Genomic DNA, 231226 nt, shown 5'->3' with positions numbered 1-231226 from the left:
GGCCATCCTGATGGCCACCAGGGACTATGGTCCATGATTGACATTGGTGTCCAAATGAAGGACTGGAGATTTTTAAGATTCTTTAAAGACGTTGTTTGTGTCACAAATACATTTCAAATATGAAATTGTTGCACATTATTTATAACTAAGAACAACTGGAACCAGACTACATGTCTAACAATAGGAAGTGGGACTAATACATGTTGGCTTGGGGGGTGTCTGGGTGCCTCAGTCATTGGAACACGAACCTCTTGATCTTGGGGTTGTAGGTTCAAGCCCTACGTTGAGTGTAGAGATTGCCTAAAAAGAAAATCTTTTAAAAAATGATGGCCTGCGTGTAGGGTGCTATAACCGGATGGCTATTAATAGGCATGCTCTTCAGGGAGAAATTGGGACACTTCATGTATGGAAATATGCCCCAATACACACATAGAAATAGAGGTAGTGAGAGGGAGGGAAAAGGGAGAGGAGATGAGTGATGAAGAATACATGGGGGAAAAATAACTAGAACTGGGGTTTTTCAGCATCTGATGGGCCAGGAGCTGTACTTGCCATTCTGTGCTTGTTCACACTTCACCACCACGACTTGCAGTAGTGATGGTAGGTCCCCATTGACAAGTAGCCCCTTGGGCTCAGATCCCCCCAAGGTCCCACAACTTCCCAGGAGGACAACTCTGGGTCCTCACCATCAGGCCCCACTGCCCTCCCGGAGGAAGTAGAGACCAACCACATGGCAACCTGCCCCAGGCCCCACGGACAGCTCCTCTCTGCCCTGTCCTCCCCTCTGGGAACCTGGCTTGAATGACTGCAGCTTCTTGCTTTCCGGAGCTGGTGTGCCAGCTTTGAGCAACAGTTTGAAGCTACCTGGAGAAGCTTAACTCTCTCATCCTCTATGGGCCAGTGAGTGTGTCCCCGAGCGTATGAAGTTCTCGGCATGTGCACCAGGCTACAGGTCCAAACCTCCCCCAAATTGGGAGCCTCCTGAATACTCATCAACAGTGAAACAGATAAGGGAAGTGTGATATAGTTAAAAGGCACAATGCCATGGGGCAGTGAAAATGAGTGACCTTCAGGGGTACACAGCATCACAGAAAAGTTTTCAAAAACACCGTGTCAGGTGGCCAAAAGTAAGACCTGCTCTATTTCATGTAAACTGCAAAAACAGGCAAAGCAAAGCAATGTACTCCTTGGAAACACTGACAATAAAGACAGTCATGGAACCTGATATAGAATCCAGTGTAGTGGTTACCTTAGGAGGTGAGGCAGATGAAATACTGATGAAATCCTGCTTCAGGGGGAGGGTCTTGGGGGGCTTGTAATGTCCTAGAGTATTCTATCTCTTAACCTGGGGGTGGGCGACTGCACAGAAAATCATTTCATTACTTTCTATACTGTCCATAAGGATTTTGCATAGAGAGATATGGATATATTTATGTTATGTATTGTTATATATGTTACATATTATATGCATGTATAGGACTGATCTAACAGTCCCAGACAGTGAATAAAGGAAGGATGACATCTGTGCCCAGGAGACACAAAAGCATCATCCTGTCACCTGTCCTTCATCCTTGACTGGAAAAGGCATCACCATGGACCCTGATGCTAGTGGGGGTGTGGCTCAGGGTGCCAGCAAAGACGAGAGAAAGAGGTGCTGTGACATTGAGCTAAACCATTGCAGGAAAGCTTAGGGAGTATTCATGTAGCTTAGAGCCTCACAGCTGAAGTCAAACCCACACTCTGTTTTGTATCTTGCATAAAGTTATCCTTTTCTCTCCAGGTCTGTTTGCCAGACAGAGCTTCCCTTTGTGGGGAGACAATTATGTGATAATCCCAAGGACTGTTGAACTCTAAGCTAGACTAAGTTAAAGGAGGTGGCATTTAGTGCAACACTTGTTCTAGAAAATGTTTGTAGTTAAACTCCCTATGCTTGTCTGCTGAGATGGGTTTGCCCACCATCCTGAATGGGACCTAACTCACGGAGGCTTCACGGAAGAGCTTGACTTGAATACAAAAGAACACTGCAGGATTCTCAACACAGACAAGGGCATATTTCTTTCTTAGCAAATATTTAACCAATGGAATAAGCAGTAGGATTTGGCAGAGCTCACGCGGTCTGTCAAGCTTCTTACTGGGGAAAGTGGGGAATGGAGGGCCATACTGTCACCCAGATGTCTGCCCATGTGAAAGTCACTTCTGGGTCTGCAGTGACCTCCCCTGCCCCTGCTTCCCAGGGGTGTGAGGCCTCAAGGAGGCACGGTCTTCAGAAGGACTTTGACACTGCAGGGGACAATTCAGACCCTGTTTTCAACCAAACAGGAAGGACCCGTCTCTGCTCCCAACTTTCCCCTATAGCTCAGCACCAGAGGACCGTATCCTTTCCCAAAGACCTAATTCTTCCTGCAGGGATGCAGGCTTTCCCAACGGACAGATGCCACAGAATCGCTCTTGGGCTCCCAAGGCCCCTCCCAGGGGCCCCATAAATGCTGCCATTTTGGAGGAAGTGTCCACCTTCACTGTTCTGTGGCTGCTGGAAAGGCGGTGCAGCCCCTTCCCTCTGGCTGTCAGCTGCAGTGAGCAGGAAACCGCCCACCAAAACCTTGGGAGACAGCAGCCTCTCCACATGGGGTGGAAGAGGAAGCAGCCCAGATGACCCAGCTTGACTCATGGACACGAGCACAGGTGACAGAGAGCCTCAAGTGAAGGGCAAAGCCTTGCAAGGAGAAGGTTCATCTCACATGTATGCACCTGGCCACCACATGGCTGTGAACAAGAAGGCCACACCTAAAAATACTGATTGGTGTTTTAGGGAACATCAATTGGGGCACATTTCTCTTCACATGGATGTGCCACCCCACAGGCTCACTTCCTATAGAGTTTCATCTCCACCATCCTGCCTAGCACAGACACCTGGGGAGATCTGGCTTGGAAGGAAACCTCCATGTCTCCATGTAGATAAGCCCCCATGGAGGGGGAGAAGGAAGCCCGGTGCTTCTCCCACCCAACCACCCCACTGGTTTACTGAGACAAAGAATCACTTTCAGTGGTGGAGTTCTGGTCCAGGGCCAAGCATGGAAGTCCCGGAAGACAGCAGGAGCCCAGTGTGTGATGATGCCATGGAGTCACATGACCACCTTTGGATGCAGACTTTAACATTTTGGGCTCAAGATACTTTACAACCCTCTCTCCTTAGGCTCCAGCTCTCAGCAGTCCATCTAGCCAATTTTTCTGTTACTTGTCGCCCAATGGTTTCCTGAAAGATGTGCATTTATTTGCAATAGACGTTCCCACGTGTGCTCTCATAAGCAGACAAGGAGGAAGTGTGAGTGAGAGTCTCTCTCTGACAATAAACATCACTGGCCAGCCACATCCTTTCCCCTGTGGTCTCTAAGTGATGATAAGAACATGTTTACACAAACTAACAGAAGCAAAGAAACACATACCTGAAAAGTATGTCCCTGTGGTTGTGCGTTTGTGTTGACTCCAGATTATAATTCTGCAGTGAGTATCTTCAGGCATACAAGCTTATTTTTCCTTCTTTTATAATTTACATAGGGTAAATTCCCCCATATGTAAATGCTGTGTCAGGGAGGATGAAAGTTTTCATAGCTCCTGCTGCCTAGTGTCACGCTGGTTTCCACAATGCCACATTGGTGTTTGCAGCTCACCCACCCCTTCCCAGGATCAGGAGATAGATTATTGGAGTCAGCTGTGTGTTGTGATTTGCCATAATCTATGAAACTCTGCTACTGTGCAATCACACCAACGTTTTCTGGGGCAAGCGGCACCCGGGGATTGCTCGGCGAGACCCTCCCCCAGAGAGTCAACATGGGTCCAAGCTGGTCTCTGAAGAGTGAGGTTTTGAAACACAACCCCATCTGAGATAAAACTCTGGAAGGGGGTGCCGACTGGCAGGTGGACAGCTTGGACACGGACAGGGTAGAGGCTAGGAGTGGATGGAGGCTTGAGACAAAGGAGGGGTGCTTGATCACGGGTCAGTGAGAGCGTGAAGTTCCTGCGCCAGAGTAGGGAGCGGGGTGAAGCCATTTCCACCCTCCTGCACACACGCATGTGCACCCACTGATCCACCCCAGTAAGATAAGCAGTGCCACCAAGTGGAGAACAGAGCCATGACACCAAGCCCTGTCCAACTGCGCTCTCCAAGCACATCCCCTACAAGACCTGCACAAGTCACTCCACCTGCTTAGTGTACAGACTATAGAGGGCTTCATAGTTTCACTTCTAGGGGAAACTGGATATAACTTCATTCAGGTTTCATTCGGTTTGCTGGTTTGTTTATTTGTTCATTTTCTTTGCTTCTGTTTTTGCTTAAATTGTTTCCTTTTTCCTTTTTTTCCTTTCCCTTTCTTGGATACAGAGGGAAAATATTTTTACTATATTTTTAAATCTTTTATTCTATTTAATTTTCCTTATTTTATTTTATTCTATATTGCTATATAATTTTTTGTTTTTTTCTTACCTTTTTTCCCCTTTCCTTTCCCTTTTTTCTCTATTCTATCAAGCTTCTTTCAACAAGAAGACCAAAAGACTCTTAGGATCTAGCTTTCTTTATCAGATTTTTTGTTTCATTTTTAATGTTTCAATTTTTTAAAAAATTTTTAATATTCATTTATTTTTGAGTGAGATTGAGAGAGAGAGAGAGGCAGACAGAGCACGAGCAGGAGAGGGACAGAGAGAGAGGGAGACACAGAATCCAAAGCAGGGTCCGGGCTCTGAGTTGTCACCACAGAGCCCGATGCTGGGCTCAACCCCAAGAACTGCAAGATCATGACGTGAGCTGAAGTTGGATGCTTAACTGACTAAGCCAGCCAGGGGCCCCTAATTTTTATTTTTTATTTTATTAATTTTTTCTTCCTCCAAGATGACAAAATGAGGGAATTCACCCCCAAAGAAAGAAGAGGAAGGAATGGCAGCCACGGACTTAACACAGATATAAGTAAGATGTATGAACTAGAACTTAGAACTATGAAAATAAGAATACTAGCTGGTGTTGAAAAAAACATCAAATCCCTCTCTGCAGAGATAAAAGAAGTAAAATCTAGTCAGGATGAAATTTGAAATGCCATAATCAAGATGCAATCTCAAATAGATGCCATGATGGCAAGGATGGATGAAGCAGAAGAGCAAATCAGTGATATAAAAGATAAAATTATGGAGAATAATGAAGCAGATAAAAAGAGGGAAACAAAAGCAAATGATCATGACACAAGAGTTAGAGAACTCAGTGACTTATTAAAGAGGAAAAACATCTGAATCATAGGTGTCCCAGAAGAGAAGAGAGAGAAAAAGGGACAAAAGTTTTATGCGAGCAGATTATAGTGGAAAACTGTTCTAACCTGGGGAAGCACATAGACACCAGAATCCAAGAAGCACAGCGAACTCCCATTAGATTCAACAGAAACTGACCATCACCAAGGCATATCATAGTCAAATTCACAAAATACACAGACAAGGAAAGAATTATGAAAGCAGCAAGGGAAAAAAGTCTTTAACCTATAAGGGAAGACAGGTCAGGTTTGCAGCAGACCTATCCACAGAAATGTGGCAGGCCAGAAATGAGTGGCAGGATATATTCAATGTGCTGAATCAGAAAAATAGGCAGCCAAGAATTCTTTATCCAGCAAGGCTGTCATTCAGAATAGAAGGAGAGATGAAGAGTTTTCCAAACAAAAACTGAAGGAGTTTGTGACCACTAAGTCAGCCCTGCAAAAAATTTTTTAATATGAAATTTATTGTCAAATTGGTTTCTATACAACACCCAGTGCTTATCCCAACAGGTGCTCTCCTCAATGCCCATCACCCACTTTCCCCTCCCATATACCCATCTACACCATATACCTATCTTCACTATGTACTCGTCTACACCATATACACATCTACACCATGTATGCATCTACACCAAGTATGCGTCTACACCATGTATGTGTCTACACTATATACATGCCTACACTATATACGCATCTACACATATACCCATCTACACCATATACGCATATACACCATATATGCGTCTGTACCATATGTGTCTACACCACATACCTGTCTACACCATGTACGCATCAACACCATATACACATTTCCACCATATATATGTCTACACCATATACGTGTCTATACCATATACATGTCTGTACCATATAGCTGTCTACACCATATACCTGTATATACCATGCATGCATCTACACCATATATGTGTCTTCACCATATATGTGTCTACACCACATACCCATCTACACCATATACATGCCTACACCCTATACATGTCTGCACCATATACCTGTCAATATCATATACCTGTCTACACCATATATGCATCTACACCACATACCCGTCTACACCATACACGTGTCTACACCATATACCTGTCTACACCATATACGGGTCTACACCATATACCTGCCTATACCATATACTGGTCTACACCATATATGCATCTACACCACATACCCTTCTACACCATATACCCGTCTACACCATATATGTGTCTACACCATGTCTACAGTGCATGTGGTCTGAGGCCAGTGATGTCGGGAAACCCAGCCTTACGTGACTCAGTGTGAAATGGGTTAATATTCTCTGCCCTCGGGCGTCTGGAGAACTTGATGAGGTAAGGTGAGTGAAGGCGCTGGCTCTTGACACCTGGACATCTGGGTCAGCAGGACAAAGGCCCCTGCTTGCGCCGGTTGGGGTCCTGCGGAAAGGAGTAGGGTGGGCCCAGCTGGCCGCCTGGAGAGCAGGCACCACCTCCGCGGGAAGCTACCCCTGGGCTTATGCTCTCAGAGCCCTGTTATGTAGCCTCTGTCGCCCTCCAGCTTTGGGTCCCCTCTGGCACACGGGAGGAATCTGAGGCCACTATGGCTCGGGGAGGAGGGGGGGGTCTCACGGGCTTTATCTGATCCAAGTGCACGAGCTTCACCGAGCGGCCTCGTGCCTGTCACTTACTCTGCCGAGATCACTCGTGTTCACAGGTCGAGGCTGGCGTCTGCAGAGAGGGCTCGTTAGCCTGCTCCCCGATGGCGAGGACCGTGCTGGGGACACGTGTGCACAAACATAATACTGTTTCCCCTTTCCCGTCTCTGCAGAGAGAGTAACCGCACAGTGCAGGTGACCCGGGAGTTCATGGAGTACCACGTCCACAATGATATGGATCCGCAGCCCATTTCTAATAACTACGCGTCTGCACCCGATGAGACCGCGAAGCGCCCCCGGAAACCAGTGAGAATGCAGATTGTGGCGGGGGAGCTCAGGACCGAGATCCGGCAGTAACCCTACAGGTGCACTCGGGCTCCCCCAGAGTCGTGCCAGGTGCACGTGGGCGGGGCCCTGACGGGATGAGTGTCCATGTTTGCTCCGGTTACCTGCTCTGGGACCCGTGCTTGGCACACGGTCCTTCTCCATGGGAGCTTGATGGAGAAAGGGTTACTCTGCTCCCTGGCCTCCTGGCTCCATCGCACGTGTCGTGTGCCTCGTAGAGGGTGTCCAAGTTCAGAGCTGGGACAGGAACCCACAGGGGCCATTTGGACTGTGGCTTTGCCACTCCTTCCAATGAGAGGTGGAATCCACCTCCCCTCTATTAGAGTCAGGGCCAGCGCATAACTCATTTTGACCAACAGAAAGAGGCAGAAGTAATGCGGGGTAACCTAAGAGGTTTCAAAGCTTCCGATTTGGTACTTTTGCAGCTCTGAGCCACCCCGCAGACAAGGCTGGCTACCTTGCTGGTCTCTCCATGTAGAAGGGGAGAGACTCGCCCAGGCTCCAGCTGTTCTAACTATCTGGCTGATGCATCTTGGATCATCTAGGCCCAGCCAGCGTCTGGGTGACTTCTGGAGATCCCTGAGTAACCCAAGGTTAATCAACAGAACCACCCAGCTGAGCCTGGCCCAGATTGCAGAATCATGAGCAAATACGTGACTGCTGCTTTAAACCACTGAACTTGGGGATGGTTTGTTACACAGCAATAGCCAACTGATACACTAAGTAAGGTCTGTCTACCCACTCTCCATATCCTCCACTAAGCTTGTCCCCTTGAGATCAGCTCTTGCTTTCTGGGCACATCATTCCTTGCTTAGAACCCAGTCTCCTCGTCTATCAAAAGGGAGGGTTGGGGCACCTGGGTGGCTCAGTCAGTTAAGCATCCAACTTCGGCTCGGATCATGATTTCAGGGTTCACAAGTTCAAGCCCCACATCAGGCCCTCTGCTGTCAGAATGGAGCCCACTTTAGATCCTCTCTCCCCCTCTCTCTCTGACCCTCCCCTGTTCACATGCTTTCTCTCTCTAAAAATAAACATTTAAATTTTTTTTAAATGGGATGGTTAAACATGATTACTGAAGTACTTTTGAAAAATGTTTTATTATATTTTTGACAGAGAGAGAGTGTGTGCATGAGTGGGGGAGGTGCAGACAGATGGGGGGACAGAGGATCCAAAGTGGGCTCTGTGCTGACAGCAGAGAGCCTGATGTGGGGCTTAAACTCTCAAACTGTGGGATCATGACCTGAGCCGAAGTCAGATGCTTAACTGACTGAGCCACTCAGGCGCTCCTGAAGTACTTTTTAGCTTTGAAGATTCTGTAACATTGAAAGACCTGAAACAAGTTGGAATTAGCTTTAGGGCATAAGACAATGACATATGATGTTCGATTCCTAGGAAGGATAATCTGACTAATATTTTAATTGCAGTGTTTAAAACACCTTGAACTTCTCAGCCAGGAAATTATATGTGAAATTGGTTTTCCTGTGGTTGGGAAAGGACAATTGCAATGTTAAAAAACACTCTAACTGGAAAACAAAGGATAAAATCTAAAGGCTTCAATCCAGAGCCCTTCTTGAAAAATGGTGAACCCACCTGTGTGTTGGTTCTCCCCATAATCATCCACAGGGCCAGCACCATGTGAGCTAAAGCACAAGAGATATTCAGGAGGGAGAATTGAAATGTCATTTAGAAATTAGCAAGTGCAATTAAAAATATCAATTGAGACTCTGGCAAAAAAAAATGAGTAAGGGGTGCTTGGGTGGCTCAGTTGGTTAAGCATCCAGCTCAGGTCATGGTCTCACGGTCCGTGAGTTCGAGCCCCACATCGGGCTCTATACTGTGAGTTCAGAGCCTGGAGTCTGCTTCGGATTCTGTCTCTCTCTCTCTCTCTCTCTCTGCCCCTCCCCCATTCACACTCTGTCTCTGTCTCTCAAAAAATGAATAAACATTAAAAAAAATGAAAAAAAAAACGAGTAAGAGGGATGATAAACTTTCACACCAGAGGAAATGCTATGTTGGGTAAATCTACCAGAAACCCAACCGGATGAATCCACTCTTATTTAATCACATTCAAGGGGTCTGTCTACCTCTGATCCAATGAAGCACTCTTGCTGGGAGCCCACACCTGCCCTCGTGTCCCCCTGCACTGGTGTGAGCAATGCCACCCTAGACCAACGTTTCCACCTTCTCTTGAACCTGGCTCCCACACCTTCCAGCTGCATGACCTTAGCTCTCTGTGACTTAGTTCCCTCTTCCGGTTTCCATGGGCCCCTCTCTTCCGGTCTACCCCCACAGTGGGCTTGAGTCGTGCCTGGCAGGGGGGAATGTTCACTGTCATCAGGGTCCTCAGCGTCTTTTCCTGTACTCTTCACGTCTAGCTGACCAGTTGTTCTTGTTGACTCCACGGGCACAACAGATCTCAAATGCTTCTAACTTCCTCCTTTCCACAGCCACCACTGTGGTCTGCACAGCGGCCATCTGTCACCTTGATGATCCCAGGCACCTTAACTCTTGTCTCCATGCTCTTCCCTGCTCCCTTCAATCTGTTCCCTGCACTGCAGCCCAAATGGCCTTCTAAATTAAAAAAAATTTTTTTTTAGTGTTTATTTTTGAGAGAGAAGAGAAAGAGTGTGAGTGGGGGAGGGGCAGAGAGAGAAAGACACAGAATCCGAAGCAGGCTCCAGGCTCTGAGCTGTCAGCACAGAGCCTGACCTGGGGCTCGAACTTACGGACTGCGAGATCATGACCTGAACCAAAGTCGGATGTTTAACCGACTGAGCCCCCTGGGCGCCCCCTGAATTTCAGGCCTTTTAATACGTGAGAAAGATCAGGTCACCTATCTGCTTAAAACTTTTCCCTTCACACATAGAATAAACCCAAAGTCCAACCCACACCCACACGGCCTGGCTCCGCCCCATGTCTGAACTCCATCCCACCACTCTGTCCCCCATTCACCAGCCTCTTTCTGTTCCTCGGCCATGGCTGGGTTATGACTGGTGTGAGTTTTTGGCACTTGATGTCCCCTCCCTCTAGAATTTCACCCCTAAAACCACCTTTTCTTGTCCTTCCAGTCTTGGTTCAAATGTCACCTATTTCAAATATCAGATGTCATATAGTCCCTGGCTATCCTGTCTCAAGAAGCTCGGCCCCCTCACTTTGTGTCCCAACACTCCGCTTTAATCTTATCTTAGCCCCAAATCTCTCTGAAATTGTCTCTGTTATTTGTTTATTTCTTCATTGTCTGTGCCCCTGCTCCACCCACATGCATACACATGTGCTTGCTTTCAGGCATGCACACACACACACACACACACACACACACAGATGCACACACATTTGCATGCACAAGCACAGATTCAACATGCAGGAGTACATACAAGCACATATGCACATCCACACACACACGCACTCTCAAATACAAACCTCCTGCTCCTGGCCTGTTAGCTCTGTGTTGCCCAACCCTGGAATGGTACTTGGCCCATAAGAGACCGTCTCTGAAATATTTGTCAAATGAATGAATGAGACCAGGAATCTGCCTTGATTTCCAGCTTTGACCCTCACTAGCTGTGTGCTTGAGAAAGTCCCTGAATTTATCTTAATCTCAGTTTTAAATTGTTTCATGGGAGGGGGGGTACGTGAGGGTTACGTGAGAAAAACATGTTAAATGCTTAGAGCAATGCCTGAAATGAAGTGCCTAATAACTGTTCGTCCTTCTGGTGTTGATGGTCATGGTGGTGGTTATGGTGGTGAGGGGGACAGTGGTGGTGAGGGTGATTCCTGATGAGGAAATGATTGAGGATGAGGCATCACTGGGTCCCTAGTTCCGTACAATTATATAACATATATAAAAGGCTTAAGGTGGTGCTGGACAAATGGGAAATGCCTAATAACTATAGGTTCCATTTCAGTTTAGTTTAGTTCAAAGCAAATGTGTCCTCTTATGATAAAACCCAGTGAAACCAGATTCAAGAAAACCACACTCTAAAATTCTGATTTAACAGCGTTAGCTGGTCATACAAGGATTATACAAAGGACTTCGTTGTGTTTTATTGCATCTTAGGGAATTTTGTAAATAGAATAATTAATTCTGTTCTAAGTGTGAGGGCTTTAAAAAGATTTACTGCAGTTAGTATAATTTGATTACATCTTAGCGCTAGAAAAATTTCCAAAGAACACATGATCTACTCACTCACTCACTCATTCACTCACTCACGAGTTCGCTTAATAAGCATCTACTCACTAAACATGTTCATTTTTGCAGAGCTCAGGTCTTACTGGAGGCTTTTTCAATCCAGTGTAGCAAACAGACCCCAGGTTAGATGGAGTCTTTCCAAAGAGTGGGGACGGAGATGAGTTTTTCCAAGGAGCTGTTCTATAGGCACGGAGAGAGAAGGGTCCTCCCTGGATGAGAAGGAGGGTGAGGAGCGAGGGAAAGAAAGGCTTCTCCACAGGGACCTGGAGGGAGACGATGGTAAGCAGCCTGGCCGCACAGATGGGTGTCTATTTGTGTCGGGGCTCGGTGTGAGCCAGGTGAGTGTGAAGGGGACAGATTCAGGTGTGAGCGTGGACTGGCCTGGACCAGTTCGCAAAGGGCCTCCAAACCCAGCCCAGGGGGGCAGCTTGGACTCAGGGAAAGATTGTGCACAGGACACCTTGGAAGGGGTGGAAGGGGGTATCTGGACTGGAGAAGCCAGGGAGGGGCCCCTGCAAGCCCCTACCTCCTCCCTACTTTACTGAGTTTGCTACTCGGGGAACACTTGCTCTGCCGACACTACCCGTCCTCTCCCCTAATGAACGGCCTTCTGGTTCAGAGCAACTTAGGAAAATATTTTGCAAATTTGTGGTGAAAATAAATGAAATCAACACTAATTTTGAGGCATTCTAAAAATGTTCAAATACAGATGGGATGTATAAATCGGGCCTCTTATATTTACGAAGCGGAAGAATACAGAAACAGAACCGTGCTAGTGAGCACCGAATTAATTTCATGTAAGGACAAAATAACTCTCCTCCCTCTGACTTTGTTTTTCTGTTCGGAAAGTACAAAACCTGGTATAATTGAGTTATTTTTTTCCTATGTATCTAAAATTTTTTAAATGTTTATTTATTTTTGAGAGAGAGAGAGAAAGAGAGAGAGAGTGGGGGAGGGGCAGAGAGAGAGAGGGAGACACAGAATCCAAAGCAGGCTTCAGGCTCCAGGCTCTGAGCTGTCAGCACAGAGCCTGACGTGGGGCTCGAACCCACAAACCGTGAGATCGTGACCTGAGCTGAAGTCGGATGCTTAACTGACTGAGCCACCCAGGCGCCCCCTTTTCTTCTGTATCTAAACAGCAGGTGAAAATATTGCATAATTAATCTGTTCAATGTTGTGAACCTATGATACTAACAGAAATTCAATTTCATTTATTGAATGAACCACTCAGCTGGGGGATCTGATATTCTGTTCAGTTGAAGAAGAATTTATTGGAGCCCAGGTAGAATCAGGTACTGCCCTGGGGTTTGCACATCTGTCCCACAGGGGTGCACATCTGTCCCACCTCTCAAGGCAATATGGTTATGACCACTTTTGTAAGAACTTCCTGGGGATCAAAAATGTTACCTGCTTAGCCCAAGGTCTCAGTACTGGTAAGTGACAGAGCTGAGCACTGGACCCACTCCTAGCTGACCCCGGAGGCCCTGATTTTTCCGGAACTGCACCTCCCTGAACTGCATGCACAGGAATGCAATGTATCGACCTTGCTCTGAAGGGAGACTGTTCAGGTCACCTAAACTATTAAGTTGGGGAAGTTCAGATACCTGGATTCTAGAATGTGCTGGTAGAAGGTGGAATGAAGTCAGAACAGGATGAGCCCAAGTCAGCTTGTGGCAAAGCCTGGTGCATATTTGTTTGCCGTGGTTGCCATGGCAAAGCACCACAGACCGGGGCGGGGGCGGGGGACGGGGGTGGCTCAAAAAGCAGAAATGTATTCTCTAATACTTCGGAGGCCGGAAGCCTGAAAGCAAGGTGTTGGCAGTGCTATGCGCCCTCTGAAGGCCCTGGGGACAATCTGTTCCAGGACTCTCTCCCAGCATTCCTTGGCTTATCAATGCACCACAATAACCTGTCTCCGTCCTTCCATGGCATTTTTCCTGGTGAGTCTCTGTGTTTCTTCTTATAAGGACACCCGTTATTTTGCATTAGGACCCACCCTAATCTAATATGACCTCATCTTGACTTGATTCCGTCTGCAAAGACCCTAGTTCGAAATTAGGTCGTATCCACAGATGCTGTGGGTTAAGACCTCAACGTATCTCTTTGGGGGAAACAATTCAATCCACAATGGGATGCTCATACAGATGGGGGCTGATCAGGGAGGGCCTCTGGGAAGAACTGACAATTTTAAAGGCAGAATCAAACCAGCCCTTACTCAGCACACGGGTCTGTGAGATGTGATGGCGTGAAACGCCTTGGGGTGAGGTCGTCACGAGAGAAAGGAGAGGAGGGTTTCAGGTCGGGGAGGGTCGCCATGTGAAGACAGAGGCAGAGGTCAAGGTGGTGCTGGTTCAAGGCCCGGGAGGACAAGAGTTGCCAGCAGAGGCGGGGCGAGAGGCGTGGGGCAGATTCTCCCTCACGGCCCCAGATGGAACCAGCCCCGGGGACACCTGTGTTCGGGCTTCTGGCCCCCAAACTGTGAGACCGTGGAGTTCGGCTGTTTCCAGGCCCCTGGGTGGTGATGCTTCGTTATCACGGCTGCAGGAAGCAAGACAGCAAACTCAGCAGGTGCCAAGCATCTATCTGCAGAGGAGGCACGAGTGCCCATTCTACAGAGGAGCTCACCGAGGTGAGAGGCTCGAAGACTCGGCCAAGTGGACCCGGCCAGGACGTGGTCACAGCGGGGTCCTCGCCGGAGTCATGCTGACTGGTGGGGATTCATTCCCATTCCCCCTCCCCCACACCTTTGAGCGGACGTTCTGGTTCTCCGCTCGTTCCGAGTCCATCCCACAGGGTACGGCCCCTCGTGTCCCGAGTGGCGGAGGCAGCCACGTTCCCAGCCACGGCACCAATGCCCTCAGAGAGCGGTGCCCCGTGGGTCCCACAGACCGTTCTGGGGACCGACAGGGTCACGGCAGCGCCCCCTGACGACAACGGCTGACATCACCGTGGGGGCTGGCCTCCTCTCCATCCCGGCGGAAGACGAGTTCCGTCCTCGAGGGTCTCGCCGTCCGCCCGCCTCTGGACAGGGTCTCTCGGGCGCCGTGTTGAGTAGAGTGATTTCTGTCTCACGTCGGCGGCAGCCAGGCCGGTAGAGTCACTGTGAGAAACACAGTCGCGTGCAGGTGAGGTGTGCCCGGGACAGACGCCGACAGGGCCATCCCGAGTGCCGAGCACAGTCCCTGACGAGTGAAACTCGGCGGTGAGACTCCAGCCGGACACTTGGCTGAGCTTCACGATTCAGGTCTGACGGCACACACCCTCCTCTGCCACTGGGCCCCTCGCCCCCACTTTGGGGTCGCGGCAGGAAGCAGGGTGGGGGGCACGAGAGGGTCCTGGACTCGGAGCCTGCAGACTAGGGGGTGCCACCGCCGCTTGGGGAAACCCATGACGTTCCCAGGTAGGTTCAGAGCTTCCCCGCCATTGGGTCACATATTCCTCCCAGCAACCCTCAAGGCTGGTGTATTAGCACGCACAGAGAAACTGAGGCATGAGAGGGGCGAGGTACGTTTCTTAATGACCCATGGCTGGCAAGAGAAATCCGAGTATACCCCGCTTCGACACCCTCTGGACGCCGCTCTGTTGCCTTCGTCTGGCCACCGTGTTGGTTTCACCCAGACTCAGTTTCTTCATCTGTGAAATGGGGAGAAGGAGCCCATGTTAGAAGGTTGTTTGGAGAAGCACCAGTTTAAATGAGAGAGAGCCCACAGGATCAACCCGGAAGCCCGAAATCTTTACTCAAATACGAAATGCCGTTGCCGTGTCTCATGGGAGGCAGAAGATAGCGGGAGATGGCGGACTGTGGTCAAAATCCCACCTTCACCACATACCGGCTGAGGACGCCAGCCGAGTTACCAGTTCTCCCTGGGTTTCCGTTTCCTCATCTGTGAAATAGGCGTCATCACAGCGCCTGCCTTGCAGGGACTTTTGTGAGGACTGGCTGAGAAAACACACAGTTTTTAGGATGCGCCCGGCTCCTAACCGGTCCTCCGGGAATGTCTTTATTCTCATCACCATGGGGACCACCGGGGTTCAGAAACCTCTTTGTGCCAATGCGGCAAGACTCAAATGAGGAGCAAATCCAGCTCCCTCAATGAGCGGAGGCTGCGATGCACACAGCTTGGAAAGTAAGGTTCAGAAAGGTTAAGTAACTGGCTGCAGGCCACACAGCGTCCGTAGCAGAGCTGTGTTGGCCCCAAGTCAGCCTGACTCAGCGCCTAGCGCCCAAGTGCTTCTAACGCTGACGGGACCCCCCGTTCCAAACACGCATGGCGCAGGAGGCTTCGCTACACGGCTCCTGAGGGGTCTGTCCGAAGTCTGTGTCGCCTCACACACAGTGGATTGTGCTCAGCTGGCGGCAGACTACCATTCCCGTTAGCCACCCCCGAGTCGCCTACGCGGTCTGATCGGTAGCGGCCCCTTCACTTGCTTTAACACATGCAACATCATCATAAAAGCTGTGGCACAATTTCATTTTTTACCCAGGTCCCTCCTCCCGTTCTTCCTTACTCGAAGAGCCCCGGGTTTGTTTGGGGTGCCTAAAAAAACTTCCCAGAAGCCTTTGCAGCTAGGACGAGACCAAGGTGAAGACTGCTGGGGGGATGGGGAGGAGTTTTCCAGAAGGGTTTTTTTAAAATGGACCAACTTCAGGCCCTTTGTGTCTTCCTCTTTCCTGCCTGTAACACAGACGGGAGCACAGAGGTACAGCAGCGATTCTGTCACGTGAGGCAACGACTATGAGGACAACGGCTGCCCGCTAAGCGAGGCCGAGTGGCGAGAGTGAGGGTCCCTGGTGACGTGGCCGAGCTTCCTTCTCACCAGCCCTGGGTGACCCCTGGGACTCGTGGTGCTGGAACGAACAAACCTCTTCACGGCGAAGCCATGGTTGGTGGGTTGAAGAAGGAAGGTCTTCGCCGAAGGGGGTCCTTCCGTGGCGTCATTCTTGTCCCCTCTGAGGTCGCTTAACCCAAGACGCCCTGCTCTGGTGTCTGTTGTGTGCCAGACCTTTCCTCATCTTTCAGGGCGTCTTGCGGGCCGGCGAGCTTGTGGTGGTCCCCTGCACTGCTGTCCCCCCCCTACGGGTTTCTAACCCCAGGCCTCTTGTGGCTCACTGGCCCACTCAGCATGCCCCGCGTCGAGGTGCATAGAAACTTCTGGGCCCTACTGACCATGTGGTGAGGAGTCATGCTTATCCCTGACTCCTGAGGTTTCTGTCCACACGAAGGGAGCTCCCTAGTGAAGTCCCGGCCTCTCCCTGCCCCGCCTCCCCTCCCCAGGAGGGACGACATTAAAAAAACAGCCTCTGCCCTTGACCATCTCTCTGGGCAACAGCGGGCCCAGAGGAAGCCTGTGTTTAGCTCCCCTCCTCTGGGCACAAGACGGATGGGAGAGGCCTGCCTTGCCCTCAGCGGAGGCCCTGTGCGTGACCAGGGGGGTAGGTGTGATTCCGGGGCTCAGGGACAGCTGGTCCCATTGCGGCCACGCACCTAAGCCGTGCTCTCCGGTGTCACATTACTGAGGGGGTGCTGTTCAGTTCCCCACGGTGATGGGCTGAAGGGTGCCTTCCCTCAGCCCGTATGTGGAACTCTTAACCCCAGCACCTCAGAATGTGACTGTATTTAGAGACGGGGCCTTTGTAAAGGTGATCAAGGTAAAATGAGATTCGTAGGGTGCGTCCTGATCCAATCTGACCGGTGTGCTTATAAGAGGGGATTGGGACACAGACACACAGGGGGACGACCACGTGAAGGCACAGGGAGAAGACGGCCGTCTACAGGCCAAGGGGAGAGGCCTCCGGAGAAGCCACCTGCCCACGCCTGGGTCTTGAACTCCCAGCCTCCAGAACGTGAGAGAATAAAGGTCTGCTGTTCAAGCCCCCACCTGCGGTGCTTTCCTGTGGTGGCCCTAGCGAACGAACACAGCCATCTGCCTTTCTTTAGTGTGATCACTTGGGTGGGTTAGAAGCTGGTACCTTATGTTGAGCCCCCCTCAAAGCCCCGACAAGGGACACCCTGCAAGATGGCCGTCCCGGGGTCCATGTACGAGCCTGCCCATCAGGCTTCCCTTCCCCTCCCTGTATGCCCTGTGGAGGTGAGGGGAGCTGCCTTGGTTCTACCTTTGGAACCCCAACCACTTCTTGGCCCTCTGAGACTCTACCCTTCTGCCTGGGTTGCTATGACTCGGCAGGCATGAAGCTCTGAAAACGGACCAGTGCCTGCCATTATCGGTCCTTCTCCTGTGCCAGAGCTCTGTTCTCCAGCCGTGCCCTGCACCCCACGACAGCCAACACCTGCTGGGCACCACATCCACCGACAGCTATCCTTCACGTAGGAATTACTGCTACCGCTCTATTACGAATGAGGAAACTGAGGCTCAGTTACAGAAGAGCCGGGATGCATCCAGGTCCGTCTGCCTCCAGAGCCAGCCAGCTGTCACCGCGTACAGGGCTGACTGCTTTGCTCTCGCTGGTTCTGCCCTCCCTCCCCACAAGGCGACGAGGTCGCTGAGCCAACCAGTGGGGGACTCAGGACAAGCGGGGCTAGTGAGCCCTGAGAACAAAGACATATTATTTCTGAGCCTTCCCCAGTGTCTCCACAGTGCTCGGTTCCAGCCTGTCACTCCCCGGCCCCATTTAAAGCTCCCTCTCACTCCACGGTCCTCCCACTGGGTCCCGGTGCTAAGGCCACCTGGTCCCTCAGTCTGGGGCAGAAACCCAAAACGGAAGTGCCCAGGAAGGTCAGAGTCCTTCTATGGCTGTCCATAGCGAACACAGCCCCAGCCACAGTTGGAGCCCTCTCCGTCCCTGCTGATCCTCACTCTGGAGACCAGACACTGAACTGGGGAGGGGGCAGCTGACACAGACCCTGTGGCCGACATTCAGAGCAGGTGCAAGAGAACCCACGTCTGAGACTCCAAAGCCCTCATACCTCCCATTGCATCTGGGTCCAGATCCTCCAGGATGCTGTCCCCACGCTGTCTCCCCACCCCTGCGAGCCCCTCCTGCTCCTAAATTCCTGGGTAGAGGTGGGCACTGGGTGTGCACAGGCTGGTTTATGGGTGTGGACAGAGCATCGAGCTCTGCACAAGTGTAGGCCCAGCGGCCAGTGGTGGGAGCTCTCAGCCATGACCTCATGGTGGATGGAGGGACCAGGTGGCCGCTGGGTGCACCTGCTTCTGATGTCATAGGGTGGTCACTGATGGGTTGGCCGTCTTGGGGTTTCATCACCTCCTCCCCCCCCCCCCCCCACTCTTCTCTACTTGGCCCAGTGCCTCTCTCTCTCTCTTTCTTTTTAATAGAGGGACTTTGGACCACTTAATGATTTCATTTGGTCCTTTATTATTTTTTCTAAATTTTTAAATGTTTATTTATGTTTTAGAGAGAGAGAGACAGATAGACAGACAGACACACAGAGCATGAGCGGGGAAGGGGCAGAGAGAGATTGAGACACAGAATTCAAAGCAGGCTTCAGGCTTTGAGCTGTCAGCATAGAACCTGATGTGGGGCTCGAACCCACGAACTGTGAGATCATGACCCGAGCTGAAGTCAGATGCTTGGCTGACTGAGCCCCCCAGGCGCCCCTGGCCCAGTGCCTCTTGGCTAACATCCGCTGAGCCAGCTCTGCTGTCTTGTAAATCTCCATCCCGGAAGGAGACAGAGACGTGAAAACAGGGAATGTCTCTTGACAATTCCTACTGGCTTTTCTAAGCAACATGATATTCTGTTCCTTTCTCACTGCTATGCAGACGAGGAAACTGAGGCCCAGCGAGGGGACAGCCATGGTCACGAAGCAACCTAGCAGGATGGGCCCAGGTGCGTCTGTACCCAAGCCCAGAGTGTACTTGGCCACGTGTTCTTGGGTCAAGAATTGTATCTTTGCAGCAAACTGACACTGGTATTTCTGGGAATGTGGTCCAAAAACCTCCCAGCCACCTTCCCCAGAGACGCCTGGTACCCATGGGCTGTCCTCAGGGGTTCAGCCGCTGTAGAGGTCACAGGTACACCCCTGGGCAGCTGGCGTCCCTCCTGGGAAAGGAACCCCAGGCCAGGGCCCTCGCTGGCCCCCTGTATTAGAGAGGAAGCATACAGGACCGCCATCAGGCCACTGGGCTTCTGTCACTGCATTTCTCCTCCCTGCATGGCCCGAGGTAAGCACCCCCTCCCATCCTCATTTTCCTCATGTATAAAAGTGCATGATAAGAACAGAAGATAAACAACACAATTTAAAAATGGACAAAGGACTTGAATAGACATCCCTCCAAGGAAAACCCACAAACGGTCAACAACACAAGATGTTCGATATCAGCTGTCATCGGGAAAATGCAAATCTGGCTCCTCTCCTCTCTGCAGCCCCGTCCGGCTGGCCCGAAGTTCATCAGCCCTGCCGCCAGAACGTGCTCGGAGCCCCTCACTCCTCCCACCTGTCATCAGGATCTCTTGTCTGACAAATCAGTGCCTCCTAAGCTCTGCTCCCATCCCTGTCCTCCACAGCAGCCAGTCCCCACAGACCCCAGCACGATCTGTGAACGTGCGGGTCCGATCGTGTGTCAGGCACGGTGGCCTTCCAGTCTTGCCCATCCTGCCTTGTCATCCTTCCTCCAGGCTTGCTGCCTCCACTGTCACCCCATTCACTGCCTGCCGGGAACCCGGCCCCCACCCTGTCCTCGACTTCCAGCTCTTTCCTGCCTGTGGCAGAGTCTCCGTGGTGGCCACTGTCAGCTGCTTCTCACCCTGGATGTAGCGTGGTTCCTCGTGTCCCGGGGTGGAGCCTGCTCCCCTCTCCTGGAACCTGGGCTGCCTGAGCGTCTGGCTTAATCAGCAGGAGGCAGTGGAAGTGACGTCTAGGGTTCCTGAAGCAGCATCACAAGAACCATGGATTTCTGTCCAGGTCTACTGAGTTCAGTCTTGAGTCGATCAGACTGGGAGAAGCCAGCTGCCCTGATGGGAGAATCCAAGCCACATGGAGAGGCCATGTGTAGGCACCCTTGTCACCCGCCCAGCTGAACTCCCAGCTGACAACAGGTGTTAACCACCAGCCGTGTGATAGAGCCTTCTTGGGCGTCCAGCCTGGTCGGACCTTCAGATGAGTACAACCCCAGCTGTGTGGAGATCTGGGGAAAAGCATCCCCAGAGAGGGAACAGCAGCCGCGAAGGCCCTGAGGTTCTGGCTGGCTGGAGCGGCCCAGGGAGGCAGTGCCAAGGTGTGGGAAGTACCGGGGCTGATCACGGACAGGTGGCATAGGGCTCAGGGCCAAGCATCTTGGGTTTCTCCAGATGGACGGGAAGCTGTGAGGTGTCAGGCCACATGCTGTGAAGAGACAGTCGTGGGAAGGACAGAGACGTGGGGCGCCAGCGAGGATGCCCCCGGGACACCCGGGCAAGGTCGGTGCGGGCGCAGTGATAGCGGACAAGGTGGCCCACGCGGCCGGCCTCGGGGTGTATTTTGCAGGTGGAAACAGCAGCATTTCCAGCGCAGAGGAGATGTGGGTGTGGGACAGAGAGGCGTCCGGGACCACTCCAGGGGCTTCCGGCCTGAGTGACTGGAAGCGTTGAGTGTCGTCGAATTAAATTGTTGACCCAGCAAAGTGGCGATAGGCCCTGGTTGAAGGTTGGGGACAGGGAGAGTCTAAGTCAGTCACTCTACCTATCCTGCTCCCTGCCTACTCTTCCCCAGAGCGTCTCGTAATCATTGAATGTCTGATTTGCTCCTTTTCTGTCTCTGTCTCCGACTGGGAGAAGCTCCAGGCCCCAGGGCAGGTTCTGGCAGGTGTACAGGAACTCAAAATTGTCCTGGAGTGACAGGAAGGAAGCACGGAAGGTGGAAGGAAGCAGCTGAGAGGGAAGGAAGAAGGGAAGAAGGGAGGAGTGGGGGGGGGGAGCTGGAGAACAGGAGGCAGGAGGGGGAGACAGGGCCTGACCTTCCCAGGCCGAGCCTCCCCGTCAGCCTCCTTCAGATCCCGAGGCGGTGAGCGCTCCTCCCTGCGGCCCCGCAGTGCCCACAGAGCACGGATGTGCTGTTTCCTTTCAACTCATTTCCTAGGGGACTTCCTTCCATACAGGTGGCACCGCGGGCTTCGGGTTTTAGGCTCAGGCTTGCCCGTGGCTCGCTCGTTCCAGCACTGAGAAGCTCTACAGAAGCAGTGTTCACCCCTACGTGGAAAGACGCCCGTTCTCTCGTCTGTCCTCAGCCGCAGAATCCGCCCCACCCCACGCTGCTCGTTCCTAGTGTTCCGGCCGCCCGGCAGACCAGCGAGGACAGAGACAGACCCCAGCCGCCTCTTCTCCAGCCCAAACTTCCCCAATTCCAGTTACTTATTTAGTCATCCGAGAAGTGATTTCCAACCCCCTCTATGTGCCAGCCCCGGGCTGGGGACCGGGACCAACCAGACAAAGAAGTCCCAGTGGCCCACCTGATGGAACCCGCCTCGGGAGCACCTGGACCAGACGTGCCGCAGCCACGCTGGAGGCTGGCATCAGCCTCGAGGAGCAGACGGGGGGTGGGGGTGGGGGTGGGAGGGGCAGTGTGGAGGGAGGAGCGACTCCACAGCCCCCTGGGATGCCCTGAGCCTCAGCTTCCTAATCTGTGAAATGGGCCAGGGACCAATCTCCCTCACGATGGCCAGGACCACGGATCTCTCCCCCATAGCTTCTGTCTCGGGAGGCTAGCCCGGTGCGGGGGACAGCCACCTCCTGAGGGAACGAATGAATCAAAGCGTCATGACGGTTAATGGCGCTGATATATCACCCGTGTGATTCCTGTAGGTGCTCTGAGGGATTCTCCTGGGGGCACCCCAGCTGACCTGGCATTGCCCATCCCAAGAGCGGGTCCTGGTGACCCTGAGGGTGTCTGTCAGTGCGTGCCCGATGGCTCGGGGCCCAGATTCCGGCCCCTCGCCCGCAGCTCCAAGGCCCAGTTGGCAATGGCTCCGTCGATGGCAGCAGCTGGGCTGATGCGTCAGAATCACAGAGCAGCATTCCGGGCACGAGGCAACGGGGAGCAGAGCGGGGCATCAGCATGCGGATCGCTGAGTCATTTATGGTTAAAGATTCCCTCTTAAAAGAGGGCTTGGATCCCTCAGATGACTGCAACCCCAGCTGTCGCTGAGATGGCTTTCAGAAAGAGATGGAGACAGAGGCAGGGACGGAGAGATAGAGAAAGAGACAGATAGAGACAAAGCGAGATTGTCATCTAAAAGATGAGCCGTGTTACAGGATCCAGATTCAGCGACACTTTCAACACCAGCCCCACCAAGAACCATGAGGAGGTCCCTCCGAGGTTGGAGAGGGGTGATGGGGAAAACCCAAAGAAGGCTCAGGGAAGAGACCCTCTCCCTGTGGCTGGCTGTTTGAGCCGCCCTGTGTCCCCCCCCCCCCCCGCCCCTGGGCCTTTGCACAGCCTGGGAGCTCATGGGGCTCAACAGGCATTTGCTGCACGAGTGAATGAACTGGCCGCTCCACGCTGCTCGCCTGCCCCTGGCTCCCTGGGGTCAGCACAGCGCCAGCTCCTCCGCCCGGGGGTGTCACCTCCCACGGTCCCCTCTGCAAAGTGCTGTCCCTCATTAATATTCCACAGCATACCTGGTGAATCATTTCCACCTCACTTCTCCGTCTTAATCCTTTGCACCTTAAGTTTCTAGTCTTCAAATGATGGAATAGTTGGTAGGGACAAAAGAACGTAAGGTAGAGGCTGTGCAGATTACGGAGCCTGGAAACGTCTGCGGGCTCTACACCAAGCGCCCAGCATTTTCCTCTGCCCACTTCCTGCCCAGACCCTCCGCCTCCCCATCTGCACAAGGTAACCGCCATCCTGTACGTTCTGCGTATCATTGCCTCGTTTCTTCACGGTTGTATCACAAAGCGATAGCCTGAAACCACCTAGTGCGTAGCCGAGCACGGCTTTTGAACTTTATATAAATAGACCAGGCTGGTTTTTTTATGCAGTCATTCCTCATTCATTTTCACTGCTGGGCACTGTCCCTCCACATGGACGTGCCAGCAGCTACCCAGCCCCTTGTGAATGGATGTTGGGGTTGTGGTCCTTGCTCTGTTCTCCCGACAGTGTGCCGTGACCGTGACCGTATGCATCTCGGAGAACACGGCTGCAGGTTTCTCTCTGCGTTTATCAGAGAGAAATTGCTGGGTCTGGGCTGTGGACGACATCAGCTTCACTTTACATTGGCAGCCAGTGTTCTGAATCCTTTGCACCCGTTCACCATCCCTCAGCAGCCCGAGACCTGGTCGACTGTTCATATACACAGAACTTTCTAGATTTTGCCCATCTGGTGGGTACGATCTTTCACGTGATCTTGATTTATGTTTCCCTGGTGATCTTTTCATACATTTCCAGGGGTTTCTCGTGACCTTGTCTATGAAATACTTGCTCTGTTTTTTTGCGAAACGTCGTATTGAGTTCTTTGGTTTCTTGTTGACATTCAGAAGTTCTTTGTACGTTTCCTGTGTTAATCAGTTGTTCATTTCCTGGGTAGCAAGTGCATTCTCCTTGCGCCTGGCTTATCTTTTCACTCTGTTTATGGTGTCTTAAGTTTGTGATTTGGTGCAGTAAAATCCGTCCTCTTTTCAACCTGTTTAAGAAATCCTGTCCTATACTGGGGTCATAAGGATAGTCTCCTATAATGTCTTCTAATAGTTTTCAAGTTTTGCCCTTCACATTTTCTTTTTTCTTTTTTTAATTTTTTTATTGTTTATTTATTCTTGAGAGAAAGAGAGAGAGAGCGAGCCAGAGTGTGAGCAGGGGAAGGGCAGAGAGAGAGAGAGGAGGAGACACAGAATCCGAAGTAGGTTCCAGGCTCTGAGCTGTCATCACAGAGCCCAACACAGGGCTAGAACTCACAGACTGTGAGATGATGACCTGATCGGAAGTCGGATGCTTAACCGACTGAGCCACCCAGGCGCCCCCATGTTTTTTTGTTTTTGTTTTTTTAATTTTTTTTATAACGTTTATTTATTTTTCAGACAGAGAGAGACACAGCATGAACGGGGGAGGGGCAGAGAGAGAGGGAAACACAGAATCGGAAGCAGGGTCCAGGCTCTGAGCCTTCAGCCCAGAGCCCGACGTGGGGCTGGAACCCGCGGACCGCGAGATCATGACCTGAGCCGAAGTCGGACGCTTAACCGACTGAGCCACCCAGGCGCCCCTGTTTTTGTTTTTTGAGTAGGCCACTGCGGAGGCCACTGTGGGGCCTGAGCTCATGACTCTGATTTCAAACCTGAGCTGAGGTCAAGAGTCGGAGGCTTAACTGACTGAGCCGCCCAGGTGCCCCTTGCCTTTCACATTTAAATCTCTAATTTGCTCAGAATTGATTTTTGTGTAGGGTTTGAGGTAGGGATCTAAATGAAATGTTTCCCCAAAGGGAGAACAACTCATCCAGCACCACTTAGGGAACGGTCTGCCCTTTCTCGCTGGTCTGACTGATACCTCCTCTCCGTGTCCCACCAGGTTCTTTGTGTGTGTGGCCTGGGTTCTGTCCTGCTCCGCTGACCGGTGTCATACTGCCTCAAGTGTTGGAGCTCTACCATAGGCCTTGCGATCTGATAGGGCGAGTCTCCGTCACTTCCCCCTCCCCCCTGGCCCACCCCGGCTCTAAGATCTTCTCCTCCTAAGTCGTTCTTCTTCTACAAGTAACTAGCTACTATACTCCTATCTCTGCATTCATGGACACACGCAGTCGACTCTGGCATCTTCCCTTTGCCCCCAGAGTTGATCCATTTCTCTGGGGTCCCCTCTCCCTCCTTTCTCTGGGTAAGTCCTGCTCGGTCATAGACTCAGCTCCAGCACCGTGGCCTTAAAAGCTTCTGGAACAGTCCCGCAGAGAAGAGCTAGGTAGTTGTTCTTTTGGTTCGATCGTCCTCACGTGCTGTGTTGCCCTCGCTTGCTGTTTACTCAATGTTCCCCCAGCCCGGACCCCCCAGAACTTTATCTCCACCAGCCCCGCATCCCCCACATTGGCTGATGCATACGGGTGCTCAGGGAATGCCCATCGGAACAAACTGAACGTTCACTTCGCTTTGCCTCTCTTCCCCTACAACTGCTCCTTTCCACATTCCTTCATCACGTATTGGTTATGGGTGAGTTTTCTCAGGGGCAATGAAAGGGAGAATGTTCAAGCAAAACCTTTCTTGGACCCATTTCAAAGATCTGTTCTCAGAGAATCCTCAGATGCCCCAGCTGGCTGGTGACCACACGGGATCATGGTTGGTTTGATTCTTTTCATGCTATGAATGTTTTATAAAGTTAGAGTTTTCTGTGGTGCCTGGGTGGCTGAGTCAGTTAAGCATCTGACTTCGGCTCAGGTCATCATCTCACGTTGGTGGGTTCGAGCCCCACGTCAGGCTCTGTGTTGACCGCTCAGAGCCTGCAGCCTGCTTCGGATTCTGTGTCTCCCTCTCTCTCTCTCTGCCTCTGCCCTGCTCACGCTCTGTCTCTTGAAAAAAAAAATAAATGTTAAAAGAAATTTAGGGGCGCCTGGGTGGCTCAGTCAATTAAGTGTCCGACTTCAGCTCAGGTTGTGATCTCACAGCTCATGAGTTCGAGCTCTGCGTCGGGCTCTGTGCTGATAGCTCAGAGCCTGGAGCCTGTTTCAGATTCTGTGTCTCCTTTTCTCTCTGCCCCTCCCTCGTTGTGTTCTCTCTGTCTCTCTCTCAAAAATAAACATTAAAAAAATTAAAAAAAAATTTAAAGTTAGAATTTTCTTTTCATGGGTAGTGGGTTGAATTTGCTTTCCCAGAAAGATATGTCTATATCCTAACCCCCAGTACCAGTGAGTGTGACCTAATTTGGAAACTGGGTCTTTGTAGATGTCATTTAAGTGAAGGATCTCAGGACAAGGTTATCCTGGATTTGGGGGGCGGGGCACAAATCCAATGACCGGTGCCCTCATAAGAGAAGGGAGACTAAGATACACAGGAGGAGTCAGAAATGTGCCCACAAACAAAGGACCTCAAAGATCGCCAGCAGCCACAGCCAGGGCAGGCATGGAATGGATTCTCCCCTAAAGCCTCTGGAAGGAATCAGCTTACTGACTCCTCAATGTTAGCCTTGTAAGACTCATTTTGGACTTCTGGCCTCCAGAAAACTCTGAAATAACAAATTTCTGGGGTTTTCAGCTAAGTTGGTGGTGATTTGTTGTGGCAACCCCAGGAAACTAACACACCTTGAAAAAGTCATCCAGCAGGTGACAGCTGGGAAAGCCAGCCTGGGCGCCTTCCTTCCCTCCCAGACGGCAGTGCTGTGATAGGTTGCCACAGCCTTGGGACGAGGGCTCAGACAAGACATGCCAGCGTCCTCACCCCTCTCTCATCCCAATTCAGCATTGCTTTCCTTCTTTTTCTTTTAATGTTTATTTATTTTTGAGAGAGAGGGAGAGAGAGACAGAATGCCCAGCAGATTCCACGCTGTCAGCACAGAACCTGACGCGGGGCTTGAACTCATGAACCAGGAAATCATGAGTTGAGCCGAAGTTGGACGCTTAACAGACGGAGCCTCCCAGGCACCCAGCTTTCCTTCTGAATCACTACCAGAGCCTGTATTGAGCCTGGACCAGACCCTGTGTCCCCTCCCTAAGAGGACTTGGGGGGCAAGTAGGGGCAGTGCTCAGCTCCCTGGGACCGGCCACCTCTCAGCGTCACGCACAACCTCAGCGCCCCCTGCTGGCACGTCCTGAAGCCCACCTTCCTCACTGGTTCATGCGGCATTTGCTGCACAGATACAGACCTGCTGTCGCTCGGGCTCGGGCACGGCCGATGTGCCATTGGCAGGGGTTCGGGGTGTGGGGTGGCCTGTCCACCGCCTGTACTTGGAGAGCTGGTGGCCAACACCGTGTCTTGAGGACTTTCCTTCTGGCCGTGGAGGGCACTTGGCGGGGCAGGCTGAACAGCCAGGGAGTTAGGGCCTCTGGCCAGCGGGGAGCTCGTGGGTCGTACCCTCACCTGCACTTTGCTCCTCCTTTGGGGGGGCACCTTCTCCTGTCAGGTGGGCAGCCGGCTGCTCCCTCTCCCCTCCTCCTTCAGCCCCTCACCGCTTGGCCCCTGCACCTGTCCCGCCCCTTCTGAGATACCCGGCCTCTCCTGCCTCCTCCATGAAGCATGGCCCGGCCAGGCCCCCACTGCCTCGGCCAGGACCACTGTGACGGCCTCCGGCCTGGCCCCCACGGCAGCCCCCGTCTACACGGCAGCCAGAGAGCGGTGTCTGAATCTAACCGTTCCGATGGGGTTTCCCTCCTGCTTCCAACGCTCTCGGCAACAGCTTGGCACCCAGCTCTTCGGCTCACGGCCGCCTTGGCTCTCCAGCCACTCTGGACGGCGGGTGGCCGGGAAGTGCCCCGTGTACCGTGCACCCCTGTTTCCTGTTCCCGGAACCCCAAGAGGTGCCTTCCCACTCCGGACTCTGCACGAGCGGCCCCTCCTCCCCGGAGGCCTGTGGGTTCGTGTGGCCCTTCTCTGGCCCGCCCTGCCCCTCCTCGAGCACCACGGGCACGGTGGCCCTTGCTGCTCCGTATGCTTGCTGGCCTCTGCCACGGGCCGTGAGCATCGCGAGTCTGGGATTGGGTTTGTCTCGCTGCCTCTCGCAGTCTGAGCGTCTGCATCGAGTCCGGCCGGGGTGGCCCTCGGTCTGGGCGGGGGGTGGGGGTGGGGGCGGCCCTGCTGCTTCTGTGTTTCTGTGTTCTGGTCAGCTCTCCCCGGTGGAACGAAGACCCTCCTGGCAGGGACCGGACCTTACTCCTCTGTGCCTGTGGGGGCCTGACAGAGAGGATGTGCTCGGTGTTTGTTGAATGACTGAACGAGGGAGCCGGTGAATGAGCGAATGCAGGGCGGGCTCCAACCCACCTTCACATCCCTACCGACCCACTATGGTGGGTCATTGTGGGGCCTGTCCGTCCAGACACCCCGCAGTTCCCTGGCCGCAGGGTTGGAGTGGAAGCACCCGGGCTGGGTGGACAGGGCCGGTTCTGCTCCTGGACGCTGCTCAGAGTGCCTCAAGACGCACTGACAGATCAGACGGGCTGTAAGGTAGCTTCAAAATGTACAAACCCAGGTGCTCTGCGAGGCCAGGTGGCGGAAAGGTGGGCGCGCATGGGGCACGGGGGCAAGTGAGCACGTCTGGATTGCAAAAGGCCGAAGCGTCTACCAACCAGGGAGGTCTGCTCTAACATTCCAGCGTGCACTGGTGATTTATAGCTGTTGCTAGGTAACAGTACAACGAGGCGGGTGTGATTTTAAAACCAGGGCTCCCGACCAAAGAGTCGACAGAAAGAGAAAACCATTAATCGGGCTGGTGGGGGGGGGGGGGTATGCCGGGGGAGGGTTTAAATGCAGCCCAGAGGACCGGATGCTGTAAGAAGCAATTACAGCGAAGCCGAGGGTAACCACCCCTCCGTGTTTGCAGCCCTTCACGGGGGTGTTCAACTGCAGGCGGGGAGAGCCAGCTGCTGACACGGGCTTCTCCTTCAGAAAGGCACCAGCGTGAATTTATCTTTTGTTTTGTCGTAAATCAATTTAGTACGTGTCGCTTTCTAACACGGCACTGCTAGGGTACGAAATGCATGAAGTATGTAATCCTGATGGTCAGGATCAATCTCCTTCATTTTACGTCACAAACGGCCCCCGCCTCTCAACAGCACCGTTCATTTGCCGAACACATGCTGATGCCCACTGTGTACCCGGCTGGGGTGTAAGAGTGAGCAAGACAGAATTCTCCCCCCCCGCCCTGCCCCTGCCTTGAGAAGCTGACGTTGGGACATCTGGGGGGTACATAGACACTAAACAATGGTCACGATTAACAAGCAAATTGTATCTTATGTGAGAAACAAAAAGCAAAGCTGAGTAAATGGGAACAGGGGTTGGGGGGGGGTGTGCAGGAGAGGGTGGCTGGTTGTAATTGTAAGTAAGGGGATCCTGGTTGGCCTCGTGGAGGAGGTGACATTTTAGTAAGGTCTTGAAGAAATGAGGGACTGAGTCTTGGAGATATCCAAGGGGAAAGCAATCCAGGTGGAGGGACAATCCAGCAGGTACAAGGGTCCTGAGGCAGGAGAGGCATCAGGGAGGCCGGTGTGGCTGGCATGGAGTGAGCTGGGGTGAGAGTGGGAAAGGGAAGGAGGTGGTATAGGATCCTCAGGCCACTGGGAGGACTTCGTGACAAGAGCCAAAGGCTTGGTGGGGAGGGGGAACCGTGGTTCACTGGGCCATTCTGTACCAGGTGCTGTGCTGGGGGTGCCCTGCCCCCAAGAGGTAAGTGACCCATTCATCTGGTTCACAGGCAAGCAGGCTGAGGCACCTGTCCACGCCGTGAGGAGCTGTGAGTCACGCTGGGGCTGGTACCAGATCCAACAGTTGATAAATGGCTGAGCCCGGATTTGGACGTTCAAAAAAGCGTTTTTAATGTTTATTTTATTTATTTTGAGATGGAGTACGAGCAGGGAAGGGGCAGAGAGAGAGGGAGAGAGAGAGAATCCCAAGCAGAATCTGGACTGTCAGCACAGACCCTGACACGCAGCTCGAATTCATGAACCGTGACATCGTGACCTGAGCCAAAATCAAGAGCTGGACGGGGCGCCTGGGTGGCTCAGTCGGTTAGGCATCCGGCTTTGGCTCAGGTCGTGATCTCGCGGTTCAGAGCCCGCATGTGCTGACAGCTCGGAGCCTGGAGCCTGCTTCGGATTCTGTGTCTCCCTCTCTCTCTGCCCCTCCCCTGCTTGCTCTCTGTCTCTCAAAAATGAAAAAACATTAAAAAAAAAAAAAAGAGTTGGATGCTTAACCAACTGAGCCACCCAGGTGCCCCTGGATTTGGACTTTTACTTGCTGTGTTTTTACCTGCCGCCTTCTTACCCGTCAACCAGTTCCACACAGGGAGGGACAGGTGAGGAGCAGAGGTTGACAGCAGGGGCTGGACAGCAGAGCAGACAGCCCGTGTGATCGGGGACGAGTTACTTCGTTTCCCCACTCCCTGTCTTCCTTCCCAATCCATAGAGCGGAGGCAATGACGGCCGCCTCGCAGAAATAACTGGTTATAGAAGGAGGCCAGCTGGTCCAGCACTGGGCACGGAATAGACACTCACTGAATGAATGCAGTCTCCTTCCCACGAAACACGCCTTCACTGAGCAAGTGCATTCGTGTGGGGCTCCAAACCGTGGAGGCGAGCCCAGGCCCCCGCCCGCCGCCCACAGCTGGGTTGGCCAGCCGCCTTTCTAGGCTTCCACAGCCCCTGTGATTTTCTACCTGCACAGGTATGGCAAATACATAGGAACCTAGACGCTGGCCCCTGTCATGTCCCAATGCCAGGGCAGACATCGCTGCTGATCACTAATGGACTCAGCCTCTGGATTCTGCTCAGGCCAGCAGACACTCTGGAAGGTGCTTGATCGCTGGCGCCGTACCTTGTGACCCCTTCTTGCCATTTCCTCCCACAAACTCCTACTTATTCTTCAAGGCCCGGCTCAAAGGTCTCCTCCCCCTGCTGCCTTTGCTGACTCTCTGTGTCCCCCTAGTGTTTGGAGCCCCAGCCCCTCAGTCCTTCCCTGGTATTAATGCTCGGGTCCCCTCTCTGGACTGTGGGCTCTTGAGGGCCAGGCCCTGGCTGATTTACATCTTGTCCCCAGAGGCCACTTAGCAAGGGGCTGTTGAACAAATGAATGATGGGGGAGGAGAGGAAGGGAGGGAGGGGTGTGTCCTGTGGGGACCACAGGAGATGGGCTGGAAGGGATGGCCCACCGTCCAGGCTGTGTGTTTCCCACAAAGGACCTCACCTCCTCCTAGGCCCTTAAGAACCCCTGGACACCCATGGTGGCCAAGTGCTTTCCAGCTCGTGAAGGGTATATTCTAGACAGAGATGGAGAGTGAATGAATAGACAAGTGGACAACAATATCGTGTCAACTACTTTATTCTGAACTACTACACAATCATGGAGCCGACGTTTGGGATGCGGTCACATTGGGGAAGGCCTGTGTGAGGAGGGGATATTTGAACTGAGGCCACAGGAAGAGAGGAAGCGAGCAGAAGAACCGGGGGAGAGTGAAACTTCGAATCTGCTCAGCCACTCCCAGTCGCCCGAACGCTCCTCTTAACTGCCAGGCGGTCCCGTGACACCCACCTGGGCAAGTGCCAGCAAAGCACCCCACACCGTGTCTGGCACACAGTAGGTGCTCATCATGTGGCAGGGAGGACAGCTGTGAGTGCCCCCACTTCTGGGAGTGGGCGCCTGTCTTGCATCCTGGGCTGGAGAGGCTCATCCAGTGCCCCAGGCTCTCTGTGACTGCTCGGTGCCCCTCTTGTATCTACCACCTCTGGATGAGAATCCCGACGCTGAGGTCCAGTCCCACATCTGGGGCCCGTGCCCTGCAGACAGGCCTCCCTGTCCCTTCCCGAATGGCCTGTAGCTCGTGCCCAGGCTCCAAGGGGCCCTCCCTGCAACGCAGCTGGGTCTGGATTCCCAGAAAGCAGAGCCGGAGAAATACGTGGGTGTAGGTGGTTTATATGGGAGGTGATCCCAGGGCACATCCTCTGGTCCCTGCTGTGGGGGATGGGGGCTCCAGTCCCCTGAGATGTGTACAGAAGGTTCCAGAACTGATTCCTGGGAGGCAGGGACAGAGGCAGTTCTCCAGGGTTTAGCCTTGTAAATTGGGAGACCGCACCTTGGGTGGCACTGACTCCCCACCCTGCACTCCACGCATGCCCAAGACCCAGCAGCATCTCGAAGGCCTGGGGCTACAACGCAGCAGGATGCCAGAACTTGAGGTGAGGCTGGAACCTGGGCTGATGGTCCAGCACAGCTGTGGCTAGAGCCAGCGCTGTGCTGGGGCTCTCAAGGTGTCTTTCCTAGCCCCATTCTCATTGTGCTCACCATGACCCCAGGCAGGCCAAAGACAGGACTGCCCTGGCTGCGGGGACTGGCCCAGGGGTAGGCAGGTGTCTGGGCTGATGCCATCAGGGTGCACCCTGGGGTTTGTAGCTGTGGTGGGTGGTGAGGGGCTCTCCTCCTGCTCCGGCTGAGATGCTAGGAGATGTAATCTCCAAGGTGCTGCTGGCCATGGCCAGAGAAGTCAGCCTGCAGCAGGGGAGAATGAGGCCACCGCCTGGGAGAAACAGAGAGGAGGGGCAGACAGGGTCCTGTGGAGTTTAACCCCCAGCTTCCACTTATTCCCCAGGCTGGGTCTGTCTTCAGAGGCTCGGGTTTACGTCCTCTTTTGCTAAGCGAGTTGGGCCTGGCTTTGTGTCACTTGCTGCTCCGTGCTGAGTTCACCACCAGGCCCTCCAGGACAGTGGTCCTCAAGGCCTGCAGCAAGGCCAGCAGATGCAGCCAGGTCACAGCCACACCACCCCCCAAGCCCTGCTCCAGGACACCCAGCTCCTCTCCTGTTTGAACCAGGCTGTCCAAAGCCCTCTGGGTTCTAACAGCCCCGCTGGACTTGCCTCTCTGGTTCCCAAGGGATGGTTGAGATAGATGTTCCTGCTGCCCCCATGACTCCCCGGCTCAACCCACCAGGACACCCACCCCCCCAGGCTGGCGCTGCACCATGTGACCATGGCCCAGCCTGCATCACCCCCCGGGTTGGGGGGAGGGGAAGGAGGAGGAGCTGGCCACCTGAGCTGCAGGTAGGTTCCTTAATCGTCCACTCAGTCACCAATTCACCGGACACATACCGAACGAGCTCCTGCTGCTTGCCAGGCACTGGGGGTGCTCACAGAGGTGACAAGACACAGAACATCCACCCCCATGGAGCCGACCTTCTAGTGGGGGCAATGAAGAAAACCAAGTAAGTTGGTAAAATATATGATGTATTGGTGGTGAGTACTAACCAGGAGAATGAAGCAGAGTGGGGGGATGGAATGTCGGCGCCGAGGCTGGGATTTCAGACAGGGTGGTACCCCAGTTCAGTACAGGGAGGGGCTTGCAGCCCAGCATGGGAGCCGAGCTGCCTGGGCCCCAGTCTCCTCCTCTGTTCAGGTGTGATCCAATGGAGGCTGCTCGACCTCTTTGACCTTCAGCTTTCCCATCTGTGAAATGGAGATGCTAATAGGCCCTATCCCTGGGGGTCCTGGAGGGGGAGCGAAATAACGCATCTGGAGTGTTTGCACAGTGCACGGCATGTGAGTGGCCCCCAACCTTAGTGTCCCTCCACAGCTAATATTCCTTCCCAGGCCTGAGATGTGCAAATCCCCTAACACTCTGTGCCCTGACATGCTCTCTCTCTCCCTGGAATGCTAAGCTTGGGAGATACAGGGAGAGCAACCCTCAGGTTTGAGGTTTAGTGCCATTATAGTCTGTGATCGTCTGGTTTCCTGTCCATGTGTCCATTGGCCCTGTGGTTTCTTTGAGAACTTGGGGGCAGGAATGGGTATTATTCATTGGTTTCTGTTCCCGTGTCTACTACAGGCCTGATACTTAATGAGGGACCGATAATGTCTAATTAAATTAATGAGTGGTGAATATATAAGGACCTCGTGATGACACTGAGCACCAAAGCAATCGAGCAAGGCTCCATGGAGGAGGGCTCGGAACTGCCAGTGGGAAGGAAGAACGCCACCTCACTTGCGTAGGCTGGGAAGATCTCTATTCACTGCAGCGCCCGCCCCCCCCCCCCCCCCAATAATGAACACATGTCCCCAGAGAGTCTGGCTCTGGGCTCCTACGCTGAGGTCCTGGAGCCTACCCATGGGAAGCTTGGAGTCTTCTTCCCTTCACATGGCCAGGCCCAGGTGGGAAGTAGGGATAGCAGGTGGGTTTTCAGGGTCCTCTTGAATGGTCTGGGGTGGCTGGTCTAGAAATAGATGAATGGAGGGGACACATTCAGTCAGCAGTGCTGTGAATTATTGATCACCAGAGAGTAATGTGTAGGCAAGGTCATTTCCCTCTTAGGCCAAACTGCTCAATCATGTTTAATTGTCTGTTTTCCAAATTTCCCTAGGGCTTGCCTAGGGGACGGATTTGCTCTGTGCCCATTTATTTTGCTTCAATCCAGTAAAAAGGGATGCCATCTATTTCTCTTTGATATTAAGTTTTAAAACTGTGGCTGGGATTAATCCAAGTGCTAAAGGGGGTTCCTGTCCTACATGATATTGCAAAGAGGTGCTACCCTGGGTGCCTCCATCCCCCAAGACTTGACTTACTTGTTTGAACCACGGGATGGCAGAATCTGAGCCAAGAGGAGCACTGTATGCTCTGTGCCACCTGTGATATGCCAGGCTCTGTGTATGTTGTCTCCTTTCATTACCACTGTGACATCCCAGTAAAATACATACAACACGCCAATGTGGGGAAACAAATGAAGAAACAGATTTCCAAAGAAAATTATCCAAAGCTGGTTGCAAGGATTCTCCCACTCCTTACCGATAAAGGGGGTGTGAAAGGGTAGGGTGGTGGGTATGAAAGGAGGTGGTGGGGAGTATGGCTTTGGGGACTGTATGTAGTAGGAGTCCTACTCTGTCCTAAGCAGGAGGCAGTGGAGGTGCCTGCCCCTTCTCTATAGTCAAGTGTGGGTTGATGACTCAAAGCTTCAAATGTAGCTGCTGGGCTTCTAGCCAAGATGGAATAACAGAGACCAGATTTACCTTCCCACTAGAAACAACAACGACAACAACAACAAACAGGACAAAACATATGAAATAACAGTTTTCAAAAGATTGGACATGAGGCAGTAAGGGACAGCAATGACTGAGAGATAAAAACAAACAGGGAAAGCTCAAGGATTGCTTCAATTTGAGAGTTTTCTGCTCACATTTCAGGGAGAGGTTGTCCAAGCCAAGCCTAGAAGAATCCAAAGCCACGGCTGGAAAGGATTAAGCTTTTTCTTTTTTTCTTTTTTTTTTTTTAAATTTTTTTTTCAACGTTTTTTATTTATTTCTGGGACAGAGAGAGACAGAGCATGAATGGGGGAGGGGCAGAGAGAGAGGGAGACACAGAATCGGAAGCAGGCTCCAGGCTCCGAGCCATCAGCCCAGAGCCTGACGCGGGGCTCGAACTCACGGACCGCGAGATCGTGACCTGGCTGAAGTCAGACGCTCAACCGACTGCGCCACCCAGGCGCCCCAAGATTAAGCTTTTTCTGAGTGACCTTACTACATTCTGAGTAAGATCAAGAATATAGGAAGACTAACATATCCAGTACCCACAAGGTAAAAGTCACAATGTTTGGAATCCAGTAAAAAATTACCAACCAGGCAAAGCAGGAAGACGCACCCCATAACGAGGAGAAAAGTCAATCAATTGAAACCAACCCAGAATCAACACAGATGTCAAAGTTAGATGACAAGGATACCACTCCAATTATTATAACTGTATTCCATATGTTCAAAAAGTTAGAGGAAAACGGAACATATATTGGACATGGAAGATGTAAAAAAGACCTAAACCAAATTATGACAGATGAAAACTACAGTGTCTAAGATGAAAAGCTCACTGGGTGGGATTAACAGCAGAGTAGACATTGCAGACAAAGAACATGAGTTAACTAGGAGACAGAAATAGAAATTTCCCAAAAAGAAATGTAGACTGGAAAGACAATTATGATAATAATTTGAAAGAGGGACAGAGCCTTGGTGAACTGTGAAACGATGTGTAATTGGAGTCTCTGAAAAAGAGCAGGGGGACGAGAAGGAAAATATCTGCAGAAATGAGGGCTGAAATCTTCCAAAGTTGATGTAAGTTCCCAAAATTTGATGAAATTCACAGATGCAAGAATTTCAGTGAAACCCAACACAACGAAAATGAAGAAAATCACACTAAGACATATTGTAATTTGATTGCTCAGAATCAGTAATAAAGAGAAGATCTTAAAAGTAGCCAAAAGGGGGATGGGGGAAGACATGTTACTACAGAGGAACAAGGATAAGGATCACAGCAGATTTCGTGTAAGAAACAACGCAAGTGAGAAGACAGTGGAGCAACCGCTTTAAAATACTGTACTGATTTTTTAAACTGTCAAACTAGAATTCACAGCCAGAAGAAAAATCTTTCAAAAGTGAAAGCAAAATAAAAAATTCTCAGACATACAAAAACTAAAAGAGTTTACTTCTAGAAAATCCTAAATATAAGAAAGGTTAGAGGGTGTCTTTCAAAAAGAAAGGGAAATGACACTAGATAGAAATATGGATTTCCACAGAGCAATGAAGAGCATTACCAACCGATGTGGTAACTGCACAGGCAAATATATAATATTTTCTTTTATTATTTTAGCCTCTAAAATATAATTGGCTCTTGAAACAAAAATAATAACCATGTAATAGGAAGCTCATGACGTATGTAAAAATAAAATGTATGACAGCAATAGCAAAAATGCTGGGAGGGAAGAATGGAAGTATACGGTTTTAAGTAAATATAACTACTTTAAGTGATACGTGAAGTGGTAGACTGTGATATATATACTTTAACAGATATATACTATACAGTTACAGATATATACTATAAGCCTTAAAGTAACTACTAACAAAATGAAGCAAAAAGTCACAGCTTAACAAGCCACAAAATAGATAAAATGAAATCATTAAAAAATGCTCAATTAATCCCAAAGAAGGCAAAGGAAAAAAAAAAAAAAGAGGAAGAGGGGAACAAAGAAAAGTTGGAGGAAATGGAAGACAAATATCAAGATGGTAGTTTTAAACCTAACCATATCGGGCGCCTGGGTGGCTCAGTCGGTTGAGCGTCCGACTTCGGCTCAGGTCATGATCTTGCGCTCCGTGAGTTTGAGCCCCGCGTCGGGCTCTGGGCTGACGGCTCGGAGCCTGGAGCCTGCTTCCGATTCTGTGTCTCCCTCTCTCTCTGCCCCTCCCCCGTTCGTGCTCTGTCTCTCTCTGTCCCCAAAAATAAATAAACGTTAAAAAAAAAAATTTAAACCTAACCATATCAATAATCACATTAAATGGCATGGTCTGGATATCCCAACTAAGAGGCAGAAAATGATCAGACTGGATGAAAAATTAAGACCCAAATATAGGCAACTCACTCTAAATATAAATACATAAATAGATTAAATGTAAAACAACGAAGAAGATACAGTGTGCTGATTGAACGAAAGATGGAGGGTTATGTTAATCTCAGAGAAGATTTTGCAGTAAAAAATATAACCAGGGCTAAAGAAAGTAATTTCATAATGCTAAAGAGAATGCAATAGTCTTAATGTTTATGCATCTAATACCAGATCTTCAAAATACACAAAGCACAAACTGATAGAACTACAAGGAGAAATAGATGAATCCATAATTACGGGTGGAGTTTCAATAATCTTCTTTTAATAATTAATAAAAAGAGTAGAACAAAAACGTGTAAGGAAATAGAAGACACAAACAACATTACTGACCAACTATAACACTTCACCTGTTAAGGACAGAACGCATATTCTTTTCTTCCTTCCTTCCTTCCTTCCTTCCTTCCTTCCTTCCTTCCTTCCTTCCTTCCTCCCTCCCTTCCTTCCTTCCTTCTTTCCTTCCTTCCTCCCTCCCTCCCTCCCTCCCTCCCTTCCTTCTTCCTTCCTTCCTTCCTTCCTTCCTTCCTTCCTTCCTTCCTCTTCCTTCCTTCCTCCCTTCCTTCCTTCCTTCCTTTTTAAATATAATTTATTGTCAAGTTAACTATCATACACTGTATACAGTGTGCTCTTGGTTTTGGGGGTAGATATTCTTTTCAAGTACACACCACAGAAAATTTACTAAAATAGACCATACTCTGGGCCACAAAACAAGGTTTAATAGACATAAAGGGATTCAAGTCAGAAAAAGTATGTTCTCTGCTACAATGGAATTAAATTAGAAATCAATAGCAGAAAGAACTCTGGGAAATCTCCAAATATTTGAAAACTATGTAGCACACTTCTATAAATAAAAAAAATTAGAAAGACTTTTATTTGGATGAAAATGAAATTGCATTGTATCACAATCTATGAAATGTTGCTAAAATAATATTTAGAGGGAACCTCAAAGAATTAAACATCTATACTGGGGAAAAAAGTGTTCTCGAGTCAATTATACTTGCTTTCCTCTTAAGAAACTAGAAAAAGAAAAACAAATTAAGCCTTAAGTAAGCAAAAAAAGGAAATAATAAGGATCAGAACAGAAATTAACAAAATATAGAACAAATAAAATAGAGAAAGTCAATGAAGCCAAAAGCTGAATCTTCCAGATTTTTATCAATAAAATTGATAACCTCTTGCCAGACTGACCAGGACAAGAGAGAAGACAAGAATCACGGGAATCTACCGCTCAAACCAAGAGCACACTGTATACACTGTATGTTAGCCAACTTGACAATAAATTTTATTTAAAAAAAAAAATGAGAGGGTGACACCACTACAGATCCTACAGATAATAAGTTAATAATCATAATTAACTAGGGATTATTATGATAATAATATGAATATGATAATAATTAGGGAATATGATGAATGATTTTTTGCTAATAAATTAAAAATCTTAGATGGAGTGGGTAAATTCCTTGAAACACACAAACTACAAAAACTTACCGAAGAAGAAAGAAATATACTGAGTAGTTCTATAACTATTAAAGAAATTGAATTTATAATTTAAAACCTTTCAACAAAGAAAACCCCAGGCCCAGTTGGCTTCACTGATGACTTCTGCCAAACATTTAAGAAATAAAAAATGCCAATTCCATACAAGGTCTTTTGGTAAACCAAAGGAGAGGGAATATGTCCCAAATTATTCTGTGTGGCAGCATTACCCTGATATCAAAACCAGATAAAGACTTTATGAGAAAAAGAAACTACATACCAATACCAATATCCTTCATGAACGTCAACACAAAAATTATTAAATCTAATCCGACAATATAGAAAAAGTGGGTATGACCGAGGAATGCAAGGTGGGTTTAACATTTGAAAATTGGTCAGTGTAACTCACTGTACTTGCAGCCTAAACAAACAAACAAACAAACAAACAAACAACAACTTATATAACCATTTTTAGTAGAGATACAAAAAGCATTTGATAAAACCTAGCCTCTACTGATCAAAGCTCTTAGCAAACTAGGGATAGAAGTGAAGTTCTTAAACTTTATGAAAAATATCTCTGAAAAAACTACAGACTTACTGGTGAAAGACTGAATACTTTCTCCTCTAAGATTGGGGACAAAGCGAGGACGGCCACTCTCGCTACATTTGTTCAACATTTTACTGGAAAGTATAGCCAGTGCAATAAAGCAAGAAAGATAAATAAAAGCCACGGAGATTAGAAAGGAAGAAATAAAACTGTCCTTATTCACAGATGACCTGATTGTCTATAGAGAAATCCAAAGAGACCTACAAAAAAGCTTCCAGAATTAATAAATGAGTTTAGCAAGTTTACAGGATGCAAGAGCAGTCAGAATTGAAAAACTTCAAATACCATTTAGAGTATGAGATACAGAGGAATAAATCTGCCCACAGATGTGAAAAACCTACAGACTAGAAATTATAAATCGCTAATGAGAGAAATTAAGAGCTAAGTAAGTGAAGAGATGTACCGTATTCATGTGTTGGAAGAGTCAGTATTGTTAGCATTTCAATTCTCCCCAAATTTATCTATAAATTAAACACAATCCAACTGGAATCCCAACATGCTTTTTTGTTTTTTGTTTTTAGAAACTGACAAACGGACACTAGAATTCATCTGGAAAGGCAAAGGTCCTAAGATAAGCACAAGAATAAAGCCAGAGGATGAATATAATCTGATTGAAAGAACTTACTGTAAAACTTCATTAATGGATGCCAAGTTGGACAAGTAGATCTATGGGACAAAATAGAGGCCAGAAATAGATCCCCACACATATGGCAGCTGATACAGCTCATTTTCACCAAAGGTGAAAAAATAGTTCAGTGAAGAATACACAGACAATTGGAGCTAAGACTGTGTGTGTGTGTGTGTGTGTGTGTGTGTAAAAGTGAACCATAGCTCTCACCAAATACAAGAATTAGTACAAAATGGATCATAGACCAAAATTTGAAACCTAATTCCAGAAAACTTCTAAAATAGGAGCTGACAAACTTTTTCTTTTAAATTTTTTTTTCAACGTTTTTTATTTATTTTTGGGACAGAGAGAGACAGAGCATGAACGGGGGGGGGGGCAGAGAGAGAGGGAGACACAGAATCGGAAACAGGCTCCAGGCTCCGAGCCATCAGCCCAGAGCCTGACGCGGGGCTCGAACTCACGGACTGCGAGATCGTGACCTGGCTGAAGTCGGACGCTTAACCGACTGCACCACCCAGGCGCCCCGACAAACTTTTTCTTAAAGGACCACATAGTAAATATTTTAGGCTTGTGGACATTATGGTCTCTGTTGCAACCACACAATTCTGCCGTTGTGGTGTGAAAGTGGCCATAGAAAATACTGAAAGGAATGGGGGTGGCTGCATTCCAACAAAACTTTATATGCTAATATAGGTAGCTGGTCTGTAGGCCATAGTTTGTTGATACCTGTTGTAGAAGAAAACGTAGAAGAAAAATCTTCATGACCTTGAGTGAATCAAAGATTTCTTAGATATGACATCAAAACAGGATCAATAGAAGAAAAAAATTCATAAATTGGGCTTTATCAAAATTGAAAATGTCTCCTCTTTGAAAGACACCATTAAGAGAATGGGGAAAGCCGTTCTCTTTCTCAAAAGAGAAGGCCCTAGTCTTGGACAAAATCTACAAAACATATATCTGATAAATGGATTGTATCTAGAATATATATAAAAAAAATCATCAAAAGCCAACAATAAGAAAATAACCAACCTAAATGATAAATGGGGAAAATGTCTGAGGAGACACTTTACCAAAGATAATACACAGACAAGCACAGGAACAGATGCACAACATCCTTAGTCACTGGGGTAATGCAAATGTAAAAACCATAGCGAGATGCCACAACATACCTGTTAGAATGGCTCACATAAAAAAGGCTGACTACACCAAATTTTGGCAAGGATGTGGAGGGACTGGAACTCTCATACACTGCTAATGGGAAAGCAAAATGGTATAACCACTTTAGAAACAGTTGGCAAAATTATTTCTATCATATACAAACTATTTCATAAAAATATAAAAAGGGAAAGATATATTTATCTCTCTCTCTCTCTCTCTCTCTCTCTCTCTCTATCTCTATCTTATGACTGTAGTGTACACAGTGGGGATACAAGAATGGTTTGAAGATAAAATTGTTAACATAACTCACTCCATCAACAGATTAAAGGCAAAAACCCATTCTATCATATCCATAGATGCAACAAAATAAAGCAATTGGCCAAACAAGAAACATTCACATTTGATAAATTCTGGCAATCTGATAAGCTCCCAGAAAACTAGGGGGATGGGAAAGGGTGTCTATGAAAACCCAACAGCAAACATTTTTCATGGAAAAACTTCAAAAACATAGCTACACCCACAACAAAGACGCCTGCCATCATCACTGCTACTCAACCCTACCTTGTAGGAGAATCAATTGGGCTGGATGGCAAATGGGTGAAGGATGGCAAGAAAAAGCCAGAATTGTTTTTAACTGCAGATATGATTGTCTACCTAGAAGATCCAAGAGGATCTGCTTTCAAACTATTAGAACCACATGACGGTTCAACAAAACTGCTCGGTACAAGACAACCTACTAAAACCAATAGCACTCCTCCTGAACAGCAATACCGATGCTTCATTGGTTACAGGCAAACCCCATCCACAAAGGCAGTAAAATCTATAAGGTACTTAAGATCAAATCCAAGGAAAGATATGCAATGCCTTTAGGGAGGTAGTGTAGCAGGTGGTTCAGAGCAGGGCCTCTGACTCAAAATGTCTGCTTTCACATGTAGTCTACTCCTTATTGGCTTGGATAAATTACTTGATTGCCATGCCTCAGTTTCTTTATTTGTAAAAGCAAGACAATAATAATGTCCACCTCATAGGGAAGTCGGAAAGGTTAACTGAATTAAATATAAAGTGTTTAGAACAGTAGTGGTGCATATACATGTATAAATGTTGGCTACTATTGTTATGAAGAAAATGACAAAATTTGATTGAAGGACATGAAAAAAAATCTGAATAAATCTGGAGATAGACCATGTCCATGGATGGGACAATTCCGAATCAGAAAGAAATAAAATTTCTCCTGGTTAGTTGATGCATTCTCTACAGTTGCAACTAAAATGCCGACAGAATTTTTAAATGGGATGTGAAAAGGTGAACATTTATATACAAAAGCAAAGGTCCAAGAACGGTCAAGACATTTTTAAAGAAAACAAGGACTGTATCATTTGGTTTATTTGATATTGACTCTTTATAAAACTATACAATCTAAGGCAGAGTATTACTGGCAAACAGGCCAGATAAAGAGACTGATGGAACAGAATCGAATCCAGAAATAGACCCACGTGTATATTGAAATAGAAAGGAAGAAGCATTATAAATCAGCGGGTGAAGGATGAAGCAGCCAAAAAATGATTTGCATATTAAGTTCTTCATATGGAAAAAGTACACAGTTAAGCCTCTGCCTCGCCCCAAACAGAACAGCATGTTCTAGATGGGCTAACATATAAATGTAACAGGACCTTCTGTAGTCTACCTATATAATTGAGGTGGTAGAGAAATATTGATCAAACAAGACACAAAATGCCAAATACTTAAGAGAAAATACAGATAAATTTCACTACATCAAAACGAACAACTTCTGTAGGACAAGAGTACAAAACAAACAGTTATGAGAAAAGCAATAAATTATAAGAGAATGTTTGAAACACACACAGACAGAGGATAGGTAGTAAAATTATATGAGGCTCCAGGGAATCAGTAAGGAAAAAATTCAAGTAACCCAGTGGAGAGATGGGCAGAGAAAGAACGGGTCATTCATCGAAGAAGAAATTGCAGAGGTTAAACGGAAAGATTCTCAAACTCACTGGTAATCAAGAAATGCAAATTAATCAGTCACCACATATCAGCTCCCTCATCAACTTGACACGCATTCAAGTCAACTCCAAGTGTTACAGAGAATATGATACGCTCTGCAGGAGCATAAATTGTTTCTTGATTTGGCAACATGGAGGAGATTTAAAATGTACAGGTACCAGCACCCAGTGGTCCCTGCTCCAGATGTCCATCCTGGGGAAACCTTTACACGCGAGTATGAAGAAGTAGGTAAAACGATGTCCCTGCAGCATTGTTTAAAGTCCAGAAAGGTTGGAAACAACCTAAATACCCATTAACATGGGTGGAGGGGGATGGGAGAAATAATAAACGAATTGTTGTCACTGGTATGTCACTGGTAAACAACCTACTGTCTAGGGAAAAAGGCCTTAGATTGTAACAGTTGTCGATTTCCGAGATATAAATGCTCCCACCGTGGCTGATTTCTAGCTACCGCGGTGACATCGCTGAACACGGAGTTGGGGAGAGGCGGATACAATCAGCCCCTGGTAAAGGTCCTGGGGGTCGGCTCCGGGACACCATTGATTGTTTTCTTCCAGCATCTAAGATCAATGAAGAAACTAGGTAGAGCCGAAAAAATCATGCTTAGAAAAAAAGCAATTTGCGATGTTATAATCAATAGGGTAATGTTTCTATAAATTTTAAAATTACACAAAATGATACAATGCACTTATACGCGTTAAAGAATAGAACATAGATGGGAAGAAATAAAAAATCTGGGGATAGCGCTTGCCTTTGGAAAGACAAAGCTAAAGGAAGGGCTGCAAAGAACTTCAGCGTATTGTGTGGTTTTCTTTCTTAAATTAAAAAAGCTGAAGCAAATATGGTGGAATCTTGATTCCTTTTTTTTTTAATTTTTTAAAATTTCTTTTTTTTAACGTTTATTTATTTTTGAGACAGGGAGAGACAGAGCATGAACGGGGGAGGGTCAGAGAGAGAGGGAGACACAGAATCTGAAACAGGCTCCAGGCTCTGAGCTGTCCGCACAGAGCCCGACGCGGGGCTCGAACTCACGGACCGCGAGATCATGACCTGAGTCGAAGTCGGCCACTTAACTGACTGAGCCACCCAGGCGCCCCTCTTGATTCCTTTTGAATCAGTATTCAAAGGGGGGGGGCGTGATAACACACTCCAGTCTCTATTTATCCGAAGTATCTCATTCACATAAACATAATGCAAAACTAAAGTACGATTATGATTATGTAAAAACAAAAGTCCCCTGAAAAGCCATCCAAAAAGGTTTCGGTCATTGTGTTTGGATTCTGGACCACAGCTTTTCTACTGTCCTTGATTTCCACATTCTGTCTCATGAATAGGTGTGACTTGTGTAGTGGCAGGAAGCCACCAAGCTTTGAGTGTTGGGCCAGGTGGTGGCTCCGGGCCCGTCCGTACTGGCATCTCTATTTGATGGGTCTTAGGGCATGTCAGAATTCTTGGACGGTCTCCACCCGAGGCACCGTGAATCGACTTGGGGTCAGTGGGTGGGTTTTCGTCCAGAATTTCCTGTGAGAAGATCCACCCTGGCACTGTTCCAGGAAGCCTCTACAGCGTGAAACAGATGGTTCATAGCGCTGGGAGGAACCTTGAAGCTCCACGTTGGCCCCACGGTGGCCACAGAGGGAAAGGGGGCAAGAAGTAGTCACATGGGTACCAGCTAAGCTTTGGATTCACAAGACTTGGCAAGGCTCTGCCACTTACCAGCTAGGTGCCTTGGGAAAAGTGACGTGGTCCCTGTTTTTGTGTTTGCTTCTGTTTCCATTTCTACAGCGAGTCCTGTAGTAGGTTGTGTTACTGTGCAAACTATTTGCGACCCCTCCTTGGGGGAGGATTGGACTTGTGTGCTCCGTTGAGGTCATGCGGCCGCAGGACCTACCGTGTCCCTCCTCGCCCTGTTGGACTCGTGAGTGGTGGTTATGGGACTTACTTGGGGGCAACGAAGCTGCTCCCAGAGTAAACATGGCAGGGATCAGAGGTACAGCCAACTTGCGATGTGCATGGACCATAAGTGAGACCCTATTCTGTCAGGCACTGCGTGGGGAGGGTCGTCCACTGCTGTGATACCACCGAGTCCATTCTGGCTGAGAGTGCTCGTGTCCGGAGGACAGGATGGGATAATGTACGTGACGTGCATAGCCACCACGTGGCATACAGGGACGTTGAAGTCAGAACAGGAGCGGTCATGCGCAGCTACCAACAATCCATAAATTTTGGCCACCAAACACATCATGTTTATTTCTCACTCACATCACGCATCTTATAGGGGGTCCCTGTCCTTTGTGGTCATTCAGGGGCCCCTGCTGATGGAGACTCCGTCTTGATGGGTCTTTTTTCAAGACCCTGAGTCAGGAGCGAAAAAAAGCTTGTGAATCTGGCAAAGCACGCTCAGGCTTGTAAAGCTCCGACTCCAAAGAGACGCGGGTCACTTCCCTCTCTTTTCACTGCCCAAAGCAAGTCTCACGGCTATGCCCGGTTGCGTAAAACGGACGGGAGAGCAAATCCACTCTGTGTACAAGAGGTGGGAAGTAGGGTATGTGAGGTGGGCACTTCGACCTCCATGGGGCCACTCCGTGAATGGCGGCTGGCACTGGACTTACTGTGCATCGTGACCTTCAGGCTGACTCCCAATGGGGAAAAGTGGCACGTGGACCACATTCTAGGCAGGGGACGGGCATGCACAATGCAGAGTCTGGGAGGCACCTGCCCTGCTCTGGAGTTCGGGCGGAACATGACGCAGCCAGGGGACTAGCCAGAGATACGCTTCGGAGCTCTCAGTGAACACCTCTGGATTTGGACATTAGCATGTGGCAGCCGGGAGCCTTGAAACATGGTGAGCAGGAAAGTGAGCAGGGCCAGCTTTCGGCCCAGGTGAGGGAGGGGTGAACCCCTGAGTTCCGGCGGGGCGGGGAGGATGGTGGGAAGAGGTGGGTTTGTGGGCTCTGTCTGAGGGCCAGTCAGCAGGACTGGAAGCTCGACAGGACATGATGGCTTGAGGGGAACAGGTGGAAAGATGACTCCAGCCTATCCCGAAACTGGTTGTGGGAGAGGTTGGAGGGGGTGAATGGCTCAAGTTACAAGCAACGCCAGCACTTTGTTTCAGGAGGTTTTTTGGAGCGGCAGGAACTCTCTTGTGTCACCTCCTCGGTCAGCTCTTTGACCTCTGTTACTAAAGCTCAGCATGCATAGACCCCCTCGTCCACAATCCCCCGCCGACTACACACCGGCCACAGAAGGGAGCACAGGTGCATGCTGACACAGGGCCGTATCCATAACAACCTCCAAACCTAACGTGAGCGAGGCGCCCACCCACAGGAGAAACAGCAGCGTGTTTCCACAGCGGAATATTAGACAGCAATGAAAAATGAATAGATCACAACCACAAATACGCAGTACGGAGCGAACCTTAGAAACATAATGTTGAACAGAACCAGATCCCAAAAACATTCATGTCGTGTGATTCTATTTGTAGAAAGTCCCTCCCCACCTCCCCCCGCCCCCGATAAAATCACAGTGTTAGAAGTCAAGATGGGGCTACCTGTGGGGTGGACCGAATGGGCTGTCAGGGGGCCTCTGGAGGGTGCCAGTGTCTTCTTTTCTTGACTGGGCTGGCAGTTAAACAAGCGTTTACTCCGCGACAGTTCACTGAGTCGCACATCCAGCTTTTGTGCACTTTTCTGCACACAAACTAAACATCAGTCGAGACCAGGCAGACGGAGACAAAATATTGCAGGGACCACCAGAAGGGGCATAACTTGGTAAGCGGCTGAGAGGCAGGAGAAGGTGGGGTCGCTGAAGCAGAGGGGAGGAGGGGCCGGAAGGCCCGCAGGGTGGAGGCTGCTGAAAGTTCAGCTAAGGGAGGAGGCCACCGACTCCTGCACTGGCTCCAGGAACAGGACAGTTGTTCCCAACCCTCTGGAGACCAGTTTCCCTTTGGGGAGGCAGGGTGGGATTGGTGGAGGGCTCTAGCAGCGAGTGTGGGGGGCGGTGCGGAAGAGGAGATGGTGACTGTAGATGTGTCCTTTGGCACTCTGGTCCCAAAGCGGGGGAGGGCACCATGCTGGCAGCTGGAGGGAAGGCAGTCAGGACTGTTTTTATCGTGGAAAAGACCCAAGCAGGCTTTGCCACGGGGAACCCCTAGGGGGATTGCTGGCAAACCCTTATCAGGGAGGTCATCTCTACTCCCACTTTGTACAATAGTCCCCCTCGCCATTCATTTCCGTCCCCCTACTCCCTTCTTCCTCTTCCCTGGGTCCTGGCCTCTATGTTATCCGCTCACTTCACCTAATTGATCCCGGCCCGCTAAGAGGTCAAACCCATGGGAGCAGGGCGTTTTACCTGTTCGGTTCCCCCTATTATCCCTACTCAACAAACATCTGTCGTGGATGAATGGATGGGGAGGTGTCCTGCAGAGAGAGGGGGTGGGGAAGGGAGGACCAAGGGTGGGGATCTGGAGCTCGGGAAGGGGGCAGGGCACTGAGGGGCAGGGACGTTTGCAGACAAGAAGTGGAAGCAATGGATTGCATGGTGGGGGGGGGCGGTGAGTGTGGGTGGGGTGGGCAGGAGGTAGAGGGAAGAGCCTTGGTTCTGATGGGGACGGTGCTTTAGGAGAACTAAGGAGACAGTCTGGAGGAGCTGCAGGAAGTCAGAGAGGACCTCGGGGGTGGAGGGTGCGGAGGGCTGATGTTGTGCCCCGGGGCCCAGCAAGGTTGGAGACCACCAACTCGGGGGTCCCCTGCTTGGCCCAGAAGCTGACCAAGAGGTCGTGCTTGCTGGGCCCGCTCCCGGTCAGGACTTGAACCCAGCCTGTGTCTTCCAGAGCCATTTTGCTACACTGAGCCAGAGAGGTGAGCGGGGTGTGGGCAGAGAGCGGGGGTGCTGGGTTCTGGATGTGAGGTTTGGGCAGCCCAGGCACGAGGGAGAGGGCAGGAGGGGCCGGGCTGGTGGGTGAGACGGCACGTGGATGCCAGCCTCCTTCGCCACAATGCGGAGGTGCGTCCTGAACACATCTCACCTGCGCTTACCCATCCTTGCACTGAGCCTGCATACCTGTGCTTTGAGGCGGACCCGGTGAAAAAGCTGAGGCTCAGAAGAGTGTGGGGTCACTCAGGAAGCAGGTGGTGGTGCTGGCAGAGACCCCAGGACGCTGTGGGGTCCTTTCCATCACAGCCAGCAGGGGTGGGGGGGGTGGGCGGACCTCCTCCTAGGTCCATTCTGGGCATTTCTGCTGCATGAAAGCCCAGCTCTAGCTGCCAAACACCCACTCCCCAGCGAGAATCCTCAGGCTGCGTCCGCCTGCCCCCGCCTTCATGACCCCGCCCTCCTGCCCCTGCCCCTCCTGGCCCCACTGCAGTTTGGGGGAGCTGCACGGAGTCCCCAGAAGTCCAGCTGAGAGAAGCAGAGCTTCACAGAATTGTGGGGCTGGGACCTCCTGGCTCCCTCTCCCAGCTGGGGCTGAAGGCCCTCAACATTTGTGGCTCCTCCCAGGCAGTCTCCGCCTTTCCTCCCCCTCCCTTTCCAAAGAGGTTTTGCTGAGTACCTAGGAAGGTACTGGGGGGGGGGGGGGAGGGTCGATCCTTCCCTCCCCACCCTCTGAAGCTCCCCGGTGAGGCCTGTGTGCCCCCGCAAGGGACTCGATCCTTCAGGCAAGGGCTTAGCTTGGACAAAAGAGGAGACATGCTTTTTGAGGGCCTGATCTGCGCCAGGCAGCGCGCGCAATGCGGGGCCACACTGGTGACTCAGGGAAGGGAGGCAGGGAGGGTCCTGCTGGGCGGAAGTCCTGGGCTTGGAGGAGAGGGAGACAGGTAGAGGCATCCGTTTTGCAGCCTGTTTCTGGAGTGCACCCAGCGGTGCTTGCGCCCTTTATCTTCCCAGTAAGTAGAGAGATGAGCCGGAGGACCGATCATGGAGCTCTGCCTGGAGGAAGCCAGCCAGCCCAGGCAGCTCACCCCGAGTTCTACCTCCTCGGTGGCCGATTCTCCCCGCCCCTCCCACCCTCCCCAACCCCCCCCCCCCCCCCAGCTTCTTCCCACGGCTCCAGTTTTGCGCTCCAGAGAGTCCTCAACTTGTCTGACCCACCCTCTTCTGCCAACGAAGGGGACCCTTGTCCGCCCCCCTGTCCCCACTTCTAAAGTCTCCCAGGCTCCGAGGTGCCACCTTCGGCTGCCCCCCACCCCACCCCCCATCCCCTCCCTGTCCTTTCGGTAGCTGCCCTTCTGCCCCACCTCTGTTAACCCCTCCGTCGTTGGGCATCTCTCTTCCCTAATTTCGGCACCTGGGCGGCCAAGGTGCCCCCGCAAAAGCTCAGCTGACCAGCGCCCCCCCACCCCCAGGTGGCCATCTCCGTCCTCCCTCCCCCGCCGGGCACTTCCAGCCACCAAAGGCGCCCACCCGCGGGGCCCGGAGCACAGCGGTGCCTCCCCCGCCGGGGCGCGGCTCCACCTGCAGGGCGCTGGGCGGCAGGCGCGCGGCGGGCGGCGCGGGCCGCGGGGGCGGAGGAGCGGGCGGCGCGAGGGAGGGGCCTGCGGAGCGGCGGCGGCGGCGGCGGCGGCGGCGGCCCCAGCCCGCGCAGCCCGGCTCGGCCCCGGCTCGGTCGGCGCAGCGCCGCGCGCGTCCCCTCCCGCCGCCGCCGCGCAGCCAGGCGCCCCGGCACCAGGCCGCCGCCGCCGCCGCCGGGCGCACGACGCAGCGCGCACCGGCCGGGATGCGCGCCCGGGCCCCGGCCCGCCCCCACCCGCGGCCGCCGCCCGCCCGCCGCGCGCTCGCCTGACCGCGGCGCCCGCCCCGGCCGCCCCGCCCGTCCCCGGCCGCCCCCCCCCCCCTCCCCGGCCGCGATGCCCGCCCCCCGGGGCCCCGGCGGCCCGCGCCCCTGCTAGGCTGCGGCGGCATGGCCCGCGCGCCCGGCGCGACCTCTGCGGATTGCATCGGTGTGTGGCGGCGGGGCATGCCCAGGGCACCGGGCACGGCCTTCAATGGGCGAGGACACGGACACGCGGAAAATTAACCACAGCTTCCTGCGGGACCACAGCTATGTGACTGAAGGTAACGTACGTGTTGTCTGAGGCCCCCTCCGGCCGGCCGCGGCGTGGGGATGCCGTCGCACCGAATGCCCTCCGAAGGTTTGGACCGCGCGCTGTGTGTCGTGTCCCCCCCCCCCTCCCCCGCCCCACCCCACCCCACCCCACCCTATCCCACCCCGCCCCGGGTCCCGGAGGGAGGGAGCCCGAGGGCGCCGGCCTCCGCTTCCCAGCGCCCTCCTCCGCGCCGCCCTCCGGCCGGCAGCTTTCGATCCCCCAGGCCCGGAGGCATCCCGAGTCGGCCCTGGCCGTCATTTGTAGAAAGGCCATTCCTGCGGCTAATCTGGCGAAGAAATCCGGGGAAATTAAATGGTTTAGAATCCTGGGTTGGCCATTTCAGCCCTGCCCAAAGCCTACAGAATTTTCTAGGCTTCCCACTCCCCGGAGACGAAGAGGGATCCGAGGGGGGTGTGTGTGTGGGGGGGAAATCCATTTCCAGATTCCCCCCAGAGGCTCGCTGTCCTGGGCCCCTCCCTGTGCCTCCGGAGGCAGGGGCCCTTCCTGGGTGGGAGAAGGCGGCTGGTTTGGGGTTGGTCTTTTATACCTGGTGAGTTATACTGACACAGGAGGAATTGGCCCCAAACTGTCAGAATTTTCCCCCCCCAAAGTGGGGCATGCCATCCCGAAAGGGCCCGGCGTTTGAAATCCCCCAAATCGGCCCTAGAGGCCCAAGCCCAACCCCCACCCCGAGATGGTGGGATCCAGAGGGTCAGGGCCCAGTGACTTCCAAGGGTCTCTCTTCTCCCTCCACCTTGCCCGGAGAACGGTGGGGACAGGTCCCAAGCCGCAGCCAGGGGCCCGCGGAGCGAATCCTCGATTTGAAGATGGGGATAGCTAGCCGCGGGGTGGCAGTATGCATCAGTGAGGACACTTGTGCTGGAGACCTTCCCGGGTTTAGGGACCGTGAGCACCTTGCCTAGGGGTTGCTGGACTGGCCGCCTAAGTGTTCGTGGGTTTGCAGCGAGAGGTCCCCGGGTGGGTGCCCCGGTGGGAGGGGCCCCGGGCATCGCGGTCCGCGGGGGCTGGTGCGCGTGGGTGCCGCTGTCAGGGAACCTGTGTGGGCTTGGCGCCGGTGACTCTGACTCCTGGGTGGCGTCCGATGCTCCGGTGCCTGGCTCCACCGGAAATGAGGCCGAGCGGGTAGCCGGGGCCCTTGCGGAGGAGGCCGGGGAGCGTCGGGCCAGCGCGGGGCGGGTGGGACCCCTGCGTCCCGGCCCGGAGAGCAGAGGCAGGGTGTGTAACCTGGGAGGAGGGACGCTGAGGGGCGGCGCTTCCCGCTCCCCGGAGGAGAACCGCTGAGTCATGCTTTGCTGATGGGGGAGGGGGTGGCGGGAGGAGGCCGCGCAGCCGGGCCGGGTGAGGGCTCGGGCCCCCAGCTAGGGCTTTCTGGGGCCCAGGGAGCTGAAAGCGGCCCTTTGTCGCCTGCCTTGGTGAGGTTGAGGAAGAATCGGCGAGTTCTTTCTGCTGGCAGGCTGCTGAGCACAGAGGGTGAAGGAGGCCTCTGGGCTGCTGGCAGGTGCCCCAGTGGCCTGGCTCCAGCCGAGAGGGCATCTTGGCAGGTCATTCTGGTCTGGCTTTGTGCAGGAAGCCCGAAGCCTGTTTTCTCCTCTCGCATGGAGGCGGATGGGACAGGACATGGGACTTGGTGATTAAAAGTAAAAAGCACCATGCCTCACCCCCAGTGGACTTGAGCAAACAGGAGTTCCTTCTTCACCCCGTCTCCACCCCCCCCCCCCCCCCCCCCCCCCCCGGCCAGCTTGCTTTCATAAATTTAAAAGCTCTTAGCGGAGGAGAGCAAGGGGCCAGTGGATACTTGGAGTAAGAAGCCCTTTTAATTCCTCGTCATTCATTCAACAAATACTTAGTAGCTCCTATGTGCCAGTCACTGTTGTAGCCCCCGCGGGTCTAGACAAAGATGCTGCCCTCGGGCAGCCTGTATTCTAGAAGGGAGCTCTGTGCGTGGTATTGAGGGGAAGCTTTTCCACCAAGTCTTGGTCTCCCCATCTGTAAAATGGGAGTGAATAATAACCATCTTACCTACGAGGTCTTGGGGTTTCTGGGAGGGTCCGGCGGACTGGCGGATGACGAGCCATCTTGGAACAGGAAATTGTCAGGAAATTGTCAGCTGGCAGTTGAAGTATGTTAAGCACCTGCTGTGTGCTGGGGCCTCACTCAAGACACCGCATACACCATACCCCCGTTCTATAAAGAAGTCAGGGTTTGACCTTTGTCGGTGTCCCAGGCTGAGTGCCAGCGTGTGTAGGGCCTAGGGCTCGGGGGGCTGGGATGCAGAGGAACAAGAGGGTCTAGAAGAGGAAGCAGTGACAGTCATTGTTGGAATCCTATGAGATTTCTGGCCTCCCTACGTGAAAACAGATTTTCACGACGTTGCGCCCTGCATTTTGTGCTCGGAGACCAGGGTAGGTCACAGATTTGGATGTCAGACAGACTTGTGTTCAAATCCTGCTTCTGCCTCTTCACAGGCTGTGTAATCTGGGACAAGTTATTAAACCTTTCCGAGCTTCAGTTTCTCCCTTCGTACAGGGGGAGATAATAATAACGAACCTTACGTTATTATTATTAGGATGATCAGTGATTATTACGCTAATGTAGAAAACAGCACAGTGCTTGGTCTATTGGAGGCATTTGATAAATGGTACTGGTATAATTTAAAAGGCTCCTGGAAGAGCTTCATGAGCAAATAATGGATGCTGAGATCTTGCAAAAGACCCAGGTGTACAAATTCTTTTTCCACCTGGTCATTTGGCCCACAAACACTCACTCACTACACTCCAGTGGCTCTGGTCTACTTCCTGCTCCTTAAGCAGGTCATTTTTTTTTTTTTTTTCCTTGCTTCACGGCCTTTGCACTGGCTGTGTTCTCTATCTAGAATATCCACCTCCTGCCCTTCTCATAGCTGGCTCCTCCTCAGCCTTTAGATCTCAAGTTAAACATCGTCTTTGCCTTGGGGGTCCTGCTCGAATTCCTCAATCTCTTATAAAATCTCAAATACTTTGGGAAGAGTTTAGGTTTTGTTAGTCATTCACACCTTGGTATGAATTAGAGCAGCTTTTTTTTTTTTTTTTCTTTTTCCTCAACTCTTGGCTCATCTCAGCTGATCGAGGGTTGTGATCACTAAGCATGGATGCAGGCCACCCTGGGGCACAGAGAACTTGGAAAGGTTGGGTGGGTGTTGGGGAGGGCAGTATAGTTGAGTCTCTCCAGACAGTAGAAGGACCTGGACCCTTGAGAGAGGGTCCCCAGGGGTAGGAGAGTGCCAGGAAGTCTCTGTGTGTTTAGACTTTCCTCAAGAGCCAGATGTGGCCCAGGAGGGGCGCTTCCTGGCTGTGTTCCCTTGCTGCAGCCACGGAGCTCAGCTTTTGGGTGAGTGAAATAGGCGTTTCTAGGTTAGTCTGGTCTGCAAGCCCCTTCATCCCCTTTCACGCAGCAGCGTTTTCCAAGCCCATTCGCTACTGGCTCTGGCCCTGGGCAGACATGGGGGCTCCCAGCCCATAGGAGGCGGCACATGCTGAAGAGAGAGTTGGTGGCAGTGACTGGGTGTCTTTGGGAAGGAGCAGTCCCTCCCAGGTGCCTGCAGGTTAAGGCACCCGAGGGCACACTTTTCTGCCAGGACCACAGTCCCCTCCCTGGAGCATCTCAGCCATTAAACTCTGTCATCTCTGCCTTTTACATCCATGGAAAGAAAGGTACCTCCGTCTCCCTGACCCCGTATCCCTGCCTTCCTCGTGTGCTGCATGTGGTTCAGAGCCACCTGTGTGTCCCCGCGGATTGTATGGTTGAGAGATGAAGCAGGGCTCAGAGGAGGAAGGGGTAAGGTCGGGAGGGTGTCCCAGGCCTGTCTGAACCCAGCATTTGGGCAGTTTCCACAGCATGGAATTGTCTTCCTGGTTCGAACTGGTTGAGCGGGGATAATGTCAGCTTTCTGCCCACGCCTAGACTACGCCTGAGAGGCATGCTTTGTGGGAGACCAGGGTTCATCCAAATTTGCCCCCACGTTGGGGCTGTTGAGGCTGATCTCCCCAATTCCCAGCCCCTCACCCCACAAAAGCATCGTGGTTCTCACCCAGAAACCTGTGGCCAGAGGCCGGGCCAGCTTGGTCCGAGGCTAATGCGTCCCTCTTGCAGTGACTGGTTCTAGAACGGACATGGGAACCAGTTCTGGAGGTCGCGTGGAAGCTGGTTTCTCTCTTGGAAGGAGCAGGGAGGCTCCCATTGTTGCCAGCAGCCCCCCCTGAGACCATGAAGCGGGTAAGTCCTAAGCCAACAATGCTGACGGTGTCTGAGCAGAGAGTGAGTGGCAGCAGGGGACACTGTGACTCCGTGGGTTAACCAGGCCTGATGTCCACCCGTCCCTGGGCTTCCATTCCCATGAGCTGCCACACTTCCTCTTTGCTGCACACCTTAAGCTGAGCCTCTGTGACTTGTAGCCAACACACCCCCTTTCCTGGTTATCTGGAAGACCGGAGCCTGCCCCGTCACTCCCGGCCAAGATTTGAGACCCAGGAAACCAAGAGGGAGTTTGATGTGTTCACTTTCTGTGTTAGGAATCCTGTTGGATGTGTTTTATTGCACTCAAGTCAGGGCTGCTGAGTTCTGGCTTCCCTTCCTTGGCCCTCCTGAGGAGGCATTCCAGCCAGATGAGTTCTCCCAGGAGACCTGCGTTCCCGGTGGGGTCTGACTCTGGGTTCGTAATCTCGACCAGGTCACCCCGTGTCTCGGACCCCGAGCGTCTTCTCTGGATTGCTGCTCGCTTGAAATGAGAGATGCACAGTTGTTTGATGTTGTAAACGTGTCCGTCACATGCTACGTGCATGTGTTCCTTCGTGGGAGGAACACTCTCTGTGAGCCCAGGGCATTAAATGGCTCGGTGTGTGTGAACACGCCCAGCCCAGGGCCTGGGGCCCAGTCAGTACTTAATAAACGTCGTCTGCCAACGGTTAGAGTTAGGATAGCCTAGAACCATCGCCAGACTGGCTAGCCCAACCCCATCCCCACTCCACGGGGAAATGGAGGCTAAGAGGGGGTCGTTCATGGCGTTTCCCTGAAGCCAGCCCAGAGGGAGAGTGGGGGGAGCCAGCTTTCGGTTTGAAATCAAGCTGGGGACTGCTGGACCTTCACCCCCATTGCTCCCCTTTCAGAATATCACTTCCATGAGCAGTCCTGGACTTTCGCAGACTCACACTGTCTCCATTTCAGGGGTGGGGGGGGGCAGTGAGAGAGGCTGGGTGTTCTCCGTTCAGTCGCGCCACCTCTCTGAGCCTCAGTTTCCTTACACTGGGTTGTCACACGGCTCTAAGGAGCAAAGGCTGTGTGGACTCCACCGTTGAGTGGGTTGGCCCCCACAGCCCCCTCCCTGTAAGCAGCTCACTGGTTTATTTTTATTTTTTTATTTAATTTAGTTTTGTATGTTTACTTATTTTTTGAGAGAGAGAGAAAGAGAGAGAGAGAGAACAAGCAGGGGAGAGGCGGGGGGGCGGGGGGACAGAGCATCCGAAGTAGACTTTATGCCCACAGCACAGAACCCTATGCAGGGCTCAAACTCACGAACCGTGAGATTGCGACCTGAGCTGAAGTCAGAGGCTTAACCGACTGAGCCACCCCGGCGCCCCGAAGGCAACTGTTTAAATTCAGCAAGAGATTATTAGGAGTTTTCCAGCGCTTGGCAGTCTGTGCCATCCGGGCAGTCACGTGGGGCCCCACGCCCGGAAGGACCGGATTCTGGTTTTGTGCTCTGCTGTCGCCGTGTGGAGTTTTTATCATCTTCTCTCCGGACCCATGCTTTGTAAGCGACGTCTGATGGGGGCAGCGGAGTGGACGCCCGAGCGGAGATGATGCGTGCAGCACGTGTGGCAGCTGCTTTGTGCCGCTGCTACACACACCTTGTGTTTGCTTCGAGCGTCGCTGAGCTCCCACATGCGTGGGCCGCCACATTCTGTGCTTCCGCAGTGGGTCGGCTGACGGCCCGGAGAAGCCACGCTTTTCCACTTGAACCAGACTGGATTCAGCGGCAGAAAGGAGGCAGTGACGTGCTAAGGAGCACGAGGGACCAAGGAGCCCTGCCGTCCCCTCCTCCCCGCATTCCGTCCTTGCGTGAGCTAATCACTGATGCTGAAAATAATGACCCAGAAGGAAAGGACAGGAGGGGACAGCCCTAGTCCTTCCCTTTCAATCCTTATTCATCACTGAGCCAAGGGTAGAGGCATGTATGTAGAATGTGCAAGCATCAAAAAGCGAAACGAGGGGCACCTGGGTGGCTGAGTGGGTTAAGCGTCTGACTTCGGCTCGCGTCATGATCTCACAGTTCGTGGGTTCGAGCCCCACATCAGGCTCCGTGCTGACAAAGCCTGGAGCTGCTTCAGATTCTGTGTACCCCCTGCACACCGCCCCCCCCCCCCCAAAACTAATAAAGCTTAAAAAAAAAAAACAGCTAAATGAAACCAGATGAGCTGTTCGGGTTAGCACCCACACTGCCCTGTTGAGAATGAATACAGTACCCACGCGGGTAGGAACCCCCAGATACGAATTGTGTGTTTCCGTGAGTCTGCATTCCCGTTAAATGCTCTTGTGTTCACACTTAACGCTGGAATTGCAGAACAGAATGGTGACTGGCAGAATTCACGCTGGTAACTTAAACGTTTAGTTTTTCTGTCGGCGTTACGTAGCAAATAACACTGCGGCAAGTTATGGGGAAAGTGAAAAAGGTTTATGTTTTAGTTCCTCTGGCTTTTTGAACCGGGTGCTCTGCATTTGCATTTTGCACTGGGCCCTACAAATGGTAGAACTGGCCCTCCTTTTTTTTTTTTTAATTTTTTTTTTCAACGTTTTTAATTTATTTTTGGGACAGAGAGAGACAGAGCATGACCGGGGGAGGGGCAGAGAGAGAGGGAGACACAGAATCGGAAGCAGGCTCCGGGCTCCGAGCCGTCAGCCCAGAGCCCGACGCGGGGCTCGAACTCACGGACCGCGAGATCGTGACCTGGCTGAAGTCGGACGCTTGACCGACTGCGCCACCCAGGCGCCCCAGAACTGGCCCTCCTTTACTCTATGGGACAGGCTGGCATTTCCAGGGGGCAAGAATCCTTGGCCCGCCTCCTACCGCCCCCTTGGCTTTTGGGATTGGTAGAGAACTGGTGAGAGCCTGTCACCCATTGGGCAGCTTTTCCCTATTGGACGGGGTTAAAGTATTAAAGGTCCCTGCTCCTCCCCTACCCGCTGGGGCTGGCACTCCTTGGGCTGTTCCAAGGAGGGGATGCCAAGTGTCTCATTTCAGATTCCAGCCTTTCGACCTGTGTCCCCACAGCCCTGAACTGAGGGGCAGTAGAGGAGGGGTCCCTAGCTCCCCATGCCCCCCCCCCCCCCCATTACCATTAATAAAGCAGATTCTTTTGATTTCTCTCTTCTTGGCTACCTCCCCTGTGTGGCCTCAAATCCTAGCGGCAGGGAGGGCTGCCTAATGGTTACCTCAGTCCCGCCCCAGACTCCACGGCTTTATTCCTGTGATAGGTACGCCATAGTTCAATTAATCACCCCCATTGTTGTATAATTAGGTGGCTTGTTTTTCTGGTATAACACCGAGTGAACGAACCCTGTTTGCTATGAAGATACTCTACGCCCAACTCCCAACCCCGAACAGCTTTGGAATAATTTCTTCAGAGAGAACCCTGTGCGTGCAGTGTCACGCGAAAATGATGAACGCGTTTGGTGTTCTCGACGCATATCGCCAAGTTATGCTCCAGAAAGTGTTGCTGTTTTTACCACATGCTGACCAGCACTCGATACCCTAATGTGTTTGACCTCTGCAGATATCACAGATGAAAAGTATTTGTTTTAATTTATGTCTGAGTACCGATGAGATGGGCTATTTTTTCCCCCTTTTGTTCAATAGATATTTGCCGCCCCCCCTTCTGTGCCAGGGGGATGTTAGCTGTTGGACGGGCAACGTTGAAGACGGAGTTCATATCTCTGGAGCTGCCTCTGTGTTCTGGGCACTGGCTTCTTCCAGGTTGCTGGGGCAGGGAGGGGGAGGGTGGGGTGAGAGCTGGGAGAGGAGAGCGCTCAGGAAGAGCCTGGGGCTCCTCAGTGGCTAAAGGACAGAGCACAGGGAGTCTGTGGCACGGTTGGGGTAGGCACCCAGGTGGGCCGTGGAGTCATAGGCCTGAGAATCTGGGTGGGAAGGGACAGGGCGGGGGAAGAAGGATGGGTCACCATCCTGCCATCCTGTTGGGTAGGAGGACAGTATTGGAAAGCGTCTCCCAGGCTCCCTGCTTCAGGTGTTTACACGCACTCTGCACCCTGTTTCCCGGGGGCTCTGCTTCGGTGATGCCGTCTTTCCATGAACCCTTAAGGTCTGCAACCCTGTCTCCCCGCTCAGGTCTCCCTGCTGGCACACAGAGTCATTTGCTCTCTGTTCTCCGCTCTCCCCGACAGACAGCCGCTTGGCCCCTTTTCTCCAATCTCACTGCCTCTGGGGCAAAACGCTCCAGGTCCTAGAAGGCACGTTTCCAGGGCTCTGTGCTCTGCGGACACAAGCCAGGCTGTGTCCTTCTCCAAAACGTCAGCCTGTCTCTGCCAGGGTCTTGGATGCCACTGGGAGAGTGAGCTGCCTCCCACAGTCTGGAGTCGCCGGAGGAATCTGCAGCCCACAGCACCCTGGGGAGTCCTGCTAGCTAAACCAGGCCCTGCAAGACAGGTGCCTCTTTTCCATTGCACTGGTGTCCCGTGGCCCTCATCAAAACGACCCATGTGGACTTGAGTATTAAATGATTAGGAAACCAACATGATAACCATTATTAGTATTAACCATTTATTGAGTATATACTATGTGCCAGACACGATGCTAAGTACAGCATCTTACTGGATCCTAACAAAGCTCTGGGTTGTATGTATTTTCCCCATTTTACAGGGTTGAAAGCTGAGGTTTGGGTACATGTGAAGAGTCACAGGTATAAACGGGCAGAGCTGGGGTTTGAACACAGGCCATCTGCCTGCAGAACCCACACTCCTGACCTCCACACTGGGTGGAGGAACCAACAGGGAGGGGACAGGAGATCTGTTGGGTTCTGATTATGCTCCTTGCTTAGCAGGGTCTGGGATTCAAACCCAGCACTGCCTGGTGTGGTGCTCACGCTGGGCATGCGGCAACACATCGGTCCTAGCCGTGTGTGTGGTTGGAGGCAGTTGAGATGGGCCAGGAGGAGAAGGGCTCCCCTCTACCGCATAGGGGGTGGGGGCCGGGGGGATGGTCACAGCTCTACAGAGGACAGGTGCTCTGGCACTGAAGGGAGTGGCATTCTTCAGGGCAGACAGCGATGCCCTTTGGGACATGGCATTCTAGTACATTCCAGGCAGGAAGAACAGCATGTGCAAAGTGACATATGCTTGTCTCCTGACAGCGTCTGGGCTCTTCCTCCTGGGTCCAGGAAGCACTTCCCAGCCAGCTCTGGGTGCAGGGACCACCTGGGAGCCACTGTGCTGCCCAGGACAGGCACTGCCTCCTTGTACAATGGGGGCTATTGTCCTCCCCAACCCTGGGCTGAAGGGCCCATTGAAACGCAACAAAGGCAGCTTAGAGGTGCCGGCTGCCCCGAGCAGGGATAGGATCACCAGCTCAGGCCCGGGGCTTGCTCCGGGCCGGCCTGGCCTTCTGCATTTCTCCACCCTGGAGAGGTCATAGCCCTGACCCCTGGGGCTGCTGCTGCTGGAGGCTGGGACCTGGGCCTCCCGGGGCCTGGGCTCTGGTCTGAGCTGGCAGGTGCTTCAGTCTCGGAACCTGTTTCCCCGTCCATCCGGGAAGCAGAGAGAGAACTCCCAGCCACCCGGGCTTTTTGTGAGCATCGAGTGAAATAATCTATATACTGTACAGGAACCTCAATAAAAGGCAATTACTTGTGTTATGAGTATCAGCTTTTGGATTTTGTTTTCATTTCAAAAAAGTGGTAATGAAAACTTTTATTTATTTTTTTAACATTTATTCATTTTTGAGAGAGAAAGAGAGAGAGAGAGGGAGGGAGGGAGAGCACATGAGTAGGGGAGGGGCAGGGAGAGACGGAGACACAGAATCCGAAGCAGGCTCCAGGCTCTGAGCTGTCAACACAGAGCCTGACGTGGGGCTCAAACTCATCAGCCATGAGATTATGACCTGAGCTGAAGTCGGACGCTTAACCAACTGAACCACCCAGGTGCTCCTGGACTGAAAAATTTTTAAGCCAAATCAGGACCCCGGTCACATCACCCCACCGCAGCAGGCCAGTGTTTCTTACCTGACCAAGTCAGAACGAGTGCTAATTCCTTCCCATCTGAATTCTCGTCCATCTTGGCAAGGTCCCCACTTGTCTCAAAAATGCCTTTTTATGGTTGCTGGGTTTGAACCAGGATCCCAAGGCCCGCACCTGCAAGGGGGTGTTCTGTCTCTTATGTCTTTCCTGATCGAGACCAGTCCTCTATCCCATTCTCAGACCCCTGACTGCTAAAGACATTTGTGACTGCTTTGGAAAGATGCTGGTTTCACCCCCTACTGTCCCCAGCCTGTGTCTGGCTCCCAGTTTTGCCAGAAGGGTCTAGAAGGCTAATGAGCGGTTGCCCGGACCCTGGGAGTCACCCCGGGAACGTGCCTCTCTCTCCTTCCAGGGCCTTCCTCACCTTTCATCAGCGGACAGACCGGGGCATCCGTCTTCACCGAGGCCTAGCCAGATGGGAGATTCGTGAACAAAAGCAGCGGTTTCTGTGTTAAGCCATTGAGTTTTGAGATGATTTTTTTACACAACAGATAACTGGAATAGTCATGGATTCCCAGCTTGAATTCTTGGTCCAGCTCAACTCCTGTTCCTTCTGAGGCCCCTTGTCCAGCTAATTGTGCTTTCCTTGGTTCTGCCCTTGCAGAGCCTTCCAGAACTTCCTACCTGTGTATGCTAGCCTGTGTCAATTTCTGTTGTTTATCATTACCCCCAATTCCCAGTGCCAGCCAGGAAGGCGACTCAGCTCAGATCATAAGACAAGACTGGAACCCAGTCCTTTCTGGAACATCAGTAGATACGCACATGGGACGGACCTGCTTCCCCTTACACAGCTCAGCCCCTGCTACCCACCAGGTGTTGGGTAAATACGTGGTCGAGTGACCAAGAGGAAAAGTGCCACACTTTCCCCTGACCAGCTTCCCCGAGTAGAAACAGTCTTCTCTTGGCAAAGTTGAAATACGTGCAGATTTCAGTCTTCACGGTTCCAGGGAAATCGCGCCAGCGCCGCGGCCCCACGGATCAGACTTGAGCTACCCCGGCGCGGTAGCTGTGAGGAACTGCGTCAATTGCAAACTTTGCCAGTAAGTTTTCAGGGCACGGATCACTAAGTAAATACCAGATGCACGTTGCAGAGCCTGCCAGGTCACTTCTTTCCGTGTCTGTCGCTGGCTGGTCACCGCGCGTGTGTTAGTTCACACACAGACAGCAAAGCATGGGGTACTGTTGCCTCCTTTGTCTCCCCGCGATGAGGCCATGTGACGCCTCACGGAAATGGAAAATCAAAAGAAGGAACGGGCCAACAGCGACGACGCCCAGCAGGGGAGTGAAAAGCGATCCTGCTGGAGGAGAACCGTGGGTGGCATGTGAACGGAGTCCTAGAGGAAATCGCCGATCCTGGGAGCATTGGAACCATGGCCTGAGGAGAGTCTCTTGGGCAGCGACAGGCACTAAGTGAAAGAGATCCTACCCTCGTGGCTGAAGAATGTGGCTCCGAAGGGAGGGAGATACCCCAGAGGAAGTGACTCTGGGAGGTGTTTCACCACGTTGGAAACGCAAAGGGGTGAGATCTTGGAAGCTGATCTGAACTTGGGAAGACGGCTCTCCAAGGCACAGACGAGGTGCCAGCCGCCAGCAGAAGCAGCAACCTTCAAACTACTTTCCATATGCTTCTTTTTAGAAAGACATAAAACACTTGACTTCTCTCAATGTTTCCAATGCTTTAAATCACTGAACTAAATAAATATTGGTTTTACTATTTTTTATATCCCTATACGCTTGTAAGCATCAATGAGAGAAGTTTTTTTTTTTTAATGCTTACTTATCTTTGAGAGAGAGAGCGCGCGCGCGCGCGCGCGCGCGCCGCGCGCGCGCACACGTGGGGGAGGGGCAGAGAGAGAGGGAAACACAAAATCTGAAGCAGGCTCCAGGCTCTGAGCCGTCAGCACAGAGCTGGATGCAGGGCTTGAACCCACAAATGTGAGATCATGACCTGAGCCGAAGTCAGATGCTTAACCGACTGAGCCACCCACATGCCCCAATAAGAGAATTTGGTTTAAAAAAATTTTTTTTAATGTTTATTTATTTTTGAGACAGAGAGAGACAGAGCATGAACAGGGGAGGGTCAGAGAGAGAGGGAGACACAGAATCTGAAACAGGCTCCAGGCTCCGAGCTGTCAGCATAGAGCCCGACGCGGGGCTCTAACTCACAGACCGTGAGATCATGACCTGAGCCAAAGTCGGATGCTTAACCGACTGAGCCACCCAGGTGCCCCTAGAGTTTTTAATGACTTAAAAAAATTATCTTTATTTATTTATTTTTTTTTTAAATTTTTTTTTTCAACATTTTTTATTTATTTTTGGGACAGAGAGAGACAGAGCATGAACGGGGGAGGGGCAGAGAGAGAGGAAGACACAGAATCGGAAACAGGCTCCAGGCTCCGAGCCATCAGCCCAGAGCCTGATGCGGGGCTCGAACTCACGGACCGCGAGATCGTGACCTGGCTGAAGTCGGACGCTTAACCGACTGCGCCACCCAGGCGCCCCAAAAAAATTATCTTTAAAGTCACAGAACATTTGTAATTTCCAGATTGATTCTTAAGATCACTTTGAATGATTTGAGCGTGCACGGTCATTTCTATGCTCCCCCAACCCGAGAACTCCCTGTACTTACTTCACATGGGTAGTGCCTATGCTGCATGGCCCTTCCACACATCGAGGCCACGGTGATTTTCTGAATGGTCAATATTCGTCTTGTTGAAGGCAACGACTCGAGAATATTAACTGGCACAAATCCCTCACCGTGGATATGGTCAGGCAGCCCTTGGATCGCTGAGAGAGGGACACAAGCCCTCCCGCCACTGTGCTCACCATGCGGACCTCCAGCCAGCCCGTCTGCTTCGGGGACAATCCATCACAGAATGAGCTGGCTGAAGGAGTCCGAGGCTGAACGAAAGTGGCTCCTGTATCGGCTTTCAACGTGAAAGGTGATAAAAACAACCCTGAATATTTTATAGCCCCGAGGAGAGGTCAGGCTCTTTATTGAAAGTGTGAAAATATAATCCCTCATAACATGTCCCATATCATCAGACTGTGGGAGCTAAGCTCCATTCAGGTGCTCCTTGCGAGAAGATTTTAATTGTATTTATTTATTTCATCTCATTACAGAAACGTTTGAAAATGCAGGAGGTAGAATGGGGGGGGGGGGGGGGAATAACATCCTGATGTCACTGCCCCGGAAACCGTTGTTCCAGTTTTTTGTATTTCCTGTTTACCACTCCCCTACAGACTGTAATGTAAATACAGTTTGTATCTTTTAGAATACCTAACACGCTGAAACGTTTCCCCGTATTGTCACAGTTTCTGAGTAAATAATTTTTAATGGCTGCGTAACAGTCCGTTGCGTAGATATAATTATTCATTCAGTAACTAGGTCTGCATTCGTTCATCAGACTAAGGTGGATGCCTGCAGTCGGTGTGTGTGTAGGGGGGAGGTGCAGGACGGAGGAACAGGGCACAGCCCCTCCCTGGAGAACGTCTGGAATCAGGGGGACGTAAATATAGGGTCGTAATACAGTGTGCTGGGGGCTGGGAGGCAGGGGGACCCCACAGCTGGGACGGGGTCGCCGTGTGGGGCAGGGCAGAGAGGCTGGGTCTGGAGCAGAGAAGCGGCCGTAGGGAGAAGGGGAGAAAGCGTTCCCAAAGCGTTCCCAGCACTCGGAACCAGTTGGCACATTGTGGGAGCCCATTCACCTATGGGGCTTGGGCTCCCCGGGCAGTGGTAGACGAGCAGGCAGGCCGGGAAAGGGCCCTTTGTAATCTGTAATCTGTCCAGGCACGGAAGGAAGAGGGAACGAGAGTGGCCGGAGGTCCCTGGGGGGTTGGAGAGTGAGGTGGGGAGGAGGGTGACGTTCAGAGGTTGTGTGAGCACCTCCAGGAGCGGCGAGAAGGCTCCTGGGACGGGCCTTGGGAGGAGGTGGAAGTGAGGGTTGTCCACGCGCCCTGGTAGAGGGAGGAGGAGGGCTGAGCCTCCTCTCATGGTCTGATCACGACAGGAGTGCTCCCCAGCTGGCGTCACAGGTGACAGTGGGCCGAGGGTGGAGGCACCTCCCTGCTCCTGGACGCCGACATCCCAACTCTGGGTGTTTTTTTTTGTTTATTTTGTTTTGTTTTTTTTTTTTTTTTAAGTTTATTTATTTATTTATTTATTTAGACAGAGCATGAGTGGGGAAGGGGCAGAGAGAGAGGGGGAGACACAGAATCCCAAGCAGGCTCTGCTCTGTCAGAGCTTGAATCCACAAATTGTGAGATGGTGACCAGGGCTGAAATCAAGAGCCAGACGACTCACCCAATGGAGCCACCCAGGCACCTCCCAACTCCAGGGGCCTTAAAGGTGCTCATCATGTGATGAGCGTCCTTGTGAATGTGTCTCTTCCCGTATCTCGGGTGTTCTTGTCTCTGGCCACCTGGGAAGTCAATTTCTCGGTGAAAGGATAGGAGAGTTTTTCGGGGCTTGAATAAAGATTTGGGTACATGTTGACTACCGAAATAAAAACAAAATTGACCAACAGTTTTTGTGGGGGAGATCTTTGGAAGAGTTAAGTGTGTGTGTATGTCATGAAGCTTTGGCACGATCCGTAGGTCACAGCGAACCCGTCAGGCTCGGTCTTTCTTGCGTAAGAAAGACAAGGATGGATTTCAAGCTGGGCGCCTGGAGACGTAGGGCTCTGTTCATCGTCTCTCCGTGTGTATTTGATGGCGATGGGCTTCGGCTGTGCCGAAGGACACGTACCGCGAACCTCTGTCCGCACCTACAAACGTTCCTGTCTTCGTGGGAAGATGACAGTGGTGGTGACGGTGACAAGAGGAACTGCCATTTTTTAAAAATATTTTGTGATGTTTTCATCGATTTTTGAGACGGAGAGAAAGCACAGGTGGGGGAGGGACAGAGAGAGGGGGAGACAGGGACCGAAGCGGGCTCTGTGCCGATAAGCAGATGTCCTGACGTGGGGCTGGAACTCACGGACCGTGAGATCGTGACCTGAGCAGAAGTCGGACGCTTAACTGACTGAGCCACCCAGGCGCCCTGCTGCCATTTCTTGACTGCTACAGTGTCGCGAGACATATGTTCGTGACCTCGCTGGAGCTTTATACCCACCCAGGAGTGGGGGAGTGACCCCCTTTGGTATATCAGGAAACAGAGCCCCATAAAGGTCAGGTTGCGTGCCTGAAGTCACACGGTGCGTGTTCGTACTTGACAAACCGCTGTAAACCGTAGTGACCGAAGACGACAGCCGTGTCGTTATGGCCCCTGGATGCTCCGGGTCAGGAGTTCCAGCAGGGTTTGGCTGGGCTCTGCGTGGCAAGTACCGAGCTCCCCTTCTAAGCTGGGGGGGCTGGCTGGTCTGCAGGGTCCAAGAGGGCTTCACACGGGTTGGTGCGTGGTGGGGACAGCTGGGAACGCTCCCCTGGAACGGTCGACTTGGCCTCTCCAACACGGCGCTCTCAGGGTCTCTTCAGGCGTCCGGAGAACCACGTGGAAGATACAACCTCCCCATCCTTGGAGTCCCCCTTCCCCAGTGGTATGACTTCAGCTGGGTTGAGTCACCGGCCAGCCCAGGCTGAAGGGGACGTAGGCTCCGCCTTCGGATGTGGGAAGGGCCAGGCCAGGTCCGCTGTGGGAGGGGAGACGGTGGGAGGGGAGACAGTGCCGTGGCCGTGGCCCTCGCTGGGGCAGACGGGCCCCAGCCAAGCCCTGCGCGCGGCTCTGTCTGCCCTTGAAGCTGCCGCATCTCCAGGGAGCGACATTCTGCCTTTTGCTATCCTGACCGGCTGGAGGCAGCGGAGGCCCCTTCCTCCTCCACGCCGCTGTCCCTGGCCAAAAGCACAAAAAGCATCCTGCACTTTTGCTAACTTGAATACAGAGCCTGTGACAATGTGGATGAAGCGTGGGGCCACTATGCTAAGTGAAATAAGTCAGACAGGGAAAGACAAACGCCGCGTGATCTCGCTTAGACGCGGAATCGAAAAAGGCCAAAGTCGTAGAAACAGAGTCTAGGATGCTGGTTGTCAGGGGCTCGGGATGGGGGAAATGGGGACAGGTTGGTCACAGGGTACACGCTTCCAGTTATAAGATGTATAAGCTCCGGGATCTAACACACTACGTGGTGATTATAGTTAGTTGCACTGTATTTGAGTTTGAACGTTGCTGCGAGAGTAGATCTTAAATATTGTCAACACAGAAAAGAACTGGTGGTCATGTGACCTGGTAAAGACGTGAGCCGATGCTGTGGTGGCATCATTTTGTGGTATTTGAGCCTGATCAAATCAACGCGTTAAACTCACTCACTTGAAACCCTATACGATGTTATATGTCAATTATATCTCAGTAAAGCTGGAAAAAAATAAACACAGAAAACAAGAGGTGAGGAAGGGCTTTCTGTAGGGGGCAGACTAGATTTCCCGCAGACCTGCCTCCCCACCAGGCAGAAGTTACGAACGCAAATGAAGGTCGGATCAGGTGCCGCGTGAATCCCGCCCCCCCCCCCCCCCCCGTCCCTCCCCCTCTGCAGGTGCGCTGCCCACATCAGGGAAGGTGGCTTTGGGTAGAGCGGGCCTTTCTCCTTTCTCTCTTGCCAGGGCCCCTGCGGTGGGGGAGGGCTGCAGAAGAGAAACAGGTGAGCTGGATGGTTTTTCTGCTTGGCTTGACTCTAAGGACACACTGACCTCTCACAGAGGCAGTTTTATCGGAAACCATGATGGCCCGGTGGCCTGGTCCCAGACACGGCGTCCGCCCATGGGCAGTGGGCTGTGCTCTGAGTGAACGCCATGGAGGGGAAGGAAGCTGCCTGCCACTGAGTGAGAGCGCGGGCGGGGCAGGCAGAGTCCAGGCATTGTCCCTGAGGCAGACACTGTCATTGTCCGCATTCAGGCGGGACCTCAGGGAGATGAAGGGACTCTCCTGAGCCTGTCTGCCCCGCCCGCCTGACTCCCTCCTCCACCCGGCTGCGTCCTTGCTGGAGAAAGCGATACCTTTGAGAGGTCAGCCTTAGGATCTGAGTCCCAGGCAGTAATCTTTCCCCTGCAGGCCGTTCTTCTCTGGAGCAAGGGAGCGTTGGGGTGCGTTAGAGGCTCCCTCCCAGCCTCAGAGTAAGTGTGGGGGGTTCCCTTTCCTCTGTGTGTCAGCAAAGCTAATGGAAAGAATCTCTGTGCACCAGGGTGCATGCAGGCTATGGGACAGGCACGTGCCTCGGGTTCGGCTAACACGAATGGGCTCAGCCTGTCCCCCGAGGAACCCTGGCCAGCTTGAGGCCCCAGCGGCCGGGATGCATGCCTTTAATTAAAAAAACAAAACAAACCCCCACAAAAATCCAGCTTTATTGAGATGCAGTTCATATATCGTGCCATTCACCCATTTAAAGTGTCCAACTCAATGGTTTTTGGTATGTTACGTAATTAAGTTTTTGAGAATGGAGGTAAAATAATACAACATAAAATTTGCCAATTTAGCCGTTTTTAAGTGTACAAATCAGTGCCATTAACTGCATCCACGATGTTGTGCGGCCATCACCGCTATCTGTTTCCAAGACCCTTTTATTACAGCAAACAGAAGCTCGGGGCCCATTAAGCAACAGCCCCCCTCCCTCTGGTCTGTGCCTCTTTCAGGGACCTTGTATAAATGCGGTCACACGCTGTCCTCCATACCTGGCTCGTCTCCCTGGGCATATGTCTTCTAGATCCATCCATGCTGTAGCAGTTGGGAAGGAGGTTAGATGTTGGAAAGCCTCAGGTGCACTGGGACAGAACTAAGCCACGCAGATGGTCTTGGTGTTCCGCACGTGGGGGAGGCGGGGAGAAACTGGCCAGCCTTGGCCCTCTCACATTTGTGGGTTCCTGGATGACACACAGCGGGGAGGGGGGGCACTCCCTTCTGACCTTGCCTTATCTTTTCTGCATCTAGAGAGGGGAGTGGTTTTCCCCATTTTACAGTTGAGGAAACCTACCTGCCCAGGAGGTAAGACCTCCCCCAGCCTGGGGGGAGGGCCTGGGAGGGTCCCTGATTGCGGACAGACGCAGCTCCTGCTTCCCGCCTTAGGGCCCCTCCCCCATGCATTGTCCCTGGTGCTTTTATCTGCAGCAAAGGGCATCTTGAGGGACTCCAGTCACCCTGGGGCTAGCCTTCCTTTGCATTCACTCCCCTGTGTGCGGTTGGCCTGCCCCAGCCTCTCCTGGTGCCCCTGTACCTTCAGCTAAATTGGGGCCAAGGTGAATGTCTTCCCGAGGTCTCTTTGAGGCTGGACTGAGCCCCGCATTCGGTTTACCTGATACTCGGAAAGGTCCTGCCAGACGCTCCTCTTCTGCTGAGCGGGTGGGGGGGGGGGGGACCTCACAGGGAGGGAGCCACCCAGCCCACCCACGCATGTCAGCATCTCAGGAAAAGGTGCTGTTTCCCTGGCTCTGCAGGCCTTGACCCTTGGCTCTGACCCACCCCGACCGATCCCAGCCCTGCCCTTCAACCAGATGAAGGGCATCCTGCAGTGTGGCCAGATGAAGGAGCCAGGGAAGGGAGCAGCCCGTCCAGGCAGTGGGAGCCCAGCCCTCTGGTCCCCTGCGGCGCCCGTGGTATTCCCGGGAGGGTCCCCATCTGTGCTGGGCCAGAGGGCGAATGTATCTCCAGGAGAGAGCCGAGCTGGGGACAGCCAGCAGCACAGGGCTGGCCCCAAGGACCCACACGGGCTTTGTGCCAACGACTAAGTACTTGACGCCCCGAGTCCCAGACTTGAAGTGTTTGGAGTGAGGCCGGGAGACCCCAGGGCCAACCCTGTGAACCCCGTGTGAACCCCAAGTATAGACCTCACTGATGGCATCTTCCCTGTGGGTGACCCAGTTAAAAAAAAACCAAACTGGGACACTTGGCCGACTACAGGTGTGTCCATATGGGGACAGTGGGACAGCAGGTGATAAACTGGGGCAGTGGCTGAAAACCTGGGGGCTGGGGTCGCCATAGCTATATCCTTGTAAGCGGCTGTGTGGCGTGGTGACAGGGGATGGCGGTGGGCTTGGAGACCCCGTGCAGACACAGGCTCTCCTGGTGACTGGCTGTGTGACCCTGTGGAAGCCACAGGCCTCCCTGGGCCTCAGGTTCCTCACGTGTGCAGTGAAGACTGTCTCGAGGGCACAAATGCCCGTGTGTCCCCCGAAGGAAGGGCGCTGCACAGGGCAGCTGTGAGACCCGGGCCCCAGGAGTGGGGTCCCATTACGGGGGGGCAGGGGCTAGGAAGTGAGCTAGATGTACCATACCCTGGCAGCTAAACTCCAGTCTTACACATTCGGGGTCTGAGAGGGATGTACAAGGTCATTCGGAAGGGACACATGGCCCCCAGGCCGGCAGGAGGTGGCCGGACCCATTTGTACGTCTAAGGAACGGCGCAGCGGAGTGGGACCCGGTCCCTCCTGTCTCCTGTCCAGGCTGTCGGGAGGCCCTGACCCCCCCCCCCCCCCAGCCTTCCTTCCTGGGAGGGTCCTCTGTGCCCTCCCCACCCTGTTCAGGCACTCTGGGGGCGGGAAGAGGGTGCTCTCCTTTGTGGGTTTGGGATAAGTTGTGACATAGGTGCCAGAGCTAGGGTGGGGGTGAGGGCGCGGGTGAGGTCATTTCTGGGTTCTGGAGACACCCCATCCTACCTCCTACCGGCCTTTCTCAGGAGTCTGCCTTTCCCGGCATATCGGATTCTCCCCTCCCCCCTCCCCCTCCCTCTGGGGGGAGGGGCTTCAGCTTAGGGCAGGACCGTTTACTGGGCCCCCAGACACCCCAACCAGTCCCTCAGAGGGGGAGGAACAAGGGGAAGGGTACTGAGTACAGAGAACACAAAGGAGAAGAGGAGGATGGGGGGTCCCCCCCCCCGCCTCCCTGGCCGCACCCCCCCCCCCCCCCAACCAGGCCCTATGGGTGGTGGGGAGGCGGCTGAGAAGTAATTCTGTCTCAGCTTTGTAAATAGGCAGCTATAAAAACCCATCCGCAGTGCAGCACCTCCTCCATAAAACAGGCTCCCCTGGGTTTATCACCCGGGGCCCTTCTCCAGGGCCGTCCTCAGAGGAGGACCAAAGCAGCCATCACTGCTCTGTCTGCTGTCAAGAGAGGACAGAAATACAGGCTCCGGGAGACAGGGCAGGTGGAAACCGTCAGGATAAGAAGCTGGATGTGGCTGGGGGGTGTGGGATGTTTGGGAGAGGAAAGAGCCACGAAAGGAAAGCTCCACCCTGCTGAGAAAGAGACTCAGGTCTCTTGGAGAGAATTTAAGTGAGGTGTGGTGAGAGTCTTTGGCCTGCAGTTTACTGAGCACATGCTGTGCATCGGGTGCTTTGCTGGGAGGGGGGACTACGGCCGTTGATGTGACTGACGAGGTCCGGGTTCTGAGGAGTGCCCAGAAGGGTCCAGAGGGACAGGGAGTCGGTGTTGGGAAGGTGGCAGGGAGCAGTCTAGGGGCTGACTTTCCCAGAGGAGGGCCTGTGTGGTGGGAGGTCAGGGAGGGCTTCCCGGAAGAAGTGAATTCATCCAGTATGTATTTCTTGAGGCCCGCCGTGTGTAGGCATCGAGATGGGTTTGGGGGAGACAGGAGAGACAGTTCTGAGCAAGTTCTAGGATCTAAGAAGGAACAGGAGAAGGGAAGATGATTCTAAAGGGTGAGCAGGGAGTGGGCAGCACTGAGGAGGAGGCAGAGACGGGCCGGCTCAGGACTCCTTGTGGGTGTGGAATTGTCCTCATCTCCAGTTGACAGGCAAAGAAATGGAGGTAGGGCTTCACAGCTCCTACGTGGGTGGGCTGGGATTTGTATCCAGGACCACAGATGCCAAACCCAGCCCACCCACAGTCTGCGCAGACCTCCCTGCACCCCCGGGGGCTCTGGGATGGGCGCCTTCGTTGGCCCGCTCCCCCAGCGGCCTCCCTTCGTTGTTGGCCAGGATGCTTTGAGCAGGCGCTGCAGGGCCGGAATCCCCCGAGCTGACCCACTGTGCCGGTCATCTGGCGTTTTCCTTCAAGCACTTGGCAAGCTTCGAGAGTACAGCTGGGCTGCTGCTTGATATTTCTCTGACCCAGATGAAGAGCTGGGTAGCCATTCACCCAATAAAGTGAGCGACAGACCCCGTGTTCAGCTTGACAATGGGGGTGTTGATGGCAGGCGAAGGAAGCCCGTGTCTGTGGAATAGTTGCCGGAGACTGGCCAGAGGCACCAGCCACGGTCCTTGGGTCCTTGCCTGCAGGTGGTGCTGGGACTCCCTCCCTGCTGCCCCCCGTAGATGAGAAAACCAAGGTTCAGAGAGGTCAGGCTCCCTGCCCAGGATTGCACAGCCAGCGGGGTAGTGGACTTGGGGTTCAACCCCGCCTTGCCTGGCTATATATGCTATTTCCACCACTCTGGTGTCTCCCAGAGCTAATTTTACTGCTGCTGGAAACTCCACCCCTGAAGCTATCTAGGACAGGGAACTCGGGTGAAAGAGAATTAGGAGGGAATCCTACAAAAAGCAGACGAGGCAGTTCTCCCAGGAGGTTGGGATTAGCCTCTTTTCTGGGTTCTGTGCTCCCCAACCCCCTCTCTTCCTCCCCCTCCCCCCCCCACCCTATTCCTGCACTCAGGACTTGCTGTTTCCCTGGAAGTCGTAGCTCACCAGCATTTGGCTTTTGGTGAAAGAAGAGAAGATTCTGGCCCCTGAGAGCAGGCACTCGCTGGCCGGGTGGGGGCTAAGCAGGGACTGCTGGGGTGAGGGAGACTGTGGGCTGCCCAGGTGACTTGGTGTCCTGGGACTTAGAGAGCTGCATCCCTGCTGAATATATACATGACTCTCCTGTCTGTTTCGTGCAGCACGCCCTGCTGTGCGTGGGGGTGGATGTCTGACCCCACAGAGCCCGGGAGGGGGCCACAGAGGAGGCACTGGACGATCGGATGGCTCAGGGCTGCAGGGACCTCACATCTGTATGGCTCTATATTTTCCTTTCTCCCGAGTACATGGTTAGTGGACTTTTATTAGCAGTTGCTTTGACACTCATTAAAAGAAATCAAATTCTTTATTAAAAATTAAAGTTATGTATTCACAGGGTAGAAATGCTGGGAACACACGGAGACATAATATGAAAATACAGTTCTTTCTGCACGGGCCCATGGAGTTGTGCCCGTTGTCCCTAATGGCTGCAGAGATCTCCTGTCGGGCTGGAGCACCATTGATGAAAGCCACCGTCGGTAGATAGACTAGGTGGTGTCTTTTCGATTTGCTTCCTGTTTTGCGTGATGCTGTGAATGAACACCCGCGCTGTATATCTTGACGAATGCACTCGCGTGGGTGGTGCCTGCTTCCCCACGCCTCACCAGCACTGGGCTCTGTGGCTTTCTACCCTCGACAAAGCCTTTCCTTTAGAAACAGTCACAGAGGGCACCTGAATGGCTCAGTCGGTTAAGCGTCTGACTCTTGATACAGGCTCAGGTCATAATCTCACGGTTTGTGGGATCGGGCCCCACGCCGTGCTGGGGAGTTCTGTCTCTCTTTCTCTCTGCCCCTCCCCCACTCGCACTCAGTCTCTCTCTAAAAATAAAGTAATAAACATTAAAAAAAAGAAAAGAAACAGTCTCGAGGCCACCTCTGTGCCGCCCAGGTGGGAAACCACTGAGCAGAGTGAACCCAGGCCCTGCCCGCAGGTGCACTCACTCCGCCTGGTGAGTCCCACAGGCCTGATCTTAGGGGATGGGGTTGGCTGTTGGTTACTGAGGCTGACTGTGGGGCTTCGAGGGGCTCTCTGCGGGAAGTGCCATCGGCAGGGACATTTCGGTTGCCTGCTGGGGTCAGCCCTGCTCCCCGAGCCCACTAACCAGGATCTCATTTAACTTCATGCAGGCACCTTACTTACTGTAGCACGTCCCTCTGGGGTTACAGCCGATGGCTTGTGTGGTTCCTTTGTTCTTCTGGGGCAGAGGGGACTGCCAGATAACAGAGGACGGTTCCCGTCTTTGGCCCTGCTCCGGGCGTTCCTGGCTGAGGCCCTGGGGAGGGTCTCTTGGCTTCCTGGGCCCCAGCTTCCCCACCTCCCACATCAGCAGAGCCTTGGCCCTGGTGGTTCTGGCCAGGGGTTGTCGCCGAGTCTTAGGAGCCATGGTGACGTGAGGGACGAGTGGACCCTGGGACTAGTGAAGGGTGAGCCAGATGGAGGGGACAGCGACATATGCCGCATAGGCTTGGGGGGCCTCCCCCGACGGTCAGGTTGGGTCCCGCGCCAACCTCCAGCTACAGCTTGGAGGCTGGTGGGGTGGGCTGATCCGGGGAGGGCAGGGAGGTCCCAGAGCGGGCTGTCGTGCCACCCTCTCCATGTGACCTCTAGTGGCCTCAGTGTCCCCATCAGCAAAGCAGGGGCAACGGCTCTCAAAGTCGGAGGGTGGCTGTGAGGACCACATGGCAGAGAAAGTGCCCGGCACCTGTTTGTGGGGCCCCTGTTTGTGGGACGTCCTGTTCTCACCGGCCGGGTGCTCTTCTCATTGGCCAACTGCGCGTGTGAAGGCTGGCGCTCCCCACGGGGCTGCACGGGAACCCTCCGCTCTCCCTGCCCCCAGCAGGGGCTCAAAATCCTCTGACCGCATGAACCGAAGAACTTTTCTGTAATACTTTCGGGTTATCAGACCAACACGCTCCCGCTGCAGGGGGAGGGGGGCGGTGATTTCCGAGCTGCAGGTGCACCTTATCTGCTTTTACCGGAGCCTCTGGAGAAAACGGAGGCTCTGAGCGAGGGGCTTGTCCAGATCACGCTGGGACGACAGACCTTGGATTCGAACCCAGGCCGTGTCCCTGCAAACCTGGGCCCTCCCAAAGGGAGGCAGACGGATGTTGTTCTAGATGCCGTTGGCAATTCCCTCCCTGTGGTTCGCTATCCAAGGACATGGTGTTGCTCCCGTGGGTGCAGAGAGTAAAGGCTAAGTGTGCCCCCAGGCCCTGATCACCTCCGCCATCTGCGCTGAGTGAGTGGGTGGGTGGGTGGCTGGGGCCGGGCCCTGGGCCTCGAGATTCCCGTGGCGTCCGGGTGCGGGTGAGAGCCTGCCATCCCCCATCACATTTCTCCTGAGCACTTCCTCCGCAGGAAGGAACAGCAGCCTGTGATGGGGTTATTTCAAGGGGATCCCCATGGAAACGGAGAGTGGGAAGCTCCCTCGGCACTCGTGTGTTGGGAGTTGCCTTGGCTGAGGCTCCCGGGCTGGAGGGTGTGAGGGCCTCTGCCGGGCCTTCCTCTGCACCTCGTGGGTCTTGGGCTGGGAGTCCCAGGCCCGAGGGAGGTCGCTCCCCTCCATGGTGTCCTCCGTGGCCAGTGTGAGCCACCAGCACAGCCCCCCAAGCCCCCAAGGCTTCTTCACGGGAGACCAAGGAGGGCTCCACAGGGGCCTCCAGACCTGGCCCTCGGGCTGCTCTTTCCTCCAGCAGGTCGAGGCTGCAGCCGCCACAGCTTCTGGAAGTTTTCGGGACGTGGCCTCAGTGCCAGTCAGGCCCTTATTCATCCCTCATTGCTCCATCTAGCTGGTTTGCATTGTACAAGCAGAACCCTTTGCTCTGTGAACGCGCTGACACGGATTGCATAACCCCCTGAGCCTCGCTTTTCTCATCTGATTAATGGGGACATGGGTGCCTGCTCTGGTTGCCTCAGAGATGGCTCGTGAGGAGCGGGGAGAAGGTGGGTTGTGGGTCAGGAGTGCTGTGCAGATGACCTTGGTGTTTCCAAGGCCACGGGGCCAGATGGCCTGCAGACAAGGGCAGGGAGGCAGGGAGGCCCCCGGGAGACCTGCAGAAGCATCCAGGGTGGTGAGACTCGTCAGCTCCCTCGAGCCCCTGTGTGCGCAAAGCGCGTTTCAGCATGCGGTGGCCTTTCCTGCTTGTATACTTTTCGTTGATGCTTTCACCAGTCCTGCGGGGCAGACGGCATTAGTTTCCATTTTACAGATGAGGAAACTGAGGCTTGGGGAGGTACCGTGATCTTTGCCCACGCCTGGGAGGAGACAGGGCTGGAACTCAAGCCCATGTGCAATGCCTGTTGGCTGGCCTGGCAGCGGGGGTGGGTTGAGACCACACGGCGGGTGGGGGGGGGATGGGTCTCAAGGGTGGGTGGGGCTGGAGAACTAACCTTCCTGTCCTCTTCCAAGTCAGGCTGTGCTTGGTGGGAGTGGGGTGGGGTGGGGAGTGGCGGAGGGGGACGTTCGAGATGCTGCAGGGAGACCTCTGAGTTCTGGAGCCTCAGGATAATAACTGATATTTTCTGGGCACTGCCTGTGGATCTGGTACTGTCTGAGCTTTCGCCCTTAATCTTTAACGTGACCCCATATGGCAGGTTGTCACTGCCATGGTCACTGACTTTTTATAGGTGAGGAAGCTGAGGCCCAGAAGGGTTCGGTAATGTGCCCAGGGGACCCTGGCCCTAGAAAAGCCAGCTCTCAGGGTCAGGGTGTGGTCCTTGGACAGCATCCAGACGAGTGAGTCCCCTCGGGTGGGCTTGAGGCCACATGGCCACTCGGGGGCAGAGATCTTGGCTTCCTACTTCAGGTGCTGGGACGCATGGGCGCTGAGGGTGGGGGGCCATCTTCTCGCTTCCCCCGGAGCATCACATCGGCGTGAGAACGTGCCTGTGGTGCCGGCTGGAGCCTTGGTGCTCAGAAAGGCCTCTTGAGCCCCTTGGATTGCTGAAAGTTACGCGTTTAGAATTCCTCTTTTGTTAAAATTTAAATTTTACAATCTCACCGGCCTATTTATGAAGCTTTGCTTTTGTGTAAGATGAGAACAGTCACCTCGCTGCTTCTTTGGATGTTTGGTTCGCAGAGAGAAAGCTGGCTCCCTCTGACAGTCTGTCCTTTTGCAAACTTAGTTAATTAACTTCCCCTAAATTGGTTCCAGTTGGATTAATTAAATGCACGGTTGCTGGTACGGATGTGCAAATGATCCCAGCATGTCATGTCTTACCTGGGCAGTGAACGCAAGAGCCTGGAATATTCTTAGCTGGTGCATGGAGCTGGCCAGGAGTCACCCTGAAAGGGCTTGAGGAGAGGTTTCTAATGCCGCAGGGCCATGGATGGGAAGGTGCCTTCCCGAAGTGATCCCTGGATGTTTCTCTGATCTATGCGGGATGATACATCCCAGTAAAAAAAACTGCACAGTGCAAAACCACCTGCCCAGCTAGTCATCACGTGGAAACGTGGGGACACTGCAGGTCTGTCCATCTTCCCTGTGCAGAATTCTTATGTTTGAAGAAATTCAGAAACTAAGTCCCTCCACTCTTAGTAGCCTCTGAAATGCAGAATCGCTGTCTTTGAAGCAGTGGGGTGGGGAGAGGTGGAGAGAAGGAGCGTGGTGACTTTGAGACCCTTGGGGGAGACCACACCTGTGAGAACCCTTGGAAGGAGCAGAATTCCCAACAGTCCTGCTTTCCCTGCTTACGACCCAGGGGACCTGGGGCAAGTTGTGTGACCTCCATAAGCCTCAGTCTTCTCATCTGTAAAATGGGGGGAGTAGCAACCAGGCTCAGGTGTTGTTAGGAGGACCGACCGAGTAAGAAAATGGTTGTGGTGGGGCACCTGGGTGTCTCAGTCGGTTGAGCGTCCAACTTCGGCTCAGGTCATGATCTCACAGTTTGTGGGTTCGAGCCCCGTGTCGGGCTCTGTGCTGAAGGCTCGGAGCCTGGAGTCTGCTTCTGATTCTGTGTCTCCCCCTCTCTCTGCCCCTCCCCTGCTCGTGCTGTGTGTCTCTTTGTCTCTCAATAATAAATAAACGTTAAAAAATAAAAATGGTTGTGGAAATTGGCTGTCACAGCGACTGCCCCCCTCCCCCTGGTCCTCCCTGGCCTCTGCAGACACAGACCTCCGGTAATAAGTGTCGGGGCCTGTGTCTTATCAGTCTGGTTTCTGTACCTGGGGAGACTGTCTCTAGCCTCTGTTGAGCATTCGGTAGCCATCTGTACTGTCAGACTTTGTCCGTTACTTGGTTCTGGGCTATAGTTTTCCTGATCTGTCAGTTCTGTCCTCGATCATGGCCAAAGGGCTGCAGGCAGGCCAAATCTGTGACCTGGGTGGTTGTTTATGCTGCTGGGCTGGCTCAACGCTGGCCTTATCACACTGCTCGCAAGCCTTGCGTGGGCCAAACGAGGCAGCCGGATAAGATGCACCCAGAAGCCATCTGTTCGCAGCCCTTGGACCAGATGGTCTGCAAGGACACCCGGGGGTGGAATGGGGAGGGCATACATTTATTGAGCACCCAGCATCTTCCGGAGCCTCTCTGCAGCCCCGTAAGCCCGATGTTGCCATTGTGATCATACAGAGCAGGAGCAGGAGGCCCAGAGTGGTCAAGACTCTGGTGAAGGCCACACAGCCAGGAAGCGGTGGGGTGGAATTTGAACCCGGGGCTTCCTGATTCTTAGCTCGTGTCCTTTCTGGGCTGCTGGGGTTCGCCATCATCTAGCTGAATGCTGCGTCAGTGACTTACGGGAAATGTCCATAAATAGGGAGTGACTCATGCAGGCGTAAGCTGGCTCCTCTCAGAGTGCCTGACGCCCCCCAGGTCCCAGGGTGTCCTTGGGCTGTTGCATGACAGTCTGGAGCACTTCCTGCATTAGTATCGGACATCCAGAACAGAGGGTTTGGGCTGGAGGGCACCCTGTGCATGTCATGAGATACACCCATTGCCTATAAAAACCTTCCTAATAAAATCATTGGGAGACGGAGAAGCCAGAGTCACTTCTGAGAGATGATGCTGATCGTGTATTAAGGTTGATCAGGCTGACGTGTGTGCAGAGTTAGTCCTGCCAGGGGGCTGCTGGGTGGGCTGGCTGGCTGGGATCCTTACCAGAACAGGGCCGAGGAGAGAGGGAAGGGGCCTCATCTCTTCTGGAAGCTTAAAAAATTGGGGCCACTGCAGGACTTTGTTCTCCATGAGGCTGAGGGTGGAAAACAAGATTTCCCATAAAGTGCAGGAATGGGTGGTGGATGGTGGTAACCCCACGGGGAGGTGGCCAAGTGTAGTGACTCAGGACATGGGTTTTGGAGTCCAGCAGACTCAAGGTCAGGTCCTCTGGGTGGCCCCAGGCAAATCATGCAAGTTCCCTGGGCTTTGGTTTCCACCGCTGTGGTAGGAAAAATACAGGTGTCTCCCTTGGGCGAATTCTGGGGGCCCAAGAACTCATTATGGACAGCTTCACAGCCAGCAGCCACTCCATGCATTCACAGCTCAATACCTACTGGCTGTGTGGCTTGGGGCGAGTTGCTTAACCACTCTGTGCCTAGATTTCTTCATCTGTCAAACAGGGATGATAAAATGGTAGTCGTGCCTTAAAGGTTACTGGAAGCTTAAATGAGTTAATTAATATAGAACACTTAGTACCTGGGACACAGAAAGTGCAATTTGTCTTGGTGGCTCTGATTATCACCACGGTCAGCAGCAGCATCGCTGTGTACTCTCCCCAGCCCCTGGCACCATGCTGTTTGCCCGGAAGCGGAACTGGATGGTCCGTAGAGCATCTCGATGATGGGTTGGTGGCCCCAGGGGCCGGAGCAGGTGGCTGAGGGCAGGTTTTGCTTCCCCGTGTGAGTTTCAGAGGGTCCAAGTGGGTTGGTCCTGAGCCCGGGCCTTTGCCCACTTGCCCACCTCCCTGCCGAGAGCAGGCAGGGGCTGATCCTCTCCCCAGGCAGGAGAATCATCTGCAGCCCGAGGCTCAGAGGGGAGTGTGGGCCTTCTGCCTGTGGGGCAGATGGCTGGGAGTAGCTGGCCAGGTGCTGGGGATGGATGTGGGAGACGGCACGCTGGACAGTCTGGTGGCTTCCTCGCCCTGGGGCCGCCCAGGCCACTGGCAGTTTCATTGAGAGCCAGGACACCACATGTCACAGCTTTCTGAGTCACATCAGAATGTGACAGCCCGAGCTCAGCCACTCGAGGAACAGGATGAATTGGAGAGTGAGGTGGTCATCTTGGCCAACTGGCTTCTCCCACCCACAGTCGACGTTTGACTCCCATGGGCTGTGTGCTCGGTACCCAGGTGGCCAGGTGGCTTCTGCCATGGCTTGTGGGGTGTGGAACGGGGCAGTGAAGACACGAGATGCAGGTGCTGGGTGTTTGTGCAGAGACACACGGTGCCAGGTGGAGCGTCAGCTCACATGCGTGTGGGGGGCCACGCCCTCTCCTTCAAACACCACCCCTTTGTCACTTACCCGGTTCACCTCCGAGGTTCCTCTGCTCCTCACGGGGACAGTTATGAGGGCGGCGGAGGCCCAGGCCAAGGAACGAGGTCTAGGGGAGGGCAAGGGGCAGGGATGCGGGTGTGCTGAATGGTAAACCAACTGCAGAGGGGGACGCCTGAGTCCTTGGCCAGGTGGACAAGACTGGGGGGCTTTCAGGAGGAGATCACAGCAGAGCACAGGCCAGGTGGAGGGAAGGCATGCGTAGGGACACTGCAGGCCATTCGGTAAGGCAGGATTGTAAAACAGGGTGGGAGTCAGGGGTGGGGGCTGCAGGTTGTGGAGGCCTTGTGGGGAAGGCTGGGGAGGCTGGATTTTCCCTGCAGGCTATGGGGCTGGGAAGGGCTTTGAGCTGAGGAAGGAGAGACCAGAGTTGGGTTGAGAAGGGCCACTGTGGCATTAGCGAGGAGAGGGGCTTCAAGTGAGGAGACTGAGGGAGGGGGTCTGCCACATCCCTTCAGGGTCCTGTACTGTTTTCTTACGTAAGGACCCCTGAAGTGCTTTCTCTTCCAGGAACCTGCATGTGGGTCTCCCTCTGCTGCTGGAGCCCCCCTTGCCAGTGCCCTGGTGGGGAGGGGCTCAAAGTTCCTGGACATCTGTGCCTCTGTGGGGCAGTGGGGGCTGGCAGGTGGCTCTGGCCCCTCACTCTTGATCACAACCCCCTGGGGTGACCTGCCCTGTCCCCAGAGCTCCCCTCAGGGCTGAGCCAAGTTGCCCTCCTTGTGTTTTCTCTTGGCCTCACTGCCCTCTTGGTCTCCTTTCTGTCCTGGTCTCTTTCCCCACACTCTTTCTGCTTTTTTCCTGGGAGCACTCTGTCATCACTTCTGCTCAGACCCTTGCCTCCAAGTCCATTTCTGGACCCAACCTAATACAGGGCAGCAAAGGAGCCGAATACTTATTCAAAAGGGTGTTCAGGGGAAATATGATGAGACAGGACCCAGGAAGTGGCCATCAGCCCTGCCAGGAGGCTCTGAGGCGATGGCAGATGGGGAGGGAGGTGCTGAGGCTATAGGGGAAGCAGAGGCTGGAAGTCAGCACCACGGACAGCACCGCGGACAGCACCACGGGCGGGGGGAGGGAGGCACCTGGGTTCTTTACCTTTGGCTGGGCCTCCCGGACCACAGCGGGCTTTACAAAAGTTGGGCATTTAAAATCCGGCCCGTTTCCCCACTGCTGAAAACCAGGCCATCTCTGGTCAGTGCCATAGTGTCCAGGGGCTTGGGCCTCCCTTAGGAAGTTGCTGGTCTGTTTCTCTATACCCACCCTGCAAATTCTTGGCCCAGGGGACAGGATCTGATAGGACTTTGGGTTTCCCTATTTCTGCTTTTCCTGTGCATGGGATTGGAATTCTGCCTTGAGCTTGCCAAGATATAGGACTGATTGTTCAGGCATGAGGCTCTGAAGGTAGATAGATAACCTTTTCTGAGGACTTCCCAGAAAATGAATCTGTGAAGCATATGTTCACTACTCCATCTATCTACCCGTCCAATGTGGGTTGCTTTCCAGTTGTTGGTTGACCCCATGCTAGGCTCTGAGGACCTAGAGAAGGCTAGGTCATGACAGTCATACCCTGGGGAAGCAGTTTGGAGGGGGAGACAGTTGGACAAAGAGACAGCTATGGTGTCATTTGCAGAATTCTGGGATGGAGGGAGCCACAGGGACTGTGAGAGCTGACCTCTATGTGGTGATGGAGGGATGGGGAATTGGCACAGGGTTCCTTGAGCTGGTCTTAAGAGATTAGCAGAGTTTTCCAGGCAATGAAGTGAAAGCAGAGGGCAGGCTGGGTGGAGGCGTTGACCCCTAAAGAATGTGAAATAGCATGGTGTGCATGAAGAACGATACATAGTAGTGTATGGCTTAGGCTCAAGTTGGCCAAGATGGGGCTGGAGTATGGACGGGATTTTCAGATGATGTGCCAGTGCATTTGGACTTGCCCCTGGAGCTATAGCCATCCAACCAAAGTATTTAAGCTGGAGTGTGATGGAGTCAGAGTTTCAATGTAGAAAGATCTCTCCGGATCTGAAGGGAAGGGGGGATGAGGCGGGGGAGCCCAAAAGCTGGAGGGCAGTCGGGGGACCTGCAGGCTTTCCGGGCAGAGGGAGAGGGCTGGTCCCAGGGCCTGGTGTGAGGCTGTGACCAGAAGCATCCCTCAGCCCACATCATGCCTCCCTAATTTATTTATTATTTTTTAAAAATTTTAAATGGTTATTTATTTTTGACAGAGACAGAGACAGAGTGTGAGTGGGGGAGGGGCAGAGAGAGAGGGAGACACAGAATCCGAAGCAGGCTCCAGGCTCCGAACGGTCAGCACAGACCCCGACACGGGGCTTGAACCCACGACCCTTGAGATCGTGACTTGAGCTGAGGTCAGACACTTACCTGACTGAGCCACCCAGGCACCCCAACGCCTCCCTAATTTAGAAGAAAATTTCATCTCTGCTCTTCTGGGATGGAAATGAACTATTTTGAACCATGCCAAAGTTAGGCTTCTAATTTTCCTCTTAATCCATATCTCATTTAGAGCATTAGAAACCGGAAAAGCAGCACAGTGTGAATGTGGTGCTGTAAATCAGTGCACGTCACAGGCTACAGCGCCCGTCATCTCTACACGGGCGCACATCCTGCATTTGTAATAAATCTAATTCTTTATCTTTCTGAGCTTCAGACTAGAGTAATTAGTAATTTCTGCTGATACTGGGAAACCAGCGCTTATGCAGGGTTAATGGAAAAGCAAATTTATTTGAAGTGCTTTTGCTGTTGCTAATGAATGTCACGATGGGCCCTTCTGCCTGGTTTCGGAGGGGAAACATCCTATTTATTTATTTATTTATTTATTTATTTCATTCTTGCTTTTTCTATAAATGGGTATGGCAATAATAGTAACAAACATCGTCGACTGAGTTCTTCCTTCCCACATCCCTAGTGCTGTTCGGGGATTCTGTGTGAGAGGATCCTTTGTCCGGATGTCATTTTTCTGTCCTGTGTGCTCTGAGGTCCTGTAATTGATCTTGTTGGGCCTGTGTTTTCGCTGTGTCCACGCTATGTCAGGTTTCAACCCTGTAAACGATAGTGGGTCAAGGACCACCTCTACACCATTCGTGGTGTTGTTAACTTAATGTTTTTCTTGGGGCACCTGGGGGGCTCAGTTGGTTGAGTCCAACTCAGGTCATGGTCTCACAGTTCATGGGTTCGAGCCCCACGTCGGGCTCTGTGCTGACAGCTCAGAGCCTGGCGCCTGCTTCGGATTCTGTGTCTCATTCTCTCTCTGCCTCTCCCCCGGTCATGGTCTGTCTTTCTCTTTCAAAAATAAATAAACATTAAAAAAAATTTTTTTTTAAAACTTAACATTTTTCTTTAAAAACTGGCCCTCTACTATAAGTGGAAAACCAGCAGATCAGGCCAAAAATAAAAAGCAACTGTAAAGATAAGCGTGGGTGTCTCTGCTCGAGCAGAATATATACGTTCCTGAGAAATCTCTCAACCGGGAAAATCACATGCTAACACCAGGCTGATGGGGAGAATAAGGCTGGGAGCAGAGCAATGGAAACCTAAGCCGAGTTGGACCAGAACACTAACAAATGTAGTAACAAACCTCTAAAAATCTAGCACAGTTAAAAAAAACAAACAACATGTTAAATTCCTAATAGATAACTATCCCAGCAATTATATAATTTTTCTCTTGCAAAAAAAAAAAAAAAAGTTAAGGTTGTTTGATGTGCAAAGGGAGACAAGTCCCATGTACAGAAGAGGGAGTTGTGCATCAAACAACTTCCAGACTGGGCCAAGAAGAAGAAGCGAGTGAACGGGCCTGGTTTCCTGTGCCGTCTTCTTGGCAGCTTTCTGCATTGAGCTGTTACTGTTTTTTGTCTTCAGCTGCTTGCACTGGCTGGCACAATACATTAATACACCGAGAAAAGTCGTGCCTGAGCCAACCTGACTTTCCCATCTTCTAACATCATCCTCGTGTTTGAGAATCACGTATGACCCACTCTGCTTTGCAGAAGCCACGGTCGCAGCAGAACTGAGTGTCGGATGGCAAGCGGGGTTCAGCTCAGGCTAGACTAGGTGCTGTAGCAGGGCCGTGACCAGGACTGTTGGTCCAGGCGTGCGGGATGAGGCAGGACAGGAAGGAGGTTTGGCGAGGGCTCTGGCAGAAGCATATTCTCTTTGCCTTCCAGAAAGACCCAGTAAAACTGCACTCAAGCCAACAGGAACGCCGCTCGGGGATTGGTTCAGACCAAAAGGAGGGAAACTAGCTAAGATATTTCCATCCCCCACCCTATCCCCCCTTGCAAGGGTGCTTAGATCTGTTAACAGTGAGAAAAGTTCCTTACAGAGCCAGGAGTCAGCAGCTCACTCCCGCAGAAGTGGGGGTGCTTTATCTCGGCCCAGAGTTGTGATGGTTTGATGAGCTAAGGTAGGGGAGAACAGACCGCGGAGGTGGCAACGAAGACTCGCTCACACGGCTGAGTGACACCACCTGTCATTTCTGCAGGAAGCTGCCGTGCCTTTCTTTGTGCACCAAGTTCCTGGCATGTTTATGAGACTTTACAAGTACATTTCAGTAAACACAGCAGACAGATGGCAAGAGACACGACTCCCTCTGCTTTCTCTCTTTGTCTCGATGGAGTTCAGCTTTGAAGAAGGGGTCCTGGCGGGTTTATGGTGGCCAAGTGAAGGGTGAAGGGACATTCGATGAAAGCTCTGGTCCAGGGGCTTCCCCGGCTCTGGTCAAGCCAAGCTCCTCTCTGGGCTGTCGTTCCCCGTCTTTGAAAGACAGGGCTTGGGCCAGATGGCCCCAAGAGGCCTTTCCAGCCCTTATGTCTCAGATCCCCTGTTGCCAGCAGGACAGAAGGAAGGCTTAAGCCACAGATGTGGTTTCCCTTTGAGCAGTTCCAGATCTATGTCTTGGTGGCCACGTTCATCTAGCACTTTACCAGCGTTTTTGGGGAAACGGAACAAGAGCCTTGTCCTTCACTTTGGTGTCCTTCACTTTGGATGCCCAAAGACGCCAGGCAGGTCGGGCAGTGAGCAAAGGACGGCATGTATAAAGAGACACGGTGTGGCGTGCTGGCGAGCCTGGCCGTGGGGGACTCTAGAGTGGCCAGCTCTCACAGTTTCTGAGAAGAAATCAGAAATTCCGGTTTGCAGGTCAAATCTTGCAAATCTCCTTTTTCTTTTTTAATGTTTATTTATTTTTAGAGAGAGAGGGAAAGAACACGAGCAGGGGAGGGGCAGAGAGAGAGGAGAGAGAGAATCCCAAGCAGGCTCTGTGCTGTCGGCACAGAGCCTGATGCAGGGCTCCATCCCACAAACCGCAAGGTCAGGACGTGAGCCGAAATCGAGAGTCGGACGCTTAACCGACGGAGCCCCCCAGGCGCCCCCCATCTTGCAAATTTCTTTTTTTTTTTCAACGTTCTTTTTTTATTTATTTTTGGGACAGAGAGAGACAGAGCATGAACGGGGGAGGGGCAGAGAGAGAGGGAGACACAGAATCGGAAACAGGCTCCAGGCTCCGAGCCATCGGCCCAGAGCCTGATGCGGGGCTCGAACTCACGGACCGCGAGATCGTGACCTGGCTGAAGTCGGACGCTTAACCGACTGCGCCACCCAGGCGCCCCATCAAATTTCTAAATGTTCACTGAGAAGTTTTCCAGCATCATTTGGGCCACAGCACGTGTGTGGGTCAAGTTTCCCAAGGACAGCTCGGGCATTTGTGACCCCATTGTCACCTCTGCCTTGGAGTCCGTGTGAGCGATTAGTAAGCTGGGGCCCAGGGACCGAATCTGGACTTCCCCCTGTTGGTGGGTGGAAAGCAGCCCACACCTGTTTGTTTCGGGATTGTGCGTGGCTGCTTTCCTGCTACAGCAGAGCTGAGAAGTTGTGTCAGGGACAGCGTGGCCCGCAAAGTCCGAAATGTCTCCTGTCTTGGGTCTTTGCAGAAAAAGTGGGCCACCCCCCGGGTGGGGTCATTGTAGGGCAGGGGAGACATTCTGGATTTGGAACCAGAATGACCTGTGTCTGCGGCCTGGCTCAGGGAGCTCACCGCTTTAAAACGACAGGGGAAAGACAGTGTTTCCCTTTCTTCCTCCCAGAAATGATCCTGACGCACTAGCGGAACCGTGGAGGTGTTGTTCATCGCGGGCACAGCTGTGGGTCCGGAATCCCATTTGTGGGGAGGGCCAGGGAGGGTCAAAGGTGGGTTCGGGAGGCCTCCGGAGGGAGAGCAAACGCCCAGGGCTGCGGAGCGCGGAGCAGGAAAGCAGAATTCTCCACACCCTGGGCGGTGCATGCAGAACACAAGACCCGCCACCCCTTCTGGGGAACGGCAGGAATGAGTGCCTTGGCTGGCACGGAGTCCCCTCCGCCCCCCAAGTCTAGTTTATACAAAGGAAAAGCAGGGGAGTGTGGGCTGAACAACCATATTTTCCGGAAGCAGCCTCCTGGGGAGGCAGGGCAGGAGAGAGAGGCTCTGTGTGGGGTGCAGACCCATGCCTTTGCTTTTGCCCAGAAAACAGTAAAGACCAAAAGGGCTGCGGTCTCGCTTTCGGGGCTGTCTTGCTCACGAATCTTGTAGAAAGGAAGAACCCACCTCATGCAAAGACAAGTAATAATCAGGAACACCCAGCACTGACTCCGTGTTAAATTACTCTAAAGAGCCAAGAAAGTAAGGGGCGAAGAATGTGCATGAGCAAAAGTTGCCACCAGGCGGAGGACAATTTGAGCAGAAAGTCTCGGTTAGGGGAGAAGCACGGGAGGCGATCGCATCTGTAAAACAAGAATGTGATGCAGGGGTGCCAGAGCTCCGGAGACGAGGCGACACGGCGGAGCCCCGTAAGACAGATGGACTGAAAAATGCAGCCTCCTGAAAGCCAAAGTCCACCATGGAATTTTTCCAACGGGAAGTACAGGGACACACTGGGAGATCCGGAGGGCGGGGCTGGGAAAAGCAAGGCAGATTAATATAAATAAAGGAGGAGAAAACAAGTGACCCAGGAGACAGAGGAGACCCAACATACTCGCAACTGGGGTCCCCGAAGACGGGAACAGAAATGACTAAGTAAAGCAATATTTCAAGAAAACTTGCCAAACAGGAGATTTGACTTCATGGATTGATAGGGAGTGCGGTGAGTGAGGAAAGAGGAAAGATACACTGGTGAGAGGATCACAAGTTAAAACGAGGTACCGTTTCCACGGGTCATATAGGCAAGGGCCAGACGCCTGATCGTGCACGTGGTGGCCAGGGCGCAGGGGAAGCAGGAACTCCGAATGATGACAATTCTGGACTCGGGAAGCCCACTTGTGACCATTGTCTACTAAAGACGCTCACGTAAGTGAGAAATGACGCTGGCCCACGAGATGCACCGTATTATTGGTGGTGATACCAAAGGGCGAAGTAACCGTGATGGCCATCAGTAGGGGACTGGCCAGACGAACTGTCCCAGAGGCTGGTAAGGCTCCGCGATGGAAAGCATGAGGCGGCCCGATGCACCCGGATGTGGGACAGTGTCAAAGATTCTTTAGGTGACACGGGCAAGGTGCGGGGTAGTGGGAGATCTGGGACACCCAGGCTAATGAAATGGGATATTTCAGGATTGCTGTTCATACAATATTTCTGGCAGGATGATGCGCTTGAAACTGTTCACGGTGGTTGCCACCAGTCAGGACAGCAGGTGGGGAGAGAGAAGCATGTCAGGGAGACTCGCTCTCGCGGTTGGTTTTGTTGTACTTTTCCGTAACCAGAGACTGCACAGCTTAGAAAAATGATGACCCTAAGCTCTGGAGCCTGCGGAGTGCAAATGCCGGCTGGGCCACCTCCCATCTGTGTGACCTTGGGCACGTCACTTCGCCTCTGTGGGTGTCAGACGTGTGAAATGGAGTTAAGGATTGTACCTACTGCTATGGTCTTAATGTTTGTGTCCCTCCAGAATCCACATATGGGATCCTAACCCCCAAGGTGGTGTATTAGGAGGTGAGGCCTTTGGGAGGCGATGAGGTCATGTGGGCAGAGCCCTCAGGATTAGGAACATTGTCTCATGAAGAGACCCCAGAGAGTGAGCTCGTCTCTTGCACCATGTGATGTCCTAGTGAAGAGACGGCCAAGGATACGGGCCCGCACCGCACACCGAGTTTTCTGGTGCCCTGCTCTCGGACTTCCCACCCTCCAGAACTGTGCAAATTGTTCATTGCGTATAAGCTACCCCGTCTATGGTATTTTTGTTACAACAGCCTGAAAGGGTTAGGACACTACCACATAAGCATGTCGAGGATTAACGAGTTCATTCAAGTGAAATGATTAGGCAAGAACCAAAGTACAGTCGAATTAGCTGTTACGATGACTGTGTCCGTGGTTGAACCCAGGGCCTGGATTCGGAGCCCAGGGGCCTCTCAGCCGCGTGGCAGAGGCCAACCTGTCGACGGATTGGCCACAGCCAGGAAGAGGGGGTCTGGAGCGGGGCCCTAAGGAGGGCCGGCCGGCTCATCCTCATCCAGGGGAGGCTCGGCGGCTGCCGTCCTGCTGGGTCTCAACGAATGAATGGGGAAATGAGGCAGGACCCTTTCAAAGCCCTCCGATGTGCAAAATTTTCCAAGTCTCATGTATCCGAGCGGAGGGAGGGTGGAGAAGCGGAGTTGCGCACGCACCGCCCTTGGAAGCCAAAATGAGAGCAACCATTTGGAAGGGGATTTGCTGGCATCTAGAAGTGGGAAAGCCGCCCAAGGCCTCCGGTCCAGCTCTCCCCTTCACGGGGAAATAGGATAGAGCTGCCCAACAAAACCCGTTCAGTGATCTCACGTCCCAAAGCTCCAAAAGCCAGAAGACTTTTGTGTGACTTGTTAGGCAGCAAAACCTGACTTAAATTGATGTCTCGAGTTGACTTACAGTCTGTATTTATGCCTTTAGTGTGAAGTTTGGTATGTTTTGCTGCAGAAATAAAAACGTGTGTCGGCCCGGGCGCTGGCCCGGATCCTCCCGATGGTGATGTGTGGCCGGTGGAAGGCAGGGTGGGGACTTCCTCCGACTTGTGCTCACTCACCGGCCGCTGCTGGAGGCTGGCTCAGAGGGGGCAGGGATGGAAGGGGAGACTGAGACCAGGTGTGTGTGTGTGTGTGGGGGGGAGGGGCGTGAATGGGGGAGAGAGCAAAGAGTCAGTAGAAGCTGGTCCAGCCTCCACCCCAAGACCACACTGGCTGGAAGGTGCTGGAAAGTGTCCAAGGTAGGCTTGAGGTTGTGAGAATCCAGGCTCTTGGTGGGAGTGAGGAGGGGGGGTTTCCCTAGAAGCCCTGAGCCGGGATAGGAGTGTAAGCGACTTATTAAGGAGGTGCTCCCGGGGGAGACTAGGTGGGGCATGGGGGGGCAGGGGGTGATTTCAGATGAAGGTAGTTTCAGGCTGATCCTGATGGATTGTTCTCAGTGGGGGTAAGGCAGCCGTTACTGCTATGGGCCTGGGGTGGGGGGTGGTCATCAGCACTCCCAGGCACTGCCCCCTCTCTTTGGGGGTGCGGAGGGCATCTTCCTAAGAGAGTCGCAGGTGCAGTTGGGCAGAAGCCAGCATGGAACGACACCAGGGCAGGGGAGCTCAGAAACGGGGAACGGATGGAAAACAGTGCTCCCTATGCAGTCTTGGTGCTCAGTCTCCTCCAGAGCACAGACTGGGGATGGGTGGACTTACAAAGGAACCAGGGAGTGGTGGTCTGACTTCTGGGTCCTCCAGCGTTCTGGCAGCTGGCCATTCATGGTCTCTGCCCGGTCCCCCTCTCTGCGGAAGCCCCTGGAAACCCCGTGGCCCTAACTTATTTTACCCCAGGAGGTGGGTCTCACCCGATCACATTCTGAAGCTGCTCCTAGTAGCTCACGAGAGCCAGTTACTCAGCTTTTAGTGTTGTGAGCTGGTCGTTATCTTGTTGGTAGCTTGAAACCGGCCATAGGATGCGTATTGCCCCCATGGAGATCGGCCCCTTCCTCCCTCAGTCGTTCGATTCCTGTCTTGGGTAGGCTCGCTCTGAGATTAGGAGTGCTCGGTACAACTACGAATCTGTGGCTGTGGTCCTTACCTCGCACTGAAAGCCAGTTCTTCCCAGCACCCTGTGGCGGTGGTGGGGTGCTGTCACACAGGGGAGTCGCCTTTGTCTTCCTGAACCCATGGTCTTTGGCTTTTCGCTGATACAAGGTGTTAGAAGTGGAGCAGAGAGAGCATGGATTTTGGAGCCAGACCACTGCTGCAGGCTGTGTGACCTCAGGCAAATTGCTAGACCTCTCTGGGCCTCGCCTTCCTTCTGGGACACCTGCATGATCATCAGGGAGCCCTCAGGGTTTCAAGGGAGATGAGGGCGGCTGTGAAGCATCATACCCATCAAGGGTCTGGTTGTGGTGGCCTCTCGTTGATTTCGGCGCTGGGGAAAATCCCGCTGGTTGTGGAGCTGGAACTCGATTCACGCGGCCACGGCTCGAGCGGAAGTTCACACCCCAACTTTGGTCCGGATCCGCCGGGCCCTGAGCAGCAATGTTAGCTTAGGAAACTGGGGCATTCAGATGGGGGCCAGGCCCCTGCAGACGTGACGTGTGGCCTCGGGCAAGGTGGTCAGCGTCTCTGGGCCGGTGTCCTCATTGCACCGTCACCACACCGTCTCCAGCGAGGGCTGCCTCATCGTCATGCCTTCTGGAAGCTGTGGGGGTTCAGCCGGCCCTGCTTCCCAGGGGCCAGCCTGCGCTCCGGGAGCCTTTCTTCTCAGACGTGACGGGGCACTCATTAATCCCCTGACCGTGAACTCCATTCCGTCAAGGATTGATGTCCAGCGTGTTAGCATACAATAAGGCCTCAAGGAGCTGCTTCAACGCTATGAGACGGGTCATAAATTTGGCTTTTCATCCCCGTCAGAGCTTTCTCTCTACAGAAAATGGGAAGCGAGACAGAGCCACACAGGATATTCTGCTAAATCCAGAGCAACAGCCAGGACTCCAGGGTCTCTCGAGCTGCTTGTGACCAGGGACTCGGCTGTAATTCGGATCAGCGGTGCTGGAATTAATGTTATCGTCCTGGACTGTTTACTTTTGGGTTTCCTTTAACGTTTGCTGTAGATTTCTTTAATGGCCTTCCTTCTTTATAGTTTTCAATTAAAACACATCTTCGTGAGGCTTGTGTTCGTCGTTGTTTTTTTTTACCATGTATGAGGGCCTGAGATTTACTGTTAATTGACTGCTGATGATCTGATTTGAGCCCTACATTAATTTTTTTAAGAAATGTGAAAGCAAGCTGAGAAATGAAAATACAGACGCGGTGTTTAAGTTAGAGAAATGCAGGGTCATGGTCAGAAGTTCATGCTGCTCCTGCCCTGTCGTGTGGTTTCGAGACAGGGTGGCGACGACAGCCTGTGGGCCAAACCCCGCCCACTGCCTGCTTTTGTAAATAAAGTTTTGTTGGAACACAGCCACACCTGCTCACTTACAGACTGCGGCTGCCTTTGTGTGATGACGGCCGAGCCGGGGAACTGCAACAGAGACCGTATGGCCACAGACTCTCCCTGTCGACTCTCTGGCCTTTTATAGAAAGAATTTGCCAACGGTGATGTTATCTGTCAACCTGGTCGGGCTGTGGTGCCCAGATGTGTGGTCAAACGTTATTCTGGATGTTTCTGTGAGGGCATTCTTAGATACGATTAACTTTTAAATCAGCAGACTTTGAGTAAAGCAGTTTACCTTTTATAACGCGGGTGGGCCTCATCTAATTAGCTGATGGCCCCAATAGAGTGGAGACTGACTTCCTCCGGCAAGGCGGAGTTCTGTCAGAAGGCAGCCTTCAGACTCAGACTGCAACGGGGCCTCTCCTCGAGTCTTTAGGCTGCTGGCTAACCCTGCAGCTTTTGCCCTTGTCAGCCTTCATAACCACATGAGCCAATGCCTTATTAAATTTCTTTCTCTGTGTAAACATCCTATTACTTTTGTTTTCCCTGATTAATATGCCAGCCCTTGGTATGGAGGAAGGGGTGTGGCTCAGGGTCAGACCATCTGTAGTGAAAGACTGTGCAGAGCCTGGGAGTCAGGCAGACCTGGGTTTGAATCCCAGCTCTGCCTCTTCCCGGTTGGGACTCTGAGCTAATCCCTTTGCCTCCCAGGGCTCTGGTTTTGTGTCTGTAGATTGTAGCCATCTCCTGCCCACATTGCAGGGCGATTGTTCCTGGCTGGGACACTTCACAAGGGGCCTGGTGCCTGTTCCGGTCGCTGTCCGTGTTATCACCGTAAATGAGTTGCCTGGCTTATTCATTAGTCTCTTGTGAGTTTGGTTCAGATGAGTCAGCCCTCCAGGCCTGCTAAACTCCAGCTGCCCTGACATGGTGTGGTTTCTTAGCCAGAAAAATGGAAGCCCTGACCTTTAATGGTAGAGTCACAGGTGGCTCTGTGACTCTGGTCTCTTCCCTGTTCCCCACCCCCCTCCACAGAACCAAACAAGCCCAGGCCCAGGAGCTGGACATTGGGGTGGCAGAGACAGCACCTCCTACGAACTTGGCTGGAAGAGGGGGGACTTCGGGCCAGCCGTGTCCTGACTTCTTGCTGTGAGCAAGTCTTGCGGAGGGGTGTCTGTCCAGACAGCTGTTAGAGGGTATTAGGCACAGCCACGGTGACAGGAACCAGAGGTGAGCAGAGGCCGTGAAGGTCTCCTCCCAGGAGGCCCTTCCAGCCTTCTCTTCCACATAACCCGCCAGACAGCCTGGATCTGGAATCGCTGTCCGGAGACATGACAGGGACTTGCTGCTCGAATTTCTGTCTGGTTGGAGCTGAGCGTGGGAGACGGGCCCTGAGGCCAGGCCCCAGCTTGGGAGCCGCTGGCCTGGTTGCAAATGCCTATACCTGGGATGTGGCTGTTGAGTTAGTTGGAAGGAGTCGTCTTGCCAGGATTTCCCAGTCTTCATTTGAGCACCCAGGCACTGACGGCTGAGCCCTCATTCTCCTGCTCAGTTCTTTTATTCATTCAACAAACCTGTATGGAGCACCTACTGTGTACCAGACCTGTTCTAGGCACCGAGCACCCAGCAGGAGCCTGGCAGACCCCTCCTGGCCCTCTAAGCCCCATGGGCACAGAGCGTAGGCGTCCGAAGCCGGGCCCAACCCAGCTCTGTGGGTCTCATTAGCAAAGAGCCAGGCTCTGGGCCAAAGAGGAGAGTGAGGGTGGCCTGCTGTGTGGGTGGTTAGAACGCAGGCTTGCAGTCAGAGCTGAGCGTGAATCCTGCCATGCGACTCCCGATGACCTTGGGCAGGTGACCCAACCTCCCTGTTTACGTAGGAGGCTGACCCTGATTTCTCAAGGGCCCCGGCCAGCACCCGCCCTCCGCGATGCCATTCTGGCTCTGCTCTGGGATGGTCCATTCTGTCTTCTGACAGTGACATTGAGAGTGCTTTGGAGCACTGGCAGGATAGAGTGGGGGTGCTGTAGAGGGAGGCGACGCTGCCCTTGTGTTGAAACATAGGGACCACATGGTCGTGCAGGTGTCGATACGTGCAGCACACGTTTCCCCGAGCGGACTGAGCCAGCCGCTCCCCCGTGTGGGTCCCAACCCCTTTGTCCTGAGCCACGAGCAGTTGGAGGCCAGGCCCCGCCTTGCGTCTCTGCATCTCACATCCTCAGCCCGGATCCCGGTGCGCAGCAGGCGTGCGGGAAGGGCTTCGGGAAGCACGTGTGGCGCTGGAAGGATTCCCGCTGTTGGGAGTTCTAGCAGTTGACCGTAGAGGTGGCTGGACCGCGGGGCTGCCTCTCCCCTCCGTGAGGAGCCTGTAATGTGAGGGCCGCGGGCTGCTGGCTGCTGTCCGATCCAAGGAGCCGCTTCCTGCCAGTCCCGGGCTCGGCAGAGGGACCCCGTTGGTCCCCGGGACCGAGCCGGCCAGGAAGGAGGTGATTGGCCACGACCCCGTGGGCACCATAGCAACGGCTGGGTGCCTGCTGGCTCCTTGGATTGGCTGCATGGATCAGAGCCTGCCCCTGGGAAGTGGCCCATCCCACCCTACCGTGGCTGCAGACACCCGCGCCCCCCTCCCCGGGCTCCCTCAAGTATTGATTCTGGGGCCGTGTTCTCCCTGCACGCGGATTTGCCCCCAACAGATGCCGCTCCCCGCTGTCTCCGTCAGCTCAGGCTGCCCTAACGACGTACCGTGGCCTGGGGACTTGATCAACAGTTTTTTCTCACCGTGCTGGAGGCCGGAAACCAGAGTCAAAGTGCCAGCCAATTTGGTTCTTAGTGAGAGCTCTCTTGCCTTCTAGCAGACGGCCACCTTGACGCGGTGTGCTGACAAGACGGAGAGAGAAGCAAGCTCTCTTGTTTCTTCTTGTCAGGTTGCTGATCCCTCGTGAAGGCTCCCCCCCTGTGACCTAACTGCCTCCCGAAGGCCCCAACTCCAAACGCCATCCCGCTGAGGGATTAGGGCCTCCACGTACCCGTTCTGGGGAGATGCCAACATTCAGTCCGCGGCCACCTGGGATCTGATGCTGGAGTGGGTTCAGAGATGCCCGGTTGTGCTGCTGCTGGGGACAGGCACGGACACGCTTTTCTCAGGGTTCCCGTGTGTGCCGAACAGGAAATGGCAGCTGCCTGGGCCACCCAGCCCTCTGTTCCTGCGGAAAGGCGGAGGGTCTTGCGTCTGCTTGGAAACCAAAAGCCACACGTTCACACGTTTGGGCAGGTGGCGGAGGAGAACGTGTAGAGCTTCTGAGTCTCTGCTTGGGAGTCTCACAGCGCCCCGAGAACAGGCTGCACTTGGAGAGAAGCACCCCTAAGCTTTGGGCAGCACTGCCTTGTCAGACCTGGCTGGCCTGGGTCCTCGTGGGACTCCCAAGGAGGGGGCTGGCCTGATCCTGTTCTCCAGGTGACAGCGCTGCCCTGAGGGAGCTCAGATCAGAGAGGTTATGCATGTGCCCAGGACACACAGCGTGTGAGGCACAGAACTGAGTGTGGCCAGCATGGGGCTCCTGAACCTGCCCTTAATGATTGTGGGGAGGGTGTGGCTAAGCTAACCCTGGGCGCAGGGTCTCCTGGGAGGGGCCAACAGGGGAAGAGCTCAGAGTTGAGGAGGGCTGGCTGCTCTAGGGACCCGGTGGAGAAGGAGGACCCTTGCCCCAGCCCATGCGGTTTCTGCGTTGGGGCACACAGTGCTGCCGCATCCTTCCTCTTGTCCCCAGACAACCCCAGATAAACGAGAACAGGAGCAATGAACATTGTTTCTAGAGCCTTCTGGGTCCCAGGCTCGTGCTAAGTTCTTTGCCTGTATAAACCTAAGTCTTGCTTCCCCAGGACAGGCCTAGAGCTGGAGACTTGTATCCCTAAGTCACAGAGGAGGAAGTGTGCACACGGAGGCCAGCTCAGCAGTGCTGGAGTCGGGATTTGAACCCAGAAAGTCTGGCTCTGAGGTCTTAGCGTTGGCCATTTGTGAGTGACAAAATAGACTCTCTGAGGTGAGGTCACTGCCCCGGGTCTCGTGGGAGGTGTGGGGGCTGGAAGGGTAACAGCCCTGCCCCACCTCTCCCACAGAGCTCTACACACAGGACACAGCCTTTGCACACCCCACCCCTCTTCCTGGAGTGTCCTTTCCTCTCCCAGGGCCCGACCCCAACGGTCCAGGCCCCACACCGGGGCCTGCTTTGAGGAGGCCTTTCCTGGGCTCCCCCTAGGTACACCTCACCGATACTGCTTGTCTGTTTGGCATCTGTCTCCCCAGCTGGAAGGAACTTTCTTAAGGACTTGTGTTTCTTGCCGACTAAACCGTACCTGCCAGATAGCACAGGACTGGCACACAGTAGGGCTCTAATGTTTGTGAAAGGATGAGGAATGCCCCGCCGTCCCTCCCATGCAGGGCATGGCCAGGGGAGGAGGGGAGTATCCGGCAGGCCCCGGGGCGGGATGTGAACCCACCTGGCTGGGGTCGTTCCCTGGCTTAGAGAGGATGCGTGTGAAATGCATGGCCTGTTACTGGCACTCGGGGGGCACAGGTCAGTGCTAATTATTATTGGTGACGCGGGTGTGAGTTTTATATGGTAGAGCCTTTACGTGTGTTACTGTTACGGGCTGAACTGTGTGTCCCACCGCCCCCCCCCCCCCATTCATATGTTGAGTCCTGACCCCCAGCACCTCAGAATGTGCCAGTGTCTTTCTCCAGAGCTGGTGCAGGCCACGTGCTAAGCTCACAGGTTGCCGTCCACGCATCCTTTTGTAGCGTGTATGTACCCGGCCTGGTGACCAAGCCCTTTCTCGCCTGTATTTCAGTTGATGCTGACTCTACCCCACGAATGGTTGGGTCGGAGCCCAGCGCCGGGCAGGCCCTGAGCCCCCGGCCCCCCGCCCCCGGCAGGACCGTGCCAGGCCCCCTCCTCTCTTCCCTCAGCTCCCTGGTGGTGGAAGCCACCTGGTTGGTCCGCACGGCGCCAGGCAGGTCTGCGGGCTGTGCGTTCGCGGCCGTGGTTTGCGGCAGCCAGCAGCGGGCTTTTGACACAAAGCAGGTGACGGTGGCGCCCATCTCCGGAGCTGTCCGGTGAGCCACAAGCACTTAGTGAATACCTAGGTGCCAGGTGGGGTGCTCTGATGGCCGGACATGGGGCCGAGCCCTGGCCCTGGGTGGGGCCTAGAGACTGGGCAGGAGCTGCAAAGCCAGATTTGCCACTGGCAGACCGGGAAGCCGGAAGCGGGGAGCCTGCGATGCCCTTCGGCAGGACCGGGGCCAGCCAGCGTGGCCACGATCGAGTTCAAGGCCCCTTCTGTGTAGGAGTATCTGATTGGCTCACGCAGGTCATGTGCCAGCCAGGAGGCTCGTGATTGGCCGAGCCCAGGTCTCCTGCCTGCCTGTATTTGGGGGCGCAGAGAGGGTCTGGCCGCTCCATTTCTGAGCATCGGGTGTAACCGGGGTTCACCCCAAATGCAGGGGGGTGCGCACAGAACAGCCAAAAGGACACCAGACACCCACCATTCCCCCTGTGTGTCCCCCGGTGTGCTTGGGGTCAAGGGTACTGACACGGGGTTGCGCCTCGGTGCCTTTGGCCCCAGTGATCCCTCTGCAGGTAATACCCTCCACCCTCTTCAGAGCCCATCCCTGCACCCCTCCTCCAGGGAGCCCTCCTCAAGCCCACCAGGGAGAACCAACCCTGCCCCCACCACCATCAGCAGCCTTCCTCCCAAGGCTATGTGGTGGGCTGGACAAAGTGGAGGCTTGGGAAACAGGTGAGGGTCCATTCACCTAAAATATCTGATTATAACATTCAGCGACGTGTTTAGTGAGCACCCAAGAGTGCCCGCACAGTCCTGGTGCCGGGAATGTCGTGAGCATCTTTACGGGTCAGATAACATGTTCGTTGTCGGGGGGCTGGTATTGCACTGGAGGGCCACGTCGTCTCATTTCACCCACCTTCTCTTCCTGGGCATTCGCTTCGTCTTTACTCTTGTCTGCAGCATCTGCAGGGCCCCGGGATTTGTCACTTCCGTCGGTGACAAACTCATGGGTGACAGCGTCCCCAGCAGATCACGGGTGCTCAGCCACCCCGTGGTTCCCTTTCCGGACCTAAGCAGGTGGGAGGCGGAGGTGGGCCTAGGGAAGCAGTGAGGGGCCTGCCCTTGCAGCTCACAGGCAGAAGCTGACACGTTGCAGGAAAAGTCTGGTCCCGGGGGCCAGAAGCTGCACAGGCAGTTATGACTCCCAGGCTGGGCCTCGCTGCCCGCCTGGTTCGAATCCACCCAGAACCTTAGCGAATATAGGCTTATTTGGAAATCGAGTCTTTACAGATGCAATTATTTAAGATGAGGTCATACTGGAATGGGCCCTGGATCCAATGACTGGTGTCCTCAGAAGAGGAGGGACACACAGAGACACAGGCAAGGGTATCGTGTGAAGACAGGCAGAGCCTGGAGTGACTTGCCTACAAGCCAGGGGAGGCTGAGGGCTGCTGGAAGCTACCAGAAACTAGAAAGACAATGCCTGGATTTCCCCTGGAGCCTCCCGGAGGGAATCAGCCTGCTTGGCGCTCTTTGGATTTCTGGCCCCCAGAACCGTGAGACAATACATTCCCAGTGTCTCCAGCCTCTTTATTCGTAGTCAGAAAGAGAATTAAGACACAGACCCAGCCCAGCCCCTAATGCGCTGACCCCCCCGGTTGTCTTCCTCTGCAAAGTGAGGTGTGGACAGGGCGAGGGTGACACACGTTTTGTGTAAATGACCAGACAGAGAATGTTTTAGGTTCGAAGGACTAAAATACAGCGTCTCCTGCATAGTTTGCTTTGCTTTGTTGTCATTGTTTCTTGGTCGTTTGTTTTATAACCCGTTAAAAACGCAAAACACATTCTTCATCTGGGGCTGGGTTTGGCTTATGGGCTGCACTTTGCCAGCCCCTGGACTTGAGGCATGAATTCTGCCTGTGGGGAACCCCAGCTGCATGCACAGTCCTCCCCCGGGGGCGCAGAAGGGTCCTGGATTCTGCCGTCAGCCAACTGCCTGATGGAGGAGTGGGCCCGGAGCCCCCCTGGCCTCAGTGTTCCCACCTGTCAGTAGGGAATAAGGGCTGGTTTTCCTGAGTGAAGGTCACAGGACAGCACTAGGCGGGCGCACACCTGCCTGCCTCCATGCCCAGGACCCATCCTGTTCACACTTTCCTCCTCGGCGCTGGGCGCAGGGCCTGGCACGTTGCAGGAGCTCAGGGGAGATTTGTTTGAAGAACAAAGGAAGCTTTCCAGAAGCCCTCTCTGGGTCAGGTATTCCCTCAGCCCCCACTTTCACTGCAGTGACTTCCGTGGTGTCATTGTCTCTGAGGGAGGGCAGGTATTCTGGCCGAGTCACCTCCTGTGCAGAGTTTGATGACAGAGGGGAGGAGAATCAGCCGAAGGGAGTTACGTCTGACGGGTGTCTGGGCTAATGACGTCATTTGAACCGCACCCAGCCCTGGCTCAGGGCCACGTGCCGGGGCCCAGGTTCAGTCCTGGAGACTCAGACTCTAGAAAAGGGGGAAATGATTTCTAAAAGCCGTGTGAGCTGGTCCTGGGAGGGCCAGAGTTGGGAGTCAGACCCAGATTGGAATTCCAGCTTTGCTGCGTGGCAGCTGTGTGACCCCGGGTGAATGTCTTAACCTTGCCGGGCTTTATTCGGCCTCCTCCCTCGGAGGGCACAGAAAGCCTCCCTGTCCTGAGAATGGGGTACGGTGTGCCCGGCACAGCACAGGGCTGCCTGCTGTTAGTAACACTTCTGTAGTCACTGGCTGTGAAGGATAAAGCCTCACATTTTTGCCAGGCCCTCTCTCCTTCCAGAGTGGGTTTGTGTCCCCTGTTCCCTTGGGTCCCATGTTGCCACCGTGCAAGGGTTGCTGTGGTCACCCTGTTTTACGGGTGAGCAAACAGAGGCTCAGCGAGGGAGGTGACTTACCTGAGGCTACAAGGCAAATGGCAGCATGGTGACCACAGCGTGGTCCTTCTTCTGCCCCCTCGTCCCCCTCCAGAGTCCCTGCCTGCTCAAGGCATTGTCCCGGCCATGGACGGTTGGGCCACGTTGACCAGAGCTAAGAGAACCCTCCTCATCCCAGATCATTGCATTGAGCAACAGAAATCCGTCAGGGATGCTGCCGTTTGAGGCATGGCGACTCCACGGGCACCTCCCTGCTGGCTGCTCCGTGCACCCACTCCCTCCTGCTCTGCCCTCCCCTCCCCTCCCGGGGCACACACAGCCTCGATCCCACCCTTGGTTAGATTCTCCTGGCCTTAAGCAGAATGTGTCCCGAGAAGACCTGTTTGCTCAAACAGGAGCATCTTTGCGTTATTGCCACAGGGCCGAGGCCCCGGGCTGGGGTCCCTGGGGCCCTCCGACTTGAGAGTCTCTGCAGGAGAATGTGTTTACCGAGAAGCCGGAGCAGTGTCCAGAGGGAGCCAGGCAGGCTGGGCGCTGGAAACACACCCAGTTCGGCTGCCCTTGGGATCCGAGAAGCTCATTCTCAGTATATTGCAGGGAGGGGATAGGTGCAGGCGGAGGGGGTGGGGGAGGGCCAGGCCGAGGCCACAGAGAGGGAGGGGTGCCAGGAGCCCCAGAAAGGGTGGTGCTTCTTAGCAGAGGATTCTGAGGCCCGAACGAACAGGCGGCAGAATTGGAGGAGGGGCCATGCCCTTAATTAGTGTAATCGGGGGGAGGGTCTGTGTGATCACCTAGTCTGTGGGGCCTGGGGGTCTCTGAGCCCTTCTTTCTTTCCTTTTCTTAGAAGCACCATCCCCACCCCGTCCCTTTCCATTCACCCCCTCCCCTCCTCATTCTTTTTTTTTTTTTTTTTTTAAACGTTTATTTTATTTTTGAGACAGAGAGAGACAGAGCGTGAACAGGGGAGGAGCAGAGAGAGAGGGAGACACGGAATGGGAAGCAGGCTCCAGGCTCCGAGCCGTCGGCCCAGAGCCCGACGCGGGGCTCGAACTCACGAGAGATCACGCGAGATCGTGACGTGAGCCGCAGTCGGCGGCTTAACCGACTGCGCCATCCAGGCGCCCCTTAAGTTTTTTTTTTTAAATGTTTATTTATTTTTGAGGCAGAGAGAGACAGAGCATGAATCGGGGAGGGGCAGAGAGAGAGGGAGACACGGAATGGGAAGCAGGCTCCAGGCTCCGAGCCGTCAGCCCAGAGCCCGACGCGGGGCTTGAACCCACCGACCGCGAGATCGTGACCTGAGCCGAAGTCGGCCGCTCAACCGACCGAGCCACCCAGGCGCCCCGACCCCTCCTCATTCTTTACGATGTCCTTACAGGGCGCCCAGGGGCTCACCCAGACGGGGAGGCAGCATAGGGAAGCAGAATGTCGCTTCAAGCACTGCGTCGTGGCTACTGGAGGACATGGCTTGGGTGTCTCGGCAAATGGGCGTCCTAACGGCGAACCCCAGAAATGGTCTGGGGAACCTGCCTGTCTCTGGACTCTGGCAGGCGATGCCGGGCGGGGGGGCGAGGAGGGGCTGGGCTCCTCGTGCCGGCCCTCCTTCCAGGTGCACCAGAGTGAGTCACCCTCCCTCCCAGGATGAGTGCAGGGGTGCGGCAGGAGTCTGGAAGACATGTGTCCCCGACTCTGGCAAGTGGTCCCAGCTGTGGGAGGTCAGATCTTGAGAAACGGAAGGATCCGGATTCAGAGCCTGGCTCTGCCACTGGGTATCTGCGTGGCCAGAGGGCGTGTTGGCAGCCCGGACACAGCCAGGGGGTCGGTGTAACTGGAGCAGAGGTGGGGGGAGGGGGGCAGGGATGGCAAGAGAGAAGCCTGGCTGGTGTGCAGGGTTCTCAGCCAGGGCTCCCACTTTGTCCTGGAGCTGGCAGCTGGTCTGCTGTGTGGGCGAACTCAGGCCGGAGGGGGCAGGGGGTGGGCAAGGCTGGAGGCATGGTGGCGAGTGCTAAGCTGAGCAGAGGCTGGGGGGAGGGTCCCCGAAGGGCAGGATAAGGGGCATCAAGGTGGCAGAAAGGACGCAGGCCGTGCTGCTAGACTGGCCATGACAGTTTCACTGGGTTTCATTCAGACCCGGGTTTGAATCCTGGCTCTCACTCTTGGTAGCCGTGTGACTTCGTCAGCTTGTATGACCTCTCTGAACCTCAGTTTTCTCATCTGTAAAGTGGGAGAAACTCCCCGTTGTGGGTTTGCTGTGTGCGCAGGGCCGGGCTCACAGGCGGCCTGGTGATGAGAGTATCTTGGTCGGCGTGTTATCCTGGGGGAGGGGGGAGGGGCACTGAGCCGACTCTGGCTTTGAGGCTGGGCTGATGGGTGGACATGGGGGAGGAGTGGGTTTGTTTCGGAAGAGGGCGGGCTCAGTCCCAGGCAGATTGTGTTCACATTGCCGGTAAGGAAGCCAAATGGAAAGACCCAATGTCACAGGCAGGGATTGGAACAAAAGACTGAACCTGTTGTCCCTCTCACTTGTCCCGTGGATACCGGAGCTGGGTGCTCTGTGTGGGATGAAAAGGGGGAACCGGTAGGGGAACACTCGGGGGAAGTATGTTCTACCACAGCCACCTTAAATTGGAACAGGTTGTACGAGGAGGTAGTGAGATCCCCATGTTGGGAGGGATGAGAGTCAGCTGGAGGTCTACTGCGGGGCCCTGGAGAGAGGACACCGGTGAGGCCTGGACTGGATGAGCTTCAGGTGCCCTCCTGTGAGCCCTTGGCATCTGCCCGGCTTCTGCACAGGATCCAGGGCACAGAGGTGCTTTCCAAAGTGTGACCGTCACCCTGGTCCACACATGCTTGAGCCTCGGCCGGGCAAGCATATCGAGGGTTTTTTTGTTCTTGGGTTTTAAGCAGAAATAGTAAAGTAGGCACAAATTTGCCCTTAAAATAAGATGCTGAGTATCTTCCAAATGCAAATAGATTTAAACTGCTGGAGGTCTAACCTCCAGATGTGTCTTTGGTAGTTTCCAAGGGGCTCCGAGCCCCTCGCGGGCTGGCATGGTGCACCCACTGGCACTGGTGGGTTTGGGCCCATGGGAGGCCTCCCGTCCTGGGTGTCCGCTTCCGAGCCGGGGAAATGCAGCCGGTCCTCGAACCCGTGGACAGGGGGGTGTGGCTGTCACCCGTCAGCCAGGGCACACAGCTCTTCGCCCATTGTCCTGGAGTTTCTCGGCGCCGTCACCTGCACCTGTTGCTGTCGCTGTCCATCCCGTCCTTGTGCGCGTGGGTGAGATGCTTCCGTTGGCCCCTGGGAGAATGGCCCTTCGCTCCCAGAGTCAAGGGCAGCAGGCTGGTGCAGGAAGCCGGCAGCACGTGCTGAGCACTGCAGACAGCCCTGCACAGGAAGTACTTTGATCGGGGCTTTCAGATGAAAGCCCCTAAGGCTCAGAGGGGTTAGGTGGCTGGGCTGAGGTTGCACAGCCAGGAGCAGTGAAGGAGCAGCAGTTTGCATTGGGTTCCCCGTTCCCTGGTCCTCCCTCCACACCACGCCTCCTGTTAGGTCACGCCCGGCATGGGGCCTTGTGAACACACAAGTAGCTCACCAGGAGTTCCATTCTCTTCTTTCTTGCCTTTCTGAGCCTCAGCTTCCCCGTCTGAACAATGGGAAGAAACCCGCCCACTTCGCAGGGCTCTTTGAACTGGTGAAGTGAGAGCCAGATACTGGCTCTGTGTAAACTGTGCACGTCCTTGGCCTTCCTTGAGCGTCAAAGGGACTTCCGCTTTGTCTGGTGCTCCCCCACGGCCTCCTGCTTTCTGTCCGGCCGCCCTCACCCCAGCAGAGACCAGAGCTGCCTGCGTAATTCATTTCCACCGGAATCCCCACCGTGCACGTGGCCAGAGCACCGAGCTCAGATCTCCGGAGAACCAGCTGTCCTCATACGGGTAGAAAGTAACACAGAGCGCTTCTGAATAAATCCTCGGCCTGCCCTGTCGCCAGCTGAGTGGTGTCCCAGCTCAGACCAGTGCTGCCTCCAGCCAGGCGCAGGATAAAGAAATACCAGACGGTATTTTGTTTCTTTGCGTCGTGGCTATTAAAACACACACCGCAGCCACAGGCAGGCACACGCGCGTGCACACACACCATCTGTGGTGTTGTCCAGAGGATATTTGGTAGATCTGGGCCTCGCTGATCCGGTTCTGGCCATCGACTGGCTATGTGGCGTTGACTGCCAGGACTCGAATGGAGGATTCTCTGATTCTGATGAAGGGGGTGTAAGGAATGAGGCGCACAGGAGGAAGCGGAGGGCGGGAGCAGTGGCCTCGGGGGCTGGTGGTCGTGGCGAGCTGGGGGGTTCTGAGAGGGAATCCGGCTCTGCCCCCTGCTAGCTGTGATGTTGGACCAATCAGGCCCCTTCTCAGGGCCTCGGTGCCTCTACCCGCCAACAAGAGGATTGTTGGGGTATCTGCATTTAAAAATGCGGGTCACGGAAGACCCCGGCGTGGAGACCTGAGTCAGCTTTCACTGTCACTACGGGAAACAAGGCCCATGTTTTTGCGTAGGCCGAGAAGTCAGCCGGGGTCCTCTACCCACAGGGGACAGATCCTGGCTGTGATCACGGCACCGAGGCCAATACCCTTGGGCCCTGGCCGCGTCCCCAGCAGTGTCCCCCTGGCAGTTTAATTACGGCAAGACGGGTGGTGCTGGGGTCATTAGTGGTTCCTCAGCAGCGGTAAAGTCGGGCGAATCCCCACATCTGAGGCCCTGGCTTTGGCCCCAAGCCGCTGGGCCAACGGGGTTCCGCTCCAGCTGGTGTGAATGTCAGAGTATGTGTGTGTGTTTGCTCTGTTTATTCTTGGGGGAAAGAGCAGGAAACCTTTATTTTATTTTATTTTTTATTTTTTTTTAACGTTTATTTATTTTTGAGAGAGAGAGACTGAGTGTGAGCGGGGCGGGGGGGAGAGGAGGGCACAGAGAGAAAGGGACACATAGAATCGGAAGCAGGCTCCAGGCTCCCAGCTGTCCGCACAGAGCCCGATGTGGGGCTCGAACCCACCACTGTGAGATCATGACCTGATCAACCGACTGATCCACCCAGGCGCCCGGAGCAGGAAATGTTGAAGAAATGATTGCATGTCCGTCTTGCGGGCTGGGGCCGTGGCTCCGTTAGGACCTTCTTCGGTACGCGGCTGACCCTTCCAGGGCCGGGGAAGGGTCTGGAAATGAGGCTGCAGCTGGCGTTGTTCCAAGAGCAGGAAAGCACAGGGTGGTCCCTGACGCTGCCCCCTGGAGTTGCGGTCCTTGGGCGGGGCGGTCTGTCATTGTTCGAGCACACAGCGGGCATCTAAGGACGCCTACTGTGTGCCCAGGGACATGGCAACAAAGGGAGGAGTCACTGTCGTCTTGGGCAGCCAGCTTACCCTCCCTGAGTCTCATCTTCCTCACCTGTAAGACGGGGTAATTCTGAGGGGTCACTTAGCTGGACATTGACAGTATCTAGCTGGGAGCCCCGCACAGTTTGTACATATTCCGTTCCGTCTCTTTCCATCGTCCTTGCTGCTTTTGACTGGCAGATGCTTCTCAACTTCTGACGTCGTGAAGAGAATGTCTTTTTTTTTTTTTTAATTATAAATGTTACTAAAACTGATCTTTTATCCACGGCAACTTCTGCAAAAACATCCAGTGAGGATTTACTAGGCTCCTGCTGTGTGCTCCTCACTGGGCACAGAGCCGGGGGCAGCCGGAGCTGGGGAGAGGCAGGGCTGCTCGGAGGAAGGCAGGCTCAGAGCGTACGTGCCCTTCTAGAATCTCAGGGCTGGAGGAAACCCAGCGTGTGAGTGATGCCTCAGGTTCCCCTTACAGCATTTTCTACGTGGGAACCTGCACCTTCTGTTTGCACACCTCCAGTGCCAGGGAGCTCACACCTTCCTACCGTTCTGTCTTCAGCTTTGACTGGTAGGTTCATCGTAAACCGAGCTGAGCGTCTGCCCGCTGGACCGGTTGGGCCTGTGGGGCCACACAGACGAAGCCAGCTCCCTGTTAACCATGAGAACCCAGCAGACCCCAGAGGACAGTGAGTCTTGTCTTCTCTTGGTCCAGCATCCCACCCTTCTTCCAGGGTGCCGTTTGGAATAGGGTTTGGGATCCCTTCTGTCCCCTTAGTGCTCTGTGCAGAACACACTTGGGTTGGTCTCTGTTCCCCTAAGATAATATGTGTGTGATCGAGCCCAGCTTCCCAGCCTTCGTCTTCATGGTGCTGTTCCAAGTAGGTGGCTGTGGTGGGCACCCTGGCTTTGTGAACCCACCCCCTGTTGAGTCACAAATGTGTGACATTGGAGAAGTCACTTAACCCCCGCCCCCCACGCCTCAGTTTCCTCATCTGTAAAATGGGGGTATTCACTTAACCCTTGCGATGGGGATTCAAGGAGGTACAGCAGGTGCATAAGGCACCCAAGGTGGGGCCTGGCACACAGGTGCCCAGTCAGGGTTGGCCGCCATGGTCATTGTCACTTTATTACTGGTCTGGACCCCGAGAGAGGTCCTTTACTGAGCTGGGCTGGTGTATGTGACCTGACACCCAGCCTGGTCTCAGCAATCTGAGGCAGGAAGGGCCTGCCACCCCCACCCCTTAGCAGGAAGGGCTCAGGAAAAGAATGGAAACTGACTTTCATTATATTTAACACTTCAACAGTGCATGCTGTTTGCCAGGCACCGTTCTAAGTCATGTTCCACCCTTAACTCATTTAATCCTCAAAATAATCCCTGGAGGTATTATTATCCCCATTTCCCAGATGAGGAAACTGAGGCACCATGAATATTAAGTACCCGGGGTAAATGGCAGAGCCACCGGGATGGAGGGCTGTCCGAACAGTCCAGGTGGAGAAGAGACACCGATGTGAGAGCTTACGGAATGCGGTTGGTTTAGGGCGAGACAGAAGTTGCGTGCAGCAGGGGTGCAGGGGAGGGGGCAGCTGGGAGGAAGGTAGAAAGGGCGGGAAGAAGGGAACCCCTCGCCCCCTCCACCTTGCCGCCCTCCAGGCTCTGGGATGGGGCGGACCACGCCAGCGCTAACATTCACACCAGCGTTGGAGGCAGGCACGGACAGCCTGGGCTGGAATCCTGGCCCCACCCCTTCCGGGCTGTGTGCCCGTAGGCTTCCTTACCTGTCCTCTCTGACCCTCGGTCTCCTCCTCATCAAAATGGGAGTAATGCTAGTCCCAGTTGCTCAGGGCTAATGTGTGGATCAAACGATCAGTGTATGCAGAGGACTCTGATCCGGGGTAAGTGTTTCTGGAAGACGGCCACTTGCCCAGACTCACTCCGGTGGCAAGTGGCAGAGCTGGGTTTCATCCTCGTCTGTCCGACTCTGGGTACCCCACAGTGCCTCGTGTGCAAGCAGGCCCTGTCCACACACCAGCCAGAATGCCCCTCGACGGCCCCTTCCTGCATGCCGCACATTCGTGCCCCTGCACCAAATGCCACCTGTCACCTGTCACCCTCCCCGTTATCTTTGTGATATTTTATCCTCCGTCTAAATCCGAACTCAAATCCCGGACCCCACTAGCTGGCGCATGCGCTCCCCTCTCCCAGGACCGGACCTCCTTCTAGGGCACACCCCCAGTTACACAGTCCCTGCCGCTGCTCCCCGAGTCCGGCTGGGGTCCCCTCCTTCGCAGTGGGTGACGAGGGCACACCCGGGGCAGAGGGTTAATTAAATCACACAGTGAGGTTTGTAGAACATGGGATGCTTCATTAGGCCCTGCGTGAACAAGCCGTGCGGGCTCGTGAACTGGTGTAATTACAGTTACACGGCGGCCTCATTAGTTCTGCGAGGCCGCCAGGCGGGCTCCTGCCTCGGGGCCCACAGAAAGTGGCCCTGAGCTCAGAAACCCAGTTCTTTAATAAAAAGAAATTTTTTTTAATGTTTATTTTTGAGAGACAGAGAGTGAGCAGAAGAGGGGCAGAGAGAGAGGGAAACCGAATCCGAAGCAGGCTCCAGGCTCCGAGCTGTCAGCACAGAGCCCGACGTGGGGCTCGAACTCACGAACTGTGAGATCATGACCTGAGCGAAAGTTGGACACTTAACCGACTGAGCCTCCCAGGTGCCCCATTGGAAACCCAGCTCTAAGCAGGCATGCCCATCTTGCCGGCTTGCTGCTGGCTGTTTAAGGGCATCTGAGGGGCATGTTTAGATGGTGACACCAGGGTGGCTCCCCCTATAAACTCTGTTTCCTGAGAAGCAATTGCCCTCAACTCTGGAACCAGCTAGGACTTCAGGTGGAGGTGAAGTGGGGCTTCAGTCAAATAGATGCCAGGTGAAAGGAAGGGCATTGCAGATCGTCTGCTCAAGTGAGAGTGCCGAGAGCCTGGTGCCCACTGGCCAGTTTTCCAGGAAGTTCTGAGGCCACGCTGGCTGGGGTTTTGTGGTGAGGGTGCCCCTCTGATCCTCTCGGGGCCGCTGAGACACTGACCCTCCTGGCCGGCTCTGGCCCCCTGAACTGGACCCATGGCAGCCACCCCTGGTCTGTTCCAACCTCTCTTCTCCATCCACCGACCTCCGCAACCTTTGCCCTTGGGGTTTCTCAGTGTGACCCTCAGAGCTCCTGTGGCCGACACACTCGGGGGCTGATTTAAAACACAGCTTCCCAGTTCCCACCCAGACGGTCTGGGGCCAGGGCCAAGGAATCTGCGTTCTTAACGAGTGCCGTTGTAACTGACATGCTCAGCTCTGGATTGTGTTTCTCTTGGCCCTGGCTTAGGGGTCCTGCAATCCCTAGGAATCCTTATACCTCCTGAACTCACTACCGCTCTCAGGCCACTGGGGGGAGGGGGCGGGGAGCAATGTGATTGGCTCAGATCTCCGGGCAGTCTGGTGATTGGCTGCCTTCAAAGAGGGGTGTCTACCTCTAGATCCAATCAGCCGAGGGCAGCGTGGAGGTGTGGTCATGAGGTAAAGATCTGTTGCTCTACCTGGTGGTGGGGTAAGGGACAGCGAGAAGTCCTTGCTGCCCACATTTGACTCCTTTGGCATGTTGTTGCGTTGTTTTGGGATCCTAGTCTCATCTGCCATTTAAAATGTTTTCTTATTTCACCAACCGAATGGCACACACAATTTTTAAATCCCCAAATTTCCAGCCTACCCTAAATCAGTACTGAGCCGTAGAGATGTAATGGGGCCACACGTGTAATTTCGGATTTTCTAGTAGCCACATTACACAAGTGAAAAGAAATAGGCGCAGTTAATTGTAAGAATTAATTCACATATCCAAAACGTGATCACCATATAATCAATATAGAAATTATTGAGATGTCTCACATTCTGTTTTTCACTAAATCTTTGAAATCTGTTGTGTGTTTTACGCTTACAGCACAGCTCGGTTTGGGCTAGGCACCTTTCAGGGGCTCAGTGGCCACGTGTGGCTGGTAACCACTGCCCTGGGCAGTGCGGCCCATGTGATGACTTTGCTTTACATCTTTTATATCCTGTTGATTGTATTCTCACCCACTTTTGAATAGTTTAAAATAGTTTAAGGACTTTTCAGTCCACTGGCTAAGAGTGTGTGCCTTCAAAATGCTGGGTTTCTAGCAATAAATGCTCGCAAAGTCTGTTGGAGTTTTGGAGCATTAGGTCCCTTCATTCTGACTTACTCCCTGTATCCTGATTTTTTTTTCTGGGTCTTTGTTGACCAGGTCAGGTAGCCCATTATTTTCCATTAGCAAGTGTATTAGTTTTCTGGGGCTGCCCTAATTGTCACCACAAATTCAGTGGCTTAAAATGACAGAAATTTATTCTCTGACCGTTCCGCTGGCCAGATGGCTGAAATCAGGATATTGGGAGGGCCACACTCCCTCTGGAGACTCTGGGGAAGACTCCTTTGCTTCTTCTGGCAAAGGCGTGACTTGGCTTATGGCCCCATCACCCCAATTTCTGCCTCCTTTATATCACGGGAGTGTGACTCATCTCTGTGTCTCTTACGAGGACACTTGACACTGGATTTAGGGTCCACTTGGGTAATCTGGGATGATCTCATCTCAAGATCCTTATTTTTATTATGTCTGCAAAGACTCTCTTTGTAAGTGAAGCCACTTACGTTCCGGGTCCTGGGGGTTACAACGTGGACACGTGTCTGGCAGGGCCACCATTCCACACACGACAGGGAAACGTCTGTGTTTCGCAGTACGGATGAAGAAGGGAGGAGGCAGGGACAGGCTTTCTTCCCCTAGGCTGGGAGATGCCTACGGCAGTGGGCTATGAAAGGTACGCCTGCTGGTGTCGTGGAAAGTGCCGGTCCACGCTTCAGCCAGGACCAGACAGGAGTTCAGGGGACACACACGTAAGTCAGACGCATCCAGAAAGACAAACCGCAAGACGATAGAAAGGCAAGCGTGTCTCACGTTGTTCAAAAGTAGATATGGCGATGCTTGTCACACGCCCGGAATAGGGCCGGCTCAGCCCAAGCACTTAATAAATGCTAAATCTCATCATCAAAATTGTGATTATCGTGATTGTGTATTTGCATCCAGATCGTACACCTTTATATTACTAACCAGGATGATCGCCGATAGGCTAAGAGAAAAAGAGACCCCTGCCAGGATACAAACACAAAGAATTAAGCTGAATCTGTAAATCACCAAATGGGTTTCGGTGACAAAAACCTTTCTTTATGAGCTCTCCCGGCGCCTCGGTGATGCCGTTACCCGTGGTCATGCCTGTTCACGGCTCACTTTATGTGCCCATCTTTCTTGTATATGATCATCAGGATGGCACTAATTTGGGTTTGCAAATGAGCTTTCCCTGATGTTGTCATGTCAGCGTCTGGATTCAAGACGGGATGCTTCCCAGACCCGGACCCTCCAGTGTGGCCGGCGAGCAGGCCCAGCCCCTCCCCCTGATCTAATCGCCCCCTGGAGCCTGGGGGATTTGCTAATGGGCCCAGGAAACCATAAACAGTAATGACAGTGCTTGTGTTACTGCGGGCATGGGGTTGCCCTCGGGGCTCCCTTCCCTGTCATTAAATTGGGGATCTTCCTTCTGCCTTTGAGCTGGAAGAGAAGGTTCGCTCTCGCTGTGCCCTGCACTCATTCATCCATCCCTTCACCCCTCCCCGCCATTCATCCGTGGGCTCGTCCATTTATCCATCCACTCATTTGTTCAGCCCACCACCGCCGAGTGCCCCAGTAAGATGAATTTTGAGGGCCACACTTTCCTTCACGACCGAGGAGGTGGGGCTTGGCCGAGCTGCCCCAGGACAGGAAAGAAGGGTGGTGGGGTCCTTCTTTAGCGCCCAGCTGACCTGACCCAGCCCTTCTCCTTGGTGGGGGGAGTCTCTTAACTCTTTCCTCTTGGGGAGACTCATGGAATAGCCATGGTCCTCCAAAGCAGCTTCGAGAATTGAAGGAGGTCATGGAAATACCCCGCACCCTGGCTGCCTGTCACAGGGCACGACTCGTGGAAGAACCCCTGATGTGTACGTAGCACTCATTTTGTGCTAGGGGCTCCTCTGAGCACTTCACCGCCATGAACCCATCCAGTTCTCCAATGTCACCCCTCTGCCTGCCTCTCGGCGCACAGGGGACCCCGTTCACCTGGTCTGCCCACTGCGTATCAGACCCTCCATTGCAATCACCCAGTGCCCGAACCCACCTCGCTTTTGCTGACTTACCTGTCCTCACACTCACTGCAGCCTCCCTCACGGAGCCAGTCAAGTGCAGATTCCCCAACTCAGAGATGTCAGGGCCCAGCACCTTACAAGCCCCGGGGGAGATCATTGATGCACCTGCTTGTTGGAAACCTGTTCTGTAGGGAGCTGAAGGTCATTCCCGTTCCCCCGAGTCTCAGCTCCTCTGTCTTAGGATGGGCGGTACGCTGCCTGGGGGCTTCACGGGTGATGTTGCACACATTCAACCAAACGCAGGAAGCAAATGCACCTTAAACCTGCAATGTGCTTTGTGGACGGGCAGGGTCAGGGGCACCGGTTCCTCTGGTGGAGACAAGGGCTGAGCACCTTTGGGTGGGAGCCCAGAGCTGGGATGCCACAGCTGGTTTCTGATCCCAGCTCTGTCGCTTCGCCCTGCAACTTAACCGCTCTGAGCCCCCAGCTTCCCCATCTGAGAAATGGGTATAATAATAATTACCTTAGAGGAGGCGTGGGAGGGCCAGTGACGTGGTGCAAATGTGTTCCTAAGGCAGTGCCAGACCTGCGGCGGGAGCCAATTAACCTTAGTCACCGTGTTAACCAGCAACGATGCGCACCCTGGGGAGGCCTGCACAGGCCTGACCTCCCTGCTGGAGTGTGGCAGGCAGTCGGTAAACCGTCAGCTGACCGGAACCGAGCTGAAAGGGATGAGGAGAGGCAGTTTGCATGGGAGGCCCTGAGAGTCACAGAGCGGGACAGCTGCAGAGGCTGGAGCTCAGACCAGGGTCTGGGTGGGACATGTGGTCGAGGAGTCCTCCAGGGAAGGGAGCCTGTTCCCAGGGCGCAGGGTGGCCTTGGACCGGCTGTGTGAACCCGGGCAAGTCCCTCCACACTTCTGGGTCTCCCTTTTCTCGTCTTTACGATAGCAGAGCAACAATTCTGCGCCTTCCAGGCTGTTGCAAGAGATACAGGGCAGCACAGCTGAGTGTCAGGGGCTGCAGTTACGTCACAGAAATGGTGGCATCCAGAGGGGACTGATCGGAGAGGTTCTGACAGGGTGCCCACCCCCCACCCCCCACCCTTTGTCCCCTCCTCCTCCCACCACGTTAGAATCCCTGCGAAGTCTATTTAGAGTAAGTTGTGTGCCTGAGCCGTGGCCAGAATTAGCATATGAAAAGGCCGCCCGATCAAATTTGATTTCAGAGAACAATTTCTTTTTTTTTTTCAATGTTTATTTTTGAGAGAGAGAGAGAGAGAGAGAGACTGAGCACGAGTGGGGGAGGGGCAGAGAGAGAGAGAGAGAGAGAGAGGGAGACACAGAATCTGAAGCAGGATCCAGGCTCCAAGCTGTCAGCGAAGAGCCGGGTGCGGGGCTCGAACTCACGAACCATGAGATCACGACCTAGGCCGAAGTCGGACGCTTTACCGACTCAGCCACCCAGGCGCCCTGAGAACAATTTCCTTTAGGAGAGGTGCAATTGCAGAGTTCTGATTTCCTGACCCAGCTACCACTGCCCACTTTACAGATGAGCAGGCTGAGACCCTGAGAGGCCAAGCACCAGAGCCAAGGTCCTTGAACAGCCAGGTGCTGGCAGGCGTGGGAGGGGGCTGGGGCCCTTGGCCGCACTCAGTGCTCCTCTCCCCGCTGACAGTCGTGGGGTGGGATGGCAGAGGGTAACCCTCTCGAATAACAGGTGGTGTTTGTCTAACCCCCAGGACTAAATATCCCGGCCAGGGGAATAGGTTCCGTGCTCGGAGAGGGGGCCAGCATGTGCCCTGAGTGGTGACAGTGACAGCTTCCAGGAAGCCCCGCCAGGCCAGCAGCCTCCTCTCTGTCCGGCACGTCTGATCAACTGCACACATTTGGAAACAGCAGTGATTTCGTTAATCTTGTCTATTTTTTAATTAAATAAAACACTGGGGAGTGGCAGTCCTTCGTACTCATCTGGTCTCCAAAGCGGTTCCTGACGTGGGCTCGGCCCCGCTCCCGAGTTTCTGTCTCTGCGGCCCTGACCCCCCAGAGGAACACTCCGCCCACTTAAGCGAGACGGAATGGCTCTGGGACCCCGCTTCGTTTTAATACCTTGCACCGCCAGCGATGTCCCGGTGGACTCAATCACCCCGCAGATGTGGGGACGCGTTTCCTGCCGAGAGTGGTAATTGAGGCCCTCAAACTGCTCTGTGGTTCTCATTAGCCCAGAGTGGCTCCTTCTGGCCTCGGTAGAGTTTACAGCTCATCCGCCTCCTGATTTACCAGCTGGTCCTAGAAGGTGTGAGTCAGGAGACAGCGAGAGGACGCCCAGATTTCCTTCACTGACTGGAGCGTTCTCGGCGGGCCCTTCAGGGCCTTGGCTTTGGAGGACCGTGTCTGCCTCCCCTCACTGCTGCCATCCTCCACGGGGTGGGGGCTCCACGTATATGCCCCTGTCCACCCCGAATGCCTCCCGGCCGGCGGTGTTTCTATTCATACGGACCTTCCGGGACCCAGCTTCAGCACCACCTCCTCCAGGAAGCCATTCTTGATTCCCCTGGCTGGGCCCTCACTGGCCATACCACGTGGTACGTGTTTACCTGCCTGACTCCCCAACGGGGCTGGGAGCCCCTAAGGCCACGGCCTCCACGTCTGAGTCACTACTGGCCTAGTGCGGTGGCACAGCACCTGTCTGCTGTAATGGAAGGAGGGAGTGAGGAGAAAAGGAAAAGGCAAGGAGAGAAGGAAGGAAGGGAGAGAGGCCGGGTAACACTGTGCCCATTTTGCAGATGAGAACACTGAGGACATGTGACTGGGAAGGGGCAGAGCCCCTGTGAGTTCATCATACTTTCTATCTTGGGTCTAAAATAGCAAAGAGGAGGGGTGCCTGGGGGGCTCAGTCGGTTAGGCATCCGACTCTTGATTGTGGCTCAGGTCATGATCTTGTGAACCATGGAATCCAGCCCTGCATAAGGCTCCATGCTGACAGTGCAGAGCCTGCTTCAGATTCTCTCTCTCTCTCAAAAAATTAAATAAATAAATGAACATTAAAAAATTTTTAAAAAATGGCAAAAGGGAGCTTTTTTTAATGTTTTTTTTTTCTTAATTTTATTTTTGAGAGAGACACAGAGTGTGAGTGGGGGAGGGGCAGAGAGCGAGGGAGACACAGAATCCAAAGTGGGTTCCAGGCTCTGAGCTGTCGGCACAGAGCCCGACGCGGGGCTCGGACTCACGGACCGTGAGATTGTGACTTGAGCCGAAGTCGGACGCTCAACCCACTGAGCCACCCGGGCGCCCCAAGGAGCTTCTTTCTGATTCGGCAAAACCAGAAGGGCTTGAGTTACAAGCCACAGGTAAAGTGCAAAGTGCAGAGGGCTTGGGGTGAGGCGGGTGTGTGTGCGTGGGGCCCAGTGGTACCCGCCGTGGGACCTTGGACAGGCACTTCAGCCTCGAGTGTGGCTTTTCCCCTCAGTAAAGTGGAGACCACAGCCCGCACTCGCTTCCCGTGTTGCTGGTGGGTCGGAAGGGAGATGGCCAGAGCAAGGACAGCTATGCCCCAGGCAGTGTTCCAAGAGTGTCACTGTTTGTCCTCCCCGCCCCCCCCCCCCCCCCCCGGCGCCATGAGGAGCTTGACACCTGCCATATCATCGACCGTGATGTACAGGCACACAGACATCGAGCAACTGACCTGAAGTCACACAGCCAGGGTGTGACAGAGCCAGGGTCTGAAGCTGGGTCCTCCGGCTGCGATATTGGGGCCATTGGCTCTTCCCCTCCAGCGCCTGAGGTATGTACGTTTCCAGCGCTGTGTCTGACTGCCGTGGGCACTTAAGTGGCACCTACCGTTGTCATTTTCCTAACACTCTCTTCAGCACCCTCCACGGCCGCGTCCAGGAGGGGGTCTCCCCTTCCTAGATTCTGCTGTTTGCGCAGCAGGAAGACAGGGCGTGTTCCCCAGTCTTGCTCGTGTCTTTCCTCTGTGAGCTCACAGCTGAGGCACCTTGGAGCTGATCTGTGGTCCCAGCTGTGTGGTTGTGGCTCCTGGAGCCGCTTGGATAAAGTCATGACAACGGAGGACTGTCAGGCTCATGGATCTTGCATCGGAGCCTGGAGCCTTCCAGCCCAGCTCAGGGCATCTCAGACCAGGATGTGCCAGCATGTAGGGCTCTGCGCTATGCAGAGCCCCAGGCTGCTGTTCCATGCATGGCCTTGCCCTTGGTCTCTGAAGCCCAGCTAGCCGCATCCTCGTCATCTGTGAACTGTTGGGGATGGCGGTCCGGAATCCCCAAGATTGCTGTTGTAGTCGTTGTGCATAACAACTCACTAGGCAGGCGCGTGCAGAAGTATTAAAAACAAGCCTACAGGGAGGGAGGCGTTCTGAAGGCTGCACCCGGAAGATCTCAGAAGCACCTTCCTTAAACATTGGCCAACTGTCCACCCGTGAAACTGTATCCTCACTGTCAACTGTGGGTCCAGGAGGCGGAGACAAAATCACCAAGTTTTCCTAGGACAGGCGAACTGAGTAATTAGTGTGCTATGATTTCCAGTAAGATTAATGACTCAGGGGCGCCTGGGGGGCTCCGTCGGTTAAGCCTCCGACTTCGGCTCAGGTCATGATCTCAGGGTTCGTGAGTTCGAGCCCCACATCGGGTTCTGTGCCGACAGCCTGGAGCCTGGAGCCCACTTCGGATTCTGTGTCTCCCTGTCTCTCTGCCCCTCTCCTACTCGCACTCTGTCTCTGTCTGTCTCTCAAAAATAAATGACCATGAAAAAACCATTATTGATTCAAATGTTGGATATGATTTCAGATTCATTCTCATAATCCAGTTTTTTCTATGGCAGTGATGTTTCCCTTTGGCCAAATATTGATTGTAGCCTCCAACCATGCACCATTTGGCCAAAATGTGCACTGGACACGTGCTGCTTTTGACATACGAGTTGAGATCTTTTTCCCCCCTTGAGACGTTCTCTTGGCCCCTCCTGGCTCAGCTCCCTTCCCACAATCCCTTGACCACAACAACCCCGTGGGCAGAGGCAGGGCCTTATCAGAGGGATCGGAGCAGCAAATCTGCCCGTGTGAGCTTTAGCTCGGTTTGGGGATGTCAGCTCTCGGAGTCTGATCGGCTCACCTTCACTTCTCCATTCGGCTTTGGGCATCTTGTGACAGGCGACCCCAGCCCAGGGACACGGGAGAGTCCTTGATGGACCCAGGAGCTCTAAGGACCAAGGAACGTTGCTTGGATCAGGAGACACGTTAATAGATCAAAGACGCAAATTGCCCACCATACTTTTAGGGCGGTGCTTGTCAACCTTTTTGGTGTTAGGAATCTTTTACACTCATAAAAAATTATTGCGGATCCCTAAGAGCTTCTGTGTATGCAGGCTATAGCCATCGGTAGTTGCTGGATTAGAAATGAAGACTGAGGCACCTGCAAGGATTTACGTAACTATCCATTTATTGTTTTATATTATTTTTTAATGTTTGTTATTTATTTTTGAGAGAGAGACAGAGTGCGAGCAGGGGAGGGGCAGAGAGAGAGAGGGAGACAGAATCCGAAGCAGGCTCCAGGCTGTGAGTACAGAGCCCGATGTGGGGCTCGAGCCCATGAACCATGAGATCACGATCTGAGCCAACGTCCGACACTTAACCGACTGAGCCACCCAGGCGCCCCTTAGGGGTTAGTTAGTTAAGTGTTAGTCCGTTAAACGCCTGATTTCGACTCGGGTCATGATCTCACGGTTCGTGGGCTCAGCCCCACATCAGGGTCTGTGCTGACAGCTCAGATCCTGGAGCCTGCTTCGGATTCTGTGTCTCCCTCTCTCTCTGCCCCTCCCCCACTCACGCTCTGTCTCTCTCTCTCTGTCTCTGTCTCTCTCAAAAAATAAGTAAACGTTAAAAAAAGGGCCAATTATGTGTTAACATAAATAATATTGTTTTGCTGGAAAATTACTGTGTTTTACAAAACAAAAAACCCTCAGGAGACGAGTAGCATTTTTGTAAATGTCTTTAATGTCTGGCTCACGAGATGACAGCAGGATCCTCGCACCTGCGTGTCCATCCGGCCTGTTGTGACCCGTCGTCTGGCTAAAGCGGTGGGACATCCAGCTTTGTGCAGATACGTGGCTGGAAAGGCAGGACCCCGTGAGCCGCCTGTGTCCTTGGACCACATCCGAGAACTGCTGATTTGGGTGATTGATGACCTCAGGATGAAGCCAAGAGGGAAGTCGTGTCAGCCCCGGGTCACTTCATCCGTTGACAAGGGAGCTCAGGGTCTTTGAACCCTGACCGTGTCCCACTGGAGGTGAACTGGGAGGAAAACAGCAGCAGCGACTGGCTGGACTTCAGACCCCCAGCCAAGACCCCCATCCTTTGGCTCAACTGTCCCCAGCAGCTGTATCTAGCTGCAGACTTCTGTCATCCAGCTGGATGGGGCATTTCTGGTGGAAGCCTGCCTTTGACCCCATAGCGGCTGCGCACTGATTTTCAAGCTTCACTGCTGTTTGCCCACCCCAGCCCCCAATGTCACATCAAAATGGTCCTCACTCTGCCTTCGTTCGCTGGTCCAAGCCTCAGCATCCGAGGGTATCCCGGGAAAGGCTTCGTCCGTGGAGGGGCGCAGTTCGGGCTTCTCCCGGGCTCAGCTCAGCCTGCCCACGCTGGCTTCTGGCTTCCTGTCACCACTGACGAGCTCTGCGCGCCTGGGAAAGATGGACGATTATTAATTAACTCAACATGCAATTAATGACGTTCTACCGAGTGCCTGGCACAAGGCGTTCCTCATGCCTAGGCCAGGGTGGGTCAGACCTCCCTGGACAAATCGAGATGAATTAGCAGCTTGATAAATACGAATGATCTCAGCTGATGAAAAATGCGCCAAATGATTGTTTCCCTTCATGTAATTACTCAGGTGGTCGGCTTGCCTGTAGAGCCCTTAGGGTGTTGAATCAGCATTTGCTGGAGGCTTCAGAAGGGGGTAGGGGGCTGAGGTGGCGGCTGCTTTCCCCCCTTTTCCTCTTGGCTGCAAACAGAAACTTAGAAACAATGTTATCAAGTGCAATAAACTGAGTCTACTTATAGCTACAGTCCCGCCTTGTTGACAGCTGTGTTCTTAGGAACGTGAGGCGGTAATCAGGATCCAGTACATTTCCATCACCCCCAAAAGTTTCCTTGTTCTTTTGCTCTGTCCTTGATGGGCCCTGCATCCTGGTGACCACCGATTTGTCTTCTCACACTGTATATTAATTTTCTTTTTTTCTGGAGCTTCATAAAAATAGACCGCATATTCTTATGTCTGGCTTCTTTTAAAAATTTTTTGTTTTTCCAATGTTTATTTATTTTTCAGAGAGAGAGAGAGAGAGAGAGAGAGAGAGAGAACGCAAGCAGGGGAGGGGCAGAGAGAGAGGGAGGCACAGAATCAGAAGCAGGCTCCAGGCTCTGAGCTGTCAGCACAGAACCCCACGCAGGGCTCGAACTCATGAGCCCTGAGATCATGATCTGAGTCGCAGTGGGACGCTTAACCGGCTGAGCCACCCAGGCGCTCCTTGTCTGGCTTCTTTTACTCAGCATAATTCTTCCGGGATTCATCCTGTGGCAGGTATCACTGGCATCTCCTTTTTTATTGATGAGTAGCATTCCCTTGTATGGATACACCACAATTTGTTTCTGCAGTCACCTGCTGCTGGATATTTGGGTTGTTTCCAGCTTTGAGCTGCTGTGGATGAAGCCTCTATGAACACGTGTGCACAAGTCTTTGTGCTCAAGGGCTTTGTTGTTCCTGGTGACAAGAGGTGGCCGGGTCACATGAAAGGCAGATGCTGAACTCTAAGGAACTGCATGGCTGTTTCCCAAAGGCCGCTATTGCTGTGCATCTCCACAAGGGGTCAGGATTTCCACTTGGGTGACGTCCTTGCCAGCCAGAGTGGTGTTATCAGTCTTTTTAATTTTAGCCCATATGATGGGTGTGTCCAGGTATCTCATTGGCATCTAAATGTGCATTTCCCTGGTGACCACGGAGGTTGAGCATCTTTTCGTGTGTTTGCTGACCATTCATCTATTTGGCTTTAAGAGGTGCCTGTTCAAATCTTTTGCCCATTTTTAATTAAGTGGTTTGCAGTCTTATTGAGTTCTCCAAGGTCTGTATACACTCTGGGTGCAGATGGTTTGTCAGATATTCATATTGTGACTATTTTCTCTCGTTCTGTGGCTTGTCTTTTGGTTTTTATGATGGTTTCTTTCAAAGAGCAAAATTTTAAATTTTGATAAAGTACAATTTACCCATTTTTTTCTTTTGCCATTTATGCTTTTTACGTCTTGTCTAAGAAATCGAAGCTGCTGAGATTTTCTCCTCTATTTTCTCCTAGCTGTTTTCTAGTCGTAGCTTTTATATTTAGGTCTGTGACTCATTTCGGCGTGATTTTGTATGTGGCATAAAATAAAGGCTGATGTTAATTTTTCCCCCATACATCTATTTATGTATTGGGAAGACCACTTTTTCCTCATCGAATTGCCTGGGTGCCTTTAATGAAACCCAACTGACCACGGGTTTGTGGGTCTGTTTCTGAGTCTCTGTTCTGTATGTGTGTCCTTGCACTGGTAGCATGCTGTCTGATTACTGTAGCTTTATAGGAAGTCTTGAAATCAGGCTGGGTAAGGGCTCTAGCTTTTCTTTCTTTTTCTTTCTTTCTTTCTTTCTTTCTTTCTTTCTTTCTTTCTTTCTTTCTTTCTTTCTTTCTTTCTTTCTTTCTTTCTTTCCTTCCTTCCTTCCTTCCTTCCTTCCTTCCTTCCTTCCTTCCTTCCTTCCTTTCTTTTTCTTTCTTTCTTTCTTTCTTTCTTTCTTTCTTTCTTTCTTTCTTTCTTTCTTTTTCTTTCTTTCTCTCTCTCTCTTTCTTTCTCTTTCTTTCTTTCTTTCTTTCTTTCTTTCTTTCTTTCTTTCTTTCTCTTTCTTTCTTTGTTTCTTTCTTTTCTTTCTTTCAAGTTGTTTTGGCTGTTCTAGGTCCTGATCTAACACAAACACATATTCACTCATTGCACCCTTACAGCTCTCTGAGCAGATATATTTTACTCATTTTTCAGTGTTCACAGCCAGAAGGAGCACTGGGGTCTGGCTATCCTCGGTGAGGGCCCTGGGCCTAGTGTGTGTGATGCCAGGCTGGGGCCGGGCAGGGGCTTAGAAGCCATGGTGATGGTCCTGCTGACTGAGACGTGGGGCTTCTGGGGACTGCAGTGCTCTCAGTGGGGCTGCGGGAAGTCTCACTCAGAGGCTGAAGGCTGGGACTTCAGCCAGATTCAGGGCTCGTGCAGGCACGGGTGTGGGGACTCTGCCCCCCACGGGGTGTACCACAGCTGCCTCGTGTCAGCAAGTTTGTGAGTTGGTTGTTAAGTTTTTGGGAATTTTGCAAGTGGCTTGAGGTCTCAGGCTCGGCCAACACACAAATCAGGGTGGGTGCTCTGGCTCTCCCCACCGCCTCCCTCCCCCCGTGAGCCAGGGGTCATCTGGTTTACCAGCACAGCACAGACCCCACCCCCTGGAGCCTCAGTTTCCCCATCTGTAAGTGGGGGAGAGTCATGCCACCCCCGGAGGCCATCACGAGCATTTAGTAAGGTCATGGGTGTGAAACGTTTGCAGGGATCATGATGCCAAAGTTAAGGGGTAGTCACCACGCTGGCCCCATAGATGCCACCCACCCAGCAGCTGTGGAGTAGTGTGCTTGGGCTGGAAGTTCTTGTCTCCAGGAGAAACCTGGGAAGAGAGCCCGAGAACCCACAGCAGATGGGGCAGGACAGGGCTCCGCACCTGCCTGGGGTGCCTCGGTCTGCTCATCTTTATAATGGGTGCAGGGGCCCCTGGGTAGAGAGGGGTACAGGGCAACAGGCACGAGGCGTGGGGCCCGCCTGGAAGTCTGCAGCACCGCCACTGTCCCTGGAGGTGGGTGGCCGTCCCATGGCGAGGGGACCTGGGCCGGCCCCACCGTACTTCACGGTGTCAGGAGCACACCCCTGGGCTCTGCATGGCATAGAAGCCGCCTGCTCCCCACACAAGGACAAGTTCACCCTCAGGGCCTAGGTTTCCCCACATGGAAGCAGCAGAATGGCCCCAAGTCCTATGGCTGTGGTGGGGTTAATGATCCCGGCCAGCGCCCAGCCCCCAGTGGCTCTCAGTGAGTTCCCCCAGGGAGGCTGGGACCCCTTCCCACCAGGGTGCAAGGCACGGGGCCTGGTGGCCTCAGGATGCTCCTCGCCAGCGATCGGGGTCCCGGGGAGGGCCAACAGCAACAGCACGACCGAGGGGGCCCCAGGCCGGCCGTTGCTTGGAGCGCCCCGCGGCACAGGCACAGCTGTACCCATTTTACAGATGAGGAAGTGGGTGTTAGGAGGTGGAGCTGCCAGCCATCCTCAGCCAGTGCAGAGCCTCAGGGACCTGCCCGTGCACCTGCCCAGGCCGTGCCCTCACCCGGCTGTGGGCGCCCCCAACCCCACGGCTGCAGCTGCTGTACCCCGGCCACACCGTAGCAGGAATAGACTGTCACCCTGTGCCGCACCGTCACCCAGAGGCTGGGCCACGGGGCCTTGCCACGAGCAAGGGCGGTGGGGGGGGGGGGGGAACGTGGATTTTGCTTTGTCTATTTGTGGGCACTCTCTCTTCCCCCCGACAGGTGCTGGCCAGTCGGAACGGCCTGCCTGGTGCCCATTTGGGCCACTGCTGAATTCCTGTGGCCTCGAGTGGGGTCTGGTAGTTGGTGGTCAATAAATACTCCTTGAATGGATAAACAGTCCCGTTTGGGGAAACACAGAAAGTCCGGGCTGGCTGAGGAGTAGAGGGTGTGTTGGGAGGGAGAGAGAGGCAGGCGAGGCCAGTGGGGAGCCACAGAAGATCTTAGGGAGGGTCATGATGTGATGGGGTTTCAGCTTCACAAAAGGCCCCCTGGCCGGGCCGGACTGGGCCGGACCCAGAAATCCCAGTCTTCCAGGAGAGAAGGAGTGATGGCCGGGGCCAGGGCAGAGGCAGGAGAGGTGGGCACAGGGGGCCGTGGGCTGTGCCAGCTGTGACCTCAGCGTCCAGCTCCTGAGCCCGGCCCCCCGGCCCCAGAGCAGATGCAGGCCTGGCAAAGGATCTGGTGGACACACTGATGTGATGAGGCCCGAAGGGTGTCCTTGTCATTGGGCCACTCGGCCCTGCTGGTCCATCTGCCAATGGGCATCTGAGGGACTGGCTGCCAGCCTGAGCAGAGAGGCCGGGACCCGTGGGCCCCAGGCGTGGGAGGACCCTGGCCAGCCAGCCCGGCCGGGCAGCAGCGGTCAGTCTGGGTCTGCATCAGGCCCCCCTCGTCCTCTCCCACAGCGGCTTGTCATCCTGGCCCCGGGAAAGCACATTGCCATTTCCAGAGCCCTCCAGCGTGGGCGGCTCTTAACACGACCATGGCACAGATGGGGCAACTGAGGCTCAGAGGGGCGAAATGACAGCCAGGAGAAGGTGGGGTTCATAACCAGGTTCCCCAACAGCAAATTCACCACACCTCAGCCCCCCTCCGTGTCGTGTAGAAATTCTTCCCCTCTGCACTTTCTTTCAGTTTCCAGATAGTTCTGTCGGTTTGCGCGTAGAACAACAGAGTACCGCTGATTGCAGTGAACGGTCTTTGAGCAGTTGATTGTTTCTGCCAGGCACTTTTGTGTATGTTGCCTCAAGTCCTCACAGCCAACCCTGAGATAATAGCATTGTGCCCACTTTAGAGATCGGGAAACCGAGGCTCAGGCAGCCCCAGGGAAGTGGGACTCCTGCTCCCAAACCTCCCAGGGCTTCACCGGTGCTCTCAAATCTTGGGGCACGCCACAGGAGAACCTGTCAAAACGGATTCCAGGCACCCAGGATTCTGATCCCCTGGGTCAGGGCAGGGCCCTAGGAATCTTCATCTGTAGGGGAGCCGCCCAGGTGACCGTGCCGTGGGCTTTTCCAGGAGCTTGTGCTGTGAGGAGACGGGCAGGGAGTGGGTGGTGTTCTCTGAGTCCCTTTCACCTTGACCCTGTCCCGAGGCCAGCTGCTGGCCCCAGGCCACCTGGCCACCTTCGGGGCCCGCGGGGGGTCTGTGTGATTGAGGGGCGGTGCCTGGGGGCTCTGCTGGAGTCAGATCTGGGGAGTCGCCCCCGCTCTGAGCACAATCTGACCTGGCCTGGAATCGAACCCCGCCGCCTGACCGGGCCCTGCTGACCACAGGCAAATCCACAGCTGCTCCCCGCCCACCTTCCCCAAGCCCATCTGCCTCGCAGTCCCCCAGGCCAACGGCTACCCAGCAGGGGCCCGTCTGACCTGGCAGGGAGGAGCTGGCAGCCACAGCCCCTGCCCTCCCTGGACCCTGCCCCTCGGGGGGCACCCACGGGAAGGCAGCACCGCCCTCACTCTGGCTCACAGCTGGCAGAGCTGGGTGCCACTGTGGGTCAGGGGTCCCGGGGGGCAGGGCCATTCACAGGCTCCCAACCCCCACTCAAGCCTGCTGGCGCCTCTCCTGAGGAGCATCACTGTCACAGGAGAGTCTTACTCGGCTGAGAAAGGACCGAAGGCCACACGTGGGCAGGGACCTTGACCCCATGCCAGGCGAGAGAAGGCAGACACAGAAGGCCACACACTGCATGATCCCAGTCACAGGAAGGGTCCCAAAGAGGCAAGGCCGCAGAGTCAGAAGACAGGTGAGTGGTTGGCAGGGAGTGAGGAATGGCTGCGGACAGGTACGGGCGCTCTCTTCGGAGTCATGGGAATGTTCTGGAATGAGGCAGCGGTGATGGTTGCACAACACAGCGAATCCACTAAAAACCACTGAAACGTGCAGTTTGAAGCGTGAACTTCGTGTTCTGTGAGTTCCGTCTCCGTTTTTACAACGGATGCTGAGATGAAAGCAGCAGCACCAAAATCATTGTGATGCCAACACATCCCCTAATAGCTGTGGAACCAGCGCGGAACCAGACAAGTGAGCAAGTGAGCCGCAGGGGTGAAGCAGGCTCCCACCATCCCCGCTACTCCACCCTTTCCTGAGAGCCGCTCAGGTGGCCAGGCCTGTGCCCTGCAGGGAAGGGGCTCTGCCCGCCCCTGGAAGAGCTGGGCTCCCTGAGTGAGAGCTACACATAGGAGGAGCAGTAGTCATTAACCCCTGTCAGATCGCGGTGCCCCAGCCCGAGCTCCCTCCCTCCGCAGTTTCTGCTGTCACTTGGAGTCAAATTCCAAGTCCCTGCACGCCCCCCCCCCCCCCCCCCAGCTTACGTCCTGCCCCTTTTACCTTCATGCACATGCTGCCTCCTTGCTGACCTGCAACAGACCAAGCTGACTCCCGCCTCTCAGGGCCTTTGCACGTGCTGCTCTCCCGGATATCTGTGTGGCTGCCTCTCTGGCTTCCTTCCGGTCTCTGCTCAAATGCCCCTCCTCCAGGAAGTCTTCCCTGACCTCCCCGACTAAAACAGCACCTCCCACCTCTTCCATCCCCTTTACTTTTATTTTGCATCATAGCTCTTACCCCCTCCCCGGAAAAATAATCTAGATTTCTATGAAAATTTGCTTATTCGTGTCCTTTACTAGAGAGTGAGCTTCCTGTGGGGAGTGCACACTGCGGAGTTCCCCGTGTATACAGCAGTGCTTGGGATACAGTAGGTGCTCAATTACTGTTCTTTTTAAAAATTAAATTAAATTCTTTATTTTTTATTTTTATTTTCTAATATTTTTTAATGGTTATTTATTTTTGAGAGAGAGAGAGAGAGAGACAGAGTGTGAGTGGGGGAGGGGCAGAGAGAGAGGGAGACACAGAATCCAAAGCAGGCTCCAGGCTCTGAGCGGTCAGCACAGAGCCCGATGCGGGGCTCAGACTCACAGGCTGCGAGATCGTGACCTGAGTTGAAGTCGGACACTTAACCGACTGGGCCACCCAGGTGCCCCTAAAATTAAATTTCTTAGTGTGAAATAGACCCGAGATAAAATTTACCATGTTAGCCGTTTTTAAGTGTGCAATTCAGTGGCATTAAGTACATTTATGGTGTTGTGCAGCCATCCCCACTTTTCCACTTCTAGAGCTTTCTCACCATCCCAAACAGAAACTCTACTTTTGGGGCAGTCTTTTATCCAGCAGCCCACCTTACAGACCTCAAACCCTAGCCAACATTTCCCCTGTAAACAATAACTCAATAACTCTCCCCATTAGCTGACATGCTTTCGAGTGAATAAATGAGCGGTAGACGGATTAACTGAGTGCCTCCCACGTGCTAAGTGATGGGCAGCTCAGCCTTCCAACCATCTTGGAAGGTGTGTGTGGCCATCTTTGTTTCACAGGTGATCAGATGGACTCAGAGAGGTCGTAGGAGTGGGCTCTGAATTCAGATCTCCCACCTGTAGACAGTGACTGCCCCGTGGAGTAGCTATGCTGTGAGGACATAACGACACCGGCCCAGCGCCTCCCCCCCAGGCCTCCCTCGGTCCCCCTGTCTCCCAAGGGCGTTATTCGAGCCCCACGCTCCCGGAGCCCCGGCTCTGGCTGGCTGACCACCGAGCAGCCGGCACATTTGGGGGCCACAATTCCCGGTGCCAATATTCCGTTTCACCTGGAGCTCTTGGGGCAGGTGCTGGGAGAATGGGATTATTTTTCAACCTTTAAAATTCATCCGTACTCAGCCCAGTTTAAATGTTTACACTCCTCGTCATCCCTTGGGTCTCCTGTGTGGGCATGCTTTTCTTTTATCAGGCTAGCTCTGGGGAGGGATACTCTTGGGGCTCTTGGTCCCATGTAGTCCCCACCCCCACCCCTTCTGCCCAGGAGGGGGTGTGATTTTAGAGGGTGGTGACTTAATCCCAGGTGTGGGGTGGGACTGTAGCTCCTGTGTGACTCCAAGAGGCAGCAGGGCCGGCCCTGTCTCCCACCTGCGGGCAACTGGGGCCGGGCGCCCCCTTCCTGCCCTATGTGTGAGCTTTGTTCCCCGGCAGGCAGAACCTGGGGTCCTGGGCCTCCGGGCTGCATGGGTGGGAGGTGGTGGCGGCTGGGACCGTTGCACAAGACCCTCCCCAACCCCCCCCCCCCCCCACCCACCCCCCAGCCCCTTTGCATTTTCCTCCAGCCCCGTGAGCCGAGCACCGTCCGAGCAGACCCACCCGGCCCGGCCACAGCGTCCAGCTCGCCCCACGTGGCTTCTGCCCGCAGGCTGGGAGCTGCTCCCCCAACCCCCGCACCACGTTCAGGCCGCAGGAGGGAACTTCTCACAGACCTGTTCGGGGACAGGGGCTGGGTTTCTGCAGCAGGACTTGAAATTCAGCAACAGCGTGATCGCGGCTCCCAGTTGGTGCCAGGACCCCCCCCCCCCCCCCAACCTGGGGAGCCGGGTGCTTGCTCCCACGTGAGCACAGGTGTGCGAGGGGAGCTCATCCACTCTGGGGTGGTGTCCCCACCCTTTCATCAGACCTTAGTCAGGGAGTCATGTTCCCTGCCCTGGACGAGGCCTTGGATGGGTCCATGCTTGGATGGTTACCCTTATAAGTAGTCTGTTGTCATATACGCAGTAGTGACTGTCTGGTCCCAGGTGATGGTCCAGAAGCTGACCCAGAGTTGGCATTTTCCCTTCTTTGCCCCCACAGCAGCCTGCTGGTGCTGGAGGCCGACAGTGGGTAGGGGCTGGGTCTCTCGGCTTCTGCCCGCTGCCCCCAACCCCTGCCTGCTGGGAGGGCCACCAGGGGGATGGGCCACCTCCTACTTCTGGTGGCTTTTTCCACTCTAGGTGGACCTAGCAGGTAGATACAGCTGTCTGGTTCTCTTGTGGGTCCTTTCCTGGGTGTTCTGGAAGTTTCCTGCCAAACGTCTCATGCAACCCTTGACCCAGGCAGTCACAGCTGTACATCTGGTGGCTTTCCTGGGCCCTGGGTGCAGTGGCCCCCTGCTCCTGCATTGTCCTTGCCCTTCTGGGAAGCCAGCAGACAGGACTAAGATGACCGATGCCAGCTCTCTCCTGTCCCCAGGAGTCACATGGGCATAGGCCATTGTGTCCCCAGCACAGCCAGACCCCGACACCCGGCCTTCCCAGTCTTGGGTCTGGGTCCGCTGCCCTCAGGAAGTGTACTCTGGAGCTCTGCGAAGGTCACACTAGGCTTGGGAGGGAAGGTGTGGGTGGGGACCCTCCCCTCAGCACCTGCTTTTTCCCAGGAAATGTCTTCACCAACCCCCACTCCCATTTTTGACCCCTTTAAACATCTTGAGAAAGTACCAGGCCTGGGCCAAGTTCAAGGTAAGTCCCAGCTCTGCACACACCACATGGGCAGATTTTGGCAAGTTATTAATCCTCCCTGCGCCTCGATTTCTTCATCTGTACAACGGGAACAATGGCATCACTCCAGCAACTTGGGGGAGCTAAGAGGATTTAGTTCTGTGTGTAAAGTGCTAGAACACCTCCCACAAGTTCCAAGAGGGTTTACTATCACCGGGGCCTGTCCTGGTCCAAGGGGTCAGGTCCTAGAGCTAGTTCTCAGGGCCACACACTGTCCAGGTTCTCAGAGCTCCTGCTGCCTTCGCTGTCCTGATCCCTCTGTGAGTCTGTCTCTGTGAGTCCTACGACATTATCCCTGTTTTCCAAGGGAGGAAACTGAGTCTCAGGGGATGGGACTTGCTGCCTCCCACCCCAAGGGCCGTCACAGGCCACCGTGACCTGAAGGAACCAGGTGTCAGCATGGAGGGCTCAGGGGCCTCCCCAGAGATGGGACATTTGGGCGGAGACCTGGAGAACCATCAGAGTTGTCCGGGCGAACCCGGAAGGGACGGCACTGTGGTCAGAGCACTGTGTAGACGAGGCCCCTTGGTGGGGGAGGGAGCGTGTGCCTGCCTGAAAACCTAGGCTGTAGTGGGGAGCTTTTTCTGCTCGGGAAAAGTCTCCCCTTTTAACTTTTTCTGATCGGGAAAGTCTTCCCTTTTAAATGACCGTGCCGCCTCCAAAAACAGGTGATCTACGGAGCAGAGCTGGGTGGGTGGCTGTTCTTCGTTTTAAAGAGGCCGTGCCTGGCAACCCCTGTCCCAGTCAGCCCCTGCTGTGTAACAAACATCCCCAGAACTCAGTGGCTTCAAACAAGAAGCCTTTATTTTTGCTCCTGAGTCTGTAGGTCTAGTGGGTGTTCGTAGGCTGTGCTCACTCACACACTCGTGGTAGTTGTGGTCGGGAAGGTGCCTCTGCTGGTCCTGGTGGGCTGTGTCATTTTTGGGGGCCGGCTGGCTGTAGACTGGCCCGGTGTGGCCTCCACTGCAGTGGCTCATCCCTGCCGCACATGCCTCTCATCCTCCAGCAGGCTGGCCTGGGGGTTCGTGGTGGCACAGGGGTCCCAGAGAGCAGGCGCTGTGCGGCCTCGTGAGACCCGGGCTTGGAGCCAGAACCTCTCGTGTCCACCCTATTCTTTTGGCCGAAGCAGGTCACAGGCCGTGCAGGGCCAAGGGTGGGAAAGTAGGCTCTACCTCCGGAGGGGAGGGGCTGCAAAGTCACCCCTCCCAGGGGAACCCGGAGAAGGTGCTGGGGAAGCCCGCTCACCCAGTCCTGTCTCAGGCTGGTGCCCCGCTGCCTGGCCTCCTTCCTCTCACTGAGCTTCCTTCTGCGGCAGGCGGGCGCCTCTTCCCTCCTCTTTCTGCCCACACCTCCGTCCTCATCAGCCTGACGCCTCTGACGATGCTAATTAAAGGCATTGCTCCCATCAGAAGGATCGGGCTGGGCTTTCTGAGGCCTCCCCTCTGCCGTGAGCCCCGACATCTGATGGATCATTAATGGTGTCAACGGCACTTACGGTGACGGGTGGTGATGGACGAGCAGGGCAGGAGTCCCCCCCCCCATCCCCGCCACCCTGACAAGCATCTTAATCTCCCCTGCAGGTGTGTAGGCTTCTGCCAGAGTTTCCAGGGAACTTTCCAGGCCACAGAATCATTTGAATTTCACCTAAACCCTAGGAGAACTGTGGCCAGGCAGGGATGACAGTTGTGGCAACCGGGGCTCAGAGAGGGTGAGTGATTTGGGTGAGGTCACACAGCTAGTATACACCAGGGCTCGACTGGAGTATCTTCCTCTGGCGACAGTCACAGCAGATATCCTGGAGATCCGCGGGCTCCTGCCCCCACGTGGCACCAGCTGGAGCCACAACCCGGGGTGCAGCCCTTGTCCTCCAGGGCTGGCGTGTGTGGCCTCTTGTGTTAGCTCTGTTCTCCCTCTGTGTCAGTTATGGCAGCCGAGACAACGGGCCACGAGCTCAGTGGCCTAAAACAACAGAGATCCCTTCTCTCGCCGTCTGGAGGCTGGAAGACTGAAAGCAAAGCGTCGGCAGGATCGTGCCCCCCCCTGAAGCCTCCAGGGAGGAATCTGTCCCCCAGCTTCTGGTGGTGGCCGGCAGTTTCTCATGTTTCTTGGCCTCCAGATGAGTCTCTCCGGTCTCTGCCCTGTTGTCATATGGCCTTCTCCCTGTATGTGTGTGTGTCCCTGTGAAATCACATAGGCTTCTTGGTAGGACACCAGTCATTGGATTTAGGGCCCACCGTAGTCCAGTATGACCTCATCTTAACTCGATCATCTGCAGAGATGACCCCAATAAGGTCACAGTCACAGGAGGTTAGGACTTCAACATATTTGGGGGGGGGTGGACACAGTTCATTTACAACACCATCCCTGGCTCCAGTTCCCAATGTGGACCTTGTCACTTGGCTGGTCACATCCAACACCACCTCTGATTCTCCCTAAGCCCATACTGGGCCACAGTGTGGCTTTCTGGCTCCCCGGACCGGGTGGCTCTGGGCATCCCCTGCTGGCACTGCATGGTGGCCATTTCCAGGGAGGTGACAGGTGTCTCCTGGTGCCGTGGCCCAAGCTGCCTCTTCCAGCCTTGCCTTTTGAGGAGCTGAAGGAGAAGGAAGAGGGGACCTCTCAAGTGGGAAGGCAGCATGGGCTTTCGTGGGATTTTTCTTCACCCGTGACAGGGTGACTCGGAGCCACCACTGGCTTGTCAGGCGGCTTGGCAGCTCTCACTCAATGGCTGAGTGGCACTGTGAGACCCTGTGGTGTGGGTGCAGGGACACACTGCACAGGCCCTGCTGCATATGTGACCTTGGGCAAGCTCCTTGCCTCTCGGTGACCAAGGTCGCTTATCTGTAAAGAGAGAATGATGATAGGACAGTAGGACTGTTCTGAGATTGGATTTCTGGCCTCTGGAAGGCCTTAACTGAAATGTCTTCGTTTGCTTTTCGTTCTTGAGGAGTACGTCCACTGGATACAGAATTCTGGGTTCCCCGACTTTTGAATTCTCATTCAGCCCTTTGAACGTCTTCTGGACTGCATCCTTTCTGATGAGAAATCGTCAGTCATTGGAGGCCTGATGCCTCTGAATGTGACATGGTTTTCTTCCAGCCGCTTACAAAATTCTATCACTAATTTGGTCCTCAGTCGTTCAACAGTTAGGTGTGGCTTTCTTTGTATTTATCCTCTCTGGAGGTAACTGAGCTTCCGAAATGTGTCGCTGGTGTCTTTTCCTGTATGGGGGATTTTTTTTCAGCCGTTGTTCCTTGAAGTCTTTCTCCTACTCTATTATCTCTCTCTCCTCTCCTTCTGGAACCGCAATCACATGTGTGTTAGACATTTGACATTGACCTGCAGATCCCAGAAGATCTGTTCTTTTTTTTTTTTTTTTAATGTATTTTCTCTCTCTTTACTTTGAGTAATTTCCTTTGCATCCTTGAGCATAGTTACAATACCTACTTTAATTTTTTCATTTGCCAGTTCCAACATCCGGGGCATTTCATGGCCAGTTTCCATGAATCATCTTTATATTAAGTATGGGTGATGCATTCGTATTTCTTTGTATGTCTTCATATAATTTTGGATTCTGTCCTGGGCGTTGTGAATGATGACATTGTAGAGATTCGAGATGTTTTTTATGTCCCTCCAAGGAGCATTTTTTTTTTGTTTTATTTTGTGTTTGTGAGCAGTTAACTTGGTTGAACTCAACTGTAAACCCCATCTCCGGGGTGATGGACAGTAGCACAGCCTCAGGTCACTTCTTTTAGCCATCGCTGGGTTGCTTGGAATCTGTCATACACATGTGTGTTTTGTAGCCAAAGATTTGGGCAGAGTTTATATGCTGCATTTGGGGACTTCCTCAGTCACCCCCCCTTTCCAGAATTTACTCCCTCACTTTCCAGCTGCTAGGATTTCCCCAGTCCCTGCCTTCTGATTTATTGAGCCTTAAGAGTAGGACTTTATGTCTGAGTTTCAGTAGCCCCATGGCACAGACTGGGGCCTGTCCTCAGCCATACGAAACTTATCCAGTGAGTTTCAGTTGCTGATTTTTCTGTAGGTTCTACCTGTACTTGGTTCCCTCCAATACCTCAGGTAGTTGTGTTTTGTTGTTTCATCTGTTGAGGTTTTATCATCACTTGGTGAGAGAGTTGATCCAATAGGAGCCGCCAGCTATTTCCAGAAGCAAAAACTTCTATGGAGAGATTTAGAACAGTGCCTGGAAAACAAGCACTTTAAGAATGTGAGTTCATATTATTGACCACACTGCTGGTTTCCCTTCTGTGATCAAGGTGAGAGGCAACCTGGACAGGGACCACCCCATGTAAGAAGGGGTCCATATTCAATGAGGGACCCACAGTGAGCATGAGACTGTAGTTGTAGAAGAGACCACTGAACTGGGGGGCGGGGTGGTCTCCAGGAGGGCTTCCTGGAGGAGGTGGTATTGGGACTGGATATGTGTCAAACATTCCAAGATGAGAGACTTTCTGATTTCAAAGTTTTATTGATAAGAATTTCCAGCTGTGAGGGGAAGTAACCTTGCCTATGGCAACCCCTAGAAGATACTTCCTGTAGCAATAAATAGATGTGAAACACCCACCAACCTGAGGCCTGAGGGAGCGGTGCCATGGTCTGCTTGCTCCATAAGTGTTTGTGCGATGGGACTAGTGGGGCTGGAGGTCAGGACCCCCAAATCCGCATAGTGAAGTTGAGCCGCCATTCATCCCGCACACTTCTGGGCTGGCCACTGCAAAGTGCGTGGAGGCCAGAAGCAAGGCCGAGAAGGAACTTAGTTTCTCCCTGCAGTAAATTTTAGTAACTCATCCTTGCTCAGAGTCGCGATCCTTCCTCCTGGACCCTCACACCCCGTAGTCCCACTGGAGCTTCCAATCCCGGGCAGACGCTATTATAGCCAAAAAACTGAGGCTCAGAGAAGTGGCGTGACCAACCCAAGGCCACACAGCCAAGACGCTGGAGCCCAGACTCCAACCCAGGACTTCCGACTGGCCCGTGAGCAGCTCGGGAGGTTGTCCCCAAGCAGGTGCCTCCCCGTCTCCAGCTGCCAATGGAAAGAATAGTTGTGCCCCTCTCAGGGGCTGGCGTGAGTCTCAAAGGAGGCAGTGGATGTGAAAGTGACACATAAATTGTAAATTGCCCGCAGATGTTAGCGTCTGTTGCTGTGGAAACCGCCCAGCATTTAAGGACTGCGTTGGCTCTGGGCACCGGTGGTCACGTTGGCGTTTTAATTTAATAGCATTGTTATTCTTCCGTCATAAAAATAATATAAATTATGCATATGTCCAAACTCATCAACTTGGATACGTGAAATATGTACATTTGTATGTATCACTTATACCCCGAGAAAACTATTAAAAATACACATTCATTACAGAAAATTGAGAAAATGTAGAAACGTGGAAAGAGAAACAAAAATACTTTATTTCAACCACCCCAAAGCGCCCTGTGCCAACGTGGTGGGGAATCGTTTTTCGGCTTCTCTTTCCTCTGCCCGGTGTGTTTGGCATTTAGCACGGCTGTGATCATTGGTCTATATGATTAAAAACACTTTATGCACAATTTCGTACCCTGCTCTTTGCCCCTTAGGGGCTGCTGACACGACGTAGCGGGAACCCAGCTCTGAGGGCTCTGGTTCCGCCGGTCCGGGTTCAGGGCCGGCTGCCCCACGGAGGGCCCGGCCCTTTCCCAGCTCCGGGCCCCGCAGGCATTTACCTGTTCCCGTACAGCTGCTCTCGCTGTCTTGTCTTGTCTTTCTAAGTTCAATGAAATGTGCCTTTATCTTGATCGATGAAAATGTCCAGCCCATCATCCCGCTTCTCAACCACCTTTTCTCTTCTCTTTTCTTTTGCTGTCAAAGCCGACATTTACCTATGGCTCTGGTGGCCAGTGCAGGCCGGAAGCTGCCTCTAAAAGGCACTGGCTGGAAAAGCAAAGGGCGTTTATTGAATAGAAATGCAAAAATCACTTGAGGTCTTGAGTAAGAGGTGGCCAATGCTTTTGAGAAGCAGCAAGGAGCCCCGTGTGAGTGGAAGAGGAAGGTGGGCAGGAGGGGAGATGAGGCGGGGGGGGGGGGGGGGGGAGGAGAGGTGTTACCTTTTACTGAGTGAAAAACAAGACGTAACAACAAACATTTTTTTTTTTCCTGGCACATCTGCAGATCTGCTGAACTAGGCTGGGTTGGGCTGGGTAAGTGGGGAGGCAGGGGCCCTCCTAGGGGCTGACTCTGCTGTGTCCCTCCCCCTCCTCCTGGGACCTTGGGGCTAGCCCAGGCAGGTCCTTCTGGAAGCGGGAGGGGTTCTGGATGGTGGCTTGTCTGCTGGTGTCCCATAGGCCAAAGCAGATCACACGGCCAAGCCCAGAGTCCGGGAGGGAGGGGGTCTGGGAGGGGTCTGGCTGGGGCTTGCCCAGCCCTCAGTGGGGAGGCAACACGCGGGTGCTGGAAGGGAGTGACTATTTGGGCTTCCGATGGGGTCTGCCTCTGAGGACCAGAGACCACTCAGACTTTAGACCGCTCTGAGACCTTTGCTTTTTACCCTGAGGTCAGATGGGTTTCGGGTGGGCCCCCTCTTGCTGTGCTGGGGCTAGCTTATAGCAGGAGCAGGGACGAAGCCAAGAGGTCCTTTCGCGGGCTGTCAGAATCTTGCGGGGGCGAGAGGTGGGGAGATGTGGGTGGAGTCTGGGTGTATTGCAAAGGCTGAGCCAGTAGGACTGGACGCGGCAGGGGAGAGGGGTAGAGAGAAAGGGGTCACAGAGACTCCCAAGGCTGGGGCCCGACCGGGGCTGGGGGGTATGGAGCGGCCACCACCTGAGAGGGAGGCTGCAGAGGAAGGCTTCGGGAGGGAACAGCGTCTGGTTTTGTGGACCCGCGGAGGGTTTCGGGCATCACTCTGGCAGCTGTGGGAGAACCGGGCAGGGGCTGTGGTCATAGCTGCGGTTTGTCGGAAAGTAGGCCCACTGTGCTAAAGCTGGAGCAGAGATTCTGGTGCCTACAGAGTCCGGGCCAGGAGTGTGAAGCTTAAGGGGGCCCCACTGACGGGGGGCTCATGGGGGGCAGGGCTGACCACAGTTGGTCCCAGGGGCCCCCAGAGTAGGGCTAGTGTCCAATTTGTAGCCCAGTCTCCCGGCCAGCCCGTGAAACCCCCAAACTGCCTCTGGAAGCACGAGGGGGAGGAAGGTAGGAAGCAGGAAGGAGACAGAGTAAAGCCCATGGACGGGTCCCGCAGCCAGCGGGGAGGGGACGGGGGGACCACTGGCCCCTCGTCAGGGCACCTGACCCTCGGGCTCCTGCTTCCAGATGGTGGCACAGCCCAGGGGTGCATTCTGTGCGGGTGGGTCCTAGTTCTGTGGACCTGCGCAGTACTGGGGTCCTAACGAGCCACGCCTTCCTGTCTCTCCCCCCCATAGCTGATATCATCTCTACTGTTGAGTTCAACCACACCGGAGAGCTGCTGGCCACAGGCGACAAGGGTGGCCGGGTCGTCATCTTCCAGCGGGAACCAGAGGTGCGGCCGGACCTGGTGGTGGCGGGGGGGTGGGGGGGGGTGGGGTGGTGGCTACGCCCAACGCGGGCCCTTGCTCATTCTGCCCGGGATCCCTGAGAGGCACTCAGGACGGGCTGTTGTCCTGGCATAAGCCTGAGATTACTGCCCTGTGCCTGGGTGAGCCGGCGCTGTCCCAGCCAGAGGTGGGGGGACAGGAGGACTGGGTTTTCTGCAGGGGTCAGGCGGGGGTTGGCGATGAGGCTCAGCCCCAGGCCTAGCCCTGGTGAGGTTTGTTGTCCAGCAGAATTCCGGGTAAGACCGGAGTGGCCTGGATCAGCCTACCCGGGGCGGGGGGGGTGGGGGGGGGTGGGTACTGTTTCTGAACCCCTGAAAGAAACCTCATGATAAAAAGGCCCCCATTTGTTGAGTACCTACTGTGTGCAGTCCCCTTGCTACGCTCTTTAAGGACGTTTCTCATTCACTCTCCACTGCCCACCCCAGAGGGTGGGGACCGACACCCATTTGACAGATGAGGACACTTGGAGAAGTCGCCCAGCCAGTGAGCAAAGACCAGGGATTGAAATCAAGACGCCAGCCTGCCTCCAAGGGGTGGGAGGGGGGGCGGCATCCCACACACCAAACCCGTGCAGGGATTAGATGCTGAAGACAGGATGGTGAAAACCAAGGGGGTTGGGGAGGGGAGGGGAAAGGGAGAGGAGAAAGAGAAGAGGAGGAGGGGTGATTGAGAAGGAGAGAGGGGAGGAGGGAGATGTTGCAGACGCAACCCTGCTCCATCCAGTTCCGGACCCGATTGAGGTCAGACTTCACCGTGCTCACCCCCGTCAACCTCCTCACGACAGCCCCAGTGGCACAATCAGGGGCCATTAGTGGTCTCATTTCACAGATGGGGAGACCGGAGCTCAGAGGGTGTGAAATAGCTTAGCAAGGACACATAGCCAGAGAGTGGACAGCTGAAAATCGGTCACCCATGCACCGTGGCCAGAGCGTGCTGATTTCACGGGGACCAGGGTAGCCGGCCGGGGATCGCAAAGCTCCTTTTTGCAGAAAGAAATTAAATCGCAAGATGCAAGTTTCTCAACTCTGAATTTTTCTCCTGTTAATGGTTTTCTTTATCCTGGTCCCGCTGACCTTTGTTGTGGGCAGCGCTCACGGGACAGAAAGGGAGTTAGCCAGGCATCCAGGGGAACTTGAAAGCTTTCCGGAAGCAGAACAGGTGTGGAAACATAGCAGTAGATGCTTTTGGAGAAAGTGAACAGGAACCTTGAAATCGTGCGTGGCGGAATGTCTCCGCTTTGCTCCCAGGCAGGTTATACTTCTGGTAGAAGCTTCATGTTGTGACATAAACTGAAATCGTCTGCTGGGACAGTTGTCCCTCTGCCCGCAATGGATTCCCCACCGCACTGTGTTGAGGGATCTACTGCGAGGGTCCGTGTCGGGAGCTCGCTGCCGAAAACCGGGGTGGGCCTGCCGAGGAAAGTCGCGGGGACGTGACTGGCATTGCGGGATATTCTGCCACGGTGTAGTGTCTGTTCCGGAGCACGTTCATTCCTCAGGTCAGGCCTCCTGAGTTGGACACTCAGACTGGAGGAGCAGGCCAGAGCCTTGGCCTTGGTGTCAGACCTCAGAGGCACGGGTGACAGCGCCTAGTAGACACATGGCCTTGGGCGGGGGTGGTCAACTCATCTCCAAGCCTCCGCTTTCCCATCTGTAAAATGGGGAGACTCACGGTGCCCACCGCAGAGGGGCCGTAAGGCTAGAACAAGACGAGGAGTGAGAAGCACTTAGCTCAGCACATAGTAGGTGTTCATCAAATGCGATGAGGTAGCCCGGTTACTGTTGGTTTTACTTATTGGACAGAGAAGGAGACAGGGCTTGGTTTCCTTTGACCCTGGCGTCAGGTCTGCGAGCCCTGCTGGACACGGGCCGCATGGCAGTCGGGCTCTCTGAGGGTTTGGTCCATGCGTCCCTCACCCCTGCCTGGGGGTCTGCTCCCACCCCACCCCTGCCATCCTGGAGCTCAGGTGTCCTCGTCTGGGTTTTCTTGCAGAGTAAAAATGCGCCTCACAGCCAGGGCGAGTATGACGTCTACAGCACCTTCCAGAGCCACGAGCCGGAGTTTGACTATCTCAAGAGTCTGGAGATAGAGGAGAAAATCAACAAGATTAAGTGGCTTCCTCAGCAGAATGCCGCCCACTCCCTGCTGTCCACCAACGGTGAGGGGCCGCCCGCCTGTGCCCGCCCTGGGCCGTCAAGTGCTCTTTCCCACCTCGCTTAGGTTGTGAGCATTTTCCCAGGTCCCGAGAACCCCAAAATCATATTTTGAGCAGCGCGTGAATTCCCTGCGATGACCCCGCTGCGTCTTAGCCTTTTCCCGTGGCTGGACAGGAGGCTCGTTCCCACTATTCCAAGCAGCTGAGTCAGGAATGGCTCCGTGATGACTTTTGTTCGGGGCGCGTGGGGGGAGCTCGATAGTCCCAGTGAAGGAGGCAAGCTTAGGTCTTCTGCAAGAGTGCGGCTGCCGCTCTTGGGGGTGGGGTGGGCTGCAGGATGGGCACGGATTTAGGAGCCTGGCTGGCCACCTGACCCTTCCGCCCCAGGGAGAACGCGTGCGCCCCCAGGCCCCCGGCTTCCTGGCCAGACTCCTTGCTTCCCCGAGCCTCGGTTTCCCCACCTGGGCAGCAGGGTGGATGCAGCTCCCTCCCTTGTGTTGTGGTGAGGGTGATGGGAGGTGACGCCCCTCCCCCCCCCCCGGCACCCTGAGACCAGCCAGTCCTGCTGCCGTGTGCGTGGGCCTCACAAGGTGACACCACCCGTCTCCTCCATCAGAGCCCAGACTCGGTGCGGCTGCTAAGGCATCCTTGAAATGGCCCAGACTCAACCCCACCGACCCAGCCTTGTGCCCAAAGGCTGCCCTCCCTGCCCCTCGCCTGGCCAGCCGGCCCTATCCTCCTTATCCCTGAGACCTCCACTGGGTGTCACCTTCCACTGAGCCCTCGCCGACGTCTCAGCTGAGCCTGGGGTCCCTCCCTGCCCCAGGCCTGCCCTCCAGGAGCTCCCGCTGTCCTCGTCCTTCACTGTGCCACGTGCACGATCTGAGACCCCCTTAGGGGTGCCTGGCACGGGGTCATGTTCAGCCAGCACTGGAGCAGAGGCAGCGTGGACCTCCCCAAGGACGGGAGACCCTAATGTGGTTCACATCCTGGTCCTGCCACTTCCCCATCTGACCTGTGATGGGTGTGCCTGCCTCGCGGGGGCCCTGGGAGGACGGAGTGACGTGAGGCCACGGTGGGTTTCGAGCAGGGCCGGAGCTCCTGGGCCGTACACGTGGTTTCCCTCTACCCGTGGGAACAGGGTGTGTCATTCTCCTCCTGCCCTTCTGGAGGGAAGGCAGCTTTAGAAGCTCCCTACCCTCCCACTCTCAGAGCTGCTCACCCCCCCCCCCCCCACCTCCCGGGTTTAAATCCCAGCTGCTCCCTTTGCTAACACATGTCTTTGGGTACATATCAAGGGTTTAGTGATCTCAGTCATCTCCCTCTTCGTTCTCCTGAGCCTGACGGTGTGTGTTTGAGGCACAGGAGCGGCTGGCGTTCTCCAGAGAAATGGGCCCGAGGCGTGTGGACGGATGTAACATGTAGATATAGATACATAGAAAGAGGCTTACTTTGAGGGGTTGTCGCACATGATTGTGGGGGCCAGCAAATCCACAATGTGCAGGGCTGGCTGGAAGGCTGGAGACCCAGGGAAGAGCTAACGTGGCTGCTCGAGTCCGAAGGCCATCTGCTGGCAGAATTCCCTCTTCCTCAGCGGAGGTCAGTCTTTTGTCCTTTACGGCCTTCACCTGATTAGATGAGGTCCACCCACACAATGGAGGCCAGGCTGCTTTCCTCTACGGGTTTAAATGTTAATTCCATCCAAAAAAAAAAAACAAACCTTCTGAGCAACACGCACCTACGTTTGACCAGATACCAGGGTAGCCTGGCTTCGCCACGTTGACGTATAAAAGGAAGCATCACAGTTACTACATGGCCCTCCTGATATTCGTGGCAGGATTTCAGAGAAGTGAGGCCACTGGGAACCTGCCCTCTGGATGGGCGGGGCGCTGCTCAGAAATGTGGGTCACCCTCCTTTGTCTGCCGCTGCAGAGCCTAAAAACTGGGAAACTGCAGTCGTATGCTCTGTCTGGACGTGGCTTTAGACTTGGCCAGCTGCCCTCAGAGGTGCCTTCCCTTCTGACCCGGGAGTTGTCCCTTGGGATCAGTTGTGAGGAGGCAGAGATAGAGGACAGATACCCCATTCACGGCCACGTTCAGCGCATGGGTGCACAGGAGAAAGAACCTGCCTGTCCGAGAGCAGGACCCCGGTCAGGTGATTCCCGGATCAGCGCTCCCCTACCTCGTGGCCCGTTCCCTGTGCTGGTGTTCATCACGTATCCCGTTTCGTTTGCTTTGTTTTTAAAGATAAAACTATCAAGTTATGGAAGATTACGGAACGGGATAAGAGGCCCGAGGGATATAACCTAAAAGATGAAGAAGGGAAGCTTAAAGACCTGTCCACGGTGACGTCGCTGCAGGTGAGATGTGGACCACGGAAGGTTCCGGCAAACGGGAAGCGGTGCATGCTTCTGTTAAGTGGGGAGGATTTTAGGACTCGAAGGGCCTTTGAGATTTTTGCCAGAGCCGGGTTCAGGTCCTGGCTGGGCTGCTTACTCGTGGGGTGGCCGCGGGCTTTCTCCCTGCTGGAAGCCTCGGTTTCCCCACCAACAGAGCTGGGATGGTCATGTTTCTCCCGGAAGTGTTGTGCGGATGAGGCGGGAGTGATGCACGTCCAGGAAGCGCTTGTGAACTGCAGCTGTGGGTGCAGAGCAAGTTCTAGAACCCCTTGCTACACCGAAAGGGAGACTGAGGCCCAGAGAGAGGCAGCAACTCCCCCAAAGCCGCTGCGCCGAATGAGTGGCAGAGCCAGAAGAGGAGAACCTGGGAGGGGAGCTTTGTGTGGATTCCAAGCCCTTTGTCGAGGGACCGAGGGAAGCCTGGAAGGCACGGTTCTCCACAGCCGGTACGGAGGCCCGACCCAATGCAGTTGTCTTAAAAGAGGCCGGGGAGGCTAAGATGCAGGGCCTTGCTGAGGCCAACTCCTGTCCCCACATGCTTAAAAGGCAAAAGAGCTCCTCTTTCCTCCGGGGAGGGGTGTGAGACATGGCAGAAAGGGTAGTGGAGTCCCAGGATCTGGGTTCCAATCCTGCCTCGGCCACCTCCTGGCGGTGTGCCCCTGGGCAAGGCTGTCCGCCTCCACGAGCCTCCGACTGCTGATCTGGAATGAGAATAAGCACTTCCGTGGCGAGCGCTGTGTCGCTGCCTGTAATGACTCAGTCCTAGAACGTGGGCACATGATCATCAGCCCCGTTTTACAGATGAAATGAGAGCTGAATCCAAACCCAGGGAAGTCGGGCTCCAGGATGGGCCTCCCGGTCTCCTCCGTGAAGCGGGAATGAGGCCCCCACCTCATGGGAGAGCCACGGGAATGGTTAATGGTGTCCTGCTGGAGGGCTCCGTGAAAGTCTGCCCCTGTCCTTCTCCAGGGGGGCAGGAAGCCTGCTGAGGCCATCTCGGCTGTCCCTGGCTTCTAGAACCGAGCCTGGAACATAGTGGGTGCTTTGTTCACGTTTGTTGAAGGTGATGCTGGTGCACGGCTAATTTGGGTTTGTTCATTCATCACACACTTGGAAGCACCTACTGTGTGCCCAGCCTTGCTCTAGGCACTGGGAGGCCTCAGTGAAACAAAGAGCCTAAGGGAGGGATTGGGTCTGAGTTGGTGTCCCTTGCTCCTGGGATAGGCTGGGCTCAGAGCAAGCGGCCTGAGTCCCGTGCAGGTTCCATGTTCTAGCCAATGTGGAAAGGCTGGGTCACATCATCCGAGCTGCCTGTCCTCCTGGGTGAGGAGGACACAATTCACAACGACAGCTGTCCGCTCCAGGCGGACAGTGGCGAGGCCTGGCGCGGGGGTGTTCGCGCCTCCCGCGGGCTCCCCAGCCACTCCAGATCTACTTGATGCTGGTCAGGTGGCTGTAGGCAGGGCCCTGCTATGTGCCTCAGTCTCCTTGTCCGCAAAATGGGGGCGGTGACTCACCTTCTCTGAAACAGCTTAGCATACGCGCTCCCTAGGTGTCCAGCAAATTGTCGTTAAATATGGAACGGTAATCAGTGTTGTTGCCGAGATGGAGAAATAAATATTTAAACATACTGGCCTCTAAATGACTCGCAAATTGTGCAAATAAATTCTGAGGAAGTCAGGAGGCCAATTAGCTTCAACATTGACTCATGGCAGTGACGGTGTCCCCCGCCCCACCCCCCAGCCCCACGAAAGTGTATGAGGGTTTCATCTGGTGGGAAGGATACAATTATCACCTCTTGATGGGCCTGGCATTTGCGGCAGAGCCGGGGGCCCACGGGAATCGGTTTATTTCCCTCTCAGCGTCTGAGACTTTGCTCTGTATTTCACTCACGTCCCCAGATGGCCCTTAGCCGTCCCTTGAGGCTGGGGGAGAAAGGAGAAGGAACGAGGGCATTTGGGTCTTTCCCCGACTCACCTCTTCCGTGTGTCCTCCCACGTCACCCAAGCCACCCAGCCCTGTGCAGCTCTTGACGCGATCCCTGCCGCTCATGCTGGAGGCTGGTGCTGTTATTTACTGACAGACTACTCTGTCCTTGGCCCTGTGCTAGGTCCCTGGGTGTCAGGCACATGGAGTCACCCCACACTGGTGGTCAGTGCCGTGACAGACGCACAGGGAGGCCTTTCTCTACCTTGTTGATTTGGCGTACTCCTATTCATCCTTTAAAACCCTGTTCGCCTTCTCCTCTGTAAATCATCCTTCTGTGCACTCCAGCCTTCTGTATCCACAGTGTTCTGTCCTTAGTGTTTGTGTGACGGCCCTCCTGCCTCTCACCTTGACTAGACTGTGGCTTCTGGAAGTGTTGGAAGGCGGGGGAATGTTTTATTCATGAGACACCCAAACCTTCAGGGCATATTTATTTTCACTCTTCCTCTCCTTTAAGGAGAGGCTTTCAGCGGCTTTGAAATATGGTTTGGGGTGGCAGTGAGTGGCTGGAGCCCTGATGTAGCCCAAGTCCGACGGGAGGAAACAGCGTGGCCAGAAGGAGGGGAAGTGGACTGAGATCCAAGACTTTGCGAGGCCAGTGGCGCTCTGACCTTCTCCAGCAGCAGGTGCGACGTGAGAGAGTCCAGGGGTCCCCGAGGCAGACGGTAGCTGTGCTTTGAGGGAAGGGAAGATTAGGAGCTGATCCAGAATAGCCGACACATGGGGAGATGTGCAGGGCGGAGGGCGCCCTAAGAGGCCCGGGCACACAGACATCACCTCCCAGGCCGAGAGCCTAGAAGCTCAGGCACAGAGCCGGCGACACAAGAATGGCCCAGAACCAGGCAGACAGGCACGCCAATGTGGCACACACCCACACTCATGCACACACATGCACACTCGCGTGCCCCACTCACATGAACACTCACGCACCCATGCTCGCACATGCACACGTAGGCACATGCATATACTGGTACACACCCACATTCGTATACCCACACATATGCCTGTGTGCACATACTCTTATACACGCACGCACATGCATATACTTGCACACACCCACACTCGTGCACACACACCCATACATCACATATATGCATACACTCTCTTACACGCATGCACACACATATACTTGCACACACCCACATTCATGCACACACACCCCCATACACTTGCACATGTGCATATGTGCACATGCACTCCATACATTCACACATATGCACATACTCTTACACACGCATGCACACGCAGGCACACACATGTACATGCACGCACACACATATAGTTGTACACACCCACATTCATGTGCACACACACCCATACACTCGCACGTATGTATACGTGCACATGCACTCCATATACTCGCACATACGCACACACTCGTACACATGCATGTACATGCAGGCACACACATGTACATGCATGCTCACACATATAGTTGTACACACCCACATTCAATACCCACGCATATGCCGATGTGCACATACTCTTATACACGCATGCATGCACGCACATGCATATACTTCTACACACCCACACTCATGCACACACACCCATACATCGCATATATGCATACATCATACACTCTCTTACACACACGCAGGCACACACATGTACATGCATGCACACATATGTAGTTGTACACACCCACATTCATGCAGACACACACCCATACACTCGCACATATGCATACGCACACATGCACTCCATACACTCGCACATATGCACACACTCTTACACATGCATGTACACGCAGGCACACACACGTACATGCATGCACACACACATATAGTTGTACACACCCACATTCATATACCCATGCATATGCCGATGTGCGCATACTCTTATACATGCATGCACGCACGCACATGCATATATTTCTACACACCCACACTCGTGTACACACACCCATACATCGCATATATGCATACATGTATACACTCTCTTACACACACGCAGGCACACACATGTACATGCACGCACACATATATAGTTGTACACACCCACATTCATGCAGACACACACCCATACACTCGCACATATGCATACGCGCACATGCACTCCATACACTCGGACATATGCACATACTCTTACACATGCATGCACACGCAGGCACACACATGTACATGTACGCACACATATATAGTACACACCCACATTCATGTGCACACACACTCATACACCAGCACATAGGCATACTTGCACACCCCCTCACTCATACACACATACACACTCACACGTGCACACGCAGGCACACGCGGGCACATGCTCATACTGCATTTGCATCAGAAGGAACACTTAGTGTTCACCCACCCCTACTGCAGCTCCAAAGCTGTCACCTCCCATCTCAGCCGTCCCTGGGGAGCTCGAGGGACACAGCCCATTCATTCGCTCACCTGTTCACTCATTCACCTGAGGACCTTGCCGTACTGGGCCCTGGGCTGAGGACCAGAGATCCAGAGGTGAACCAGAGAAGACACAGCGTGCCCCTCACTGGCTCCCAGGCCACCGCAGGAACAAGACAGCCTCGTCACGTGGTCAGGGCTGTGACAAACTGGCGACTCCAGCGAGCCCCTGGCTGGCCTGAGAGTGAGGTGGACTCGGGAGGTGCCCTGGGAGGAGATTCTCAGGTCCCACGTGAGCCTGAGTCCAAGCCGCCCAGCCCACGGCAGCCCCTCTCCTACGCCCCCTCCTGGCTGCCTTTCCAACCTGGCCCCACCCCTGCGGCCCTGTCACCCCATCCCCGCACCTGTTTTATTTTTCTAAATAACACCTATCGCTACGTGAAATCTCACTCTCACACACACGTACACACACACATGCACGCTCGCTTGTGTATCAGTCATTGTCTTTCTCTCCCACTCGAGGACAAGCAGCCCATCGGCCAGAGTGTGTCCTCACCCAGGATGCTACCCGGTCATCACTGCCCCAGGCTCAGGGGGCCTGCAGTTAGCCCACAACGTCTCCACGGCCCGTCTCCAGAATCCCAAGGTCTCGTCACGCGGAGGCCGGCCTCGCTGCCTCTCTCCCGGACGCAGTCCCCATCGCCCCTGCAGCAGGGTCCACCCTGGCCCGCGCCAGGACCCCCGTGGCTGTGTGAGGCCTCCCCCCCCCACACCCCATCACCTCCTGAGGAGGACCATCACGAGGACTCACCATGTGCTCAGTGCCATTCTAAGCGTACTTGACCTGCGTTAACTCGTGGGTCCTCATAGAAGCCGCTGAGCTTCTATGCCAGCACGCCCTTCTTCACAGATAAAGAAGGTGAGGCCCAGAGAGCTGAGTTCCCCGGTGAGGGTAACGGTAGTGGGCGGCAGGGCAGGAGGGTTTCCGGTCTCCGCCCTGCCACCGGGATGCCCTCGGGACAGTCACACCTGGCTCTGCATTTCCTGACGGCGACTTCGACAAGTCGGGGTCATCCTGGCATCCAGTCTCCCCATCCGGGACGTGGGGAGGGCAGTGCTAGTCCCTACTTCCTGAGCGTCGAGTGTGGGCCAGGCCTGGGAGAGATTGATGAAGCCGTGTCTGTGTGCCCGTCTCCGTACCTTTGAAGACCTCACGGTTTACTGGAATGGAGCGTCGTGCCCGACACACGCCGTGGCACACGCTAAGAGCCTTAGCAGAGAGGTGGTGGGGGTGAGCAGGCCCGTGCCCCCACTGCCAGGGCAGGCTAAGTCTCCGGGCCTGCCGCGTCTGGGTCTTACAGGAGTCGGCACGACCACGTGTTCAAAGAGGGTGAACGTTTCAGGCGGAGGGCGCAGAGGGAAGCCAGGCACGATACCGATGCTGTGTCAGGGGCCCCTGACACCAACCCTTTAAGGTGGGAGTTTGTAGGAGTTAGGCTAACGCCAGCAGCTGTAACAAATAGCCCCGGCTTTGCAGGGCGGAAGATGCCGAAATGTCCTCCTCACTCATGGAAAGGTCCTGGGTGACACATGACTGTCCCACAGAGACGCAGGCTCCTTCCATCCCACGGACCTTCATTCCCAAAGCTTGGCTCCTCACCTTCCAGCAGCGGAAGGGGGAAAGGGGTGGAGAAGACTCACCTGCCTCTGAACAGCCTTGGCTCACAAGTGCCGGGCACCCCTGTGCTCCCACTCCTGTGGGTGAGAACCAGTCCCGTGGCCACACCCAAACTGCAAGGGCAGCTGGGAAACGTAGTTCTTGTCCGGGCCGCCACTCGCGAGGAGGAAACAAAAGTGGTGGATAATCAGCTGGGGTTGCCACGGTATCATCCCATTTTAGAGGTGAGGAAACTGGGGTGCGGAGGGGTTCAGCCACTGCTTCAAAGTCACACAGCAGGCTCAGAACCAATCCCGGGAGGCGAAGCTTTCCTGCAGGGCTGGCAGGCAGTGCCTGCTGGCCGCAGGGCACTGCTTACGTGCACCTTCCCAGCCTCCAGCTTTGATCACGCGGCCCCGGCCTGCCGTTTCCTGCCTTGGCTGCTGGCCCCCCTGCACTCCCCCCATCACCTTATCGCCCTGGGGACCGCCCCTCCTCTGCAGGTGCCCGTGCTGAAGCCCATGGATCTGATGGTGGAGGTGAGCCCACGGAGGGTCTTTGCCAATGGCCACACCTACCACATCAATTCCATCTCCGTCAACAGCGACTGTGAGACGTACATGTCGGCAGATGACCTTCGCATTAACCTCTGGCACCTGGCCATCACCGATAGGAGCTTCAGTATCCTTTCCAGCTGCGGGCAGGGGGCTTCTGGGTGGGGGCGGTTGGCTCAGTTGTAAGCGAGCCGACTTGGGGGCTTCTGCTTTGGTGCAGCGTCTCCAGTGAGTGAGTGGGGCCCGGATTTGGAACCACGGTGAGTTGCTTTATGAAGACTTTAAAGCCGTGGCTGCCGAGGGTTCTGTTCGTCCCCTTGCCTTCTCCAGGTGGTAGTTTTCCATGTCATTCTGGGACCTCATCAGGGGCCACGGAGGAGGTAGAGACCTGGGGTCAGCCCTCCTGGGTTGTGGCCCAAGGCAGGGGCTTCAGTGCTTGATGAACAGCCTCGGGGTCCCAACCAGGGCTTAGAGTGACAGTTGAGGTGTCACCTGTCCGGTTGGATGGGACCAAAGGGGGACCCTGCCTGGTGGTCCCCTGTGTCTAGGCAAGCTAGGGGCAGTCCTGACCCCACTGAGAAGTGGAGAAAGAACTCTGTACAGAAACCAGGCCTGGGAAGGGCCGCAGGGGACAGACCAGCTAGGGTTGCTAAGGTGTCAGGCCTTGCAGACCAACAATAATAATCATACACAGTGCGGCTCTCTGCCTGGCCTCAACACGTGTTCACGTTCACTCACATCACCCTGACAACAACCCAGGAGGTAGGTGCTATCGTGACCTCCTTTACAGATGAGGAAACTGAGTCACGGGGAGCCCCAGTTCACCTGCTCAAAGCTCACGCCTAGCAAATGTCCAGCCCAGGCCCCCCAGCCCTGGATCCCCATGTCCAACCTTCACGTCCAGCTGCCCTTTGTGAAGGATGCCTCCCAGGTGTGCAGTGGCAGGGGGTGCGAGGCCCCCCACCCCCAAGAGCTCTTGTGCAAGCTGACGGTCTCCAGGTGTCCGCTTTGTGCGGGGAGCCGGGCAGTTCCTGCCGTGAGAACCTCCCAACACGGGCTGTCATACCTGCTATTGCTGCCGCCTCACAGGTCAAGAGTGGGTTGTGTCCCTCGGGGCAGAAGCCAGGACTGGCTGGGAGGGCATTTGGGAGCCAGAAGGAGCAGCCTGGAAGGTCTGAAGGAGAAGCAGAGGGTAGCAAACGACTTCTGAGGGCCGAGAGCCAGGCACCTGCCGGAGGCCAGTGGGCAGGGAGACCCTGGGAACGGGGAGAAGGGGGCTCGGATGGGGCAGAGAGTAGCACCCTCTGTTCCCGAGCCCAGCAAGGGGATGTAGGGCAGATGTGGGGCCTCGCGGTCAACGTGAGCCTCTCTCTCTCACTCTGCACATTCAAGCTCGCTGACCTTGGTGAGTAGCCAGATCTCTGGGAGCCTCGGACTCCTCACCGGCCCCTCCCCGCTGGGACTGCAGGGTGCGCGTTCAGGGAGCCCCGCCGAGATGCACCCAGCACGGAGCTGGTGCTCTGCGTGTTGGGAAACGTAAGCGTCTGTCTCCTTCCTGCCCCGAGGGAGTGAGTGCGATGAGCCTGGAGGGTGGAGGTGGATGGTCACAAAGGTTCAAGGAGGAGCTGAGGCTGGAGCGGCTTGGAAGGAATGGAAGCTCAAATTTGGCTTGGTGGACAGGGCTGGGCTGGGCACCTGCCTGACCTTCCGTTCAGGCTGAAAGCCTGGTAGGTCCCACCCCCTCCCCGATGGGAGAGCTTCAGTTGCTCGGAACTCTTCTGTTGCAAGGGTTAGAACAGTTCATCCCCATTGGCTCAGGCAAAACGGCATTTGTTGACTTATGGACCGTGAGAAGGCTTCAGGCACAGGTGGATTCAGGGGCTGAAACGATGTCATCGGATGTCTCTCTCTGCTTCTTGCCTCTGCTCTCTGCTCTAGAGGCTTGTCTTAGGTGCCACGTGGCGGCAAATGGGGGCCAGCGGCACATGTCCCGCCCTCCCAGAGTAAAGTCCAAGAGACAAGGGACCAGTTTTCTGTGAACTGTCCCACTATAAGCCCCCAGATGGCACCATGGGCTCTGATTGGGCCTCAGGGGCACCTCCGAACCCATGACTGGGGTCGGGGGGGGATGCAGTGCTCTCACTGGCCAGGCCTGAGTCAAGGGTGCTGGAAGGGGGTCAGTGGGGGGGAATCTCCTGCCAGGCACTGCCCCAGCAGTTGGGAGCCCCCACAGCGGGCCACACAGACGGACGTCCGCTGCCAGGTGTGAGGTGTGGGCCAGCTTCCTAGCAGAGTGAAACGAGTCACATGGGAGCCCCAGGTCTGCACACGGGGTGGGCGTGGGACTTGCGTGTACCTGCAGGGGGCCGTCCTAGGTGCTTCCTCCCAGCGCCGTGCGGTGCACGGAGCCGTTTGCCGTCGTGAGCTCGCCTGGTGTGCGTGTTGGTGTGAAAGCTGCGAAGCGGTTACGCATCATCAGCCCATTTTGCAGATGAGGAAAGAGAGGTTCCGGGAGACGGGGGGCTGGGCTGACGGGGGCAGAGCTGGGACTCGCGCTCAGGCCGCCGAGGCCTGGCCCCAGGCGGCTTGGCCTACCCTTGGGCTGCCCGCTGCAGCCACCCTCCTGGTTTCCACTCCCGGGCTGCTATGAAGATTCGGTAGCGTTGTGAATGCCCACAGCCCTTAAAACCTGTAAAGCCCTGAAGCCGTGTAAGGACTAGTGTATCATTCATTCATTCAGCCATTAAGGCCTGGTGCCTCCTCTGGCCTGGGCCCCGTGCAAGCCCCGGGACACAGGGGCAATGGAAGAACTCGGCCCTGCCGGTGGGGACCTCCTTCCGCGTCAGGGACGTTGCGCTGCTTTGGTGGGCATGGCAGGGTGAGGATGCTGGGAGGGGCCGGGCTCCTAATGTCAGTGGTTCCAGAAACCCCCTCACGCCTGCTCCTGTGTCTGTGTGCTGTGTTCCTTCATTTTCCCGATGTTTCTAGTTTCTATTTATTTTCTTAAAAAAATTTTTTTTTATTAGAGAGAGAGAGAGAGAGCGTGAGCAGGGGAGGAGCAGAGAGAGAATCTTGCTCAGCGCAGAGCCCAGCTCGGGGCTCGATCCCACGACCCTGGGATCGTGACCTGAGCCGAAATCAAGACTCAGACGCTCCACCAATGGAGCCACCCAGGTGCCCCTCTGTTAATTTCCTTTAAATCAAGTTGCTTTCTTTTTTGTCTTTTTGTCTAAATTAATGCGTTCTAAATGCGGCTGCCATAAGTGAAAATAAAACCTATGACCTATCACAGGCGGGACGAAACGGTGAAGACAAATGCTATGAGAACAGGACAGCGGGGATAAAATCGTCCCTCCGCCCCGGCCAGTGCAACTTCCTGTGACAGTGCAAATATCCCAGCTCTGGGCAGGCTGGTAGGTAGCTGCCGGCCGTGTGTGCTGGGGGAGCGCCTAAAATGTGGCTAGGTTGACCACGGAACGGAGCTTTTTATTTAGTTTTGTTTCAGTTAATTCAGATTTCAAGTTAAACAGCCACCCGTGGCGGCCGAGCTGGACAGTGCATGCAGCCTCTGTTGGAGGCCGGTTCTCAGTCAAGGAGGGAGATGAAAATGTGCTTGAAGTCAGAGCATAGCAGCATGGAATGGAGGCTTTCTCCCTTCTCCATCAAATGGATTGGAAAATAATTGGAGACTTTTCTCAGTGTATGAATCTGTGCTGGGAAGGCTGTGCCTGCCCCTCTCCTCGCTGCACTGTAAGCAGGGGGCAGGGGCAGCACTGCTCAGCCCGGGGGGCTTCCTGGGCTGCGTGTGTGTGCCGTGGGTGGACTGGATTCCAGCGGGCAAGTCTGGAGGCCAGGAGCCCAGCGGGGAGATCCAGGGAGAGACGGCGATGGGCCGGCAGCGTCACGGCCATGAGCAGGAGTCAGTGGAGTAGTGAGGCAGGAGGCCGTATCGTGACTGTCTTTTGGACCAACGTGGCCACAGGACGTTGGAACAGGCTAGTTGTAAGAGAAGAGGGTTGATCCGCCACAGGACTGCAGGCCCAGTTGTCCTGAGTCCTCACTGGCGGCTGTGCCTCCTTGCCCTATTTAAACACACAGATTGCGCCCCGTCCGTGTGTTGGAGAGCACACCTTTCACGGCTGTATTTGCTGAGTACCTACTTGTGCCAGACGTTTGAATTAGCTAGGCAAAGTCCCCTGCCCCCCTGGAACCAGCAGACAATAAACCATTAATATAAGGAACAAGTGACATACCCAGCATGTCCATGCAAGCAGCGGACAAGTACCGTGAGCCCACGGGGCGCGGCGGTGTGCATTGTGTCGAGCCCTGTCTACCTGCGTGGCCGCGGGTGTGGGCTGGGTGGGGGCTGCGTGAGCCGGGGCCGTTGTTTGGCCAAGTGAGGGTGCCTTGCAGGCAATGGCAAAAACGACGACTGACCCTAAGGTCTAGGCCAGGTGAGGAGGAGACGGCTAGTGACCAGAGAGGAGCACGTGTCATTGGGGGGTCCCCCTGGGGACCCAGGGGTCTTCCCTGGCTGCAGGTCCTGCCACATAACGGCACGTTAGACGTGTGTGGTGCCTCTTAATTTTGTGAAGGTGAACTGCTAGCTGATCGGAATATAAAGACGGGCCCGTGCCTTGAGGTGGAGGAGTGTGCGTGCTGCAGAGCTGGGCCCCGGGCAGCCCCTGCCTGTGGAAACAGTACCCTGGAGGCAGACAGAAGGAGTGGAGTGGAGTCTCCGGGGGTGGGTGGTTGTGGAAACCTCCTGTTCAGACCGATTCATCAGGGAACCACGCTGTACGTCGCTCCCCGTGGCCCGCTGCTGTTTTGGCCACCAGAGCGACAGGACACGGGGGCCCGGAGCAGAGACTGGCACCCGCCCTGTGGAGGTCGGCCTCCCTGGTGGGGAAGGTCAGGTCTGCGGGTGTGATGATAGGTTCCTACACAGCCCGGCCGAGTAATTAGAAAAGGTGTTTCATTTCCACCTCGGGAGGAGGCCGGCAAGGCCTGCTGAGCTGGGGAGTTGCTCCGAATCTGGACACCCCTCTTGTGCCTGTAACTCCTGGGGGCTTCGGCGCCTGGGGCTTCCCATTCCTTCGACTCTCGCCCTCCGGTGCCTTGACTTGCCCTGACACTGCTGTTCAATGTCAAGGCCACTGGAAGTTTGCTGCTGTGGTACCACCTCCGCAAGTCGGAATGTAACACCTTCAGTCTAAGCAGAATTGCTTTGTAGTGAAGGTTTTAAGAGACGGGAAAACTTCTTGAATAAGGGAGAAATGGTGGGCGTCGTTTTGACCGGTGAGAAAAGGTGGTAAGAAAGCTCACTCCGAGGCCCCTTCCTCTGCTGATTTGAGCACTGGTCATTCTGAGCAGAGGGTGGGGGGCCTGGTGCTTACTGAGCCCCTCTGTGTGCCAGGCACACGCGTGATGCAGTGTCTCCTTCCTCTCCCTCACCCACAAGCTAGAAAGAGGTGCCAAGCCCTTTCCGCTTACCCCCTGGACGGCTCTGGAATCATGCCCTCCTCTCCTTCTCTGCCAAAGGCCCCACTGGGGCCGGACCATTCCTGCTTGGCCTGTTGCCTGGATCCCACATTGCCCAGCCAGCTGGTCCTCCGCAGAGCTGTGAGAGTTGCTCATCAGAACCTCTGATCTGACCTCATCAGGCCCCTGCTTAAAGCTCAGTGGTTCCCGTCAGCTTCTGGAAAAAGTCAAAATCCTTCAGCGGTGCCCTAGGGCTCTTCATAACCAGCCCCCGCCCACCTCCCCAGGCTCCTGTGTATCAGGCTTATGTACACCTTCAGGCCATTGGGTTTCCCTTAATGTTATGGGAGGGGTTTAAGAGAGGGGGTGTTCTGTCTTCTGCTGGTCCTTCCTGGGATCATTCTTCCTCCCTCTCAGCCTGGCTGGCTGCCATGTGGCCAAAAGTGTCACCCATAGCCCCCTCTGCTCTGTCTACTCTGCACCCCTCCTGGGCTATCAGAGCCCCTCCAGGCCCACACTTCCTGGTCACACTGGGCTTTCCTCGTCTCTTAATATGACCGCCTCTTCTATTTTCTGGTGAAACCCTCAAGATTCAGTGCACCCAGTCTTAGCCCTCTCTGTATCCCCATGTATAATGCAGGGTCCAGCACATAGCAGGTGCTTATGAATGGTCGTACACGGTGACTTTGGACGGAGGAGTTCCAGTCTCCATCTGGTCTTAGGGATGTAGACACCTCCTTGTGAATCTGGGCTCCAGGGGCCTCAGAGACCCTGAACACTAAAGAGCAGTGGTCTGGGCTCTGGGGTCTGGCAGACCTGCGCTCAGATTCCTTGTTTAACCCCCTTGGCCACCAATTTCCACCAATGTAAAATGGGCCACGTTCCTTATTCTAAGGATATTTGTAAGGAATGAAGAAATCACGCACATGAAAGGCCTGGTACTACTCGGGGCCCAGCAGGGGGCCAGTATTTCCCTCCTGAACAACAGATCCTCAGATATTTAAGGCTGGCTCTCATAAAATCCCTGCATTGTCTCTGGTTGTCAAAGCCCCTTTTTTACTCCAGCACTGTGCCCACATCTGTTGAAACAACCTCTCACGTCCCTTAATACCAACATTTGAGACAGTTAGGCAGCTCTGAGCGATTTTTCTTGAGCTCGATGCTTCTTAAAGGTAACAGATTGCACAGAGGGTCTCAGCTGATGGGCCTCTGCTTTATTTTTAGCACTCGGAGAACTGTGAAGATGGTTCAATTGATTTTTCTCCCCTCTGAGCGATTTCTCATGGTGGAATCTGGCACTGCACCAAGCCTTGGTCTGGAACAAATTCCTAATTGCCATTTATAGAGCAGGTCCTGAAGCTAGGTGGGATGGTGTGGCAATAATTAGGGGTAAAGGCTCCAAACCTCGGTCAGCACACTGCTGCCTGCGGGCTGGGAGTGTTCCCCATGCTGAGAGCAAAGGAAGGGACTGGCCGAGGCCCCTCCATGTGCCAGGGTCTGTGATTAACGAAAAACCTGGAGCTTGGCACCCAGCCTGCCTCACTCACTGGCCACCCTGCCAGTCACTTAGCCTTCCTCAGCCTTGCTTTTCTTGTCAGTTCAGTGGAGTGTGACTCCTGTGCTGGGGGCTGTCAGGGTAGAATGGCTGGAGAGCACAGGGCCTGGTGTACTGTAGACAGCCCACCCTGGCCCTGACCTGCTGTCAGGCACCCTACAGGCTACCTTCTTCCATCCTCCCCTAGTACCACTCTGCAGAGAAGGAACAGGAGCATCTGCTCAGAAGTGCTTGAGTCTGAATCCCCAAAATCAGTTTCCACCCAGGAAGCATGTCGTTAAGCTATTAGCACACCACTGTTTTGGGGGCTCAGCAAAGGCCAGGCTTCCCAGGGGCTGAGCCCCGGTGCAGCTGTCCTTGGTGCTGACCCTGAGCTGAGCGCCCACGGACCTGTCCGTGGTGCTGACCCGGGCCCCAGCTCTCGTGCAGCTGTCCGTGGTGCTGACTCCATTGTCCGCCAGAGCATCATCTTCCTCACCACCTCGCACACACCACCGTCACCTCTTACTGAACGCTTACTCTGTGCAAACAGTGCTCTAAGCACATTGCACGTATTAATCTATTTAGTCCTCCTGACAACACTGTGGAGTAGGCATTATTGACATCCCCCTTTCGTAGATGCAGAAAGTGAGCCACAGGAAGGTTAAGTAATTACCCAGAGTTACCCAGCTGGGAAGTGTCAGGGCCTAGGATTCAGACTTGGGACCTCTGGATGCAGAACCTATGTGATTCACTGTCATGCCGCACTGCCTCTCAGTCATGATAGTGACAACCCCAGGGCAGCCACCGTTACTCCACCTTCAATCTGCAGGTGCCTCAAACCCTTAGAATGGCTCGCCTGTGTTGCTGTCATTCCTTCCATTTTGTGGGTGTGGAGATGGGCTCTGAGAAGTGGGTGCACTTGCCCATGGCCCGTCCAGCCCCATCAGTACAATGATGTTTCCTGACTCTTTTCTTAGATCCTAAGGGAGAGCAGGTGCTTTTCACCACACTGCAGGACAGAGTAGGGGTTGCTTGGTGGCAGAGGTGACACAGGTGGCTGAGTGCACAGGCCATAGCTGTAGTTTTTTTTTTTTTTTCAACATTTTTTATTTATTTTTGGGACAGAGAGAGACAGAGCATGAACGGGGGAGGGGCAGAGAGAGAGGGAGACACAGAATCGGAAACAGGCTCCAGGCTCCGAGCCATCAGCCCAGAGCCTGACGCGGGGCTCGAACTCACGGACCGCGAGATCGTGACCTGGCTGAAGTCGGACGCTTAACCGACTGCGCCACCCAGGCGCCCTGTAGTTTCTTTTTATTTTAAGTTTATTTATTTTTGAGAGAGAGAGAGAGAGAGAGAGGAGCAGAGAGAGGGAACCCCAAGCAAGCTCCACGCTGTCAGCACAGAGCCCGATGCGGGGCTTGAACTCACGAATCATGAGATCATGACCTGACTCGAAATCAAGAGCTGGACACTTAAGCCACCCAGGTGTCCCAACAGCTGGAGGTTTCTAACATACCCTCTAATCGTGGGGACGTGAGACTCTGCCGTGCTTCTGATCCTTCCTGAAAGGGCTCCATGGCATTTCTGTGACACGCTCCTGATTAAAACCCCCTTGACCACAGTCTGGAGCCCCGTCTCCCACCCTCTCCCCCCATTGGGGCTCCAGCTGGCTGCCGTGTCACAGATCCTCAGCCTTACGCCTCTGTCTCATGTGGAACTCCCCCGCTTTCCCCCGGATGATCCTACTCTTCTCAGTCCTCGGCTTGATGCCTTTGGCTCCCTGAATCTCCACACCAGCTCAGGACCTTGCCAAAAATCCTATCCCGTACACCCTGTGTGTCTCTCCTGGGGGAGTATCATGGGCCTCTCTGGTGTCACTGCTGGGTTAGAAGCCCTGGGAGAGGAGGTCAGGATGGGCTCCAGTTTGCCCTTTCTTAGCCACCCGGGTGTGTGTCCCAGCACTGTCTTGCCTAGGGTTTCTGTCTCAGCTCTTAGGAACCAAGGCATGCAATTCAGCACAGACCCCCAAGTCCTTGTTTTCTTGGGGGGGGTCATTATTGCACGTCTGGCAACCAGCTTAATTTTGTGTTTTTCCAGAGAAAGAGAAAGCCTCTGATTCTGATTTGATAAACTTTAATTATTGCTAAAGGTACTAACCTTGCGCTGGGGCCTTTAAAAAAAAACACACGTATCTCCACATCACTTTATTTTATTCATTTTATTTTAATTGCTAGAGCCTTTGACTTACGTCATCTCATTAAATCTTCATCGTAGCCCTGCAAAACAGATTTTATCAGTGCATTCTACAGATGAGAAAAGCAGGGTGCAGAGAGGTTGAGAAAGTTTCTGGAGGTCACACAGCTGTTTACGGTGGAGCTGGCCTGTCAAGTCCCAGTCTTTGTGACTCAGAACTGAGTGCTCTCTCCCTGTCCAAGTACTTGGGAAGGACATAAGCTGGCTTGTGGTAGAAGTGTGCAGACTGGCTCAACACATGGAGAAGACCTACAAGGGTTTCAGTGGGCTTGTACAGTGAACGTTTACCCAGAATCCCCCTCTCTCCATGGCCCTGTATGGCTCCGGCGATCAGGCTCTTCTCTCTGAGCAGAATCACACCATCACAGTAAGTTTCCAAGAAGAGAAGGGAAGAGGCTGTCATAGGCTGAATTGTGTCCCACCAAAATACATATGTTGATGTCCTAAATCTTAACCCCGGGACTTCATAATGGGATTGCATTTGGTCCTTAAATGGGTGATTAAAGCAAAACAAGTCTGCTAGGGTGGGTCTTAATCCCAAAGGCAAAACAAGTCTGCTAGGGTGGGTCTTAATCTCATATGACTGGTGTTCTTATAACAAGAGGAGGTTAGGACCGCACAGAGGGAAGATCAGGTGAGGACCCAGGGAGATGGTCACCTGCATGCCAAGGAGAGAGGCCTCAAAGAAACCCACCTCCTGACACCTCAGTCTTGAACTTCCAGCCTCCAGGACTGGGGGAGAATAACGATTGTCTAAGCCCCTCATCTATGACATCCGCTGTGGCAGCCCGAGCAAATTCATACAGAGGCAAAGGTTGCCAGGAACCTCGTACAGGATCTGATGTGGTTTGGCCAGAGTGCTTATGGCTCATCTTTGTAGCTAGGGCATCTCTTGGAGCAAATCTTCTGAAAACAGCAACTCTGCTGGCTGTGCCCCAACAGGACTGTGTCCGTGTGCAGGAGGCCTTCTGGGGCACCTGCACACCCAGTGTCCCCGGAGAGCCTGTCGGGGAGGCTTCTCGTGGCGTGGTCCTTGGCAGAACTGCCTCTGTACTCACTCGCTAGCTGCTCAGTCACCATGGGAACCGCCTCCCCCATCCTGATTGCCTGTTCCCGCAGAGACATCTAGATAAACCATGCTTTGCTCAGTTAAATCAATGGAGCCCAAGGCTGCATCTTTCTCATTACTGAACTCCCCCACCCACGCTGTCGGCACCCACCTTGCAGGGTCACGGGCCAGTCCAATGTGCCCCAGCAGCAGGGCCCTGCGGTTGTGTATTGGGTGGGGATGCACTTAGTCCAGAACAGAGGGCACACGGGGAGAAGCACCGCCTGGGAGTTAGGAAGCCAGGACTCTGTTCCCGCTCACCCATGCTCCACACGTGGCCCTGCACAAGCCACTCCCTGCCCTGGCCTGCTTCGTGGGAGTGGAGGGTGGGCGGTCTTTCCCACAGGGATGCGAGGTGCCTGGCCCGTGGGTGCAGGGCCGGGGGCTGCCCTCCACAGCTCTCTGAGGCTGTGACAGTGTCTCCAAACTCAGTTAGTTGCTGCGTCTTCATAGAGCCATTTTTTGTGACCTTGCCACCGAAGCCTGTCCTGATATTAGTGAATATTTGTGTCCTTCTCTGATATTGATGGGATGGTTTTCATATCCGTTTCTCCCTTGAGCTCCTTCTCAAACAAATCAGTGACGTTTACTCATTTCATGTGCCGGACTCATCTTATGGCCGGTGGAGGAGTGTGGCACTTTGTGCCTGTGCCCACACCCTGCACAGGTGGGAGAGACGAAGATCGGAAGAAGGAGGGCCGCTGGAGGTGGAGTGACCTTCTCCCCGACATGTCAGAGGCTCTCTGTGTGGGGCCTCCTGGCGTTGCAGCTCCCGGGCAATGAGGGCTGGCAAACGGTTCTCCACGCTGATGTGACCCTGCCTGGCTTCAGGCCATCAGACCGTGCCTTTGGCAGCAGGAGATAAAGGAGTTTCTATAAAAATCTCTGCAAACCCGATGACTCAGCAGAAGGCCTGCCTGGATTAGATGCCGGTGTCCTTGGCAATAAGAGCTACAGACTTTGCTGTAGGGCGGGACAAACGGGCCTGTTTTCTGAGCTCCGCCGACACCCCCCAGGCAAGGGCCAGAGCTCACAGGGCTGTGCCAGGCGCCGGAGGACATCCTCATGCTGGGGGAGGAGCCAGGCCAGTGAGGCTGTTTTTACACACTGGTCCTGTGTGGGGGTCAAGAGGGAAGGTTCCTGCTACAAAAGCAAGATCGCGGTCCTTCTTCTTGGCCCTGGGCCAGCAGAGAACAGCCCTGGGGGCCAAATCCACCCGTTCATAAAGTTTTATGGGCTCTCAGCCACTCCCATTCATTTACATGCTGTCTGTGACCCCGATAGAGCAGGAGGGTTGAGTATCGAGGTGAGATCTTATGGCTCCTATCCCTAAAATGTTTACTGTCTGGCCTCTTACAGACATTTGCCTGCTCTGGATCTAGAGCAACACACCCACTCACACTTGGGCCCTGAAGGAAGAGGGATTCATCGTATGACATGGAGGCAGGAGCCAAAGGCTTCGAGGAGCCAGAGACCTCCTCCTCCAGGGGGCGCTGGCCCCTCCATGCCCACCCAGGCAGTCAGGGGCCAGGGTTTATGCTTCTCACCCCTCCTCTGCTTTGCCCCATCACACAGTGGGTCTATTGCCAGCTCTGGAATCCGACTCAGTCCCAGGCTGCCCGCCCCCCGCCTCTGCCGAGTCCCCAGAGAGTGGCTCTTCCTTGCTGAGCCTCTATTTCCTCGTCCACGGGCTGGGGTACACCCCATTCACCGGTGGAGAGGTTTGAGCAGGACACAGATGTGAAGCTGGGCTGGAGTTATTTATTTCTGTGAGAGAGAGAGACAGAGCACGAGCAGCGGAGGGGCAGAGAGAGAGGGAGACACAGAATCCAAAGCAGGTTCCAGGCTCCGAGCTGTCAGCACAGAACCCGACGTGGGGCTTGAACTCCCAAACCATGAGATCGTGACCTGAGCCGAAGTCAGACGCTCAACCGACTGAGCCACCCAGGTGCCCCGTGCCAGTCCCCTCCTTAAAGGACCCCGCCACCACCGCTCCCCTGGCCTGGAGTCTCCCTGAGCCCTACTGTTCATCTCCACGTGAAGGGCTTCTTCCCCTTGAGAGGGTTTGACACTTCCTGTACCCACCCCCAGCCTGGATTGGAGGGGCCTGAGACGGGCTGGTTGGTTCATTGACTCCAGCGGCTGTTCACTGGGCACCTGCCATGTGCCGGGCACTCCTCTAGGCACCGAAGGTGCAGCAGCGATCCAGACAGGGCCCTGCCCTCGCTGGGCAGCTGGGCAGTGAACAAATAAGCATGAGGAGATGTCTGTGGTACTCGTGCAATGGCCGGGCCACTGCTCCCCAGCTCCCGGGAAGCATAACTTTCCCGTGGATGTCAGAACAAATTTCCACAAACTGGTGGGGTGGGGGTGGGGTGGGGCTTACAACAGAAATCTACTCTCGGTTCTCGAGGCCAGAAGTTTGCAGTCAAGGTGCTGGGAGGGCTGTGCTCCCTCTGGAGGCTCCCTCCTGCCTCTCCCAGCCCCTGGTGGCCTCACGCCTTCCTGGAAAAGTACCTGGTGCTCAGTTGCGGGGTGTGGCATCGAGCAGGTTCACCTTCCCTCTTCCTCCTGCTCCTCCTCCTCCTCCTCCCTCCGTGATCTGCTCCTCTCTCCACCTACCTGGTCAGCAAACTTAGTTGCCAAGGTGTGACTGGAGTTTAAATGCACGCCCATCACACAGTTGGAGCACAGGTATATGGAAAACAACACGAATAATTCATCCGGCTTTGCCAGGGGGAGGGGCTCGCCGATGAGTCTAATTACGCTCGTTCCCCAGGGAGGCCAGTTTGCCGTAAACCTCGTGAGGCGCCGCGTACGTGTGGGATTCATGCAGCTGCCCGTGAAATGGGGGAGAGGCCACCTGGGGGTCAGTCCTCCAAATGAGAGGGTGCTCCGGGATCATGCCCAACACCTCGTTTCGCAAATGGGGGACGCTGAGGCTTGAGGAGTGTAAATGACGTTTGCATGCGGCCCTGAGCATCCGAGAGAGAGCTGAGACCGGATGCTCAGCCCGGGGCCCCCGGCTTCTGACCCAGCACGGGGCCTGCCAGAGTCAAAGCCCCCACATCAGGTCACGTTTGGACCAAATGTCTCACAGTCCACGTGCACAAGGCCACATGGGTGTGAGTCAAGGAGGAGCGTTTGCGTTGTGCGTTCCGTTCCGGGTATAGTTCAGGCCCGGCTTTGTGATGTGATGAAGGAGTTCCACGGTGACAGCCCCACTCGGCAATTAATCCTTTCACACACCCGCCTGCACCCGGGAGGAGCCAGGTAGCAGGTGCAGGGCGGGTCCTGTGGCAGGCTCAGCAGGAGGTCTTGGAGAGGCTGATCGCAGGGGATCAGGCTGGGTGGCCATGCCCTGAAGGATGCCGTGCTGTCCTTGACATGCAGGCATGGCTCTGGCCCTGGGATGCAGAGGTGCGGGACCCCCTGCCCGGCCTCAAGGACCCCTTGCCCTGCTGCGGGGGCCCCAGCACATTTGCTGCCACTATGGCTTGGTCTTCCTCCGCCCGGGTCGTGCGGGAATGTGTTTCACGTCCGTCTTTCCCTGGCACCCACTGTATCCAGAGCCCTTTGTTTGAAACAGCAAGAGATTTCCGGGGTGATGCTTGGGCTGTAAGTCCTGGGCTGTGGTCCTGGGCTGTCAGTGGGACCCAGGCATTGGAGGCTCTGTCTCCCAAGCCCACACACAGGACCCTTGGTCCCCGCGCATCACCCTCGGCCAGCTCTGTGTCACCTGGTTCAGGCCTGTTCGCTGCAGACCTGATTGTGCCCCCGTGTAATTCTAAAAGCCATCACGCCTCGTACCTGTTTCTAACGACTGTTGTCATGAGGCTGTCACGAGTGGTTAAGCACGATGGGGTCACGGGAAGCGTGCACTCTGGAATCCAGCAAAGAGGCCACACCCATTTGCTTGGCCTTGAGCCCCGCGTGAGTCTGGGAGCGGCACGTGGGGGCCGGGAGAGGAGGCTTCCGGGCCCTCCCACTGCGCTTTCTGGACACCAGTGCGCACAGCTTCCCAGCCTGGCCGTCTCTGTGAAAAGTCTCATAAACACCAGCCTCAGTCTCCATGAGCCAGACATCTGGTGAATGTGGGCGGACGGCTTCTGAGCTCATGCCGTGACTCACAATGAATGACAGTCGTAAACTGGGCGACAGGGGTCGTTGCGTGCGTCAGAGTTTTGGTCGTTGTGGAGGCAGAGCGATCCACGTCCGGGGTTCGGACGTCACGCCTCTGCTCCTCGTCCATTGAGGTGTGTTCTAGAACATCTCGAGGTGGGAAAGTGAATTGGGTTTGGACGCTGAGGGGGTCAGGAGGGTGGGTTGTGTGCAGGGACAGGTGATCTGAAAGTCTCTGAGGCTTGGAACAGCCGAGGGGGATTTCATAGCAGGTGACCTGAGGCGCGGGTCCCACAGCAGATGGGAAAGTGTCCTGCACACCGCGTGCTGGCTCTCAGAGCTCCAGCCTGGGAATGACGTGTGGCACCTGTCACTTCTGCCCTCCATCCTTCGGGAAAGCGTGCCATTGGGCGGATGGACAGGTTCCCCCGTCCCCTCCCCCTCCCCCCGCTCTGACGGGAAGCCGAAACCAGCAAGGTATTTCACCATATCCCACTGAGTCCTATTCCCCCGGAAGTCGTCTCTCCGTGAAACGCGGAGTAAACCCATGTCCCCTGATGAGTGACCCCACCGGGACTCCAGGCCGGCTGGCGTTCCTTGGAGCCCTGGCCACTTTGGTGTCCCTCCTTTGATGTTTGTGGCCCGAGTTCTGCAGAGAGAATTTAGTCTTGGCTTTTTCTCTCTTACGGTTCAGTCTCATTTCCCGTGATTTAATCTCTGCTGCTTATCGTACGAGAAAAGCACAGTTTTTCGCAGCTCGGGCTCCTTTTCCCTCCTCTCGATATTTTTATGCGATTCTGAGTGTCTGGTTAATGATGGGCTTCCTGAAGCAATATTTGAGCACACACACCCTCCTCGGTGCCTCTGGTCACGCAGATTCAGCATTCTTTCGGACGTTTTATGAACTCTCATGTTTACACACGTCAGGAAATGTCTCTCTTATTGAGGCTTTGGCAGGAGGGGCAGGGAGAGCTGATGGCAGGAGGCGTCTCGGAGTTTCCATCCCATTCTTTCCAGACAATAAAAAATAATAGTGGCAGCTGATGTTCACTGAGCTCTGTGATGTATAAAACAGTGAGCAAGGGGACTTGCCGCTTCTAATTTTCACAGCAAGACTGTGTTAGCCATGTCGATCCATTTTACAGAAGAGGAAACCGAGGCACGAAGAGCTAAGGAACTTGCCCCTTGATTGCACGGGCAACAGGTCGCAGAGCTGGGACTCAAACCCCAGACTCTGATTCCAGGGCCCGCACACAGATGCAGGGGGAGGGGAGGGCATTTCAGCCAAGGGAACGGCCTGGGCAGAGCCCCGCACGGGGCTGGGGAGTCAGAGACCAGGGTATCGCTGTCAGAGAGGAAAGCCCCTTTCGGGCCGAGCGACTGGTGGGATCTGAAACTGAAGAGATGGAGGGTGGTGGAGGGGGGGTGGGAGTGCCAGGCCTTGAATGCTACACCAAGGGCTTCGGATTTGCTATTGTAGGCCACGAGGAGTGGATGGAAACTCAGCCTTACCCCTCGCTGCTGAGCCATCCTGGACAAGTTGCTCACCCTCTCTGGGCGCCAGAGTATCAGTCAGGGGTATTTCCTTTGCAAGCAACAGAATTCTTGGTCCTAGACAGAAAATGGATGCATTGGCTCCCGTATCTAGTCATCCAAGGGTCATGGAGTCCCTCCGTCGGCCCCTCTGAGGCCACGTGCTCGTCCCTCATGGTGATCGTGAGTGGAGATGACACAGATCAGCGCCGGGAACCCAGCAAGGAGAGAGCCTTTTCCCCAAAGGAGAGCCTTGATGCTGTGGACAGAAGGGGAGCGGCTGCGGGGGTGGGGGAGGGGAGCCAAAAGGTGCCACACCCCCAGCTCCAGGCGCTGGGAGCACTGAGTGGCGGGAGCACTGCCATTGCGCAGCAAGAGCCCTGCACGTACTAGGCCCTCAAACGCACCCTGCCTTCTCCTGGGCACCCGGTGTGGGGGATGGAGGGGAGGCCGGGCGGGCTGGTGGGTGCTGGCTGGGGACAGGGCACAGGTCGGGTGGGAGGCAGCGGGTCCAGCCTGCAGGGACAGTGGACGGCACCCAGAAAGGCAGCCGGCGGGCGGTCGGACGTGCAGGTGTGCAGCTCAGAGGCTGTCTGGGTCCGGGGCTTCGTCCAGGGGTCTCGGGAAGGGGGAGGCCGCTCAGATGCGGGGCACGTGGGAAGGCAGGGCGGCGGCGGTCCCCTCCCTTCTCTGGCCTCTCCTTGATGGGGCCAGACATCGTGGACATCAAGCCCGCCAACATGGAGGACCTCACGGAGGTGATCACGGCGTCTGAGTTCCACCCCCACCACTGCAACCTCTTCGTCTACAGCAGCAGCAAGGGCTCCCTGCGTCTCTGTGACATGCGTGCGGCCGCCCTGTGTGACAAGCACTCCAAACGTAAGTGCTCGTTACCCCCCGGGAACCCGGTGGGCAGTGGGGGCGGCGGGGCAGCGCCCGTCCTGGTGCTGTGCCCGGGGCGGGTGGGAATGGTGCGGGCTGGGGGCCCGTGCGCTCCATGCTGCTGTCGTGCCGCTGGCAGGGGGAGCCTGGTCTTGCCCCCCGCCCCCCACCGCCCTCCAAGTCCCTGCACAGGCTGGGGCTGCCCAGCTTCCAGGGGCCGGGCAGCTGAAACCAGGGTCGGGGAGTGAGCTGGGAGCCAGAAGCTAAGGTGGGACCCTACTCAGCTGGCACCTCCTCTGGGAAGCCTTCGCTGACCCCCCCCCCCCCCCACATTGGTTCAGGCCCCTTCCCTGTGTCCCCAGAGCTCCCAAATCTTCCCTTTCACAGACTAGCCACAGCCTGCAGAACTTTCTGTGGGCTGGGCTGTCTACCCCAGCAGCCTGTGTGCTCCACAAGGTCACTTCCTCGTGCTGGAACCCTGACAGGGCTAGCCGGGGGGGGATGCCAGGGGGGGTGCCATGGGGGTCCGGGGCTGAACAAGGTCCGAGGAGCACGATGTGACAACCACCAGGACCACACAGTGGCTCACACTCCTTGGATACTCTGAGCCAGGCACCCAGACAGCTCTCTACCCACATCATCTTGTCTTTACATGAGCTCTGATGGAGTCCAGCATAGAGGAGGGAGCTGAGGCTCCAGGGATGGACCCAAGGTCACCCGAAGTGAAAAGCGGCAGGGCAGGACCTGAACCCAGGACTCTGAGATGCCCTGGCTGGTGCTCTCACCTCCAGCCTGGCCCGCTTGGTGCTGGGTTCCCCAGAGGCCCCTAAAGGCAGAGAGGATCAGGGGGTCAGGCCATGGTATCCTCCCTGGGTGACCTTGCGGTGGTAGCAGAGGGGCAGGGACAGGCAAGACCCCAGTCAGGAGGGTGGGGACTTTGGTTCATCTCTGTATTTACCTCAACAGTGTCTGGGAATAAATACTTGTTGAGTGGATGAATGAATGAATGAATGAATGAATAAGTGAATGGATGAATAAATGAATGAATGAGTGAATGAGTGAGTGAGTGAGTGAGTGAAGGAGTGAGTGACCAGTAAGCCCCTGGAGGTGGTTTCATTAGAGTTCTGTTAGGAGGGACTGGGTCACCTCTTCCCCTCGGGAGCCTGGTTTGCCAGAGGAGCCGGAGAGGGTGGCCCCTCCCCACGCCTTGGCCAGGCTGGGTCCCTACGTCTCGCCACACTGCTGTTCTCCGAGCACGTCCACGCCCCGCAGACACTCGGCCCCAGGAACACCTTCTCCCCGGCGCTGAGCCTTCCTCCTCCTGGGGGCTGAGTGGCCAGCGCAGGTCGGGGGGGACAGCAGATGTCTGTCTCTGAGCAGAGCTGGGGACACCGCCTGCTATGCTGCACACACGTCCCGCTGTGACGGCACGGCAGGAACCAGCAAACAGACGAAGAACTCACCACCGGATGGTGTAATGGCAGGAGGTAGTAAGAGACATCAGCGACAGCCCCCAAAGAGCAGGGCGCAGGGAGGTCATCTCACCGGAAGTTACAACGGAACAGACGCCTCGAGGTGCCGGGGAGTGAGCCATGCAAGCTCTGGGCGGAGAATGTTCCAGAAGGGGGACACTTCAGGGGCAGAGGCTCCGAGATGGAAGGGCACCAGCGTTGTCGGAGGGCGGTGACTAAGGGGAAGGGTATCGGGAGCTGAGGTCCGGGAGACACGCAAGGCGGGTGACTCAGGACACCTGTGGGTCGGGGGAAGGATCCGGTTTTGTCTTAAGGGAGGTGAGAAAGCAGCAGAGGGGTGAGGGCCGGGCATGAAGTCACGAGACAGGTGTTTGAAAAGAGGAAACCTCAGAGGGGTCAACGTGGAAGCGGGGGCAGGAGGAGGCCCTGCCCGGGGCTCACTGAGAAGAAGCAGCGGGCCCCGGGGGGGATGACGAAGGTGTGGAGACAGGTCCCGTCCTGGGTGTTCTCGGAAGGCTGAGCTGGCGGGCTTTGCCAAGTGCGGTGTGGACCATGGCAGCTCTGTCCGAGGGTTGGTTTGTGCAGCGGGTGAAGGTGGGGCCCTTTCCTGGACGGACAGGGAGGACACTGGGGTCGGGGGCAGGGCGGCCGGGAGCAGAGACAGGACCGACAGGTGGGTTTTGGACCCAGTAAGTGTGAGATCGTATTGGGCCCCGGGGAGGGCTGTTGGGAAGGCAGCCGGAGGTCTGCAGTCAGGGGCGGGGGCTCGGCCACAGATAAAGGTGTGGAGTCATCAGTGTATGGACGGATGGGAAGCCCAGGGGCCAGCTAAGACGCCCGGGGCGTGAGTGTGGACGGTGCCCAGCCCCCGAAGAGCAGCCCAGGGCCAAAACAGACGACCACAGGCTCCGTGTCTTAAAACAACGCAGATTTGTTCTCCAAGGGTTCTGCAGTTCAAAAGTCTGACATGGGTCTTACCAGACAAGAAAATCAAGGTGTCGACAGGCCGGTTCCTTCTGGAGGCTCCACGGGGGAAATGCATACCTTCCCTTCTCCAGCTTCTGGGGGTACCTGCATCGCTTGGCTTGTGGCCCCTCCCTCCGTCTGCACAGCCAGCAGCGGCTACGGGCTCTTAATCATGCTGCATCACGTGACTGCCTCCCCTGCCCCCCTTGCACACTGAAGGAGCCTCGTCATTACATGGGTCCCCACCTGGATAATTTAGGGAGCCCTCCCTGCCTGAAGGTCAGCTGGCCGGCGGCCTTGATTTCCCCTTTGCCATGTAACATTCCATATTCCCAGGTGCCCCCTAACGGTTATTGTTCTGCGCCCTGGAGGGCATGGCCCCGACCACCTCATGCCCACCGCGTGTGGCTCAGGCCGCAGGTGCTCTGGAGATTTGCCCGGGTGCAACTCTGGGTCAGACTGGCACGGAACGAGGTTGGAGAAGAGAGGAGAGTCTGGGGTCCACCTCTGGGCCCAGCCTGATCCCACATGGGGCCCATGGGAAGGAAGAGGGATGAGGCCTTGTGGTCCGGCCTTTTTCATAGGGGCCAAATTCGGAAACATTGTAAACATCCAACAGAGAAAATGACGAGGAATGACGATGCCGTCCGTGGTTCGGTTGTTTAGAATGTGGCGTTAGATTTGTAATGACACGAGGAAATGATTATGTTAAAATATTTGGTGGGGGCAAGAAAGGAAGATAATGACTATTTTACAAAAAAAAAAAAAAAAAAGACACAGAAAAAACAAGGGAATGAAATATGCCAAGAAATTGTCCCTGAGTGCTGGGCTCTGAGAAAGTGAGACCATGTTCTTCCCTACATCCGTCTGTGTATCTGTTTTAACTTGGATTTCAACTCTGAGCCAGGAAATGTGTGTGCGTGCAGGCGAGCTGGTGTCTGGGGAGCACGGAGACAGCTTTGGCACCCCACGCTGTTTGAATGACGGCGGGCGGGAGGTGGAAGTCGCAGTCCCCCTTGGCTTTTGTCATCTGGCTTCCCCCGGGGTCTGAGCGGGCGGCCACCCCCCTAGGCAGCCGTCACTTGTACGGTTCCTGAGCGCAGGCACACGTGTGCGGATTCCGGGCACGTCGCTGTCACACGCCTGGGGGTGTATGCCCTGCATGTGAATCAGCCCACAGACTCAGGAGTGCAGGGGCTAGAACTTTATTTTCGATGGCCCATCTCCATTTGTGTTTCTTGCCTCTTCTCCGAGGGCCCCGGTGAACATCGTAACTTTAGGGCTGCCTCTCCCTAGATCACACCGAGGTTCCCGAAAGCTGTTTTCTGCAGGGCCGAGGTACGAAGGGAGGGACATGGTGGCTTCTGACCGCCGTGATCTCCTGCTGTGCCTGGGTGGCCCGTGGCCTGGGGGCCATGTCTCTTGCTGAGACAGTTTTGCATGAAGGCAAAAATTATGCTTTTTTTTTTGCCTAAATGTTCATACGTGATGTTGGTCTTTAATTGTCTTTTCTTACACTCTCTTTGCGCAGTTTTACTAAGATTATTCGACTCTTGGAAAGTGAGCTGGGCCACTCTCTTTCTTTGCCTGGAACGGTTCGTTTAATATCTGCTCCTTGAAGTCTTAGTAAAACTCGTGTGTGCATTTAATTATTGGTTTATACAGGTTTGCTATTGGAATAGATTCTGGTTTTTTGTTTTTGTTTTTTTTTTCGTTTTTATTTATTTTGAGAGTGCGAGAGAGAGAGAGAGAACGGGGGAGGGACAAAGAGAGAGGGAAAGAGAGAGTCCCAAGCAGGCTCGACTGTCAGCACAGAGCCTGACACGGGTCTCGAACTCACAACCCCGAGATCGTGACCTGAGCCGAAATCAAGACTCGGACGCTCCACCGACTGAGCCACCCAGGCACCCTATAAATGGTTGTTTTCAAAGTGACCCAGAGATTAGATCCCTTCCTTTAGATCTCGCTTCTGTCCGTTCATCCAGGTGTGGCCCAAAACTCGGGAATGGCTGACAGTGGTCCCTAGAGATGAGGGGTCACGACATCATCTTCCCAGCAGGTGACGCAGCGATTTTCCCTCCCCTGGCTGAGAGCAGCCCAGACCACAAGCGGATGGCTATTTCCGCCATTGGACAGATGAGGAAACCAAGGCACAGGGAGGGGCAGTGCCCTCCATCGGGGGCAGCGCTGGGGCCCTCAGGCCACTCCGCTGCCCAGCCCTCAGCCTCACGTCTTTCTCCGAAGCAGTGGAAGTCTTTTGTCTGCTAGTCGGTATGACCGGGTAACCATGGAAACAGCTTCCGCGATGCCTCAAAATAGACAGTTACTTCTGCTTTTGACAGCACAGGGTCTGGGCTCGGCTGGGGCACGGGAGTCCCTGGAACAGGCGATCGTGTCAGGCGCTGCCCCTCGCGGGACCCCTGCGATGCGCTGGGGAAGCAACAGCCCAGCTAACGTTTGCCGATGCTTCCTGCACACCGGATGCCGTTCTAGGCTTACGTCTCATTAAATCCTCTGAGCCCCCCTACGACGGAGGCCCTCATCTGTTCATTTACAGATGAGGACGCTGGGCCTGTGGGTTTCCCGTGCTGCCGTAAGAAATTGGCACAAGTTGGGGCGCCTGGGGGGCTCAGTCGGTTGAGCGACCGACTTCGGCTCAGGTCACGATCTCGCGGTCCGTGAGTTCGAGCCCCGCGTCGGGCTCCGTGCTGACAGCTCGGAGCCTGGAGCCTGCCTCAGATTCTGTGTCTCCCCCTCTCTCTCTCCCCCTACTCTGCTCACGCTCTGTGTCTCTCTCTTAATAATAAATAAACGTTATGGGGCGCCTGGGTGGCGCAGTCGGTTAAGCGTCCGACTTCAGCCAGGTCACGATCTCGCGGTCCGTGAGTTCGAGCCCCGCGTCAGGCTCTAGGCTGATGGCTCGGAGCCTGGAGCCTGTTTCCGATTCTGTGTCTCCCTCTCTCTCTGCCGCTCCCCCGTTCATGCTCTGTCTCTCTCTGTCCCAAAAATAAATAAAAAACGTTGAAAAAAAAAATTAAAAAAAAAAAAAATAAATAAATAAACGTTAAAAAAATTAAAAAAAAAAGAGATCAGCACAAGTTTAGCGGCACAAAACAACGCAAACGTATATGTTTGCAATTCTGGAGGTCAGAGGTCTAGAATTCGGGTGGGGCTGCATTTCTTCCAGAGAGTTCAGGGGAGAATCTGTCTCCTTGACCTCTCTGGCTGCTAGAAGCCACCGTACCCTTTGGCTCTTGCCCCTTCCTGCACCTCCAGAGTGCGGCCCTCCACCCTCTGCTCCATCATCCCATCTCCTCCTTCTGCCTTGACCTTCTTCTTCTCTCGCTCAAGGACTCTGTGGTTACAGCGGGCCCGCCCGGAGAATCCAGGATAACCCCGGTAGCTCAGGACCCTTCACGTAGTCACATCTGTAGAGTCTTTTGCCACGTGAGGGAACTTATGCAGCTTTAGGGGCCATTATTGTTGACCACATGGGTGGCACAGAGAGGTTAAGGTGTTTTCCCAAGGTCACACAGCTAGGTAGAGCTAGGATAGAGGCTCCGATAGTCCCATGCCTATGGACTTGTGTTCTTTCTCAGTCTTCACAGAGATTCAGAACTTGAGAACTAAGGATGCTTATGGGAAAGGAGGGTGAGCCAGATTCATTGAAAGGGGCTGGACTCACTCCTGATCATGGATCTGGGGTAGAAGGACCAGATCCAGCCACCGTCTGCTGGGGAGGCTGCAGGTATCTGGAGGCAAAGCCAGGGCAAATGTCTCCAACAGAGGGAGCATCCAGTGCAAAGGCAGGAGCAAAACGCAGGGCGCAGGTGGGCGTGAGGGTCAGAGGGCTGCAGGGTTAGAGAAGGGACCACAGCAAGAGGACTTTATAGACCATGGCAAGAGCTTGGGGCTCACCCTGAAGGGCCAGCAGCCACAGGGCGTTTGAGCAGGGAGCGACCCGGCCTGGCTCTGTGCTGACAGGATCCCTCTGGCTGCTGCGTGGAGAATAAACTGGGGTGAGGTTGGGCGCAGGGGTGGGCTGGTGCTCTGAGCTGGGTGGCATGGTGGAGGGGTGGAGCCTGCCGGTGGAGGGGTGGAGCCTCCCCGCGGAATGGGAAGGGGGGGGGTGCGGGAGGACAGCAGGCTCTGCGTGGAGAGCGGGCTCCTGCCCTTGCGGGGCTGATGGGAGGTGTGGGGAAGCGACCTGCCAAGGAAATGACAGCATCGAAGCCGGGGAAGTTTCTGAAGGACTGAGCCTGGGAAGAGAAGCCGCAGAAGGGCGCTGAGGGCCCCCAGCGGGCGAGAGAAGAGGCAGGCTGACAGGTGCAAAGACAGAGAGGTGGAGGCAGACCACGCAGGGCCAGGGCCACATGGGGGTTGGCTTTTATTTTGTCCACTGGGGTCCATCAAATGGCGCTGGGCAGGGGGTGGTTATTAACCGGAAATGACAATTGTCAGCTCTTCATCAGTGAGCATCCATTGTGCCCACTGTCTTGCACTGACTCCCTGTTCCTCCCCACTAGGCACACCCTCTAGCTTCTGGTGGTGGTGGTGGCCAGGGCAGTAGGGGGTCAGGGGCGGGGGGATTGTATCAGGTCAGGGAAGAAAGGCATCAGGAAAGGCACAGAGAAGAGGCAGCATGGAAGGTTCTGTCCACTCTGTGAGTGGGTCTGGGCTCTGAGTGAAGCTCCAGGCTGGCCAGGGTCACTCAGATGACCAATGACAGAGAGGAAGGACCCCTGGCCCAAGAGCTCACAGCCCCATGAAGTGACCGCACGTCCCTGCTGATGCCATACAGGAGGGTAGTCCAGGCTGCGCAGGCAGCAAGGGTGAGCAGTTTATTTCTTTGGAAAGCATCTGTCTGGACAAGCTGTGCATAGAACAGGGTATTTGAGTTGGGGTTCTGAAGGATGTATAAGAGTTGATAGGAAAGACGAGGACTAAAAATGGGAAAGGAAATTTCAAGGAGAGAAAACAGTGAGGAAAATTACCATAAAAATCACCACCCAGTTTTACTGAGCAACTCCTCCAGTCCCTCACTGAGTTAGGTGACCTCCGGAGGTCACATCATTGTTCTCCAGGTGAGGGAACGTGGGCTTGGACAGGTCAAGGGGCTTCCCTGAGGGCGCACGGAACTTTGCTGTGCTCTGTTGCCTGGGATGGCAGGGAAGGGCATCGAAAGAGGTCATTTAGGGTGACCCTGAGAAGGGGTTGCTTAGTGTGCTACCCTAGGGACCTTGCTTGCCTCACCCTTTTCGAGGCCCTGGGGCCCTGGTGGAAAGGCGGCTGGAGGGTGGCTGGAGCAGGTGGCCCATGAAGGCCGGGTGAGGAAGGAGCTTGTCTGATACCTGTAGGAGCCTGAATCTTGATCCTGTGGGCACTGGGAGCCACAGAGGGCTTTAGGCAAGAGTGGAACACCATCAGTGGGGTGCCTGGATGGCTCAGTCGGTTGGGCGTCCAACTTTGGCTCAGGTCATGATCTCACAGCTCATGAGTTCGAGCCCTGCGTCAGGCTCGCTGCTGTCAGCCCGCTTCAGATCCTCTGATCCCGTCCTCTCTCTCTCTCTCTGCCTCCCCAACCTGTGCTCTCTCTCTCAAAAATAAATAAACATTAAACAAAGGAGAGGAACACCGTCTGCTGGGTATGAGGCTGGAGAGGAAAGCCAGCATTGACCTCTGGTTTCACCTTCCCATTCCTTGGGTGCACAGGTGCTTAGAGCTGGGATCCTCAGGGGGCCCCTTCGTCTCACTTTGGGGCATGGTGGGGGGGTGCTTCTCGCCCCTCCCCACCGTGTGACCGTGGCGATGCTGTAGGGCACCCAGACAGGAGGATGTGGTTGTCAGGGAACCAGCCAGGACCACGAGAGCCTTAATTATGCAAAATCATTCAAAAGAAACAGGAGATTTCTGGGGATTCAGAGCCCTCCAACCTGAACATAATTAGGGTGGGAGGGGGGAGAGGTGGGATTCATCCCGTCTCAGTGACAGGGGCTCTGGGATGCGTTTCTTTAAACTCGTGGCAGCAATAATTACTGTGAAATGTCCTTCGTGACTCCATCAATTAGAAGGGAGACCCCCCCCTCCCCGCCTTATCTGTTACCCATGCCCTGGGGGATGTGCAGCTTGCCCATGGTTGGGGGGAGGGGCGGGCGGGGACACTCGGTGACCTTTTGACAAAAGAATAGCGGTATCAGAAGTGTTTGGAAAATAAAAAGAACTCCTAGGTAAGACCTGTCAGTGTCCCTTCCCCTTGATCACGTGTAACGCTGGTCCTTTTGTGCTTAGAAAGCCCTCAGAAATGCCCGGTGTGGCCAGAACTGAGGTTACATGGGACCGTTTGGTGTTTCTGTTCTCAACTATTGATTAGGGCGCCCGCCCAGCCTATGACCTTTGTGGCGTCTTGCTCCTTGAAGCTGGCAGGAGACACAGCCCATGGCTCTGTGTAGACACTCCTCTGACTTGGGGCCCCACCCACCCACCTACCCCACAGGACGTGCCAGACGCCCTGCGCGGGGCAGGGGGGCGAAGCGAGCTGGGCCAGCCCTGGGGGATTGGCCGGAGAAACCTCCAAAGTGGGCATGGGGTGCAAGGGGCCCCCTCAAAGTGGGGTGCAAGAGACCAACCCCGTTTTATGCCTGTATAACTCCCCTTCTGTTCCGACCCTTCGGGGCACAAATGCTAATTCAGTCAAGAGGGGGTTCCTGCCTCGAACCTGGGGAGGAATGGGGGCGGGGGGACACCTAGGTCCCTGCTGATTGTTTGGGGTCGCTCTTCTCTGAAACCCTCTGCCCTGCTCCTCTCAAATACAGGTTTATACCCCTGTTCATTTAAGGAAGACACACAGTCTCGGCACTCCAAGTAGGAAATTAAGTGCTGAAATTTTACAAATGCTTATCCCTGCCAGAAATGAAGGCGTCAGAGGCACAAAACGTTGATTATGTGAGACGCGAATCAGAATTCAGAGGTTTTACGGGCGCCTGGGTGGCTTAGTCGGTTAAGCATCTGACTCTTGGTTTCAGGCTCAGGTTATGATCTCAGGGTTTGTGTGTTCAAGCCCCACATCAGGCTCTGTGTTGACAGTGTGGAGCCTGCTTGGGATTCGCTCTCTCCCTCTCTCTCTGCCCCTCCCGTGCTCTCTCTCTCAAAATAAATAAGATAAAATAAAATAAGAATTTAGAGGTTTTAGAGGTTAAAGGTGACGTGCCAGGAGGTCTCCTTGCCCCTGTAAGGAGGTGAATCCTGGAGAAACCCACACCTCACCATGCCGTCCTTTTCTCCTGCCCTCATTGCCTATGGGATGACTCCTTCCCTTGGCTCACGGCACCTCACTCACTCCTTTCTCCGTCCATGTGGCCTTCCACTTGTCCCTGTCTCAGGCCCTTTGCACATGCTGTTCCTTCTGCCTGGAGTCCTCCTCTCTCAGCACCTACACTGTTCTCTGCCTCACTCCATTCAGATCTCTGCTCAGATGCTCTTTCCCCCTGGGCGCTGTCCCTCCAGATCACCAGCTCCTATCCATCTGTCTCCTTGCTTTAGTTTTCTTCCCTGCCCTCATCACTGCCTGACGGTGTAGCATGTAGTTTTACTGCCTGTCTCTGTGAGAATGTTGGTTCCGGGAGACTCACTGCTCTCTGCGGCATCAGGGTCTCAGACAGTGCCTGGCATATGGTGGGCGCTTGGTGTGGACTGGGTGTCTGAGAGAATGAATGAATGCATCGACGCAAGAGCATCTGGCTGGCATGAAATGTTTCCAGCCACCGTGCAGAAAGGAGCTCGGCAAGAGCTGCATTTCTGGGAACGACAGGAACAGGAGTGAGATCGGGGGTCCCGGATGGGGGGACAAGGGGCTGGAACAGACCTGGGAAGTGGGACATGGGATTTGGGGACTGGGAGGGGCTGGCGGGGAGGGCACTCTTGTGAGCCTCCAGAGACATGTGCTCAGCTCTCTGCTTCCGTGTTTCAGGTGTGGGGACTCAGGGGTCAGCAGACAGAGTGGCCACTCAGCCGGTGTCCGTGGGGACAGCTAGAAAGGTTGTCAAATGTCTAAATCCTTCCAGACTGGCTGGTAAAGAGGTGCTGGCCTCCCACTCTGTCCTTCCCCGTGATCCCGGGCCCTTCCGTGGCCCAGCTCCTAAGGAGCTAATAATGCTTGGTTGGCTTGGTTAGCTAAGGTGACACTTGGGTAATGCCTGGTCCCCACCCTGCTCCAGCACCAGGGCCACTGTGGGATCTGATTGGCCAGCGAGGGTGTTGCTGGGCAGACTGGTGGGGCAGCCAGCAGTAGACTGAGCCCTGAAGAACCTGTCCTGCTGGGTGGGAACCTCCATGTGCCCCGAAGGCCCCGTCCTCAGGGGCAGCAGGGAGGGGACATTGCCTGGGGGGCCGTTCACTGTGCACTCTGTCCCAGAGTGGGATCATCCAGTAGGGGCGGCAAGCTGTCGCCTTCAGGAGCCCGGGAAGCAACTTCCTGCGTGAAGCACCTTGTCTGAGATGCCGGGAGGTGGGTGGCGGGCAGCTGATGGGACTCAGGCTCCATCTGTGGCAGCGAGATTGGATGTAGCCACGATCCCTGTAGCAGCCAGACAAAACGTGCCTGCCCGCGGGGCTCAGCCGTGAGTGCCCGGTGCACCGTGAGCAGAGGCCCCGGGCTGCAAGCAGGGCCCAGCCTCCTCCCCGACGCTGCCCAGCACGTGTGAGAACATCAGGACGCCAGTAGGTGGCAGCAGAGTGCGGCCCAGCCGGTGTCCCTCTGGGTTCAAATCCCCACTCGGCCACTTTCTTCTAGCTCAGTGCCTCGGGCATGGTTTTTAGCCATCCATGCCTCAGTTGTCCCGGCCATGAAATGGGACCGATAGTGGTACCGACCAGATGTTTTATCAGGGGATTGGACGAGGTGATGCACGGAACGGGCTGTGCACAGAATCTGGCTCAGAGAGTAAATGCTCAATAAACGTGGTTCCGAAAGCTGCCCCTTCCCTCCTCAGAAGGGTCGGTTCGGGGCCACGGCCTGACAGGTATTTAGCCTCAGGCTTCATGAGTGAATGACCATACAGCGAGAGCCCAGGACAGAAACAGAGTCGTCTGTTATTCTGATCCGTGGGGCAGGCGGCCCGGTGACGGCAATCGATTCTCTGTCTCCACAGTGTTCGAAGAGCCCGAGGACCCCAGCAACCGCTCCTTCTTCTCCGAAATCATCTCCTCCGTGTCGGACGTGAAGTTCAGCCACAGTGGCCGATACATGCTCACCCGGGATTACCTCACGGTCAAAGTCTGGGACCTTAACATGGAGGCAAGGCCCATCGAGACCTATCAGGTGGGTGCCACGGCCTAGAAACTCCGGAGCCCCTCTGAGGGGTGGGAGCCCCCCCCTCCCCCCGGCCTCCACCTCCTGTGCCCAGAACTCCCAGGAGGGGCGTCCCCGCCGCAGAGGTGGCTTCCATACGCCCCGTATGAAGGCTCAGGAAATCGGGCAGCCTGTCCCCAGTCACACACCTCGGCCCAGGCCTGCCTTCCAGGCGGGGGTGGGGGCAGTGCCGTCCCCTTGCTGGCTCCTGCCGTCGGGGCCCAGAGGGACAAGGGTGAGCGACAGGCGAGGCCCGGTTTGAGGGTGCAGATGATGAAGGATGAGGTCGCCCCTCCTGGAGCCCGCGTCTGCAGTTAAGGCGGGAGAAGCCCTGTCCTCTCCCGGGGAGCACCCCTCCTTAGCGCGTGCGGCGGTGACTGGGAGCGTGCTACCTTTCTCAGTCCTCGGCACGGGCCTCGCAAGTCAGGCCCTTAGGCCGGAGCGTGGGGCACCTTCCGGAAAGTTACGACTTTTTGTTTTTCTGTTACGATCCACCCAGATAGAGTCGGGGGGTGGAAAACAAAGTTCGCACGATGTTAAGACCCCACGGGAATGGGGCCAGAGTTCTCTCTATCCGGTTGTATTTGGAGAAAGTTGAGTTCAGTGGCAGACCTGCAGGAGTAGAGAGAGCGCTAGCCAGCCGCACACCTGGGATTGCGGTCTTTCCCCGGAGCCCCTGCTCTTCCTTGCTCTGCCACCAGAGGGCAGGAGGCGCTCACTTTGCAGGAGAGGGCGGGCGAGAACAGCGTGCGTGCGTGCGTGCGTGCGTGCGTGTTGTGTGTTCGGACGAGTGCATCAGTGAGGCCGCTCTGACTGCACAGGGAGCACACACAATGCAGACCTGGGGGGGCTGCCCATGAGCCCCTGGGAATCTGTCCGTGGCCGGCATGAAGCCAGGCACCGTGTATCCCCAGGCATCTAAGGGGTCACACCTATTTGGCAGGTGCTCTGTGCCTGGCTAGACCCTGGGCCCCAGGGAGAAGTGGCAGCCGCAGCCTTGCCCTCCAGGGTCCTGCGCGACAGCGACCCTGGGTGCGGTGTGGCTTTGGACCAGGGGGCTCCCTGGTCCCTATAGGGGGACCCTATAGAATAGGGGGGTCCCTATTTCTCTCACCTGTCTGAGAGAAATAGCCGTGCCCTCCCACGTCTCTCCCCTGGCTCCGCTCTCTCCTCCATAGCCCCTGGTGCCTCTCACGTGTGTGTTCGTCAGCCTGCCTCCCAGGCTCCTCCGGGGCTGCCTTTGCGCCTGTCACTGGGGGCCTCCCTGGGGACCCACAAGCAGTCAGGGGTCCTCTGCTCAGCCTCATCCGTGCCTGCTTCCCGGCAGAGGCAGTCTGGGGCTGTAATGTGCGCTGGGCATCACTCCTCCTCCAGCCTCGGCACAGATGAGGCCGTGCGGGTTCCCGTGGAGGCAGGTGCTGTTCCCCACCCGTCACGCTCGCCACGGGAGGAGGGTGAGAGTCCCTGACCCAGTGGCTCCATCCCAGGCTTGGGCCAGTGATCCCTGCCTTAGGCTTCCCTCCCTCCAGGTCTTGGAGACACACAAGACCAGTGCCCTCACCCCCCACCTCCTCTCTTGGCTCCCACGGCAGTCTCAAGGGGCATCCATTCCAACCGGAAGGATGGCCAGAGACCAAGGAAATACACAAATGAAATAAAATGAAATAATCACAGGCTGCAAATAAACCAGGAGCTGAGGCAGAGAAAGGAGGGGTGCTGGAGTCTGATGGAAGTGAGGGCATCAGTCGTCAGGGGCGGGGGGGGGCAGGGAAGGTGCTCCCAGGGGCGGAAACAGCAAGTGCAAAGGCCCTGAGGCGGGCACGTGGTTCGTGCGGTCAGGAAATGGTGGGGAGCCAGCTGGAGCAGAGCGAGCAGGGGGAGAGAAGAAGAGTCTGAGGTCAGAGAGGTGATTGGGGGCAGAGTCTAGGGGGCTTGTGAGCACTGGAAGGTCTTGAGCAGCAGAGTGACATGGTCCAGCTTGGTTTCTTAGGGGTCTCTCGGGTTGCCCGTGGAGACAGACTGGGTCGGGGGGCACAGAAGCGGGGAGCAGTCAGGAGGCATTTGCGGTGAGCTGGGAGACGGTGGTTCGGGGCAGGGAGTAGCACGGGACGTGGTGAGTGGCAGCTGGGTTCCAGGTCGCTTTGGATTCTGCTTCTGGACTGGCTGAATGTGGGGTGTGACCGACGAGCAGTGTGGAGAGGGATGCTGTTGTTTGTGGCCTTTGTACCGGGAAGGATGGGGGACCGGGACGGGGGGCTCGCAGGGGACAGCCTCGAGGGGCCTCTTGCCCGCCCCTGTGGCAGCTGGATGGTCCGCTGTGCACCCCAGGGAGACAGGTCCCGCTGGAGGGGAGCATCCACACGTCGTCGGAGTGTGGAGGGCATCACACAAGAGTGCAGGTGGGGGTGGGAACAGAAGGGCCGTGAAGCCCGCTCCGTGGGCCGGTGGGCAGGCAGGGAGGGAGCCCTCTCCGAGGAGGGGCATCTCAGCCAAGGCCCGAGAAAGTCACCTTGTACGACCGGGCTGAGCCTTGGGAGCAGGGGTCCACACAAACACAGAAAGTCCAGGCGGGACCCTCAGATGCACTGGACGCTCCGAGGGAAGAGCCTCACTCAGCCTGGGGACCCTGGAGGCTGCTGGGTGGCAGGGGGTGGGGGCACCCATCTTTTTAAAGATGAATAAGAGGTTCTCAGACAGAACCTGTTTTCTTCCCCCTCCCTCCTCCCCCCTCCTCTCCCTACACTTGACTCCTGGCCTGTGGCATTGCCCAACAGGAGTTGAATGCCTATTTCTGTCTGTTCCTCTGGAGTTAATCAGGGTCCCAAATACCTGTCGTGTTTGCCCTTCGTTTGTCTGCTTGGAGGGGTCCGTGACCCCCTTCCTAGATGGGAAACCCGGGGGTCACAGAGGCTAAGTGACTCCCGGGTCACACGGTAAGGGGCAGAGCCAGGAGTTCAGGCTTTGGGTACACTGTCCCCTCCCCTCCCCCCACGCAGAGGGCAGGGCCACGTGCCTGGCAGAGAGCGGGCACCGACCAGGCCCTCTGGGTATAGAGGCCGCTGTCGGGTGGCCCCGGGCCACAGGGGCATCGCCGTCTCTCCTGTGGTGTCAGCTAACTCTGGAAGAGCGTCCTGGTCTTCTGCTTACCAGCTGTGTGACTCTGAGCCAGTCACTTACCCTCCCTGAGTGTCAGGGCCTCGTCCACAAAACAGGACGAGTGACACGCACCGAGGTCACGTTTGAGAGGCCTGTGTGGGCTCCCCTTTCTCCCATGATCCGTGCTCAGGGTGACTGTTCCGATCCTCAGAGAGCGTGACCCTGCACCACACAGCCTCCTACAGTTGGTCCCGCCACAGCCCATGAGGTATGGTGCTCTTGTCACTTCAAGGCGGAAGAAACCAAGGCTCAGAGGGGTGAAGTCACTTGCCCGGGGTCACACAGCGTGGGGGAGGAGGGGTGGAGCCAGGATCCGGTCCCTACGGTATCGTTCCCTTTGTCACTGCGACTGTCCCCTCTGGCCACACCTCTAGGGTCGGCCCCGTCCCCCCGTCTGGCTGTGGGTCCTTCTCAATGAGCAGGGCTGAGTCGGGGCTGGAGGGGCCATCCGGACCCAGAGGGCACAGCCCCTCCCTGCTCAGGGACACTCTTCTCGCAGCAGGGACCAGGACTGCTGGGGCGCCCCCTGCCCCGACTCACCGGCCCCTTCTCTCACCAGGTCCACGACTATCTGCGGAGCAAGCTCTGTTCCCTGTACGAGAACGACTGCATTTTCGACAAGTTTGAATGTGCCTGGAACGGCAGCGACAGGTAACCCCCAACCCGGGGGCAGTGGCCCCCTCGCCGGGGAGCGCCTCGGCTGCTGGCCTGGCATCCTGGGGAACTCGCTGGTAATGAGCCTGATGGATGAACGTGTGGGAAGCGGCCCATCCGTTCTTCCAGCGCCCACGAGCTCTCAGCCCTCACAGGCCAGGGCAGGAAACGACAGCCAGGTCACAACCTGTGACCACACCTGCCGTCCACTTGGACGCCCCCCCCCCGCCCCCCCCCCGCCCCGGTCTCCTAAGTGATAGTGGAAACAGTCGAGGCCGGGGCCCTAGCCACACACATCCCCAGGTTGTCGATGAGGGGTGTTCCCTGGACCGCCACAGAGGGGGCGGGGAGAGCTTCGGCCGCTGGTCCACACCCTCCCCCTCCCCCCGCCCCCATCATGGCTGCACCTGCCTCCCTGGTGGCTCCCCTACATCGGGCCCCCCGGGGCGGCGGGCACATCACAGCTCCGCACCTCTGGGGCTGGCAGGGTCCCCCAGGCCCGGCCACATCTCACGGCCCACCCACCCGGGAGATGGCCCGATGTGAGTTCCTGTTTCCCTGTTGCTGGCTCAGCCCAGGGCCGGCATGGACGGGAAGGCCCAGCACAGGGGCCCAGGTGACCAGAAAATGCAGGATATAGACCGCACTGTGTCCCAGAGCACTGCCCGTCACATTTTCACAGCCCAGGCAGGCCCGGCGTCCCCGCCCTGTCCCGTGGTCCAGCGCGGTGCAGGGGGGAGGCGTGGTGTGCGGGCCAGCAGCCTTTGGTTCAAGTGTCGTCCAGGGGCGTGCATCCGTCATGTGCTGCCGCGGTCACGGGAAGAGCTTCTGTGATGCGACAGGCACGCTGGGACCCTAGGATGGGTGGGGGTGGTGAGGAGGGGCCAGGAACCGCAGGGCCGGGGCCGGGAGGGAGCTGCCTGCATGTAGGCTGGCCCCACATGGGGCTGAGCCGCCGGGTCCAGGGTGGGGGTCCCCTAGAGCTGCTGCTGACATCCCGGGGGCTCACCTGGCTCAGCTCTCAATCGGGGACCAGCGTGGGGGTCACAGGGGCTCAGTTGGATAACAGTGAGAAGGCTGGCTTGAGGCCAGGCCGACACAGCACTCCCTCCGGGTGCCGCACCCAGGCTGACCCCAGACACCCCCAGGGAGGACAGGGCTTCTGGGATACCCTGAGCTTCAGACCCTGACACATTGGGGGTTCCCCAGCGAGCACTGGCTGGCTGTGGGTCTTGGGGTGGGGGCTGTCAGAATCTCAGGAGAGGGACTTACTGCTGGCCACGGGGGAGTGTGTGTGTGTGTGTGTGTGTGTGTGTGTGTGTGTTGGGGGCAGTCTCCCCTGGCCATGGCCGATGCACGCCCTTCTTCCACATTACCACCAGGGGGCGCTCGTGAACAGGTGACGCCTGGCTCCCAGGGACAGAAGCCACTGAGCTTGTCCTGGTTGGAGCTCAGCTGTCCTGCCTCTCACGAGCCACTTCCTGCCACGCATTTAACATACCAGCCACCCCCCTCCCCGGCGGTCCCGCACGTCTCTGTATTGTCTCCCCCCTCCACAACCGCTCTGCTCCTGCAGCCTGGAATCCTGGCCGCACTGTACCTAGCTCACTCCTGTCGCCTCAAGTTACTACCGACCCAACTCAAGGCCGCCTCCTCCAGGAAGCCCTCAGGGCCCTCTCCACCTTGGCCCCAAGCCTCCTGACTTTTCCGCCTGTGTCTTGGCACTTTGCGTGTTTTCTCCTTGCCTCTGCCTTCCCCGTGGGATGGGGTGCCCTTGGGGGGGGGTGTGACCGTGGCTCAGCCCATCCTAAGCGGCTCACTCCGCACCTCAGGGGTGTCTAGTCAGTGGCTATGACACTCTGGAGGGCGCAAGAGTGTGCCACCTCCTTCCGCTTCATCCTGAGCCCTCCTCAGAGCCTGTTGTGGCGGGTGGAGGACGGTCCCTGCCTCCCAGGAGCTCAGAGCCTAAGGGGAGAAGAAGCGCTGACCTCCAGGACCCCCGCTCGTACAGACCAGACCACCCTGCGAACTCTGCAGGCTCAGCTGAGCCATCCCTCTGCTATCCGTGGGGAGCCCATGTGCCCTGTTGCCCAGACGGCAGCAGAGACCTGCTGGGGTCTGATGGCCCTCACGGTGGCCTCGTACCCAACGCCAGCAAGAGCAGCGGCCTGGTGTAGAGGGAAGGGCCGGACACCCTCGGGTTCCGGTCCACTCTCCCCCACCCTCCAGTTGTGTGCTCGAATTAGCCCCCGAGCCTCCTGAGCCTGCCCACCTGTCCCCTGGAGCATGGTTCTAATCAACCGTGACCTTCCAGGGCTGTTTCGAGGCTGAAAGTCCACGAGTCAGTATCGGCCATGGAAGTTCGGTCGAGCCTCCAATTTCAGCTCAGGTCGTGATCTCACGGTTCGTGAGTTCGAGCCCCGCGTCGGGCCCTGTGCCGACAGCATCCTCTGTCCCCCTCTCTGCCCCTCCTCCGCTTGCACTCTCTCTCTCTCCAAGATAGATGAATGTTTGGGGGGGGTGGGGGGAAAGAACCCCGCTGAGCCTCCAAGACCCACCTCAAATGCCACCGCCTCTAGGAAGCTCTCCTTGATCTGTTCTGCCTAGGACAAAGGGATTTGCGTCAACCGAGCGTCTTCCTGTTGCAGAAATCAGACCAGCCTCAGCTTGTTCTGAGAGGTTCCAGGCAAGCCTTCCCCAGGGCTCAGGTGTACCTTGGGGCCATCTCTTTCCCTGTCCTCATCTCTGTGCCTCCCTGCTTCTCCTTACACACTAGCCTCATGCTCTGCTGCAACGCCCCGTGGCTGGCAGGATTGCCCTGCCATTGACCTCACGGCCCGCAACCCTCCCAGGGTGTGGGGTCTGATTGGCTTCGTTTGGGTTACATGCTCACTTTGGGAGCCAATCAGCAAGGACACGATTATTGCAAGCCATGATCAGCCAGCAGGGGGTGCATGGAGCCCTGTGCTTGGCAGTCCCTCGGCTGGCCGGAGGGGGGCAGAGAGCCCTGGGGACGGGAGCGGTCGGATCGGCATCCCCACGTGCAGAGGAGGAAAATGAGGCTAGCAGAGGTGAAGCGACGTGCCTAGACACAATCCAGGGCAGGGGCTGCCCTTTCCTCTGCTAAGGGAACCTTCTGGAATGTAAGAATGCAAGCAGTGGGCCTTTCTGTCCTGGAGTGCTTTGCAGGGTGCTGGGACCTGCTGTCCTGAGATGAAAGGGACCCTTCTCCTTGCAGGCCGGGAGGGGGCCCCCTCTCTCCCACGTGCCAGCCTGATTCTGCATCTTAACGGGAGGAGGATTAGCAGTTGGGCGGGGTTGCCAATGACTTTAGTGACCCCACTCTCCCTTCCCCTGCTGGATCCGAAGGACAGGCGGTTGCGTGACCGCACTCGCTGGTTAAGTGAGCAAAGCTGGGCTGCTGTCCCCTCTTCTCTGCCCTTGCTGGCCTGGAGGGAAGGGTGTGGCCTCTGGCAGGGCCTTTCCCTGAGAATCTTTCCTTTTGCTTCCTCAGTTTGGGTGTCCTGCCTCAGGCTTAGCCGGTGGGACTTCAGGCCAGGAGCATGATTAGAATCAAGGCATCTAGCATAACGGGGGGCGGGTCTCCCGGGCCCAGCACTGCTCTGTTTTACTGAGACTCCTGGTCCATGCTCCCCAGAAGCTGGGGTCCCTCATTACCCCCATTTTATTGATGTTAGGGGCAGAGCTAGAATTTGGAGCCAGGTGGGCGAGCCCGAGCACCTGCTCCCAATACTTGGGCTTGGGGCGCTCCTTTGCCTTGGAGGCCCAAGTAAAGCAGGTGGGGAGAGAAAGGCCTCTGTCCTCACTTCTTACGGGGAGGCCAGTGTCCCAGATCGCCCAGCGCCTGCCGCGGCCACGCCCAGTTCCTGACCCCAGGCTGAGCTCCCTGGCAGCTGCTCTGGGCCCAAGGAGGGGAGCCCTTGGCCCTGTAGAGATCTCAGAGCCCCCATCCAGCGTGGGTGTTGGAGACCACAGCTGCGCCCCGGCCCCAGGCTGCCGAGTGCAGGCTGGTGTGGGTCTCATGAGCCTCCCCAGTGGGTCTGCGGCCTACAGGTGATCCCTCTTCTCCGCAGGCTCTGGGAATGACTGCCTAATAGGGGCAGCCCCGTGCAGGGTGGGGGCCACAGGGTGAGGCCAGACGAGGGCAGGGGTGCCCCAGCTGCTCACCCTGGGGGAGGGAGAGAATCTTTTCTCTCTTGCTGCCACCTCAGCAGCGTCACCTGAGTCCCAGGGCTGGGCACGGGGGTGACGAGTAAAGAAGGGCGGAGAAAGGAGTGAAAGCAGGAAGCACCTTCTAAGTAAAGCTTGGGGCCACGGGCATCTGGCTCAGTGGCACTTCCTGCCTGTGCATGTCCTGGGGGCTCCTGGCAGGTGGGGGCCCTCCCCCGGACCCAGCGCCTGATACCAATGGATACCGGCCGTGCAAGTGAAGGGGGGGCGTCTGGCAGGGCCACAGGTGGGTCCCCCCCTGGTCTGCTGAGCCGGACGGGCCTGATGGGCTGCTGTCCTGGGCCGGGAGGTGAGAGTTCGTCCCAGCCGGTGACCCCCGAGGTCTGAGCATCCCCCTCTGCGGGGCACGTGGCAGAGCTGTGCCCCAACTGTCCATGCAGGTGTCAGCCTGGGATCTGCAGGTTCTGGTCTTGGCGTCCCCGAGGGCACAGGGCACCAGGAACACGGCAGAGATGGGACGCAGTGCCTGCCTAGGAGGACTCTGTGGTTTACACTGCGTGGACTAAAGCAGAGCCCGGAGGGGGGCCCTGGGCAGGGGGAGAGAGGGTGGGGGCCCTGCAGGGGAGGGGGCCGGGGGTGGCCTCCTGGACGAGGTGCTCTCAAGTCTCAAGAAAGCGGTAGGAATTTGCCCGCAGAGTGTGGCAAGGCATTGGGGCAGAGGGAACAGCATGGCCGAAAGCTCAGGAGAAAGAAGGAGCAACTGATGTGGCCACAGCTTAGCGAGTTAAGTCTCAGGTCAAAGTGTCCTTGGGCCTCCCTGGGGTGGGTGTCGTGGGAGAGTCTAGCATGGGGGATGGGGGGCTTAGGGACCGAAGCAGGAAGACCAGTGAGTGAGCCGTCGCAGCCGTCCCTCTGGGCCAGAGGTGAGGGGGATGTGGGCGGTGAAGGTAGAGGGGATGGGCTCAAGTCAGGCCACCTACCTTCAGGTGACCAGAGGATGCACAGGAGCCAGGTCGTGTACACCCTCGGGGGCGGGCACGGGGGTTGGGGGTGCCCCATATACCACCCACCGTGGCGGCCTGGAGCCTTAGAGCAAATGTCCCACCCTGTTCTAGAAAGCAAGAGATGGGGTGCAGAAACTCCCCGGGAGTTGTCACCTCCCCGGCTGTGTGGGCCTCTGACAGTGAACAGGTCACGTTGTCCCTGAGTGTCTGCTCATTATTATAAGAGGTAGCCACGAGCCCTGTTCCCAGCAGCGCCCCTGCTCTCGGGCCTCGGGACTCTGGCACTGGGCCGCACGGCGGCCGCTCACGTCCCCCCAGCCTCGGCAGGTCACCCGGCCGCCAGCTCCCGGCCCCCAGCTCTGTCTTCCAGCCACGTACACACGCTCCACGGGCTGAGCTGCCGGGAGCCGCCGGCACCTGGATGGACTCCAGTGGGCTCCCTGGGGCCTGATGTTGGGAGTGAGCCTTTCCCCCCGAGAACAACTCTGGGTCTCTGACTCTGTTGCCCACTTTCCTTCCCACAGCCTGGTCTCAGTTCCGAGTTGCAGGTTAAGAGGGATGCCATTTGGCTGCTGGCCTGGCCTCCTTCTGGAAGGTGGGAGTGAGAGGGCCTCTCCCAGCATGCACCTGCGACATGCCATTTCTTTGTCTCAACAACAAAGGGATTTATTCACAGGGATGAAGGTTTGGGGGGCGGAGTTGTAGAACACAAGAGAATAGGGCCAGAGAATACTTTGGGATTCTCCACCCACCCTCCCCTCCCCTCCCTTCCAGAGATTAGACAAACCTCCAGAGAAGCAGAACTGCTCGACTGGGCCCCTCCCCCAAGCCCACCCCCACGGCTCTGCCCCCACAGCCACAGAGAAGCCCCTCCGCCCACTGGGCTGTGTCCCAGGTCAAGTGCAGAGGGGTGGCTGGGCAAGGCCACTTCCTGCATTTCTAGGACTTGGGAGGGTGGTTGTGAAGGGTTGTGACCCTTCCGCTGAATTCATTCATTCATTCACTCATTCACTCATTCGGCTTAGAGAGCACCTGCTGGGGGGAGGTACCTTCTGAACTTGCAGGTCTGGCCGTGAATAAGAGAAGGTTCTGGCCCTTCGTTCCCTACCATTTACGGAGCATGTACTGCCTTCTCTGCAGGCACCAGGGGGCTGGGCTTGGTCTGGTTCAGTCTGGCTGCTGCTGAGGGCCAGCGTTCGCTCCCCCGATGAGGCCAAGCCCGGGCTTGGGACTCTGAGGCAAGACAGGCCTGCCCCAGGAGCCCCCACCCAGTGCTGGAGACAGAGGCAGCACAGAAGCTTGCCCACGGTTATTGGAGCAGGTGCCTCAACACGCCAGCATGCCCTCTGGCTTCTGACCAGGTTTCACCAGTGGGGACACTGGGAGGGAAGCAGGGAGGGAGAGGGTGTTTGTCCCACCTCCCTCCCTGTCCTCTCAGTGGACTATGCCCCGGTCAGCCAGCCCCTTCACACAGTTCTGCCACTCTGTCTCTGTGTCTCTCACCTTTCCTCCTCTCACCCCTCAGGCCTGGGGGATGGTAACAAAATCTCCAAATGTTCCAGCCCCGGGGGCACGGCACTTTCCCTGTGGTTCCCTTAGAACCTTCCAGAACATTTGTGCATAGCTCCTTTGTGGAGCTGGTCTCCAGTCACCCAGTTGGCCTGCACCCTCTGCCCTCTGCTGGGATCCAGGTGACCCCCGCCTGGCTCTGCCTGGACACCCCTGGAACATGGCAGAAGAACCGCTTTATGGAGGTTTTCCATGCTCATTGTCCCCAAGCGCCCACCCACTGATCTCCGAACACAAGGTCGGACAAAGCGGTCTGGGCGTCGGGGGAGGGACACCAAATGCTAACTCGGCAGGTCGCGGGCTCTGGCGGGAAGCGTCGCCTCACGGGCGCAGGCCATCCCCGGGAACCGCATGTGCAGGGCGGGCAGGGGAGGCCCGGAAGCCGCTGTCAGTGGGAACACAAAGTACTTCCCTCAGAGGAACTCTTGGCCCGGACTTGCCAGGACCCAAGACTACAAGGCCCTTCCTGGAGAGGATCAGAACTCCGAGGGGCAGGGAGGCAGCGGGGCCTCCCCACCGCACAACCCCGCCCCTCCTTCTAGAAGGGACTGACCTTGAGAGATGGCCCACAGGCGAGGTAACTGTGACACCGAATCACAGCTAGTCCGTTCCGTGCAGGCCCCGGGAGGCCGGCTTCCCGGTCTCGGATAGAGATGCTGAGGCTGGGGCCTCGGGTGCTACACTCTCCTAGTGTCGGTTTACCAGCCCACGTTCTCCCACGAGAAGGGGGACACGTTACAGGAGATGTGTCACGTTCAGCCCGTGACTCAGCATCACCCGGGCCCCTGAGCCATGCCAGGAGCATCTGGCCTCCCACAGCCCCGGTGCCTAATAAGAGAACCTCTCCTGGTCTGTCCAGGTGGACCTCGGCCTTGAACATTTCCTGCTCCCCTGCACTGCACTGTCCCCCTGACTTGGGGAAATGGAGATGTGGAAAGTGTGCACAACCCGTGTTCACCTAGGGGGCCGCGGGGCTCTGTCTCAGAGTAGTGAGGCCCCAAGAAACACGCTCAGCTTCCAAAGGGAAGACAGGAATCCCAGTCTGTACACATCTCCCCTGAAGGATGTGGAAGGGGACCTTGTTTCCCAGAATCCCCTCCCTCCTCCCCGGTTATTTTGCCCCCCTCCCCCACCCCCGGCTGCTCCAGAGACTCTCCTGGGCCAGACCCCAAAACCCGCTCTGTAGGCCCAGGCCCCGATCGCTGGCCTTCTTGCCGTCCTCTTACCACACAGACCACATGGCCTTTCTCCCAGGCCCCAGGCACCCCTTCTCGGAGCGGGGAGGGAGAAGGCGTGGATGGACAATGGGCAAATTCCCTTTAGCAGGACAGGAAAGTCCGTGAACATCTGCACATCAATGGCGTGCAACGTGTGTTCATTTAGTCACCCAACTACTCAGAACAGGAAGGTGCTGGGTCCCTGCCGTGAAGGGCGCGTCGGGTCAGTTCAGGGGCCTTCCCTCTGCTGGTGCCTGGAGGTCTGGCCAGTCCTCTCCTGGACAAAGGGGAGAGTACGGGGAGAAGTTTCTTTACGATGTCTGGGGCAGAGCATGAAGGGGTCTCCTCCCCTGCCTTAGGGCCGCCTGGGTGGCTCAGTCAGTTAAGCGTCTGACTTCAGCTCAGGTCATGATCTCACGGTTTGGGAGTTCGAGCCCCGCGTCGGGCTCTGTGCTGACAGCTCAGAGCCTGGAGCCTGCTTCAGATTCTTTGTCTCCTTCTCTCTCTGCCCTTCCCCCGCTCGTGCTCTGTCTCTCTCTCTCTCTCAAAAATAGACATTAAAAAAAAAAAAAATTGTTTTTAAAAGGGTCTCAGCTCCCGGCCTTGGATTCTGCAGGCAGACGGTAGCTGAGATGTGGGGGAGGACCAGAGCCCAAGGGGAAGGTGGGACCGGGGCGGGGGGCCCACCCTAGGGAGCGAGGTCCTGCAGCCCCCGGGGTGGTTACTTGAGGTGTGGCACGTTTCTTCCCCGTACCCTGCCCTCCCCCAACCCGCCTGACGCCTCTCCTTCTCCCGCCAGCGTCATCATGACTGGGGCCTACAACAACTTCTTCCGCATGTTTGACCGGAACACCAAACGCGACGTGACCCTGGAGGCCTCGAGGGAGAGCAGCAAGCCGCGGGCCGTGCTCAAGCCCAGGCGCGTGTGCGTGGGCGGCAAGCGCAGGCGGGACGACATCAGCGTGGACAGCCTGGACTTCACCAAGAAGATCCTGCACACGGCCTGGCACCCGGCCGAGAACATCATCGCCATCGCGGCCACCAACAACCTGTACATCTTCCAGGACAAAGTGAACTCTGAGATGCACTAGGTGTGTGCGGACCCCCGTCGGGGACGCAGCCGTCTGGTGGCACGGCTGGGAGCGCGTCCCTCCCTCCCGGTCCCCCGGCCGGGCCGCCGCCGCTGGCCGCTGTTTGAAAATGGGAGGAAGGAGGGTTCACTGAAGCCACAGACCGTAACATGGACGTGACCGTCGCCTCGGGGATCAGGCGCTTCGTTCATTAACCGCCTGCCGCCTGTCCCGCTCTTAGGACTTTGTCATTTCCAGGATCACTTTTCACTCCTTCCAGCAGCAACTCGCAGGGGACAGCAGGCACCCCGGGGGGCCTCACGGGCCCCCCCCCATCGGGGCTTTGGGGACCAGACGACGGACTCAAACCAGCCAGCCAGGATTCTTTTGATTACAGACGGAGCAATTTCCACGGTCTCTGAGCTGAGGGTCATCCCTTTGCTTTTTGGATTGTGGACTCGTGCTGAGAACAGACAGGTGCGAGATCCACTTTTAGGTTCTTGCAATGTCTTTCAGTCCCCCAGGTCTGGCGTTCCCAGACAGGAAAGGGGACAGCGAAAGCCACCCGTGTGTGTGTGTGTGCCTGTTCTCACCGTTGCCCCAGCCTTTGCTGAGCGTGGGCCGGTGGGGGGGCCGGGCACGGCGTTCGGCCCTTCACGCGTACGGATCCAGTCCCCACTCTGCGGGGCTCTCCTGTCGTGCTTCATGGTCATTGGGCCCCTCGAGGGAGCTCACGCGGCTCTGTCCATGACCCATCGCTTCCTCCACAAACACCAGCCCCTCACAGAGTGCCAGATGCCAGGGATGAGAGGTGAGTAATTTATCAGCCCCACTCGACGTGGGAGGACGCTGAGGCCCCGAGAGAATGAACCAGTTTGTCCAACGCACGTCCTGACCGAGTGGTGGAGTCAGGAATCCTGAGCCGGCCTTCACGCGCACGGGGCCCTTCCCAAGTCCACCACGCTGGCGGCTCGTGTTAAAGCAACGTTCTTGCCTGGAAGGTTCTGGAAACTTATCTTCATCTTGTGAAGCGGGACAGAGCAGATGGGCCATGACGAGGGTCCGGGGAGACCCGAGCTGCAGCACGGAGTATGGAGAAGGCCCCCGTGGTGCCAAGCTCTGTGTGGTGACTTCAGACCCCCACCCTCTGTGGGGCACCTTGCTGCGCCCCCATCTGTACCCCAGCCCCTCGTTCAGGTGCACCGAGCTGCCTCTGAGGAGATTGCATGTTTTGACCTTTCAGGATACATCTTCTTTAACGACCTGGCCCGTGTCTCCATAGCACCTGCTCCTGCCCCATGGACGTGGAGACCAGCTCCGCCCACCCCACCCCGCCCACTTGTCCTCTGCACGGAATGACAGATGACGGGGAACCACTGGCTGGGCGTCCTGATTCAGGAAACCGAGTGCAGAGGCCGAAGCCAACATTTTTTTACAGGGTGTAACCCAACCCAGGAAACAGACCCACCCGAGGTTTTTCTCAGTGGATAGTGGTGTACTTTTCTGTGCATCAAAGCACAAAACGCATGTGCATTCACTTCTGGCCATATGATATTTACACAAGGAAATGGGTCCATCGTTCCTGTTTTTTTTTTTTTTTTTTTTAAATCAACATGAATGAAGAATGTTTGTTTGTATATCACTGTAAAATCCAGGTGACCTGGACAGTATTATATGTACATATCTATTCTAATTGAAATTAACAATCACTGGATTGGATTCCTCTTTTCCCCCCTTTGTAAAGAGGTTCAAGAATGTGGTAAATTGTATAGAAATCTTGTCGAAGCCAAAATCCAGCTCTGAGGGCCTTACACAATTACACGGATATTTGGCACAATCCCCTTCCCTTTGTGATTCGGATGCTGAGGGGAGACTCGAACTGCAGCGAGGACTTACTGTCAGAGCGTAGATTTCACACTTACCCGTCTACACAGTACCACTCTTACACTGCATTCAAAAGGAGGTCTTAATACAGTTCCTGGTTCCTTACTTCTGTGTGAAGCTTTGGATAGCAAACCAAAAAAGGAAAAGGAAGAAAGATCCTAGAGGAAAAGCATGCCTTCAGATCCCTGGAAAATCGTGATGTCCAAAGCAGGTTGTGAACAACGACACGTGTTGTGGGGGAGGGGCAGGACTAGCCGCGGCAGACAGACGGGCCAGTAACATAGTCACAAACTCGGCTGCTTCCTCTGTTTAAATTTTCTGCTCTTCTTAAATGTATGGGCATTCACCTAGTCCTTGTGAAGTTGTTGGGTGGTTTTTGTTTTTACTCGAATACTCTGAGGACTGAAGTCTTGGTTGGTGTTGGACGTGTGGTAGGTAGATAGACCTGATCACTTTGGATTCTGTAACTCATGGGTGCATTCTGGTTTCATTCGGTATCTCGGATTATCCGACTGTTGAATAAAATTATAAATATGTTAATACCAGCTTTTTCCAATAAAATAACAAACGTTACATCGAAAATGGGACTCGGAGTGCTGGTGGTTTCTAGTGAGGCCAACCCCCGGGGGGGGAGGTGGGTGCCATCAGGAGGCAATATGGTGGACGGGAAAGGCTGGATCACGTCAAAGCTTTGCTATCTCTCTCTCTCTCTCTCTTTTTTTAAATTTTTTAAATATTTATTCATTATTGAGAGACAGAGAGCCAGAGCATGAGTATGGGAGGGGAGCCTGGGAGGAGAGCGACCACAAGGCAGCTGGTTCGTCCTGGAAGCTGGGGTGGCCCAGCCTGGTGTGCCGCAGTGGCTGAGAAAAGCCAGAAGATGGGTGAGGACCCGCCCCCGCCCCCACCCCCCGCGGTGGTCTCCCCACGCACCCCTCCTGGGGGCCAGGCCTCTCCTCTCCACCTTCCAGAGGGCACTTTATACTTCAGACTCAGCAAGAGGAAGGCAGGTGCTGTTCTGGTGGGTCCTGCTGGTGGGGCTTTCATTGGCTGAGCTCTTTGTCAACCACACGGCCCCTGGGCAGAGCTTAAAGGAGAAAGCTGCTCCCAGGCTGTGCGGCCTTGGACCCAGGCCGACCTCTCTGAACCACCTGGGTAACTAGAGGGCAGTGCCGGTCCTTCTCAGTGCTGTTGGGACGACTGATGAGATACACAAAATACTTGACAGATCCTGCGGTACCGCTGTCCCGGGACGGTCCCGTACTGTCTTGATTCCGGGCGTTACCTTGTCTGACCTACCTTTCGGCTTCGTGTCAGCCCTTTCGCGGGGGGGGGGGGGGGGGGGTACTTCTGCCATACCCATTTTACATACGGAGAAACTGGGGCTCGGAGAGAGGAGGGGGCTTAGCCTGCGCCCAAATTTCTAGAAACACCAAGCGGTGACGTCTGGATTCAGACTCTGATGGCAAGTGGCACATGGTCGGGGACATCGCGGCCTCAGCCCCACCCCGTCCAGCTTCAGCCAGCACTGACTACGCACCACCTCGGGACTGTGGCCGTGTGACCTTGAGATGACAGGTTATCCCCAGCCATCAGGCAGACCGATCTGTCACGTGAGTCCTTGTCAGCAGAGAACCTCAGAGGGAGAGGAGACCAGGAAGAGGGGGTCAGATGTGGCAGGAGGGTCCCGTCTGCCATCGCTGGCTGTGGAGATGGGGGAGGGGACGGGCCTCAGGCCCGAGAACGTGGGCGCCTCCAGAGGCTGGCAAGGGCCAGAGTGGATTCGGCAGGACACAGCCTTGCTGACACCTTGCTGATGGCCTGAGGGGTGGTTTATTCCTCACTGACTCCCGGAACCACTCTGAAGAGCTGGTCCTTACCGTCTTGATCTCCCAGAGGCGTTATCTGGGGCCCAGGAGATTCAGGGCACGTGCCCAAGGCCCGCCGCCCGTATGGTAACGACCACGCTGGTGGCCACTGATGGACCCCAGCTCTGTGCCAGGGACTGTGGTCAGCCCTTTGCGTTTATTTCAGCCACAGTAAACCCCCGTGGCAGTACTCTTGCTGCTTCTGTTCTAGAGATGAGGTACTCCAGGCACAGAGAGGTTAGGGAACTTGCCCAGGACCACACAGTAAAGGCAGAGCTAGAACCCAGCTCTCTGAAACGTCTGTCCCGTGCAGGCGTAGGTTCCGGAGCTGGCATCTGACCTCATTCTGTCTTGACCTCAGCACCCTGTTCTTCTGGCATTGACACCCCTGGGGCAGAGGGGGGTCGACTGCGTGCAGCCTGCAAAATCTAGAGAAAGCTTTGTGATTTCTACCGGCACTGGATTCCTTCTTTACATGCTACCCGAAGTTGCTGGGTGGTAACTTCTGCTACTCTTTGCTGAAAGGGAGCGTTGTTGCTGAAATTCATGCAGCCTCCATGTTTTAACCGAAACATAAAGCCCTTCAGGTTGGCAAATGCCTGGAGAAAGCTTGTCCGGGGGTCAGAGCCGCTGTAAGAGCCGGGGGTGGGCGGTCAGGGTGGAGAATCTCGCCGCGGTCAGAGGGCGGACGTGCACTCCCTTCTTATCTCCCCCAGTCAGTCCTGAGAGGGACCCGTGAGGAAGTAAGGCTCAGGAGTCTGACAAACCCCAAGTCACGGAAACGGTGGCTGGTGGATCGGAGATCTGGGTGGTGCTCAGACCCCTCGTCAAGCAGGGCAGCAGGGAGTCTCTGACCAGGAGAGCAAGTGATCTTGGCAGGAGTGAGGGGTTGATGAGCGTACCAGGGGCCAGTGTAGGTGACACCACAGCCACTTTCAATGTAGCTTCACTCTGGGCTGACTTGGAACGTTGCTGCGGCCCCATGGGCAGAAAAACCGCACTTGCCTTAAGCTTCATGAAAGTAAACTGAGTCAGGAGTGATCAAAACACCTAGAAAAATATGATTGATTCAAATAAAGGGAAAATGGGGGCCACCCTCCTTGGCCGACGACATTCAAGGGCACCTGGGGACTTCTAAGGGGGTTGGGGGAAAGATTCTGGGAGAGATGGGGCTGCTGGCCTGGGGATGGGCTGAGGACGCAGCCACAAGAGACCCGGGTTTAATCTCAGGCTTGTCACTGACCAGCATTGAGATTGTATCTGTCATCTACTGCCGGGTAACAAATGGTCCCCCAATGCAGCAGTTTGAAACAACAGCATCTGTTACCTCATACAGTTTCTGAGAGTTGGGAACCGGGTGTAGACGAGCTGGGTGTTTCTGGCTCAGGGCGCCATACGTGGCCGTCATCTCTGAAGGACTGACTGGGGTGCCGGTTCTGTTTCCAGGCTCGCTTACGTGGCTTGAGGCTTTGGTTCCTTGCCACACGAGCATCTCCCCGGGGCTGTGTGCAGCACGGAGTGCTCGCCGAGTAGCCGATCTGAGAGAGAGGGCACCCAAGCCAAAAGCCAGTCTTTCTGTAAACTAATCTCAGACGTGCCATGTTTTATTGGTCACATAGCCCGATCTTGGCACCCTGGGACAAGAAGGCGTGGGAGGTGGTGGGGGTCACTGGGGGCCATCTGGAGGCTGGCTACCACAGGGGTCCCAGCAAGCCTCTGCATGTCTCTGAGCCCAGGGTTCAACTATAAAGTGGTGGCAATTGATGAGGGAGCATGGGACAAGCTGAGGGCACAATACAGGCTCACAGCACCACCCCACCACCCTCTCTCACCGCACCCCCCCCCCCAGTGAAACATGTGTGATATTCCTCAGATACTTCCGGCTCCCCAAGAACACAGGAAAGGGGTTTAAGTGCTTGCCGTGGTGATGTGGGAAACAAAGGCAAATGAAAAATTAAACTCCCTCCCTGCCTACAGCCCATTGGCAAGTCCTTGAAACCAGCAGAGTGACCTCCCTCTGGGAGCTCAGCTGCCCCGACAATGGCACTTAGCTGGGGGCAAAAGGGAGTCTTGGCTTAACATTATCCTGACTCCCCCCCCCCCTCCCCAGGAACCTGTGAGTCGACTTCAACATATAAAAATTCCTTTCGAAACTTCCTTTATCTCAACTCCCCCAAGATATACGCTGGCGATCATTGTCCAAGTTTCTGGCCCCTGATGCACATCTGAAGGGTCTCACGAGTGAGGTTTTACTAAACGGTAATAAATGGCGTTTTCCTATCAACAGCCGGCCCCTCAAGGTCCCGGAAACCTCGCTTCCAAAATTCCTTAGAGACTTACTCTATCCCTGACCCCCTCCCAACCCGAAGGTATCTGATCAGTCACCCGTCACGACCCCAGGGCAGCTCTTCCTGCCCACGGGTCCCGTCCCCGGGCTTTCATAAAATCACCTTTTTGCACCAAAGACGTCTTCGAGAGTTCTTTCTTGGCCGTCGGCCCTGGACCACCCCACCGTCACCCCCAAACTTCATCAATGATAACACCGATCACCTAAGGTGTTTTTGAGAGACTCCAGGTGCTGACATCCACAAGGCCACCGTCACAGCATCTGGCAGGTGCCAGGTGTTCATAGAGACCTAGTCAGCTGTCTCCCACTTGCTCTGAGCCCCAGTGCCCTCCTCTGGTGGGCTGACATTCTTGGGGGCTCTTCCGGCTCTGTGGAGATTGGCAGGGGATGAGCTGACCCCGTCTCCTCTGGTCTTGTCCGGCTTGGCTCCTGGTCTCCCGGTGGCTCTCAGCCTCAGGTGTGTGTTAGCCTCGCCTGGGAGTTCTCCCAAAACCCGTGGCCCAGCCCTCAGCATCTCGGGCTGGGATTCGGCATAGGAACTTTTTAAAGCTCATCAGATGACTCCACTAAGGAGACAGGTTATTCTGTGAATGACATAAGGAAACAGTCTTTCTGCAGAACCGTTTGCAGGAAAAGCAAATGATCTATAGATTTACTTGGAGGAAAGCTAAAAACAGCATGTGGGTCCATTTGCTTTCACCACTTTGGGCAAGGAAGACCCGTTCACCCGTCTTTTTTTTGTTTTGTTTCACCCAGACTACGTTTCAGAGCCCCCTGCAAAAGTTAACCACTTGAGAAAAACTTTAACAAAGGCTTACCAGCTTCGAGAGTGGTATCCTAGCAACAGAAAAGCTTTTAGAGCTCGAAATAATTGCCCAAGTCGTGAGTGATTCATTTCAACCAGCCATGTCCTTTTTTATTAAAAAAAAAAAAAAAAAAAAAAACGCCAAAAAAAAACAAAGCCCCATTATCTCTACCTGGAGACTGTTAGCATTTTGCACAGGGGCCCACGCAGTCAGATGACAGGATGAATTTCACGGAGGGACTGAAAATCTGCAAAAGGCAGCAGCTGTCTTAGGACAAAAATAACAATGAAAATGGAAAGGAATCCATTAGCAAAATTATGCTCTCCCCCCCAAAAAATCTAAACGTGAAAAATACATGTGAATGTTTGGAGCAGTGAATGAGTCATGTAATTCACCTGTAAAGCCGATGACCGTCTCATTCGTAAATGGGCCGAATAAGTTCACCTGGGAAGGATGCCCATTTCTCTCGGCAAATCTACTTGGTCATTCACGCATTCCCTCAGCAGACGTGTTCTGAGCATCTGCTATGTGAGCGGTGCTGATGCACGTGGCTCTGAGCTGGGACGCTGGACCCCAGCCGCTGGGACTCAAATCTTGGCATTGGAGGTGGCCGGAGGTCTTGGGGATGTTACCCACCCGTGCTGCCCTTCAGTTTTCTCATCTGCAAAGCGTGGAGAATGACAGTACCCACCTCAGTGGTGCAGGTCAAACAAGAAAGTCTCTGCGTAAGTGGTCAGCGTGTCACCTGAGCTCCCGGGGAGCCCGTTAATGACAGTCCCTCTCACTGTGACCGAACGTTCCACGAAGCCCCGCTGAATGCTGCACCTGGCCCCAGCCATCCTGGGGACATGGGGACAGTCTGTGCCTGTGTGGAGAATGAGGAGGGGGCTCACTGAGGAGGGCAGCAGGGGCTGCCTGCAGGAAGGAGGAGGGAGCAGGGGTGGGGTGGAGAGGACAGGGTGGGGGCTTAGCTGCAGCCTGAAGCCACCTGCCTACCAACAGTGCCAACACCAAGCAGGCTGGTCTAGGGGTCCGCATTCATCCCTGGGCCCCTCGCACTGCTGGCCAGTGTCTGGATTCCCTGCTGCTGTGCAGGGTGGGAGCACCGCTCCCACTGCACCAGCAGCCTCCCCCCTTCTGCTGGTAACTGGGCTCCGTGCTGGGCAGGGAAATCCCTGCTCCCGGCGAGCGCAGGGTGACTGGAAGCGTGTGAGTGCCCTGCCCCTCGGGTCCTGGGGTTGCCGTGTGGCCCCTGACCCTCGAGAGCCAGGAGAAGAATGGCATGTGAGCCCCACGCGAGTCCGTGTGAATGTGGGGTTCGTGCTTCTGACATAGCCTATGCTAGCCTGGTGGTTTCCCTCTGCAAGGCTGGCAAGAGGAGGCAGAAGCAGGACGCGTGCCTCTGTCCCTAAGGCCACCGCCCGGAAGGTGCCCGTGTTCCCTGCCACGCCTGGCCGGAAGTTAGGCACACGGCTGGGAAATGTGGTTTTTCTTGACCAGCTACAGGCCCGGCTCAGAGTCAGGCTCTCCTGCCATGGAGGGCACTTGGGGGGACAGAGCAGCACGTCTGTGTCTGTCGCCGCAGAGAAATGGGCTGCGACTCGTTCTTTCCAGCGCTTATTCCCAACCCACTCCCAGAGGGGCCCCTCGGAGCCAGCCAGAAGCCACCGCCATTCCTGTGACTTGCCACCAAACAGTCCCTAGAGGATAAGGACACCTGTGCGCAGTGTGACTGTCACCAGGTAACACGGGCCTGTTTCCTGTGTGGTGGCGCGAGCTGATGGATGACTGTCCCACGCTAACGAACAACGGCGACTTTCTGAAGGTGCTGACGGTGGGCAAGAGCTGGCAGATCCAGAGGGGAGTAGGGGGAGGGGCAGCCGGGCGGGTCCTGGGTGTGAGTTCAGCCCGCGGGCAGGTGCAGGCGAGGCCCCAGGGAGAGGCCGGGACACTTCCCAGGAGGAGCAGGGTCCTGACACACAGCCTGGCTGCAGCTACCGAGCTGTGCGCCTCTGCATGGCTGACAGGGGAGGCGGGGGGGTTGGTAAAAGGGGAAAAAGCCCCACTTTCAGAGATACGAAGCAGTGAGCGGGAGGCACCTGGGGGGCAGTCAGCAGGGCAGTGGGTGCCGGGCCCTGGGGACTCGAGCCTTGTCACTGGCCCACATCCCACACCCTGTCACCCCTGCGTGGGTGCACCGGTCACCATCAAAGAGCCTGGGCGTGTTTTCGTCAGCCAGCAAGGGGGTGCTGGGGAGGCCAGGCCCTGGGACCAGCACCACGTGGGAGGGCTCCCTCCAGGGACAGAGTGGTGGAGGCAGCTGGGGAGTGAAAAGTGGGGCAAGTACCCGGGTGCTGGGTTCAAGGAGAAGCAGATCGGGACATCAGCGGAGGCCTGAGCAGTGCCTGTGGGGCGAGGAGTCAGGATGAAGGCCCCCAGGTTCCCCTTCCGCAGGTCCCAGCTGCGGGCGGGCGGGCAACGCTGAGCAGGGGGGCTGGTGATGAGGCCGCACAGGTAATGCGGGGATCGGGGAGGCGGGGGCCGCAGGGCCAGCGGAATGCGGACAGCGGGGTTCACCCGGGGGCCGGGCCCCGCCGCCACGCCACCCAAGTACTCGGGGTGTTGCCAAGTGCCTCCGCCTCCAAGCCGGATAAGAGGGCAAGTTGCGCAGAAAGAGAAACTGGACTGTGGAAGCACCTTGAGGGTCCTGGGAGGAGGGAGCGTGCCCTGGCCCTCTGCCCACTTCCTGCCACACACGGGCACGTTTGTCCCAGCCGCTCAGGGGCACCTGCCTCTGTCGGCGTGACACCCGGAGGCACGACGAGACCCCACCCCCGGCGCAGACCCTCCCCGGTGCTCCCAGAGCCCTGGAGGATGCGCCCAGCGGGTGCTCGGACACAGCGCTGACCGATGGCGGGCTGCCCCCGTTCTTTCCCCGCGGGCCCGAGGGACGGCCCCCAAGACCCAGCAAAATGTGATTTCTTGGTGGCCCGGGAGCAAGAGCAGGATGTGGTTTCCATCACAGCTCTGCTCCCCTCCTGGCCGAGTGACGCTGGGCAAGTCCCACCCCGTGAACCTGATCAATTCTCATACGCGAAATGGTGGTGGTGGGGTGGGGGGGGGGGGGGGGAGTTGCTGCGCAGGACCTGTGCGTGTCACCCGAATCACTTCACGTGAACACAGTGCCAGAGCCACGGCCCAGCTCTGTTTCGGGGGACCCTTTGCCCCCCGGCCGCCTGAGCTCAGCAAACCCCTGCGTGAGCCTCACACCCGGTCCTGGGCCGGGCGGGCAGCGGCCTGTTTATCAGCAGAAAAAGCAGGACGGCAAGCACATCAGGAAGCCTCGGGACCAGGCGGGCCAAGGGCGTTCCGATGTTTATGGCTCCTTGGAGGCAGTCCAACGAGGCGGCGTCTCGAACCAAACAGCTCAGAGCCGGCCAGGTGGACGGGAGGCCGGGGACGGCCTCTCCGTGTCTTACTGGGGCCCCGGCTTCGGAGCCAAGAGGGCCTCCCAGCTGCTTGTAGGACAGTAGTGACAACCCAACCTGGCCTCTGGGCCTGAGGCTGTATCTTCTGGGACCCCTGGCATCCTGGGCCACGCCCGAGGCCTTCCAGTGGGTGCCTTGAGTGATGAATCGGCCTCTGACCTCCCCAGCCCAGTCCCTCCCCTGGCTGTCAGAATGGGGCGCCCCCCGCCCCGTGCTCCCGGAGGCCTTCTGGCCCCCATCCTACCTCAGGCTGGACGTGCCTCCCTCCCTGGGCTCCCACAGCTTCCCGTGTCTGGTGGCAGGAGGGCCCTTCTGACCCAATCAGGGCCGCTCACATCCGCTCTACGTGACTTTCCTGGGGGTGGGACCCGGGTTTGACTCCAGCTGTGGAGTTACAGCATCTGTTCAACATCACGGTGCAATAAATATTTGCTCGTGGGTGGCAAGAAGTGCGTTCAAGGCTCATTAGTTAGTTAAGTTAAATAAGGAATGTTTTAGGTACCGGCTGAACTTTCCTGGACGTGCAGCCCTGAGGAATTAGAGGCCGGGTGCCCAGGGGGCAGGGCTGCAGGCAGGTCAATAACCCACAGTTATTTTCATCAAGTTTACGTTTCAGAAAAGATAGAAGGGGTGCGGTGAGGGTCTAAAGGCACAGACCTGGGCACTGAACTTGCCCAAGGCCACAGCTGGGAGGCACAGGAGTGGGATTCACACCAGGCTGTGGGCTCTCACCTGCCGGGTATATTGCACCTGAACTTACAAATAACACATTCTTCACTTGATAGATTGGAGTCGTGCACCGCATTTAAGCTTAAAAAGGGTTTCGTTGCGAAGTCTGACCTAGCCCCGACTTTTGCATTCTGCAGATCGGGGCACAGGCCTGGGGACAGGGGTGTGGGTGGCCGGTCACAAAGGCGTCTGTAATGGGGGCAGGGGAACTGGGGTCCGATACCCAGTCTGAGGTAATCCCCGTGAGCTATCACCAGCCCCTGCACCAAGCAGGGGACTCTGCTGGGGGCCGAGTGGCAGCGTGGTGGCCCAGGGGACAGATCTCCACGCAACCCTGCCAGGATGCAGTGCGACCTCCTCACTGAATCTGTTTTCTCCTCTGGGCGGCAGGGCCGTCCCTGTACCTCCCCGTCCAAGTGCAAGGATCACATGACGTCTGCGTGCCCCCCTCTCTGGACCACCAGCGGTGAGCCTGGGAGGCAAAGCCAAACCGTGAATGCACTTTGTGGCCTCCCGACACTGTGGGGCCAGAGAGGGGGATGGGATTTCACCTCTCCTCACTGCCCAGGGCAGAAACCCAGGAGCAAACCCAGAGCAGAGGGATACGGCCTGGGGAGCACTTTCCAATGCACGGGATTTCAGGCGGACCCACGGACAAAGCAGGATGAGCCAAGGGTGCAGGGACACAGCTGCCACCTGCCATGGTGACAGGAGCCACGTCCACGGAAAACGGAGGCAGCCACACCCTGGACGGTCGGTGCAAGGTCTCCGAACCACAGAAAGAATGTAGGAAGGACTCCACGTTTCCCGACCTCTGCAAAGATGTGGACCCACTGCTCCCCGGGCGTCTGCACACTGGGGAGGAGCCGGGTGCCGGCTTTGTCCTCAACGTCGGGGAAGAAACAAAAGACCCGAGGGACTCAGACACCCGTCCCTGTCTGAGGGGGCACGAAGTTTAATGGGGGACCCGAGCCACTCCTCCAGCACCCCTAAACGGCCGGAGCCCGGATTACGTGACTATGGAATTATCATTGTGCGTCACTGAATACGGGACCCGGTGTCACAAACTTACTGCCGACGGGATGGCTCTTCCCAAACTGTGAGTCACGTGTATGCCATGCGATCACTGATGGGAGTTTCACGGGCGATTCTGGCCACGCACACGTCTCACCCCGTAAGGCGCGAGTGCACAGCTGGGCGGCCCCCGGCCGAGAGGCGGTGCCAGGGTTTGTGCCCTGGCAGGCGAGTCGTCGGCTACTGAGAACGTCCGTTCTGCTCTTTGGGACTCACCTGTACTTAGTTCAGTGCAAGTGTAGACACCTGTTCTCACGAATGTACAAGAAAACAGCTCTTTGAAATAAAGAAAAGAGTAGGTTTCATGAAATGCTTTTATTTTGGCTGCTTTGGGACCCTGACTCTGTTTCCTGGTGAACACGGCAAAGCTTCTCTGAGCACCAGGAAGGGACACCCCGGGTTCCTCCCGTTTCCTGATGCCGCGGATGCATCTCACAAGCTCACCCACTGCCCACTAGACAGGAGAGCCGCAGGGCAAGCCCATGGGGCCCGGGGCTGCCGCCTCCCCCAGCCTCTGACCTTGGGAATCGGGCGGGGCCCTGACCGCGCGACAGAGCTCGGGCGGTACCCGAGTAAGCCCCAGATCGGCAAGCAGCTGTCGAGGCTTAGCAGTGACCAAATAAATAAGACATCCTATCACCGAATTTCACAGCAGCGCGTTTGGTTCTTTAAAAAAACAAATCCGACACGAGAGTAAACGGGGGAGGGGGGGGCGGTGCTTGGAAGTGGAGGGAAGGGGGAAGGACTTCCTCTGTAACGTGCTTTCCAGGGCCCAGAACTGCCAGGCTGGAGGGCCCATCGGCTTCGCTCTGGAAGGTCGGGGCTGTGGGTCGAGACGGCATGCAATTGCCAACGTCATGGCGTTCCAGGCGGGCAGAGCCGAAGCTCACGGAGGTGTGAGCGGGCTGCATGTGACAAGTGCCATATCCGCACACGTGCGTGCACGTACACACACACACACACACACACACACACACACGCACACTCTCAGCGTTAGTGCTGTGCCCTCTGGCTGGGTGGCCACACGCGGGCTGGAGGTCCTGGCGGGGACACGCGCGGACTCCCCTGGCCGGGGACGCGCCCTCACACCGCCGACAGGAACGGGAAGAAGAAGAAGTCGAAGGCGAACTTGACGGCGCCGTGCACGGTGCTGCGCCAGTCGCGCTCGATCTTCACGTGGCGCCGGGCGGGTGCGAGCTGGGCCATGCAGTTGAGGCAGCGGATGGCCTTGAGCTCGAAGACGGGCCACTTGCTGCCCAGGCGGCCCTCCAGGACGGTGCTGAACTCGATGAGGCTGCCCTGGCGCAGGCTGAGCAGCACGTCCTTGAACTCGCCGCTGGCCCGCAGCACAAGGTCCTTGGTGACGTCGTCCTCCTCCGGGCTGCGCGAGCCGTTGGCGCCGCTGTACGGCATGCCCACCGTGATCTCGAACTTGTAGCGGTCGAACTTCTTGATGTGGCAGGGGTGCTTGGCCAGCAGCTTGAGGCGGCACAGCTCCTCCTCGGCCGTGGGCGCCGTGCCGGGGCTGCAGGACGGGTAGGCCTCGCCGTACAGGCAGCGCATCCAGTCGCCGATGAAGACTGGCAGCACGTTGACGGCCGACTCGGCGCTGTTGTCGATGTCCGTCACGCGCACGTACTTGAAGCGGCCCGTCCACGTGACCCTGTGGCCCTCCAGGTGGCTGCACAGGATCTGGGTGCGGGCCATGTTGGTCTCCTTCCAGGCCCGCGGCCCGCACAGGAAGCCGTACTGCTGCCAGGTCAGCGTGGAGTTGTAGACCTTCATGCCCTCCGACCGGTACACGTAGAACCAGCAGAACAGCACGATGGCCGTGATCCACACCAGGATGAGCTTGACGATGGAACTCCGCGTCAGGGACTTCACCACGCCCGCCACCGAGAAGTTGGCCTTGGTCCACCAGCGGAACAGCAGGGGGATGCTGCACATCACCACGGTGACGGCGACCTTGGTGAGCTCCAGGGACAGGAACCAGCGGGCTAGCTGCACCACGCCCATGAGCGCCAGGCCGGCCACCAGGATCGGGAGGGCGAACAGGAAGAGGAAGTAGCCCATGCTCGCGCGGATCAGCCCCAGGCCGGTGGACTCCAGCAGGATGACCACAGCGAGTTCGCACCACATGAAGCAGACCAGGTAGGGCACCAGGTAGCAGTAGGTGCCCTTGAAGTTCCTCAGCTGTGCCATGCGGAAGAAGAGATAGAGCAGGTAGACGTAGAGAAGGCAGGGGACGCTGACGTTCAGGACGACCAAGTGGCCGAGGGGCACGGTGACGAAGGTCTGGCCCAGGAGCTTCAGGTGGTGCCAGTCGAGGGGCAGGGAGGGCAGGAGGGAGAGCAGGCCAGCGGCCACCTCCGTCACCAGGGCCCTCCGGGTGTAGGGCTCGGCCGAGGTGCTCAGGCTCATGTAGCTGGTGGCCGTGAAGAAGACGGCCACCACGGCCAGCTCGGAGCAGGGGATGAAGTCCTTGCTGGCGACGGGGAAGGAGAAGATGACGAAGAAGACGGACAGCAGGAAGTGGACGTAGGGCTCCAGGTGGTTCCAGCCGAAGTTCACCTCGGCCTGCTCCACGTCCAGGTTGGGCTCGAAGCGCAGGAGCAGGCCCGTGAGGCTGCGGAAGCTCTCCCAGGCCCTGCTGTCCTGGAAAACCTTGAGGGTGCAGATCACCATGGAGACGAAGGACAGGTAGAAGACGACCAGGGGGACGAAGAGGGCGAAGAAGTCGATGGTCAGGTTGCTGATGATGAAGAAGAAGATGAGGGCGTTGATGTGGTGGGTGGGCACGATGGTGGACAGCCAGTGCATGCCCGCCCGGGATGCCATGTCAATCAGGTACTCCTTGATTTCCATGATGGCGTGCAAGGGGTACTTGACCACCTGGGGGGCGGAGACAAAGACGGGGCGTCGGAGGCGGGCGGGGACGGGGCCCCCGCTGCCGTCCCCGTGACCCGGCCGGCCAGCCTCCCGAGCTCTGCGCGAAGCTAACGGCTCAGCCCTGGGCCCCTCGTCCCAGCGGGTCCTTCCCCAGGAATACCCTCTCCACGTGGTGACGTCCTCCCCATGCCCTGCGGTCTATACAGACCCTCCCTCAATTGCACCCCGGCCTGCACGTCCTGGCCCCTGTCCTCTGCACCCCTGGAGCGTGTCCCCTGGCTCCCCTCTTGTCCCAATCTTTGCCAAGGATTCCAGACTCTTGTGAGCCAGTGTCCCCCGTGGGACCCCGAGTCCCTGGGGGAGAGCACCAGGGCTTGTGACCTGATCCCCCCCACCTGCCAGCAAGGGCTGCCCTGCTGGGCCTCGGCCCCCCAGCCCGCTGGGGAGAGAGGAAGATACTTTCAAGCCCACACAGGGCTCTGAACACTCCCAGGAGCCGCGGTGGCTGTAGGGGCTCCAGAAAGAGCTCCCTGCAAACGGAGCCATGGGGGCTCATGTGGAAGGGGCCAGAGGAGAGGTGCTCGCCAGTGGCAGGGACCCTGAGAACCAGCTGCCTGCCACCGCCCACCTCCACACACCCACGCCGCTCAGAGCAGACACGTAACCGACGGCCACTTCTGCAATCTGCACCCAGTGGAGAGGGCAGGGGAGACCACGGCGGAGGCGGGCTGGACCCCCACTCCTGCCCGGTTTTCTCTGCAGGACTCCCAGAGGCTCCCGGCCCTGCCAGGGCTCAGGAGGTGTGGTGTGGAGGGCAGGGGTCGGGGTGTGTCTGGAGGGGCAGAGGCGTGGACCCCAGACCACACAAGATCACCCACGTGTGGGGGCACGGAAGTCCGGCTGCCACCCAGAGCCCACCTCAGGGGCTAGGTGACGGACGCCCACCACTGCCCCGGTGAGGTGGGCACCACGGCCTCCGCCCATGCCCTCGGGACAGGCTCTCATCTGAGGATGTGGCTGGCAGCTACAGGTGACCAAATACCCTGGAAGCAACGGCATGGGGCACGTTCCACAGAGAAGGGGCACCCGGGCTCCTACAGGAGTCCATGGCTCAAAGAACGTGTGTATGCCCACACCTGTCTGTACACACACACACACACACACACACACACACCAGTGTGAAGGGTTACATTCCTTCTCACATGTCTGTGACAGCCCAGCTAGGAAATGAACAGATCGGTACCCCAGCTAACTACTCCCCCAGCTCCCCGGGGCTAGTGACCTTCCCGGAAAGCAGGCATCACACTCACATGTGACTGGGGACGGCCACCAGCAGCGAGTGCTGGGCCCTGTAACGTTAGTCTCGGCGGGAACTTGTGATGCTTGGCAGGGGGCAAACAGGCGTCCGCGGACACCCACGGGTTCCGGGCTTCCCCTGGGGGGGCCCCTCTGACACAGAGCCAGGCTGGCTGGAGGTCAACCGCCTCAGAACGAGCGGACAGGTGTGTCAGCAAGGCTGGCGCAGCCGATCCCTGGGGACGGGGGCCTAGCTAGCTAGTGGCAGATGGACTAGAGGCGTCTCCCGGCCGCTGTGGTCAGTGGTCATTCTCCGTGCCCTGCGGCTGGGACCTTGAGATGGGTCTCAAGTTCTCCCCGCAGGCTCCGAGCCACTCACACCTTTTGTTTTTTGCCCTTGAGGCCACACAAAGTGGTTGAGAGGAACTTTCAAGGACAATGAAGCTTCTCCAACCTAATGCCCAGCTTGTCCAGGGTGTCCGGCCTCTGTCGGCTGAGGCATAAGGCCACGAGGACCAGGGAGTCCTTCCCTTTTAGGGTCCCAACTCTGTCCCCGGTCACTTCCATCCAGACCCTGCTCTTGGGGACCCACTGAATTGGGAAACAAAAAACCTTGCTGTAGACAAAGTCCAACAAATTAAAACAAGCTGTTCTTTGAGCAGGAAACAGATTTTTAAAAAAACAGAGCAGGGAGTCAATTCTACGACAGGAAGGTACAGCTCGCTCTGGCCAGGTCGGAGGTCGTCGGCCGCTCTGCTGACCCAAGAGGCCAGGGGTGTGACGACAGGCCGCTAACCAAGTGGCCCATCTGGGACCCGGCAGGTCACGGCAAGGCTCAGACCCCGGTGAGTTCTCACACGTTGGACCTCGCAATGACTGACGTGAAAACCGTGTGGATTTTACTGCATTTACTCTTACGACGGTTTCATCTGCCACAAAAGAGGCCCGTGCAGCCCGGGGCCTGGAGTCTGGAGCCTTCCTGTGGGGGCCACATGCGCTCACGGAGGCACCAGGCACCTCGCTGGGGCCAGAAGACAGAGCACACTGCTCTTCCTTCCTCTGCCTCCAAAAGGCTATTAAAAGCTGCAACAGCCTCCAGTTTTGGAGACACCTGCTAGGATTCACCATCTCTTTTGCAAAAGACTTTTAATGAGACAAACTATAGAGGCATCCAAGTGCTCTGATGGTTTCAAAACCTGAAGGAAACTCAGAGCCCCGTGTACTTCTTGTCAGAGTACTTTAAATCTCTTTCCCAGAAAGGACTCTCAGACGTCTCCCAACACTGAGAGTGACAGAATTTACTATCCCAGCCAGGCTGCTTTGCAAACAGGTATCATTAGGGGGGACAGCGCAGGCCTGCCCGCAGGCCCTCCAGACTCACCCTTTCACCTCTGACCTTCACTGGCATTTCGGAAGCACCTCAGCTTGGCCAAGAACAACGGCCAGGGCCCCACCCCCCTTCTCTCCAGTTCTAAGGAAACTAAAAGCAACTATCTGTGAACAACAGCTCCAGCCTGTCAGAGTGGACCTTCAATCAAGTCGTGACCTCCCTTGGTCAAGCTCCTTGGCCATCCTGGCCTGCGGCTTGCCACAGCACCTGATCTCGGGGGACTCACGCAGCTCGCTGGTCGGTCCCGAGCGTGGCCATCGCGCCGGCCGCCCTGGTCTGAGCCTCCGCATCTGGGCTCCTGGCAGGTGCTACACCAAGCTGTCTCCAGCACGGGGACTCCCCACGCTTCCTTGTCCCCCCAACTCCTGCCTGCTGGCGGCCCAGCCGTCGCCTGCCCCTCTGCCCCACTGATGGTGATTCACCCCGGTTCCCACTCAGCTCGCACCACACGGACGCTCGGACGACTAACGCCACGAGCTTCTCGATGATTCGTCTGCTCAGAGCCGCTCATGCTGGGTCAGGCAGCCAGGCTTGCGGAATCACGGTAGACTCTGCAAGCCAGAGAGCTGACCTGGGGAACCGCCTGCACCGTGGTCTCAATGGCGTGACCAGGGAAGTGAAAGCTGTCACAGAAGGGGCATGGCCCGCCATCCCTGCCTTCTGCACGTATTTGTAGGCCCCGTGCTTGCTCCTCACGGGCCTGGCTGCTCGCGGGCCGACAGCGGGGGCCAGAGTGTCTCCCTTCCGTCCAGCCAGCCCACAGTGGCCTCTTTGCTACTATGCACACTGCACTTGGCTTTCCCCCGAGCCCCCGCGGATCTGGGTAAACAGGGACCGGCAGGATCCTCACGGTCTCTCAGTACCAGCACTCTGCGTCTGGGGAAAGGCATCTTTGCAAAACCGACCTCCATTCCGTGCCGTAAACGGATCATTTTTCAAAATGACAAGGTCTCGGTGAGAGTCGGACTCCAGAGCCTGCCACTCTGCTGCCTGTGGTGTTCTGCGGAGAACGGCCCGGGGGGGTACCCGTGCTCGTCCGTCACACCCGCGCATGACCGCCCCACCTGCGTCCCTGGGTTTGGAGCCTGAGTGCATGTGAAAGGCCCCTCTCTCGAGAACACACCCTCATGCAGTTATGGGGACCATCCCTGCGGACACGCCTCCCCAGACAAGCTGCAGTCCCGGAGGCTCCCGTGTCGCAGCGGCCTCCTGCCCGTTCCTTCCTGCATGGCACCAGGCTGCACGGTGAGCGCCCTTTGGCTGGGCCCCTGGCCCCACTCACCTTCAGACGCAGGGGCAGGTCCTCGGGGCTCTTGCCCACCAGCTCATCGTCATCATCGTCCTGCAGGAACAGGTTGGCGGGGATGATGCCCTTGGCATACTTCTTGGTGATCTCCACGAAGTCATCCAGCGCTATGTAGCTCTTGGCTGGGGCACAAGAGAGAACGGCACAGGGTCCGCCCACACCGCGAGCACACAGTCACCCCGCACGGATGGGCAAGGCAGGGGACGGTGGCTGGGCCCCGGCAGAGGGAGGCCGAGCACGCCAGGCACAAACCTCTCTGTCCTGGACAGACAGGCGGGCACAGATGGGCCAACCGGGGGGAGAGCGGGCACCCTGCCTCCTCGCCTTGGGGACAGCAGTCCCTCCTTTGAACCTCCTGCTGCCCAGCTCTCAAGACTAGGGTCTGCCCCCACCAGCCCTGCAGCCACCTCCTCTCCTTCAGCCCTGGCTGCTCTCAGCTCTGGTGATGGCCACCTGCAGCCCACGGCCCAGCCACCTGCCCCGCCCCTCCACTCAGCGTGCATCCACTGAGGACCTACTATGTGCCAGGCACCGTGCTAAGCACTGGGAAGGCCTGGTATGTGCGCACGGACCCAGCGTGTGCACAAGTCTGGACTCCTGGTCTGGTGGGTCGTGCTAAAGACAGCTGGCTGCCAGACGCAACCGGCTGCCCCCCGGAACCGTCCTCCAGGCAGAGGGAGAGAGGGGAGCCCGGGGAGGTGCAGTGAGTGACTCGGCACAGAGATCACGATCGTGAATGGGCCGCCAGCCCCAGGGCTGCCGTTCGCCAGGCGCTTCTGAGGCCTCCCACGCGGGGACTGCGTTCTGGACACTGGGGACAGAAGCCCATCGCAGAAAAGAGCGACAGACAGCAGCAAGAGCAAAGGAAACAGTGTCTGGAACGCAGTGAGCACCACAGAGAGGGTGGGGCGCAGACAAGGGGCTGTTCCTTAACACAAGCTGGGGTAGCGGTAAGGGTCAAGATGGGGCAGACTTGGCAGGGCCCACACAGGGACAGGTAAGGCTGGAGCCGACATGGAACAAGCAGGGGAGAAAATGGGGCCCAGTGGCCTGGCCCAGGCTGTGTGACTGGGGTCACGGGTGGCCTCTGATGCCACGAAACTGGCCACCAAGGCGTGGTGTGTGGACACAGTGGGGTGTAAGGATGAGTCACCAAGGACTTGGACAGAGCCATTCTGGTGGGATGATGCGCGGAAGGCCCCGGGAGAAGTGGGGAGAGGAGCCAAGAAACGGACCCATGTGCACCTTTCCACCTTCCTTAGAAAGGGGAGCAGAGAAACAGGGCAGGTGGCTGCTATGGGCACGAGGGGTCCAGAGAGGGTCTCGTCTTCATTTTCTGAGGTGGGAGGAATAGGCACATGTTCATAAGCTGCTGGGAATGTCCCAGTGGGGAGGGGGGGCCGGCAGCCCAAGCCAGAGGGGAGGCCGGCCTGGCCGCCTGATGGCAGGGCTGGGACCCGTGGACGGCACTGTCCACACCCGCCTGGAGAGACCACGTCTCTGCCCAGCTCTCAGCGCGGGTGGGCCTCAGACCCATCCTTCCCAGCCCAGAGCACGTGGTCTCCCCCGGGACCCCGGGACCTTCTGGCAGTTACAAGGTCCGCAGGAGAGCTCTGAGCCGTTAATCATAAAATCCCCAGGGTGGAGAAGGCAGAGCTGAGCAGGGACCTTCCGAGATCGCCACACCGCAGTCCTATTTCGGGAGGAACCGACCCTCACGAACCTCTGCCCAGAGGCGCGCCTCACCCCAGACGGGCTCCCGGCACCTCTGCGCGAAAAACCCCCTTAAAACCTCCCCTCCTTCTGGTTCCTATCAGCCATACACTTTCCTCTCCGCTTCAGGGTCCTACATGCCCGGGGCCTTGGGGAAGCCAGGCCCAGGATGCGCTATGCCCCCAGAGTTCCAATGACACGTCAGAGACAGACGGTGAGAAGGGGGGAAGCGCGCCCCGCCCCCCGCCCCCGTACAGAAGCTCTCAGGGCTGGTGGGGCCCTCGGCCCTCTAATCTGACCACCACTGTGCAGAAAGGGGAAACTGAGCCCCAGGGAGGAAAGCCAGGCCTGCCTGAGGTCAGGAGGAGAGTGTGTGGCCAAGCTGGGGGAGGACCCAGGCCTCCTGTCAGTGGTGAGCAGCCCCTGGGCCCCTCGTGTCTGTCTCCCCTGGAACTCGGGCCCCGGGGAACTCTGACCACCACCACCTAGCCGGGCAGCTGCACACAGAGCATCTGAGGACCTCTCCTAACTGGATGCCCCAAATTCCCGATTCCTGACCTTCCCGCAGCCCGTGTTGGGGGGGGCCCCCCACACTCCCTGCTGGGAGCCCCCCCCACCCCAACTGCCCCGCCAGGCCATTGTGTGCGGTTCCCTCCCCTTTACCCTTCAGGGGCTAACTGCCTCCTCATCCTTGCAGACGTACTCAGGAACCCCAGATGCACTCACCTTCCCCCATCCCTCTGCCCTGCAGGGACTGTCACACTGCCCTCTCTGTGCCCTGTCCCTCTTCGTTCCAAGCCATGTGCTCCTGCTGGGCAGAGTCCAGATCCCGCTGCCCAGAACACCGACAGCCCCAGATGGGCTGGGATGAGAAGTCCATCCCGCCTCCAAGGCCTTGGGGCATGTGCTGTGGTGCCCAAGGAGTGGAGGTGGTGCCCGGCTAGGGGGCCTAACGGCTGGGCCAAAGCTGTCACAGGTGCAGGACTGGAGGCCATACTCACATTCACTGCTAACCAAGCGCTCCAGCACCCGCCTCTGCTTCTGTAGGGACTTGGGGACTGGGCCTGGCTGTGCCCCTCCATCTGTAAGTGACAGAGCAGACAGAGAATCAGAGAACAGGACTAACCGTTCCCACATGCCCTGCGGCCCTCCGGAAACCGGCCCCTGAGCTCTGGGGGCTGCAGGGCCTGGGGCCTCCTTGCAGCCCTTGGTGGGCACAGTGAGGGCCACCTCTGAGCCTCCGCCCACGAGGCTGACTTGGCACCCAGGGAGCACAGCCACCTCCTCTGTGGATGCAGCCAGGGCAGAGGACACACCGCAGTTTCTGGTCGGCATAACCTTTGCTGGCACCGTCCCTTGGCATGATTTTCCCCTGATTCTCCGAACAGACGGAGCGCCTGGGGCCACGGGTCAGGCCTCTCCCGGTCTCCCCAGCCCTGGTGCTGGAAGGGGCCCCACAAGAGTCTGCTCAATGGCTGAGCGCTGAGCCGGGACTGAAGAATTCTGCCCCTTTGTCAACATCCACCACCTGCCGCGCCCCCAATCTGGCAAGCATTCCAGTCTGCCTGCCAGGCGCCAAGGTGTGCCTTTGCAGGGTCAGGTCAGGCAGTGACAACACGAGGTGAGAAGCACTGTGACCGAGAGTGACCGGGGGCCACAGGGGCCCGGACACGCTGGGACTGCCTCGGGGCGGGGGGGGGGGGGGGGGGGGGGCAGCGGGTGGGGGCTGACCTATGGCACTGCAGGGCCCCTGGGGCCTCCAGGGGGCGGCCCCGAGTCCGTCACAGCAAGCATGTCTGTCCGGGTGCTGACGGCCAAGCCCCAGGCCTCACGGACGCCTCGGCTTGGCCCCAGCACCGAGAGAGCTGAGAGCCAAGAGAGCGGGCTGGTCGCCAGAGGTCTAGTCAGACAGGGGTCCTGCCCAGAGACCCCAGGAGAAGGGGCAAAGGTGTCCACCGGGCAGCCTTCTCTGCTGCTGGCAGGTGGCCCCAGGCCCTGTCGTGTGTACCCAAGGGCAGGAATCAACTTTCTGAACAGCGGGAGGCAGGTGCTCCTCGAGCTGATGGAGAAGAAAAAGCCAGGTCGGGTCCTGGGAAACGAAGGGGCCGCACCCAGCCAGGGATGCCCGTTCTTCTGCCCGATCTGTCCTTCTGGCTGGCTGCCGGGTCAGGAAACTGGGGGAGGGGCTGTGGAGGCCGGAGACGAGGCCTGCCTCAGGGAGGCCATCAGAGCCACAGCCGGCCCCACACCCCTGGAACCGCGAGTCCCTGCCGGCATCTGCTACTCTCCCCCAGCTTCTGTCCCCTCAGGAGGAGCAGGACACCCTAAGAATGACATGATCTACAGCTCTGCCTGCGGGCACCCAGCCCATTGACTGTTCCAGAGCTCAGGACACGGCTTAGGAAGGGGACCCCAAGAACAGGATGGCACCCCAGGAGGGACCCTCCCTGAGCCTTACTTAGAGGAGACCCATGAGGTCTCCGAGACAAGGTCCCTGGGAGCCCCCTGTTAGGCTCCCAGAGTCCCCATAGGGAAGCCCCCAGAATTCCAGAGAAGCCCATGAGGTGCCCATGGGAAGGGCTGGTCCCCATGAGGCTCGCATACCGTGCTCGTTGACCTGCCCGACGTTCTCCAGCAGCTCTGACACAGCCACCTGCTTCTTCTTCTTGGGGTTGAGCTTCCAGTACATGACCAGGGCCGCCTTGCGCACGGCCCGCTCCAGGTCAGTCTCGGAGGAGAGCTGCCTCACCTCCTGCTCGTTCTCAAAAGTGATGCCTAGGAGACAAGATGCATTAAAGGCCTCATCCCACCTGCCTGGGTGTCCTTAGCGATGCCCTGGGCCCAGACCAGCTCTGCTGCGGGGCTTGGGAGGGGACTCAGGCGACAGGTTTTGTAGGCACCTGTGGTCACCAGGGCAGAAACAGACATTTGACCAAAAATGCCATCTGGCCAAGTCCCGGACTTTCCAGCTCAGAGCACGGCCTGGCCCTGCAGAAGGCGACCCCGGGGGGCAGGCGGCCAGGGAGTCAGAGACAAACAGAGTGGCAGGTAACCACGGGCGTCAGAGACACGTAACCAGGGTCACCAGCCTGGGTGCAAGAGCGGGACTCCCCTGTGTCCACGGCACTTCCCGGGCACTGCCCCTCCTAAGACGGCCGGGAAAGCTGTGTCCCCGCACAGCTGCCTTTCCGAGGGAGACAGAGACTCGCCGCAGAGAGAGACGGGATTTTTTCTCCCTTTACACATCTTCCAAATTTTCTAAATGAGCACACGTTTCTCTCAAGATCAGGAAGCACCCAACGTGAGAAAGTGGGGGTGCGGAGCACGTGAGGCCGCTCCCGGCCCTGTCTAGCACCTGCCCTAGGTCCCAGGGTCCTGACTTGAGCCCCTCTTCCGGGCCACGTGGGCTGCGGGCCCAGCCCTCCCTCCGGCTCCAGAACGGGAAGGTGGGCTGGCGAGAAATCCCGGCTAACAGAACGCCACCATTCCAGGTTTTCAGAGGCACTAGCCCCATTTCCAAAGAAAGCAGATTCTATATAAAAAATGTAATTCTAAAAACGGTACAATACAAAACCAGAAGAAAATACACGAGGCTACAGAGCGTTTTCTTTCTGGGTTTCCAAGTTATGAGTAACTTGTATCTTTCTGTTTTCTATGTATTCCACGTTTTATATGATAAGCATCAAACACTTCTACAATCTGGAGAAACTTTGTTTAAAAAAAAACCTGTTATTTGGGGCGCCTGGGTGGCGCAGTCGGTTAAGCGTCCGACTTCAGCCAGGTCACGATCTCGCGGTCCGTGAGTTCGAGCCCCGCGTCGGGCTCTGGGCTGATGGCTCGGAGCCTGGAGCCTGCTTCCGATTCTGTGTCTCCCTCTCTCTCTGCCCCTCCCCCGTTCATGCTCTGTCTCTCTCTGTCCCAAAAATAAATAAAAAAAAAAAAGTTGAAAAAAAAAAAATTAAAAAAAAAAAACAAAAACCCGTTATGACATAACCGTTCCTTTGTCTCTGAGATGGGAAGCCCCCAGAAGCACACTGCTCCACATGGCACCAGGGACAAGCCATTTCCCTTGGGCAGGATAATGGAATATGCGACCACACGTGGCCGGGCTCTGCCTCGCTGTCCCCCCTCCACCGCCCTCCACATCCGTTCCCTTCCAGGCATGAATGCATCTGAGCAGATCTTCACTGGCCCACGGTCTCCCAGCCGTTCGGCCCAGACCGGATGCAAAGTCAGTCCAGGGAGTTCCATCCTGACCTCCGGCCACTGTCACATTGTCCTCCTGCATCACAGGGAAGCTGACTCTCCAATGGCTCTATGATCCACTCCTCAGTCTGGGTTCGAACTCAGAAGGGATCTACTCACAGACACCTACACACACTAAAGATAGGATGAGTGGCTTTGTTGGCTAAACATCCCGTGTTATGCTCTGGAAACAACGTCCAAATGACAAAAGCACTGGCGAAACAGAGTTTACTCTTATTTCTCGAGAGCGTCACCAGCTTCAGGGGCGCCTGGGTGGCTCAGCCTGTTGGGTGTCCGACTTCGGCTCAGGTCACGACCTCACAGTTCGTGGGTTCAAGCCTCCCCGTCAGGCTCTGTGCTGACAGCTCGGAGCCTGGAGCCTGGAGCCAGCTTCGGATTCTGTGTCTCCTCTCTCTCTGCCCCTCCCACTCTTACTGTCTCCCTCTCTCACTCAAAAACACACATTAAAAAAAAACCCATAGGGGCGCCCAGGTGGCTCAGTCGGCTGAGCTTCCGACTTCGGCTCAGGTCACGATCTCGCGGTCCGTAGTTCGAGCCCCCGTCAGGCTCTGTGCCGACAGCTCGGAGCCTGGAGCCCGCTTCCGGTTCTGTGTCTCCTCCTCTCTCTGTTCCTCCCCCACTCATGCTCTGACTCTCTCTGTCTCAAAAATAAATGAACGTTAAAAAAACCCCATAAAACAAAAAGAGTGCCACCAGCTTCGTATCTTCCCCCTGCCGTTACGTGTGCTGATGTAGCATGAAGCAGTGTGTCCCCGGCAGCCACCGCAGCCTCCCGCGGGCCCACCTTTCCGGTCCGCCAGGCACCGGCGGAGAAGCTTCACCGCCTCACGCCGGCCCTGCTTCGCGGCCAGGATGAGCCAGCTCACGGCAGTGCAGTTGTTCAGCTCCTCGTCCGCGTCGCTGGCGAGCTGCAGGTAGTGTTTCCCCACCTGCGGGCGAGAACCCGGTCAGGCCACGCTCCACGGCAGTCCCCACACGCATGCGCCCGGGCTCCGGCTCTGTGTGCTGGCCCCGACCTGCTCCCCATGGCCGCACAAGCTCCGGCTTCCAGACCCTGTCCTGCCCCAGTGTCCCAGGCCAGCCCGCCTCCCCGACCCCGTCACCCAGGCCAGCCCGCCTCCCCGACCCCCGTCACCCAGGCCAGCCCGCCTCCCCGACCCCCGTCACCCAGGCCAGCCCGCCTCCCCGACCCCCGTCACCCAGGCCAGCCCGCCTCCCCACCCCACCTTCTGGGAGCTTCAGACCTGCACCAGGTTGGGCCTGTGAGACCCTCTCAGCAGCCCCCGGGGAGGGTATGGTGCCCCCTTTACAGAGGACATGAGAGGAGGGTGGAGGTGCTGAGGGCAGGCAGGAGGTGGGGAAGGTGTCCCAGAGGAGGAGGGGCCCAAGATGAGGCGTGAGCCGGACACGGGAGAGAACACAGGGTCCCCAGAGGAGTGGCGGGAGGCAGAACGACGCGGAGACCATGGAAGAGAGGGGGCCTTGCACACAGCGCGTAGTCAGCCGGCTCCCTTGCTCCCTGTTCACAGGGCACCCGCCCCTCGCAGGGCCGCCACGTGGTGGGGCCGAGGCCTGAGCCTCCCACCCACACGCCGTCCTCACCTCCGTCTGTGCCTTGGGGTCCCCCGCCTTGGCCTTGTCCAGGACTTCCTCAAAGGGCATTTCCACATCGCCCTTCACGGGCCCTTTAGCACAGAAGAGAAGCAGACAGAACGTCACGAGGCCGGTCCTTGTCGCTCGTTGGGAGTGGAGGGGACTGCGAGAATGTGCTCAGACCCGGGGTAGCTCTGTGGAAATCCAGGTCAGACGTGGAGAGAACACTCCAGAAAGCTGCCATCCAGGATGCAGACAGCCCCAGAGCATGGACAGCAAACCTGCCACGGACGGGGGTCTTGAGCAGCGGCTCAGAGTGGCGGGAAGGACATGGGGGCCCCAACCCCAGTCCCACCGCCACGCCTGAGGGCAGGCCTGCTTGAACTGGGGCTCCAGAAAGATCCCAGGGCTCCAGCGGGAAAGCCCCTGACCCAGATAAACACCTGTGCCCCAATAAACACTCCAAATCCAAGACTGTCATCTACATACACACGACTTTTGGGGGTCACAATCTGTGCATGCACATTTTGACATATACACGTTTACAACAGTGAATCGTAACCGATCTCCCACGTTACCCTGTGGTGAAATCCAGCATTGCCACAGTTCAGAGATCCGGTCGGAGGAACATGCCCAGGGTGCCGGGCCCCTCCACTCCACTGGGCCCTTACATTATTCCCAATACTCCCTAATTTTATGAAACGGTGCCACAAACCACTCCGTGTATGTGTTTCCTTTGGGGGTTACTCTCCTGGCACAGGCTTTCAGTTGAATCCTAGGCCCAAGGCCCAAACAGCTACGGCTCACGCTGCAGCCTAGTCTCCAAAAAGTTACCCCAAGTTACACAGCGTCATGGAACTACACCAATGTCACCGCAACCTTACCAGCAGTAGGCAGCATGACAATAAGAAGTTTAAAAACAAATCCTTTTTTTACCAGTGCCTGTCTTTGATTTCCGCAACCGATATCCGGGGGCCCACGTCCGGCTCCTCTCCCGCCTCCGTTCACCCCGCATCCCACCTTGGCAGGTATAAGACACCTCGCAGTAGCTCGTGGGATGCGGCCGCAGCACTGCTGACTTCACAGCAGGTGCTTATTAGACACGACAGCCTCCTCACTCCCTAGATGTTTCTGGAAACAGGAGGCAGAATGAAGGGAAACAAAAACGGTCCCCAGTAACAACACTCGATGACCAGCCTTCCTGATTGGTTCATCCAGGCCTTTCCCGGCTCTGCCTGTGTCAGCCAAGGCCACAGGCTACTGCATGCCGGGCACCCGAGTCCACGGGCCACAGGACTCCGGGGGGATGCGACGGGGGTCTGAGCCAACACGGCCCGCAGGTTCAAAGGCAGAGAGGCACAGGGGACTGAGGACACAGCTCCAAGAGGGGAAGCTTCTTCTCAAGACCTCACGCTAAGGGACACACACCATCGCCCTCCTGGTGGGCGGTTGGAAAATACCCTCCCTGAGGAGTTTGGACTGGACTTGCTCCCTGAGGTCCCCGGGGACCCTGCCAGCAATGGCCTCAGCACACCCACCCTGCCTGCCCTTGCGGCCAGGACCCTGGCGCCTCCCGAGCCAGCCAGCAAGGTCACTTCTCCCTTCTGGCTGTTGTCCCAGCCCCTCCAGCCCCTGGATGCGCTCTCTGGCCTAGAACAGGAGAACACAAAGCCTGCAGGCTCCCAGGGAAGGAGTGTGGCGTGGAGAGAAATCTAACCTGCGTGTGACTGTGCCTTCAACGTCAAAGTGCTGTGTGACCTAGCCAGTTATTTTCAACCTAATCGTTAATATCCATCCAACAGGACGGTTATAAAGAACGAGATACTTCGTATGAAGTGGCTGGGCCAGAGCCAGCATTCCCAAAACGTAGGTTTCTTTTCCGTCCATGCTCCCCACCTCTCAGCTGACCCCAGGGCCTTTGCTCCTCAGTGCACTTCCCACCATAGCGCCCATGGGGCGCCTCCCACAAGTTCAAAACTTTTAACCAAATTCACAAGCCCACGTTCTTTTTGTGTCTGAATTAGGATATAGAAGACTCGAGCATATATCTGTTGGCTACAAAGATTCTGTCCGTGATTAATTTTTCACAGAAGTTACTCACAGCCTGACATTTCGAGAAGTCTCGTTGAAATACACGCCACACCTTTATTATTCCAGCTCCCATTTGGCACTGACATAAATACTTCTCTACCACTCAAGTGTTGGGCCCACGCTGCAGACCCATCAGAGGGCTCTGGCTTTTTCCGTGTAAGTAGGAGCCTTCCCACAGGTCACAGGCTTACTGTTCAGCCCCGTAAAGGACGCCCCCAGAATCTGGCTGAGTCAGCATGGACCACAGACCACGAAACACACTATTCTGTGCATGTCCGACCCGCGTTCCTGTCTTTCTCTGATAGTAGCACTTTGATGCCCCTCTTGGGTACCCACTCTTCCCCATCTCGGTCCTCGAGGTCCGGTGGCATTGTCCCTCAATGCAGGGTGGGTACAGCACGCCCTCCTGGCCCATCAGAAGCCTCTGTCTCCCTGACCACAGCGCCTGGTTCAGAGATGGACACAGACCCAAGCCAGGCCAGCGGGGTCTGTGCTGAACTATCGGGGAGCAGGCTTCCTTCCGCTATGACTTGGCTGATGGATGCCCCCCGGGAGCCCCGGAAGGCCGCCCGGTGAGGACAGCCCACCAGAGGGAGGGAGGGTGGAGCTGGGGCTCCTGATCACATCCTCTGAGCCCCTGCATCCAGCCACATGTAGAGCCAGCACAGCCTACACTCTGCAGATCCACGGGACTGAGAAATTCCTCTCAAGTCCTCATTTCTCGCTTACGTCCATTTACGCTGTGTTTCTGTGTCACTTACGACCGAAGGGGTCCTGACTCGAACTCACTATTGAAGAGCTTCCTATCACGAAGCAGCAAGAGCTGCGTGGCCTTGGGCAGGTCCGCACACCTCTGCCGGAGCCCACGGAGACCCACGTATACGCCGACCCCCGTCTTTTCATTGTTTGTGCCCACAGACCCCGTGCCCTGCTGACCTGGTACGTGACCCTTCATCTTCTCCGGAGCTGGTGAGATGAGCAGAGCCCCCAGGATGCCGTCCCCTCTTCCCAGCAGGGCCCCACGGCTATTTTCCCTCTGCAACCCGGGATGCAGTGTCCACACGGCGTCTCCAAGCTCCCACCAGCCTTCGTGGGGACGATGCGTCCAGTGGGTCTGACCCATCCCCGGATTCCGGCCAGCGTGGGACAGCGCGACTGGATACACGGCGCAGGATGGAGGGACGAGGGGGTGGGGGCTGCCGAGGGAAGGATCGCGAGAAGGGTCTGCGGCCTTCCTGTCCCCGCACGTGCCAGCGCAGGGACACGGCCCGTGCTCGGCACGGTGACGGCACTGAGCTCACCCCGCACCCCCACGGCTGGAGCAGGTGCTCTGCAGGAAGGAAAGAGGGTGGTGAGCAAGTCTGGCGTCCACTCTGGACAGCGTCAGGACCCCGGCTGCGAGCTGGGAGGCCTGTGCACGAAGCGCTCCCACGGCCGGCAGCCTCGCTCATGAAGGCTGCTAGCAAGGTCTGTGGCGGAGAGGAGCCACCGGACGCCTGCGGGAATGATAATGACCAAAGCTCTTGTCTTGGGCGGCTGCTGCCACCCCACCTCCCCGGTCCCGCCCCGACGAGTCTAGGCCTCCTGGACGCCCTGGTCCTCTCAGGACGCCTTGCACGGGGGCCCTGCAGTCAAGGACACCGTGTGTCCTCGTCGTGTGTCCGCATCGTTGCTGTGGCCGCCCCGCCCCAACGGGTGCCCATACTCAGGATGGCTGGGTCCCCTGGAAGCAAGAGGGAGACTTGTCCAAGGCCACGCAGCTCCCACACCTGGGGTGGCTGGGTTGCCCTACGCCAAGGGGGTGTCCCATACCCAGGGAGTGGGGGTTGTCTTGCACTAAGAGGGTGTCTCATCAGCCTTTGTGATGCTGACTCTGATTCTTATAAACAAACGGTGAAAAATCCTTGCCACCCCGTCTCTGCCTGGGGCTGGCTGAGCTGAGGCAGGGGTCCAGGCCGGAAGGTCAAGGCTGTGGAGGTGTCGCCTGATGGTGGCGGGGGGGGGGGGGGGGGGGCGCAGCGGGAGGTTGCTTCCTGGAGGAGGTGACACCTGAGGATTGGGACATAAGTGGGTGGTTAAAGGTGACCGATTAAGGGCACACTGCCAAGTTTCCAAAGGTCTCAGGAAACCACCACGCCCAAGACAGACTCACTGCCCCTGCCGTCCTGTGACAGGACATCCTACAGCGAGGGGGTCACAGCACAGGTGGGGCGTCCAGAGAGACCGGGGCGTGAATCGGGATCAGAACGAGACGATGTGTGCAGAAAACTTCCTCAGTTATCAGTAGCTGGCTCCTCGAGCAGAGCCTCAGAACCCATGTGGTCCACTGCTGTGACTTGTCCCTGGGATGGCAGGGCCTCGACACTCTGCTTCTGCTCACGGTCCCACATCGGTATCGGTCCAGACCAGACCATCAGCTCTGGACCCCACCACCCAGCCAGAGACCTGGGGGCCAGCCTGGCTTCGTGCAGGTCTTAAACCCTCCAATGCCCTCTAAAACACCCTTCTCCTTATCACGACCCCCAAGGGCTCACCTGGCTGACCCCCTGCCCCTGCACTCTGATCCCTGCCCCGGGCCTAGCATCCAGCATGCCCCGTACTGTGCTGACCCTTCTTCATTTACCCACCCAGGACCCCCCTGGAGGGCAGAGCCCCTCCTGTCTTGCCCACACTGGGCAGGTCCTCCGTCAACACTGGGGTGCCCAAGGGCTCCAGCACCCCCGTCCGTGGCCCCGCAGCTGGGAGGCTGTACAGGGCTGGCGGTCCCAATGGAGACCCGCCGCAAACCGAGGTCAGCAGAGAGGGTGTCTCGTGCTCCTTGGGCCCCCATGACGTCAGCTCTGCCCAGCATGGTGTCTGCCCGCCAGGGCCGTTACTGTTTGCTTCTGTCTCACCGTGGCCCAAGGGCTCCTGGGGGGCGGACCCCTCTGTCCTCACCAGAGACCACCCAGGCCTCAGCCCAGAGGTCTCTGCTTTGCTCCTGCCCTGGGCACCCTGAAGAGACGGCCTGAAGGCACGGGGCACGCGGCAGGGCCCCGCCTGCCACCCCCGGGTAGGCAGAGTCACAGAGTATGTTTGAACCTTCCCCTCACCAGCTGGGGGCCTCGGGGTATCTACTGCCGCTCTTCCCCTAGGTTTTCTCGCGAAAATGTTGGAGAAGCGAGTGAGCTAAGGCAGAAAACCTCACGCGTACCCAGCACGGGACGTGTCGCTTTCACTCTTACTCTCGGTGTTACCTAACTAATGCGCGTCACACGTTTGCAGACGCACAGGTCAGGGAATCCACCGAAACGTGCCCACAAAGCCCTTACAGGGGCAGGCGCCGTCTGGGCTGCGCAGGGCCAGCAGGGCAGGGCCCGCTGCATGCGCCTCAGAGCAGCACGTGGGGGCTGGGACCCCAAGGCCGCGAGACTGCCCAGGACCCGCTTCCCTCCCCGCCTTGGGGGTGGACAGCAACCAGAGGCCACAGCCATCTCCTGGCTCCTACCTGAAATTTGCAGTCTCGACCCCGCCCTCCTGGGGCTGTTTTGCACACTCAGATCAAAACCAAGTGTGTTTCTAGAGCTGGTTTCCGTGCCCTGCAGCCGTGAGGCATCTGTGGCTGAGATCTCAGGGTCAAGCCCCCTTGCCTGCCCAGAGGCCTCGGAGACAAAGCGGAGAACCGGGTGATCTTTCAAGGAGATGCAAAGATCAGAAGTGCCCAAGGACCGGGTGAGTTTCTGGAATAAAGCAGGCACTGGCCCAGCGTGAACTGTACGGGGAGCCTCAAGCCTGCTTCAACCAGAGCTTGAACTCTGCTGGGCGGGGCTGGTGTTAGCCCAGGAGACTCGGGTCACCTGTGCACCCGTCACACAGCAGTGGGTCACCTGGGCAAGTCTGTGCCTCAGTTTCCTCCCCTCTAGGTGGGGTGATAACAGAACTTCCCTCACAGACTGCTGTGAGGGGTCAGACGTGCCCCACGGAAAGCCCTGCGGACAGGGCTGGCCACGTGGCACACACAGATAGACACAGCAGGTGCTCACGGCAGGTTTGGGGGTTCCGCACGGGCGGCATGGCTGAGCTGGGGTGGCCTACTTAAGCGGCGAGCTGTCCAGAGGAAGAGAAAAATGACAAAGCCTGGGTGAGATGAGAAAGGGGAGGTGAGGTGTGGCCAGGGGGCCACGACAGCTGGACTTCCTTAGCTCGTACAGACCACCTGGGGGACGAAGCCTCACCTCAGCAGCCTGGGAATAAGGAGCGAGGTCGTAGCATCCCACCCACCAGCGGTGACAGAGAAGGTAAAGAGAGCCCCCACCCCCTACCACACACACACACACACGCACACACCCAGTTAGTGGCACAACAAGCTTCCCTTGGGGGAGAGAAAAAGTCTGGTGCACACACATGGCCCGAGCCAACGTGAAGACCAGTCCAAAGAGGGGTTCAATGGGGGATCATAAAATAGCAGATGCCCCCCAGGAGGAGGTCTGCACAGGATCTGGGTGAGGGAGCCGGGGCACCGGGCTGTCTGGTGACTGTGCTGCAGCTCAAGGTACAGACAGTCGCTGTGCACCGGCACGGGGTGCCCGGGGGGACCACAGGCCCGGACTCGGCCCTTCACCGACCCGCCAGCACGCTTCTGCACGCGCCGGGGCCTGACGACGGTCTGCCCGGCGTACAAGGTCCTGGCAGGACTCCACGTGCTGGCGAGGTCGCACCCACTCCTCAGACGCAGGAACAGGCTCGCCGTGGCCTCCGACTCCGTCAAGGGCACGTGGCTGGGGGGTGCGCCACCGTGAGAGTCAGGTCCCGACCCTGCCCGGGGCGCCTCAGGGCCCCGACAACAAGTGACGGTTCGTGTGCAGACACGTGCCCCGGGGAGTCCCGGCCTGGAAATGTGCACAGAGAACCGGCAGCGGAGCCAAACTGCAGAAAGCGTTTTATAAAATGCAGGCCTGTCTCGACACACTAAATCCCAAAATCCATTTAACTGCCCACGAGCGGCGTTTGCTTTTACATCAAAGGAAGAGAAAGGACACGATCTGACTGCAGCACACACAGCGAGAAAAGTGGTGTTTTGGAAATTTCTGTTGCCATCGGGGGTGTGTGTGTGTGCGTGTGCGTGCGTGTGTGTGCGTGTGTGCAGGCACGCAGGTCAGGTAAGGGTGGCTCGTGTACTGCCTGCTGTGGGTCAAGGTCAGAAAGTATAGGAGGCAGCCGCGCCCTAAGAGGCGGGTAGGACTCCAGCAGGTGGAGACAGTGAGGGCACATTTTGGGCGGAGCTTCCCACATGCACAGGGAGATGGGGAGGCCTGGAGGCCGGCCTGGGGGACAGAGAACAGTCTGGGTGTGCAGGGAGGAGGGGCCGGTACCCCAGGAAGACAAGGAACGGGCCCTGGCGCTCTGAGCAGGACAGCGTGACCATGACCCCACCTGTGCTCGAGCGCACGGTCTAGGTGGAGGGGCTGGTTCCTTCGGGAGTGAGACACGTGCTGCAAAGTACGCGGTAAAGTACCAGAAAGAATGGAGCTGACAGCAGCTACACTCGCCACAAACATCGGAGCCAGAGGCTTGGGATTCCTGCCTCTGAGTGTCCACGAAGCTCATGGTGACGCACAGCCGTCCCTACCCACAGCAGCCTCCAGAGCGTGAAGAAACGTCTCAGACGAGGCTTGTGCTCCGGCCCAGTGACCAGTCCTGCCCCCCAGCTCCCTCCCAGTGTATCTCCATCACAGGCCAGATGAGCGTTATCCCCGCATCCCTCCCTTCCCAACCTTACCACCGTCACCGGAGGTCCAGACTCTCTCGGCCGCCATGCCATGCCCTCTCCTCCCACCTACCTCTTGTTCGGGCACCTTCTCTTCCCACCGCCGCGGCCCTGGGCCCAGGGCCACCTCGGTGCTCCCCAGGCCTCATGCTTCCCTCTGCTCTCCACCAGACTGTGGGCTCATGGGAGTCGGGGGCAGACCTGACCCACGTGTGCCACCCACGGCCACTCAGGGCCGTACTCGGGGAGCGGGAGCTGGATGGAGGACGGCCCAAGGGCTAGTGCCCCTCCCCCAAGGTCAGCGAGACAGCCAGCACCGCGGCCAACCATCTGGTCTCACCGAGGCCCGCACACCGGCTCACCTCTGCCCCGGGGAGGTGCCTCCGGGAAGGCCTCAGGGAATGAAAACCTCAGGGGGGCCCAAGAGTGGGGAGGGGGGCGGCCCTTAGCTGTCCAGCCTGGGCACACCCTCACTGGGGACTGGGCCGGGGGGCAGGGGGGACCACATGGGCTTCCCCGAGCGCCGTGCGGGACGAGAGCAGGACCTCTCACCCACAGGCCCTGCTGAGGGACCGGCGCCAGCCCCGAGGGTGAGCCATCAGGTGGGAAGCGTGACGTCTGCGCACCAAGAGCAAGCCCGCCGTGCGGGTGGAAGCCCGAGGGCCCTGCTCCACAGGGAGAACCGCGCAGGGCGCCTGAGCCACGTGTGCGGAGGGCTGCTGCCTTCCAGGCCCCGCCCCTTACCTGTTCTGTCCGCTCGTTCTTGGCTCCGAGGGCTCGGGGTCCGGGCCACGGCTGGGGCAGCTGTGTCTCCTACATCCGGTCCGCGTCCCACTTGGGGTCCAGGGGCTCGGGGCACCCCGCTCTCGTCCTGCTCCACCGAGGCAGTGGCATTGAGCCGCGAACGGGCCTGGGGCTGCAGTGGTGGTGGAGGCTGTGAGCCAGAGGGGCTCGCAGAGGGGGTGCCGGGGTCCATCCTGCGGAGGAGAAAAGCGGAGGGTAAGACACGCCAGGCGGGCCAGGCCCAGCCTGCTCGGGCCTCGAGTGTTGGGCAGAGAAGGGACAGAAAAGGGAAGTGGGGTAGGGGCCGCCTCACGTTCTGTAGGGGAGGGAAACGGCCCGTGGAGCTGGGACTCAGATCTGCCCAACCGCAGAGCCATCCGTGCTGGCCCGAACCACAGGACAACCACGGAGCCCGAGCGGAGCCTGGGTGCCACCAGACACGAACACACCCTAAAAAGCAGAGGGGAGCACCTAGGGACAGGGGGCGAACCGGCCCAGACGGGAGAGCACAGACCTACAGCCACCTCGTGGCAGGGGGCGGGGCTCCATCAGCCCAGGAAAGGGACCTCACGTGCTGTTGAGCAGCAAGGCAGAAACCGGCACCGCCACAACCGAGGGCAACCGGAAGTCACGGGGCAGGGAGCCGGAAGCTCTGGGAGGTGCCCCAGGGTCCCCGACACGGTGCCCTGGATAGACTTGAGGGGGACACAGGCCCCTGACGGGGTCTATGTGTGCGCTGAGCAGGGGGACCCAGTGAGGCTTCTCCTCAGACTCCAAAAAGATGTCGTGACCCTCCCCGGGACTCAAGGCCACATCCACCCCCTTCTGCTAATGGAACGCTGGCCCCGCCCCCCCCCGGCTCTGCGGTCCTGAGCGGGCCACACCCCTCCCCGCACCTCAGTTTCCACCACTATGAATGGGACAATCGCCCCACGTGAGGGGGTGCCGTGAGGACGAGATGAGGCTAGAGACTACAGGCTGCACAAGGGGGCCAGGTGTCCCCAAACACCCAGCTCCAAGCACCTGCAGGGTAGATGCTCACCGGATGTTTCTGGAGACCGTTGTCCCAAGAAGGGTGGAGGTGGCCTGTTCCCAGGGTCTACGCTGCCCTGCTTGCCCTGTCCCCAGCCACAAATGGGTCCGGGAGATGGGATCTGTGTCCGCCAAACAACCCCACCGATTTCAATCTGGACATTCCTGCCTCAGAGGGATAGAGTCCTTATTTAAAAACATCCCCCGGGGGCAAAACAAAAGCCTGGCCAAGCCACGTGACTCTGCCTGGACATCGATGCGCTTGGTGTGGCTTCCAAACTCCCGGGCTTCAGGGAAACCAAACAAAGAGGCAAGTTCCAGGAAACTCGCTGTTCAGTGCGCACAGACCCGAGGGAGCACGTAGCCAGTGGCGGGTGAGGAGACCGGCGGGTGACTTGGGACACAGAACAGAGTCCTGCCGAGACAGCAAACAAGTCTGTTCTTTAGGCCACACCGGGCCACGTCCTACCGAGCCACCTCGCCTGGCCGGCTGCCCCCAGAATCAAGTGCCACCTTCTTGGAATGGTAGAGTGCAGCTCATCTTAAGACGGCCACCTTGTGCCGGGGCACCCGGGTCGTTAACAGGAACGCACATGTGTCTGGAGCACACCCTGTTCTCAACGCTTCCCGTGCATTTTCTCGGGATTCCTCGCACAGCCCTGTGAAGCGGGCACCGCTGCTACCCCCGTGTGACAGATGGAGAAGTGGCTCGTCCTTCAACCCTCACCCCATTTCGCAGATGAGGAAACGCGAATCGAGAAACGAGATACCTTGCTAGAGGCCACATAGCTCACCGTGTGGGAGTCAGAATTCAAATCCACAAAGCCCGTCTCTGAAAATGCGGCCTCTTTTCAAAATCCGACCCCTGCCACGCCTTCTCTTCCCTCTCCCCTGTTCCCAAAGCTGTCCTCTGCCTCCCCCTGACCCCGTGCCTGCGCTCTGGCAGAGCCCCTTCCCCCAGCACTGGACATCCAAGCCAAGGCCCCAGAGTGCCTCCGTTCTGGGAGTTTCCCTGCTGCCTCTGCTGAGTCCTGTCTCGGGTAACACTCCCCCTCCTACCAGGACGCCCCAGGTCTGGAGGGACAGCTCTGTCCCCAGCCAATAGGACACGACTTGACTACCAAGCAACATGAGGAGTGAATCCCAGTTCTTCCCTTTACCTGTAGCTACTTAACCTCACTGTTCTCAGTTTTTCCTCATCTGTAGAATAAGAATAACACTTTCCACGTAGAGGTGCTATGGGGACTAAGGGTGTGAAGGAGGAGAAAGTAATCTGCAAACTATAAAGCATTAAAAAACAACAAATAAACAAGCTAGTTCTCTCAGGTGCTGAACAAAGGCATATTCAGTTGAAAACACATTATGAAAGGGGTTCCAGGGAAACACAGGTTCTGGCTGGCCTGCGGGCTAAGTATTATGCATCTCATACAGCAGTCAAAATGACTATTTCAAGTAAAACGGTTAGTAAGAATGAATGAATAAAAGAAAATTAATTTTCAGGGTCTCTGAGAGTTGGTCAAGCCCTTTTGGGATCAGAAGTCTTGTTATTTTAAAGCACAGGAGACAATTCATTGCCATGGCTGGGTCACAGGAAGGATCACAGACCATCTCCTGGTGGAAGGACCCCCCACAAGTGTCTGGTCTTTCCTTTTTTTAAAAAATTTTTTAATGTTTATTTATTTTTGAGAGCGAGAGAGAGACAGAGACACACACAGAGTGTGAGCGGGGGAGGGGCAGAGAGACTCTGAGGGAAACACAGAATCCGAAGCAGGCTCCAGGCTCCAAGCTGTCGGCACAGAGCCCGACGCAGGGCCCGAACCCACGAACCACGAGATCATGACCCAAGCTGAAGCCAGATGATCAACCGACCGAGCCCCCCAGGTGCCCCTGGTCCTTCCTTCTTTGACAAGTTTTCTTTCCCGTGATGCCAGGAGCCCGGAAGGCAGGAGCTGGACCTCATCCACTCAGACTAGCTGCTGCCTTGCCTGACACATGTTAGGGGCCTAGGGCGCAAGGGACACTGAGGCAGCCTGGCCTCAGGGAAGGTGCGCTGGCCGGGCAAGAAGCTTTCAGGACCTTTTGCCCTGTGACTCTAAGCAATTCCCTCCCCCCCAGACACCAGCGTCCTGACTGCAAAACGGGCACATCATCCTCCAGCTGGGCCCTGGCCCCAAGATTCCTCCAACCTGCCTGCTGGTGGGACCAGTCAAGCCCAACTGCCACCTGATGGCCAGGGCGGGAGCTTGGAACCTGTCATTGTGTCAGCTCCAAAAAAGCAGAGTGGCTGGCATTCTTTCCACGTGAGCACCGAGGCATATTTTTATCCCATCAAAACACGAATTCCAGCACTGAGGAGCTGGGCTGAGGAGCTCCCACCCCCAGAGGGGACTGCACGGACCATGCATCTATTGAGACACAGAGCAGGATGACCACGTGTGGTCTTCTGCCCCAAACACTCTAGTCCTTGTGCAGGCAGGCCCCCCCTCTGCTCTCCCGGGGGGGAAGGCCCCACCTCTGGAACAAGCCCCCACGGGAAGCCTTCAAGTTGCTCAAGCCTCCACACTAGAGCCCGAGCCCAGGAGAGTAAGCAGGGATGCCCACAGGTTTCATACACAGGCAGACATCAGGAACCATCCAGAGAGACCAGTTTTGAAAATTACAACCCGTCAGCGCGGTGCTGTCCTATACAGACATTACCCACGACCCTGTGTACAAATAAATGTTTAAAGGCAAGAAAAGTGTTGGTATAACACTGTTAAGCAGGATTTAAAACAGCATGAGAATCAGCCTCTTTAGAATGCCATCAAAACCTACCTGCAGAAAGACGTGGAAGAAAATGGCCCCCGAACTGTCAACACTGACTCTGTCTGGGGGGGAAGGATTATGACTGGTTTTATTTTAGACTTTTTCCTCAATGTATTTCTCTAATTTCCTATAATAATAAGGTTCTTGAAATTAAGACAAAATAGATTTTAAAGCCCATCTGCGACTGAGCCCCAAGGGGTTCCCAAGGTCTGGGAGCCCAGCCCCTGGCACTGGGCTACTCCTCAAGACAAGGGCACAATGCCCTTGGAGGCTCCCAGATACCTATTTTTGCCCCAGAGTATTAAGGGCCAAACCAAGGAACATTCCGGCTCCACTCAATGTGCCAAATGCACAGGAACAAAGTGGGAGTCAAGCTGGGAATACCCTAGTCCTTGATCAAGGACAGTTATGAATGTCTCCCGGTGGCCGAGCCCCCACTGCACACCAGGCCCCAGGGGGACAGCAGACACGGACGGTGGGCGGATCCCCTGCCAGGCACTAGCTGGCCTCCCCGCCCCAGAGAGGACCCCCGTAGGGCTGGCCTTCCAGCAGCTCACGCCCAGTGGGAAGGAGGTCACCTCAACAGACAACCACAAAGACAGAGCAGCATTTGGGGCTACAAGCACCCAAGGTGGGGGGTCTCACTCTGCTTTGGAAGGCAGGAGAGGGATCGACTCAGCCTTCAAAGAGGGCAGGTGTGAGCCAGGTGAGGACGGAAGGAAGGAGGAAGGAAGGCGCGTGGGCATTCCAACAGGGGACTGCTCAGGAGGAAAGGCGGTGGGGATGGGGTGGGGTGAGAGTGACCAGCAATGTCGCCAGGAAGGTGCAGGCGGCTGGGAAGTGACTGCTTGGGGATGGGGTGCAGGAATGAGAAGAAGCTGTGTGGGCGGCTAGGGCAGGTTCCCAGGGCCTGAATGAGTGCCAGGCTTTGGAGCCAGAGCTGCGTCCAGGGCCAGAAGGAGTACAAGACAGTGACGAGCAGGAAAGTGACAGTTACAGAACCACCAGGGCTGTGTGGGGACAGGATGGGGAGACCAGGGAAGGGGCTGGGCAACTCTCCAGGGCAAGGTAAGAAGGCCTGGTCCAGAGCAGGTTATCTGAGAGTGGTTCTGGACCCAGGAGAGGCGGGAGTGTCACCAACACAATGGGAGGGGTGGGGGCGCAGAGAGTGGCCTGGTCTGTGGCCGGGGGCCACAGCAGTGGTGCCACTTTCTGGGGTGGGGATGTGCGAGAGGGCAGGAGCCGTATAAAGGAACGTAAGGCTCCTTCCCTATTGCGATTCTTCTTAGCACCACCATCGTGCGCCAGGGTTTGGTCTCTGTCCCAGTGCTCAGGCACCTCTTGAGCTGGGGGCCCCTCTGTGACCAGCCCCCAAGGCCTGTCCAGCTCTGGCTTGGGAGGGGCTGGTGAGGTATTAACCGGGAGCCCTCCACACACTTCATCCTGGGAAAGGTGCGATGTGGTCTCCCAGCAACCTTCCCTGTGCTCGAAGCTCCATGTGCTTGGGGGCTGGGGGGGGGGGGTCACAGCAAAGGAGAGGTTATACAGGGGAAACTTCCTCTAAACTCCTGGTCAGACACTTTGGGGCTCCCGCGAGAATCACAGCCTCTTGGAGACATGGGGGCCGGGCCTGGATGGTGGTAAGTGTGGCCTCGGGGCTCCCTCACTAGGGCTGCAGTGAGAACGGGCGTCCAGCACAGAAGGTACCCAGGGCACTGTGCAAGCAGGGCTAGATCCCAGCGGAAGGGAAAGCCCTTTATAAACAGGCCAAATGCCAGGGGTCACTGTCCAAGGTGAGGAGAGGCAGAACTGGGATTGCTTTCAGGGCAGCCTGGGGCGGAAGTCTTCCCCTGCGCTCTTCGTGGTCCTGCCCTGGGCAGGTCACCAATCCCCAGTGAGCCCCAGCTCCGCCATGTGTCCAATGGGGCCATCATTCCTAGTCCCGTAGGACTAAGGGGGAGGGTAGTGTAAATATTGTACAAATGTTAGCTCCTTGGAATTTCTTAACATCAACTACAAAAAAATGGGGTGGGAGGGCATGGCTCCATCACATCCAAAAGGGCAGGGCGAGATTCCGCAGAAAGCTGCCATCTGTCAAAACAGAAAGTAATGTTGCCGAGGTGGGGCCCCCCGCCGGGTTCGCACCAGCCAGGACCCAGGGCTGCCACTCCCCTCCCCCGCTAACTGAGGAGGAGCCCCAGGGGAAGAGGAAGCGCGACACAGATTCCAAGTGGGCTCTGGGGGGGGGGGGGGGTTCGGCCTGACCCAGGGGCTGCCCCCTCCGGCGGGCCCGCTCCCCAGTGCGGGCTGGACCCCCCGCGCCCCCGCAGCCCCACCTGCGTCCCGGCGGGCAGCGAGGGCCGCCCTGGGACCCGCCGAGCCCGGCCGCCGGCCGCGGGGGAAGGGCCATGACGGGGCACGTCGGGACCGGCGCTGCGGGGCGCGGGCAGGGGTGCCTTCGGCCACCCGCGGGGCCCCGCGATTCCCGGGGCGCCGGGCTGCGGCCGAGGGGGCGTGCACCCCTCGAGGAAGACCCAACCCAAGCCCGGGGAGTGGTCGCCGTGGAGCGGTCGCCGTGAAGCGGGCGGGACCCCGGCCCTCTACCTTCTGGGGAACTTGTGGGGGGCGCTGGGAGCAGTCGCCCAGACGGAGAAACTGAGGCCCCAGGCGGGCGGCGTCTCCTGGCTCTCTTTCCAGGCCCCCGCGGGGCCGCCCTCCGCCCCGAAGTACTCACCCGGCCGCGAGTGGGCTGCGCGCGGCGCCGCGACGCCCTCGGGCCTCCGGGCCCACCGAAAAGTTGCTCGCGAGGAGGCGGAGGCCCAGGGGCCGGAGCGAAGCAGCCGGGCCGGAGGCAGCGACTCCGGCGGCGGCGAGAGCCGGCGAGCACCGCCCTCCGCGAGAGGGGCGGGGCCGAGGGCGGGGCCGAGGGCGGAGCCGCGGGCCGCGCTCCACTCCCGGCGCGGCTCGGAAGACGCGGCTCCTGCTCTGTCCTCTATGCGGCCGGCACGCCTGCCAATCACCGCACGCCTCCGCCAGTCACGGCGCGCCTCGCCGGGGCTGCCGCCGACCGCCCCCTGGCGCCGCGCGGTCGGAGGGAGCCGGGGGGCGGGTCCGACCCGCCCACTGCGAAAGTTTCCGAGCGGAGTCGGCTTCGGCCCCGTCCCACCCCGTCGTGGCCCCGCCCCCTCCCCGCCACGGCCTCGGCCGGCCCCGCCCGCAAGGTGTTTGGTCGCAGAGGCAGGCCCCTTGCCTTTAGCTGTAGCAGGTGGTTGGACCCTTGGACTAGACTCGGGACACCCTTCACCCACTACTCTGGCCCCAGATGCATTATCACTGCTACTGCAATACTAATTAACAGTGGAGTGTCTGCTATGAGCCAGAGGCCTTAATTCCAGCCCTGCCAGAGAGAGAGATAGAGGGCTTCCCAGATCTAGCAGTAGGGATAGAAAATCTGGTACAAGTAACCAAGTACAGCTTTAAATGCATGAAATTAAGTGCAACATAGCACGCTTTTCACAAAGTAATTGTAGGATTCGTTTAAGAAAATGTATCAGCCCTGGGTGGGGTGATGTGTGAGGCTCAGGCAGTTTGGAAACCCTCTTCTTTCTGTCCTGTCCTATGTCTGAGAGGTGTCGTTTGGAGATGAGGGTAAAGGTCTATCCTTAAGTCAGGCCCTTGGAAATACGGAAATACAAGGCCCTGGCGGGTGGCCCCCTTGGCCGTGTCTGCTCTGTACCTGGTCCTCACAGCCGACCTGGGGTGTCTGTCCTAGCATATCATTACAGAAATCCGCTCAGTGTGGCTGCCAGAGATGTGTTACCAACATGTTGGCGGGAAAGATCCCAGATGGTTTGGGAGGTGGATTCTGTATAGTGAACACACAGCCCTGGGGACTTGCGTCAAAAGCTGTGTGGTTCACATCAGTCACCTCATCTAATTCTCCAGCTGCCCCCCTGTGTGTGACCCCATCTCATCTAAGGCTCGCAGGGGAGGGGAGGAAATGGGCACAGAGCAGCACCCAGGTTCAGTTTGGGGGGGGGGCTTGCCTACATTGAGGTTTTTCACTACACCTCTAATGAGGGTGGGGTTGAGGAAGGTGGCATGGGGCTTGTTTTTATCCATGAGAAAATTGAGGTTTGGACATAGGTAGTTACTTGCCCAACGCCACGTGGAAATATTTCGCCTCTTGTTACAGAAAATTTGGGGACTTCCAAAACGTAGGAAGAAGAAAAAAATCATTCAAAGACGATTACTGTTCACGTTTTGGGGTCTGTGCGTATTGAAAAAGGGGCCTCCCAAAGGCCCTGTGATCACACTCGCATGTGTCTGCATATGTCTGTTTCATAAGGACAAAGTCCTAGAAACAGAAGCACTGATCCTGATAGGCTTTTTCAGGTCTATGAGATACATTTTTACCCAAACAAATGCCTCCATGTTGTCTCCAGTTCACCTCTGAGGGGTGCACACTGGCATGGAGAATTTTTTACCCCTTTCCTACTACAGTAAATGATAAATGGTCTCACTGCCTCTGTAGTCTACATTTCCACAGTCACTAGTGAGGCTAGACTTTCTTTGTTTCTTCATTTTGAAAAGCATCTCCTCTCTTATTCATCTATTGGGCTCCTTCGACTCTTTGAAAACCCAGGAGATGAGGTTTTTGTTTTGTTTTGTTTTTTTTTAATTTCCAGCCCACTGTCTTTACTGCCTGTCCTCTCCTTCAGCTCGCAGGATTGGGGGGCTGCCTGAAAGGCTTGTGCAGCCCACCTT

At 55.9% G+C, this 231226-nt stretch overlaps 2 protein-coding genes across 4 annotated transcripts; one reads left to right on the top strand and one right to left on the bottom strand.

Moving 5' to 3' along the window:
• Positions 1–50284: 50284 nt before the first annotated feature.
• On the top strand, positions 50285–189824 carry PPP2R2C (protein phosphatase 2 regulatory subunit Bgamma). 3 transcript variants are annotated; one of them, XM_058723151.1, is made up of 9 exons: positions 50285–50381; positions 134544–134641; positions 136689–136854; positions 139099–139211; positions 145739–145916; positions 162541–162705; positions 174293–174462; positions 178208–178299; positions 187083–189824. In XM_058723151.1, the coding sequence occupies exons 1-9, from the start codon at positions 50312–50314 to the stop codon at positions 187372–187374; spliced, it is 1344 nt and encodes a 447-aa protein (XP_058579134.1). In that variant the 5' UTR covers positions 50285–50311; the 3' UTR covers positions 187375–189824. The 3 variants fall into 3 exon arrangements, with proteins under 3 accessions (XP_058579134.1, XP_058579136.1, XP_058579135.1); XM_058723153.1 differs by having other exon boundaries at positions 50344–50458; XM_058723152.1 differs by lacking the exon at positions 50285–50381 and adding an exon at positions 87292–87352.
• Positions 189825–199845: 10021 nt separating this feature from the next.
• On the bottom strand, positions 199846–229335 carry WFS1 (wolframin ER transmembrane glycoprotein). The gene is made up of 8 exons (XM_058723149.1): positions 229194–229335; positions 222584–222816; positions 214012–214094; positions 213194–213338; positions 210748–210918; positions 209145–209225; positions 206407–206552; positions 199846–202441 (listed from the first exon to the last, which is right to left on the bottom strand). Exons 2-8 carry the CDS (start codon positions 222813–222815, stop codon positions 200633–200635), a joined length of 2667 nt encoding a protein of 888 aa, XP_058579132.1. The 5' UTR covers position 222816; positions 229194–229335; the 3' UTR covers positions 199846–200632.
• Between the last annotated feature and the right edge of the window lie 1891 nt (positions 229336–231226).

Source organism: Neofelis nebulosa, chromosome 3 (genome assembly GCF_028018385.1).
Source record: "Neofelis nebulosa isolate mNeoNeb1 chromosome 3, mNeoNeb1.pri, whole genome shotgun sequence".
Lineage (NCBI taxonomy): Eukaryota > Metazoa > Chordata > Mammalia > Carnivora > Felidae > Neofelis > Neofelis nebulosa.
The sequence above is the reverse complement of the archived record's forward strand: the minus strand, read 5'-3'. Positions and strand labels throughout refer to the sequence as shown.

Excerpts from the sequence above, each read along its gene's own strand:
- WFS1 (XM_058723149.1), bottom strand. The coding sequence starts at position 222,815 with ATGGACCCCGGCACCCCCTCTGCGAGCCCCTCTGGCTCACAGCCTCCA. Across the intron at positions 213,339-214,011 it reads ACCCCAAGGCACAGACGGAG|GTGGGGAAACACTACCTGCA; the intron begins GTGAGGACGGCG and ends TCTCGCCCGCAG. Across the intron at positions 209,226-210,747 it reads CGGGCAGGTCAACGAGCACG|ATGGAGGGGCACAGCCAGGC; the intron begins GTATGCGAGCCT and ends TGTCACTTACAG.
- PPP2R2C (XM_058723151.1), top strand. The coding sequence starts at position 50,312 with ATGGGCGAGGACACGGACACGCGGAAAATTAACCACAGCTTCCTGCGG. Across the intron at positions 136,855-139,098 it reads CTCCCTGCTGTCCACCAACG|ATAAAACTATCAAGTTATGG; the intron begins GTGAGGGGCCGC and ends TTGTTTTTAAAG. Across the intron at positions 145,917-162,540 it reads CATCACCGATAGGAGCTTCA|ACATCGTGGACATCAAGCCC; the intron begins GTATCCTTTCCA and ends TGATGGGGCCAG.